We start from the raw sequence: 243,793 nt of genomic DNA on the forward strand, positions 1-243,793 counted from the left end.
ACATTTGGAGCTGTTCATTCATTGGTTAGCTGCCAGCAGCAGTTCTGTTTAGCTGATTGCAGCCTCTGGGAGATCATGACCATGTCTGGTAAGCAGGGGTGTTTGCAAGTGGGGGAAGCTTGGAGTGCAGTCTCATTGTGTATGTAGGACTAAGAGAAATAGGTGTCCAGGGAGTTGCTGCAGTGATCAGCAACCCCTGTGCAATGTCTGTCACCCTGCCTGAGAAAGTGCAAAACTACACCTGCAGCAAGTGCAAACAGGTTGCTTTGCTGGAAGAGAAGGTACAGCAAGTTGAGGCCCACCTATCCGCACTGCAAGTTATTGGGTAAGATGAATAATTTCTCACTAGAGCAAAGTAGACAGTCCTGCAACAGCTAAGCAGGGGGAGTACCCCTAGGAAGGAGGAAGATCACTCATTGCAGGAGACAAAGCCCTGGAAGAATGGGACACACAGAAGAAGCACTGTCAGGAGTATCATTGCTGTGCCGTGCTATGTTACTGGATCTGTAAAACCAATTCCATGCCCTCACCTTGGACGCCAGTTCTGGACCAGAGGAGCAAGTACAGCAGTTGCAGACCTCAAAATACACCTGAGGTATCTGTGGAAAGTACACTGTACAGAACGATTCCTGCCACTTCCCAGAGAGGGAAGACACGTGTGGTGGTGGTAGGTGACTCCAGACTAAGGGAGACAAAGGCAGCAGTATGCAGAGGTAAAAGGATGTCCTGGGAGGTTTGCTGTCTTCCAGGTGCAGAGATTCATGATGTAACAGTGAAGATAAAGCCCACTGACCACAACTCCTTCTCATTCATGTGGGTACCACAATTTAAGGAGGATATTGGTAAGTTGGAACTTGTGCAGAGGAGGGCAACCAAGATGATCAAGGGTCTGGAAACCAAGCCTTAAGAGGAGTGATTGAGAAAGTTGGGTATGTTTAGCCTGGAAGAGAGGAGACTGAAAGGAGATGTGAAAACCATCTTCAAATATCTTAATTCTTCAAAGAGCTTTAATTCAATTTGGCAATAATTTCTGGAGTTATTTATATATTAATTCTCATTACTTGCTCTATAGGATGTCCATCCACGACCCATCTGCTTTTCACAGCACTTTTGGATGATATATTCTTCATTCATACTTGGGATTTAATTTTTTTTATTTTAATTTTGAAGGCACTTATTTTATTTATGTGTTTTATTTATAGCATTCGTATGCCACTCCTCAGCCAAAAAGCCCCCCAGAGTGGCTTATATAAGTTAAAACAAGATAGTCCCTCCCTGCAGGCTCACAATTTAAAAAAGCATGACTCACAAGGAGAAGGGCACAGGGAGAGAAGAGGGGGAGACTCAGGCATCAATCCTTAAACAGTTCTTATAATGGTCATCTGGCACAATTCAGGGGTAGGAAGTGATTGATAAAGCTGGTCTTCCAGCAAAGCTGATGGAATGAGTTATATTTCCTATCTCTCCCTCTGAGGCAGCCTGAAGCAATGGGTAAGGTTGCTGGGTAAGGTAATGGTGGGGAGCTTAGTTTGTGATGGCTCTAACTCATGCAACAATCTCCAACAGAGTCAGTGTCTCTCATTTCCCACATGGAGTGGCATCTAACTTGTAAGGTAGAAGAACAAAAGTCAGTATTTTGTCTCCTAAGTTTGGCTGGTCCTGGAAGCTGGAGAGACGGAGGCATGTCTGCTCTGTGCTGGACCCAAAGCTGTGACTTCCCCGGAAACCTATCCATATGAGCGCTTAGCTGTAACATTTTCATCCTTACCAAGGGCTATTTCAAGGAAACCAGCCCTGAGTGCTCACTGGAAGGACAGATCCTGCAGCTGAGGCTCCAATACTTTGGCCACCTCATGAGAAGAGAAGACTCCCTGGAAAAGATCCTGATGTTGGGAAAGATGGAGGGCACAAGGAGAAGGGGACAACAGAGGACGAGATGGTTGGATAGTGTTCTCGAAGCTACCAGCATGAGTTTGACCAAACTGCAGGAGGCAGTGGAAGACAGGAGTGCCTGGCGTGCTCTGGTCCATGGGGTCACGAAGAGTCAGACACGACTAAGCAATTAAACATCAACAAAAGGGCTATTTCTTGCCGATGCACTTCACTCTTCAGGCACCTCATGTGTTGGGTCAGTGGTAGATAGACTTCAGGCTTGCAGGATCTACTTAGTTGGCTTAATTTACTCACACATTCCCGGATGCAGAATTTGGGGCAGGATAGGATGGGGTTTAATAGGGAAAGAATGCATCAGTGGCAATGATGGTGACTGCCAGCAGATGAGTTCTCCAACCTACTCCGATTTCCCCCCAATGCTTAATAAGCTGATTGGGTGGGGGATTCACCTGCCCCTTTCATAACTGAATCCACGCTGTTCTGAGAATCTTTTAGCCAGCTCTAAATAAAAATGCATAACGCTTCTCCCCGTCAAATTAGGCGCAAATCCAGTCAAAGCCAAGCACTTTCAAGCCCAATTGATTTCAGTAGAGGAGCTAAACACATGATTAAATCTCTCCCATGGAAACCAACAAGACTGAAAACTGCTTAAATTTAGCTTACTATGTCCAGTGTTCATAGCCATTTTGATCCTACAGAGAGTCATAGATAAATTGAATCATATATTTTTCTCCTGTGTTTACTAGAATTGAAAAATGCTCAGACATTTTAAACCTACAAGCTCTTCAGCAATTATGGTTTTTGTTTAGAGCTAGCATCGATTTTGTTAAGGATAGAGTAGTATTCTCAATCTGGTAGTCATCAGGCCAGATGCGTGACTTTTTTTCTTTTCTTTTACCATAGGCATGCAATTACAGGGCTTTTTATACTGTCGGACCTTGCTGGCAGTGTTTTTTGAGGTCCGTTTTTGTCAGATTGACCAAAGTTTGCAACCTTGAACAGTTCAACATGCTATCATTATTGTATTGCACTCATGGCACTGATTGGGCAGAGTGGTATGATGGCTTAATGAACAGTTTAATTCAGCAAGGGAAGGGGAAATGGTCATTTTATCTGGGATTCACGTCTTACACTGGACAGAATGAAGGCTCAGGGTTCAGGAAAACTACTTTAAACAGTTCTGCCTTCCCCCAAAGAATCCTGGAAACTCTGGTCTGACAATGGCGGTATTCCACTCACAGAGCTACAATTCTCAGAGTGGTTTAACAATCAATTCCTCTTCCTAGGGAACTCTGAGCATTATACCTCTGTGAAGGTAACAGGGATCTCCTCACAACTCTCTGCACCCTTAGCTAACTATGATTTCTATGATTTTTTTCAGGGAAGCCATGGCTGTTTATAAAGTGGTATGTTGCTGCTTTAAATACTGTATATGGTGTAGATGAGACCTAATTTTTACTCCAAGCAGACTTGTTGAAATTAATGGACACAAATAAATTAGGTCCATTAATTTGAATGGGTCTACTCTGCGTGAAACTTGACTACCACCCATTTGACTGGAGCCAATATACTCACTTTATCGGGGATGAGAGCCTGCCTGCACAACCCTTTAAGCTAATCTGTTGCCCTCAGGTACGCTGGAAAACCCTGCTCAGCCAGGGCTGAAGTAAGAGTCAACTTCCCATTTGGTCAGTTACCATATGTTGAATGGCGATATGCCATTGTGTCCTTTGTCTCAGGATGAAAAAGTGGCTTGGGCCATCACAGATGTCAGCACAGAAGTCTCACTGAGTTCAAGAGGATTTTCTTCCAGGTAAGTGTATATGGGTTTACAGACTTGATGTTCTTTTTGTTGTGTGTGTGCATTTTAACAGTGATTGTAAATGAATGGGTTTTGTAATATTTTGTCCTTCACCATAGCTTGTAGCCTAAAAGGTAAAAGTAAAGGACCCCTGACAGTTAAGTCCAGTCGCAGACAACTCTGGGGTTGTGGTGCTCATCTCACTTTACAGGCTGAGGAAGCCAGTGTTTGCCCACAGACGGTTTTTCTGGGTCATGTGGCCAGCATGACTAAGCCGCTTCTGGCACAACGGAACACCGAAACCAGAGCAGTGCATGGAAACGCCGTTTACCTTCCCACTGGAGCAGTTCCTATTTATCTACTTGCACTTTTTGGTGTGCTTTCGAACTGCTAGGTTGGCAGGAGCTGGGACCGAGCAACGGGAGCTCACCGCGTCACGGGGATTCAAACCGCTGACCTTCTGATCGGCAAGCCCAAGAGGCTCAGTGGTTTAGACCACAGCACCACCCGTGTCCCTAGCTTCTAGCCTACAGTGCAATAAACTTGATTCTCAGAGACTAACCCCATATTACATGTCGCTGTGGCATTCTTTTCTCACACCATATATATATTTTATTTTATTTTATTTTTGCAGAGAAGAAAAGGACTCTTAGGAAACTAGAATCCTGAACAGAGGAGGAGGGAATGGGATGTTTAACCTCTTTCCTGCCAGCTGTTTGCTCAAAATTCAGTCCCTGAATCCTTTGTCCCACAGGAAGGGAGAAGCAACTGAAAAGAGGCTTCTTTGAAAGGGAGTAATGAGCAGAAAAAGGGCAGCCTCTCCCTCATCCACACAAGGCCAACCGCCTTTGCTTGAGAGGAAGGGGGAAACTGTTGCAAAAAGGAATTACAATTACATATAATGTATAATTTGCCCCGATTTTGATTTTGTCCTGAACATTTCCATATATTTGTCTGAGCTCCTTCAGGAGGAAGGGCAGGTTATAATAAATAAATAAATAAATAAATAAATAAATAAATAAATAACTAACTAACTAACTAACTAACTAACTTTTTTTGGCCAGGTATTAAACCTGTTGCAGAATGAGAATTCCTACCATCATTCCAAACAAGAGCTGTTAGGTCAGCTAGGGTAAGGAGGGGAAATCTATTTAACATCCTAAGAGCTGAGCCATGTTGAAGCGTCACATGCAACCAACTTAAAAGTCGCAAAGCTGATCAGGTAATGAAGGTTAAGTCAACTTTGTGCTGGGATTACCTCGCCTGTCCATGTCTTTCCCTGGTCAGGACTAATTTATAAGATTACCTCTGTTAAAAACAACTCTCTATCCTACTTGGAAGCCTTTCCTTCCCAAGGAATAAAGTGCTTACGTTAGTCCTTTAAAGCTGGTTAATCAAAAGGAGGTCCAGATTAATTTCCCTTACATTCTTTTCACAGCTGGAGATTCTAATTGATGTCGCTCTCAGCTGATCTATCTATTCCATTATAAAACAATAGCATAGATTTCTGGGTCTTTCTAAGTCATTTTTTGCAGTTCAGAAATGTTCTGTGCATATATATATATAAATTTAACTCACATTTGTGACATTGGTCAGGCAGAAACAGATGCCTTTGCCATTGCTTGCTATTAAAAATAAAAAGCTTTATATTGCATTAGGAAAAGCCCCTATCTGCATCATAAGAACACATAAATGGAGAGTTTATTGAGCTCCTGCTGAATGGGAAAGATCAACCTCAGCAATATAGTTGATGGTCATTCAGTGCTATCTGAGTGTGAAGGAGCAACCCAGGATATACAATAGAGGAAAAGAATTAACTATGAGTACGTGACCAGGTGCAATGGGGGGAAATCATTGGCTGGAGGGTTACGTGGGAGCTGGTAGAAGTTAAATCCTTCGAAGACAGAGGTCCTTTGGCTGGGTCAGGATGTTATGGGATTGGGGGGCAACTCCCATCTTTTGCGGGGCCGCAATTAGTGCCAGCACCGTCCGTTAAGAGTTAGGGTGTAATCTTCAACACCTCCCTTTCCATGGAGGCGCAAATTGCAGCTATAACAAAGGCGGCATTTTTTCATCTCCGCCAAGCTAAGCAGTTGGCTCCTTATCTCTTTTGCCCTGACCTAACCCCTGTGATTCACGTGATGGTCACCTCCAGACTTGATTATTGTAACTCACTCTACTTGGGTCAGCCCTTGAGACTGACCCAGAAACTCCAGCGGGTGCAGAATGCTGGGGGGACACTCCTTACAGGGTCCTTGCCGCAGGTATCACATTCACCCAGTGCTATACCAGCTGCACTGGCTCCCGGTGAAGTACAGGATCAGATTCAAGGTGCTGGTTTAAAGCCCTATACGGCCTAGGACCCTCGTACCTATGGAACCGCCTCTCCTAGTATGTCCCACAGAGGACCTTACGGTCTTCAAATAAAAACATCTTGGAGATCCAGGGCCACAGGGAGGTTAGGCTGGCCTCAACCAGAGCCAGGGCTTTTTCGGCCATGGCCCTGATCTGGTGGAATGCTCTGTCACAAGAGACTAGAGCCCTTCGGGACTTGACATCTTTCCACAGGGCCTGCAAGACAGAGCTGTTCCACCAGGCCTTTGGACAAGGCACAGTCTGACCCTCCTCCTTCAGTAATCCTCACAGAACTCTAGCCCAATGGTTGCCATTAATTTGATTTTGAATTGATTTTAGAATGAATTGGTTTTAGAATGCATTTCAATTAATTGATTGTGATTTTATGTAAACTGTGTTACTTTTATTGTTGTTAGCCTCTCTGAGCCCGGCTTCGGCTGGGGAGGGCGGGATATAAATAAAAATTTATTATTATTATTATTATTATTATTATTATTATTATTAACAATGGGTATACACACAGGTCCCACTTCACAAACTTTCACTATTCAAAAATTAACTTAGCAGAACACAATGAATTAGTATTCAGACTTTGCTATATGCACTGCAGATTCAGATACCTGAACATAGAACAATTTTTAATTCCTTATTTGCCTTTTCCTGTTTGGCTGAAGAATTTAGGGAGTGAGGAGGAGCAATTACAAATAAGAGAACATTTTTTTTCTAGGCAGGTGGCTTTGGGAGGGTTAAAATTCCACAGTCAATAATGGATTAGAAATTTTCCTGTAGGAATCCATGGAAATCATCCACTCATTATGTGAATGCTTGCCTAATAATCGATGTCCAGGGAACACATTGTGTTCTGTAAGCAGGACCTGTGTATACATTGAATGTGTGTTTCTCCATCCTGTGGCCTTAAAGATTCTGAGTTGGAGCTAGAGTGTCTCTTCTATGAATAGGAGGTTTCATTCCAATTATAAAAGGGACTATGAGTGGCAATTCTTGCTGATGAGGTGAGACAATTTTGCTGTAGCCCCCAGAGCCATTTCCCATGCTATTCCAGAAGGTCTCCAGATCCATGAGAACAAAATAGAGTGGGCTATCAAGGGAAAGGATAAATATCGTTTTGTCCCCTTCCACCAGCAGAAGCATCCTGTGAGCTTCTCACTTATGGGAACTAAGAATTGAAGCCCCTATTTACATACCCACTATCCAGTTTTCTTTGGAGTTGTCCAAGAAATCCATGCAGAGCTGGAAAAGCTCAGATTGTCAGATTCAACCCTTAACAAGTTGAATGAAGTCAATTTAATCCACTGAAGTAAAGTGTCACAATGTGCTGGGACTGGGGGAGCCATGCTATTTAAATAACATTAAAATGTACATATATTCCTACTCATTCAAGTGAGGTCTGAAGACGTTGTTCAATGTGGCAACTCGTTCTTCAGTGCAAAACCAAACCATTAAATTCTAAGAATTAAAATAAAGGGGGCACTATATTTATATTCACAACATCATAGTTTTAAAACCATTTCCCCCTTAAAAAAAAAAAGTGGTAACTGACTGTATTGCTACTAACTACTTCAGCACTCTTAGCCCCCAATCATCAGCCAAAGGAACAATAGCCACCAGTTGCTTTTAAAGCAAGAACATTAGCAAGAGAGGATCAACCTAGCCTGAACTGAATTAAAATGTATGCTTATAGCTCACCACTTTGTGAGCTTCACCCTCTGTCTTCTCCTTCATTCACCTGCACATCTTATCATTTAAGTGTTTAAGCCTGATGAGGCAACCCACCTCTCTTTAATTCATGTACGCCACTTCAGGAGACAGTAATTGTCTATATATGTGATAAAAATACCATTAAATGTAAAGGGACCCCTGACCATTAGGTCCAGTCATGGCCAACTCTAGGGTTGCAGTGCGCATCTTGCTTTATTGGCCGAGGGAGCCAGCGTACAGCTTTCGGGTCATGTGGCCAGCATGACTAAGCCACTTCTGGAGAACGAGAGCAGTGCACGGAAACGCCGTTTACCTTCCCGCCGGAGCGGTACCTATTTATCTACTTGCACTTTGACGTGTTTTCGAACTGCTAGGTTGGCAGGAGCAGGGACCAAGCAACGGGAGCTCACCCCGTCGCGGGGATTCAAACCGCCGACCTTCTGATTGGCAAGTCCTAGGCTCTGTGGTTTAACCCACATACTTAATACTACCACCACCACCACTGATTTCAAGTCAGTCTTGCAATCAAAACTGCTATGTAATCAAAAAGCTGAGCTGAGAGCATAAGAACTGTGGAGACTAGCCATTGTGGGAGTCATAAAGCCACGGTAAAGGCTTGTAATATTGCAGGGTGCCCCCTGACCTCGACTGACCATCACTCTGAGCTTTACAATGTATTGGAATGTATTGCAGTTGTGTTTCCTCTGGGCAGTGATTGACCTTATACGGTGTTGGAGGCAATAAAAGCCTTGACCGGATGAGGTAACGTGAGACACTGGCAAACAGCCATGCGGCTGGAGAGGGACAAAGGAATAAAGAAGTTTGCAGGAGGAGGAGAGGGAAGTTCGAGAGGAGCTGCTCCTACCATCATGAAAATATTGCTAGCTCTCTGTGTCATAATTTTATGCTAAACTTCGCCATTTGTACGGCTGGCTCCGACAAGTGGTGCCCCGTGTGAGGCTGAATAAAAGAATACGTCTGAGGACTAAGAGGAGGCAACTTGAAGAAAACAGTCTGAGGCAGACTAAGAGGATTTTAAAAGGAAACCGTGTGAGGTTTATCGATCCTAGCAAAGGATATCATCGGCTCACTACGCCCGGAAAGGGTTTCAAGCGCTATTCATCTTAAAAAGATCCCGGTGAGTTCCGATCCCTTATTTATATTGATTTTAGAAAAATGGGCAGCTCTTTGTCTGCTCCCCAACAGAAGTTTTTAAAAGACTTAAAATTTCTCCTCTCCTCCAACAAATTGGAAGTTCCGGATGGTGATTTAATACAGCTCATTCTGGCTATCAAAGAGCATTCCCCCTGGTTTCCTGCAGATGGGACTTGGGAATTAAAACTTTGGGACAAGATCGGGGAACATTTTCATGGGTACCCCAGCATAAGTGTTCTGATTCTAAATGCATGGTGCAAGGTTCGTTATGCCATGGACTCTTTATCACCAAAAAATATCTCTATGGCTGCATTGCCAACACAACCTTCAGCTTCTTTAATTCAGCCTGCTGTGTTAGAGACTGTTCCAATACTTGCTTTGCCAGCAGCAGCTCCAGACCCCAAACCTCCGGACTACAGTTCCTCACCTGAGGACCCAATCCTGCAAAAATACCGTGGTCTGGCTGGCAATGATCCTGCTCTTTCAGTGGCAGAACCAGCTACTCCTTTTCAACGTGCAGTCCTTGGCTGGACGTGCAGTCCTTCCTTAATTCAGGATACTATGGCATTCCCTGTTATTGTGCCCCCTGCTGACGCTCCAGCAGGAACTCAAGCCCAACACCAACCTTTTGACTTTAAGATTTTGAAAGAGCTGCAACAGTCAGTAAAGGCAAATGGACTACAAGCCCCATATACGCAGGCGCTTTTAGAAGCCACATTAGCCCAGCTCTTGGTTCCAGAGGACATAAAGCTTTTGGCCCATACAGTGTTACCCCCATCAGCTGGTGTTTTGTTTGCCCACGAATGGGAAACTGCCTGCCGTGCTTATGCTCCAGCCTTGTTACAACAAGTCAGAGGAAATAATCCAAATGTTACCCTCGCAGACGTCTTAGATGCCATGTTGGGGCGTGGTCCCTTCGCTCAAGCTTCAGTGCAAGCCACACTGCTGCAAATCTTATTGAGGGACACTGCTCTTGCTGTTAAACAAGCAATGAGAAAAATCCCTGAACCCAGTATTCAATCAAGGTGGGGTTCAATCAGGCAAGAGGCAAGAGAATCATATTCTTCCTTTATGGACAGGCTGCTTACAGCAGTGAGTCGCCAAATTGAAAATCCTGAAGCCAAACAAATAATTATCAAACAATTGGCCTTTGAAAATGCCAATGAGGATTGTAAACTTGCATTGCGACCGATAATACACAATCCTGCCACAGACACAGCAGCTATGCTTCGCATTTGTCAGTCTGTAGTTACAGCCACCCACAAGGCTCATCTGCTGGCAGCAGCGCTAAATGAAAACCAGCCTGTGGCCACCGATACAACTTATTTCCAGGGTGGCAAACCAGGATCACTGATATCCCAGGGGGGGTAGAACAGTGGCCTCTACCAAAAGAAAAATCCGCAGCAGTGGCACCAGCTATCTCTGACCAGCTTATTTCTGAACAATTGACTTTCGGCCACATTGAACCATCTTCATCCCACTGGCTCCAGCAGACAGGGAACAGTTTGCTTTTACATTGCCAGCATATCACAATTCGCAGCCCACCCAGCGATATCAGTGGGTTGTCCTACCTCAAGGCATGCGGAACTCCCCTACACTTTGTCAACATTTTGTGGTTGAAGCATTGAAACCTTTCCGCATGCGCCACCTAGAGGTGCTGCACACGAACTGCATCTGGCAGTGTTTGCCTTCCTAACCATTTGCCTTGTCATCCTTTGCTGCACCGTTATACAAGGAAGAGAAGCAGACGACCAGTCCAGTTGAAACCACCATATTTCACCTCATCGGCTGGCAAGCAGCTGTCGCCAGAATCTTACTCTGGCTGGCAGTATCCGTGGCTCAGCCACTTTCAAACTAGAAGAACAGCGTTGTTGAATAAGACTTTTAGGGGAGAAAATTATCATAAGATATGGAGGGATAATATTTTTGTACAAGATATGATTATGTTTGCCAGTTTATTGGATGCTTCTAAATGTTGGGTGTGTATGCCAGTCATTCCGGCATAATGCTTCAGGGTGTGCCTGTCAATGGATCTTTTCAATTTACTAATATTATATCCCCTAAGCCTCCAGTACAATTGACCCTCCATGAGCCTCCCCCCATTTATTTTCAAATTAAAGAGGGGAAAGAATCATGGGGCATATATCCAAACTGTCAATATACATTGAATTTCACTTTTAATAGCTCTTGTTCTCTTACAGGAATATACAGTGACAAATCTCAGTGCTATAGAAGTGACACCAGTGCATGGCTATTAAACTAAAAGGAAGCCTACCCTGCAGCTTGGAATCAGAATTCTTATATTCTTGGCTTCCGGATTTTAGTGATCATTATAGTAGTTATTGATTTTAGTGATCATTATAGTAGTTATTTGTGTTATTTTGTGTTGCTGTATCCAGTGTATTCCTTCTTTAATTTCTATATGTACTGCATGGTTCTCCAGTCCGCAGCCCGCTTCCGGTGTCAAAGAGTCGCTTATCGCGCTCGATATATCGCGTATTGACTCTGATATAAAGTAAAGAAAGAGGGAATGTGGGAGTCATAAAGCCACGGTAAAGGCTTGTAATATTGCAGGGTGCCCCCTGACCTCGACTGACCAGCACTCTGAGCTTTACAATGTATTGGAATGTATTGCAGTTGTGTTTCCTCTGGGCAGTGATTGACCTTATACGGTGTTGGAGGCAATAAAAGCCTTGACCGGATGAGGTAACGTGAGACACTGGCAAACAGCCATGCGGCTGGAGAGGGACAAAGGAATAAAGAAGTTTGCAGGAGGAGGAGAGGGAAGTTCGAGAGGAGCTGCTCCTACCATCATGAAAATATTGCTAGCTCTCTGTGTCATAATTTTATGCTAAACTTCGCCATTTTGTACGGCTGGCTCCGACAAGCCATCCTTGAGGAAGGGCCATAACTCAGTGGCAGAGCTTTCTGTCTTGCAAGCAGAAGGTTCCAGGTTCAATTCCTAGCATCTCCAGATAGGGTTGGGAGAGAGTCCTCCCTGAAATCCCAAAGAAAAGCTGCCTGTCAGTGTAGACAGTAAAGAGCTAGATGGATTAGTGGTCTGGCTCAGTAGAAGGCAACTTCCTCTGCTCCTATGTCCCAAAGAGCAGTGGGAAAATTCACCATCATTCCGCTCCACCATCTTTCTGTGCTACTAGGCTGGCCAGCTATTAATAGGGAAGGGGGGATTAAATTCAGGTTGCATTTGAAGACAAATATACTAAAGTCACTCTTACTGAAACAAGACATAAACTGAAACAGTAATCATTCTAATTTTGCACACCTCTGAATTTTGCAATACAGCTCTCCAGCCAAACAATGTGTACAAAGTTGCATATATTCATGGGAGAAAAACATATTTTAAAAAATGAAAAATGTTTTGCAAAATGTGTATATTAGGCAAAATTGCGTACAAAATGTGTATGAAATTCACGCAAAGAATGCTGCTGAATTTTCATGAGGACTTTTAGAAAAATGCAAAATGATGTGGAAATGTAGTGGACTGAATTTGAGAAACTTAGTAAAACTGAAATTTACAGATTTCCTACTTACTAGACAGAGCAACAATCTCTCACAACTATGTTGTGGCAGAGCATGTGTGAATGTGTGTTTAAGGGCTCTTGAATAAATGAAATGAATAAATGCTTTTGAGAACTCGTACCAATGTATTGGTCTCTGTGTTGTTCTCCCATGCCACATTGCCTTCGTGATAGCTACATCATTAAATTATATTGAATTAACAAGCAGTACTTGCCAGTTCTAAGGAAGAGTTATGCGGAATTTGCTTCCAACAGGAAAGGAAGGGAAAGGCCAACATATTGGTTTTGTGCTTCTGCTACACAAACAGCCTCCCAAGTGAGTTGTCCTCCCCATTGGCGATATGTTACTTACTGTTCATGAGATTCCACAGAGATGAGTGTGTAGGGCTCTTTGTAGTAGCCAGTAAAATGGAACTAATTTGAGAGGGTTGATTGCCAAGCAAGCAGATGGAAAGCCATCAGATCTGCTTCTTCTCAACAGGTGTTCCAGCAATTTTTATTTTTTTTTATGAAACATGTTGGCAGGAAAGGGAGACCATTCCAATTATTCTCAGAATGCAGCACTTGCATGGAGTCACTTTCATGACCTTTCATTTCCAGGAAGATTCATCACATAACATTGAGGGGAATGAGAACACTTTCTGACATGTCTGGCCCCAGGCGTGATGCTCTGCAATGTACACTAATAATGTTCTAGCCAGACTGTGCATAGCTTTGCATTCCTTCTGCCAGGTTTTGACTGCTACCAGATCCCCTTGTGTGTCTATCCACGCAAATCCACATATTACATGCATTCACAGGGATATTCTTTGGAAAGTTGTGCGCCACAGACATTGCAATGGACACAGCATTGCCTTGCTTATGTGGGGCAAATTCACAAAATGGAAAATACTATGTGAAATGGCTTTCACATATTTCAGCTTGAAGCACCAGTAATGAAATGTAAAAGAGCAAGGTGGGTAGTTGTTACGAATCACACAGACTACCTGAAGTCATGTTGTCACAAACTTAATCTCAAGCAGTTTCTCTGTGGCACATTTTCTTGCGATATAATGCTTGTGCTACTCAAAGAGAAAACAAGAAGAAGAAGCGCTGGGAAGAAACAGTGAGATGAGGAGAGGAAACAAGGGTCGGACTCAAGTTAATCTGAAGATTAGGTCTGGCTCCTGAAGGCATTCACATGTTGGAGAAAGCTTGAAGTAGAGTGAAGCAATCCAGTGAGTTCAATACCCAATAGACTGAAAAATGTATGTTTTGCGAGGTGCCGAGATATAGTAAAGAGGCTTCCTGACAGGTGTTAGATATAACACAAAAGGTGATTTTATTAAATGTAGGGCTGGGTGGGAAGGGGGATTAAAGGATGTAGGTAATGAGCTGCCATTATACATCACAACATTATTTTCCCACCAGACAGTGGCAGGGAGGCCAGAACTAGCAGTCAGATGACTAAGATGTCCCTCATGGGGAAAGGTGGAAACTTTTCCCAGGAAATGTAAATTTAGATTTGCCAGTAGAAAGTGCAGACTGAAGTAGAAGGACTTAATCCAGGGGTAGCCAGAGTTGTGCTCTCCATGTTTCTGGCCTGTGATTCCCATCACCACTGATCATTGGCCATGCTGGCTGGGATTGATGGGAGTTGGAGTCCAGTAACAACTTTAGGGCACATCACTGGCTGCCCCAGACAATCTAATCTCAAGGGAGGTGCTTGCTGTAGGAGGTTCACTGTTACTTTACCTAGAGCTGCTTAATATTTGGATTTGGGTGTTGAGATGGATTCCTGAATTCTCAATATTCAAGGTTATGGGGCATTCATGCTATTGCTGCTATTGCTGCTATAGCGAAGAAACTCCCTACATGGCAATGATCTTTGCCAGGAATACCTGAGGCTTTCTTTCTTACTTAGCTTCAACTACATAGCTTTCTCTGATTCCTTACAATAGTGCTCAGAGCAAAGCAAAAAAACCAACAACCTCACAGTGGTCTCAGGGCATGTGCAGAGTTCCAGCTGAACTAAGATTCTCAGTAACATAACCTTTTTAACCTTTAATTATTGCACGGGTGGGAGAAGCTGAGTGTCTGCCTCACCACAGCACTATACGAACAGACAGATTTGCAGACCATATTTTACTTTGCGTAGTCATTAAAGACCCAAGAGGTATATCTGAGTAGAGAATCTGGCATCCATGTTTCCTGAACTAGCACTCACTCATCTGACAAGCACTCCAAAGGACAAAATATTCTCAAGCAAGGGTTCTGAAAGGACAAGGTAGTCAGAAAGAAGCAGCAAGAAAAGAGAGCGGCTCTGAGTCATTACCTTGGATATGCTGCCCTCTCAGAACACATCAGGCTCAGCAAACCTTTTGGAGTGTTTCTCTAATCAAAGGCTAAATAGCACCTCTTGAGGCTGGTCTCTCTTTTTGTTGGGCAAAGGAAGACCAAAGCCTGGTAATTTCCTCAGAGTTGGAAAACCCCATATTACATGAACCAGAGAGCTGGGTTCACTAACCTGTCAGTCTAAGTTTGTATAAAAACCACCTCATGTATGGAATGTTTATAAGCTTGGAGGGTGCCAGAGTGCTTTTCCTGGACACATTTTATTGATAGTCGAAGAAGAAGAAGAAGAAGAAGCAGCGTTTGGATTTGATATCCCACTTTATCACTACCCTAAGGAGTCTCAAAGCGGCTAACATTCTCCTTTCCCTTCCTCCCCCACAACAAACACTCTGTGAGGTGAGTGGGGCTGAGAAACTTCAAAGAAGTGTGACTGGCCCAAGGTCACCCAGCAGCTGCATGTGGAGGAGCGGGGATGCGAAGCCAGTACACCAGATTACGAGTCTACCACTCTTAACCACTACACCACACTGGCTGCAACAATTCCTCCCACTTTGCAGAGCCTGCCTACAGGCTCCTCTTTTCTTTCTCCATTCCCTCTCCTGGGTGGAATCTACACACATATATAAACCATTCTGAAAATGTTTTTTTTTTAAAAAAAAAGTTTTTTTAAAAAAACACATGGAATTTTCCATAAGGCTCACCATCGCCAACTAGGGTCACATTGTGTATTGCACTTAAAACACTATTAAAACGTTTTATTTGCAGCTGTATAGCTGAGTCCCCAGTTTCCATTCCCCTTGCACGCTCTTACCTCTGATCTTCTGCTTTTTCCCTCATCCACTTCCAGAAACAAGGTGGCAACGCACACACATCACCAGTGAAAGAAGAAATGCATCACCAGACAAAAGAGGACAAGAGAGGGCATCAATTTGCATACAAATTTCATGTGCTAATTTATATGTGTAGATGCAGATTTAGAGATAATGACTATAATTTAAATAGAAATGCCATGCATGTCACCATGGTGGGGAAACTGTAACCAGGTAACCTTTGTGCCTTCTCAGTCTCCTGCACAGATGCTAACTATTGATGGGTAACTTCCTATCTTAATGTTGGGTTATCTTAATACTGGATCTGGACTAGACAGCCCTTCAAATAGAGGATAGTCATTTGAAAAGCCCTTCAAATTCAGGACTATCCTCTGAAAGTAAGACATATAGGCTACCCTGTTCAGAAAAGCCTGATTCACATTACCTGATGCCTTCTCTACCTATTTTCTCTTTTCCAATGGCACTGCTTTTACTATCCTTCTTTTCCTAGACCCTTCAATCTGCCATGACCCTTCCTATAATCAGAATATGATAGTGGATGGTGATAAGGGCCATTTAGTGAATAGCTGTCAAAGACCTGCATGCTTGCCCACCCTTTCTCTGTGCCAGAAGAAGAAGAGGAGGAGGAGGAGTTGAATGATAAATAGGCACTATGAAAAAAATATTTTAGTGATTAACGCTAGAGAGCATAATCTTCAATTAATAATTCCTAATGATTAAAAGGGGGGTTGTTTGGGGCATTTCAGAAGATATACAGTTTGCCTCTAAAGCAACCAATTAATGTAAAAAACTGAAGTGGCCAGGGCATCAGTAAGCACTATAATACCCAATGAGAAACCTTTAAACCAGGCATTTTTAATACTAAGAGCAAAACAACTCCCAAGAGATATCATCACTTTGACAACTCAAAAGCAGTTTAGGTTCGGATGTTAATGGAAATGTGTTGGATGTTTTTGTTCAGGCAGGGGGCAGACAAAGTGACTCAAATGGTCCTTTCATACCCTACAAGCTTTGATATCATTTTCGTTACTAGGGCTGCCGCCCCTAACCACCACTCCAGCCTAACCTGCCAAAGCCTTGCCAATGACTCCCCCTTAGATTACACCTGGCCAATCCCTGCTTCCCACTCTCTTTACACCTCACACAAACCCCTTACCTCTTCCTTTATAGTTCATCCAACCCCTCTTCCATTTAAAGCTCACCCAAACCCACCTTCCCCTCACAGCTCACCCAACCTCTACCTGCTGGCCTGGGCCGCCCAGGCACTCACTTACCAGTTTCTGTCTCGGCTTCCCACCTCCTTGCCCCCTCACCCACCTGCCAGCCTGTTTGACTGTATGCTCGTTCACCAGACTCAGCCACCCGCACATCTGCTTGTCTCTGTCTCCAGTTCCCCCCTCCTCATTTGTCTTCACACTATAGTTTGCAGTGCCAACCATTGGTGGCAACACAAACTGCAGCATGATTATATTCTTACATTTTTTATGTATATAGGAAGATTTATACCACAAAAGTGGAACATACAAATCTGCCTCATAATGAGTCAGACCATTGGTCCATTAAGCTCAGTATTCTTTACATTAAATGGCAGCAATTTTCTGGAGTTTCAGAGTATTTTTAAACCCCACCTGAAGTTGCCTGAAATTGAACCTGAAACAATTTTATTACAGTGGCACCTCGGGTTGAGAACTTAATTTGTTCTGGAGGTCCGTTCTTAACCTGAAACTGTTCTTAACCTGAGGTACCACTTTAGCTAATGGGGCCTCCCGCTGCCACCACGCCGCCACCGCACAATTTCTGTTCTCATCCTGAAGCAAAGTTCTTAACCCCAGGTAATATTTCTGGGTTAGCGGAGTCTGTAACCTGAAGCATCTGTAACCTGAAGCGTCTGTAACCTGAGGTACCTCTGTGGTTCTTTATTTAGTACATCTAGGCCCTACTTTTCTTCCATCATGAAAATCAAGTAGTGTATTCCCAAGTGGTCTTCCATCCAGGCCCATGACCAGACCTAAGCCTTCTTAGCTTTAAGAGGATAGCTACTTATTTTGCCCTGGAGCAAAGCATGCATTGAGATATGACCCTCCCCCAAATTAACAAATCCTTAGTTAGTCTCTCTCACCTAGGCTCTCTTCTCATTGAATTCTGTTTAAGTTACTGCTCCTAGCTTACATCAGCTAGTCACCCACTCCTTAATATGTCATTTGCTGCCAGATAAATCTGTTCCTTCCTGTATCTCCTCCTCCTGCTTCTCCTCCTCCTCAACCTTACAGTAAAAATTTAATGCTGAATTTGTAACCTCTGTGTTTTGCAACTCTATAAATCTGAGTGTGATAGTGATGATTAAAAGTTTTATGAAAATGCTGAGTCAATTTTATAACGTTTCAGCTTGGTGCTATATACATGACTGAAATATTTGGTCATAAAATTAAGGAAAGAGTCTTGAAATACAGTCACGGGTTGTTCCTTTCAGAGAACAGTGTATGAACTTTAATTCAAGAACACCCTGATCAATGTTGAACATTGCTTGGAAAACTGGAAAGTAAAGGGGCTCCCCTTTTTTATTAAACAACAGTAGTGGGGGGCACCCAATGTCATAGTAGTAATTGTAATACTCAGTAAGAATAGTATTGGGGAATTATGAGTGGTAGCCAACTGAGTTTTACTCAGAGTGCACCTACTGAATTTATTTAACAGTATTCTGTTAGGTCCATTAATTTCAATAGGTCTACTCTGAGTAAGGCTTAGTTGAATACCACTCTATTTGGCTATGCCCTGGCAGTTGTGCTGTGAGGTGCAATTTTATCCCCATGTTGATTAAGATCTATCTGAAGGGGGGGGGGTCAATAGGAAATTTGGACCACAGTGTCACTAATACACTGATGACACCCATCTCCAATCCTCTGTTACCTCTGAATTGGGAGACACTGTTACTGTTTTGAACCAGCGCCTAAATGCTGTGGTAGGCTGGGTGAGGGCCAACATATTGAGACTAAACCCTGATAAAGCACTAAGTGAGCATTCAAACACACACACACACACACACACACACACACACATTTTTCACCCCAAACCTTTGGCCTCAAGAAGTTCAGGGCAGTTTTATCTAACCCAGGCTGTTTTAACTTAGCAAGGCACAAGCCCACCTCCTGCCTGCATGTACAGTTAGATCGGGGCCCCAACCTTCCCCCCAAACCAGCTGTATCCATTATACTCTGTTTTAGTATTAAGCAGTTCTTTCTTCCTATGGGCTGTCAGTCTTTTGGGGGCTGATGTGAAGTGACTGGAACCATAGCTATTTTAAACTAACATTATCACAACATATTACGGGCATGGCAAAATGCTGAAAACAACTGGCCAGTAAAGACACGTTGATGAATAGTTATTGACAGCCCTTGTGGAGGCATGCATTAATAAAAACTGCCAGGCCATTTCTGCAACATTTGGAAAGAATGAAAATAAGAAGCCTGAATATGTACAGTAATGATAATATGTGTATAGATCTAGGGGAAATAAACAGATCGTAAAATCTGCAAGCACAATAGCATTCTTCACAGATGCCCTCTAGGGAGAGAGATGTACTTTGAAAGAAATGTAAACATTTTGCAAATATTTTCCCTACCAATACTATGTATTGAGTTGCTTGCTGAAATTGCAGTTGCAGGTTTTCAAAACAGAAGGGCTATGCACTGCACAGTGCTGCAAGTGGAAGCTGGTTGAAACCAACAGATCTTAGGGGTTCATCAACAGGAGGAAATGTGTGAATGTTGCAATTAGGGATTGGGGATAAATGGGAATCAGCTTGCATTTAAAGGGACATCAATAAAATTCATACTTTCTGAAGCATTAAGCAAACTGAGAGTCATCCTTCAAAATTTGTACTTTTCCTACTAAAGAATATAAACAAAAAAGCACACACAATGGTAACGTGTGCATAAAAATGTTAAAATATTAGTTAAAATAGTATATAATCATGCATAATATTAGGGGGAAATGCTTGCAGAAAATGTGAATTCACAGTAAGATTACATGCAAAAATATGCATAGTAAGAGAAAATTGGACTAAAATGCTAATCGATTTTCATGAGGGCATTTTTTAAAAAAATGCAAACTGATATGGAAATATGGAAAACTGAACTGGAAAAATTAGAAATTGCAAAAAAACAAAATTGACAGATTCTCCCATCTCCAGTTGTCATGCTGCTCAGACCACCGAATGTTCCTGTGTTTCTTTCCTTCTTTCCATCCTAGTTGACTACTGAATGGTGTCTCTACCAAGAAGGAGCACCACAAGAACAATGCTAGCTGTTCCAGATGTTTTGGAAGATGGTAGTTGCCTAAGTTGCCAGCTCTTCCCTCACAATCGCCAAGTCCTTGAGCACCAGCCACCCACTGAATTACCAAAACAGGTCATATTCAAGCAGGAATATAAGAGCATAAGAAACAGCAGAGCAAAATATAGAATAGAGTTCACCTGTTCTGAGAGCATAGGAACTGTTGAGCCTAGCCAGAGGTACCTCTTATTTATCGTGAGCAAGCCATTCCTACATCACTTCATGCCATATGGCTGAGAAACTAATTAACACGGAAAACATGTCACTCAAGTACTGCTCACAGATCAGAATAATCTCTCCACATTCTGGTATAATCTTCAGAATCAAGCCAGGTAACCTGTGGGAGCACACCTGAACCACCCTTTGGGTAGAAACAAGACATTTCTCAATGGGGCTGGTATAGAAGCAGCTCCATCACATTCAGTATACATGTAAAATAAGTATAACTCTGTGTGTGTGTGATGCAGTTTGATTTAGCTAACAAAGCTAAACACTGTTGAGTGTCGTCTTCTGTTAGATCTCTAGAATGCAACCCATTTGGAGTCCCTATGAGCTTCTGTAGGTTATTGAAGATTTTCTCTGGAGAGATTCAGCCTAATTTATTGGACCCTCAAATCTCCTTCTGATTTGTTGTTATTAAGGTCATTGTCCCAAGGTGCTTACAATCTTATTCCACTAAAGGAACTCAAAGAGAAGGACTGGAACAAAATGAGATACCAGGGACTCAGCTATACAGCTGCAAATGAAACATTTTAAGTCTGTTTTAAGTGTAGTCTACAATGTGACAATAGATGGTGATGATGAACCTTTCGGAAAATTCAATGTATTTTAAAAAACGCTTTAAGAAAAAGCATTTTCAGAACAGTTTTTATATGTATGTAGATTCCACCCAGGGTACTAAGGGTTTAATATGGGCAGTTGACTTATTTATTATTGTATCTATTTAAAAGCATTTATAAACCACTTAATATTTAAAGTGGTATACAATCTAACAATATGTCAAGAAAATGTGAAAACCAATGCACAATAAAACAGCAATATAAGTACACATAAAATCATATAAAAGTGGATAAAATAGAAATTCAAAGGATTCGAACACATAAATCAGGGACCAGCCTGATGGGCCAGGGCCAGAAGGTACTGGTATGTCTTCACAAGACATCTGAAGCTGTTTCATGTATGGCAGAAGGAAGGGCATTCTGCAACACAGGAACAACCAGTAGTGGCCAACTAGGCAGTGCAAGTTGGGCTACTGTGTTCTCTACAGCCTTGCCCATCTCCCTTTTTCATAACTGGCAGTAGTGTGCAGCATTGGGAATACAACCCTGCCCAAATTGCCCCATTAGCCTCTACCAGGGGCAATAGCAGAAAATGTCTGTTTCAGCCATGGACTGGCAGAAGGACAGGGAGTAGGAAGAGGATCCCGGCAAAAGGTTTTGCCGGGACTGGGGTACACCAAGGCAAGCAGGAGATGGGGAAGGAGATGTCACTCACAGGGTGACAGAGGATGGCGAGTGGATGGGGATCTAAAGCAGGCATAGGCAAACTCGGCCCTCCAGATGTTTTGGGACTACAACTCCCTTCATCCCTGACCACTGGTCCTGTTAGCTAGGGATGATGGGAGTTGTAGTCCCAAAACATCTGGAGGGCTGAGTTTGCCTATGCCTTGTCTAAAGCAGGGGTCAGCAACCTTTTTCAGCCATGGGCCGGTCCACCGTCCCTCAGACCATGCAGTGGGCCGGACAGTATTTGGGGGGAGAATGAACGAATTCCTATGCCCACAAATAACTCAGAGATGCATTTTAAATAAAAGGACACATTCTACTCATGTAAAAACACCAGGCAGGCCCCACAAATAACCCAAAGAGACATTTAAAATAAAAAACACATTCTACTCATGTAAAAACATGCTGATTCCTGGACCGCCCACGGGCCGGATTGAGAAGGTGATTGGGCCACATCCGGCCCCCAGGCCTTAGGTTGCCTACCCCGGTCTAAAGCATAGGGAGCAGCAGGAGGGGCACTTTAAGAGGCTGAGGCAGGCAAGGGCCCACAGCCCAGCTCTCTAACTGGCCAGGTGAAGCTCACTAGCTCTGGGAGGAGGTGTGTGATTCCTCAGCTGGAGTAGACTTGGAACAGGTGAGGACCACATGCTTCATCAACACCAGATGCTGCAATCAGCATGTAGAGTATAAAAGGGCAGCAGAGTTGAGATGCTGGGTCTGTGTGACTGCCTAGGTTGATGGGCCCATGGGACTGTGCTTTGGGTTTGACTGTGGACTGTGTATCCTGACCTTTGGACTTTGTTGTGGGGTTTGACCCTCAAACTTGGCATACTCTCTTGCTGCCAGGTAGGCCAGAGGTTTGGGACAGTTTTCAGGGCACCACGCTATCATCTTCCATAGCTGAGCTTACTTAATATTTGCATCCTGCTTTCCTTACAGCAAATGTTGAGGTCAAACCAGCTTAAAATAATCGCAATAGCATTTAAAAAAACAAAAAAACAAAAATGCAACACTATGATATGAAACACAATAGCATATAAAGCAAACAGCAAACTCATCAAAAACATTAATGCAATTCAATAAGGTCGTAGAAACTCGTAGTATTGCCAGGATCACATGGAATCACACAGGAATCACATGGAATCTTACTCCAGAACAATAGAATGGATTAGCTGTTGGGTTATCAAATGCATTGTTTTTGAACACTTCATTGAGTGGCAGCCTCATTCACTGTGTGTGAATTATAGGCTCCTACATGGAACTATGGGACGCAGGTGGTGCTGTGGGTTAAACTACAGAGCCTAGGACTTGCTGATCAGAAGGTCGGCGGTTCGAATCCCCGCAACGGGGTGAGCTCCCGTTGCTCGGTCCCTGCTCCTGCCCACCTAGCAGTTCGAAAGCACGTCAAAGTGCAAGTAGATAAATAGGTACCGCTCTGGCGGGAAGGTAAACGGCGTTTCCATGCACTGCTCTGGTTTGCCAGAAGCGGCTTAGTCATGCTGGCCACATGACTCGGAAGCTGTACGCCAGCTCCCTTGGCCAATAAAGCGAGATGAGCGCCGCAACCCCAGAGTCGGCCACGACTGGACCTAATGGTCAGGAGTCCCTTTACCTTTTTACATGGAACTATACAATTAAAAACCATTTGGAGTGGGTGGTCAAGGTCCTTGAGTCAGTGGGGCCTGTCAGACATCTTTGGGGTGGGGTGCCATGAGTGGTGTTCCCTCAGACGGTCAAAGTCATTACAGGTCTATACACAGACAGGCAACTTAGAGGTGATCAGGCTACGTACAACTTTTCCTCTTCCTTGTAAGCATTGTTTGAGGTAACATATAACATGAAGGAGAACTTGTGGATAACTGCTAAGATACTCAGTCCCACATTGTATGTATTTTGGAATGCTAATGCTCATAATTAGCATATGGAACTGTAATTTCTGGATAGGCACATACAAAGACCCTGCAGTTTATTATTCATTACCAGATTCTAATTGCACATTTTGGGATGGTCCAGTGACAAAGTGACACTTAGTTGTAAACCCCCGTCCCCCCATTTCTGCACTGCTCAGCATGAAGAAGCTGCAAAATGTATTAGAAACCAGTGTCTTTAATGACTTTCTTGAAATGCATTTCAGGTTATTCATGCTGAGAAATGTTTATCGTTTGAACTTTCAGACTGCTGGGCTATGCAAAATTAGCCAATTCTCTGTTAACTCATTGAGGGCCATTGTCTACTATCTATCTTCTATCCATCTATGTACTCTTGGAAAGTGGTTTGTCAGTCAGTTCATCTGCCCATCTGTTCTCTGTAGGTTCAATTGCCTCTTGAGATAGCATCACCAAAATCAGCACAAGCGTTCCCACATTGTGGGCAGTGGTTTTCATGGGTGTTGGGATACTGGCCTCCATTTTGAATCAAGATGGCGGACCAAAACTTGACTTTGGCATGACTTTGCCCATTTTTAGCATGCCTTTGGCTGCCTCAGCAAACCTGGTCCATGGGTTCCCAAGATGTGGGCAATGAATTTCATCACTGTTTGGACACCAGGCACCATTTTAAATCAATATGTGGACCGAAACATCATTTTGGTGTGACTTTGCCCATTATTTAGCATAGCTTTGGCCAATTTGATGTGACCACTCCTAAGTCTATCCTGACACATTTTTGCATGAATCTGTTGCAATTTTAATGGATATTTTTAAAAATAAATAAATAAATGCATACACATTTTCTCTTGAGATACCCAGTCTAAATGTTTTTTTATCTTAAAATAAACATTTTGATAGGCATTTTGGTATATCCCTTGAGCATCACAAAAACTGAAGAAGTATGTACCGGTAAATAACACAATGAATGAGATTTGTATCATTAATTGTTATAAAATTTAATAAATATTTTTTTAAAAAATTAAGAAGTGTGAAATTCAAAGGATCACTGCATTCATCCCCATACATTAGTTCAGGGGGGTTTTATCAGGCAGTTCATATCAGAATTTGTGAAGAAGAAATCCATCAAGCATCCCTATTCACTCTACACAAGCTCCCAGGAGGGGGCGGGAAGCATGCAGTATACTAACTTGGAAAAACAAGTTCCGTGTGTATGTGCAGTCATTGTTATTAGGTGAGTCTAGCATTTATAAGGCATTTTAAAAAGCTGGAGATTTGAAAGTCAACCACGTATGGACACTTCTGCAGGAACACTTTACCATTAGAAAACTGCAGACTACACATGAAGTGGCCATGTGAATTGGTCTTCTGTATGGTGAAACAAACAAGTCTCTTACAAGTCACTGGATCTGTGATGCTTTCAAGGCTCAAATACTAGCCCTTTCCCCTATTAAAATTAATTACATGTGAAACCTATGGGAGTAATTCTCTTTCCTAGATTCCGTCTATGGATAGTCAATTTTCCTGTTTGAATTACAATCAGTTATTTCTCCTGCCATTCCTTTAATGTTGCTCCTGGGAGTATTTCACTCTAGGCTATATTGAGGTCATGGTTTTTGTGGTGTTAGCAGTCATAAATTCTAAGCTGTTGTTTCACATGCATACTTACTCCAGGTCAAAACAGGTAGTGCACAGTTTGATGAGATCACAGGAGATTAGGAGAAGATAACACTTGAATTCTTGCAATCCGAATTAAACAGAGAATTTGTGAATTTTCTCCCCACATTTGTGTCAACTACAGTATAGCACAGATGGAGAAGAGTTGATAGATATTTAAGTACTTCTCAGCCTTTTTTAAACTGGATTTTCAATCCACTTCAAATTTACATTCCCACCCCCTATGATTTGCTGACGTGGAGTGTGGGGGGATACTCTGCCTGAAATCCCTACATTAAAAAAAATCACATGCAACCATTGAAAAATATGTACTACAGACTCAAGAGGAAAATCTCACACGAGCCACTTGGGGAAGGCCATATTTAAAACTATAATCCAGGTCTCTCTAGCATCATTCAAATGAGTGGCAATTGTACTGAAGCATTTCCTCACCAGTTCTCCCTCTGACGGAACAAAGCTGCCATTGATGTTTTTCGAGATACCCCATTTATCCATTTATCACTCTGCTATTGACAGATTATACACAGCTCATTAAGTTTTTGATTACAGCATCTTCTTAGCGTCTTTTTTTTTAAAATAACTCTATTCCCAGTAGTCTGTTATATTGAATTTACAGACTAAGACAAGCAAGAAATCCTGATGATTCTGTCTAGTTAATACATAGACCTGTTTGGTTTTTAAAGAAATTAATTGGGGAAAGGCCATGTCTTTCCATTCCCCAGGGGAAAAGCTTAAAGATCTGCAGGAAAGGACAAAGAATCAGCAGAATATCAGGGTTTCTCAGTGGAGGCCTTTGACTGTTTACTTAGATTATAGTGTGCCAAATGCACTTGCTTCTGTGTGTATGGGTGAATGTAAGCACGCACACACTGTTCCTCTTGCCCGGGGTGCATACAAGCAAATAGTAATGATACAAGAAAGGTGGAGGGGGTCAGATAATTTATGTGACATGCATTGATGATGATGATGATGATGTTGTTGTTGTTATAGCAGGCACAACAAATATTATCAAAATGCATTGCTTTAAAATTAAATTAATCTCAAATATATCCAAGAGAGGGAAGCTATAAACCTTTCTAAGAATCTTGTTTTCTACCTGATAAAATCTCTTTGACCTTAATCTATACAACACACACACACACAAAATCTGAACAGGCATCCTAAAAGAATTGGGATGCGGGTAGTGCTGTGGTCTAAACCACAGAGTCTAGGGCTTGCCGATCAGAAGGTTGGCGGTTCGAATCCCCGTGGAGGGCGTGAGCTCCCGTTGCTTGGTCCCAGCTCCTGCCAACCTAGCAGTTCGAAAGCACATCAAAATGCAAGTAGATAAATAGGTACCACTCTGGCAGGAAGGTAAACGGCATTTCCGTGCGCCGCTCTAGTTTGCCAGAAGCAGCTTAGTCATGCTGGCCACATGACCTGGAAGCTGTATGCCATCTCCCTCGACCAGTAAAGTGAGATGAGCGTCGCAACCCCAGAGTCGTCCACAACTGGACTTAACAGTCAGGGGTCCCTTTACCTTTTTTTATCCTAAAAAAAAGCATAAACCCTAATCCACAAATTTATTTCCCCTCCTTTCCCCTTGGATTCTCCATGGATTGCTTTAAAACACAGACCTGTTCCTGGAAAGTATGGTGCAAAGAGAAGTAGGGATGAGCCCTCTATGCAGCCTAGATGGTCCAGGTAAAAATTCATTAACCTGAATTGTTGTTTGCCCCGATTCAGAAGTAAATACTGAGTTTTCCTGGGGAAAGCAGCAGGGGCAAAAATAAATAAAGCACTCAGGCATGGATGGGGAAAGTGCAGATCTATGCCTAGAAAGCATGAGGCAAAAGGTAAATGTGGATAAGCCCTTAAATACATGTAAATCTTTTTGTGCGGAGATTCAGTTCCGGACATCCCCTCTCTGCATGTGCATTAGCGGTGTGTGCATAAGCCCTCCGCACCCTGTTCCTTTCGCGCCCTGGCCCACCTCATTCCACCCCTTTCCGCAACATCTTCTGGGATTGGCGCTGTGCACAGGTGTGCAATCATGCGTCATTCTGATACACCTAAACTGGGAGTTGCCTGTATGAAGAACTTTGGTTCTAAGCCCAACACCAAATGTATCCAATGAGACTGACTCTATGGTCTCCACCATATGATTCCCAATACACAAAAATGGAAGGAATAGGAGACAGGTTTGACACTGTAGCATTGGTTTCATTTGAGGTGAAGGCTCATGGGTATGCGTTCCTAGCCTTCCTGTTACCTAGTTCAACATTATTTCTGTTGATTTTAGAATACACTTCATGGGAGGCATATGGTTTCTCAGAAAGCAAGATGCCCTTTTGCAAATTTCAGATAAGTGAGAGGTGCTAATTTATACTTCTAATGTTCTCATTTTGAAAGAGTGTTTGTGTAATGCTCAAAGTGGATATTTGGCGCATATATATCCCCAATTAATTTCTTATCTGCTCAAACTATAAATGTTTCTAATATTTTTAGCTTGGCAAATAATTGGGTGCAAAAATAGGGAGCTGAACTAGAAGAGCCGTTGGCCTGTTCCAGGGGGCTCTTCTTACATTCTTTTTTTTATATATATAATATTTTTATTAAGTTTTACATAACAAATTTAAATTCAAACACATCAATCACCTCTGCATCCCTTGACTTCTCTCTGCCCTTCCATGGTTACCACTATCAATCCAATTTTCCATCTGCTTATCTTATTTCCTCTAAGTTGTTAAAAGAATATTATCCATTTTTCCATTGTTTTTTGTACATTACAAGCATTACTCTAATCCTGTCAAAGTTTTTAGTTGTTTACAATTTTCTCTTAAGTACATTATGAATTTTTCCTATTCCTTCTTAAAATTCTTCTCTTCCTGGTTTCTGATTTTCCCAGTCATTTTTGCCATTTCGACATAGTCCATCATCTTCATCAGTCAGTCATTCCTCTCTGGTTGGAACTTTATCTTCTTTCCATCTCTAGGCCAGTAGTATCCTCGCTGCTGTCATTGCATACATTCTTGATATAGTATTTTGAAGGCACCTGATGCAGGAACCTTGCCAAAGCTAAACGGATCTGGATCTGGTCAGTGCCTGAAAGGGAAATCACATGGGAACCCTGTAAAATCAACTTTGTGCTCCATGACAGAAGAAAGGAAGGCTATAAATGTAATTAATGAACTTTCCAAAATCTCAGAGGACAAGCTTGTAACACCCCAACATGTAATAAGCCTGGCTGCCTGGGCAGTTCCCAATCACATGTTCCTAAATGTTTCAACTCCATCTGCTGTATGGTCTTGTACGCATCAGCAACTTGACACGCGCTGTTTGAAAAATCAAAATAGTGTTTTGTCCTATTGGTTAGGGAAACACTATCAACCTGTTATCGACAGTACAAAATGTGCAGAGCCAAGGTATGACTTAGCAGCCTGAGCTCTATGCAGTGGCTTAGAGTTCCTCATGAAAGAATTTGCATAAGAGAAGATTAAACCTCCACCCTCTGCCACTAAGGCACTTGACTTCTAAAGACACTCTGGAGGAAGCTCTTCTCTAAAAGAAAATGACAACTCTAGCAATTACTTAACAACATTTAAAACCTGGGAGAGGGAGGTGAAAAAGAAAGATGGAGATAGTGATTTATATGGGACAGGAGCCATCACTGGTAAACAGGGGCAACTGAGACTTGTGTGGTCCTAAGTTGATCTGGGTCGGGTCAGGTGGTCTGGATGGGTGAATCTGTCAGTTTCTCTCAGCTTCTCACATTTCCAATCTCAAATTCAGCTTGCCACATTTCCACATCAGTTTGTGACTTAAAAAAAAAAAAAAAGCCCTCATGAAAACCCATCACCGTTTAAATGTCCACTTCTTATATACATATATTTGTGTGCAATTTTGCCCTATACACACATTTTTGCAGCCTTTCTGCCTAATATAATGGATCTTTGTATGCTATTTTCACTAATAGATGCATTTTTGTGCACACTCTCTGGCTGGAGATGTGCACCACAAAATTTGGAAGGGTGGCAATTGCAAGGGCTAGCTGTGAATCTGTTTACATATTGTTTCAGGGAGTGCTAATTAGGCAGGTCCCCATTAAAACACACACCAAAGTGAATATATCCCCCCATTCCTATGGGAGATGAGCTGGCAAGCCATGGTATGCTCCTTTGGGTTGGATCAGGTGAAGAAAGTGGCTTCCCCTCCCCCTCAAAAAAAAAAAAATCTAACTTGATGAGCTTTTCTGAAGTTATCTGAGACCACAGCCCCACACAGAAGTGGTTTCTTTTCATTCCAGCCCTGAGAAACAAGGAGCCTAGACTGGGAGTTGGAATGAAGTCTATTTATTTCCCTCTTTTTGGCTTTTGCACATATCTACTGGAAAGTTTTTAGGTGGAGATGTCTTGCTCTCAAAGGTTCCACAGACAGGAATGGGAAAGATCTTCTTACCCTCAAGCGGGGGGGGGGGGAAATAACTCCAAGCCGAGAAGGAAGATTAGGTAAAATCGAGCCAAACAACCTTTCACTGTCAATTTGATGGGTGGGGCGGGGGGAGGCTTCCTTTCAGACCCAAGTTTCTTGATATAATTTTCTGGCAGCAGTCAGAAGAAGATGCTTGAGGAAAACCAGGCTGCCAGTGTTTTTACTATCTGATCATTACACCGCCACTACTCTACACACACACACACACACAGAGAGAGAGAGAGAGAGAGAGAGAGAGAGAGAGAGAGAGAATCCAGTGCAAAGTACTGTCGCAATAAAGACCTGTTACAATGTCATCTAGCTTTATCTTGGTTGGGGAAATATATGCTTGTTCCCATCATTTTATCAATCAATTGGAGCTCCTCACAAAAGAAGGTGAAGGCATGTATTTTAAAAAAACTGTATGAAACATACAGTGGAACCTCGTGTTACGGACAGGATCCGTTCTGGAGGCCCGTCCGTAACACGGAACTGACGCAAGCCGAAGTCCTGCATCTACACACACGTGCGACATGATTTAGTGCTTCTGCGCATGTGTGAGCAACGAAACCCGGAAGTAACCCATTCCGGTACTTCTGGGTTGCCGCGGGATGTAACACGAAAAAACGTAACCTGAAGTGGACGCAACATGAGGTATGACTGTACACATCTTTTAAAGTGTCCTTTGCACCCACACCTTTTTCTATATATGTGTGTATCTGTGAGGTAGAAGGCATGCAAATATTTTGTTAGTCTTTATTGTGCTACAGAACTCTTATTTGCCCCAACTTTTCCAGGCAGACATTCTTTTCCTGCAGAATCCTGTATCCACTGGATTAAGACATTTTTCTCTCTCTGTAGCACCATTTCCCCCTTCCCCCCTGGTCACTCCCCAGTCTTCCCTTGGGAGCAGCAAATAAAGCTGTTGCAGGCACTAAAAACACAGGCCTGGATCAATAGCCAAATAATCGCCTATTGATTGAGCAAATTGGGAGCTGAGTTAGGGCAAAATAAATCAATGGGAAATCAGATGAGCCAGCTCAGCCCTGGGAGCCAGGGACATGAGCTGTTGCATTTTTCTTCTTGAACTATTGTTGTTGAATTGAGATGGAAGTGTGTCAGGGTCAGAGGTACAACGGATGACCATTAATATCCTATCCTTCATTTCCAACATCTTTTCTTAATGCAATCCACACTCCTTGACTGTTATAGTACCACATAGCAATAATGTGCCGTGTTTTTCTTTCAGACACAAAGAGCAAGCTTGGAATAGTTAACCTAGCATTTTTTTTTTTTTATTGTACTTCTGGGAAGTGAGAAGATTCCCATAATCCACTCTGACACATACACTTAGCATAGATACAGCTTTGCTATAACTTGGCTGAGAACAAAGACCACAGCTAAAATCCCGAAGCAAGCTACACCAAAATCAAGGCTGCCATTCTCAATTTTCCTATGGGAAACAGTAAAGTGTTGTGCTTGGGGATACTGTTGCAGTGAGAGCAAAACTTGCTTTGTTTCCCTGACCCACTCTCCCATTGATACAGCTGTCCTCTATGGAAGTATGCATCTCTGTACTCCTGAAGTCAGAGGCAAGGAGTCAATGGACTAGGCTATTCCCCTAAATGATGCCCAGACACCTCCTTCCCAAAGCCCTGGAAACTTCTGCCATGCTTAGGGAGGGAGGCACAATGCTCACTTGCATGATAGGGGGCCCCCATTGCCCTTGCCAGCTGGTGCCTCTAGCTCCGTTTCCCAATGAAAAATTTCAGTGCACACCACTGCCTGAGGCCCTACACACACACACACAAAATCTTGTGCCCCATGTTTGCACTATGCCAAGCTCTGCCACCTCACCCTCCCATTAAACAGCAGAGACTCAGCTGTCAGGAGGTTAGGTAAGCACCACTGCCCCAACATACTGCCAACTACTCTCTCCCTCTGTAGAACTGGTGAAGTTGTAGGAAAGTGCCACTAAAATATGTGACATAGGTTAGCTGTATGCTGATTTTTCTTGCTTCAGTTGTAGCAAACAAAATGGTTTGCTTTGCTAATATGCAAGTATGCACTGCTGATGCATGGACCAAGAGAGTCAGTACCAAGGGAAGCAAATTTGGCTGGTCAAGGAAGAAAAGAAAAATGTGTTTGACTTTCAGGAAATACATAAGAATAAAGGCCAAGAACATACAGTTAGGGTCACTGTGATCTGGGAACAATATTATTTAAAGGGATGCCATAAACGTAGTGAGGAGGAGGTCAGCCCAAATGTGCCATGTACTGCCAAATGTATAGCTAAATGTCAGCCAAAAAGTGTTTACAGAAGTCAGGAATTTAAGTGATAGACAGTTGAAGTAAAGCTCAGTATAATATGATCTACATGTGAACATTTACATATCTTGGGAATGTGAAGTTCATAGTGGTGAATGATTACCTACACATCCAGAGAGGCAGTAGCCATCAAGAGCTTGTGAAAGACAATGGATCTATGGCAACCATGATGTGAGAAAGTGATTCTGTCACAGTTACATGGGAGAAACATGAATGGGTCCCTGATTCCTTGTAACAGTCTTATGGACCTTTGGTTCTTAGCAGGTCTGATTTTGCCTTTGATAAGATGAACCAACTCTGGTTTTAATTGGAATGGGGATGGGGAACCTGTGGCCTTTGAGCTGTTGTTCAACACCTATCAGCCCCAGAGGTTTCCCACCTCTGATTTAGAGCCCCCCTCAATTAATTGGCATTCTGTAAGCTCACAACTTCATGACGCACAGGGTGCCCCCCCCAGCCCTTGAATGTCATGTTCTGCATTTCTGCAACCCTAGCACCTACTTCAAGTACTCAGAAGCCACTACTATACTTTTGGGTGGCCCAATTTTGCTTCTAGACAAGTTCACTATTATAGCAGGAATGGTATTATTCTGTTGTATTCTTGATCATGTGGATAATGGCTGCCCTGAGAGTTTTGAACTGAAGGGTGTCATAGGAGTATTCTAAATAAAGTGTATCACCAGTAATAAATGAGCAGCACACATACTTTAGATTTCAGGCTTGTGAGTCTTAAGGCTCAGTATTGTCAACAAGAGGTGACAGGGCTGCAGACAGGAGTCTTCCCTGCCTTACTTGCCAGAGGTTGAATCTGAGACTCCTGCTTAGGGCATGTCATTTTAGAGGGTATAACTTTATTTTTGCAAATTTCTTCAGTCTTAAAAATATGTTTTAGAGTGTGAGAAATTCAAATCTGCTTTTATTTTTCCGACTGGACAACATTTAGCTTGGTAGGTCTGCATTTGATGAGAAAGCACAGAAACTGCTATTGGAAAACCAAATAATTTTAATTTTTCTTTTTGAAAACATTAGGTAATGCTCAATGATGATGATGATACATATTAATATATAATATAACTGCAAGTACATGGCTATCATTTTTAAAGATTTCTGTGAAATTTTACACACAATTCACTTACCAAACAAAACTAAATTGTATTAATTTAACCACAGCTTTTGAGTTCCCAAGTCATGTTACAATTTTTTAGCACCCCTCATTTTTTGGAATTTGAATGCTGAAAAATGCTTAATGTATGCGCTACCATTGAGCTATGGCTCTGCCACCAAAGTGAAATGCATAGGTGTGTCTTTGGTTTCAGTGAAAGAGCTAGGCATGTCCTTTCACAGGGACATTAAAGAACTTAACTTCAGCTGTGCTAGTCTCTATTGCCACCTACACGACCTATTTCTTTAGAGGAAAATCAGGACTATATGAAAGAGGCTGTCGCCTCAAAAATTTTCATCACGTCACATAAAACCAATCAGAGCAAATGTCAATGTGACGCCATCAGTCACAAAGGGTGCAGACACATACATCAGCGCAAGGAAACAGGCAAGGTGTGGCCCAGCCCTTTTCCAGATGACTGCTAGTGTTAAATGCAGAAAACCCTGGGGATTTATACATGAGTGCACCATTCACAAGTGGCAGTGCTGGGCATTCATTTTGGTGCCAGGATTTTTAAAGCAAAGTGTGAAGCACCTCAAATGCTCCAGGGAACTATGAAGAACCTACATGACCAAGAAGTGGTGCATGTGTGGTCTGGTGATGGTCGAGATTCAGGTTGCATAGAATTGGAAGGGACCCCAGGGGTCAGGAATCTCAGTGAAAGCATCAATGACAGATCGCCATCCATCTGTCATTAAAACCTCCAGTGGAAATCTGTCCCACTGTCCAACAGCTCTTCTATCAGAAAGCCCTTTCTGATGTTTAGTCGGAATCTCCTTTCTTGTAAGCCATTGGTTCAAATCCTACGCTGTGGATGAAAAAAAAGGCTTGCTCTATCTTCTATGTGCCAGCCTTTTAGAAATTTGAAGGTGGCTAGCATATCTCCTCTTTCCCAGGCTAAACCTACCCAACTCCCTCAACCTTTGGAAATCACTAACTTTACCTGGAAGTGACGTGTCATTTACACCAGAGGTCGGGGGGGGGGACCTGCTCCCCTCCAGTTGTTGCTGGGCTGCAACTCCCAACCCCCTTGACCATTGGCTGAGCTGGCTGGGGGGCTGATGGGAGTTGGAGTCCCAAGGGCCACAAATCCCACCCACCCAGCTTTGCAGCAATCAGACTTAATTCTTAATAAGATGGATACGACTGTAACGGGGTGGGTGTGTTAGAAAACACCTGTGCATTGTTAAAGCGAGAAAATGAGGGGCGTGGTAGGTGCCGGAGACGCTGTGGGTGGTAAGCAAAAAAAAGTGGAGCTGGCGATGGAGCCGGCTGCTGATACCATCGGCGTTAGGACCGCTCGGCGCGCTCAGGTCCGGAGGTGGTATAAGGTTCGCAATCTCTCTCGTCGCTGCCAGTTGCAGGAGGAGATTGCTTTTAAGTGAAACGGCGGTGCCACCCCCTCTGCGCCTTCCTCGCAGCTCGCCCTCCCTCTCGCATTGATCGCGTCCTGTCCTTAAGTTTGCGAGCTTCTTTTCGCCACTGCAGGGGCCGCGGCGAGCGCCCAGGAGCTGCCGGTAGGAGTAGTACCCAAGGAGAATTTGCAGTCCTGCAAAAGAGAGAGAGAGAGGAGGAGGAGGAGGAGGAGGAGGGGTGTGTTGCATGTATATTTCATCCGATGGACTTTTCCCCGCGTCTCGCCGTCGACGCTGATGTGCAGTGACATTTCTGACTGGAGCGCCGCGACGCGCCCCGGAAGCGGCGGTGGCGGCGGCGGGGCCCTGGGAGAGGCGAGGAGGCTCTGGTCGGCGCCAAGGCTAATTGCGGTGATTTATGTCCCTTCCGAGCACCTTCAACGTCGGCGGCCGAAAATAAAATGAAAGCTGGGGGGGTCCCGCAGCGACAGCCGCCGCCGCCACCAGCACGACGGGAGCAGCCGCGCCACCTGGAGCCGCCGCGGCCGGCGGGCGAGCAGCGCGCGCCCCGCGCCTGCCCGCCAAAAGTTTGACGCCAAGAAGTGCGGCGGCCTGAGGGAAAAGCCGGCCGGGGAAGGGCGGGAAAGTCCCTGCGGAGCGGGACGCCTGAAGGGACGCCGTCTTCCCGCGCCGCCCTTCCCGCCACCTCTGTCCGAGCCAGGTCCCTCCCTCTGCCTCAGGATTTCCCGCCCCGTTGTTAGCCAAGCTGGGCTGCTGCTGCTGCTCCAAAGTGGCCGCGCCAGAGGAGTGGCTAATCCCCGCCGGGCGCCGCGCACGGGGAGCGCCCAGCCACAGCCCGAGGCTCGCTTTGCTTTCCCTTGCCTCGCTCGCGCAAGTCTCTCTTTTTGGGGGGCGTGAGGTGTAACTTTGTTAGCTAGTCGCCTGCGAAGGGAGAGCGGCGGCAACGGCACGCGGGAGGAGCGGCCAGTGAGGGCAGCCCTCGTTTTTCCCCCTCAGCGTCCCTGCACTGCCGGAGAGGCACCACAGCCTCGGAGACTCCTGCGCCCGCCAAGGGGGTCCCGAGCGAAGGCGGCGCCCGGTTCCTCGGCCTCGGCGTCTTCTCCTCCTGCCCGACGCGCGCAGCGATTGCCCCGCACGGTGAGTAAAACTGTTGCCCGCCCTCCAGACGGCGCTGTGCGAAGGAAGGAAGGAAGGAAGGGGTAAACTTCCCCACCCCAAAACGAGGTTTCTCCCCACTTCGGCTCGCTTGCTTAAGATCCCAGAGCTGGAAAAGATCGAGGACCCTTTCGCAGCCTGCCCGGGGGAAACTTCGCTGTTGGCCAGACACAGAGGCACGAGATCCCATCCGAGGTTTGTTGGGACTTTCTCACTTAACTGGCTGCTGCGGCGTCCTCTTTCCCTTCCACCGTGCAAAGGGCTATCTGAAGGGGATGCTCTATTTTTATTATTATTTTCTATCCCGGGTTGGAGGGATGGAAAGTGGGGAGTCTCCGGTGGCATTGGACCTGGATGCAGCGCTGTGGTTTGCTCAGAGGAAGCGGGTGTTCATCTATCTGCCCATGTACTTTTTTTATATATATGCAGCGTCTTCAGATGCATATTTCCGTAGCAAGCAGAATTATTGTGCTTTTCTGGCGTTTCCTCTTCTCCGCCGCCCCCCCCCTCCTCCCCGCAGTAACCAATTAAGAGATATTTAGAAGAGGGAAAGGAGATCAAACTTAGATACGAATAGAAACTGCGCCCTCTGCCGTTCGTCCGGGAGGGTCTTCCGTGGGGAAGGCGACCAGATTTGCAATCTTGGCGAAAGGGCGGAAATGTGCTAGGGGGGTTGTTTCTAGGAAAGAGGGCAATTGACCTTTTATTATCAAACAGCGAATATGTTCAGTGGTGGCGGCGGGGATCCAGGCATCTTTTCTGACAAGGCAATGAACTCCTTGGGCTGGCACCGTCTCCCCTGAAATGCATTCTTCTGCTAGTGGGGTGTCCTCAATTCTGAACCATCTAATTAAATTCTGCTTCATAAGGGAACCTTCAATTGGTTACCTTCCTGCCCTGGATCTTTGCTAGCTTAGAATTTCATTTTAAAATCACAGAATCGATGGCACAAGATTTAAAGAAGGGAGAGAACCTCACTGTTGCAATTTACAAAAAAGGGTTATCCTCAGCACAAGATCTTTCCCTGAAAAAAAAATTTTTTTTAATGATGGCAGGCAGTAAGAAAAGGGAATACGTTTGCTAAATACAGACTACTTTTTAAAATGGATCATCTGAGCCAAAGCTGCTAAAAAAGTGCACCGTTCATTCTGAATCCGAGTAGCTTTTTCTGTTCTGTGAATAAAGATTTTTGTGCAGGGAGGAAATGTGATTCAAAATACAGCAAAAAGACTGGGAGAGGTGGCTTAAGCCCAGCTCCACTGGGTCTTCGTTCTGATGTGAAATGAAATACAATATTTCTAAATTGGTCAGATATAAGTGTTGGGGTTGTGGGGCGGTGAGAGAGGAAAATGAGTTTATCCCCCAAAAACAAAAGCATCAGATGACAGTGAGCTATGATGAAAAGGTGTATTCAACAGATAATAACTCTTAAAAGTTTGCATGCTTTACATCTTGTTCCCTTAAAGAAAAAGTATGAGCCATATATTGATAAATATTTCTTTCTTCATCTTTCTGTTTTCCAAATACATGAAAGCAAGGGAATAAATAAGGCAGTGGTGCAGATTGTGGGTTGCCAGGCCCCTTTCCTCATAGGTTTCCTTGTTTTTAGAATCTGTTTGAAAATAGCCCAATCCTAAACCCGCTTAATTGGAAGTAAGCCACAGCGAACTTAATTGAGCTTTATCCTTGAGTGGATATGTAAAAGATGATTCTGTCAAATAGATTTCATAACACAATCTTGTTAGACTCGAAATGTGTTCCTGGAAGTCACTTATAACATCATATAAATTCAGCCCATACTTTTCTGTCAAGTTTTAGGAACTTGAAAGATTTCTGTATTTGCCCTAACAAGAGAGTTGGGTAAGTACACCGCAAAATGTGAAATTTGAATCATCGTGGATCCTGTATGAACTATTTCCACAGCAGTTCGCAATTAGAGATGGATATTCATTCTTTCTCAAATTGTCACGCCTAAATCACATTTAAAAGTGCGACTGCATTTGTGATCCAAGGTGTAGAATTATTACTATTATTTTAAACAAAGCCAGGGCTTTTTAGCTTATCGGCAGCCAATTCCTTGCATATATTTAAGTGGTAATGAATATTGAAATTCAGCTGGAAAATTTTGAGTGTCGTGAGAAGTCATCCTGTACGCAGGGTTGCATTGCTACATGCAGAATTGTTGCCGCAGTTTGTTACTTTCCAACAACTTTTCTTACGTTGTGCAGGCACCAGTCTTTCCCTGGTAATTGTTCCTAACTGTTGCAAGCAATAGGTTATTCTGTAGCAGCTACTTAAATGAAGGATAGGCGCTTCAGCAATCTATTGCAGTTATAACAATACATGCTTCCAACAGTGACTGATAATATTGTCCTCGAATGAAAGCATGTGATTCATTTTCCTTCCAATTTGAATACTGTGTTACTCTATGAGGCATTTGTGTACTGTGTTTTCCGGATAATGCTGCAAGACAGAAAAAACGGAACAGTCATCATTGGGGGTTAGGTTGCTTTAGAGCCCTTGGTTTTCGTGATTAAATTTTAAATCTTGTCTCTCTCTCTCTCTCTCTCTCTCGCCTTACAACTTAAAATTCCAAAAATCCCTCTTACCTTCCCAAGGGAAAAATATCTGCACTGTTCCACAGTTCAAAAATTTTAATTGCTTTAAAAAAAAAAAAAAAAAAAAAGCTAGACTCTTTACCATCAAAATCCTCTTATATATTTCACCCAAACCCAATGTATTTTACTACTTTCCAAGCCTAAGGGCATAAAGCATATACCCAATTATCCATATGGTCCTATTTTTGCTTGTTCAGCAGCTAATTTAGTATTTATGAAAAGCAGTGGGCTAGTTCTAAATGCTGAGGTTTCGCATACACCAGGTTTCCATAGTCGTGGGGGCACTGTACAAAATTGGCATTTTCCATTTTTGATCCCACATCCAAGGAGGTAAAGTGCAAACCCTATTTTATATATATATTCCCTTTTAGCTTCCAAAGTTGACTGAGCTTGACCTTTATTTTATTTTTTAAGATGTGGGCTGGTTTTAAATGCCGAGACCCTGGCTTACCCTACCAGATTTGATTTCCTGAGTGGTGGTGGGGGGAGTGGAAAATTGTGGTGGTTTATTGCACGTTCTGGATTGTGTTCATAACAGTATTATTGGAGCCTTTGAAGAAAACACCACCCAAAATGCCATGAAAGGTTTTTAAAGAAAACCTGTAGAGAATAGCATAGAAAACAGTTGACACATATCTGCTTCATGGTTTCATTATCTATCTACCAAGCTATCTACAGTACTAAGTTATGTTTGATTTGCATGTGACAATGTAACGAAAGGCTGCAAACCTGACCACACTTCCTTAAAATGCATAAACGCTTTACTTCTTTTGAAGTAAATATAACTAGAACTGGTTTGGGTTCTTTATTTTTTTACTCTTTTTAAAATCAAAATCAAGCCAAGTAGAAGAGGCAACCCTCACCTGGAGAGTTCTCCTGACAGCATCCCCAATCATCTCATTCTTGGATGACAGTTTTTATAATGAGATGATTATTATTGCGAGTGTGGGAAGATGGTGCTGTTCCCAGTGACCAAGCCTACTACAAGAAGCTACATTTGCCAGCAAAATGCTAATGAGAATTGACAGTTCTCTTTTATAATAATTAATTACAGCTGGCATTCGCTTTTGGTGTCTGAGCTGGGGTATCAAATTTGGTATGCGTAATGAATGCAACATGCAAGGCTGGGCATCGATTATCCGTCCATGCCTAAGAATAGATTGCTGATTACGAAGCGATTAATATCACTGTTTTAAGTCACGATAAATGCAAGTTAGGAATGGGTGGGGTGGGGGTGGGTTGTGAAATGCCTGCTGGGGTTTTTTCAGACACTGGAGAATAGGGCATAGGTAGAAAATTTCAGGGTCAAAGTACCTCGGGAGTGATGAGCTATCAGAAACAAGGGACAGCTCCAATACACTGTGTGTTGTGGCTCTGTTGAATACAGTTAGCATAATCCATTTATTTTTCCAGCAGATTGCAATTACCTTTCCTTCAACTAAGGAAGATGCTAGATTTTGTTTGTGAGATGCTGTGGATCAATTCAGTTTAATATGGTAGGTTGCATGATTGGATAGTAGGCAGAGGTTATAAACCCTTGGGAGGATTCACAACACCAGACGTCTGTCAGTTATTTGCACTTCTTTGTTATAGATCAAATATGAATTGGGAAAATGCTGGGGTGGGGGGTGGCGGAATCCTACTTGATTCTTCAAAGCTACTTATCTCCACTACAGATGTTAATGTTCAAAAAGTTTATGATACTAAGGAAGTTCAACTAGGAATCTTATTTGAATTGTACTGAAATAAACTGCTGTTCTGTTTAGGATCAAAGTGGAAATTTGTGAGTTCGTGCAAGAAAATAAAATCATTACGACTGTAGGTAGCTGAGACGTGGCTTTCATGAGTTGCTCTCCTCCCTCCCATGCTTAATTGCAACATGGGTCACATGATGTTATTGCCCCAAACACCGACGACCCTTAGCCTGTGATCTTAAGTCAGTATCTTTCCCTGTGTCACTGAGAGCTCATTAATAATGAGACGCTGCCAACCAGCTAAGGTATGCTGCATTAGCTTTTGCCAAAGCATGACATTTTTAATACATTAATAATATGTCTGTAATGTAATGAAAAACTATTAATCATGTACCGGACAGGTGCCAGAAATTTAAGCTATAATTGGCTGCTTCTTGTCAAACATGCCATTCACATGTTCTGGTATCTGTCTGATTCTCAAATCACCTGCAGAATCTTCTCCACTTTCCCCTTGTCAGCACACTAAATTCGATCAATGATACAGTCTATAATTCTGCGTAATGACCATCATAATGACTCTAAACTTTCCTTAATGAGGATTCATTATTCAGGGGAAAGGGTACAGCCTAGTGAAGAGAGGTAGTGTTCAGTGCTGCTCTTAGTCTCCACTTGCTGCATTTGTGCTTTGTGTGTCTGCTGACATCTTGATGAAAAAAAGGAAAGCTCCACAAGAAAGGTTAGGTATTTAAGCACACATTTGCTCAGGAGTAAAGGGTCCTGAAAATAATAGGGCTTACTTGCGGAAGTGCATCTTTTTATTCACAAAGGTACTTCATCATTTCAGCATTCATTATATATAGCTTTTTTTTCTGGTAATCATACATTTGATTTCTTAAAGAAAAGATCAAATAATACCAAAAAAGTGAATTATTTCTTTAGTAAACCCTTCCCCACCCCAACGATGAATGGGAGCGGGGAAAGGAAATCTGCCTTCTTTCTAAAAAGGTGCATTTTGGACTATACAATGGAAGAAACTCTAAAACAGCAGATTTGAAATGAATCAAACGCTGTTTCTAAATTACCAAATGAATGCATGAAATGGCTTGGTGATGATTACACAAGACTAAGCATACCAAAACTGAAGGGAGATGTTGGACAAGATGGTATGGTTTTAAAGGTATGTTCGTTGAAAAATATGTATATTATAAAAATGCTTCTAGGTTTGTGACAATTTAAAATTCCAACATTGTGCAGCTCATTGCTGGAAGGAAATTCAAGTAGCCAGAACACTTTCTAATGCAATGCAATGCATGTAACAGCTGTACAATACCATTTTATGAAATGAATATAATAGGAAATTGCACTTGCGTCCATAAGGCAATTATTGTAATTTGCTATGGAAACACAATTCAGCCATCTGTTGGCACTGCATAGTCTCTGTAGCTAAGTTCAGTTTCAAGACGGTGCCTTCTTTGAATAGAAGGAACTTGTTTACAAAAATTGCTTTGAAGACCAGGTTCCCTTTCCCTGGAAGTAGATGTTTTCTGGAATGAGCTGTAAGAAGTTACTATAATGTGGGGAGCTTTTTTTTTCATATGTGTGGCATCATAGTCTCAATAATGCAACTAGCTAGAAGATCAAAACTAACAGAGGTAAGCAGCTGTATGAAGCACAGCTGCTTCCATATGCCAAGGGAGAGCTCTGGGAGAGCTGGTGGTGGATGGTGGCTTAATACCAGATTGTTAAGAATGGGGCTATATGATTAAACGCATCATCTTGGGGAAAATTGCCAGAAAGAACCAGCTCCTTGTTCCCTTGAAGTCTGTAGATCAGCCTCCCAACATTCAGAAAACATCATTAAAGGCAAACAGAGTGGCACATTGAAATGCTTCCATCCCAGCATAGGTCTGAGGACTGTGGCCTGTACCAGGGAATAACTAAACTCTCGTATTTTCAGGGGCCACACTATTCTCCAGGTGCTAGACTCTTAAATTGGAACAATCTGATTTGCTTGCAGATACTCTGGATCCATGAACCAATTGGCACCATCTAAAGCTAAGGGCTTCACAGATTTTGAGCTCAAACATCATATTATATACACATATGCACAAGCTGTGTGCAAAATCCAAGAGAGATGTCACCATCAAGTGTGGAATGCCTTTACTTCTTGGAGCCTGTAAACTCCCCCCCCCCCCAAAAAAAACTTTTGGGAACTTTTGATCACAACTTAACTAAAATCTGGTAGAGCAGGGCTGGGCAGACTTCAAGCTTGTCGAATCTATATTCTTGTTGTTGTTTACTAGGACATATAATTAGAATCAAAGCAGAAGATGCCGTAGGAATTTGTTTTCAGTACCAGAACTAAGATAAACTGACAGCCCCTCCACAGAAAATCCACTCCCAGTTCTCTTCATTTCACTTCTTTTCATTAATTTAGGTGGGGAAAGTTATTTTGTTGCTGGTACTGTTTAACAACCGGCAGTCAGAAATCCTTTCTGATCTACTGCTGGTACAGAGATCTATCAGTAGATCGCGATGACCCTCTGCCCACCCCAGAGGACAGGAAAGAATGCTTTTGGGGGGGACGGGGGGCTGGATTAAGCCTGACGGCTGTCAGGTGAACATCTCTGTCCCATGGTTCTGTGCATGATTTTGTATTTAAAAAAAAAATAGTTGTAGCAATTAATTAATTTACAGCACAGTGTTTTATGTCCCTCTCCTGTGAACAGAGGGGGTTTGAGAGAATGGCTTCTGCTCTGGAAATTGACACATAAAAGGACATTAAAATAATAATAATAATAATAAAAAGAAAATACAGAAGGCCTATAGAAAGAGGAAATTATTATAAGCTGCAAATGAGCCAACTGTTATCTTTGTCATTAAACACAATTAAACAAAAGAAGCAAAGCTCTTCCAGTACTAATGAGAAAAAATCCAAAGAGACAGAAGTGTGCTCATAATATCTCTCTTATTAAGCTAACAAAAGCTGAGACATGTACTAGACACTTGGAGCTGTCTCCCAGGCCTTCTTTCCAAGAGATGAAAAGCGCACAAGTTGTTGTCAGCCCTTTGTTGCTGTAATAAAAGATCCACTACCTCTGGTGGGTTGGGGGTTTCTATCCCCCTTTTGGTTGTGAAATTCAAAAGATGTTTAAGGGCTATTTCTTGCTCTCGGGCTTTGCCAAGATGGAAATACCATTTCTGAAGCAAATAAACCAAGGGAAAGAGGGACTCAGGACTCACTGAGAATGCTACATATCTGTCTTTGTTAGAGAGGAGTTAAATCTTTCATGTCAAAATAGTTTTGGTGATGAGTGATTCCGGTAGTTTGTTCACTCCAGTAAAAGCCCCTCCAGTAAAGGTTATCCAGATTATTCCAATTTACCTTATATTGTATCAAAGGCTCTTGAAATGTCAACATATCGTATATTTTTCTAATGCATTGATTCTTGGACAATAACTCTTACTTTTATTGTTTCTAAAAGGGTGCTGGTGCCAGAAGAAAAGAATGATTGATGGCAGTTAGACACAGGCCTGTAGATGCTCATCGTTTTGCTCCAACAACTGATTTATCGGTTTGGCTGGCCATTCCTCATGAGCCGCGAAAGAGGAGGATTGCTCAGGATTACTGACTACCCATCTGAAGACTGGCAGCATTGCTAAGCTATCATCTGATTTTGGACGTCCTTTACATATGTGATTAAGGCCCTGATACGTTCTTTTTAAGGCAGTGGACATCCTTCAGATGAAAAACATCTCTTTGTAATGCCAGGCTACCACCAAAGTTTCCAACTTTAAAAAAGCAACAACTGTAACCTAACTCTTCTGCTCTGGTCCGGAACATGTTTTTACAGTAACTCGCAACTCCTGGTGTACATACATGTATAATATAGACTACACCTTTGATTGCTACTGGTTATAGCTGTCAAGGCACCTGTGAAGGATTTAGAGATGTATTTGTCAAGATTCTTGTCACTTCATGCCCTTTGGGTTACTGTGTCGTCGGTGATACAGCACTACACTTCTGCTTGGGGGCATTACGATGTGTGTAAGACCCAGATTTACACAGATGAAGGGAAGTTTTGGGATTACACAGCCTGTCAGCCAGAAGCCATAGATATGATGAAATATGTGAAAGTGAGCCTGGATCCACCAGACATAACATGTGGAAATCCACCAGAGACGTTCTGCGGAATGGTAAGGCAAAAACCTGAATGTTGAATTGTGGCCTAAAGGATAGATCCCTCAGCACAACAAAGTGAATATCCTTAACTTCAGTCTTGTGGACCAAGACCAAGAATTTAGGCTTACGGCAAAATTTGCATGTCACTCTATACTATAGGTCTGAAAAACCTTTGGCAAATAACAGCCATCAGCTTTTTAAGCTGAAGAGGTGATAAGTAGTCATTCAGTATGTTTTTGTTTAGGTTCAGTTGGTATCAATGGCAAAACCATTACTTGTTCCTTTAAATGAAAGGTGTGTCCTTTCACAACTGCAATATTTTGAGTCAAAATGCACCTGGTTTCAGCTCGGGATAAAAATGCAAACAAGGTTACCAAGATTTGATTTCAAGTGTATCTTGGTGTTGCCAGCATCATTAAGTGGTGCAGAGCACCTGTACTCTTCCAGGTAACTTCTCCTAAGAAGGTAACAAGCTTCTGCAAAAAGTAAGATTCCTAGAGAAACATTCCCACACGTCTGGCAATCCTATTTTTTCAGAGCATTATTTATTTATTTATTTATTTATTTCTGAGTGTGTTTGCTGCTTTCCTATAACTGAATGAACCCAAAATCCCAAAGTTGGAAGCACAGTTCTCTTGGGCAAGATGAATAACCTACTAGCTATTTAAACCAGCATTGGATAAAAATGCTGACTTGACCTGCATATGAGTCCCTACAGTTTCACTAAACTGGTATATGTGTGTATACATACATTATATACGGAATCTCACCATTTGTAAACTTGCTCTATAATTTAGGTGCAGTGAAAACTTATGCTCTGGTTTTGTCATCTACTACTACTTGTGCAAATGATTATGCATTGTTATAAATTGCATGCATCCCTGGGCTATTTAAATCGGCGACAAGCATTCATCTTGTGTTCTGTAATGTACACTTTGAGTTAACCACAGAACCACAGGACAAAGCTAGAAGTAAGAGGCAGAATATGCAAAATGCTGAACATATCAATTCTGTCTTAACCTGTACACACATGCTGGAAGCTCACTTAGGGCATAGTCTACCCAGTGTGTACCACATTGAAATGAGCAAAAGTGGTACAAGAGGGCTACAAGCTCTGGTATTCATTTCATTTGGGCCAGGAGAGCTTCCCAGGGAATTGTGTTAATAACACCTATAAAATATTGCAGATCCATGAGAAATTCATGTAATTTTAAAAAGTAAAGTGTTTTTTTCCCCCCCCATAGAGTTGAGTGCCCTGTTTCTGAAATGACCGAGATCTACATGTTTGGTGAAGGATGATAGTTCACTGGTAGAATGATGTGCTTTCTGTGCAATTCTTGGCATCTCTGGATAGGGCTGGGAAAACTCAAGACTCCTGCCTGAAACCCAGGAAAGCTATTTCATGCTAATGTAGACAGTACTGAGCTAGATGGAGCAATGGTCTGACTCTGTATAAAGCAAACTCTTGTTGTTTGCTGTGATGGAGACATGCAATGTGATCTAGTCACAGGAAGATTTCATTTTTAATACTTTTGCTTTGAGGAATGTTTACAAGCTGAGAATGGGATGCAGGTTTCACAAGAATGTTTTAAATCTAGCATGTTCCAAATCACAGTCATGGTAGGCACACAGTTAGCATATGGCTTTCCTTTAAAATGTTTTTGGCCTTGATCGAGACTCTTGACAGGTCACGTACTTTGTCTGGTCTCCAGACCCTGACCTGAGGTTTCAAAGAGCAGGAAGGGTTCATGTGCAGTCTGTAGCCCAGGCATACGAATGAATGAAAATGTCATAAGAAAATGTCATCCGCAGCTTTTTCTCACTCTTGCTTATTCAAAAAGTTAATAAACTGAACTAGAGTGAAACAAAATAAAAAAAATTCCTTCCAGTAGCACCTTAGAGTGAGTGAATTGTACGAATAGTGCAGCCTTTGGTTAAGATTTTGGTTTCTCTGTGCTTGTATGCAAAGATGATTTTATTTATTTATTTGTTTGTTTGTTTGTTTGTTTATACATACCCCACCCATCTGGCTGGGTTTCCCAGGAATGTATTCATCAGAGACTGCAGATTAGCTTCAACAGAACAAGAGGGAGAAGATCCCTGTTGCGTTTTTAGTGGGTTATGGCTTCCAGTACCCCAGAGCACCCCGTTTATGGCTTCCAGTACCCCAGAGCACCCCGTTTATGGCTTCCAGTACCCCAGAGCACCCTGACTGGCTAGAACCTGGAGAAGAAACACTCTCTGGTTAGGAAGAGAAGGTGCACAGCAATATTCTGTTGCAGCTCTTCCTCATTTGTGCAAGATTGTTCTTTTGATGATCATGATGGCTGTGGTACTGCTTGGCCAAGCTGATGATAGCTAGCATCATGTTCACCTGTGTAGAGAATGAAACCTTTTGTAATCCAGTCTCCATGGGAGGAAGGAAGAGTGGATATCCCCCTTTCTGTTTCACTGCTGTACTGTGGGTTCCTTCAGCTCTGTGCTCAGCTCGCTCTCCTTCAGATTTAAACTGAGAATTTCTAAAATTATTTTCAATAATGAGCCGTTTACAGTTGGTGCTTCCCCCCCCCCCTCCTCCTCCTCCTCGGAAGTTTCCAGCTTGAAAGAACTTATATATGCATTCATTAAAACAGTGGGTAAAAAGAAGCTTCAGACTTTTGAAAACCGGGGGGGGGGGAGTCTGGGGGTTCAGAGAACCCCAAGTTTGTATCAGTGTTATTTTGTTTCAATGGATGTTTGTAATGTTAAAAAATATGAAGAAAAAAATTAAAAAAGGAGCTTCAGACAGGATTCCCCCACCCCCTATTATTTTATCAATGCACACATGTACATGTGCACCTCAGTTAAATCACATCACAGAAAGGAATCTTGGGGGCCCTTGTGTGACGTGACCACATCAAGGCTCCTTTTCATCCTGTGTTTTAAGGAATTGCACATATGTGCTAATGTGCATTGGCAATCTGTAAGGGAGGGGTAGTAAGAAAGGCAAGCTGTGCATGAGCAGATAAAGCCCATAATAATAATAAAAATATCAGATGAGGTCATGCTGCAAACAAGATGAGGCCATTCAGAAGATCAAAACCCAACAAAAAGTGCACATGGGCCAATTTCATCAGCATCACTCCTGGGCCATTGCTTGAAGGTGGTGGAGCACTTGCAAGAAGTCCCAGGTTCAGTTCCCGGCGTCTCCAGGAAGGACTGAGAAAGAGCTTCCCAGATGCTGAACTGGATAGACCTTAGGTCTGAAAGAGCAGGATGCTGGTGTACTTACTTCTCTGCCTGCAACCTTGGAGAGTTGCTGCCAGTCAAGGAACACAGTAGGGAGCTAGATGGACTGTTTGTCTGACTTGAGCCAAGGCAGCTCCCTGTATTCCTAATATTTGTGCATGTGTATTTCTCATGACAATATATTTATTGTTTCCAGGTCACTGGGTGGCTAGGTGCCCAAAGAACATGGTGCTATGCAGAAATGATTTTGTGGGCGAGGGAGGCAGAAGGAGCAGAGGTGCAGCTAGCAAATTGCCAGTGTCCACTTGTAATTTGCAATAAGCAGTAGTTTATTGAAGAGTAATAGCGACCAGAAGAGAGGAACTCTTTATTTTCTTAGGCAGCCTTTGCTGCCACAGCCCAGTGCAACATCCGAGTATCTTTAAAAAACTGCAACTTATCTTGGAATTATCTGCAGCATGCTGCAGTTTTAGTTTAGCTTTCTTTCTTTTTTTCCTGGAGAGGTTATACAGTGACTTTGAAAGAGCCTACAGATGGAGGAAGTCAGTGTATGTTTGTACAATTTATAGAGCTGAGTTGCTGATGGCAGCGTAAAAGCAAGCCTTTGAGTGCCACTATGGATTTCCTAGCCAATCAAAACTAAATTAGGAAACAAAGATTATTAAAAAGTCTACTGTGCATGTAATTCTAGCATAACATTATGAGTTGGACCTTAAATGTTTTCCTTGGAGATTTTCGGCGTCATTAATGCAGCAAGCCTTTCATTACCAGTAGGCTCGCATTGCTAAAAAATTAGGGAAATAAAGGGCTCTCTGGTGTAGTTAGCAGTGCCATGATTATGTTTACTGAAATAATTAAACCATCGGATTCCATTCATCAGACTAGTTTATAAGGCAAGAAGTGAAATGAATCTGGGGTTTCATTTGGAAATGCCCTAATACATGCATGGATGCCTAAGGACAAAAAATCGATACAGCACTGCAGCAGCAATATCAAGAACAAATCTGGTATGGAAGGTTGGTAGCTGGTAATTTATCATGAAGGGGAAAATAACCCATTCAGATTGTATACCTCCCTTCTTTTCTTTTCTTTTCTTTTCTTTTCTTTTCTTTTCTTCCCTTCCTTTCTTGATGAAAATGGGGGTTTTTTCGGTGAATATCTTCATGTTTTTATGAATGAAGGTTATGTGACCTCTAAGCACTGCATTTCCTTTGGTTGTGGTTCATTTTATTATGGTTGCGTGTTGATGCTCATGCTTTTTTTTTAAGGTATATGAAGCCACCTTGAGTATTTTTGAAAGGTAGTGTAACATTAGTAAAATAGCACTGTTTCCCACATGGGTCATGGGTAGTGTTAGATATATAGGCTAGGCACCCAATGGCTTCTTAAACCAAAGGTTACAGTCACCAAAATGGAATGTCTAGTTGTCATTTGGGGCCAGACAGCTCTAAAGTCTTATTTTTCAATGCGGCTTTTTGGTTCTGATTGTGCAGAACCAAAATATAATGCATAGAATTCTATAGGATGTGTTGCTAGTGTGTGAAAACAGTCAAGATCCAAGGATCCCCAGGCATTCACCTCCTGGCACCTGGGCATATTCACTTGGTTGCAAGTGGCTGATAGCCAGGTGCAAAATGTTCCCGGTGCCTGGTGAACTTCAAATGCTGGCTGCAAGTAGCTAGCCTTGCCTAGGGTGTGAAATAGCCTGGCACAGCACTGGTGGCAGAGCTTCTTCCTTGCATACAAAAGGTCCCAGGTTCAATCCCTTGGCAACTCTAGGTGTGGCCAGGAATGTCTGCTATCTGAAACCCTGGATAATTTCTGCCAATCGTTGCAGACTATACAGAACTAGGTAGGAAGACAATTGATCTATGTTCCTACACCCCACCTTTTTCCATGGTAGACTCCAGCTAGCATACATAGCATTCCTAGGTGCTTCTCTTCAATACAGACCTCTTTAGCTTCAGCAAGGTTCTTGTATGTGCACCTTCTGTTTCCTCATAATTCCCATCACGGGGAGAACGCTCCATGCCAAGGTCTGCATGCACCTCTGTGGATGGAAAGATAATGCTTTTCAGAGCATCACACTTCATAGCCCCATGTGATGTGCATGGTGGACAGAAGGGGTGCATATCACTTCTTCATGCAAATAGGAGCAACGCAAATAGGAGTAAGTTTATGAACCAATATGTAGATTGTAGGCATACAGTTGCAGGTTGAGAGTGGATCTGGGAAGGGATCAAGGGGAATGAGTGCATTGAAGGAAATCATCTGAATCTTATTTCAAAGTCCTATGCAAATGCACATTCAAAATGTCATTCTTTCTGGCCCAGCTAGAATACTGAATGAATATGTTTATAGTGATAAATACTATGCATGTTCTAGATGTCTGTGTTGGAGTTTTCATAGGCTATTTGTAGTGGCACACTTTTTGGTCTCATTAAAAGAATATAAATGCTCCTAATATTGCTAAACCCTCCGTGATGGCTTGCTGTGGGATGCTTGTTTCTTTTGCACCCCGATGGGAACAGCAGCAAAAAGAATATATCTTTCATGAATCAAAATTAAAAAGCCACATTCCAGGAAAAACAGATTCTAATGTCATTCATTAATCCACTTAAAAGCATGCTTGTAAATTATTAACAGGATTATGCCATGATGAATTTGACTGTAAATCTGTTTTCTAAAAGCAAGGTTTTTGGTTTGGTTTTGCTCCGTTTTCAAGAGAGAGAAAATGCAACTGAAAGAGTCCCCCCCTCCCCGCCCGGATCACATAAACACATTTTTAAAGTGAAGTCAGGATTTTATAAACAAATATGCTACTTGAGTAGTTGGACACCATATTGCTGAAATCTTACAACAGTTATGTAAAATAAAATGGTTTTTAATAGAAACATGTTCTGGGGAAGCGTTTTGCATAGTGACTCATGAGTTCACTCATTCATAGATGATTCCATAGGCAGGAAACCCTGATCCCAGGTAACTATTTTTCAGTGCATGGGGTCTTCTAATCCTAACCATAGAAGGGCTATTAATAATACTTCAGCATTCTAAGCCTGGTGTGGGCAGCTGGTTAACTCCCAGCCTGATGGGTGAATGATGAACTTGCCTTTGCTCATTCGTTTTTATTTTATTTTTAGCCGTTCTGAAGAGAACGATGTGGAGAATAATGGTGTAGCCAGTGAACAGCCCTTACAAACCCCTGGGCTCATCAGCCAATGCCCAATTTATCAGGTTGCTGGCGCTGGGCTGCTCATGAGGGAGGATGTCTTGCTGACAGTGTTCTCAAGCTGGGGAAAGGGGAGGGGGTACCATTATTAATTAAGAAATACCATTAGGGGTGGGGGAGCTTTGGTGACAGTGCAGGTGCAGTCCAAGGAGAACGATGGCACTGCCATATACTGCACACTGGCCCAGTGTGTGATGATAATTTTAAGATTAATTTTAGTATCTGACTGGGTTGTCCCAGCCACTCTGTCCTGAGAAAAAGCAAGGTGGGGAACCCACAAAACCACCTGCCACCTTGTTTAAAATAATGGCAATTGCCCCTCCCCCTGTCAAAAATGAGCAAAAATTGGACGAGGTGCTGAAAATGTTTCTCCCTATCTGCAGGTTGCAAATGGCACTACAGAGGTAGGGGTGTGTGTGATATTTGGTCTCTGCTAACTAGATGAACTATCCATGCTGGGATCACATCATTCTGGTCCCTTGACAGCTGTATGGAGCCCAGAGTGGCTATTGTGAATAACAAAAATGACTAACCCGGATCTAAGCAATTATCTTGATTGGTCAGCATCCATTGCATTGTCCAGATCTAGAAATATAGCTGAAGTTGGTTTCAAACTAGCCGAATGACCCGCCCCCTTTCTTTTTCTTTTGGTGTATTGGTTAATAAGAACCACATCAGGCGTGCCTTTGGAGACAATACTTGTGTCCAGTTTTCCTAACTGAGCTTTGTACACAGCCCCAGAAGCTGGTGTGAAAGACAACCCATGCACAGCAGATAATTGTGTGCAAGGGTCCACATCCGGATAGAGACAGCTGGTCCATGCTTAGGTTGCCTTGCACTGGCCTAAAGATGGGGTTGGATATGTTTTCTCCACCGATGGTTGGTCGATTCATCCTTCTCACATCATACTGTTTTAAAGGAAAGCTGAAATTCCTGAAAGAAAGAGAGAAATCTTGCGCCTTGCAAATAAATCAAGTTAGCAACTGGACAGTTTAGCTAGGGGAGCATCAGCTCCCAATCTTCATACAGTATTTTACTTTGAAAAATTGGCAGTAATCCTAGATGCTTTATCTAATGGAGTGAAGCAGAGAAAGCTTGGGATAGAAAAATGTTAGTCTCTTAAGAGCAAAAGGTTCGGCAATATCCCCAGGCAGAAATATCCATAAACACATCATCTCTTAAGGTTATATTTTCAGTACTTCTTCTTTTTTTTTGTCTCCAGAATTTAATAAATCCACATGGGAACAGTCACTTGGCAGTGACACTGTCTTGATATTTAAGTCCTGACAGTGTGAATGTAATTATAGAGAGAGGCCTTTGAATGAATTTTAATAACATGTATGCCCTGCGAAGAGGATAGTTTCTTGCACTTTTTGGTTATTAATCTCCTTCTTTTACTTGGGTGCTCAGTGACTTTCAGTCTGCAGGGGATAGTCTGAAGTCCAGTTCTGCACATACCTAAGCAGATAAGTAATTTTATATCAGATCACAAATCTACAGATCTCAGCATGGCGAGAGATATAGAAGAGGTAGTTAAAGAAGAAGAAATACATGAAGCCTACCTGGTAACTAGGGTTGCTTTGTAGGGCTGGGCGATAGCTGGGTTTCAGCTTCGGGATATATCACCAGCTTAAACATGTGTAAATATCAGCAACCTATTATGGTTTAATAATCACAGGGCAGCACCAGTTTAAAAAGACTTGAGACTCTATAAAGCAGTATGCTAATACAAAGACAAATCATCAGTTTTGCTGATACAAAAACTCACCCATTCAGAAAATGAATCTGCTCAAAATAAATATGATACATATTTCTTGTCCTGTCTGAAAAAAGGAGTCAAATTATACCAAATGCTTCTATTATCTGAGTGAATACCTGCTTATTTCTAATCAGTTTTATGATCATCCTGATTAGATTTTTTTTTTAGCGGTAGGAAGCTCTTCAATCTTCCAAAAAAAAAAGGGGGGGGCAGGAAGACTTAAACAAGCAATGAACTTTTCCACTATTGAAGAAAGAAACAGAGCCTTCTACTTTTGTTGACCATCTTGATATTCCAAATAGAAAAGTAGTGTATACTCGTGTGTATATTTGGTGGGATTACTGCTCTTTTATAATGTACTTTGATCAGAATATGCAGGTTGGTTTTTCATTCTTGTCCGAAACCATTCAAGATGTTGCTCTTGGTCTATAGAACCCTGCATAACCAAGGGCTCTGTTTACCGGGGATGCTATCTCTTTTCCTAAATCCCATTATGATCCGTAAGATCACCTCTAAAATCAACACACCTGCACATTTTACAGCTTTCCTGTAACAACTCTGTCCTCCATTATGGAAACAGAAGCTGCCACCAACAAAATTGTGCTGCCCACATCTTCATCTGGGTCTCTTGTACCCCCATGTGGACTGGAAACTATTTCATCAGTCTGATTTGCATCAGTGCAGCTCCACAAAGAGGAGGAGCAAAGCAGCTGCAAGCTTTTCTCCAGGAACCTGCAGATAAACATTTCACTTAAGGCAGGAGTTGGTAAGCTTTTTGGACCAGTGAGCACATTTGAATTTTGAGAGAGTGCTGGGGTGCCAGTCACAAAATGGCTGCCATGGTGGTAAGGTGGGGCATAGCACAAAATTAGAGAGAATGTTGTAATGGTGCATCTTTCCCCATAATTGTATTTCTATAAAGAAGGCTGATCGCTGAAGAATTGATGCTTTTGAATTATAGTGCTGGAGGAGACTCTTGAGAGTCCCATGGACTGCAAGAAGATCAAACCTATCCATTCTGAAATAAATCAGCCCTGAGTGCTCACTGGAAGGACAGATCCTGAAGCTGAGGCTCCAATATTTTGGCCACCTCATGAGAAGAGAAGACTCCCTGGAAAAGACCCTGATGTTGGGAAAGATGGAGGGCACAAGGAGAAGGGGACGACAGAGGACGAGATGGTTGGATAATGTTCTCAAAGCTACTAACATGAGTTTGACCAAACTGCGGGAGGCAGTGGAAGACAGGAGTGCCTGGTGTGCTTTGGTCCATGGGGTCATGAAGAGTCGGACACGACTAAATGACTAAACAACAAATACTGGAAAGGACTTATTCTGTTGAATTTCTGCTTACCGTATGAGCTGTTATGTAACCTGCTTTTCCACAGGGTGTATGAGGTGTTATGGGAAGGGTAGAACCACTGGTGGGGGACACGCCATGCTCCTTCTGGGGTAGTTTGTCCCCACCATGCACTCTGCTCTCAACTGTGACTCCTAGAAGCTGTCAGCATGTGACAAGTGACCAAACAACGGGAACGGCTTTGACTGGCCGGCTAAACCTGGTGAGGGTAGCTGATAGGTTTCCAACACTCAGTGAGTTATGGACTTCCATTGCATGCAAAGACAGGCTCCGGTGGATTGAGCAGGTGAGAGCAATAGTGGGTCCAATGGTCAAGAAGGCAGTTTCTGCATGTGCTGTAGAGGGAAGTGAGGGGCAGATGGGGCTCATCAACCTGGGAAGGTAGCCCATCTAGGAGAAGGAAAACTCTGATCTCAAACCTCTGCTGCCTTGTGGGATAACTTCAGCAGAAGAAAAGGATAAGGAGTAAACCCACATTGGAGTGGAGCCCACAAGGCGATTTGATGTCGCCTTGTATGCCTTCTTCTGGCGACTTCTGCAGGCAAGCTTATGCCAGATGTATTGCTCTGCTTTCCTTTGGACCACATCAGAGAAGCCAAGAGGAGGGTCTTGACATCTGGGCAGCCCGGGACCTCTCTACACACTGCTCAGGCTTGTGTCCCAGGGAGAGCACTTTGGTGTTGCTAATACAGAAGTTTGGCTTCTGCCCTGGAGGTGCACTCCATTGTCTCTTGACGGACAGGTGCCAACAACCCTGTTTCCCCCCAATGCCGGCAGTAAACCAAAACCTAGGCTTCCATTCTGTACCCACTTACCTTGGAATAAGCCCCATTTAACACTTACTTCTGAGTAGACATGCATACCATTGTGTTGCAAGTTAACTATACTGTTAATTCTTAGGGAGTTCTTTAGCTCCTGCACAGCAGGACTTATTTCAGTCTCTATGCAAAGTTTTCACAGTTACCTTTTGTGAGGAAGGAGGATTTTTCAAGATCCACCTATGCATACTGTATGGTAGTATTTTCAGACCATAACTTTTATGGATTACCCAATCTTAGATGAACCCAGAACAGGAAAGATGCCTCCTGGTTTCTAGGGGGAAAGGAAGGGAAAACTATGGAGATTCCAGTGGCTAGAAAGAACACAGAAGCAGGAAGAGTGCACTAAAAGGGAGGGGGAAATAGCACATCTTTAAGATACCAGGGATTCCCATTTGCTAGCGTGCAAACAACTCATGTATCTATCACAGCTCTGACTTCATTCATTGGTTGAAATACTGACAGGCAGGAGCAGCCAGGCTGACTCACTTCACAGGAATTGCTTAACTTGAGGGCTAGAGACTTAACTTTCTTTAATTAAAAAGAAAGAAAGCTGAGAGTCTTGGGCCCCTGTCCAGGGGTGCCAATAAAGACTTTAGTGGCAGGGCACCCATGTGTGCCAGGTTGTCGATCCCAGCTTAATATGTTGGCGATCCCAGTTTAGTAAGTTGGCGATCCCAGCTTTAGTATGTTGGGTGACTCTGGCCCATGTCAAACATTCTGCTGGTGCTTTTGAATCCATGGTAGTCATCGTCATAGAGGTACGCAAAACCTGTTGCTGTAGTCTGTGCATGTTTCTACCTTGCCATGCTGATATTACATTTACCTGCAGCAGTGGGCATGTGGTTTTTACATTGGAACTAGAAAAAATATGAACATTTGCAGATCCCCTAATGGAAAACTCTGAATAACTTTGCTGTGGCAACGTCACCATCATATTCTCAGAGTTTTAACTTGCAACCGCCTATCCCCACCCCCACCCTGCTGCCAATATATGTCTTTGTGATATTTCTTTAGACATCTTTGCCTATACAGATTTTTAATTTGCATGCAAAAAAAACAGCAGCTACTTTTAATTACATGTTCCTTTATTCCAAGAGGCAGAAGGTAAGCCTTTTTATAAGTAGGTAGTTAAAAAGGCATTAGAAAGGACTCTTTATGATGAGAAGAGCATTTCCGTACAAGTAAGGGTGGTGCTTTCTAACATTTGAATGTTTTAAACTCTTTTTATCTGTAAAACTGTTGAGAGCCATCATCCAAACTGATTTTTTTAAAGTTTTGGTGTTTTTTTTAACACCTGATTGTAGGAATCTTTCTTCTGGTGACTATTAGCAGTTGAGCTGCTCATGGCTGACATTTACAGAGGACTGAAGTGGCGGGGGAAGAAAAGAAAAATCCAAACAGCAAGCTACTAAGGGAGGGGGAAATGATTCATTTTTTGAAATGTATCATGTGTTCAGCCGCAGAGGGAGAAATACAGATTGCTGTTCTTGTAACAGATCAGAAGAATAAGATTTTGTGTGAAATCAACCCCTATGTTTCTTGTACCTTTCTCCACCTCCCTCCATGCTGATGTTCACAACTCTTCTCTCCAAATGTAAGGATGTGATTTTTAGTATTAGAGAGCCAAAATATCATTGCAAAATGGCATGTGTCTTATCTGCACCTAAATCCACACCACATTGCCTATTCAAAAGCAGAGAGATCTCACTAAGCAATACCCAGATGTAAAACATGGTTTATGCAGTACCATCAGTGGGAATAGTTACTTTACAGAGCTGCCCCTGAGGCATTAACACTCTAAATGCAGGGAGACAATAGAGAGGCAGGAGAAGGGAAGTGATGGGATCAATGGGAGCAAATGCAGTTATACATACTGAGGCTTCATTGCAGCTAGGAACATGGCTCAAAGGGTTAAGCTCAGTGCTTTGTGTAGAAGACTTTATCTGAGGAGTATTTTTGTTATTGGTTTAATTCAGGCATCCCCAACCTTCGGCCCTCCAGATGTTTTGGACTACAATTCCCATCATCCCTGACCACTGGTCCTGTTAGATAGGGATCATGGGAGTTGTAGGCCAAAACATCTGGAGGGCCGCAGGTTGGGGATGCCTGGCTTAGTTCCACGTCATCGTGCATGTCCAATTACTGCCTCCTTTTGGGATAAACTGCAGTCTCTGGGTTTGACCATTGTGGGTTTTTCAGCATCCCTAACTAGAACCATCCTTCATTTCTATCTTCGTAGGGCTGGGGGAGAGGCCTTCCCACTGTTTTGATAATCATATAAAACTGGTAAGCAGAAATAAATAGTGCAGATAACCCAACTGCAAGGGTTATGTGTCCCTGGGTCTTGTCTGTCCGTCCAAGCTATTCTTTTCGGGGGGATCCTAGGTTTCCCCCTTGGCCTCATGTTTCACAGAACAGAGATAGCATCACTAGTGCAGTAAAAGCAAACAGATTCATACTTATTTAGGAATATCAGACCAAACAATGAAATCTTCGACATTTGAATATCGGCATCTGGAACTCTCTAGTGTGTTTATTTATGATGTGCATGCTACTGCAGAAATGCACCTATGCAGTCTGTTTCGTGAATCACGGTTCTGTGACCTTGTAAATAATGCAAAAAGGAAACGCACCCCAACAAACGGAAGGCATAATGAAGAAAAACGAGGTGTGTGTGAACACACAACCTCTTGTAATACATATATTGTACAAAACCATTTAATGAAAAATAGTGCCAATTAAAAAAACAAGCAACATGTATCTCTAATTGTAGCATGATTTGCTCATACAAAATTTGCTTTATTTTAACCAAACACATGTGTGTGTTTGCGCGTGCACACACACGCACAATTTCCCATACCTCCCTTTTATCAATCTTGTAGAATAGATTAAACACAAGCATCCTTTGGATTCCCAGATGGAAACCAAGGATCTGGAACATATCACTCACTCATCCTGACATTTTTATTACTTTTCAAAAGTGTCAAGGTTTAATTGTTTCTTGGATTGAGATTGGCAGTTTAGCCTGCTCGGGCAGAAGCTTCTTCCCAGCTAGTCCTTTGTTGTGCTTTTAACTGCTGACCTTGCTTTTTGGTGAAAAAATCCTCAGACTTTTCAACGTCGTTTGTAGTAGCTCTTCCAATGTGCAAAATGAGTTGTTGTGGTTGGTGCTGCTATATACTGTCATCCTGGTTCGACTTTAGCTGTGAAATAGTTTTCGATTTAACTTATTATACACCACCTCTGTAGGATGGGGTGACTAGTAAATAAACCAATCAACCAATGAAGGAAGATGAGTAGCTATGAGGCATGGCCTGGGGCAGCAATAGATGCTCTTGGACTGGTGCCCTCTAGATGCTATTGGACTACAGCTCCCATCATTTTCTGCCAGCATGGTCAATGGGGTGGGATGATGGGAGTTGTAGTTTAGCAGCATTGTGGTTATTTTTAAAATTTGTATACCGCCCTATACCCACAGGTCTCAGGGTGGTTGGCAGCATAAGATCACAACACAGGATATGGTGGACTCTCCTTCCTTGGAGGTTTTTAACCAGAGGTTGGATGGCCATCTCTCATGGATGCTTTAGCTGAGATATCTGCATTGCAGGGGGTTGGACTAGATGACCCTTCCAACTCTGTGATTCTGTGATTATACAGTGACTGGCAGTGGCTCTCCAGGGTTTCAGACAGCACACATTCCCAACCCCACCTGGAGAGGCCAAGGGTTGAAACTGGGACCTGCATCCAAGGCAGATATCTGCTCCTGAGCTACATCTGCCCCACAGAAGTACCGGTATATATGCTGCTATTATTATTATTATTTTGTAGTTACAAAAAGTTGGAGCCAATTGTGAGCACTGAACTATCACTCCAATGAGCACATGCACTGATGGCCTCAGTAACTGGAAGCAGATGTACATGTGGGGATGTCATTGTGGTGCGGTCGCAGTAGCGGAGTTGGTTTCACACTCTTGCCACTGTGCCTACACCACACTGACCTCCCTGCCATCTCTCCCCTTTCCCCCTTTGTAACCTGCACTGACCTGGTGTTGGGAAGCCAGGGAAGACAGCCCAGCCACACCCCATCTTGATTTGGGTTACGTCCAGGGATCGTAACCACTTGTCCCAGGCAAAATATACAACTGTCATCTCACACGACTGCCTGAAACACTATAGTTGCACCGAACATGCATTACACAGTGGGTGTCATCATCATTACCATTATGCCACTTTTCCTTCGAGGAGGTGAAGGAGAATGTGGTTCCCTTTTCTATTTTATACTTACAGTTTGTTTAGGCTGAGAAAGACTTAATTGCTCCAAGACCACCTAGTGAATTTTGTGGCAAAGTGAGGAACTGAAGTCTTATTCTATCAAGCACACTTGTTAGACTAGGCTTCCTCAACCTCGGCCCTCCAGATGTTTTGAGACTACAATTCCCATCATCCCTGACCACTGGTCCTGCTAGCTAGGGATCGTGGGAGTTGTAGGCCAAAAACATCTGGAGGGCCGAGGTTGAGGAAGCCTGTGTTAGACCATCCAACGGATGTCGCAGAAGTGAAAGAGAATAGTGCAAACCCAGCCCACCACCCTGAGATATGCTCTGGGGAATAGAGTGTCTGTTGCTTCTGTGACTGCAAAAACTAATTACATCACATTAGGTCTACTAAATGCCTTGCACAGTTTAGCATCTTGGGCAGGTTAATCAAAGGACTCTTAAGAAACAACAACCATCAATATTATTATTATTATTATTATTATTATTATTATGAATAATAATAATATACAGTGCCATTGATGCCACTGAAACATAATGCAATCATTATTGTTAAATACAGTCCTGTAGCAACATTGTTAAAAAAGAATTTTATTTTAAAAAAGAGGCAGGTCTTGTCCCCCAAAAGCTTGCAGAGAAGGATGGAGGGGAGGGATGGAGATGCAAGAAATAAGGAAGGACAATGCAAACAGAAGCAGCTACACAACATTAAAAATTGTTGTGGTGACTATAGTGTTTCTATTTCAAATATTAGAGAATGATCCAACCCCCCCCAAAAAAAAAACCTACCAAAAAAGAAAGAAACCACCAGCTATGCTATAAAAAGAAGCTAAGCATTGAGACCCTCTTTTCAGCTATGATTTCTTTGCCAGCTCATGATAAAAGAGCTTCTTTCCAGAGCCCCCTAAGCGGATGCCTGATAAAATCTCTCTAATCTCATTTTTGTATTCATTACCTAGATCAACCTTTTCTTGCGAGTTTCTTTCGCCAACATACTGATCTGTCTCCAGCAGGTGTGGAAACTTGCAAGCAGAACAAAAGTAACGTGGCGCTGAGATTGTATCAAAACTGATAAAACGCTATTAGAAAACTTGAAGGCAGCTGAGAGGTGATGGGGGTAACACGAAATCCTGAGCTCTATGTTGCTACATTTGGGGGCATTGCGATATTCTCAAACGAGGAAAGTACATGTGCTTTTTAGTCATTTCCCAGTGTGTGTTCTTTCTGCACTGAACTGCGGGAAAAATAGGAGAATTCTGTTGCAGTTCCTAATGATGTGCACTTGCAATTGTGGAGAAGGACTGTGGGGTACAAATTAACAGTGCAAAGTCCTGCTACTGTGTGTAGAGATGATCAGGCTATTTTTATATTCTGTTATTGTTATTGTAGATAGGTTAGGCCTTGGGGGGGGGGGGTAAGCACCATGAAAATCTTGTTAAAATAATAGTAACGCAGGGCAGCCCCTGAAAATGAATTGCTCTCAGTATTCACTTGATCATTTGTTGACCTAATACAGCGCACTTGGTTTTCAAATGGTGGGTCACAACGTCATGTAAAGTGAGTCACCACAGTGGTGGCATTGCTATCTTTTGGAGAGAGAGAGAAACAGAATAACACAGAGAGAACGAGAGCAGGGTGGGAGGCGAGAAAAATGTGACAATCGGAGAGAGGGAGGGAGAAATCTATGTATTTATTCGTACGTACATACATACATACCTCAACCATCTGACTGGATTGCCCCAACAACTCTGGGTGGCTTCTAGCATAATAAAAGCACAACAGAATGTGAACACTCTAAAACACATCCTATCAGCGCAATGATTTCTGTTTGTTCCTTGGAACTTCCTTCACCTCCCCTCATGCATCATGTGCTCCCCAAATCTGCTCCAGAGGTTTTGGGGAACCCCTAGAATTGGTTTAGGGTGCGGTGAGGGAAAGGTCCATCGTGAAAGCGTAAGTCCTTGAACTGATGAGACTCATAGCCAGATACTGCCCATCCTCAGGGCTAACAAATTAAAAGTGGGGCAGGATGGGATTAAAGTCAAGCCCTCACCCTGGATCTGGAAAGACTGGAGCCCACTGATTAGGGGTGTACAATTCAGTCTATTTCTATTTGTTTCATTTGCAAATGTTTCCATCTGTAGCTCAGTTCTGTCCTGTTTCCATGTCAATCTGCTCCCCCCTCCAAAAAATACTAAATCTACAGTAAACTTTGCATTTGCCTACTTGTTTAACTTCACAACTGTATTTTCCAGTCTACACATTAATCTAGGGGATGCAGATCCAGTCAGCTTGCTTTGGAATTGACAAGGATTGGAGGCGTTAAGCATCCTTGCTACTGATATAAGAGATCGCAGTGGGACGTCATAATGGATCAGGCAGGCTCTTGGGTATGTTAGGCACACAGCATTGAAGACAGGCAGGAAAGCTGTGCAATTTCCCCCTTCCATAACTCATCTGAAGAACACGGTGGAAAGGTATATCTCTAAGCACTGGCTGCCAAAAGATAAATAAAAATAAAATAAATTGCAAATTGCAGCGCCTTACAACTCTATTAACCAGGAGATGGGGAAATAGCCAGCTTTTCATTTTAATGAGATGTCAGATCTCACCCTTGCTGTCCCATGCATCTTAATGCACCTGGCTGGCTGCGCCGACGTGGGGACTCAGAGGCTTTGTCATTATTCGCCAGTGCCTTTCTCTAATTTCTTGTGACACATGGTGCTAAAATCCTCCAGAAATGTGAGGTGAGGCAGGAGAAGATTCTTGCAGACAGCCTTGCTGTGAGAGTGCTCATTTGCATTATTCATTAGGCAGGAGCATTGATTTGCATCTCGTCGTGGCTGTCTCTGTTTCGCGGCAAGAGAGTTCTTGAGATTACTAAATTTTTACGATATTAATATCGCCTGTTTGGGAATAGAGCATCACCATTGTCTGGCTTGTGGGGGTGTTTGGGGGGGGTCCCCGTGCTGATCACAAAAGGCTTCCAAAAACTCTGCGCCATCACCTCTTTATGTAAAATGCAGCTTTCTTCCGTTTAACCAAAAAATATGCTCCTTTCCTTCATTGCGCAGTTAAAAAATATATTTATATGACGGAAATACAGCCCTGTTAGCCAGTGCATCCAATTAGACCCTAATTGCAGGCTGGTTGCTAGTTTTATAAGGCAATCCTTCAGATACGCGGGCTGTTCCTGCTGCAGTGTTTGCACACTGTTTAATAACATCTGCAATACTTTCTGCCATTTAGGTTGTCTGAAGTACTAGCCTGTTAAGGACGTTATGTCTTTCATTCGATAGGACAGCTGTTCTGAAAGTTAAGGAATGCAGGATTGAGTTTCCTCCCTCCTCCTAAATCTCGTTAATTAATTTACATTGTGCTTAGCACTGAATCACAGTTATTCAATTAGAAAAGCTGGGGGGGGGAGGGAAGATCTAACGAGTTTCAGACTCACATATGCTATGCACATTTTTTGTTTTCCTTGTGCGTGGCATTACTGAACTGTGCCAGGCTAGTTTATTTATAAAGAAACGAAGCAATAGCTTTTTCCTTCCCGTGTTTCTAATGGAGACAGTGTGAGTGCTAGTTAAAAGATGAGGTTGGCCAGCCAAGAGCAAAGAACAAGCTGCTCTACTGTTCTCTGATGCACCCTGAAGCATTTATACGCCACTATTCTTGTCAGATGACAATGCGCAGCGTCTAACAATATGCAGTATATCGGAACAATATACTGATGAATCCAAAAACAGCTGAATGAAACAGAACAAGATGGAAAACAATACAGCCATCAGAAGCTAAAGCAGAAACAAACATTTTAACAGCCAACCAAACTGAGGCTATAAAAACAAAACCCAATAGCAGAACCAACACAATTTTTACCCAAATGCTTTACGAAACCACTAGCTTTTAGCCTGTGGCCCTAGATTAAATGGCTCAGGACCTCAAAGACCACCTCTGTCCATATGAACCTGTTTGGACCCTGAGATTACCTTTTGAGCCCTTCTTTGTGTGCCTCCTCCATGAGAGGTCTGGAGGGTGGCAACACGAGAACAGCCCTTTTCTGCAGTGGCTCCCCATTTGTGAAATGCTCTCCCCAGGGAGGTTTGGCTGGTGCCTTCATAATAATACCTTTAGATGCCAGGTAAAAACATTATTCTTGAACCAGGCCTCCGGCTGATTGGCATTCAATGCCCTTTTAAGATGTGTTGGGGAGTGGTTATTGTTTTTTATTTTTATTATGTATTTTGTGTCTTTATATTGTGATTTTATTTTGCGAACTGCCAAGAGAAGCGGACACGGAGCAATGGATCCAAACTACAAGAAAGAAGATTCCACCTAAACATTAGGAAGAACTTCCTGACAGTAAGAGCTGTTCGACAGTGGAATTTGCTGCCAAGGAGTGTGGTGGAGTCTCCTTCTTTGGAGGTCTTTAAGCAGAGGCTTGACAACCGTATGTCAGGAGTGCTCTGATGGTGTTTCCTGCTTGGCAGGGGGTTGGACTCGATGGCCCTTGTGGTCTCTTCCAACTCTATGATTCTATGATTCTAAGAGACCTGTGGGTATAGGGCGGTAAAATGCACGTATGAATGAATGATTACATAGTGTAGTATTGGTGCCACACCTGAAAAGGCCCTGCTGCTAGTGGACACCTGCCTTTTCATTTGTCAGAGGTGCCAGGAGCAAAGCCTCTGATGTTGAATGGAGTGCATTGGGAGGCATGTATGGCAGAAAGCAGTTTCTTTTTAGGGCTAATGTAGCCCGGTGGGTAGGATGAAGAATTTCAGGTTTGATTAAATGTATTTAGGCTACAGTCTTAAGGTGTGTGTGTGTGTGTGTGTGTGTGTGCGCAACAGAAGGCAATACAACTGCTGTATCCAAAGCCTTGCTGGGATCTTGCTTGCAAGGTGGACATGAGGTCAGAGGAATGTTCTTGCATGCGCCTGTCCTCTTTCCTTCTTTTAAGGTAAAGGTACCCCTGCCCGTACGGGCCAGTCGTGTCCGACTCTAGGGTTGTGCGCCCATCTCACTTAAGAGGCCGGGGGCCAGCGCTGTCCGGAGACACTTCCGGGTCACGTGGCCAGCGTGACGAAGCTGCTCTGGCAAGCCAGCACCAGCGCAGCAGACGGAAACGCCGTTTACCTTCCCGCTATAAAGCGGTACCTATTTATCTACTTGCACTTAAGGGTGCTTTCGAACTGCTAGGTGGGCAGGCGCTGGGACCGAATGATGGGAGCTCACCCCACCGCGGGGATTCGAACTGCCGACCATGCGATCGGCAAGTCCTAGGCACTGAGGTTTTACCCACAGCGCCACCCGCGTCCCTTTCCTTCTTTTCCTTCTTTTACCTTCCCATTATTTCCAATTCACAGAAGTGTTTGATGCCATCCCCTGAACTGGCACCGTCCTCTCCTTATTTGGGAACATTGGCAGAGACCTGTGAAGGCTTTGGATTCTCCTGGGATGTCCCTATATTACACCCACAGCCTGACGCATCCTCTTTTTGTCTTGGTCAATATCAGATGTGCAAAAACAATAGAGGTGGGGCAAGGATTCTTCTGCAATGCTGGTGGTAACTTGACATGTCTGTGGCACCAAAGGGGGGAATCTGATGTATCCTATGTCCCCTAGGATGCCCTCCTGGAGGGGGGCATAGGATTACACTTAATGGTTAAATTTGCATCCTACCCCTTTTTCTAGGAAGTAGTCTTAGCCTCACAAGAACCCTCTGAGGTGAGTTAGGCTGAAATATAGTAATGGCTCACCGTTTATCGCTGATTTATGGTCTATTGCTTTTTATGCATTTCTGTGTAGATCATCAGAAGATTATGCTTTCTCAGCTTTAAGAGCCCATAGAACTTTCTGTCTAGAACTGATGCAGCTTTGGAGACAAAAACAAACAAACAAAACCCAGGAGTATCAAAGTATGGGTGTGAATGCATCCTGTAACAGCCATTTCCATTACGGTGCTGCCTATTAAAGATGCTGCTACAATTACTGCTATTGTTATCTTCACACACAAATCTATGGAGGATGTAGGCATATAACGCTTGCTAAAGTTTTGGAGAGTTGCAGGGGAAGAGTTCAGGAGGATAGTGTAAATGGTGGTGCACAAAGCATCAGTTGCACCACTTTAGCACATATCCCTTTGATCATCATGGGCTGGAATTGGAGAACATTAGGGTGAAACACAACTGAATGCTGCAGAAAGATTATGGTGTACATGTGCATGCATGTTATACTACGTATAGACTTCCTTGTAATCCTTCCCAACAGTTAATGGATCAAACATCTTTCTGAGAGTTTCACAAATCCACATAATGTCCCTGATTATTACACTGTACACTAGGACCCAAGATTTACTTGAATAGATGTGGATAACAACCCCCTTGTCCTAACAGCCACGTATGGAAGTCAGAGATTTCTCTGCTATCGACATATCAAAGATTAAACAGGAATTCTAGTTCATTACACATACACACACACACACACACACACACACACTATTCCCTCTTGGCTCATCCTGTTTGAGTTAGCAGCCTGTGGAGAAACACTGCTTTAGGACAATTTCACACGCCAAGGGTCAAACTGTCTGCTTTTTTTGAGGATACTGCCTTCACAGCTGTAGAAAAACCTGAGGATGAAAAGAGAATTGCCCCTTTTGGACCAATGTATCTTGATGTAACTAGGACAGCTGGTGATAGCCCCATAAGTGCATCGCTAAAAAGCCAAATTACAAAAGAGGGCATAAAAATAGCAGCTGGCTCTCCGATAAGTTCTTACTACTTGCCAAAGCCCACTATACTTAACAAGCAAAAAAAAGCCCCCACAAAAAGTGCATTAAAATACAGTCCTGCCTTTCATATGCACACTTGATACGTTTCCAAAAACAGTCTGTGCACAACTGCTAGGTTTCAGAATGACTTTTAATAACCTGAACATTCAAGCGGTGTGTGGCGTATGCACTCCATTAAACTCTACTGGTTTCATGGGACTCCTTCTTAGGAGATTTATATTGTAATAGTTCCACTCTCATCATATTTGTCTGGAGTAAATAGACACATCTTGCAAATTCTCAGTATGCAACATTGGAAGAAGGCCAATTCCTGCCTCATTTTTCAGCCAAACTCCCACTGAAATGAGTGGCATCTTTGCCTCATTAAGGAGTTCAGAGCCAGGCCTGCAATATGCAAAATCCCACTGCATGTTGTTTTTGCATATCCCTCGCGAAGGAGGAAGCAAAGCTATCAAGACAGGCTGCAGTTCTGAACCCTTGCCTACTCGCTGTCCATTTTCACATCTTTTAAAACACCAAGCTACTTTAAACAAAACACCCTGCAATTATTCTATCAATCTAACGGGTGTCTTGAAGCCAGCCATGCCGACATAAAACGATAACACTTCCAGGCTGCACATGTCTCCAGTTTCGCAAAGGGAGCTATATTTCGTTCCCATGCAAATCAGCTAATTTAAAATATTGTTACGATGGAAAAGTGAACCTCTTCCAAATCAGGGACTGCCAAAGTCAAGAGTGGCAAAATAAGCCAAATTGGTTCCCTTAAGGTTCTTGTTTTTTCTTCCAGACTAGATTGACTAATGAACTTGGATGTGGAGGGAAGTGTTGACGTCTTCTGTATGTTTGCTGTCTCACCTGCAGCCTAGCTGAGGGGGAAGTGCGCCATTTTTTCAAAGATAGAGGGATGCTTTCCTCTGCCCAGATTGCAAGTCCGCCTGGTTTCCTCTGAACTTGGTAGCTCCACCTTAGGAGACATTAAGCTTTGCTCCCGTAGCAGAAGAGTCGGGGTGTGTGGCACCATGGCAGCAGTCTTTTAAACTGTGAAAGCTGAATATATAGGAAACATAAATTAAATCTTTGGCAAGGAAGCATATACGGCTGTAGACTAGAATCCAAATTATGGGGAAGTTGGTACCAAACATACAGTTTTCTGATCTGAGGTGTAAATAAGATGGCAGAACATATTGTTCTAAAGTAGCCTTCACCCACATGGTACCATCCTGATGTTTTGGACTAGAGCTTCCAATTCCAGCACAGCCATTTGAAGTTCAAAACATGGCTACCATGCTCTCACGGGAGAGAAAAGAAAGAGAGAGGATGTCCGGGGGGTGAAAGATGGCCTGGTTTTTCCGGGACATTTGCAGGGTATGCCATATTGGGCACAGCGTATCTTTAATCCCAAACCTTCAATAAAGTAGAGTTAGAGGGATTGTGAGATCATTCTAATTAAAATATATATTATTTATGCATTTGTATATATATTATTTTAACTATGGATTTACCAATCTGTCAGTGATAATTTACATGTGTTATTAATTCACTCTTTAATGTATATTGTTGTATACTTTATTTAATTTCTTTCTTTCTTTCTTTCTTTCTTTCTTTTAAAGAGCACCTCTGTGTTATCAGAAACCCTAAGTGCATTTAACTGGGTGCATGCAGAAACTTCCATTAGATCTTCATACTCAATGTGCAAAGGGCCGTGTTCGCATGTTGTAACTCTTCATAGCTGGCACTTGTTCCCAAACTTGGTACCAAGGCATAAATGGCTTGCTTAAGCCACTTCTGTACCTTCAATTTTCTTTTATTTCTTATTCTTCCTTCTGGTTCAGAGAGGGAAATTTGCCACTTAAGGGTTAGTGTGCACAGAGTACAAGTGCCCTTTCCTTGGGGAAGGAAAATCTAGATTCACAACACCATCCTATGCCATCCCTCATTTCTGAATGGCCATCAAATGACAACCTTTGAACAACTCTGGCTCGTGCAACAAGCTATCAGACGCTTCACACATTCGCGACTTAAAGCACAAGAGCAGGTTGCTCTTTTTCTCAAATCGAATCAAACCTGGTTCAGGGGGGAACACATCAAAGAGCAGTATCTAATAAGAAGAAGCAGGATAGATACAAGACAGATGTGGACAGATATGTGTACACCGCTTCTCAAACCAGTGGTGGAAGCAAACTGGATGCAAAGTAATTGGGACTGTGTACGGAGCCAAGGCCCAGGAACATTGTGAGTATGGCTTGTGTGCAAGCCCAGACTCCTCTACACTGCTTTATACCTTGTGTGTTCATGAAAATGCCTCAAAAAGGGATAGAGTGAACATGCAAAATATATCTTTTTTTCTATTGGCTTTTCCATACTCCTTATACATTCACTGCCGGGAACTGCAAGGAAAGTACAGAGAGGGAGTGGGGATGAAGAAGGCAGAAGGAGGTTTCTTGGTACAGCCAAGTGTTCATTCAGCCTTGCATATCCACAGATAAGCACCAAAGTAAATGCTTTAATAAATGAAAATTACTACCTGGCTGGTAAGTTGAAAATGCACCTTGTGTACTGATTAGGGAAGGGAATGTGTGGGTGGATTTTTTTGGGGGGGGGGGAGGAAAGGGAGTAAAAGTATTATTCTCTCAGATGTAATAATGAAAAGAATGTGTTCAAAGGTAACCCAATAAAATAATAATAAATTGGTAAGGAAGCAGCAGGGAGGAGACTTCAGTTATTCGGTGGTGGGGTAAAGGCACTCTGTTGATTCTTAGAGGAACTTTCCTCATATTCTAGGACTTAGCATTAGTACAGGGGTGTCAAACTCAAATTCATCGGGGGCCGCATCAGCAGTTTGGTCACCCTCAAAGGGCCGGTTGTATCTGTAGGACTATGTTTCCTGAATGCATGTAAAGTGGAGGTTTCCTGTGTAGAACGGCCGGCGCCGCTAGAGGTCAGACGTTCTCTGGCTTGTAGGCTGCCGCGCATGCGCTGAAGAGGCGGCTTTCTTGTGTCAAAAAAAAAAAGCGAGAATAAAAGGTGAAGGCTGACGGCTGGCGGCGGCTACACGGGCCACATGATGAGGTCTGGCGGGCCGGATTCGGCCCGCGGGCCTTGTGTTTGACACCCGTGCATTAGTACATAAAGCAGCCTTCTTGGCTGAATCCTGGTGAATTCTTGGCACAAACTGGAATGGAGACATGGAGAGCTTTTCTGTCCCTGATGACAAGAAGGGCATCGAGTTGTAACAATAAATCATCAATCTGTTTATATGAAAAGCTGCTGAATGGGGGAGGGGGGGAATGAAGAGGACAGTTGTGTGTGTATGTATATGTGGATTGTGTGGAGCCTGCAATTGCTCAGTGATGAGAGAAAAGCACTCTGAATATGCTCAGAGAAACACTTTTTAAAACCGCTAGTTTTGCTTAGGAGTCCTATGTTGTGGATTTACTGATTGATCTCAGGATAGTCTCTCATTGTTGTGCCTTGGTGTTACTCAGCTATAAAATGGGGCCAATATCCTATAAATGCAACATAATTCATGTATGTATAATAATGCCACCAGCACTCTGTATGTGTGTGTATGTTCTGGGGAGAGCAGGTATCCAATTATGCATATGCCCAGAGGCCTATGCAGATAGCTGTCTATATTTTTAGCTCTCCTTGGGAGAGTGGCTACAGACTTGGAGACTTGACTAAAGGGGGTCTGCCATGATGAGCTACTGCATTTTGGAATTCACCAATACACCACTGCCCCCATTCACTGCGAAAAATCTGGTCTGCAGGTCACTTGGCATGGTGAACTCTGCTCATGCCTGATTTTGGCATGGTGTGAAACAGTGGGATAATTATGAGGAGTCACAGGTAGACACTGCACCTGTTGGGACTGTGCTGCCCCATGATGTGATTCACCTTTTCAGAACTCCCCTTTCCTGTCCAGAGCAGAATCCTGGAACACCCTCCTGCCTGAAGGAGAGATAGCTGTGTTCTAGATCTGCATCCTCCTCCTTTCCCCATACTGTTACATGTACATGTCCTCTGCGTTTTATGTATTCCTGCAAATTTTGAAATTCCTTGAGTGTGCCAATACCTTGTGTGTTTGAATGGAAAAAATGGATGCCTTTTTCAGACTACAGTGGTACTTCCGGTTACAAACTTAATTCGTTCCGGAGGTCCGTTCTTAACCCGAAACTGTTCTCAACATGAGGGGTGCTTTTGCTAATGGGGCCTCCCGCTGCCGCAGCGCCGCTAGTACACAACTTCTGCTCACATCCTGGGGCAAAGTTCACAACAAGGAGCATCTACTTCCGGGTTAGTGGAGCTCGTTACCTGAAGCGTTCGTAAGGAGGGCGGTACGTAACCCGAGGTTCCACTGTATTTAAAGAAATATTATAGTATGATGAACTCGCGAGCAGGATTTGAGCTATGAGCAACGGAAGTAATTAGATTATAATATCATGGTTATGATCTAATAGTTACTGTAGGTTGCAGCAGAAGGGGGAGAAACAACAACTCCATGGAAAACGGGGTGGGAAGTCGATAAAAATAAGAGGAAAGACGAAATTGTGTTTTGATAATGTTGAAACTTAATAAAACATAAGCCCTGAACTTTGGAAGTAGAAGGAATGATGTTCACTTGTCGGGGTCTTTTTTGTATATGTGTCTATACAAAATGTATATAGATATATATTGTATATTCCCCAGCCAGAAAAGAGAGTAGCTATGAGATGGGGCTGGCACAGACCATTTGGCTCCATCAGACCTTGAGCATTCTGCACCATGGTCATCCGCAGTCCATGAAAGGGATGCTTCAGAACAGAGAATCAGGATGTTAAGAGAACCAAAAGCTGGCCTTTGTTTAGTTAGATGACATGGACCACACATGTGGAAGATAATAGGTAAATCTGCAACACACACTCTTATGATAAGCAAAACGGAAAGGAGGGCAATTGCAGATAGTGTGAATAGTTACTCTTTTGCACCATGTGGGTTACCCCCTTGTAGCTACTAACTAAACTGCCCCCTGACATATTATGAAGTGTGGTATATAAATAATCTAAAATAAAGAACTGCTTCGTCTTTAGGTCCCCCCTCAATCATAGATGGATGGATGTGGATTATAATAGCCATCCAAAAGAGCTGAGAACCAACTGTGTGCCATCAGCGCCTGTTGCTCCAGCTAGGAAAGCAATATTTACTACATTCTTTAAACTGTATACACTGCGGAAATAAACACTGCTATCTTACTTAATTGGACACACAATGTGTGGGGAAATGTGCCCTTTTCTGAATAGAGATGAGGGAGTTAGCCTCCTTGTTTCAGTTAGGATAATTACAATTGTAAAGCTGTGTTTTCCAACTCCCACCACCCAGAAATATACCCTTCCAAACCTTTAATTAAACCAAGAGAAATGCTTCGTTTTTTTCTGGTTATTGCCAAAACATGTTTCGGGTGCCTGGAGGAGTGTTTGATTGCACTTTCATTAGAATTCAATTTCTATCAGCCATACAGGTGCAATGAAAGAAATAAAAATTAATTAAAACTGTGGACATGTTTATCCCCTCCAGGTGCCATGAAAGGTAGTGGCAGAGACATTTTTCAAGTAATTAAACAGACATCTCTCTGTTTTCTAATGAGTTACTACTCGCCGCTCTAAAAATGCACCAAGCAGAATTCATCATCAGTCTATAACAGGTGATGGGAGAGTTCTGTATTGGAATAGCAGCAGGAGAGACTACATTGTCTCCATTGTCTGGCTGCCCCATAAACAGACCAGCATAATGGGGGTGACTTTATTTTCATTTAATGAGTCCCTGAATTCCCATGTGCACAAGCATGCAATATCCTCAGTTGTATCAATGGAATACAGCCTTCTTCCTTTTTGTACAAATGGGGCATGTCCCCTTTCAAATAATCTCTTCTCCAAACAGAACATCTTCTATCCTCATTATCCCTGGGCTCCAGAAGCTACCACTGCAGGGAAAGAGAGGCTTCCTAATTCCTCTCCCCTTTTACCCCTTACTCTCCAGCCACGCCCAGTTCCTGGCTTTCTTGTGAGTAGGCTCATGACCAGGTCTTTACTTACAAGTAGACTATTAGCTCGCAGGAATCCTTTTAGATGTCCAATACAGCTGCATCCCATTTGCCCAGCAATGAGCAGCGGGGTGTGGGTGGGTGGGTGTCAATCACCCGGAGACCAGCATTCCAATTTCAGGGCAGGCTGGAAAGCAGTCTTAAAAACACCTCCTACCAGCTATTCATAAATATCTTGGGTCAAGAAAGTATTCCGCCTAAATTGCTAGCTTGGAACTGCCCAGCAAAAAGAAAGGACATTGTTAGAACTTTCATTGTGCTTCTCCTTTATGTAGTAAAGCAGGAAGTTGAGCACATTCTCTGCACCTCTTGTGGATGTTCCATAATGTCGTTTCTGTAGCAGAAAGAAATAAAACATTTATCTCCTAATGCCAAAGTGTGGACATATTGCCAGTTAAGATGAATTCTCCAAGGGATTTTTCATTTAACAGTCTTTCTCCCTCTGATTCATCATTTTGGAAACTTTCTTTAGGCTTCTGATTTTTATTATTTTTTATTATTTTTTACAGCATACCACTAAATAATATCAAAGGACTTTTTTCTTAGGAAAAAGACTTTGTGGCACGACCTTCAAAACCTTCACCTGGCTACACCAGAAATGATTATAAAAGACTGTGGCTGCAATCCAACAAAGTGAACTATGAGTAAATTTTGAAAAGCAATGCTGGTAATTCATTGCAGGGAGTGAGTGTGAAGGCACTGAATGGGGAATATACAGACGAACTCAACGGTGTGTGCAGACAGTGGCTTGTACAGTGGTACCTCTGGATGCGAACGGGATCCGTTCTGGAGCCCCGTTCACATCCTGAGTAGAACGCAACCCGCGACTGTGCGGGTCGCGATTCGCTGCTTCTGCACATGCGCATGACGTCATTTTGAGCGTCTGCACATGCACGAGTGGCGAAACCCGGAAGTAACGCATTTCGTTACTTCAGGGTCGCCGTGGAGCGTAACCTGAAAACGCTCAACCTGAAGCATATTTAACCTAAGGTATGACTGTAAACACTTCTGTATTATGGCCTGTGTCAAAAAGTAAAATGCTTAGCAGACACTACAGTACTTTCTTTTAATTCTCTTGGATGCTGCTGCAGACATTTGGTGTTTAGGGTAGAGTGTAGCTAAGTAGTCAAGAAACACTTACAAGGGCAAACAAACATTAGAGGAATCTGCTATACAAATTTGCCTACAGAAAAATGTGAGAATGAAAGTTTTTGGTTTGTTGTAGAGTATAAAGGCTGCCTCCCTCCATTTTTTCAGAAACAGATCAGGGGAAAACAAAAATTGGGGAGAACAGATCCTTGCCTCAATTTTCCTGTTTTTCTTCTGGGCTTTCACATCTCTAGTTTATTATAAAGGGAAATTTTTCCCAAGATAAAATTGGACTCCGGGCGGGGGGCAAGGGTTGACTCTTGTAAATTATTTTTGTTCTTGTAAAATGATGAATAAAATCAGGTTCTTTTGAATGGTTAATCAGGAGCAATTTTCTTTCTTTTTCTGCATCATTTTATATTCAATAGTAGGTATTGATTGCCCACTTCGTAAGCAAAATCAATTATGAGGGAAGTATAAATTCCTTGGTTTTATAATTACACACCTTATAACAGAAAGCATTAATGACACCCAGCTCCAGAGATACCGTCTGGTCACAACAAAAGCCTATTTTAAACCAGAGTGCAAAACATATTTACGTGATTCCGAATCTGGATTTTGACATCTTCAGAACTTTCTCTGCTCTCTTGACAAGGTCATTGTTTATACAACAAATGGTAGGTTGTAGTTTGCATTGCTTTAATATTGCAAGCACATTATGCACTGATTAAACAACAGAGCACAGCTATACATCATACCCTGCCGGTCAGTTTTCCAAGGTCTATAGTTCATCATTGTTGGGAGACAGAATGCCAGACTAGAAGAACCCTTACTCTGATCCATCAAGGTGATCTTTATGTTCTTACATTAAAGCAGAGGAAGGCAGCATGGTGCGCTTGCCCCTCCCCTCCATGTTTTGGACAAAAGCTCTTATGATTCCTTTCCATTGCCCATGCTACTTGGGCCTCATGCAAGTTCTATTCCACAACATCTGGAGGGCACAACCTCCAGAGTTGCCCATTCCTTATTAAGGCATATGCAACAAATGTTGGGAATAAGAATTTGAAGACTGAAGAAAGGAAGAGCATTAATTATAGTGCATCGTGCAATGGAGGTGTAATGGCTGTCCACTTAGAGTTCACACATTGAACAGAGCTGGCATTGAAAGAGCCAATTTGCCACTTGTCTTCTCCTTATGCTTGAAACAGTGGTCAAAGCTCTCTAGCATTGCACACCTTGATTATATTGGTAGAGGAAGGACTACATTCAGCCCAGTGGCCTCCTGAATTCCTGAATTATTTCATAGGAAATACCAAACTTCACACTGTCCCCTTATATCAGGGATATAACTGCTGATCCTCTGCATGTTGGACTCCTTCTCCCAGCACTACACCGGCCATGCTGTCTGGGGCTGATAGGAGTTGGAGCCCAACAATATCTGAATAGCCACAGGTTCTTCATCCCTGCCTTATGTGGGTATATCATACTTGTCTGCCATGAAGAGTTAGGCAGGTGGTGAAGAGAAGTCTAGATATGGAATGGTTCCTGTGACATTAATTTGTTTATTGGGTTTATTAGGGTCCCATCGCTGGGTACAAGAATGAAATGAAACAATAAAGTGGCAATTAAAACCAATAAAAGCTCCAAGGGCCTTCTGATGGTTCCCTCACTGCGAGAAGTGAAGTTACAGGGAACCAGGCAGAGGGGTGTCTGCCCTGTGAAACACCCTCCCATCATATTTCAAGGAGATCAATAACTATGAAACCTTCAGAAGACATCTGAAGGCAGCCCTGTATAGAGAAGTTTTTAATGTTTAATGTTTTAGTGTGTTTTTATATATGCTGGAATCCACCCAGAGTGACTGAGAAGAGTTTGGATTTGATATCCCGCTTTATCACTACCCGAAGGAGTCTCAAAGCAGCTAACATTCTCCTATCCCTTCCTCCCCCACAACAAACACTCTGTGAGGTGAGTGGGGCTGAGAGACTTCAAAGAAGTGTGACAAGCCCAAGGACACCCAGCAGCTGCATGTGGAGGAGCGGAGACATGAACCCGGTTCCCCAGATTACAAGTCTATCGCTCTTAACCACTACACCACACTGTGTACACAACTCAGTCAGATGGGCAGGGTTTAATAATAATAATGATAATAAATAATATACGATACCACATCAGCCTGTGGAGTGTATTCAGGAAAGTATGCTTGGCAGCAGCCCCACACTGCTCCTGCAATCTTATTACTTGCTTTGTTTTGTACACTTCCCTTAAGAATCCTAATACTTAAGGGCAGCTTAGAACTTGTCAGAGTAAGTAAAGCATTTTAGGGAGAGTCTCTGCAGGTGGGCACCCTAGAAACAGATCTCTGTCAAGCTGCAATATCCTGAATAGTATTGATGGCACTTGGCTTGCCCCAGGACTCCATGATTGTACTGTACAAGCACAGTAACTGGCATTGGGGGCAACATTCACCTTTCAAGAGATCCCTCAAGTCTGAAGAGAACGGATTTCATTTCTCAGCAGGAATGATCCATGTCCGAAAGCAAACTTCCATTAAAAATGCCTACTGGTAACAGAAAGGTTTCTAGTGATGCATACAAGCTAATACAGGCCCAAAGAGCTTGCTAGACCAATCTGAATATTCTAGTTGACAGTGGCCCCTTTTTCTCATGGCTTTGATACATTTGCAATTTGTTTTTCAATTTTGGACATGTTTGTTTGTTTGTTTGTTTGTTTGTTTGAAGAAAACCCCACTGCACATGGAACAGGTGTTTTCATTGAGCAAGGTTTCTTCTTTCCAAAGGTTTTGTTATTATTAATGCTTGTTTACTTGGCTTCGCAACTGTGAGTATTCCCAAAGCATTCTAATAGCATCCAAACTTTCTGAAGCTTGCAGCGAGGCTTCCTTGGTAATGTACGTTGTAAATGAAATGCAGCGCGGACAGTTTCAAAGTCCGTAAGAGAGGAGCTTTCTGGGAAAATCAATTTTAACAATTGATATATTACATCCCTTATTGGAAAAGAAATGTGCTGGTAGCATCTTGGAAAACAGTCAGGTTCTTATAGTGTGTTCACTGACAGGCCCAATCTCTTGCGGACCCTTAAATTCATATATAGAAACCTTTACTTTCTTGCAGCCGTTAGCCAGTGGACTCACATTGATGCACAGATACACCAGCAATGCAATTAATTGGTGCTATGGAAGTAGCATACTTTCCTCCTAGGTTGTTTCACATCATAATATGAAACGTCCTCGACCAAAGAAACATAAGGTCACAAGCAGTGTTAGAAACTCAGATATATAATCTAGGCGCCAAATGGCTCCTTAAACCAGAGTTACAGTTGCCAAAATGGAATGCCTAGTTGCCATTTTTGGGCCAGAGGGCTCAAAAGTCATATTTTTCAGTATCCCCTTCTCACAGTGGCCAACCAGATGCCTAAGGGAAGCTTGCAAGCAGAATGGCATTTGTTAGCACTGATCTGTTGTTAACTCCATTTGCCTTCCCTCCACTGTCAAAATGTGAAAACTAAGCTTGAGAGCTGGTTACGTTATAACAAACAATGTAGCTTTTATTTATTAAACTTTTTGTTTTTGTTATTATGTTAATATTTATTATTGACACACAAAGTAGCAGAACTGGTATGGCTCAAATTCCAAGTATCTTCGCTGCTCAGCATCTATCAAATGGAAATATCATACCATTATCAAAAGGGAGGTCATTTTGTATAACAGTCTTCCTCTTCCTCCTCCTCCTCTTCTTCTTCTTCTTCAGCGATCACTCATGGACGAGTAAGACTGCCTTCCATGAACACGGTCTTAACAGCGAGTCCATAAGTGACCGTGGACACCAATTCTGGATCCACACGTCCTTCCTCATAACAGGACAGTAGGACTCACAGGGGTCCACAAAATTATGGTTATCATTGGTAGCTTGCCTAAACTTTTCGGTCATTTGAATCCTACGCCCTCCCTCAAGAGGAGTGCCTTATCCTATTTCTCACACCGTGTCTCAAAAATGAGAGGTTGAGGAGCTGGGGAGGATTGTGCATAATGTGAAAGCAAGCCCAGAGCTGTAGAAGGGAGTGGCAGGGCTTGCTTTGGCTGGTCTCTCCATGAACCCAGTAATCACAGATCCAAAACAACAACAACAACCCCACACTCTGTCTTCCTCTGAATTTTGAGAAGAGTCGGAGTTTCCTCATTCTCTATAGAGTTCCAAGATTGAGAGGAAATCTGTATCACTGTGGCTGGTAACACTGGAGGGGGGAAATGGTTCTGTTCTTCTTAAGGTTTCTAAATCTGGCTGTAAACATTACCCTTCCCTTGAACCCCAAGCACTTTTTACTAGTGGCTTCAGCTGCTTCTGTAATGGTTTCTGTGGTAGCAGTAGACGTCTATCCTTGTCCCCTTTTTCTCTTCTCTAATGCCTCAAATGAATACTGGTTTGGCAGTATCTCAGCTGCCAGCATCCCAGGTGTCAGAGGCTAGGGGAACACAATTTCCCTTGACATCAAGCAGGCTGTAAAAATAACATTTCCCAGGGCTCCCGGAGCTCCCAAATCCAAAATGGGATCCCTGGGCTAATGTTAACAGTTTGGGCGCTCTTCGATGTCAGGCTTACATTGTAAGCCATTTACTGATTAACTGCCTTTCAATTAACCAGCAAATGTACATATAGAATAAATTAGAGTAATTTCAGACAGACAGCAGAAGGGTGAATAGCTTCACTCAGCTAAATTATATAAAATGAAAACAATTTTACATGCATTGAGTGGATTTAGAGAGACTGCTTTTGTCAACGACTTTAGTATTGATCATGCCTCATATGGCGTACTTCTGTTTACAAAGAATACAAATCTATTAATATTATTCTATTCCCCCCCCCCCCATTATTCTTTTACCAGTATTAAGAACACAGAGCTGTTTTCCACCCTTGGCTTTTCCATCATGTAGTATATTGATTAAGATATTTTATGATTAGCTTTCCCAGGAACTTCAGGAGTTATGCTTTAGTAAGAGGGCTTTTGTTGAAGTTTGAGAGCTACTGGGCTGGGAGTCTGACCTCTGCATCCGACATCGTTACAATTTCTAAAACCATCTGAGTTTGGGTAGCCCAGGATTACTATGACTGACAGTTCAAAAATACAGTGATCTGTTGTGTCTAACCTATGTCAAGCTGGAGAATATTTAAATCAATAATAATGCTATCAGAAGTGGAAAATCAAATGCAAAATAATTCCCTAGGCTTCCTGTGCATAATGACACTTGCTCTTTTGATGAATTGCTAATGCATTCTTGCACAGGAGAACAGCCAAATCTGGGATAGAAAGAGCAAGACTGGAAGAATTTGTGCTTTTGTTGCCCTTACTACTGTTCACCACTGTTTATTTTTTTGTCTAAAAATGTAGAATTCACTGTTTAAAAACCATATTCAAGGCAGCACAACTCATACTAATTACCATTAAAAGACAAACAAATCCACCAAAAACCACTTTGTTTATCTCATCAGTGGTTATGGGCTTGTTCAGAATTTAAAAGCTGGGGGGATTATAATAGCTACTCTTTCATCTCTCCATAGAAAGCACTTGGCACAGCCCTGATGGAATTCTACTACATTGCTGGCAGAGGAGCTGTACAACTGAGTACTCTTCACATCACAAATTCCCTGCCCATTGAAACATAGCATTTCAGGGACAGCGGTCATCCCAATGTGCTCGTTTTCCATTCAATGAGTTTTTGATGTGCACGAGCCTTTAGTGATTCTATTTCCCATCAATATTCTGAAGCAGCACAAGCTTAAAGATTTTTTGATTCTCTAAAAGTTCATCTCTTATTTGGGGAAAAAAAGAGCTGAGAATATTTCTGCATCACATAGCTATAAAGAACAGGAGTTACTTTTTTAAAGGATGGAAGAGCACATGAAGGCTGAAAGCTAAACGTAAAGAGAGAGGGGGGTCCGTCTCTTAAAACTGGGGAAGCTTCAAAGAACATATATAGTGTCAGAAACCCAGGAGATTCCAGGCTTGCCATAACATATTGATTCGAAGCCCGTTGGAAAGTATATCCTTTCTGGCATAAAAAGGCAATAAATATTTGGCAAAGGTGTGTAGCCTTTCTGCACTTAAGGTAAGAAGGGTGCATTTTGCCAGTGCATCCTTTAATATGTACTAGTTGTTAATTAAAACAGATGACTTTACTAGTTCATGTTTTATGCATTTGTGGGATTTTAATACAGCCACAACTAAAAGGTTTGGTTCAGGAGCTTGGAAGCCTCCTGTAACCCTTTAACAAAGCACTTTTCGACTTAATTGATGTGCTTAATGCTGCTACGATGCCTACTCAAGGTGCTCTAGGGACGTCAAGTAATGAAAAATGAAAATCTACTCCCACTCTCTTCCTGTGTGCATTAATGGACACCATTAATGATGCAATCATTTACCTTTCTACTCAAAAGTAAGCCTTGTTGTTTTTAATGGAGCTTGCTAGCATTGCAATAGCCTTCTCATGCATTCAGTGTATTAGCTCCATCCTTGCTCCCAAACTGGACGACAAGCCTGTAGTACATGTTGTTGCATGCCACCCCAATCTCTGAGTGGTGCAAGATTCCAGGGGTGCTAGGCACTTTACCTAGGGTCCATGTTTCCTTTTGGAAATGAGGCACAGCCGAAACTGTGGAGTCTTGATTTATGGTTGATTTATGTGAATCAACCATTTACAACCTGAGCTTGGGAGAGGCTCCCAGCATTAACACTCCAAGAGAGACTTGTTTCTCCACAGCCGTGGATGCAAACAGAAACCAACCATCATGCTTCAGCCCTCTCTCCAGCTTGCGGTCTTTTCCAATCTGAAACCTTTTTCCTCCCGGTCACATCCCAGCCAACTCTGGCTTTGTCTTCTAACTAACTTGGAGCTGGAGGAGGGGCCCCACCAACTTGCCATCTGACACAGAGCCTTTGCCTTCTTAATGGGCCATTGACTTCCCTTTGTTTTCCTAATGGCTCATCACTCCAGGCGATTACCTCATCAGGAAACCAGCCTGGCTTACAATTTAATCCTTGCTGGATCCAGGGGTTCAGGAGGCTTGATTAAATTCTAGCACTTACTGGATCCAGGAATTCAGGGGAGTCTGGCATGCCACCAATGCATAAGGCCACGAAGACTCAGCATGACTTTAAAACCCCAGGGGTGCATGGAACCACATTTCAAAAATATAGTTGACAACATTCCAACCTTATGGGGAAATGGGAGATGGGGTGGGGGAAGTTCCCATTTTTTAAAATCTCATTTTACTTTCTTTATTACTTTATTGTTTTAGGGGTGGGGCAAGAGGAAAAGGTTTGTGTTAGGCTGTATCAAAACTGTGAAGTAGACTATAAATGCAATTATACAAAGTATTTCAAGGTTGGGGGAAAATGGAAGGCACGCCTCACCTGGAACCTAATTTGGTCTTGGGTCAGTCAGAGCAGATGGTATTGGGTTATGTGGATCAATAGTCTATCCCAGTATAATGACCTGACCTGCTGTTTGGGGTGGATAGGTGTAAGGGGCATGCAACCAGACAACAGACCATCAAGCTTTAGACAAGGAAGGGAAAAAATGAGATAAGTGAAGATGGAAACAGCCACAATGGCCAAGGCTTAGAGACACTGCAAGTTGACACATGGAGTCAAATGCATCTAGCTCTTGCAAATTCTAGCACAGTGTAGAACAAGCCTGGGGACTGTACAGTAAGATTTCTGCTGAGGGGAAAACTTCAGGAAGAGTCTGTGTTCCCTGTGGAGTGTTTCAGGACACAGCCTTGCCTGAAGATGTCCATATCTAGAAGTGTTCTCAAACATCCCTCCAAATCATAATCTCATTGTTTGTGGAGATTTTTCAAATTCAGTTAATGGGGAGAAAGATGGGAACCTCACTTGTTTGTGGAGACTTTCTTTAAATTCTCTAGTCTCACAAGAAAAGGAACATACAAAATACTGGAATTGCATACGGATATTTGTCCGCCTTCATTCACTACACTCCAAGATAACAGAAGAGATCAGGATACATACAAAACAAGGAAGCGTTTTCTTAATCATTTGGCAACACAAAATGCTGGCTGTTTTAGTTTTCCATTTGTTGATTTGATTTGCTCTTCACATTCAGGGAGAAATCCTGAAAATGGCAAGAAATGGCAATTTAATGTGTTCTAATTGATGCTTCTGGAAAACTTGCATCATCATAGGAGAAAGCAACACACAGTGATGTCATTTCCGTACCAGTGTGAAAACCCATGTTTGTTTCCTAATGCCAAAATGTGGACATTTCGACAGTTAAGACGAATACTCCGAAAGGATATTTTGTTTTACTATCTTTCTTATGCATCATTTTCAGAAACTTCCTTTAGGCTTCTAATATCGTTGTTACAAACCACTGAATAGCATCAAAGGGCTCTGTGGCACAGCCTTCAAAAACAGTAGACGAGACTAGGCCTTTGGGAATGAAAGAAGAATAGAGCAATGCCATTTTAATCCAGAAAACAAGTGTGTATCAGAAGTTTGGGAAACATTGGGTTCCTAGAATAGTAGCTTATTAGCACAGAGCCTAACTGTATGTGCCTGGCCAACCCTTGTTTTTCAACCCAAAGGTATTATGATGCATTTTACAGTGATTCAAAACCTGCCTGGTATAATCCTCTGCATATGGATGTGAGAGCGTAATCGCCTTCTTCTTTTTGCTCAGGAGTGCTAGCTAGCAAACCGCTCGATCTGCAACCTTGTTAAGATGAAGCACTTGGACATAAACAGATTGGGTCTTCCTGAAGTCATTGGAATTAAATTGGTTTAAATCCAAGCACTTAAGCTTAATTGGGGTGAGGCTTTGGGTTGTACATCTGACAGCGCATATATTCGTGACAAGTGCCAAATTCGCTCTCTTGCTCTCTCTCCACCTTGCCATCGTTTTCATTGGGGATGAGAACTACGAGCTGCATCGGAATTGCCTTGAAGGGATGCTCTGGCATTGTCCGTGTGATTTTTCTGCTGCTCGGCTTCCCTAATAAATCATTTATATCAGGAGAAGAAGTGCAACAGGGCTAGTGAGAAAAACATGGTGGTTGTTGTTGTTACTGCTGCTGTTGCTGTTGTTGTTTTGTCTCCATGTCAGAGAGCAAAAAAGCCAATAGTTTCCCCAGCCCAGTTTGTCACTTTAGCTCCAGTTAAATGCTGACCTATCTGAGATTTTTGAACTTTCTGTTGACATCTCTATGAACTTGCTCTCTGTAGCTTTGAGTCAGCTTGCTGGCCTCTGCTTAGATCCTTATGCTTCTTAAATCTTCAGTTCTGTTTCTTTCATCTATTTTGCCCCTTGATAAGACTGTAGAAGTCTTGGAATTGGTTAAGGAAGAAGAAAAAAGCTCATCCACTGCTGTTTTCTTAGCACATATTTTTTTAAAAAGAGAGGAATGGGAAACAGATAGGGTGGTGGAATAACATCGGCCCCATAAGAATAGCTTTAGTACCATAGGCAGAATGGCATGTTCACACCTACAATTTATAACGTGTTTTTTATAGGGGAACAAGAGCAATCCTGTCCTATTAGTGCCAAATTAGAGAAAACATTAGATCTGCATCTTTGTCCTTAAGTGCAGGGCTTTTAAATGCAAGTTGCCATGGTGAAGGTATCAATCTGGACTGGTTCCCTACCACAGGAAAGGAGTAGTGCCAACTTTTTGTTGCCTACTATGGTTCCAAATCACAGGACTCTATGCTGGCAGTTTCTACAAGGAAAATAACTCCCACAGGACTCAACTGGTTCCCCCCCCCCCATGGCAATTGCAGGCCCTGGGTCAGGGGAGCTGTCCAGATTGGGACTGGAGCAGGAAGCAAAACCTGAAAACCCTCTAAACACCCGACCACCACCACCACTGCTTGGGTCTTGCTCCATGTTGGGGACCCTGCACTGGCAATTTGTGTTATAAAACAACAACCTGCACTTAAGGACACATACATGGAACTTAAGTGCTACCTAGCTTGTGCGGGTGGCGCTGTGGGTTAAACCACAGAGCCTAGGACTTGCCGATCAGAAGGTCGGCAGTTCGAATACCCGCGACAGGGTGAGCTCCCGTTGCTCAGTCCCTGCTCCTGCCAACCTAGCAGTTCGAAAGCACGTCAAAGTGCAAGTAGATAAATAAGTATCGCTCTGGTGGTAAGGTAAATGGCGTTTCCGTGCGCTGCTCTGGTTCGTCAGAAGCAGATTAGTCATGCTAGCCACATGACCCGGAAGCTGTACGCCGGCTCCCTCGGCCAATAAAGCGAGATGAGCACCGCAACCCCAGAGTCAGTCACGACTGGACCTAATGGTCTGGGGTCCCTTTACCTTTAGCTTGTGCCTTAGCTTCTTCCATTCCCCGCTTTCCCAGCCAGCCAGTCCCCCTGCCTTCCCTTTCATTTCTTCAAAAAAATACCTGCTGGTGGCTTGGTAACAGAAGAAGCTCCCATCAACAGCTGGTGTAGAGATGGACATTGTTTTCTGAAATGCTAACCTGGCAGCTGGGCTCTGGTGCCCAGCAAACTGCTGCAACAGGTATTTGAGGGCATAATGGAGATGCTGTTTAAAAGGGAAGTGGGTGACTTTAATGAGGGCTGTTGTTTTGGGCTAATGCCAAGCTCATTAAAAACCAGATCTGATATTTGCAGGCAGGAAGCGGCGGTTGCACTGGGCTCTTGAATATAAAAAAAACCCCACAGAATTTGTTTAAAACATATTTCTTATGAAAAACTCTCTTTTTTCCATCAAAAGTCTCAAGATTTGTCAGCTTTTTGCCAGGATCCCTAGGGGACTGCCTATCCACTTTGAAATACCATCCGCTTCCACTGGGACTAAGGCGAGGGACTTTGAGATTTGCACCTTCAAATGTTGAAATGTGGAACCGAAAGAAACAAGGACTCTACGATGAATTCCAGTTTTGAAGCCTGCCTATACAAGAAACCAGAAAGTTTAAATTCTGTGGTCCAAAGGCAGACAAATCACTGATTTAATCTCTCTATGGTGGGAGTGGGCACATAAAGTGGTCTTTCCCCATATTCTGGAGAACCATTCTTTATGTTTCTCCATGTTCTTCACTTGTGGTTAAACCAAGGTGCTTTAATTTTGCACTAGGTGAATATTAAGCCTCTTGGTTCCATATGTGGCCCTGTGCCTTTAATTAAAGAAAAGGAAAAAGACAAGCGTATCAGTTGATGCTGAACCTGAGGCCACAGTAATAGCTTTTCCGTACTATTTGTCTCATTTAATATTCACAGGCCACAAGGCTCTGTCTGTCATTTGTGGTTAGGAGTCTACATTTCCCCCCCTTTTAGTTGGAGAGAGCACTTGTCCTTTTTGTTCTACTTTGACACCGACACCGTGTTTCGCTTTACTCTGAACACAAAAGCGTGAGCGCCCCGTGCTGTTTGTACATCAGTGTCACCTCCTCCACCTGAAATTAGCATTCCCCAGTGCCAGCCAGCATATTTATATGGAGCATAACGTCCTAACTTTGACAAGTTAGGAAACAAAAACCAGTGTACAATGAGCATGCCAATTGAGGCTGATTATATTAATTGCTATTCAGGTCAGCGCTCAGATTAATTATTATGTTTGTGTAGCGTGTTTGTTAAGTGGTTGCCTGATTGCTGTTCAGAAGATTGATTACTTGTTACATTTACCTTGTGGCTTCTGCGGGGGAAACCGGTGCTTGCATTTCATCAGTTCAAAGCACACTGAGGTCAGGGAGGGCAAGTGGGAATTGCGTGTTGATCTCTTGGTAGAAGCTTGTGCAGACCTGAAATGGCATCAAATGCTTTGTTGAGTTATATGCACCCTTTTGATCTTCCTTAGGGACATCCTGAAAGCATGTCACTATGTTTCGGGGATTTTCAAATCCTATATACACATACATACAGTTATTAAAAATTAGATTCCTCTTTCGTCATTACTAGAGCTGAGCTGAAAATTCTCCGAAGAAATCTTTCTGAGAAGGTTACTGGGATTTTTCTTATTTTCTATCTCTGCACACACACACACACACACACACACACACGGTAAAAAAGGGGCCATTCTCCTTCCTTTACCTTTGTGTGGTAGCAGCCACTTCCCCTTGGAATGCCCCAGAATGATGGTGTCCATGGCATCATGGGATATGCAAAATGGTACCTAGACTGCCAATGCAGCTAACACTGTTCACTTGCAGTAGCACCAAAAACAGAAGTGGGGAAGCTGTGCTCCTGCCACTGCTGTTGGCAAGATTCATCCTAGTTAAACTGTTGGAGAATTTCTCCTCTCCTTGGGATAATTCAATGAAAATTTCCTTGCAATTTCTCTGCCAACAAATAGGGCAGGGGAATTTTGATGTACCAGGTCATGGGGGAAAAGAAAGTGCACCCTCTTTGAATTCTGTAGTTTTACAAATGAAGGCATAATAACAACCATCTGTTCCTTAGCAGGTCTTAAAAGTAGGTAAATACAACCTCAGATTAACAACAACACATGACATATTACACTGTGTCATGCAGAACATGCGTATAAAAATAAAATTGCTAGTTATGTCTGTGGGTCTGCATGACCTTGTACCTTGTTACACCAGTAAATCCTCTTCATTTATACAAATTCCAAAACAAAACTGAATTATTTCCTTATGTTAAGAAAAAAAAATAAAGGAATGCATACCCCCCCCCCCGTCATTCTAGTTTAAGTAATGCATTTAAGAATTTCCAGTAGTTGCTTTGCATCCTCTGCTCTTTGTGCTTTGATCCAAGCTATTTGGTCTCACATTTCCATAAAGGCAGTTGTCACCCTGGAGAAAGATAGCATCATATAATTTAGTAAAGGGCATACTGGGGGGGGGGGTTTACAAAATACTTAAGGATTTAGGGACAAGAGGCTCTGTGATTAGAGCAAAGTGTGGAAGAGAACTTGGTTTCATTATCATTGAACATAAATGAAATATGCTTGATGACTGGTAAAAAAGAGTTGTCGAGCATATAAAAATAATGCAAATAGTTATTGTGGTAGTTATGAAGATATTCGGAGAGTTGTTTCAAATATCGAAAATGTTTGGCTATAAATATACCTTTACTAAACATGTGTCAGAGTGTTAAATGGCACCTGGTTTTGGGAAGCAATACCAATCAGAGGAATTATATTGGGACTTAGTCCAATGTTGATTTAGTTTAATTGGATTGAGAGGCTATTCCAAACTAAGTGAAATCTTTAATAGTATCAGAAAATAGTGTGGTATCCCAAGTGGAAACATCCACAAGTTCCGTCTATAAGGAAATGACTGATGAAGTTTTTAGAGTTGGCAGAAATGGATAAATTAACTGATTTGATTAATAGGCAGAAAGGTAGTTCTCAGAATTTAATGTGTTCCTAAGAGATGGGCATGCTATTTACTGTGTCACAAATGAGAAAGTGTCCTCAGGGGCTAGAGCCCCAGTCCAGGGAGGTATAAACCTGCTGCCCAAAGCACTCAAGAAGGAAAGCAGGATTGGTGATGTAACACAACTCAAAACAGCTGGCGTCAAGCACAGGGAATCAGTTCAATTGGTCACTAGTGGAAGGTTGTACAATTCTTCAGTGAAATACAATAAAATCTCAAGCTTTGAATTCTGGTGATTTTCTAGGGGAAGGAAGTTTCATATTTGTGCAGCAATTTTTAATCCCCCCCCCCAAACTCTCAGTTCATAGAAAAAATTACTTGCAATCTAAGATTTAAGAGAGGGGATAGACAATATCATCCCATAGCAGTGCAATGCCTTATGCTCTAAATACCCTCTGCATTCCATCCCCATGTCCCTCTTAACTCAGTTTCTGGAGGTGTGGTGCTGGTATGAGGAATAGTTGCAGTATGGATTTCTTGTATTACCACAACAGCATGGGAAGGAGGCTCAGGGATGGGGAGTTTGTGACTCTCCAGATGTTTTCGCCCATGCTAAGTGGGGCTTGATGAGAATCGAAAAGCATCTGAAGGACCACAGGGTTCCCCATCAGTGTGACATCTCCCACTTCACTCGTGTAACATGAGAAGAGTGTCACAGAAAAGGGAGGAGAAGAGAGGAAAGGCTAGCAAAGAATGAATGGAAAGAAATGCAGCTTAACACTAGGGCTCCCAGATGTTGTTGTTTGCACAATGGGTGGGCATGTAGCCTAGTGATGCCACGCCATCGATGTGCAAACCAGCTACCCTCCTTATACACTTCACAGATCCCACAGCACACATACTTTTAATGTAGGTGGAGGTCTGCTTTAGTTAAGCTTTGTTTTAGTCAGGGTTTAAAAAGGGAAGCTTTTGTAGGGGGATTTTTGCAAGAAATGTCTGCTGTTCAGATGGATCATACTCAGAGATGTAATACGTTTTTAATATCACATGCTTGGGTGGCAGTGAGGAGTAAGTTCAAGCTAATGATATTCTTCTCATTGTCTTCCTGGAATTCTTCCTTTAGTGTCAGGGGGTTTATACACCCAAGGGAAGACATGAGCTTTCATCCTATCCCATCCCTTGGAGATAGGATTCATAAGTAGGCTGAAATCCTATGTGCCTGTGTGGTGGTTTTTTGTTTTTTGTTTAAAAAAGAAGTAAATATAAAATGGACTAGAGATGGGCATGCTATTTACTGTGTCACAAATGAGAAAGTGCTTTTCCATATCTCACTCAGAAAAGTTGCACAGGCAGTAAAACTTAGTTTAGTTACAAAGTTGTGAAAGTTCCTAAATTATTAATATAGGAACACAGGGATGGCTGGTGAGAGCCATGTGACTGAGTTGAAGCAACCAACTCAAACCTCTTCACAGGCTGGGTTACTCAGGTGGACAATAGGCTGGATTACTTATTTTCCCCCAAGATAAAGGAAATGACATCGCTAAGCCTGGCAGGGCAGCATATTCTATGGCAGGGGTAGGCAACGTAAGGCCCATGGGCCACAAGTGGCCCACGGGGGTCGTTTAACCGGCCCACAAGGCACCGCTGAACTAAGCCACCCACTCGGTGAGTCCCCGCGTGCTGCACCAAATCGGCTCTATCCATCATATTCAGTTGAAAGGCCTTAGCAAACATCCAGCAACCCAGCCTCAACCCCCTGATCCAACAACTCTTCGCAGAAGATTTTTGTTTAACACCCACTGTGTTTAGTGTGTTTGACCCTGTTACATTATACCACACATTTTTCATTGTCTTACAAGCATCCATCATCATCATCATCATCATCATTATTTTGCAATATTAAAACTTTATTTTTCAAAACTAGAAATAGAAATTTTACTCGGATCTGACAAATCTCGCCAGCACGGAGGCACTCCTGGGAGGTAATCATGACAACGGACATGCTTCAACTGCTTGAAACAGATTACTCATTTTCACCAAAAAGATGCAAGTCCCTGCATAGAGCAAATCAATTCCTTGCAGTGACAGCCTATTTGTTCTGAAAGCAGAAAGACGGTCCCCTCAGACTCTGAACCAGCTGGCGTTAAACCCTTGTGCCTTTTCTCTGGGTTGCACACATTACATAATGCACAGGCCTAGTTTTTTCTACTCTGTCTCACTCTTTCAGAGCATGGACCTGAGAGGTAGTTTGAGTTTTTTCATGCTGGAGAAACATTATGGCCATGACTGTTATTGTCGGTTGGCTGGTTCTTGCTTAACTGGAAAGACATAAATCTTCTTTAGAACGCTAGCTGTTGTACACACTCCCTTTCGCTCTCTCCCCTTCAGCCCGCCCATGCTATTAGCTTTGGACATACTGAAATGATCTTGGCCTAGCATCAAAGACCTCAAGAAGTAATGATGACAGGGGATCTAAACTCATTAAAATCTATATGGGAGTTGGATCTACACTCTTAAATTGGTAACGCAAACTCGAGGAACCTTTTAAATCAGTGTCGACTAAACTGAGAGAAAATAGTTTCAAAACAATTCACACAATTCACAGCCAATAAATGCCACAGGTTAATAATATCTCCTTCCAGTCCTTTATGTTGGAGTGCATTACAAACAATTCGTTTCATATTTCCATATGTGATGGGGATGCAATTAATTTTAGAAAACTGTCTTTGAAGAAGTTCCTCCTATTACAGGACAGGCGATTCAACCTGATCTGAGGCTAGCTTTCTTAAATCTGGTTATAAGATGACAACAACAACAACAACAACAACAACAACAACAACAACAAATTAATTTGGTTTGTATTCTGCCCAATACCCGCAGGTGTCAGGGTGGTTCACAACATAAAATCACAAAATAAAAACACAAGATACATAATGAAAATAAGAACAAGAACAACCCAATAATCCCCCTTTTCCACAACACATTTTAAAAGGACCTTGGGTGAAGGCCTGGTTAAAGAGGAATGTCTTTACCTGGCATCGAAAGGTGTATAATGAAGGTGCCAGCCAAACTTCCCTGGGGAGAGCATTCCACAAATGGGGAACCACTGCAGAAAAGGCCTGTTCTCATGTTGCCACCTTCTGGACCTCTCGTGGCGGAAGCACACAAAGAAGGGCTCAGAAGGTAATCTCAAGGTTCATATAGATTCATATGGAGACAGGCGGTCCATGAGGTATTGCGATCCTGAGCCAAATTCACTATTTAAGGACTTACTAATCTTCTTCACATTTGCAGCAAGAAATACAATAACACAATGTAGGAAAACAGCTAACTCTAGAGGCATGGTGAGCTAGAGTAGCCCTAATGGAAAACCAAATAGGCATCTTAGAGTGCTCAGGAACACAAAGACCAAAGATGATTTTGAAACTGGATGGCACATGTTTATTCAGTACACAGGAAAGGACAAAGTTGTCAACTCACCACAAGCTTCCCATGGCTCACCCTAGGACGATATGTTAAGACGGGGAGTAGAAAACACCCAACTGATGCAATCAAGTCTAAACAATTTGCAAACTTAATATTTGGCTGTATTATTTACATGTCTATGCATGGCATGTTTCTTTTGTGGGGGTGGAAGTATATGGGGATTGTTTGTTAAAAGTATTTTTAGAAACTGAAAATATAAAGTTAAGAAACCAGGGGGAGAGAAGTAATGTGTAGTCAGCCTCCCTAAGGAAACCTGTGATTTTCTGCCTCAGTGTCCAGCTGTTCTATAACGTGTAAGGCTTTGTGCCTTCATATGCTGCAAAGTGTATGATTTTGGCCCATCAAGTCAGTGTTCAAAACTGCTCAAAGGCTGTAAGGGAAAACTGACCTCTTTTGTGAGGAGCCTGTACTCTTCCTCACCAGATATTGTGCCTCTATGGCATTGGATCTACACTGCGGCAGGAAGCTATGGGCCACAGAAACTTAGCAGGAAGGCTGGCTGCAGTCTTCCCTTCCAAGCCTTTTCTCTTCAAACAGTGATTTAGTGGGATTTTTGAAAAAGAACTTGGTCCATGCAGGTCAGCAGCTGTGTTCGCACTTGGATTGTTCCTGCTGTGTCAAGGACATGATTTGCTAGACCTTTGCTAGTCTTTACACATATTTGGCCTTATAGGTTTTGATAAGTAGAAGCGTAGGGCTTAGTACAAAGCGTACGGGTGAATGATAAAGGACGACAAATGTCAAGCAGAATTGTCACCAAGTCTTTAAAATTTAATCAGCTTCTTTGAGTTCTTCACACCCTCCTTTTTTGTGCTCCATGCCATTATCAGCTCTCTATTTTAGTCTTTAGTGAGGCTGCCCACAATTATCACTATTATGTGTCAGAGACAGTTCTGTTCTCCCCACCCAGGCAACTGGCTGTGCCCTGAAAGCACCTTTAGTTTGGGTCACAGGTGGGCAACTTGCAGTCCAGAAGCCTTGCATGGGATGCCTGACATCTCCCTATGCCACTTCTGAATGCATGCAAAGCAGCATGTGAATTATAAAACCTTGAAACAAGTTGCTGTTTCATATGGAGCCCTGCGTTCACACCAGGGACAAAATTTCAGTTTTCCAGGCCATCCCCTTGAAAGCTAGGTCCAAGGTACATTCTAGAAAGCATTTACATTGGTACCTTGGGTTAAGTACTTAATTCATTCCGGAGGTCCATACTTAACCTGAAACTGTTCTTAACCTGAAGCACCACTTTAACTAATGGGGCCTCCTGCTGCTGCCGCGCCGCCGCAGCACGATTTCTGTTCTCATCCTGAAGGAAAGTTCTTAACCTGAAGCACTATTTCTGGGTTAGCGGAGTCTGTAACCTGAAGAGTATGTAACCCGAGGTACCACTGTATGTTCATCATTTGTTGGGCTGGCTAAGAGGATATGCATCTTTCCCCTCCATTTTCTAATCCCATGCTGAAGTAGTAAAACGAGTGGGATTGCATCCTATATTTCAAAATTTGCCATCCCTAATTCTAACATATCCCCAAACTAGAGAAAATATTTGCACGTGTCCATACATGTACTCCTGTATTTCAGATGCTATTCTGCCTAAGTGTCCCTTCTTTTTAAATATTTCATCAGCAAATTGTGCTCATAGCCATAATCTGCTGCAAGCCTTTCTGGCAGTTGAGGATCCCAAACCATAGTTTTCCATCTTTGGAGAAAACATCAAAATCCTGCTTGCGGCAAAACTGTGAATGGAAGTTTCTCATCTTCTCCACTCCCTAGAAGTGGGAAAGGGAAAAGGACTCATACAACCTTGAGGCAGCTAATATTTCAAACAGTCAACCATCTGAATCCAGCCGCTGCCTTGCCACACAAGAATGCTGTGTCTGGATTTATCAAAATGCTACATAGTGTAGTTTCATTGCTTGACTTGCTGGCCATAAGCAGCTCTGTCTGTATTGTAGTTTGATGGCACGTGACAAAGAGTAGGTGGAGCAGCAAACATAATTGAATAAATTGGGGACATCATGCAAGATGGTGCCAACAAAAGCCCAACGACACCTAAAATAAATTGCCTGCATTTTAAAATAGAAGCAACGTGTCTGGGGCATCTCTGAACAGTCTCTCCAACAGAGGGAGTTCCTTTATCACCTACTGCTGTGTAGACAAAAAAAAAAGTGTGGGGTGAAAGGATTATTAGTGAACCTTGTCATTCTGAAGTCCAGCTACTGGAACAGTTCCTAGGAGGTGTTGGCAGAAAACACATACAACAGCTCCTTCTTGTTTGCTGTTATCAAAACTGGGCAGGAAATTTGCAGAGAGAAAGAAATATTTATCCATCATGCCAACAGCCCTGCTTTTCCCAGAGCATTTACACATAAATTCAGAATGAAGCAGATTTCACACACCTGGTTCCAGCAATGGTGAATTCATTTTCAAAATGGCCAAGTACTAGCCCTCACCAAACTGGGAGCCTCCTGTTGTTGTGGACTACGTCTCCCATCATCCCTGATCAATGGGCCATGGTGGCTGGGGCTATTGGGAATTGTAGTCCCAAACATCTGGAGGCCACTGTGTTGGAGAAGGCTGGCAAATATTTATACAGGGCAATCCTGTGTGTGTCTGACTCCATGGTAAGTATTATAGTCACAGACTATGGGTTTTTTTAGCTCACTGATCACATTATTCTTTCGAAGGCTCACCCCCTTCATCATATCTGTTACTTCTGCTGCTGCAGATCACTGCCTTGTGATGGAAGTGGTAATGGAACATGACATATTGTAACTCTTTACTTTCCCTGGACGGGCCAGAAGAAGGATGGGCACCTGGGGCTAGGCACGTCAACTGCTTTTGCAGTGGATCAAAGCGTATTAGAATGCAGTCCGTCACTTTGCTTCAACTTCACCTTTACAAATCATCTGAGCACCTCAGCTCCATGTGTCAGGAAGCAAATCACATAGCCTCAACTCAGCCAGTCTCATTGGGGTCACCTGTCATGTATCAACATTAGGCAGATCCTACGGCGATCTGTTGGGAGCTCCAACGTGTCACTTCGTTCTAGGAATAGCATTATAAATATTTGTGTCCACTCTAAACCAAAGTTTAACATGGCACTGCACAGCCAAGGAACAGCAGCAGCAACACTATAAAAACGGCCTTGCTAATAGGCCACTTCGTTCCACATTCTGCTTCCAAGAGCAACCAGCTGTGGAAGCTCACAGGCTTTATCCTCAGCAGCTAGTGCTTATCAAAAAAAAAAAAAAAAATCAGGTGATGCGACAAACCTGTGTCTGGATGGTCCTCAGACTGGAGGTGGGACTCAGATTATGGAATGATCTGCCGTGCAAAACATTCCTACATGAAGAAATCTCTTGTAGAACAGGGAGAAGGCACAGCTTGAACTTTTTTCCCTGACCCTCCAGCATTCTGACAACTCATCTTCTGTTTGTGGGAGTGGGATCTTGGAGGCACAATGCCTCTGAACCTGTAGCTGTAATAGATTGGTAGACCTGTCCTCCATCAATTTGCCCAATTTTTTTTAAAGCCAGTAAGAACATTAAAATGGGAATTGAGATTCAACTTTTTTTAAAGAGTCACTAAAAACATGGATGGGGCGGGGATGTGCATGTAAGCCACTGTGTACCCCAGTGTCTCCAAAGTGTAAGTGGCAGTCCTTGGGGTCTCACATTTCAGCGGTGTCCTATGTGACGGCAAAATTGTGTGCCCCCCTGCCTCTCAACTTCCATTCTACAAGATAGTTGCTGAACCCCCTGTGTGCCCAGTGTGACTAAACGAATGGCACTCCTCTAAAGCCGCCTCTGTTTGTGCAGACGTGGAGAGAGTTTCTAAGCACGTTCTATTGAATATACTTAAAAATCTTCCCATAATTGTAAGACAGGGAGGTGTCTAAGCATGTTCAACTGAACCACTAGAACCCCTCTTCAGATCCTCAGATTAGTTGCACGAAGATCTGAAGAGCCCCCCACCACCACATAATGGGGGCACAGTGTGGCAGGGCTTGCATATGTGCCCTGTACCCCAGCAAATTTTTATCCATTGCATGTTGAGGAGAATACCTGCATAGGGTTTGAAACATCACCATACATAAGCAGCTTGCCTTATTTTCTTTTTTTGTTTCGTTTTGAATATTTCTCTGTTAAGTTTGACTGTACTCTCCAGACAAGGTTTTCAGTGGTGCAGTTCTTTCGACTGTTGGTCCAAAGGTTTTCTTCATGGTTTTGTACATTTTGCGAGCATTGCAGCAAGTTGAATGCTCTGACACAGCTTTAGCTAATAGTCATTGGCACATTGTCTGGTAATCAGCTGGGCATCTGCAGGAGCTGGCTTCAGGCACCAGGCCTGTTGGCAGACCAACGCTGTGTTATAAAGATGTCTGCAAATGTGACATGAAGCCTGGCAACATTAACCCTGCCGTGTGGGAAGCTGTTGCAGACAACTGAAGTGCCTGGAGACAGGTTGTGTATTCACTGCAGCGACCAGAGGAGAAATGTCTACTGGGAATAGCACAGAGAGAACAACACCATGGTGCATGTGCACCAGCGAAACTAGACACCTTCATCTGCCCTGCCTGCACTGAAACATATCTCCCCCATTTCGGTCTCTACAGTCACAGCAGGTGCTGTAACTATCCAATGCTTTGACTTTACCCGCAATGGCACACTCTTCCATTGTCTCTCAAGACAGACGGATGCCCACAAGATATGTGATAGTATTAAATGCTAATCTTGCATAGCCCTGATTTTATATCCAATTTGTTGGGGGGTGTTTTTGTTTTTGCACATTTTCTGAAACTAAACAGCACCTGCAGCTTGAGGGCTTAAGTACATGTTCATGTTGTGTAGTGGAAGCAACATCAGAGCAATTTTTTTTTTAAGTTTTGTGTGTGTCAATGAGGTACTCAATGTGTAGGAAGGAATGGCTTACCCTTCCTCGGGGAAAAATGTGTTTCTCCAGTGGCAAATGGGTGCCAAAGGGAGTCCAAGGTCTGTTCTTTTTCTTTCATATCTCTTGTTATTTATAGCATGCATGCCACGCTTATGCAGGAAGAAGCTCGGGGTGACTCACTCCCTCTTTAATCCTCACAACAACCCTTTGAGGTAGATTAGTTTGAGTGACAGCAGCAAGCCACTAAGCTTCATAGTGGAATAGGGAATAGAAGCCAATCCAACAGCTATATTCACTGCTACTTTGTTAACAGTAGTTTCGAAGCTTCTTAATTCCTGTGTTTCATAACTGTAAAATAAATGGCTGCTATTTTCAGACTTTCGACCTAATTAATTTAAGTCACTTTCGAAGCAAGCAACTGCTGTTCTTTTTCTTTCTTTTTTCTCAAGAAAAGTGTAAAAAGGGCCAGTGTGCGTGTGGTGCTTACGTCAAGACAATAAGTGTCCGTATGGTGATGGGGGGGGGTGTGTGTTAAGGAAAGCAATGTGCGGAGAATTTCATTTTGAAAACTAGTTGTCTGTGTATGGCCTTGGCGAGTATCATTTACAGGTGCACCTCTGGCCAAGAAGGAGAGTCCTTAGAGGAGAAAGTATTGATCTGCATTGCCCTCCACTCTGGTGAACCTAGTAATGTATTGTATTCTGCGCTCTTACAGTGGATAGAAGCCAGTTGCTGCTATGTTCTTTTACTTGTCAGTCGTAATGGGTGAATCATTCTCCTTCCTTATCTTGGGTTGCATCTGACTTACTTATGTATGTGGGAATTTTTCATAATTTAGAAGTCAGGAAGGCGGATTATTTGCATGTGCCTCAATGCACATGAGAGGGGACGCGGGTGGCGCTGTGGGTAAAACCTCAGTGCCTAGGACTTGCCGATCGCATGGTCAGCGGTTCAAATCCCCAGGCAGGGTGCGCTCCCGTCGTTCGGTCCCAGCGCCTGCCAACCTAGCAGTTCGAAAGCACCTCTGGGTGCAAGTAGATAAATAGGGACCGCTTACCAGCGGGAAGGTAAACAGCGTTCCATTTGCTGCGCTGGCTCGCATATGCCAGCTGGAATATGTCTTTTAACTGTGATAAAGTCTCTTATTTGCCATGGGGGGGGGGAGAGAGAGAGAGAGAGAGAGAGAGAGAGGGAGGGAGGGAGGGAATGAAGAAACACCTGATTTTTGCCTAGCCCTAATTCAGAAGAATACTCAGGAACACACAACCTTGCGTTCAGTTTAGAGCCCTCACCCCTATATAAACTTGCAGAGATTGTAAAACCATATAATCCTGCTGTTCTTAATTAGAAATATATGTAAAAGATACGTATATTTATAAGGCTGAGAGCTGTCAGGATTAACTTAGAAATCTTCCAGCGCTGGGCATTTCTAAAAGGTTCGTGCTAGGAGGCTTGAGATCAATATTGTGATAATTTCAGCTTTGATTTTTTTATATACAATAACATACTTCTAGCCTTTCTATCTGTCGAGCAAAGGCCAACTAGTGTGTCAATAGCACCTGGAAATGAAACATCAGTTAAAATGGTGTTATATCTCTTTTAAGAGTCCATCATGGTCGGTTGGGAGCAGAGAGTTCGAAGAAGCTTGTAATATGAATGTAAGCAGAGCAGTTCAAATGCTGCTTAAACCAACAGAGTTTCTGTTGGGGCCAAGGGTTTTTCTTCTTCTTTTGTTCAAAATGATTTCAACTTCTCTCTCTTTGTAGATTGAAACTGTAACTTTTCTTTTTAGAAACAATCTGTTCTGTAACCCTAAACACACACATACAAATCCTGAACCATCCATCACATGTGCTAAGGAACCATTCATTTACCTTACGGCACAAACAGCATTTCTATTCCTGTTTCCAGAGAAATCCCACACAGCATTCCACACTTCATTGTGATTCATCAAAAGAATATTTATTTTGGCCTCAAGACAAACCAAATGAAGGCAAAGTCATTTAATACCCCCAAATGATCACAAAAAACCCATGTGTAGCTGTTACGATATCCAGGGCCACATATCAGCTACCTCACTTGGTGTTGGGGTAAGTATGGATGTTCCTAACACAACACACTATATATTGATTCAAATCCCCATTCAAACACTTCATTGTTAGAGATGAGGTCCAAGGATTTGTATCTGCATAAATGCCTCCTAATTCTTCCATAGCTGGCTTAAGCCCACCAGACTGTTCTTCTGAGTGGTACTGAGTTATGTGTAAAGACCAAAAATTATGAGAGGAGGTTAACCTCTCTCAGGCGGTACTCAAACAGGCTTTCCCCTCAACGTATTGTCTTGAAGACTCTAGCTTTACGTTTTATAGTGTTCTGTCTGTCTGAAAGTCCAGTAGAGTTTCACTAGCTTATATGCAGATGAGGCAATGTCTGTGGCTCCTCTCCAGCACCTGAGACTCTCAAAAAGTGGGCTCACTAGGCCTCCTCAACTCACAGTCCAGAACCATAGATTACTGAGCAGTCTCTCAGCATGGTAGGGACTAGAGCTATGGCAATATAATTCATGTAGATTAGGGTTTGGGGAAAGGACCCAGATGGCACACCGGATCTTAAGGGTCCCCATCCCCTGCAGGCGGACGAGGGCAGTGTGACAGAAAAAGGCACCAAATTCAGACAGCCCCAAACCATAGCTCAAAGCCTCCACGACTGATATAATGTCAAGTGCAGGAAAAGGTGGGCATGGTTTTCCCAAAACGGCCCTGTGAGTTTATTATGCCTGCAGACTAGAGGTTTGCCATCACTGATATATATTTCTGCCCCACATTTCACTGCAACAGTTAAAATATGCAGTATCATATAAAACAATAAAAACGTGTGCAGAAAATTACAACCCTACACAAATCTGGAGTCCCTAAGGCGGTTGGAAGGCTCCATGTACGCCTCCTTCTTGCAGCTCCTGCATCCAAGCTGGTGCCAAATGTATTGCTCTGCTTTCCTTAGGACCACATCAGCGAGGCCAAGAGCGGGGTCTTGTTATCTGGGCAGCCCAGGACCTTCATACACACTGCCCAGGCTTGTGTCCCATTGAGGTCACTTCGGTGCTGGTAATGCAGCAATTTGACTTCACTCCCAGAGGTAACTCTCCATTGTGTCTCAAGACAGATGACTGCCAACAACAGATCAAGGAACCACTACTCCCCACTGAGGTCTTTACCTTTATGTTCTCTTGCTCCCTCCCTCCATCTCTGCTTCTCTCTTCTGCTTTCTTCCTCCTACTTTCCCAGCTACCTGACCAGTTCTCAGGGGCTCCATCCTATAAGGCTTTCATCTCTTTTAGAGGGGGGTTATCAGCCCAGGATTGTACAGGCTCATAGGCACCCCAGGGTTCTCTAAGCCAGGAAATTTGACGATAAACATGATCAAATACAATAAAGCCGAGTGCTGAGTTCTGTGGCAATAAGGCAGTCTTGTTATTTCGACTGAGGAGGGAAACCACCCTATTTTTGCATAACATCAGCAATTCTAATTGTGGTGCTTGACATTCAGGGCTAATCCACCAGTTCGAAAGCTTATTAACAATGGCAATGAGAACATTGGTAGCAATAGGGGAGGTCAGAAATCGTCTGGGGTAATGCTTGTTAAAAAATCAGAGATAAAATTATGGGTAGAGTCGGAATCAGGGCTTGGCATGAAATCCACAGGTACAGAATCAATAATATGCCAGAGAACAATGAATCTTGCCTACAGATGCAGATAGTCCCAGCAGCAGAGCTCCCTCAGCAGATAAAGAAGCCCTTTACATATTTTTAAAACCCTTCTTTTATTTCTTCCCCGGCTGTGTGGATTCTCTTCCCCATGGAATCAGAAATAGAATTAGCAGCTGAAAATAATAAATGCCAGCCACAAAGTAAGAAGGAAGAAGCAGTTTAGATTTTGCTCCTAGCTCAAAAACAAAGAGATGGTGGTCAAATTAGCTCTGTTATCGACTATGCTTTAGTTTTCCTCTTTGAGACCGAGGGAAAATAATATTTTGCTACCTTTACAAACTGAGCTAAATACATACAGATGAACAGCTGAGGTGGCAGAAAGCATTAATCTCCGTATAGGTACGAGGTCGCTAGAACAAACAATAGCAGAGTGCTGTTGCCTTTGTGCCAGTTGTGAGGTTCTCAGAGCCAAATTGTACATTTGGCAGTTATTTACATAATGTTAACCCAGCACCGGCTTCTCTACCCAAAAGCATTCTTGCAAAGTGATATGCAAGGGGAAATAACAGAAGTTTAAGCAGTTCCCTCTCCATAATGGGTGCAACAGCAAGGATGCCTCTCCGTCTCTCCCACACATTGGTGCCGCCTTGAGCTGAAGATTGGGGGTGTGCCACGCGCCTGTGACATCTGGAGGAGGCATTGCCCAGCCCCACACAGCTTTAATGGCTACTTTGATCCATTAAAACAGGGGTAGTCAATATGGTATCCACTTTCTGTTATTGGACTCCGAATTAGCCTCACATCAGTCCCAGCCAGCGTGGGCAATGGTCAGGGATGGTAGGAAAGTAAACCAGATTGATGGATAGTCACAGGAATTGGTTTAGTTGCTGAAGTCAGGGATCCTGGTAGCAACATATGCAATCTTTCAACAGTAATGTCAAACTTTTAACACTGTAATGTGCTATATAGATAATGAACTAATAACTTCATTTCCCATGGCCAAGAAAGGGACCCATATGATGGGGAAGGGGAAGAGCTATTTATTTCATATTCTCATCCCTGTGATGTCTTTGTGAGGCTGGGGAAAACGTTCTTTCATTATTTATTCAGCAATTCAGCTTATGAACTAGATGTATTCCACTGAGGATAGCCTGTGGAGGATTTTGGAACAGGTCAGTCTGGGTGGCACTATCATATTATGGCAATAATTATAATTGCTTTCTGGACCACATTTCAACTATTGTTTAAATCCAGGCCCTGTGTGTGTGTGTATTCACATCAGTTTTGACAAAAAAAGAGAGAGAATATTTCACTGTTGCTACAACATTCCAAGCAGCCTTTTAAAAATCACTGTATAATCAAGAACCATCCCCAGGAAAATTTAGTAAATTAAGGTTGACATTGGTCTGTCACAAGCAAACATTAATGAACACCATGGAGGATTGCTTGTCTCTCTGTTCATTGTCTTTCTGTAATTTATATCCAATATCCCAGAGATTATGCAGAATATATATGTGTGTATTTGTTGTAGCTGCACAATTGGACAAGCCAAATAGGATTTTATAAATTGGTGGAAGTAAGAAGTGGAAAATAAATGTGTACCGTATGCTTCCTTGGGATGAATATTTGAACCATGATAATATGTGGTTTCTCAAATGGCGTAAGGTTTTCCTCCAGTGCTCCCGAGTTGATTGGTCTCGCTGAATACAAATGCTTCCAGATGACTGTATAGTGTTATCGCCAGCTGATATGATGCATTCTGACATGTCATAATCTGCTTCATGACAACGCGGATGCCTCACTGAGCAAACCTTAAAACCCAAAAATTATATTTATGTAAAGCGATATAAGGAACCTATCAAACTTTCACTATATCAATGATTCTTTCTTTCTTTCTTTCTTTCTTTCTTTCTTTCTTTCTTTCTTTCTTTCAAAAGGGAGGAAAATACTTGTTGCAAGTGGGAGATGCCATTGGACTCTTAACTCCCATAAGCCCTAGCCAGCATGGCCAGTTGTCAAGTTGTCAGAGTGATGGGAAATGTGGTACAACCACATCTGGAGGAGCCTGTGGTCCCTGCATTCATCCCCAACCTATACAGACCAGTTTGATTTGAGATGGCCACCATTGTGTATTTAAATAGCTAAAATAAGTTTCTGTTGAATCGACCTCCCTTGAAGCCAGGTTAGTTAACAAACCAATAACAATGGATGCAAACAACGTGTCAAAATGTGCCTGCCCTTGGTGGAGGTCAGCTGTTCATCTCTGGCTGAGCAGCTGTCTTCTTGGTGCACGTATTGCAGTCAGGAAGCACACGCAGATCAGATCACACTCAGAAAAGTACAACGAATTTCTGCTCACGCTGTGTCCTCCAAGTTTGGGTAGCTTTGCACATCTCAGAGAGTGCATTGTAAGTCACATGCATTCAGTAAGAGCTCCAGAAAAGTAGGCTGTTAGCATTGCTTTTGTACCACACCCATTAAAAATATTAGGACTGCTCCACCCTCTGCTGTGTATAACTGTGAACATCACTGTTCTTTACAAAACTTGCAGTGCGATGCATTTTGCTGTTCACACTTGGTACCCTGGATTCACATATAGAAGAAGAGAGCTGAAAAGGTCCCATGGAGCTTCTGTTGCCAACATTGCCCTGGCGATCCCAGAGGAAAAGATCTAGGAGGAATACTATGGACTGTAGCAGGGGCAGAGGGCTGAAAAGAATCCATGGCCACTGCCTTGCTTGCTAAGGAGGAACCTGGAAGCTGGGATCTGTAACCAACAAAGGAGGAAAAGGTGTGTGTGGGAGAGAGAGAGAGAGATGCGGATAACACAAAGTGAGAAAAAAGGGGTGTCCCTGCCCATTTTTAGTTGTAGCTTCACTCACCATCAGCTCTGGCTCCATGCATGCTGGTTCCAATGCCTAATTCACTGTCCCTGTGTTTTGACAGCACTGCACTGAAAAAGAAAGTTCTGCACTGCTTGTCTGGACCTACCGCTGACAGCAGCAGCTCTACAGGGTTGTACAATTCTCAGAATTAACTAGAGATGCCAGGTGTTGAAACTGGAATAGTCTGTATGCAAAGCATTTGCTCTGCTACTGGGATATGGCAGGGATGTTGGATAGCTCAGTTGGTTAGAGCATGGTGCTGATAATGCCAAGGTTGCAAGTTCGATCGCAGTAAGGGACAGCTGCCTTTTCCTGCATTGCAGGGGGTTGCACTAGATGATCCTCAAGGTCCTTTCTGACTCTAGAATTCAATGATTCAGTGGTTCAATGGCCCTTCCCCGACAGACTCTGCTTCATGTGGGAATCTGTTTTTGTGAAGCAGACCCTATGTAGCTGTAGAAGTTACGCATATATATATATATATATATATATATATATCTAGATATATATTTAAATACTCTTCACCATTTTGGGGAGTAAGTGGCTGGTGTGATGAAAATACACCCATTCATTCCACCGCTGGGCCTCCATTTACTTCTGAGCACATTAAGAAGGCAGGGCATTCAAAGAGCAGGTTATTATTCCTGGAACTGCTAAGCAACAAGCATATGGTAAGCAAGACTGCATTAAGAATAGCAGCATTGCTCTATAGAAGAGAACTTGGGCACTTCAATTCCACTTCAGCAGTTCAAGGCTGTTCAAGGTTCTTTGAGGTGCTACTGTTAAGTGCAGCTGCACAATCTGAAGAGACCAAAGAACCAGCCAGAGGATGAAGATAGTCTTGGAAATAGCCAGATGAAGGGCACAATATCTGCACACAATCTAGGGAAACATGTTAACACCCAGAGCAGACAAAAAGCAAAAGGTTCTCTAGCTGTGTCTCTCTGTATCTGTCTCCATCTCTCTCTCTCTCTCTCTCTCTCTCTCTCTCTCACACACACACACACACACACACACACACCAGAAACCAAGCCTATGTGAAGCAGGGAAGTAAGGCCTCAGGACAGCTTACTAAAATGCAAATTAAAAACAAACAAGCTCTTAGCAATCACTCAATTCCCTCAGTGTTTGCAACCCATCTTGCTGGTTGCAAAAAGCAGGAAGAATTCCACATCACACAGAGAGATCCTGGGGGGGGAGGTCAGAATAAAGATTTACTTGCATAACAGCACAAGTTCTAAACTCACCAAGCCAAAAACAGCTCACCAGCTGTGAGTACCACTCTGTTAGAGCTCAATACGCATGAGGTGGAATTGTGCATGGACCTGGAACTACCCTGGCCTTGGTGCCACCTTGTCCCACCCTATCCTGATGAGTGCAGCACCACTACTGAGTGTACACCACTGCCACTTCGGCTCCTCATGAGCCACCATTGTAGGAATGGAAAACATGAAGCACTATGCTTCCATTTCCCCATTCATACAGATTTGTGCAACTTGCCTGTTGTGTAGTATACAGACTGCACACTCATTGAATATTATATGTGAATAATTATGCAAGTGAATAGCTCAACTATTTGTGTACACAGATTGTACGCTCATTGAATGTAACATTCAAGGGAAATGCCTGCTGCTGCCCTTCTTTTGCAAACATCTTCCAGCATAAATATCTCCTAAAATAAATATAGACATCTGGAATATGAATTCACTGCCAGGGGCAGGTGCTTACATTTTAATTTGACCCTTCACCCATCATCTTCATCCATGTAGCAGGTTGCAGGCTATAACACACTTTGGGCAAGCTTTGTGGTATAGCTCCTTAAACACAGAGATGGCCAGATCTTACACAAACATTTGCTGGACCATATTATGTCACTAAACTAGCTTTGAATCAGATTTTACACATCTGAAATATGCCCTGTCTGAACTTAGATGCTTTTAGGCTGTAGCGTGCAATTATGTCATCGTCAAACATTAGAATCTAGAGATTTCTGACCAGTTGCAGACATTGAGAAAGTTCAGCTGGATGTCTGAAATAAGCTTAGTTTTATGAATCCAGCGGAAAGTTCAGATACTTTAGGTGTTTACCATCATTTGGAGATTCAGGAGATATGAGCCTGCTATGCAACTGTAAACCTATCTCACTCTAGATTCATCCCCTAAAAGCTTCCAGTGACTTTACTCTTACATCAGGAAATGTTTTTGAGGTCTGTTCTATATTTCTTGTATCCAAACTACAACACCAGACAGCAGCATTTCTTCCTTATTCTTTTTTTAAAAGGTTTTTGAGATTTGATTGCTCAGAATTTATTTTTAGCTCCATAGAATCTTGACCCACTTGACCTTGATGGTCTTTGCACTTTGCAAAAATCCCCCCACCAATCCTCTGGAGGGATTTAGCCAGGTATATATTATGGCATGTAATCTGTGATATAGCCTCCCAGTGTTCATGCTCCTGAAAGGTTAAGTCCTCACCCTGCATCCTTTTTCCTGATTTTTTTTTTAAAGTCCACATGGTATTAGCAGTCTTACATACAGGGATAAAATGTTTTTGAAAAAGCAACTGCCTTAATCAAGTTCAGAGCTACAGAATATGCTGCGGAAGGATCCTTGCGGTAGGAAGCAAGAGGATAAATATTTCAACCAGAAGAGCTGCAAAGTCACAACAACTGCAAACACCAATATAAGCTCAGTCATGATGTTGTATTTTCTTTCACTAGGCAAGGGGCCATTAGTGTGATGGGCAGTGTGTGTCTCTGAGTGTGTAAGGAAGAACAGAATATGTGCAAGGATCGCATGGAGTCATACTGTACCACCATCTGATGCTCTGTGCATCTAGATGCATGCATGCAGGCTCTTGCATCGAAGAGGCTTAGTTTGGTCAGAATCAAATATACACTTTGAGAGTTTTAATGCCAAATATATTACTTCTGGTAAATGAGCCACCACAACTGCTAGAGGGCCTTGAAAATTTGTGTTCCGGACTTTTTAGACTTGACTACTCGTGTACTATCTGAAACCAAAGGGGCTCAATTGGTTGCCGGATGTGAAATATATTGGCGTTATTTTCCATCTCTCCTTCCCCCATTATTTCTCTACCACCTCTGCTCTGACCTTTCCATGCATCCTCCCTGATTGGTTCAGTGTTGTACTGCTGTGCACCTGTCACGGAGCTGGAAACATTGGTTGGTGCCTGGGTAGCCGCAGCCTCTTGTACAGCAACTGCTAGCATGGAGTTCTCTTGGTCAGGTGGCGCTGATGTAGCAGTCATTGAACGCAACCCTAATAACCTATTTGCTGGTGTATTGACTCGTAAGGTTAGAACGATAAATCCATATCGCACTCACTGAGAAGCAGGGCTTAATTTGAGTAAATATGGATTTAACTGGAACGTGTGAGGACTCAGCACTAAAGCATATGAAGCAATAAGGTATCAGTTGAGCCAAAGGGCAGGAACGTAGCTTGGTGGTAGAACGCATGCTTTGCATGCATAATATCCTAGGTTCACTCTCTGACGTCTTCAGGTGGAAGGTAGGAAAGACTCCTGTCTGGAACCCTGATGTCTTGGGCTAAAGCTTCAATATTCCCTCACCCCTTTGGTCATGCATTCTTGGGCAGACAGAAGTTCCAGGTTGGAGGAAGACTGGTGTAGACAAGTGCCTGGCTAAATGTTCTGCCGATGCATCAGGCAGCTATCTGTGTTTCTAAGCAAAGCAGCTAAGATATTAAATACAAAAAAATATTATCTCTAAAAATGGGGAAAGGGTTTCTTCTTGACTAGGTAATCACTGCCCTCCCATGCCACAAATCTGAGATTAGGGCATGAGGGTTTGGGTCAGGGTCTGGGATGTGTTTGTGTACTTTCCAGGAATGTTGGGTTTTTAACAAATTAGCCATGTCCTGGAAAGGAAATAAAACTTCCCCTGAAATCCATTTGGCTTGCTTCTCAGGAAATGTGTTTAGTATTTGGGTGGCAGTAAAGCAGAATGAAAAGGATCTTTGTTAAAAGGATTGATTACATATTTTAATGCCCTTGTGATAATCCTCCTTAATGCTCCTAATGCTGAAATGAATGCAAGGGGGGAGAAAAGCCATTCCCTTACTTGTCAAAACAAAGCACATTTTCTCTGCTAGTGACATCTAACAGACTCGAGCATAAGCAACTGGAGCTAATTATCTTGTGACCAGCAGGCAGTCTCGAACAGATCTTTGCCAAAGACTTCCAAGAAGCAGCACTTCAGCTGGACCAAATGGGGGTGGGGGGGCGGCATGCCTTTTTTTAAAAAAACCCTATCTAAAATATTTTCAAATAATTGAACAGAAAGCCTTTTAAATACTTTCCCAACTATTAGCAAGGAAAATGGGGGGATTTTGTTTTCGCCCTTCTGCATCACAGTGTTCTAAGTGTGTTTTTTCCCCACAGCACCTCTGGGAGTGATTCAGGCTGCTATTAATTAGCACATTGCCTCTCACAGCATTACAATTTTATTATTTTTGCCTCGTCACACTTTGGAAAGTCAGCAATATAGCCAAACGTTTTGGCAGACTGCAAGGATTTCATTTCACTTTTAGTTTAACTGAGCTGCTTTCAAGCTAAATGTGTGTGTTTCTGTGTGCACGTGTCTGCACCTATACATATGCATGCATGTACACACATACACGCATGCACTGCGGAGGTTAAGTTTAACTACACAGCAGAGAATGAAACCATCCTACAGCACCATAGTGTGGTGCCAGTGGCTCCTGACTGCAGCAACAAGGGCTATGGCTTTCCTTTTGTGCCTTTAACAGCAATTTTATCTACAGCAACCAAGCAAGTAAAGCTTTCCGTGGCATGAAGATGCATAGTCCCCTAATGATGGGGTGACACAGTGCCTTCAGACACCATACTAGAGCCCGTGAAGACCCTCACAATTTACTCGATCCAGTATATCTGAAGGAGCGTCTCCACCCCCATCGTTCTACCTGGACACTGAGGTCCAGCGCCAAGGGCCTTCTGGTGGTTCCCTCACTGTGAGAAGCCAAGTTACAGGGAACCAGGCAGAGGGCCTTCTCGGTAGTGGCACCCGCCCTGTGGAACGCCCTCCCACCAGATGACAAAGACAACAACTACCAGACTTTTAGAAGACATCTGAAGACAGCCCTGTTTAGGGAAGCTTTTAATGTTTGATGCATTACTGTATTTTAATATTTTGTTGGAAGCTGCCCAGAGTGGCTGGGGAAGCCCAGCCAGATGGGCGGGGTATAAATAATAAATTATCATTATTATTATTACTTATTTTTAATTGAGTAGGGCTTTTGTTTTTGCTTTTGTGGGTGGGGCTGTTTGGTTGGAGGTGGCCTGCTTTTTTTGTCTTTTGGGGGAGGTAAGTTTTGCCTGTTGTTTTTAAGGGGAGAGGTTCTAAACATTGCCAAAATGCTTTGAAATGGCCCCATTTGCACTATATACATTTAACACAGAGGAAACCATGGCTTTTCAAAGTGGACTGAAATGCCCTCCAGCTTCCTGAGTCCCCAAACTGGGATGCATGTAATTCTGCCTGTGCTCCTGCGTAAGATCACGGAGCCCCAAACACACACCTTTTTCACGGCTGTGCTCACACAATGCCCAAAAATGCATGTTTTGGAAGTACCGTGTAGGATCGCAGCCTCACCCCAAATGCTTTATCGGGGAAAGCATTTTTTCAGGGTGACATCCCTCCCTGAAATTGCACAAAATCATGGCACCCAAAATGACCACCATGCTCTCATACGAGAAAACGGGATATCCCCTTTTTTTTCTGGGATACCTGTGGGTATGGCATGGCAGTGCTTTTAAATGTATAGTGTAGATGGGCCGTATAGTCAGTGTTACTATATCAGTGTGTCATGATTATACATGGACGCGAGTGGCACTGTGATCTAAACCACTGAGCCTTGGGCTTGCTGATCAGAATGTTGGCGGTTCGAATCCCTGCAATGGGGTAAGCTCCCATTGCTCGGTCCCTGCTCCTGCCAACCTAGCAGTTCGAAAGCACGTCAAAGTGCAAGTAGATAAATAGGTACCGCTCCAGCGGGAAGGTAAACGGTGTTTCCGTGTGCTGCTTTGGTTCGCCAGAAGCAGCTTAGTCATGCTGGCCACATGACCCGGAAGCTGTACGCCGGCTCCCTCAGCCAATAAAGCAAGATGAGCGCCGCAACTCCAGAGTCGTCCGTGACTGGACCTAACGGTCTAGGGTCCCTTTACCTTTACCTTTACATTTTTGTTAAAGAAAATGAGGTGCCAGTACTCATATAATGATAAAAGGGGTGTAGGTGCCAGCACAAAATGACTTGTTACAGGAAAGTCCTGACTGTACATAAACATTGTAAACATTTTGCAGAAAGACACATGCCCGATTCTTTCCCCCACAGCAATGCCCGGGATCAGTTTAAGTTCTCTCCCCACTGAAGTTCAGAACATCTCTTTTATTGGGTTTGCACTGGGATTCCTGCCTGCCTTCTCCTGCCTAAGACTACTGTCACCCTCTCATTTGTTCCTCCTCCATAATCATCAAATTGTTAACCTCTATAACATCATTTAGCTCAATGAAACCAAACAGAACACTCTGATTGATTGATTTTGCTTTATCAGTAGCCGTTTAGGCAGGAAGCTCATTTGGAGTGATTTGCTTACACAACAGTTTCAATAATGTTTTGCTACTTGAAATGATTGTGAGGAATGGATCCAGGCAAAGGACAAAGCTGTTGTTCAGATGAGCCAGGCTCAGCATGCAGCAGAACTGGATTTCCAACTCATATAGTGGAAGCTCAGGTTGTGAATGTGATTCGTGCAGGATGCACATTCGCAACCCTCAGGGTTCACAACCCGCGTCTGTGTGGGTTGCGATTTGGCGCTTCTGCACATGCACGGCCGCCAAAACCCGGAAGTAACCTGTTCCGGTACTTCCGGGTTTTGGCGGTCCGCAACCCGAAAAAATGCAACCTGAAGCATCTGTAACCCGAGGAATGACTGTACTTCTCTTTCTCTCTCTCTCTCTCTCTCTCTCTCTCTCACACACACACACACACACACACACAGCACATACATTTCAGAGTGAACCACAAAACCATTTGGTTCCATCCAAAATAGATCTGCTGTTTCAGGCCTAGCCATGACCTGGTTCCTGCATTCCCTGATTGCGTTGTACAAGTAATGCAGGTGTGGTTCAGCACCAAGCACTGTTAGTCACCTGCTAATGGCTGGGGAATTAAAAATGCCAGCTCCCATTGTGACCACCACTGCTGCCACTGTCACCAGCTAAGCCTGCTAGAATGCAGTGGGGTGGGGGCACTATGCCCAGGCCTTTAGACCCTGTCATGGCCTTCACTAAAATGGCCACAACAACACTGAATTGTCTGCCCAGTGATAAATTATTGTGTTTCTTGTGTAATTGTGCTTCTGCACATGCAGCACACAGACATGCATGCATAGCCCTGGGCATGGAGCATCTGTGTCCTGGTATGCAATTAGTACATTTCTGAGTTTGGGGCATGGGTTACAAGACACCAATTTCTGCCTAAGCTGAGTGTCCCTCTCTCCCTACCCTTCCTTCTCATCCTTTCTATCTGTGCTCTGCCCACTCATCTAGCCCTGTTGACCGCCTTTTCAACTTTGTTCTGAATCTTACTCGAGTTATGGTAGGTGGAAGGTCATATCCAGCAGCTAGGTTCCTGGGGATTCAGCTCACCTGTTCAAAGACCACTCTGAAAGGTCAGCCAATTTCCTCCCAATCAAGTAGTTAATATTCTTTAGCAGCTCCTGCCTGCTTTGCTGCTAGGGAACAGGCAGTGTTTTAAGGAGACACAGCAGCATCCAATCTAGGTTATCCATTCAACTTCCTAAAACCTGCTGTCTGGTAGCATCTAGGGACCCTTGTGTAGTGTGGAGTAGCTTTGGTTTTCAGTATAAAGAATCACAACAGATCCACAATCGGAGTTTCTGGGCTGTGCTTTAGGAGACCAAAGGCAGCTGTCAGAGCAGCTTAATATAAATGTATGTAACTTGCTGTTCAGTAGCTTTGATTTTCTACATTCTGATCTCCCTGACCTCTAGATACAGTAGTTGTGTGTTTTGGGTGGGGGGTTTCCACAGGAAAAACTAGCATGCAAGTTAATAGTTACTCAGGCAAGCCAGGTGTTGACAAACTTTGAAGCTGCTTAATTTCAAGTCAAGGTGTGATTTGTATAATCCTGACCTCTTTATGTAAAGTCACATTTACATATATTCAAAATCTATAAATCCCAATAGAGTTGAAAACATGTAGTGTTTTCATTTGATTGGGGGTCGGGGGGAGCCACTGAATATATTAAACTGATTTTTCAATGGCTAGCTGAGCATGCTATCAGTCTTACTTGTAATATTTGTTGTTTTGTTTAACTCCTCTGCATTTCATCGAATGTGCAAATGTAAAAAAAATGTTACTGCATTTCATCGAATGTGCAAATGTAAAAAAAATGTTACTGAGCATGCATGGGAGGAAATGATAAAACAAGGGCATGAGCCAGCCAAAGGGAAGCACAGTTAATTACACTGAAAGCCATAAAAGTGGCTGGATTGTGTTGTGATGGTTTTAGACATATTCTTTGAATGTTTTCCAGCATATTTCTGTACTTTAGCATATACTAGGTATGAGCATGCTCCCCCCCCCCCCAATTTTCCTTGTATCCAACAAAAAAGTGTACCTGTTTGATTCGTTTTGTGTTCACTTCCCTCTGTGCTTTGGGTTCTGAGCTGCTTTGTATAATGCAAACTTATGTGTTCCCTATAATGGGAAAGCTAAAAGCAGCTACAACTGCTACCCCTTTTGGCCAAAGTGGATTAAATTTAAAAGCAGAGAGTAAATTATGCCTGCCAAATTGCAGAAAACAGGTCTAGAGATTTTCTTTTGGTGGGGGTGAAAGAGATTCAACTCCTTCCGCAATCCCTTTTAAGCTAAGGGAGTAGGGGTTGACTGGTAGATCATTTCTGCTTAATACAAGGAATAAACTGCCCAGTTTGGCATCAGCAAACAGAGAAAAATAGGGGGGATTTTTTTGTGCAAAGAGGGCAGGAGCCTGGAGCAACAACAACATCTTATGTTTGTGGGATGGGGATCAGTAGCCTGATCTCCACATTCAGGTTCAGGAGAATATAGCTGACTTCTGTGGTAAGCTTGAAGTAGAAGGCATGCATGGTCAGACATAGAATTTAAGAGACATAGACTGTTCTGGACTTGTTTAAATGTGTGGAGTCAAGAGGGAGGGTTGCAGCTTAGAGGAGGCAAGGGACCTAATCATTGGCAAATTACAACATGAAGTCATTATGAAGTAACATCCTGCAGTCAGATTATTGGTGTTCATGCCCTCCCTTTATTTTATTCTTTTAAAACCTGAATAACTTTGAAAGTACTATAAATATTTCAACAAATCTCACATTAATGGGGGCCTTAAGTTATAAAATAGGCAACCTTACAGTTAAAATACATGAAACTGGCAACTGCCAAAGACCGAAGGTCCAAAAATCAATGTACCAAGTAACTTTTGATTAGTGGGTCACCATGCCGAAAAGGTTGGGAACCACTGCTCTGGAGAATGGCAGGACGAGTTGATTTCCTTGAAATTGACATGAATATAAATCTTGCAACTTACCTGGTGACCAGGGGAGAAGCCATTATTGGAGACTGGGATCACACAGTGGGGATGATTGAAAAGCTCCAAAGCCCTAAGGTTAGGAGATGGGAAGAAATACGATAGTAATTATACAGGGTGGAAAAGGGAAAGATTAATTATCTAGAGAATTATTCCCCTACCTAGATATGAAAAAAGAACTCAAAGTAATTAGAACAGAAATTTCTTGCAATGAAAAAGATGGAACAGTGGTTAACCCTCTCAGTAACTAATATTCAATTCTCTGAAATATACAGTGTTGTTTGCGCAAATTTTGGCATCTTCTGGAAATGTTGGGTGGTATCCAACTAAGTCATAATCAGAGTAGATCCATTGCAATCAATGATTTCAACGGATCTACTCTGAGTATGACTTTCTTGGATACAACCTGTTGACCTCAAGACTTTAGGACAAGTCCTGGAAGAAATCTGTCAATGCTCCTTTTAAAATGTATGCTTAGTTCATTTTTATCCCACTTTTCTACACAAAAATACACCCAAACAAGAACATTAATACTGATACAAAAATAGAAATAGAGCAAGAAGGAGCAGTAAGATGACAAACACAGGTGAAAAACAGCACAGAGGTGATATTAATTGAATGTGTGCCGGGATTTTTGTTAAAGTCTTTATAGACCATCTAAAACAGGATCATTTCAAGAAAAAGAATTCCAGGAAAACAACAAGTCCCATCTCTTTACAGACCTTTCCCAGCTTCTGAGAAAGTAGTCTCTCCAGCAGCATAGTCTTTCCATGTCTCAGTCCAAAAATCCAAAGTCATTAAATTATTATCAAGAACCACCCTGCAGCATTTGAATTTTATTTGTTGGATTCAAATGCCCTTAAACACCTGCATGAGTAAACCCTGTTATGATTTGTAATGCAGGGTAATAAAATCCTGTGAGCAAGTCAAGCTCATATTTTGCAGGTGGAAAATCCTAGGAGCAGCACTTGTTATGCCCAGGTAAAGGATCAGACCCCTATGTCCCCTATGTAAGATTCCTATAGCACACGTGCAGGAAACTGGCCTTGGAACCTTCCTGCCTGCAGGACTTGGGACCGTCTCCTCCCCTCCCATTCTGCAGTAGGTTGTCATGTTTGAAGGGCTATCAGAGGACAGACCTCTCTATTTGAAGGAATCCTCTAGGGCCGTCCTGTTTCAAGACAATGAACACTAAGAACAGAAAACATCAAGGTCACTGAAGTTGCTCATCAACAGCTATCAGTACCTGGATAGCAAACTGATAGCAAACAAGTCTTCTCCACAATGCTCGTATATCCTGTACTTCTGTTTAAATTGCAATAAGTATTTCTTAATTTGCATCTATACATATAATTAGCACATGCAAATTTTATACAAAGCAGATAACCTCCTTTGTCCTCTTTTCTGGATCTATGCTTCGTCATGGTTGGCAGTGCACAAGAGGCAACCCGCTATTCTGCAGGCTAGGAAGCCTTTGTAAATTGGAAGAGGGTTGGTTTCTTTTTTCCAGGCTCTCGGTGTGAACTGAATTCTTACTGTGAGTACAGAAGGACTGGCAAAAATGCTTCTGGGCTAGTAACCTTTATGGACTTATTTGCAAGGCTGTTTTCCCCTTCCAACTGATTCCAAAGTATAAGCTTCTTCACAGTCATCTTCCTCAACTATTTTCTTGCCTTGCTTTTAATGGCCCAGGTAACAGGTTTGTCCAGGACAGGTAGACATGTGTGCAGTCCTTCTTATGCTTGATTTTGCAACAGCCAGTGGATCTTATGGGCCAATAAAACTTGCCCATATGATGGCACAAAGTCATCTCACTCCCTCTCCATAGCAGTAAGCAGAGCAGTCTCTGTGCTCTCCTTGCCTCTAATAGGGTCGGTATTTAGCTGCAACAGCACTTATCATGGATTTGAGCTGCCAGAAGCTGAACTGATATACAGATGATTTAAGAGACATGATTTAGCCCATTGTGATGCTCTTGGAGTAGCATTTTTTGAGCCACCCCAGCCTCCAAACAAGATAGCCTTTTGGAGCGAAAGGCAAAGGTGGCAGCTCTCGAGTTAATGCATCGAAAGGTCAAGAGGAGAATAATTCACTTTCACCTTGCCACGGAGGGAAAGCGGCAGTAAAAGCTGCCCGCTTATTGGCAAGATTATATATAAACGTGCAGTTCATATCTCCAGCCACCACCTCAGGAGCAGTCCAGTTACAGAGTTGATGTCATCGCCCACCTCCCTAATCAAGTGGTGCTGGATTATCTTGTCCTGATAAATTGGAGCCAGCATCTACTGGAGGGCAGGAGGGAGAGAGAGAAGGAGCGGGAGAGAGAAATAAGTCTTACATGAAGTACTCTGCTAGTTTGTAAGTAATAGGGTAGCAGATGTCCGGATCAAGCCCCTGAGCTTGTAGTCTGCGGCACAACAAAATGATTTGTGGTGAGCAGTGTAAAGGTCTTTAAAGGAAGACATCACCAAGCAGGCACACAGTTAAGCATGACATATTTGAGGCCAAGGGACAAAAGGAATCCAAAATGCCACAGTGGGTATTGTTTTACAGAGGAATGCATGCAGTCTGTATGGCTTATCTGGATGCAGTTGCCCTAGAAGGGACCATTGTTTTGCACTGCTCTTCTTGGGCAATGCACTTGTGATTAAAAGAAGAAAGAAACATTCCTAGCTTCACTACTGAGCATATTTCTAAAAAGAATCAAGGGCCGTTGAGCTGCTAGGCACTTGTTCATTGCAACTCATTCAGGGTGAATAAACAATTTTGTTCCCCTTAAACCTCAGTAAGGCTAACATTAAAATTTGCTAACCACTTAACTGTGGAGGAAGGCTTTATTTAAGAAAAAGACAAAGCAGCACTATTCTTGTTCAGATTTTGGAAATCCACTCCTTAACAGAAAGGCAGTTGTAAAAAGACAATCTGCAAATGCAATAGCTGTAGCCACTGATGTGTTGCAAAAATTAAGGGTGATTTCATTATTGGGCGTACATTGGTTGGGTCTCTACTGTAGGAATTCAAAAGAGCGTCATTTGTGGCTGAGCATTTTGTTTTCGTACCAAACATCTGTATTTCAATCCCTGACATCTCCAGGTAAGGTTGAGAAAGACCCTGGTCTGAAACCCTGGAGAACTGTTGCCAGTCAGTATAATGAATCAGTATAAGACAGCTTCTTATATTTCACGGGTGCTTTTACATTTAAAATCCATCATACTAGAACAGATGGCACATGTTTGCCACTCCAGGCATCAACGTATAGTCACTGGTTAGTTCTGTTAACCAGTTAACATATCCAGCATCTGCATATATAACACTGAGCAGGCATCAGTTGGTTGTTTATGTCAATAAACATCTATAATAGAGTGGTTCCTCAGGTTACAAACTTAATTTGTTCCAGAGGTCTGTTCTTAACCCAAAACCATTCTTAACCTGAGGTGCACTTTCGCTAATGGGGCCTCCCCCTGCTGCCGCATGATTTCCGTTCTCATCCTGGTGCAAAGTTTGCAACCCGAGGTAACTACTTCTGGGTTAGCGGAGTTTGTAACCCGAAGCATTTGTAACCCAAGGTATCACTGTACACAAAGAATGTAAGCTCCTGAACACCCACATGGTTTCTGATACACTGAGGGCCAGACTACATCAGATGTGGGAGATCTGTGAGCTAATCTCCCCCAACTGTTTGATTTCTTACTTAAAGCAACTGCAGGAGCCCCCTGGTTTGCTGCAGTGATGTTAGTCCTTTCCTCCAAGGCCATTTTCCCAGTCCACTCCCCCATACTGTTTCCCAACCCACCCGCTGCTCTTTTGAGGAAGAACTTTACACTGAGAAAATGGTGGGCATCAGAGACTGTGTTAAGAGCACACCCTCCCGCTCCTGCTCTGATGAAAATCAGGAGTCCCTGCAGTTGCAGCAAGTTATAGATTTCTTGTGTAGTTTTTCTTGGGCAGGTTAAATAATGATTAACAGTTACTTTGTTTTTGTTTTATAGTGAAGAGACTCTTCAAAGATCTAAATCTCCCATGCCTCTGGCATGCAACCTTTTGCCAATTATTTGGAAGTTGAATAAACCAATAGCTATAACCTATGAAACTGACTACACTCTCATAATCATTTCATCCAAGCGACCATCCTTCTTACAACTGTTTTTTCCCCTTCTTTCCAGGGAAATCCCTACATGTGCAATGAGTGTGATGCAGCCATTGATGAACTGGCGCATCCGCCTGAACTGATGTTTGATGCTGAAGGAAGGTATCCCTCCACCTATTGGCAGTCTACCACTTGGAAGGGTTACCCCCAGCCTCTCCTTGTGAACATCACCCTGTACTGGAACAAAACCATCGAGCTAACGGACAACATAGTCATCACCTTTGAATCTGGCCGCCCAGACCTAATGATCCTGGAGAAGTCCCTCGACTATGGTCGGACGTGGCAGCCATATCAGTATTACGCTACAGATTGTTTAAATGCTTTCAACATGGAACCAAAAACAGTGAGGGATTTGTCCCAACAAACAGTCCTAGAAATCATTTGCACAGAAGAATATTCTATGGGGTACATGGCAAACAGTAAAATCCTCCACTTTGAGATTAAGGACAGATTTGCGTTTTTTGCTGGGCCTCGGCTCCATAATATGGCTTCTCTCTATGGGCAGCTCGACACAACCAAGAACCTAAGAGATTTCTTTACGGTCACAGACTTAAGGATAAGACTGCTCAGGCCAGCAACAGGGGAAATATATGTGGATCCACAGCACTTGACACGCTACTTTTATGCAATCTCAGACATAAAAGTAATTGGAAGGTAAGACAAAATAAACAAATGCATTTTCATTTGCTTTTTAAACACTGTGTGTGATGGCAAGCTTCCATCTTTCCTCCCCTTTCTAAAGACAATAGCAATTTCCACTGGAATTTGGATTGTTAGCCACATTGAGAAAATTCTTTGTACATCTACATGGTTGCAACTTGATAATTTGTAAGGCTAGGTTTCAACTTCAGATGGGGGTGTTTCCCCCCCCCCCACCCGCCACCATGTTGTTGGACTCTCAACTCCCATTAGCCCCAGCTAGCATGGTCAATGGTCAGGGATGATGGGAGCTGGGAACAAATAATATCTGGACAGTCACTGATTTCTCATCCCTGGGTTAGACCAGCCAGCACACTATAATTCTGAAGACTTGCACTTTGATATGGGTTTCTGCAGAAATTTTGCTTGGCAAGCCCCAGTTGCTTGGTTTACAACTGGATTTTCTCTTTAACTTGGTTAACACCTTTCCGTTTATGAGGTGACCACAGCAGGTTTGCTGTTTTGTTGCTCACTGTACACAAGCTTGGAATTAGCTCCTTCCAGTGCCACTAGTATCTAGCTTTTCTCAAATATTGGAAGGGATGGAGAGACATGTTTTCTGTAGAGGTAACTTGTTTACCATTTCCCCCCACCTTATAGATGGAAGTGGAGAACTCTTGCACTTGTAAGAGAAACATGCAATATCCAGTGAAAGTGAGGAATAGAAAAGTTTAAATGGTTTCCCAATGACAAGAGTATTTCCCTTGATGGGAGCAGACATGGCATTACTTACTATGCAGCAAGGTGACAGATTTTGGCCACCACTGAGAGAACAGTCTTGGGTCTAACCTACTCTGTTTATGTGTATTTGTGTCAATAAGGCATGGACAGGGGAATTCCCTGGAGGATTAGACTACATATTAATTCATGAGAGGGAGAAGAACCTTTCAGATACTCCAAGTCAGTGTTAGGCTACTCTAGTGCTTATTTTAGCTCTGTTTGAAGATATGCCTAAACATTTTAATGTGATGTTGGAATGGCTGAGGCTCATACAGAATTTTTAGATTTGAAAGAATATATGAAAGGTGACAAAGTGGTCAGAAGAGGGACTCCTGCCAGTCATTCCAGTCAGAGGCTCATGAACCTAGCACAACTACCAGTGTCATAGAAGCAACCACTGTGTTTCTAAGTGTGTGGGTAAAGATGGTGAACCACACTTGACCAACATCTCCAAAATGGAGAATTCAGTGCCAGGGAAATGTGATTTCCTTATAATGGATTCTTTTTGTTTCTAGCATCTAGCAAGTGCTCAGCAATAGTTTGACTCCCTCCCCTCCTCTCCTTACCGTCTGGAAAGTATATTGGCCATACTGATAATCTGTTAACTTTTGATACTCTCTTTTTGCTGCTATAGAACTTCATTTTCATTCAAGCTTAAAATATCAGGGGGAAATGCTCAAATACCTGGAATTTTGTTGTGTCAGGGACAAACAAATCCAAGTGTGGGTGGTTTTCTAAGTAAATGTTCATAAGAATAGGGCTCAGGTAGCACGGTATGGCTAACGTTCAATTGCTCAAAATTGCCTGTAAATGTGACTAAACTCATGCAATGGCAGTCCGGTGTTAGGAAAACATTTTGCCTTGCCTCAGACCAAGCCTTCATTTATCATCATAAGGATAGAGCTGACATCTATTCATGCTAATCCTTGTCACTGTAAATATCTGGAAGCAATATTACTGTTCTGATTTCTCAACTGCTCCCCGCTCCCCATTGGCACAGAATGATCAAACTTTTTAAAAATCTCAGTGGGTTCTTAACATGCAGTGCTCATTGTATAGTGCAGGAGCACTATGGAAAACACTGATTCATTCCCATGGTGCTGATCCCACAAGAATGATCCACCCATTTAACCCCACCCACGTGGGTATAGGCCTTTAAATATTAAAACTGTATTGTGGGATGAACTTCCAAAAAAGTGCTTCTCATGAATGGTGTTAAAAAGCAGGGATAGGGAACCTGTGGCCCTCCAGTTGTGGTTGGACTGTCAACTGCCATCATCCCTGCCCATTGACCATGCTGACTGGTCTGATGGAAGCTGACGTCTATTGGCAGGGACACAGGTTTGACACCACTGGTTTAAAGGCTGCCTTAGCATCTTTCCACAAAGAGATTAGCCAGCCATATAGAGAGAGACATGTCTCATTCATTCATTCATTCATTCATTCATTCATTGCTTGGCTCTTGCTTGATTATTGTACTTTCACAAGCCCCAAAGGTGTGTAACTAGTTGTGTACAGATAATGAATAAGTACTGTGACCCTGATGAGAAGAAGGGATTATGTATTCTCATTAGATACATGAGAAGGAAGGACTGACCTCATCCAAACTGTGCAGTGCTCCTGGATTTCATGTGTGCTGGTTCCGTATCCTGCACTGCTCATGTGCAGTACTCTGAATCTCACCTTGGGAACCATGTCCATACACCCAGTTGTTAGAGGCAGATATTCATTCAGTAAATCTTCATCAGTCTCCTTTGCTGAGTCTTGCTATCACTTGTAATTTTCCTTTTGTTTTAAAAATAGAGTGGATTCCCAATCATTTTTAAACTTGAAGAAAGGCCTTAATGCAGTATATTGATAGCTGATTATACACAACCATCCAAAAATTGGCTGGACATGACAAAGGCAGTGTCCAGTAAGTGCAGTTATCAGCAATCAATATTTGATTTTATGATCATTCTCCAAACTCCTGTTCAGTCTTTATATATGAATTCATAATCCTATGGCCCAGTCCTAAGCACTGGTAACAGTGAGGAAAGGAACACAGAGTGCCAAGACCCTAATTCTACTGCATGGTTGGTCCCTTTTAACAGTGCATATACCAAAACCCAGCACACAAATAATATCATCTAGCAGTCATAGTACACCAGAGGTTGCCTTCTGTACCCATTGCAGAGGTACTGTGTAAGAACAGCTGCCAGAGGTGACATGGGCAAGGGATCCACTTATCAATGGTGCCTGGAAAACCTCTTTGCCTGATATCATATTTAACCATCAGTGGTAGGGCAGGTGGCCAAGGCTTGGCCAAAATGGCCTCATGGGCCAAATAGAGAAGCCTAGTAGGTTTGATTAGGTAGGGCTAAGGGCTGGAGGTTCCCAACTGCTGCCTCATTGCTTCCTTCTGTGACAGAATTTGTGGCCATCAGAACCTTCCAAACTGATGCAACGTTGCAAGCCCTCAGATGCTTGGTTTGGAGGTTTTTCCTGTCAAGCAGTTAGAGCCTACTTGTAGACAAGATGCTACTCCCAATTTAGTGGCAGAAACTACTTCCTGTGCTCCTCCCAGAGATTAAGCTTGGATGATTTTTCTTGTCCTAAGTGTAACAAAAGCTTGCTTGATTTTTAGATGTTAACACCCAGTGCTATTTTTCTAGAAAAAGAGGTGCTTGAACTCGCCATGAACACCTCCATTGTTCTCTTACAATGGCAATGGAGCTCACCTGAGAGGTGCCGGAACTGAGTTCTGGTGAGTTCCAGCTGAAAAAAGCCCTGTTAATACCACAGTCTTGGTTTAGTGAAGTAAATTCAGTTCAGTACAGTGGTGCCTCGCAAGACGAAATTAATTCGTTCCGCGAGTTTTTTCGTCTTGCGGTTTTTTTCGTCTTGCGAAGCACGGTGTCGGAAAAGTTTTGGAAAAGCTTCAAAAATCACCAAAGTCTTCAAAAACCTCAAAAAAGGCTACCACACCGTGTGCTATGAGTTGCTCCTCGAAGTCAAGTCGCAACTGTATTAACGGTTTTAAGAAAAAGGAAACAAACTTGCAAGACGTTTCCGTCTTGCGAAGCAAGCCCATAGGGAAAATCGTCTTGCGAAGCAACTAAAAAAACCAAAAACCCTTTCGTTTTGCGAGTGTTTTCCGTCTTGCGAGGCATTCGTCTTGCGAGGTACCACTGTACAAATGTCTGCTTATCTTTTTATCACTTAGCATATAAAGAAAACATACGGCAGGCAGCAAGTCAGGCCTGAACCTATCAACACAGCTTCACAAAGAAATTGTGTTCTTAATGAGAAGAAATAATTCGAATTTGGGGCGGGGAGGGAATAGCTGGTGTCACAGTTTGTTTTCCTCGTGCCCTTTCTCTAACACGCATTAGCAGTTATTAATTTGAAATGTCACAACACTGGTAAAATGCCATTGGATTCGTAATTGTTATTTAAATGCACAGCTATTGTTTGGGTGGTGAATGGTAATGTTTTCTAGAGATCTCTCTTTTATACCCGTTGGAGGAACAATATCCCTTCATTCATTTTGTATATTTTGCTCACTCTATTCCTGGCAAAGGGGTTCAACCACTGGATATTTTAAGGTAAATATTTGGATTCAAATAGGAGAATTGTTTTAGGGTTCAGCGAGGCCACAAAAAAATTTACAGCACATTTTTAACTCTTCCTGGGCATACAGAAGTTTGAATTGCACCCTCCTATACATGCACAAACAAGAGAACTAATCACTCTCCGCTCCCATTGCTCAAAGATACTTCCGTACTCCTGCTGCAAAGGGTTGTTTCCTAATAATAATTAGGAGTCAAACAAGAGAGAGTGAAAGAGAGGAAGCCTATTGCAAGGGAATTAAAATAAAAAGCCTTCTGAAAGACAGCTTTTTTTATTTTTTTAAAAGAACCCCTCTCAGTAATCCCATAGCAAATTGGCTCTAAAAATTAAGTGTGACAGTTCAGAGAATTTATCTAATGGTGTTGCTTGTTGGCTAAATCCACCAGTAATCGGACACACACATTACAAAGGGGTTATCTTCTATGTAATCCTATCCTAGCAGATTAAATTCATGTGAATTTTTTGCTCAACCAGTGCTGATAAAGCACCTCTTGCAGAGTTTCCCCCTCTTGCAACTCATCTGGATCCTTGCCTCCCTTTCACTGATAAGAGCTTAATCTATTCCCCCATAAGTAGCGAAAGCGCTCCTGGTTGCTCTCCACGGCTTCAAAAGAAGAGCAAGCTGTGATGCCTCTGTCATTCCTCATGAAAGATGGCAGGCTTTATATTTCACCCGGATGACTGCTAGAAGATGCTGCTCTGGAGATCTGGGGGTTTCCTTCTGACTCCTACCCACAACGTACCTGGATAAATCCTCTCCGGTTCTTTTAGGGCTTGTATACACAATCAATTAGCCTCAGATAACAAAACCTCTAGCTCACTTGAGTCTGTATTATTTCCCCACGCAAGTTCAAGGGTCAAGATGTGCAGTCAAAAATTTAGAATGAGGAGTGGAGAACACAAAAAGTTAAAACCTGTTATCACAGAAGTCTTTTATCAGAAACTCTGGAGCAGGAAAACATAGCCATCTCCACTGACCCAGCTCTGTTGCCCTGGCATTTGGGGGGGGAGGTGGCATCTGGCAGGAGTGGGGAGCCTGCCACGTATGTGTAGGCACTTTCTGTGGTCACAGTGTTAAGATAGTGGGTCAAACTACATGTTTCCTTAAATGTGCGATCTGATTAGTGTGTTGTTGTCTTTAATAACAGGCATTACAGTTGATTAGGACCTTTGTGATTGTGAAAGTGGGCTGACCCTTTCCCCCATGCCACACTCCCATCAGAAACCATCATTGCTCACCTACTGAATTGCTGCAGGGTGGAATCTGTCACCAGTGCCAAGAACAGGTTCCTTTAAAGAAATTGGAGTTCTTGTTGAAACTACACTGAAAAGGATATATCAAGAACTCTGGCCAAAAGTTTCAATATAAGGAATAATTCCTACTCAAGAGTTGAAATGAAAAACGTGTGTATTCTGCTAAGAATAACAGTTTGAAGCTAGTAGTAGATTTAAACACAACGTATAAGTATGATAGTTTTAAAGTAATGGTAAGTTTGGATACAACGTTTAAGTGCAGAAATAATGTCGTTTCAAATATACAATGATATAGTACAAAGGTACATGAAATACCAGTGCACAACAATTGTTTTATACAAGTCTCAATAGCAGTCAAAACGAGTCCACATTATATAAAATTAGAATAAAGAATAAAGAATGAAGGATCAAATGGGGCCAAAAAGGAGTATCCGGAGTGTGAATCAGATGTACGGTTCAGTGGTGGTAACCAGGACAGGGCCCTGTTTCGGAGTACACGCCTTCTTCAGCTCGGTTTTTTGACGACTATAAATCTGTTGGGAGTCTGTATCATTTAGTTCTTTTATGTTTCTATTTCGACATGCGTCTTAGATAATTGCATCCAAGTTTTCTTGCGTTTCTCTGTGCGTTTTCTATTAGGGAACAGGTTCCTTCCTACAGCAAATACTAGCTTCTGGGGGAGGGTTTTTCACTGAGACTCCCACCCCGTGGCTGCAGTTTAAAAATAACAAGAGATTCATGAAATCAAATCATGATTTTAATTTAACATGTAACTTGGCCACAGAGGTTTGCTTGCACGCTGTGCTGCCGGCTTGGAAGAGTCTGGCTCTGCCACTGCCTGTGGAGGTGATCATATCGCAGAAGGACTGGGGCTGGCGCCCTGTATCTCCATGGCTGATAGGAAAAGGATTGAGATGCAAGGCAGATGTGAACTTTTCTGTGGGTCTTGCCCACTTGATTGCAGAGCTTCCTAAAGGGCTGTTAGTTTTGCATTGAGAATCTGCTGACTGCTGACTGACTTGGGGATGGGAGATGAGACAAGCAGCAACATCAGAGCATCTTAAAAGAGAAGAATTAACAGAACCATCACAGCTCTGTTGTTCCTGTTTTGGGTGACTTAATAAGAGCTTGACCACTCGTGCCCTAACAGACCTATAACCCTGTTGTTTGTTTGCCATTGTTTGTTTTTTCTTAACTTTAACTTCCTGCTGTCATTTAGTGCTGCACTAACCATGGTTAAGCCCATCTGAATATACAAGCCAATTTGAAGTGGATCTGCACCTCCACCAAACAAACCATAGTTAGGAGAATTTTGCTGTCTATCTCATTTCAAGGTGATGGATTGAACTCTCTGATGTCCCTCTATCCATGTCCAAATGCAAGATTTGCCTTGGTGAGATATATTATGGGTTTCTTGTACATTTGGGATCTTAAGGTTTAAAGAAACAAATAATACTTATCACTATCCAAGGTTTGCACCCAGATTCTGTTGGGTATGTAGAGATGGCTGGAGGTCCAATTCAATTAAAAGGAAGCCCTAACTGATAATGCCCTGATGGAAAAGAAAAGTGGCTGTGGTGCCAAACAGAAACCCAAGAGTAAAAACCAAATGTGCAGATGAAAAGAGCTCAATACTGTATATATGGGGAAACATCAATTGACTTAAGTAGATTTGAAATTCAGCTGCATTCCATATTTGCAAAACAGTTCAGTCTGCAAAGAAGGAGGCCCAATAATAATCAAACAATCCAGGAACAAAATAGATAATTTGAAAATTATGCTATTTGCTTCCACTGGCCTTTGAAGATGTAGAAAGGGAGGGAGAAAGGAGGTGATTTTGATATGAAAGCTACTGCAGTATAAGAGCAGTTACACAAAACCTTTTCTGGTGCATTAAAGCTGAGAAACCTACCCACTTAATATACAATTTGTTTTCTTATCCAGCTGCATTTTGCTGTGAAATGAGTCTAATGCATATTGCACCGAGGACGAAACCCTGCGTTCTCATGATAAACACTTCAGTTCTTCCATTACAAGTTGTTTATTCGACTTCCATTTGCTACCTTTCATTGTCTGTTTATTAAGAAAATAAGTAAAACAAAACAAAACAAAAAAGACAAAATGTGGCTGTTAGCAATTTCGGCAACCCTATTGTGCTGCTATTATTTGGGAAACCTACTAATCCACATAAACTAATTCTGACTTATGGACGGCCTGCTTCACTAAATCAAGGCGATTTTCTCGGGTGAATAACAGGCGAGTTCAGTGTGCCAGTGCCTTAATTAAAGAGAGTCTCTCTTCATCTTGATCTCATTTTAATTTACAGGGTAATACTACAATAATATCACTAATGGAAGGTACATTAAAGGGCATCAAGTAGTATTAAGTGTACTAAATTATGGCACTTGTGTTAATTAACTTCTGGAGCAAGATGGTCCTAATGGCTGAAAAAGGTCCACTAATGCATAAATAAAGTCTGGCTGAGTGAGAATAGAAATGGAAGGAAGATAGGAGAGGGCTTCTTTCACTCTGTCCACTGCCGACTGTAGAGAGAATTTTAAAAGCTAGACAATGTGAATAAACTGCAAGAAAGCTTTTCCTATTGAACTGTTTGATGAAAAGGCAATTTTACAGCCCCTGAATGACTCTGATTAATGGAAAAGTTTGCTCCAGAAATTTGATTGTAAGGCAGCATGTGGAAAATTCTAGCTAAGGGCTCCACCAGAAGACATCCAAGTGCCCCCACAAGTTACTATTGTGCCTGAAAACATAACCATCTGGTTCAGATGTAATGCTAAACTATCATTTTGCGTTATGAACAGGAGCTTTGTGCTCATGCCTTCCTCCTCCCCTCCCCTCTGTGGCCATTCAGAAGAGCTCAGAAACTTTCACTAATGTTTTCAATGAATCACAGTGTATTATTTCATTTAAGTGGCTCGTCTTATCTGTGGCTATTAAGGGGAACAAGCCAGGATGCTAAACTATGGTTTGACATTGACTCGTTTTCCTAAACTAAAGTCAGCTCTGAGCATAGTTTGTCTGGGTTCAGGTTTAGGCTGTATCCATGCTAGGGCATTTATATGTACATGAGTGGCCATTTCTGTGTGCTCATTTGTGCACCTTCAGCCTCATGTGAGCACTTTCATGTTTATGCCTCTTCCAAGTATCTTGCCATTTCCCATCCCGATTTGAAATGCATCTATAAGCTGCATTAATTTCCTTTCGCAAGATTTCTGAACCAAAGTACGGTTGAGAGGACTCGGCAGGGACCCAGTGTGTGCATTTTGCCATTGTGCCTGAATGTACGCATTCTATTGCTATGTTGATTTCCCTCCTAAAAACATGGAGTTGGATCCTGGCAAAAAGTGCAATTCTATGCATTTCTACTCAGGAGTAAGTCCAACTGAGTTCAATCGAGGTATGTACGGTACAGGATTTCAGATGTGATTGTTTAAAATAGTTACCAGATGTTCCAGCCAAACCCCTAGATGTGTACCTCATCTTCCTGCCTGTGTCTGTTTCGATCTCAAGCAACAGACAAAGTTCCTCAAGCTGTTATTCTGCTTGTTTCATTGTCCACCAGTTCTTCTTTTCCCATTCTTGCTCCTACCTAGTTAATATACCAGTGTATCCACTTAGTAGATTTCCATGAGACCCTGCATCTCTGATACATCTAGTTTCTCCTTTTTCTGATGTAGTTGGGTACATTCAGCAGTGAGCAACGTTTGCCTCCCAGGCAGCCCCTTGTGAAATTTTGCCTTTCCTGTTTCTACCAGCAGCCATGAATACTGTTTCATTTAAATTTAATAAATCATTTGAATGATTTCAATCAGTAATGGGGGTCTCGGGGTCCTACAGGCCCCCATTTTGTGACTTGAATTGGTCTCAAGAAAGGCCATACATTTGCAGAGGTATTCCTGAAAATGCTCCAGAATTTCTTTAACCATATCCTAAGCTACAGAATGAGAAAATAAGTAGCTACTGACATTTTCAGGCAGATTACTGAATGGTGAGCATTTAGTCACAATAAAATTGTAGGCATGTTGACTGAAGGGGGGGGGGGGAGAGAATGGTAAACTATGAGCCCTTCCCCTTGGGGTAACTAATTCAGACTCTGAGGTGGATTAAATTTAAATGTGAGGGACAAAAACAGAGCTGCTGTTATTGCTGGGACATAGTCGCAAAGCCCTGGGGCTCAAATACAGAAGATTCCAACAGAGGGAAGAGCATAAAAATAAAATGAAAGGCTTAATGGTATGTACTGCAAAGGGACTCAAAGATATTTTAAGTTCCAGAATAAAGCACTAGTTCTTGTATTGAAGATCTGAGCAAATGGTCCCTGGATTTCATCTTGGCAATCCTTTCTGAGCTCAGAGGAGCAGAAGTCATACACAGCAATCTAAGTTTCATCATCTGATCCTTAAATACCTGAATTCTCCCAAGTAACTGCATAGCAAAAGGATATAATGATAGAAACAACATTGCCTGATATTGGGTTCGAATATTATGCAGTGCAGAGGAACAAGAAGCACAAGTGATTCATTTGTTCACTGTGTAGGACGCAGAGACCCACAATTTATAAACTTTAGACCCACAATTGACAATGGTTTCACTGAGTACCATAAGGCTCAAAACACTCACAAGGGTTCAGAAAGTCTGTAGATACTGAACATAACTTGTGTAATCAGACTTCAGGAGTCGAAAGGATTGGCATGCGGGGGTTAGGCCTTCCCCTTGTCACTTGATGCTGCCGCCACTGCTGATCCAGTTCTGGGTGCCTTCCCTGTACCATTCCATGTCATGCCAGCTCCACTGCAGAGCCTGAGGCTGACAGGCCACTAGTTCCAGGTGCCTTTCTCTTCCTGCTCTTTTTGCTAATCAGTGGTGTTGGTGGTAGCAGCTTCTGATAGAGTTCACAGAGAAGGAAAGTGGACAGTGGCACTGGCCAGTGTGCAGATCTGGGTTCCAGCAGCATGGGCTCCATGCTGGCAGGTGTAAGAGGCAGTGGTGATGGGGAGAGGGCTTCTGCAACCTGTCCTGGCAGACCCTCTGCAACTTGCCTGGGCTATCCATTCGCTGCCTCTCATCACAGTGTAGTTTGCAGCAGTGTAGTTGTGTGACAACACACTTGCATTTTTATTATATAGTAAGAAATAAGAATAAGAATAAGAATAAACCCTAGGAAGAGAATAACAGAGGATAGCACACTGTCCCGGGATGTATTATAGAGAGGGACCAACATGCCCTTGAACAATATGGGCATGCCCATTGAAATTATTAAAAAGGTTCACAGGACCCCAGGAGGGGGGAGATCAGCAGCCAGTAGCCTTATGTTTTCTAGACTGGTGTAAGTTTTGGTAGCGCTCCCTGCCGGAAAGGCGTTCAACACCAATGTGAAGGTCTTATGTGCATATCAATGCAGACACACTTCACATTGCTGCCAATTGCATAGCCTTTCAGGGGGAAAGAGTCCCGATCTTGCACCATTCCCTACAATGTGTGAATACCACTGCTATTAATAGTGCTGGTGATTATCATAACAACATAATGTTAATAAGCAGCAACATAATGTTAATAAGGCATTGCAGTAGTTGGACTAGATGACCCTTAGGGTCCCTTCCAACTCTGCAATTCTATGATTCTATGATAAAGAGCTGGTCTAATTTCATGTTTATCAAAAAGTGTTTAGCTAGACTTATAGTGTAGTGCTAAAGTCTCCTAATAACGTCTACTTCATACTGTTAAGGGGAGATTAGAAAATCATTGTGGTTTGAAACATTTATTTACAGCACCTGAGGTTTATTTTTAACAAAAATAGTTGCATGAGCTTATCGCATTCCTTTGGGACTTTTGCCACTTTTTGGAGTGACTGCATCTAACAATTCTTCCAATTAAATTCCAAACTTCATTAAGAGAATTGGCGGCGGGGGGGGGGGGGTAGCTTATGTACTTATGATCTTGTCAGTTTATTCACAATTCCCCCGTGCTGGTAGAAAATATTTTTATAGCTGCTGCACTATGTCATTAAAGAAAAGGAGTGCTCATCTTTTCTAAACACTTCAAAAGCTTTTAAAGGAAACATCATGAATAAAAATGAATGAAATCAGTTCAACATGCATTAGCCGAGTTTAGCAGCATTTGAGTAAACTGCTCCGGATTTCCTTGGGTTACTGCCTGTGGTCAAGAAGGTTGTTTATGCATTGTAACCTAATTTGGATTTCAAAAGGTTCAAATAGTATTGTCATTTTAGCAGCAGTTCCATGCACGCATGAAAGCTTGCAACCTGAGAATGTTTGGATTTGGGCTTTACTCCATTGTAAGTAGAGCCATCAACTGAATTGAGTTTCTAGCTGATTAACCACCTGTCTTTTAACCATACCCTTCAGCATCCCACAAATGAAACAAAGACAAGCCCATGCATGAGTGCAAAGGACAAGAGTCCAACCATCCAGGGATGTGTTTGGACAATGGTAGGGTCCATAGAATCTAGACTTAAATGTACCACAATGCAATATTGTGGGGGTAAGTTCACTTGAACTCATTCAGGGCTTACTTGTGAGTAGCCAGACAAATGACTATGCTCTTAATTTGCTAACTGATTGTTCCTGAAAATAAAAAGAGTGAAACTATCCATAGACTAGTTGCATGAAATGCCTGTAGAATGCATACAGAGACTATATTGCATATATAATAGTTGAAATATGGTCTCATTTTACACATGAGAAATACTGAGGAAGAGCAGTGACTGAGAAGCCCTGGATTAGCTGCTGAATCCACTTTAGAGCATTTTTAGGCAGAATTTGTTTGTTTGTTGTTTGTTTATGAGACTTGCTAGTTGCTTGTTACCCAAAGGTCTCACTTTGGCAGCTTACTAATAACAAGCAATATCACCCTAGTCTTATCAAAAGGCTGCAAACCAAAAAGATGTCAATGAAGGCACCAGACAAACCTTGCTGGAGAGCCCACTCTGCAGTTAGGAAGCCACAACTGAGAAGATCCTAGTCCTTTTTAAGCATATACAGATTGTTCTCCCTCACCCTTCAGCAACTGAAGCCATCCTCCATCCAGACACTTTGACTTTTGGCCTCTGCCTTAAAGCCCCAGAACCTTTCTCTTTAACATATCAGACACTTATCCCACCTCCACTGCTGAGAAACAACTCACTCCCAATTCCCCACACACTTTGTCTTCAGCAACATTTCAGGGGGAAATTGTCCTCCTACCCAGAAAATCTTTCCTAATCTTCTTGCAATAGGTAATTTTTCTGTGCGTTTCCTCACCATTCTTTTATTTAAAAATAAATAAGTGAAATGCCTCTAAACCTAACATTAATTTGTAATTAGATTCATTGCCATATTTCACCACCAGACTGCATTATATACATTAGTCAAAACACACCTACAGAAATGAAACCAGAACTTGAATGCAATACCACCAAGGGGCCCCTGTAAGATAACTCCAACATATACCATCCAACACCTTGAAACCAAAATCCAGGACACCGTCTTCTCAGACGCCATCTTCCCCTATTTTATTGCAAGAGCATGGCGGCCATTTTGATTGCTGCGACCTCACACAATTTTGTGCTGAGGTTCCCCCTCCCCAAAAAACGCTTCTGGGGGGCACAGCTCCCCAAAACACATATTTTGGGGCGCTATACAAGATTGCATCCCTGAAAAAACCAACCCTTGGGGGGGGGGGAATTACAGTCCCAGTCGGTTGCCAGTCAGTAGTCCTGTAGACCAACTGAAGTTTCCAAGACACCTTCAAAAGCAGCCCCATGGACAATGCTTTTAGTATTTTAAGATGAGTATTACCAGAGCTTGGGTAATAGAGGTCAAGCTGTCCTTTGACAGGGAGAGGACACAGCTAGCTCATCAGCCTCGGCTGGTGAAATATGCTTCATCCACTAATGCCATTTGGGCAATGGACTCATTAAGTGATCTTGGACATGCCATAGTTTTGCCTTAGCCGGTTCTTACAATATTTCAGTGTTCCCAGACAGGAACACCCAAAATACAAAATGCACGCACTGTGCACAATAAATACAAAGAACACATTGTTTAGACCGTTCATCTCTAATTTTGCATATTGACTGGAATTAATTAGACAATTCTTTGGCTACAGGCTTCTAACCATAATTATGAAGTGTATCAAGCATGTAAAAGCTTTTGTTTTCTATTCGGAGTAGGTCACTATGCTCTTCAGAGCAATATAGTAAAGCTATTAGAGTATAACAATTTCGAAGCTCAAGGATGAGCTAAATGGATCCCCTTGTGATCATAGGCAGCACACTTCTAAGTATAGGTACTGGATGAATAACAGGATATGTGTCACATCCGTGCTGTGCTTCAGAATTTCTAGAGGCATCTGCCTGACTACTGTTGGAAAAATAATGCTGGACTGCATGAAGTCTGAAATGCAAACATAGAAAATGCTGTTTGGAGCAACCCCAAATATGAGCCGCTATATCAGTGATAGGGAACTTATTCCACCCCAAGGGCCACATTACCTTAGGGGGACTGTATGCCAGTGGTAAAGCAAAATTGGGTAAAGGGGTGTATGTGACTCTTACCTTTTGTATGGAATATAGACTATATTTCAGCCATGCAAAAGCCAGAGGTTTACACACACACACACACACACACACACACACATCCACATCTATCCTTCATCCAGACATTATCACATTCAAGGACACATTCCAGCCAGGCAAAAGTACTCAAGGAGGGTGCAAAACAGGTCTGGGGAGAGGTATGGTCTGAGGATGGAGGGTGTGGCCTTATTAGTGTCCTAAGGGTCAGCCTGGAGAGTTGTATTTTATCCAAGGTCCTGAGGTTCCTACCTATCCCTATTCTAAATGTTTCAGTTCCCCTTATAGATCAATTGTCCTTAGTATAGGCATAGGCAAACTCGGCCTTCCAGATGTTTTGGGACTACAACTCCCATCATCCCTGGCTAACAGGACCAGTGGTCAGGGGTGATGGGAATTGTAGTCTCAAAACATCTGGAGGGCTGGGTTTGCCAGTGTGGTGTAGTGGTTAAAAGCAGTAGACTCGTAATCTGGTGAACTGGGTTCGCATCTCCGCTCCTCCACATGCAGCTGCTGGGTGACCTTGGGCTAGTCACACTTCTTTGAAGTCTCTCAGAGTGTTTGTTGTGGGGGAGGAAGGGAAAGGAGAATGTTAGCCGCTTTGAGACTCTAAATTTTGCAGTGCACTTCTCCCAACCAACCAATGTTTACAAAAATGTATTTATTAGCTGAAAGTTCGCATAAAAATAAATAAATGAAAATAGCATAACATGTATTACTTTATGAGAAATTGCTTGCCCAAATGTGTGCATTGGTCAAAGCTGCATACAAAAATATTTTTATTAGGAGGAATTCACATTAAAATGATGAATAAATTTCTTGAGGATTTTTTAAAAAGAAAATCTGCAAATTGCTGCAGAAATGTGGCAAACTGAATTTAAGACTGGAAAAATAAGAAACGGAGAAAACAAAAATTGGCAGATCCATCCCTACTCAGGAATTCCTCATGGCATATCACCATGTCCAAAACTGCCATAGTGGTTCTGGATGTGGAAAAGGCCTTTAATTGAATAGGGTGGCTTTATTTACCAGTGATATTTAAAAGAAAAATTATTATGAATGTGGAATGTAATTCTTTTCAAATTGAATCATCAATATATACACTTCCCAGAGTAAGGGTAATTACTAATGGGCACATTTCTAATATCTGTCTTTCCTTAATAGAATCACTAATGATAGCTATATAGAGATTCTTGGAATCTCTGTTGGGTAACAGGAATTTAATATTTATTTGTACACAGAGATGTAGCCCTTATATCACCCGTACCTGAAATTGCTTTCGGTTTGGTACAATATAGTAATCATAAATGGCAAAAGGTGATTAATAATGAATTAAATTTCTGGTTTCAGTTATCACTGTATTGATTAGGAAGGTATCTTAATTAAATAAATTAAATAAACCTATTACCTTGGTTGTTTTTTGAACATCCTCAGAAATATTAATTTGAGATATTGGAATAATGGTAAGGAATTAGCTACCATATGCTAAATAAAGGATCAGGACTACCTGATATCAGACTATAGTACCTTGTGTCAAGTTCTGAAGCAATATCTGACCAGCTGACCTAGATAAAAGTATATCATTTTACTATCATTTAAAAATGGAAGGAATAAAGGGCAAGATTATAATCTAAGAGTCAATAACATTTTGTTAGCATAGTAAAAAGGAAAAGTCAACCTACTCACTATCTCTTATCGCAACTAACAGTATTCTATAATACTGAGTTTTCTCCTCTGGAATTGCTGAAAATTATCTCATTGTAATATCTGTCTCAATTATTTCAACTTATGTATCTGTTGAAATATATATATATATATATATATTTACTTTTCATGGAGATTTAAAAAGGAAGGAAGCAGGCCATTGCATTTTTAGTACTCCCCACCCCCTTAGCAAACTATGAATGCCTGATCCAGAGACAGTGAAATATATGTTGAAAAACGTTTACAGAAGAATGCATGTTGTCCCTTAGTTTAAAATGTTGAGGCTGTAAGTGGCATTATCTGATTACATCTATATAAATGAGAAAAGTTGTTGGAAGTGTTAAATCCTTAATGCTGACATATTTCAGATCTTCTGGACTCATCTAAAAGGGTTTGGAAAGAAATCCTGAAAGGATACAATTTTCTGTGAAATTCTTAGTACTCTAAAAACTGTACTGTTGGGATACCTAAGGGATTTACCCTGAAAGAAGACTTGGAACTGATCACTTGCCAGACTGTGTTGTTTGACCATTACATGTGACTGGCACAAAAGGATATGGATGAACACAATTTAAAAAACAAACAAACACAAAACTTACATATTGAAAATCTTCTAAGGAAGCAAACAAGCTTGTAGAAAAAATAGTTTTTAAAATAAAAATGGAGTGCGCGCACACACACACACACACACATAGCATACTCCTCATTAACTGGCCCAAGACCTTCTACAAGCTGCACGTAGCTTGAACAAGGCAAACAGCACATTCCTCTATGACTGCCAGAAGCCTAGAATGATAGCGGCCATTTCCCATGGCTCTTTATTGTCTTCTCCTTGACTTTGAAATGGAACATAATGTAGCAGCGTTCCGTTATGGAATCAAAGGAGAGAGGAAACATCCAGCAGCCAGAATCTCAAGGACAATAAAAGTGGCCTGTTTGAAAGGCTGTATTACTGAATGTATTATCAATGCAGAAACAGTAGGAGCAAATGACTGCATTCAGAAGGAGGAAGAGACAATTCCAAATAAAAATGAATGCAATATCATCAGGTTTGAATGTTAGATTCAGCATGGGTTAAGGGAAATGTATAAACTTTAAATTTCTCCCCCCCCCCCCTACACCGACTTCATTCTCAGGAAAGTAGCATTTGGAGGGACACGGAACCCAAAGTGCGAGAAAAGCAAATAGATTTATAAAAGAATTTGAGTTCCAAATCATAGATTTTTATACTGATGCACACATGAATACAGGCTTCTGCATATGTATCCCTGGGAAATGGGTTCAGGGGTTGCCAACCCAGCACCTGAGAAAAACATGTAAGTCTCTAGCCCTCTTAGAAAGAAAATTATGGAGCAAAATGTGCAGATACCTGCTAAGTGATTTCTCATTGTGGTGGGGGCACCTTTTATATTTTCCTGGTACAGTCATACCTTGGAAGTTGAACGAAATCTGTTGCAGAAGTCCGTTCAACTTCCAAAACGTTTGGATGTTCGGCTTCCAAAGAACATTCACAAAACGGAACACTCACCTCCGGGTTTGCGGCATTCAGGAGCCAAAACGTCTGAGTACCAAGGCATTCAGGATCCAAGGTCTGACTGTACAGAGGAATGCTCCCCATTGTTATTGGGCAGCAACAGCATCATATTCTGTGTGTTATCAATATTATGTGATCACTACAGTCAGGACCAGCAGTGCGTATCTGACTTCCTATTGCAAACATAAGGCAGTGAGGAGTGGTTGTCTCTCTAATTTTGTGTTATGCCACGCCCCCATGGCAGCCATATTGTCTTGTGTCTCACACACACACATAATGGCAGCCATTTTGTGACTGGCACCCACTGCACTCTCTCAAAATTTACATTGTGCATACTGGACCAAAAAGATTAGTGACCTCTGTTCTATATAAACAGATGCTATGTATGTAGGCACGCTTCAGTAATTTGATTTTGTATACTAACCTGAGTTTACCTGATCCACACCTCCTGGATTAAAGTGCAATTATGCACTGGATTTCACACATTCTGAAAGTTTTGATCCAATTCTCATCTGCAAGAAGTATCAAAACTTTTTTTGATGCATATTTTGAGAGAAGATATAAATGTGTGGTTTTTTTGAGGTAGACATATTTAAAAACGCATATTCTGAGAGAAAATAGCTTTGAAATATTTAATATGCTTTCCAGTACATAAGAACATTAGTATTATTACTACTACTATTACTATTTTTACTACTACTACTACTTACCTATCCTTCACCCTAATGTCCCAGGGTGGGTCACAATATTAAAACACAATATTAAAAACAGTTTAAAACAACTTGCAATATATAGGCTCCTAATTGCAGCCATGACACAAACCTAATTAGCTATGGTAGTGGTGTAGTGGAGACTGGGAGGGGGAGTTGTGGTTCAAATTTAATTGCTTTCACAATATGCAAAAAGATACATATTTGGATACCACAAGGATATGTACCCTGAGATGTGCACTTTCACACTCCAGTAGTTCTTTGCCCCTGACTGTTTTTGAGTTGCTCAGCAACATGTGGTGCATAAATCATTACAAAATGTGTTAAATGCAAATGGTTGCTAATAGGGTAACCATCTGTTTGATGCTGCGAACTTTATGAAAGGAGGTAGTGAGCATTTCCTTTAGTAAAACACGGGGAAAGTTCTGCAATTATCTGAAGTGGCGAGGAGGGCAAGCCCAGCAACAAATCAGCCACCTGGATTACTGTCAGCAGCAGCACCTTATATCCTTTCCATTTCCCCATCAATTTCCACAGAGGTAATTTGGCACGGTGGCATGATCTTGACTTCAAGACCATATCCTGGGCTGCAGCAATCTAGGCTACCATTGCTTCTTGCAGCTTGATCATTAAAACTCAAGCCGTATTTGTTGCCTTTGAATAGTTCATTAAGGAGCAGGCTGGCCTACCCTCCCCAGGGCATCTTTTCATCCACAAATATAATCGGACTCTCTTATCCCGCTTTACCAGCAGCCTCATACCCCATGGAAAAAAATGGATAATATTTTGTAAGTGATACATCAGTGACATTTTCCTGCCCGATAATGTATTGCAGTAGACTCCATCAGTGTGCACTTTCCATCTCGTAATCTCTCCTGCAGTATTACTATTAAAGATCTCTCTTTTTGCAAGGAAGGGGGAAATCGATTCTCTTGCCCCAGACATACATTAGTGGATGCTGTCACATACCTTCCTAATGAACATTGCTAGGCAGACTTGTGAGTGACAAGGTAATGCATTAGGAAATTACCAGTGGGACACATGAAGGGCTGAATAATCCAGTTGCTTGAGCTTAATACCACAGTAGCCAAGCTATACAGGAGAAGCTGTAAACTACCAGCACCATTATCTGTTGCAAGGGCAGCTAATTGTTGGTCCATGGACTGCATCAACTCCCTGCCCTAATTTTGTCTCTCTTCCTCCTACACACACACATAACTCTCTTATTTACCAGATTGGAAGGGGGTGTGCTCCTTTTTATTTATCAAGCACTTTTTCCTTTGGGAAGTGAGGTTGCTTTGGGTTGCAAGGCATCAGGACTAAACACGGGACTCTCATAGCAGGAGTCCAGAGCCCATACTTGCTGGACCACTGTAGGAGTTGGCCATACGAGATAGCTGCTGCCTTTCATTCCCATGAGCATCACCATCACCACTGCAGTGGTGGCGCTGTAGCGTCCAGTTCAGGAGTCACAAGAGACCAATAGGGTTCCACCCACCGCTGCAAAGCTATCAAGGCTAGTTTGCACATCTTACCCTCAAGTGCATACTGAGCTGCCTTCCCCTCACATTATGGCTTAACTTCCAGCTTGTTTCTAGACTGCCAGGTCACTTCCTCTATTCCCAATAAACCTTTCAATTTATTCCAGAATCTCCCAAACCAAGCTTGTGTTATGCAGCCCGACATAGAGCATAGTGCACATTCCTGGAAGTGAGGAGAGTGTGGAGTGCAGTGTCCAAGAGGAGCTGTAGCTAGTGAACCAGCCATAGCTGGAAATGCACACTCTAGTGATCAAGGCTAATTGAGCCTCCAGTGACCATGTTGGATCCAGGAGCTACCAAAAGCTGTGGATCTCTTCTTTACAGGGAACTGCAGTCCTGACTGGAATAGCCTTTCTATCCATCTCCAGACTTGAGAACACCTCTTGTCTGTTTTGGATTCAGCTTAAGTTTATTGACCCGTATGCAGCGCTTCACTGTGTCCAAGCACCATTTGCTTGTGGGCCACTGCTTAGTATTAGACTGTGCATGTATCAGATCAGAAGCTACTGTTGAACACCCCCCCACACCTCCCTGAATAAATTGAACAATAAGTCCCTTCCCTGTACTGGAACTGCAGAAACCTGGAGATGTGAGGGGCATTAAGTGCATATCCCCTGCAGAGAAATACAAGTGTGTGTTTTTTTCGTATTGTGTGTTTAAAAGGGAGAGTGGGATGGAGAGAAAGGAAGAGGGTGTCTTAAAACCTGCCTTCTCCTGTCATCTTACACAAAGCAACTTGCTCACTGAAAGTATGGTACATATATTGACAACTTCTTTCTGATTTAGAAGGAACCCAGGGGTGTTCAGACAGGGTGGCTGCATGAATGAGGCACATGGAACCTGTCAAGGATGTGGGGAGAGTCATTTGACTAGTACTTTGGCACTACTTTTGTTGAACATGAGCATTGCTCCAGTTCCCAGAACACTACATATTTTTAATGTGAGTTGCTGGTGACAGGACAGCAGCAGGGCTCTTGATTGTTTCTGACTTTTATATCTGACGAATCCAATTTGATTCATTTTTGCTGTTTAGCAATCTAGGGCAATACAGTTACAGAGATTTTGAAGGTATGATATGCTGATGCCATCAGAGGCATGTTGATAATTGCAACTCCTTTCCTCTTCTCTCTTGGTGAAGCCACTTGAGAGATACGGGGCTGGTTTGCATATGCTCATGTATCTCAGTGGAAGTACTCAGGCTCCACATTAAAAGCTTTCGTATCATGTCGCGCCCACTCAAACACGATGCTTCTCAATGGAATCCCATTCACACTTTGAGCTAAGAAAGCAAATGCTGTACGTGCAGTTGTGAACTGCCCTTCATTGTGTTCACTTCCTGCAGGTTGCTTTATAGACAAGTACATCACTCAGTTTCTTATCAAGTGATAGCTACAGTCATCATGCATGTGTCTGAGCCTGCTAAGCTGTATTGGGACTAAGAGGGCATTTGAGTTATCACCCTGAATGATGCACTTGGGATGATAGTATGCAGCAACTGCACCCCTTTGCTGTTCCTTCACAGCCCTGAAAGGTGATGTCACTAGGGTGCTTGTCTGGTTTGGTATACTTAGCTACACAGCTCCAACTGAACACATACTTCCCCATATTTCATTTCAATGTAGATTTTCTTACTCTGTTCATGGAAGTGTTGTACTGTCTTCTTCCCAGAAATTTCTGGGTCCTTCAAATGCTGACCGCTTTTACTGTGTCATGCTCAGATTTAATTAGTGAGAGTCCCCAAGATTCAGTTACCTTAAACTTGGGAGGAGCTCAGACAGGAGTGCTAAATAGAGTCTCCATGTGATAGGAAGACTCCAGCTGATTGTATTAGCTGCTGATTCTTTCAGCTGCTACAACCGCATGTGGAGAACCCCTTGGCGTCGTCTCTGACTGTCATTGCTTGCTCTCTCCACTTCTGGCAGCACCCAGCTGCTTCTCTTAGTTGCAGAAAAGAACAAAAAATGCACTGCATGGAATCCCCTGCATGACTAAGTTTTCCTTGTTCTTTTGGTGGCACTAGAAGAAGCCAACTGATGCTGGAGACTGAGTAGGCTGCAAACTCAGAGAGGGATGGAAGAGTTCTCTTTGTAGGTTGTTAGAGCTGATATCTGCTACAACTGTTTGGCGGCTCCTCACTGTGTGTGAACTCTGGGGCTCCTGTGTCAGCCAGGTCTTGGGGGTTTTTAGTCCATGCCTCTGTTATCATGAAGTCATCTCCTCCAAATTCTTGAGCAGTGGATTGCAATCAGGGAAGAACGTGATGAATACATGCTAGGGTAGGTTTTGATAGAGCAAAATCCTACTTTCTGATGCTTTTCCAGTTATGCCAGTAATGCTGACTGCAATCATGACAGATAGGAACTGACTTTCGAGTTCAGTGCTTTCAATAAAAATACTTTCAGGTGCCTTAGGAATCCAATAAAAATGCAACGCTATGTATTCAACCATACATTTTTCAAAGCATGAATGTTTCAGAGCTGCAACAGGCAAAATTATAAACAGATCAACAGAAAAGAGAAAGAGTTGCCCCAAGAGAAATACATGAGACTTCTCTTGAACCAGTGAGGCTCCTAGACAGCTGCTTCGGGCACAGCAAGGCACATGAACAGGTGACAATGTGACAGCAAGTTGCGTGATGACTTTTGTCAAGTACATTGTCACCATTCTGAATCCAAAGTACATTTGCCTCCAGGGGGATTTGCACACCTGCCATATATTTAGATTACTTTTATTTTAAAGAAACACATGCATATAATTCATATGTAGACACAAGAGTACAAAAGACAACCATGTGGGAGGCTAAATTCATGCAGGCATTTCTGAGCTGGCATCATACAAATGTGCTAATGTACTAAATGATGCGATGAAACCTACTGTTAGAAGGTTTATCCAAGCACCATACTTTGGAGTCACTCTGTAGCTTTGTCATTTTTGTAGTATTTCATCAAAATGTGTGTGAGGACTGAACTAGCTGTGAGTGGAAGACCTGATCTCAGCCAAACTCATGAAAAGCATTGGAAGGCGGAGTTCATTTGGAGGGGAGAAGTGGCAGGTGTTGTTGCTACTTGATTCCTTCTGACTAAATCTTCCCTACACTCTCCTCCCCAGCCAAGATTCAGTGCGGGGGGGGGGCAGATTGCTGGGGGTGGGACAGGAGAGAGGTCACCACCCATCACTTTTTATTCCCAAATGACACCATCCACCACTTTTCCCTCTAGATTTTAAGCAGAGATCCAAGTTCCCAATTCCATGTCTCTGTCACAGCATTCTGATACATTGCTTTGTCAAAACTACTACACAGCTGCTAGCTGCGCAGACAGAAAAATAATAATTAGGGCTTAATGAAATCAGTGTAGGTAACCGTTATGCCCCAGCATATTGCTCTGTTTCTTCTAACCTGTGGTTTGCAGCATTGTTGCAATCTGCAGCAGTGGTAAGGCAAGAAAGTACAACACACACTGGCAGCTATAGAAGCAAGAAATAAAGGACCCATGTCCCCACGTTGCCATATGGAGCTCTTTGAACATTTGCTCATGTGACAGGGCAGAATGAGAAATCAGAAGAAAAACAGAGGTGTTGTTTTCATGAGACTTTGACACATGAAGGGGCATCCCATATAGAATAGGGCTGTTATACATCACCTCTGGCTCCATCCATAAAGCCAGGTGGTACCATTGGTCCAGTCCCCAGTCCCCATTCATTAGGCATGGATACATAAGAGGCCTATGTAGTAGGCATGGATACAGAAGAGGCCACTCTTCTGATGGTCTGGGGATGGGGCAGGGTAGTGAGCTGCACAGGCTCACAACCTGGTCCAATCTGATGCTGTTGACAGTACACCCATGCAGCCTTGACCTGCCATCCTGTCTCATCCTTGTACTGTCTAGATACTGTTCCATGCATGGCACCACCTCATCATACCAGCCACTCCTGCAGGCACCTGCAAAAGAAAGCCTTCATCCATGCACCTTGCACATGTTCTGGAATGCTACGTGACCCGGGCTCCATAGTGCTTAGTGAGCTACACGTGCAGGCTTTCCTTTGCAGATATCTAAGCCTAACTTGATCACAGGGCTGGTGCCTCCATGCAGTCTCAAGGGCAAAGCCAGAGGCAGACTTTCAGTGCCGCATCCTAAGCGTGATGCCTCTGGATGCAGTGCAGCCATGGAGGGGGCTTCTGTGTGATATGATGTTACCACACAATGCATTACCTCATTCCCAGTAGAGTGGACATATGATGCCATCCCATGCATTGTGTTACACTAGGCATTTTTTCTGGGCATTGCAAGGCAGAGAAGAGGAACAGGCAGCAATTGGTCGCTTCTCCACATTTTGCAAAAAATAAATAAATAATGCAGCTCTTTTCAAAGAACTTAGAAAGATGCTACCTTTCAGGAGGGAAAAGCAATGAGGTTGCAATGGGAGTAAGTCTCAGCCTTCTCACTCACCTCCTCACACTTTTTATGCAAGTGTGAGAAGGAACTGCCCACTGAGGTTACCACTAACCACTTTATGTATGTGGATGAAATTGGCTCTAGCAGATGGAGCTGGTGCCACAGCAAATCTCCTAGTCTTTAAGGTGCCATGATTGTTGTTGCTCTTCCACAACTCTCTAGCACAGCCTCACCTGGAATTTGTTCTTTCAGTGCTTGTGGAGACTGTCAACAGGAACAATGTGTCTCATGCACAAGCTAAATTTCCCCCTGTGTGGGAAATTAAGGGGGCAGAACTCCCGCCCCTTCAGTCATGCTATTCAAATTCCTTGCCTTCTCTCCTCCCTCCCTCCCTACTCTATCCTTCAGTCCAGAAGTGCCTTCATATTCCCTGATCCTCTGCTACTTAAGCTATCATCTTGGCAAATTTCTTCATTGTTGAGTGAGTGTGTGTGTGTGTGTGTGTGTGTGTGTGTGTATGTGTGTGTATGCGTATGCACTTTCTTCTTATCTAAGCTGCTTCAAAGCCTGGCCAGACATGCCTAACCAAGGCCTCAGCTGCACTCCATCAATTTCAACCTACAAAAGCCTGCCAGGCCAGTTCTCCCCAGACTGAATTAAGCTCTCGTGGACCAGTGAAGGTTTAAGGTCATCCCATCTCATTGTTTCACTGGCATACACCCAGTGTTGGGCTTTCAGACCCTACATAAGATGCTTACTCTAACCCAGTTTTTCAGATGCAAATGTCTGTTATGCACACAAGCATTTCTAATCCTTGGGATGGTGGGCTATTCCTGTTTGTTTGTTTATTTTCAGATTATCTCAAGTATTTCTTTGTGAGCAGAAGCAGCTTTTGCATTTTTCATTGCTGAGTGTGGCTGAGCACGGGAAGCCTGAATGACATTTTCAAAAAATGGGGGTGAGGGGGGTGGAGAGGGAGGGAGAGACGACAGGATTGTAAAAAAAGCGAAGTCAGGCAAGGCAGAGTCAGGAAGGTTCATCCTTTAATATAGGCATTGTTTTCGTCAGCAGTATTTCACAATCTGTTTTTCCTTTATGACAGTCATAAATTATTTATAACAGGCAATCTATTCCTTAAAATCTTCAGTTGTACGTTGTTGTTGCTTTTGCTGGTGGGGTGATCCCAAACTCAGGCGGGAGGAGGGGCTCAACAGAATATTGATTTGAAGCATTTGAAATATAAATGAAGTTGTTTAGTCCTTTCTGGTAGATGGAATCTTAAAGCAATTGGGTCAAATTCAGCAGACCAGCAGGATCCAACCTTTCTCTACCTCCCCAAGACAAAATATCTAAATAAATAAAAATGCTTTAAGTTTGCATTAGCAAACAGCAGAGCTTTCTGAAGTGCACCTCTCATCCCACTGTCATCCGTCTTTGAGTTAATCAATATTTCTGAAAATGAAAAATAAACAAATGAAGAGAGATGCATATATTTTCATCATTGTGGCTGATTGCATTTTTAGGTTAGTCCCAATGAACTCAAGCCAGTGCTCATCGCATGCACTCAGAGAGCAGCAGGTATATGGAACAGCCATTTAATGTGTGCAAACACACACAGTTCCTATTACACAGGCTGAGATGTGTCCTCTGCCCTCTTAAATCTCTCTGGAGCACCAGTGGTGATGAGCAAACTAAGCTATCTTAATGAACGAAACACCAGGTTCACTTAGAGCCTTGCTGCCCATGAGTGCCAGTGGCATTATTCCATAACAGATTTTTATAGGGCAAGCTGTCACAGGTAGTTACAAATACCATATTTTTAGCAATAAAAGATAAACCGTTGGCTTATGAAACAAACATATGGAAAACACAGTTTCTGAAGTGCCTCTACTTCCAGAATTTTTTCTGAAAAAGATTATCCCTTCTGAGAGGACTGAGAGTACATTCTCCTTCATCTCAGTAACACAGCACCAGTAGCTTGAAGACGGCACAAATATAATGGAAGGAAAGAAGAGCCTCTTTCCTCTGTTTCCTCTTCCTGTTTCATTGCAACTGCTTCTATGTCCATACAAGTCAACGGGAAGATGCAGAAGCCTTACAAGGTTGGGCCAAGATTGTGATTTCATAAAGAAAACAGTGGGATATGTTAGTGTAAATGAGAAACAGTGCCAAAGAGAGCTGTGCAATATTAAAATTTAAGTAACCCATTTCCAGACAGGATCTATTTTTAACCATGGGAAGCAACCCAGAATACCAGTTCTAACCAAATTCACATGGCACAATCAGCCAAGTCTGAATGTCAAAACCTCAAATGGGGAACCGTTTCCAGCCAAAGAGCCATCATTTACTTCCAAGTAGCCTTATGGGGGGACGTGGGTGGCACTGTGGGTTAAACCACAGAGCCTAGGACTTGCCGATCAGGTCGGCGGTTTGAATCCCCACAACGGGGTCAGCTCCAGTTGCTCGGTCCCTGCTCCTGCCAACCTAGCAGTTCAAAAGCATGTCAAAGTGCACGTAGATAAATAGGTACCGCTCCAGTGGGAAGGTAAACGGCGTTTCCGTGCGCTGCTCTGGTTCGCCAGAAGCAGCTTAGCCATGCTGGCCACATGACCTGTAAGCTGTACGCTGGCTCCCTCGGCCAATAAAGCGAGATGAGCACCGCAACCCCAGAGTTGGTCATGACTGGACCTAATGGTCAGAGGTCCCTTTACCTTTTAGCCTTATGGGGGCCACGTCCCAGCCTTGAGTGAGGCTGGGGCCAAGATTGGCAGAGCAACTCATGCAAATGTTACCTTCTACAGTAGGCTAGTCTCTACACACACATCTGCACATCTCTCTATCTATCCTCCTTCCAGACAAGCAAGATGCACAGTTGGAGGTCAAGGATACATTCCAGCCTGACAGAAACGTTCAAGGAAGATGTGCAGCTGGGCCACCGAAGGGTGTTGCATAGAGAGAACCCCAAGGACCAGATAGATTGGATCAGAGGGGCGCAGCTGGTCCTTGGGTTTGAGGTCCTGATCACAGCCAAAGGCCATGAAAAACTATAGTACTAGATGGGGATTCTGCTGCACTGAAGAATGCTGCCCCTTTAAGAAAAGATAGTGCCTTTCCCCCTTATTAGACCTCAAGGCAGGTTAGGAAATGTAGGCACAGCAATATTCTAGTTTCTTTTTTTCTTTTTTCTTGCTTTATTGGTTTAAAAACATAACAAAACAGAAAACCAAATCAAACAATATATAGCAATATTAACAAAAAACAATCCAAAATAAACACTCCTTACGTACCAAAAAGAAAGACACATAATTAATTTCATCCTTTACTAATTCTAGTGTGACTTCTGGTCCCCCCACTGTGGTTCCTAAATTCCCTTTCACTGCATACTTAATTTTATCTCTCCTAGATTCTCTATCATTTTTGTTCTGTAACAATTTCTTGTTTTCAAGCAGAAACTCAATCCAAACCTGCCAATGAATTGGTAAAAAGGGCAAATTAATCCACCCCAAGTAACGCTGTCTCACCCAAAAGAAGCCTGGGTGTTTCATGCTTCCAAACCTGCCAATTTTCAAAACCATTATTTCTGAACAATTTTCTTGATTTTCTGAATTCTAAGCCAAAACCAAAACAAACAGACAAAAAGCCAAGAAAGACTTCAAATATAAAAGGGCTGCCAGCCTCTTTAAAAACAAACAAACAAAAGAAAACACCCCTGTATCTCTAGTCCAGCATAGCTTCTCTTGTTGAATTTCTGCCTGTCACACATATTTTTATGGGTACTAACCATGAAAAGGTTGATAGGTGCTTCTCTGTATCAGTACACCTGGAGAAGCGCCTCACCAGATATGTAATTATGAAGGCTGCATGGTTGCATTAAAACAAAAATGCAATATAAGCAGTATTTACTTGCTGTTTTGAGTTCAGCAAGCTTTTCTCTCTGGCGGGCATTCCTGGAAGAAGGTTGCAGTATTTCTTGCCAATTGCTAGCAGTTTTAATTCTGTCCTTCTGTACCAGCTCTGTCTACATATTCTTGGCATGTCCTATATTTATTCCCACCTGTTAACATAAGGCTAGCTGAACTTGGCAGATCCGATATTTTCATAGGACTCACAGAGAGTCTAGTGAATTAACTGCTCAGCTTATGTATTAGGCTTTTCCTTGCTTAAGCGGCCAGTCTGACTGAAAGGTTCCTTCCACTTTGAGTTCTCTTGAAATATGGCCAGTCAATCTTTTGAGAATAGACTAGACTAGACATAATGAAAGAAAAAAAGGGGGGCTTGTTCTAGTCTCCAGTAATAATTAATAATAATAATAATAATAATAATAATAATAATAATAATAATAAAAAAATTTTATTTATACCCTGCCCTTCCCGGGTCAAAAACCGGGCTCAGGGCAGCAACAAATTCAAAACACTTAATTGTAAAAACAGCATAAAATACAGTACAAAAACATCAATAACAATAAAATTCAAAATTCAGAAATCAATTTAGGGGAAATAAGCATTAGATAATCCCCAGGGCTAGCTGGCTGAATTAGTTCTACTTGGGCCAGCAAGGAGGCCAGGGGAGAATTAGCTGTGGGGTCTCAGAGCGGGTAATCTTCATAAAAGAGGAGGGGGAGGGAAGAAAAGGGAAATAAAAGATCAGGCTGAATTCAAATTAAAGGCCAGGTGGAATAGCTCTGCCTTACAGGCCTGACGGAAGGAGGTTAAACCCTGAAAGGCCCTAGTCTCATGGGACAGAGCATTCCACCAGGTTGAAGCCATCATCCAGTGAGGCTTAGGTGTGGGTGTGAATGCAAAATGTGGAAGAAAATGATAGTTGTGCAAAAGAAAGCAAAGTGTACATTACACAGACAACCACTCTAGCATTGAAAAGCCTGTTAGAAGGCATCAAGGACCTGTTGGAAGTTTCAAACAGCATCTATTCATGACTATTTAAGACTCCTCTATTGTACCAAAATGCATTTGGAGACTGTATAAATATATGTAAAAATACAGGGTTGCAATGTACCTGAGGCCACGGATAAGTTTTAGAACCAATCCCAGGTGGTCTTGAGCACAGAAGTGCTTCGGTGTCTATTGAAAACAAACAAATGCACTGCAGCGGTGAGCAGGTTTTCCTGCTGTGCGTTTCTGTACTTACTGCTGATTTGCTCAAATACAGCTCTCTTTTTCCTGCATTGCAATGGGGATGGTATTGTGCTGAGAGAATGCTGTCTCCTGAGTTTTGTACAGCTTGCTAGAGAAAGGTGCTTGTTTAACAGGTAGTGATGGTCAGTGATGTTTCTACGGATAAGAATGGAGGTTATGCTTATCTGCCGGAGTCAGGCGCTGGATACAATGGTTTTGCAGCTTAATCTCACATGAGGAGAGACAGACAGACTGAGAGGTTGTTTCCACCTAGTTTATTGATAAGAAGTAGCCATGAAGGGCTTCTTGATTATGCTGTTGTTTTTGGTCAGGGTAGGAAGAAATCTATTTCCTATGAAGGAATGTTTACCTACAGGAAATGTTAGCCGGGGTGGTGGCCACAGCTGGTGGTGGGTGAACCTAAAAACCAAAGCTAAGCAAAAGTTGCAGCATTGTATAGCTCTCTCACCCACCCCATCTCTCCCTCTGTTTCTCTCCATACCACTCCACTCCATGAAATTAGGCAATCCCCACGACAGAGTGAGCTCCCGTTGCTCTGTCCCAGCTCCTGCCAACCTAGCAGTTCAAAAGCATACCAGTGCAAGTAGATAAATAGGTATTGCTGTGGCAGGAAGATAAATGGTGTTTCCGTGCGCTCTGGTTTCCATCACGGTGTCCCGTTGCACCAGAAGCGGTTTAGTCATGCTGGCCACGTGACCTGGAAAGCTGTCTGTGGACAAACACCGGCTCCCTCAGCCCAAAAAGTGAGATGAGCGCTGCAACCCCATAGTCACCTTTGACTGGACTTAACTGTCCAGGGGTCCTTTACCTTTTTACCTTTTTTATTTAGTGAACTGATGCTGCGTGAGCACAACTCTCTCAGGCTGAGCATCTCACTGCTTTGTTGATTGCTCTGTATATTAAGAAAAAGAAGAAGAATTAATAATAATAATCAGACCCATAAGGCAGAAAGTTCACAATACAAGAAAAAATCATTTCTCCCTTTTCCATGTTAATGTGTTACATAGCACAAACCATGACACCAAGGTGCTGTGTAAGACTCCCTCTCGTATTTTATGGAAACCCCCCTCCTCAAAACCCACCTTCCTTTGGAGCTGTTGGCTTAACCCCTTAGTTCCCTTACCCTATTGCAACCAGGCTCAAATTATACATCATGCCTAATGTGTAGCATGAAGCTATGCATGGGCATAGCCAAAGGAGCGGGGTTGGGGGCAGCTGCCACCCCTATATCAAGTAAATAAATAAAAATGCTTAACCAGTTGCATCACAGATAACTCAGTTTTGCCCCCCAACATAAAGCCTGCCTCCCAGAATAAATGCTGACTATGCCCATGAAGCTATTCCTCATTTAAAAAAAAATAATAATAGCAATAACAACAATAATTACAAGCAAAGGGAGATTGTTATTTGGACTACATTTCATCACTTGGCAGGGAGGTTGATATCCCCTCCCCAGCTGCACCCCTCCCCCAAATATCCCCTCTACACACAGGCAGCTATGAGATATAGAAGACAGATAGATATAGTGTCAATCTGAACTCTTTTTTAATTAATCCTTATTGCTGTCTCAGGGGCGGGCAGGGAAAGAAGGGATTAATTTCCCCTCTCAATGTCAGACACAAGTACACACACACTGTAGGTGTTGGCTCTCGTGTGTGTGTGTGTGTGTGTGTGTGTGTGTGTGTTTTTTTTCCCTGGAACCCCAAGATCTACCAAGCAGAACCAGGTTCAAAAGTTAGCATGAAAGAACGGGGCATCCCCTGACCTTTATGGGCCTATGAATTTGTTTTCAGTTCCGGGACTGAACAAAATAACACACTAGTCCATTACCTTGTTTAATTTCTTCAACCTAACCTAGGAAAAAATAATTTGGCTGTTTTTATTGTTGAAGAATTGAGAGTCTGAAACACTTGCTAAGCAACTGCCAACCACCCAGAGATCTACCAGTGGCTCCTAATCTAAATTCTGCCCACACCAAGCAATGCATTGAGCATGACATGTAATTCGACCCTAACAACGCAATCCAAACCCAAAATCCACAAGGATGAGAGAGTTTGGTTTCAGTATACCTTGGGCTTTCCCTGCTGAGGCAGGGCTCAGCAGAGGCTATGCTGGTATAAATTCCTCAGCCAGCTCATCTGGAGATATGCTGGGGCTCAGAATTTATGCCGGCGTAAAAGGGGCTTTCAGCTCAGTCACATGACCTTGCAACATGGCAGAAAAAGGCCAACCTTTTGGTTGGTGTAAATAAAATTCCTCCTGAACTGAGTTTGGAATAGGGGAAATTTACACAGGCTTTCTATAGGTAGGATTGCTTGGTTAGCAATCACATATTATTTCCCTCTTTGCCCTGGCCTCTGCTGTTTCTCAACTTTTCCTGTAAGTTCCTCAGGACAAAGAGCTACCTGTTGTGCTCTGTAGAGTCCCATGCACACTGACGGGGCTGTATAAGCAAAACACACAAATAAGTAAATAAAACATAATCGGACGTTGGTCGTTGAGCCAAAGAAACACAGTGCTCCACGATGACATCATGTCATACACTGTGATGCTATAGTATATACATTGTGGGAACAGGGGAGAAAGAGACAACATGTTTCTTGCACTATCTAGCTCTGTTGTTACAGCATTTTAAAAAAAGCAGCTGTCAGGTTCCTCGCTAAAGCTCTTAGTACTCTCTCCTCACAAGCAAACTGTCCCTGTGAAAATACGCCTCTGAAATTTTTCTACCATTCCTTGCCTGTTTCCTCTACTGATTCCTGTGCCTGCCACCGTATTCCTCCTTACAGGGGATCACCAAGGTGACAGAAACACGTTTAGGCCTGGCCTTGCCATGGAGCAGAAAGGAAACTATTTCATCTAAGTTTCCCCTAATGGAATTTTGTAACGGGAATTGCTACAGTGATCGGCGCTCTGTAATAAAGCAGAGTGAAAGAGATGTGGGTGTTTGTGAGAAACACCATACCATTACTAGGGATGGTTGAGCATAAAGTGTCTCCTTTGGTTTTCAGAGAAGCATGGGGGAAAGAGGAGAAAGACATCTCCCGTGCCAGAAGTAGCCACTGCTTGCTACCCAAGGGGGCAAAAGGTTCCCTGGGTGATCAGAAGAGACTGATGTGCATGCATGTACATGAGCAGAATCAGGATTTGCAGCACTGAAGGTGCAACTGTCACATGAACTGCCTTTTGACCTAGACTGTGTTTTCCGGGCATTTTGTAGAACTTGCACATTCATGGTGGAGATGCTGCCTAGATCCACAGTGGCAACACGCTTTTTTTCCTGTCCTTTCCATTTGCTGGCTCTGCTGTTTTCATTTGCTTTGCTTTTTGAGCATATGTCTGTGTTGTCGCTGGGCTTTTCAGCAGAGAATCCACAGCTTTGAACTGAACTGTGCATCTTACAGCTTTGTTTGTTTGGCTTCCACCATCACTTTCTCAGTTTGGCTTGCAACCATACTTGCTTTTTCTAAGTTTTGAGATCTCATACTGGAAGCAAGTACTTGCCTGTGCAAGGCATATCTCCTTCTCCAGTGGCTGATATCTGGTCATTTGTTTGCAAATTCTCATTCATCAATTAGTTCACCCGGTTCCCCCCATGAAGTTGCTGCTTGGTGTAATTTATCATGATCTAGCTACACAAAAATTGCCATAAGGATTGGTCTATAAATAGCTAAAGAGAACTTCCATGTTAAGAGGTGGTGAGTCACTTCTGAGTGCCAAGTTCTGGGAATAGACAACAGGAGTCGGCCATCACAGAAAGCTTTTAGAGACATCTGGTTGGCTACTTGAGAAAACGTGGGAACATAAGAAGTTACTTTATGCTGAATCAGACTATTGGTCCATCTTGTTCAGTAATGTCTGCAATGTCTGGCAGTGGTTCCCCAGGGTTTCAGGCAGGAGTCTCTGTTACTGGTAAGGAAAAAATAGGTATATGAAAGGAGAATTCCTGGCAGCCAAAATCCAAGTTTGGGGCAAGTACTCTTTGGTGGGAGAACCCCAGCAAAATCACAAAATATGCAGCAAAGTGAAGCACAGAAATATAGGTTGTTCGCCCCTTAAAATATGCCCTTGGGAGTTCCAAAACTTCCCTCTTTCTCCAACAAAGGTAAAGACCACACATTTGGTAAGTTAAAATTTGGTTTACTTAGAAACTCTTCAAAGGTCAGGTTCATGTGCTTTTCCATACAGCATTCAGAAAAAAGTTGTGCAGGCAGTAAAACTTAGTTTAGTTTCAAAGTGATGAATGTTCCTAAATTATTTGTATAGGAACTCAAGAGTGGCTTGTAAGAACCATGCGGTCTGAGCTTGGAGCATCCAGCTCAGACCTCCTCACACATTGAGCTTCTCAGGTAGACTGAAGGGGAACAAAGGCTTGAGCTAGGGTGAGCTAAGCCTGGCAGGACAGCTTACTCTGTGGTCCGCATTAATTAGACTTAAGCATGTTGGTTATATAAGGCTGGTTATCCCATACTCTCTCCCAGTTCTATTTTGAGATGCCAGGCATTGAACCTGGGACCTTCTGTCTGCAAGATGCTCTGTCATTGACCCACTGACCTTCCCCAAAACAATGCTGTTGAACCTTAGTCTGGTTGATTTACTGATAAGGCACTTTTTGGGGAGAGGCAGGGAGTTGCTCTAAAATTCTGTCTAGTAGGAGTGGTAATAGTACTAGTAGTATACCACTTCATAGTTCTTCAAATAACTATGTTGAGAAAATCCTTAAAATAAAATAAAAAAATCAAAGTCAAATACTACAAATGCTGAATGATATAGCAGTGCAGAACAATTAGATAAGATGTCACCTTAAACATCAGTATAAACTAAAATAACTATTGTAGAGTCTTCTCTGTAGTTGCGTATCTGCAGCATGTTAACTTAATCATTACACTTTGGTCCTACTGGTTATTTTTCTTTGCTTTTGTGTTTCTTTCTGTTCAAATTCTTTTAGTTCAGAGATTGCTTTCAAATGGAAAACTACCACCTCACCATGCACTGTAGCGTTTATCCTAAATATTGGGTACACTGTTCTGTCGATGTTTAAGTGGAAGTCCCTGCAGATTCATAGGGAGCTATCTTTAAAAATCAATGGTAAAATGCCAGAGTAAATTCCTACCAATTTCTCCTCCTCCATTCCCAGACCGGTATATGTTTTACTGCCTATGACCCTGATCAGACCTAACTCTCCAGGGGGAAATCTCAGCCCAATCAGAGTCTCAGGCACAACCTCTTACACAGACTGCGCTTTGGTGCTCCACTTGAATTCAAAGGTTTTCAGACATAAAGCTTCCAAACAGTCAGAGTGCATTACAGTAGTCTAGTCTGGATGTAACTAGGATGTATGACTATTGTAAGGTTAACGTCCTCTAAATAGGGTTGCAGCTGGCAAATTAGCCTAAACTGATTTTTTAAAAAATCCTAGTCTCCAGGGGAGCGCATCCTTTCACTGATAAGCGCTGAGTTCAGGAGATTTCTTTTCCCCAAGGGCAGTGCAACACCATCCAAACTCTGTCACACACCTCCCTACAGATGAGCAAATTCCCCCAGCCATAGTATCTCTGTCTTATATGAATTAATTTCCAGTTGGTTTCCCCTTACATATCCTAAAACTGCCTCTGTATTCATATCCATGGTTTGCGCAGCCTCCCTGAGACTAGAAAAAAGAGAGGTAATGCTGTGGGTTACTTCCATGCTGATGACACTTCATCCCAAACCCACTTCATCCCAAATTCTCATGTATATGTTAAAAAGCATCAGGGATGGAGAGAACCCCGAGTAACCCCAAAATCAACAGCCATGAAATGGAACAGGAACCCCCTAGCACCTGCTTCTGAATGGCATTAAAAAACCACCTAGAGTTCCAGGAGAACTAACAGGGTTGTACTCCCCGACAACCCCACTCTCCAAACCAGGTCTGAAACGAGATTGGAGCAGATTCCTGAGTGAGGGGATTTCTTCTGAGTACACATGTATGATGTCATTGCAAAACAGCTTATAGCAGAGATAAATTAATACTTAACCAAAAGTCTTCCTTAAAAAAAAAGTATTTACAATGTGGCAAAAGGTTATTGAGTATGTAAGGTGAGGAATCGAGAAGACACTAGGTAAAGGGACCCCTGACCATTAGGTCCAGTCGTGGCCGACTCTGGGGTTGCAGCGCTCATCTCGCTTTATTGGCCGAGGGAGCCGGCGTAAAGCTTCTGGGTCATGTGGCCAGCATGACAAAGCCGCTTCTGGCGAACCAGAGCAGCACACAGAAATGCCGTTTACCTTCCCGCGGGAGTGGTACCTATTTACCTACTTGCACTTTGATGTGCTTTCGAACAGCAGTTGGCAGGAGCTGGAACCGAGCAACGGTAGCTCACCCCGTTGCGGGGATTTGAACCACCGACCTTCTGATCAGCAAGTCCTAGGCACGGTGGTTTAACCCACAGCGCCACCAGTGTCCTGTTAAATATGACATAGCCCAGTTCACATGTTTCTTTCTCCATGCATATAGGGTCAGATTATATTTATGCTTAATGTATAGCATGTGATATGTCTCCTGTTTTTCTTGAGTTAATTACATGGGGGGGGGGTCTTGCACCCAGCTATGACACTTAGTAAAAGAAAAAAAGATCTCATCAGTATCAATGGGAACAATTTGTACTGAGCCTTGTAGCCATGCTGGGAGAGGTAGGAATTTTCAGGTGAGGTTGCAGCTGAGGAGGGAACAGTATAAATTTCTAGTCCCTACATTCTGTGATCCCAACAACAGGCCACACCACAACTGTTACTGTTTTTGTTTTTTTTAAGAAAGACTTAGCTGCGTGCTGTGCGTTAAGCATAATATGTTTGCCCCTAAGTGGGTTAAGGGAGGGTACCTTTGGAGCCTCTCTCCAAGTAGATCTGTATCACGGGGCTCTTGCATGCCACTCCCTGCTTCCTGGCATTAACATTGCTTTATTTTTAAAACATTTATTCACGCACACATTTTTTATATCGCCCACATCTGCTGCTTTGGAGGAGGCAGACACCTTGAATTCTCCCTGTTCTTGCTTTACAAATTTCTTGGCAACTTTTTGCCCGTTAACTTGTTTATCCAACAACACTTGACATCCCAAATCCTCACCCTGCCAAAAAAGAGAGAAGAAGACACAAATGGTTTGTGATGAAGTTTGATTGCACTGTTGTGGGATGCTGCTCTTTGAACGTAAGGCGAGCCAACCCTGCAGCGCAGCTCAGATTGTGCAACAGAGCCAAGCCAAATGTCTTAATGGGGCCTGTGCAAGAGAGAGAGCCAGTGAGTGGAGACAGTGTGTTTAATCTGCTACTTTGCCCGGCACTCTCCTCTCCAGCCATTTTTCTCTCCCAGCTGAGACAAACATGCATGTGGAGACCCAGCAGGGGGAAAGCAAGGGTAGAGAGTGAGAATGGAGGGGGAAGAGCAGTGGGGTCACAAAATGGTTAGGCCTACCACTTCTCAACTTCACATCATGTTCTCCCTGATGCTTTTTAGCTGGTGGGTGGAGACCAATGTTCCCAGACCCAAGGCTTCCTCATGTACTTTGCTTCAAACTTCTACCCTTATCTGTCTGGCCATCAGAACGCCCCCTAGGCCACACCCCACACTGGTCATACTTTACAGCCTGACTGTGTGTTTGCTTGCCTGGCATGTGTCTTTGAACTCTGATAATGCCTCTTCCTTGCCTGGATGGAACAGCTAGCCTACTGAACAAAGGCAGAATTAATATTCATTGGAGCGAGCCAGCAATAAATTACGCAGAATAAGTGAAGTTAACATTTCATTAGACAAAACAAGGTCTGCCCAGGAGTACCAGGCCTAATGAGCACAGTAACTCTTCTTGATAGGTCTTGCCCCTATGAGGCAATTCTGGAGACTGAAGGTCTTGATCTTCCCACAGCTGCCTAAGTCTCTTCTTCTCCTGGGTCTTTCCCAAGCACTACATTGGTGCGCCCACTTTTGCTCCTCCCACTTCATACCTCTGCTGGACCTTGGAAGGTCAGGGAGAAGGGAACTTGTCACAACAGGAAAGGGAGACACCCTTGCTTCTTCAACACCCTGACATATCTCTGCTTCTTGGCCTCTCTGGTCTTCTGTCTTCCAAAACCTCTCCTTGCTCACTAAACCCTTTTACATCTTTAGCTTCCAACACCTCATCCTCCCAGTCTTCTCCCTCTGACCACTCATCATCATCTGCCACCAATCCCCTGGCTCTGAACCTTCTTCCCTTAGGGGGTTCCCCAGCTAGTGCCTCCCACCATTCCTCTGCATCCTGCCAGTCCATGACATCAGCCTACCTTTTGCTCTGACCCTGCCTACTACTGGCACGGGGCCTCAGAAGATTGTCCAGAAAGGAACATGGTCCATGGGTTAATCAAAAGAGTTCCTTCAAAAAGCTATGCCTAAAAAGTGTCTATTAAATTGCCTCACTTTTCAATACATTGTTGAAATCATCTGTGGGCAACTCATGACATGCTGTTACCTTGTCATCACTTTTAGCCATTTGCATTTAGAATGACCTTTACAGGTTCCGACTTAAGCGTGCTCATGAGGGGGAAAGCAGGCATCCCTTGTTTTTTGCACTGCCTAGTAATAAACCCTTAAAAAGGATTAAATGTTGACAATCTACCTTTTTCCGTAACAGCAAGTAAGCTCTGTGACACAAAGCTAAGTATCTTGGCTCGTTCTGGTGGTGACTTTTCCAATCCAATCTCTTTCTCCTTACTTATTTGACTGCTAACTTTAATAAAGGGTTCATTTTACCAGTGCGCTAAACAAAAATGACAAAAGTCTACTGCAGTTATTACAATATTTTGGAGTTCCTGTTTGACCTTTGGACAATAATATACCCAGGGCAAATCATGCCAGAAGCCTGAAAAGGCTGGCTTGTCACTAAATCAATCACTTGCTCACAATTAATCCCATTGGGAATCAATGAGATTTCTTTATGAACTTCAGCATTAAGAATGGCGTCCTTGAACATCTTCCATAAATTCTGTGCGTAGAATAGAAATTAACAGTGCAGTCCTGTGCATGTTTACTCAGACGTCAGCCCTACTGTATTCAATGGGGCACACTCCCAGATGCCTATGGATTGCAGCCTCAGTAAATAAAGTGGAGTTCAAATAACAGAAATTCATTATATCACTGAGAATCTAGCAATGGGAATTGTGAAAGACTGTCTAATTTCTTAGAATAGAATCACAGAGTTGGAAAGGACCTGAAATATCATATAGTCCAACCCTCTAAGTAAAGGTAAAGGTAAAGGAACCCTGGATGGTTAAGTCCAGTCAAAGACGACTATGGGGTTGCGGCACTCATCTCGCTTTCAGGCCGAGGGAGCCAGCGTTTGTCCATAGACAGCTTTCCAGGTCATGTAGCCAGCATGACTAAACTGCTTCTGGCGCAACAGGACACCATGAAGGAAACCAGAGTGCACGGAAATGCCGTTTACCTTCCCACTGCAGCGGTACCTGTTTATCTGCTCACACTGGTGTGCTTTCAAACTGCTAGATTAGCAGAAGCTGGGACTGAGCAACAGGAGCTCACCCCATTGCAGGGATTCAAACCACCAACTTTCTGATCGGCAAGCCCAAGAGGCTCAGTGGTTTAGACCACAGTGCCACACACGTCTTTACCTTCAGTCCAACCCTCTACCAGTGCTAGAAGTCCACTGTTGCAGCCTTCCTGATATGTGACCAGAATTTGTTTGGAAACCTCTAAGCAAGGATGGTCCACCACCTTTCTGGGGCAAGGTCTGTTCCATCAAGTTCTTTCTAATATTTAGCCAAAATCCCCTTTCTTCTAATTTGAACCTATTGGTTCATCGCCTACTCTCTGGGGCAGGACAAAAGAAATTTGATCTATTATTCATGTGGCAGCCTTCCAAATATTTGATGATGGCTATTATATCACCTTTTTTGTTTGTGTTCACTTATTTGTATGTGTCTAAGATATTCTTAGCAACTGAACTGCAGAATTAACATCCGGAAACCCTGAATATCTGTGTGATGTTACATTTCTCTCTTTATCAGGGTAATTCCAGTCCTAAAACAGACAGATCCAGGGCAGTACAGTTTGAAGTCGCCATCGCTCTGTTTCTCCCACATTGAGGTTAGAACACAGCATGGAGGGAACTGACTTGAAACTGTATTGTTCTAGAACAGCGTGTCTTGGAATTGATCAGTGTAGCCTGGAATGCATTTAAATTTCCAGATACTAGATTCTGTAGCAAATCTACATTTGCAAGGGTAGCACCATTTAGTAAATTAATTGGCTAGATTAATAAGAGTTTTTATACGGGGGAAAAATCAATCAGTTAAAATGGTGCTTGCAATCAATCACAGGATAAGATTTTTATTTAATTTTACTTAAAATCCTATTTTTAAAAAATTGAAGTGCTACACATGGCAGATGCCAACTTTGAAGAGGAGGATATGTCTCTTCTAAGGTTGCACCTCATGTAATTAATGTTGTGCTCTGCCGGCAGGGGGCAGCATCTCATCTGTGAGCAAAAGGAGGAAACTGGGTGCCCTTCAACTAAGTATTACTCAGAATAGATCCATTGATATTGGGTTAAAACCAACACTCTGTTTTATTATACTGCATGTAGAAACTCAATCGGTATCCTCTCAAACTGAGGATTGAACAGTAAAGACTATCCAAAGTAGTGAAGCCAAAAAACTAATCAGCCAATGAAATCACAAATACTCCTTTTCCACACATAGTTCTCAAATATGAACATAAAAGAGGATTGCCCAGCACAGGTAAACTTCTTTCCCAGTACAAAGCTACTTACAGAATTAAGAAGCTTATAAATTTTATCCAATATTAGTCCTTACTTGGTAAATTAAAGAATAATTTAGCTATATGCATAATGTCATAATACTACATTCATGTTTGGCGGAACAATTACCTTTAATTGTAAATGCTGGTCTATTCGTCTGGCCCCCGTTCCCCCCCCCCATTTAAAGAAGATCTGCACAATCTGTGACCCACTAAACAGAATGGAGCCCCCTCCCCATATCTATGTACTGTAGTACCTCAAATGGATAAGACCACTGTTAAATCTTTTTGGCTTCCTCCAACTTCTACATTCTCCTCAGATTTTGCTTTAGGCAAGATTCAGGGATATCCAAGGGACATGCAAGATATCTCATCCACCTTATAAACCTAATCAGTCTTATCAAGATCCTTTTGCGTTTTTCTGAAAATTGCATTTGTTTTGCCTCGGCGAGCACAGATTTGCCTCAAATTTCACTCCAGGCAATATTTTTATAGCAACAATAATGGAAAAGATATATGGGGTCCCCTTCCTCCTATAAACGGCTTCCTCTTTAACCGCAGATAAGGCTAAATGTATCCCTCATGCTCTAGCTGTCCCTATTTACCAGTAGCAATCTGTATTTTATGAAGCTAGTTCCTTGTAAAACATTCTCCCTCATTTGCCTTTTGAAATGATGGCTGTGGTCTTTTAAAACATTGCCAACGGTACACATAGGCTATGGGAGTTCTGAATGGGAGAGTTATGCCTTGACTCTACGCAGCATGAATGGACATGAAACACTAGTTCGCAGTTTCCCTTCCATCCCTGCCTCCCCAATATATTGTTACAAAGGTTGAATGCCACCTCCAATCTCTGCTGAGCTGCGGCAAGATTCATGCAGGTTCCAGGTGCTCCTTAATTCTGTGTTCCTTTGATAATTAAGGAGCGTTAAGAGGCTGCCGTAGCTTTAAGAAATTTGATTCATTCACATATTTACACCTGAATTTAGATGGAGGGAGCCCATATCTTACAACATGGTCATCTCAAGAGGGTCTTGTTCCCTAGAGCAGTGCAGCACCGGAGTCCAAGACACCTTTCCCAGCTTACCTTCAGCCAGCCTTCCAAGATAGAAAAGACAACAGAGACAGAACTTCTTCCCAGCACACCTCTGCTCCAAGCAGCTCCTCCCCATCCATCTGCTATCCCAAGTCTAGGTTTTTCCTGTGAACACAGCCTGCCACCTCCCCATCACCTTGGCAACCCCTGTCTGCCCAGGCCCAAGGACTATGGCATGGGTAGGCAAACTAAGGCCCGCAGGCCAGATCAGGCCCAATTGCCTTCTGGATCCGGCCCACGGACGGTCTGGGAATCACCATGTGGATCGCCAGCTCACGCATTCTTTCCCTCTCCCTCACATGGCGGCAGCACTGGCGCCTCCTCCCTCCCTCCTCCTGGCTTCTCCCTGCCCTGCCTAGAGGAGGAAGGGGGCTGGGCTTTGTTGGTGCCAGCAGCAGCAGCGCTTGAGCAGCCGCCATTTTAAGCAGCCCCTCTCCGGAGCCCTTTCACATGCCGCTCATCTCCCCCGCTGCCACCAGCCCCTGCCGCTTGCAAGACATAGGTAAGCAGCCACCGGGGCTCGTGGTGTTTTTGCATCAATCCCCCCCCCCAAAAAAATAGTCCGGCCCCCCACAAGGTCTGAGGGACAGTGGACCGGCCCCCTGCTGAAAAAGTTTACTGACCCCTGGACTATGGGCTATCAACTCCTTTTGTCATGTTAACACCCAGGCAAGGCCCTGGCTTGGAAAGAAAGTTGAGCCTATAGTTTTCCACTGGCCTGGAATTTTCCCTTCAATACTCCAAATATGAGCTAGATCTTGACATTCATTAATTTCTACTCTTCCCTAATAGACTGGTACCCCAAATCTGTAACAATATGTATGCATCTTAGGTATTTCTTTACTGCTCACTCAACCACATTTTCTGAGGATGTTTATAATTTAAAATCTAATAAAGTACCAATACAATCAACATTTCTAAAATGTCTATCCAGATAACAGCTGTAGCCAAATATATTTGAGTTGCACGCTGCCTTCTAATACAGCCTTCTCCGACCTGATGCCCACCAGATGTTTCAGACTACAACTCCCATCAGCCCCCGTGGGCATGGCTGGGCTAGAAGAGAGTGATAAGAGTTGATAGTTGGGTCGTAGAGTTGAAAATAATGCCAATAAATTTCTCATTTGGCAACCAATGTACCACTTTGGTTTCATATAATACATGGGTAGATGAGCTCAGCCACCATAGCCACTAGAGGGCCATGGAAATTTGTGTCCTAGGCTTTTTAGACTCCTCTACCCATGTAGTATCTGAAACCAAAGGGACGCATTGGTTGCCAGATGTGAACTTTTTTCAGCTCTCCTACACCATTGTGAAGTCCACACTATCTGTGGGGCACCACACTGAGTGAAGCTGGTCCAATAAAGTATAACCACATCCATTGTGGGACTATGCATTTTATTAATTGCTCATATATATATATATATATATATATATATATATATATATATCCTCCAGATACCAGTTTTAGGACAGGTATTGTGGAGCTATCATGGAGGAGGGATATGCAAAATCAAGTAATAGAAACACAGGGACCATCATCCTGGAAAAGCAAAATTAGATAAGATTCTTAATAGCAGGGGAAAGAATTCTAACTGTTTTTGAGCTGGCCATTTTATATATTTTATGAATAGATGTGATAAATTTGTATTATTTTCTCAAATTCCAGACTGTGAACAGGTCTTGCTTTAAGGCAGACCCATTGGAATAGCCCAACCCACAGTAATGTCACAACACTATAGAGAGAACATTACTAATGTAAAACTAATTCTGCCTATCCTCCTCTGCTAAGGAATGCCACAACTGCTTTGGAAACTTCAGTTGCTCAGTGCCATCACTTCTCATGGGTTTGGGCTTGGGCACAAGCATGAGCATCTGAGGTACATATTGCAAGAGAGGGGTTAAAGAGCATTGCCTTTGTCTCAGCTTGGGAGAAAGAACTGAGGTCTATAATGAGTATGCTAACTTGGGCTATATAGAAAGACTATGGGATGGTTTCCAGCTAAGGAGTTCCTCTAGCACAAGCACTTTTGGCTATGCAATGGGACTTCCCCTCTCCTTTCCCCGAGCACCCCCTAAATCTGTTGTGGAGTTTCACCCAGCACACACCCAACCAACAAGAGCAGATTTAGGAGGTCTGCATGGTCTGTGGGAAGAGGAAAGGGACAGAGAGTTCCATTGCACAGCCAAAAGTATTTGCACTACTGGAACTGTTTAGTTAGATACTAAACAGTGTCCCAGTATCCCAGTTTCTTATCGCTAGTCTACATGGCTTTTATTCTGATTTGCCAAACCTTGGCAATTCTATGCAAAGATCCTAAGTTGCGTATTAAGAGAGGAACATATGGCTCCTCGTTAAAACTGTATCCAAGAACAACTCTCACGCACTCCTTATTTTTTTGTTTTTAATTTTTGTCAGCATGAGAGATCCCCTCATGTGACCTCCAGTCTGCTGGTTGACACTTACAAGCAAGTGAATCAACTTGCTATTAGCAGTTATACCTTGGTGATATTTACAGCACTTTAATGTCAGTTACATAGATGTAAATAGAAGCTGCAAGAAGCTGAAGAACCCATGATTTGTTCCCACACAAAAACTAAGGCCTCTTCCTTGGGTGTTCCGGAATGCTTACGTAACTGCAAAAGAAAAAAGAAAAGAAGTTCTTACAGACAGAAAGGTATTTTAAAATGTGTTCGGCCAAAATAATGAGAGTAGCAAAGATGTGTGGTCAAGAAAGCAAATAAACCCATCCAAGGAGGAAGAGCTGATCCCCAGGATATTAGGCAGCAGTTTGGAGATACTGGGAATTAAAACTGCATATTTTGTGTGCCACGAATAAGGCTTTCATGTACAGGTTTTCGCGGTTGGAGTAGGAAGATAGAGATCAGCTAGTTGTGGAAACAAACAGTGCCAAGATTTCCAGATACACAGCAAGCCAGTGTTGAATTTCACCATCTCTGCTCTGACAAGGTGGCTGTTACAGTGACAGACCATGAAAAGGAAGGTTTGCATCATACATTTAATGCACATGACTTCCCCCAAGAATCCTGGGAACTGTAGTTGTTTAATGGCTCTGGAAACCGTAGCTTTAAGGAAGGGAAACCATAGTTCCCAGACATGCTTTAAATGTGTGTAGGGTATGCTTTAAATGTATGCTGTGGATTTGCCCCAGAGGTGTGCAAAATGTGTGTCAACATCAGATTTTAGTAGCTGAAAGATGGCTCCCTCCCCTCTCTAAAACTCTCTCTTTAGAACAGGGTGAGTAACAGGTGACCCTCCAGGGGTGAGTAATAGGTGGCCCTCCAGACAGTGTTGGACTACAGCTTCCATAATCCTTGGTCATTGCCTATGATGGCTGGGGTTTATGGAAGTTGGAGTCCAACAGCATCTAGAGGGCCTTGGGGTGGTCATCCCTGCTTTAAGCTAGATCATTCTGTGAGAGAATAAAAAAAGAGTTAAGATTTCAACATGTACGCGTTCCTTCTGACCACTTTCTTTTGCCTTAGGCTGCTCTGCTTTATTATTGCATAGGCTTTGTGAGTTTTAAGAGCAAGAAATAAGTCTAGTCAATTGCTTGACTGCCCATCATTTTATTTAGATGAAATAATACTGTGGGTTAGCATTTTGGTTACTCTGGACCAAGGGGTAGCCAATATGGTGCCATCCGGATATTGTTGGAATACAACTGCCATGATCCTTGACCAATAGATTTTCTGGCTGGGACTGATCAGAGTTGTAGTTCAGCAACTTCTGGAGGCCCCAATGTTGGGCTGGGCAGAAAAAGAGCAAGAATGCATGTGTTTTTAATGTTTAATAGCAAACCTAGCTTAGACTAGAAGGAAAACAAAGACTTCATGGTATCATTTGACCCTCTCCAAATATCTTCATTAGATCTGCGGTTCACCTCCAAGTCTTGGCCTCTATCCCCGCTTTACCACCCTCTGGAGTTGGCCATTAGCCAAACCTATATTTGCAACCTCTACTGTTGGACACAAGCATAGTTTAATAAGAGCAATTGAATTATCCTCAAATCATGTGGTTGCGCTGTTTGTTGGTTACCATCTTGTAGTACCCCAGAGGAAGGAAAGAGATTGCTATCAAAGCGAGTTGAATTCCTTTTTAGCCTGAAGCCATTATCTAATTGTGAAATATAATCATCATTATTTTGAGCTCTTTTTATAAACAGCTGGAAATGGGTCTTTATGTTCTCTCTTTCATATCTTTGTATTTTCTCAGTTTCTCATCAGCATGAAAGAAGTCGGCCCAGCTTTTCATCTTTTCCTACAGAGGAGTGCTTTGGGGGATGGGAGTCTGGCCATGTACAAAGGCTTCTGAAGGCTTTGGAGATTTGGGTGTCCATTTAGCTTTAGTCTTAGTGTAATGCCAGCATTTGGAGTTTAGGTAGACACAAAAGATGGGGGTGAATTTGGGGGTTAAGATAGAATTGAGATAAATATCTGGTCTAAGCAAATGTGAGGTGCTGGAGTTTGTTTGGGGTTTTGAATAAAGGCCCAAGGGGATTTGTTGTTTGGACAGGTATTTGACATGCCCGAAGGGATGTGTTTTTTCGTAATTTGGCTGGGTGTGTGACCTTAGGATCTAGATATATATCTGACCTGGCTTGAAAAATAGAAACATTTTGTGACCTAGGTGGAAGCCAAATTGATGGATGGCCTCAGTTAGAATAGAGTCTGGTAATTGTGGGTTTTAGTTAGCCAAATCAGTCATTACTTCTGTTTCAGTGTATCTGAAGAAGTGTGCATGCACACAAAAGCTTATACCCAGAACAAACTTAGTTGGTCTCTTAAGCTGCTACTGGACAATTTTTTAATTTTTTCATTTATTTCCAAATCAGTCAGTCGTTTTAGCAGATGAAGCTCAATAATAGGGCTCTCTAATCCAAGTCCAGTTGAACTTTGGCCCAGTTCTGATGCAAACTTTTTCCACAGAAGCCAGCATGTTGCAATCCAACAGAATGTTTTCCATTTCTTTGACATCTCTGAATGAGACAAATGACTGTATTGTGTTTTGCTAGTCACTGCAAATGAATCAAGATGAGCTCCATAGTCTTTTTTATATATTGTTTTTGTTTTATACTTAATCCAGTCCATAGGATGGGGTGGGATAAAAATTCAAAGAAATATATAATGCGTATAAGAGACTTAAAATATTGTTAAACCAAAGTTGTTGGTTTTTTATGGGAATAATCAATTAGATAATGAAGTCAACTAACAGATGGGTGTTTAGATCTGCTCTGCAATGGAGTCTTGCTTTCAAGAAAAGCCAATGGATATTTACATTTTTCTGATTTCTGTCCACTTACACTTCAGAGGCAGAATCCAGAATTCTCTCTTTTGGCATGTACATCCTTCAAACATTCATAAGCCCATCACTGCATATATACTTCTCAGCTGAGCTAAGCATGCATTGGCTTCCTTTATCCATTCATTATGCATCATTCTCTCTAGTACACAAGTCATTTTTGTAGCTGTAGAATGAATTTCCTCACAATGACATGCACAGAATTTACTACAGTAGTTCAGCTGCATCTCACTAGATTGATAAAGATATAGAGAGCCCCATGTTCAGAAGGCAATGCTTTTCAGTATGCAGCACAAAATGCTATTGCTGTCCTCTTATTATCTCTCAGAGTATGAATCTCTTGCTATGTCCTATGGAATCTAAGGTCAAACAGACACTGATTCCCAGAACTCTGAACTTCTCACAAAAATTAGACATGGGACTTTTAGCCTATAATCCCTGCCTCAATAATCACAGGATGTAATGCTTCTCATTATTTATATCCTCCCATTTACGGTGGTTGTTGTATGAAATCACAACCTATTCAGGTCAAAGGGAATTCTCCCCTAAACTGAATATATTCATCTGCGTCCTCCTGATGTCCTTTTTGTTTTAACTGAATGAGAAATTAAATGTTGTTGAGGCTGAACGAAGGAGGTCGTGTTGGAGCATGAGACAAACGGTGATCCAAAACACCAAGCCTGTGCTGGCTACTTCAGAGATTTGTTGTCCGGGAGAACAAGACTGAAGGAAGAAGCCATGATAACTAATTGCAACAAAAGCCTTTAAGAAGAAGAAGCTTCTGGCTTTCCCTGCCAATCTCTGTAAGCCTGTGCCCGCCCCCCCCCCCAAGTCTCAAGGCGTAGAATTTATTTTTATTTTGCAAATATGTATGTGACTTAGCAGAGCCTCATTTATTGTAGCTAATGCAGTGTACCTAATATAAGTGCAGTGAAGAATGTGCAGAAACACCACTAACATGCACAGTCACATTAAAACGCTGAGCATAGATGCATAGAATTGTAGAGTTAGAAGGGACCACGACGGTCATCTAGTCCAATCCCCTACCTGTGAACACACAGATAGCATGAACAGGTGAGTTTGCACATTTCCCAGGCAATATGCATTGCTTCCGAGGAATGCTGGAGAATGTGCACAAGTGGGTAATGTCGACAGAGTACTGCATAAACTGGCCAAGTAGTGTCTTCATTCAGTACAGGTGCAATATGCATGTTACATATGAAAGTTACATAGAAGCACTGTCCGTTTATAGGGCAATACACAAACCATTTCACATTCTCCAGCATCCATTGGTAATTAGCTGTATTAACTAGGGGAAGGTGTAAGAACTCATTTTGGTACTGTTAACTTATGCACATCCATGTGAATGTAAGCAAAGTTGTTTGTACACATTTTGCCTGTCAGATCACATAGACTGAGCATGCTGGGGCTGCAGGACTGTTTGCTGTTTTTACAACAATTTGACTACTGCTGTGTAGTCAAAAACATGACAGTTGCCTTACATGCACCCTCATATCACACAAGTGTGGAAGCATGCATCTTATCCATAGCCCCTTTTGGTACAAATAGTCCTAATTCATCCTGTGTTTGCACCTCCAGAATACTGCATAGAGGAAGGAGCATTTGAGCACTTTGAGCTGCTTAACACCATTAGAGACTATTACTCCAGTAACTATTATGTAGGACTTAATGCAATGGTCTTTCCAAGCCCTGCTCCCTTTTAAATGGGAGTCCTGGGAACTGGAACTGGGATCTTTTGCATGCAGGTTGTGTGCTATGCCACTAAATTATGGGCTCGTGAGAGTAGGTGGGTTCTGCTGAGAGTTTATCCCGACCATGGTGCTTTCATAATATTTTAACAGGAGCTCTTGCAAACCTCTATGAGGTCTGTTTCTTTTTGACTTTGCTCTTCCAACTCTTAGAAATCAAAGCCATGGATGTGGTGAGTTTTCTTACTCATTTTGAACATAGAAATCTGTTATTTGAAAACTCAGTGGAATGAAAGGAAAAGCAGTACTGGTAGAACAAAAATGCAATGGCAGACCTGTGCTCGGATCCTGCCTTCATACATGCATACGTTTTTAAAAAAAGACACAGCGAATCTGAACAATTTCCACATAAAAGAACAAGTTCTAAAAGAAAGGTACAAAAAAAGAGCAGCACACCCAGCAAAACCCGGTAAGACCAGGTCTTTATTTATTTATTTATTTATTTATTTACGGCTATTAGCCCATAAAGTATGTACAAACATAAAAGCACAGAGGCATAAAGACCGATATATTCGGCACCAGAAGGTGAACACCATGATGCAGGGGTGGGTCATTGAGCAGAGCCAGATAACAGCTTGGGGCCCGGAGAGCTCCAAGGGACGGATCCCAGAAAAAGGAAAACTGAAGACGAGATCCAACATGCACTCTCTTCAAAACTGTCCGATTAGTTTTTGATGTTGTTGTTTTTGGTGGTTTTTGTGTGTGAGATAACCGCATTCAGGAATCTCGCCACCTGCAGAGTTACAGAAGGATCTGTATCCTGCAAAAGTAGTGCGGCATGTGACTCAGCAGGCCTGCCAACCAAGCGCAGTAAAGCAGGACCCAGGAATTTAGTCCTGGCTATGCTATGTAGGGGACAGTTGAACATTATATGTGGGAGAGAATCAACAGTTTTCCCGTCACACACGCATAGCGGAGACACCAAACCCTTGGAAAATCTGTGGCTCAGCAGGTTCGATGGAAGGACATTGAACCTTGCACGAATAAATGCAAGACGGTGTGGTACAGATGAAAGAGATGACATGTATGATGGAAGGCCAAGTGGTGGGGTTATTCCGTGATACCTGGGGGAGCAGACACCCCCACCCCCGGCGAGGTTGTGTTGATTTTCAATGTCTGCTAATCTTTGCTCAATAAGTCTTTTGGCTGAGCGTAAGTTCATCTTTAAGGAGTCCGCTGGGGAAATTCCGATGCTCAGAAGTTTGGCGTGGATTTTTCCTACCCACGGATTGACAAAGTCGTCCCGCCAGAGGCACTGAAAAAGGTAATGGTCGGGAAGCCTATGCCAGCTGGACAGCCAATAACCAAAGACTCGCTTCCAGATGACAGTCTCCAATGATGCAATCCTTAACTCCAGACGTATGGCTGCGTTGCTCACACACATGGGGAGTTTCAGGAGGCGACGGAGAAACTGATTCTGCAATGTCCCCAACGATGTTAAATTGGACCCTGGGGCCCAGAGCGGGGCAGCATAACAGAGGGTGGAAACCACTTTTGCATGGTACACTTTCAATGCAGAAGGGATGTGGGAGGCTCCGTCGGCCGCAAAAAATTGGAGTAGAGTATAAAGTATTGTTTTCCCTTTGTTTAGTAAATACTGTATCTGTGGCTTCCAGCTTAGGTTGTAGTGAAAAAAGACTCCCAGGTATTTAAATTTGAAAACCTGTTCTAATTGGACTCCATCTAACTTCCAGCTGTAAGTTTTCCGAGACCTGGTAAAGACCAGGACTTTAGATTTCCCATGATTAATTGTCAGATGGTTGAGTTTGCAATAAGCCGCAAAAATCTTTAGAGCTCTGCATAAACCGACTCTAGAGTAGGAAAGGATCGCTGCATCGTCGGCATATAGGAGCAGAGGGCAGCGAAAATCAGCTAGGCGGGGGGCATGAATGTTGGCTTGAGACTCATTCAGAAAGAGCTTCATATCGCTAATAAACAAGTTGAAGAGGAGTGGGGCCAAAATGCAGCCTTGGCGCACACCTCTATTTATTGGGACCTTGTTGGATAGGTTTCCCGCCGGTGTGAGTCTCACTCTAGCCGACGACCCATGGTGTAATTGGGTTATAAGCCATAACAGCCTTCTATCTATGCCCCATCTCTCTAATTTCTTCCATAGACAGTTTCTTGGGATACTGTCGAAGGCGGCCTTTAGGTCTATGAAAGCGACACATAGGCGTCCCCGACTCGGGGCAGAATATTTTCTGGCAAGATGATACATGATTACCATATGGTCAGTGGTTGAATAATTGTTCCTAAAGCCCGCTTGCTCGTGGCCAATCAAATTTGAGTCGTTTGCCCAATGGGACAGCTTAGACAGCAAAAATTTTGCATAGATTTTCCCGATGATAGACAAAAGGCTGATGTTCCGATAGTTCTCCGGGTCAGCAGGGGGACCCTTTTTATGGACTGGCACGATCACGGCCTCCTTCCAAAAAAGACACAGCGAATCTGAACAATTTCCACATAAAAGAACAAGTTCTAAAAGAAAGGTACAAAAAAAGAGCAGCACACCCAGCAAAACCCGGTAAGACCAGGTCTTCCAGGAGTCACAGCCAAATTGGTTGTGCTTCCAATATACACCTGGTTAGCCTCTGTGAGAACAGGATGCTGGACTAGATGGGCCGTTGGCCTGATCCAGTAGGCTCTTCTTATGTTCAGGGTTTTTTAAAGTGTGTGTGTGTGTGTGTGTGTGTGTGTGTGTGTGTGTGTGTGTAGGGGGGGATGCCATCTGGGCTTCATATCAGGGAGCAAAATATCTGATGACTCTTCATTCATAACACCTCATAGAACCTCTCCAATTTCCAGATTTTCCATTCTTTACCTATTTTAATCAGTTTTTTATTTTTTGTCAGGAACTGAGCAGTGTTTTTGTTTATATTTAAAACATATTTACATTTTGTTTATATTTAAAGCCATTCTGTAAATGTGTGCGAAGAAAACAAGCCTTTTATCAGGGAATCTAGCACCACTAATATAGAACAATTAAACTTTCTGCTTAGCGGAGCCTCATTTATAAACCTGTTTACAGGGATTTCCCACCACCCTCGCACACCCATTTTAATTAAAAGGGAAAAGGTGTTTGTTAATATTTCCAGCTGGAATGAGGTATTATAGCAGCCATTCTTGAGAGTATCATTTACTTAAGCCACAGATGAAATGCAAACTGCATGTACCAGGTTACCAATTCTATCTGCCATTATCCTGAATTCCTTAAAGATGCCATAAGTTGGCTTTGCCCTGAGGATATATGTGTGGGTTGCTACTTGCCTCAGGTCAAATTTCCCTTAAATGGAAGTCAGGTTTGGCAGCTGTTCATTTGCACTTGCTATTTTTTTTAAAAAAAATGCTTGCCCCTTCCGCCTTGCCCTAATTACTAGTCACTCCATGGAACAGGTGACAAATGCCCACAGAAGAATCTTTCCAACCACCGGATGTAAAATCGTTAGGAAAATAATCAACCAGAGTTGCTAAATACCTGGGCACCTCTCCAACATGTATCTGAAGGCGATTTTAAACCATTTCTGACATCTACTGGAAAGAAATAACAATGCTTTCATGCTGATAAAACGAGCTTTTTCATTTTGAACGCATCTTCAGTTCTTGGGGGATTTTTGGGTGTTCGTTAAGAGGCTTTGGGTTCATTAAAGGACTTTGGTCCATATTCTGGTTCAGTCCATTTCAATTTGCATACTTATAGCACAGTAGAATACATTGTTCTTTTTTATTTTGTTTTATTTTTTGCCCAAATAGCCTGGGGTCAATGTCTAAAATTAAAATAACCAGAACTTTTCCAAACCACTTATTGAGGTTTCCCTTGAGGTGGTCATGGTATGATGGTTAAGAGCTCAAGTTTCCAGATCAAGTTAGTTGCATATAAGAGCATTTTTGCAAGTCCCATTTCATTCTGAAAGGGGTGGGGAAACAGAATTCTATTGACTTGATCACCATATTCCCCCCTCCACCTCACAATAATGCAGTGAGGTTGGCCCTTAGAGCTTCCTGCCCTGTTCTCATAGCTCATTGCCTCTTCAATCCACCAGCGTTGACAAACAATGGAGTTTCATTTAGCATGAACTGAGTGGAGATTTATCCGAGGAGACTTTTCTTTTCTTTCTTTTTTGCACCCTGCCCACCAAAAGTTAAAGAATCTTGCAGCTTTCCCAAAAGAAAGTATTTCAAGAAATGCCCTCCCTGCTTTTTGTCACCTGCAAATAGGATGGAGAATTTTTGGAAGCTGCTGTCACTCAGCCTCTTTCAGTTTGGTGCCACTTAGAACTGTCAAGCCTTCCCCCCCACACACACAGAGTCCCAGGTGCTTTGAGGCCCATGCAGAGGCCTAGGACAGCTGGGAGACACAGGGATTGGCATGACAGTGTAAGTCCAGCAGGCCTCTGGCTAGCTTAGCCCTCCAAGGCCTGGGGCAAGTATACCTGGTCCCCCCCGCCCCCTGCACAGGTCTGGGTGCTATAGCTCAGAGACATTCAGATAATTCCCTGTTGGTAATCCCTCGCTGCTATACACTCACATCACAGAACTTCCGATTTCCAAGCTTTCTGGAGATGCAGGAATTACAATTTAAGCCAGTTAAGTCTTTAGTTAAGTTTGTTCTTCGTAGGATTGGGATATGATATACAATTGTTAATTATAAGGAGCTATGTTGATTTGAGCACAGGGCTTAAGAGAACCAGATCTGAAAGTTTTGATGTAGTTCCTTTTTGTTTGATTAGTACACACCAAACAGCAATATCCAACTGTCACAGCATTTATGTATGAAAGCAATTTGAAACAGTGCTGGGAGGCTTAAAAAAACAACAACAACAAACCAACAGAAGTTAAACCAGCAACAACAAGAGCAGAGTGTTTTGTTATGTAGATGTTTCTTGCCAAGAGCTGGTCTTCAGTTTGGAGCACAACATCCTGAAATGAAATCTCCACTTGTGATAACACCTTGCCTTTTCTTTTGTTAGGTGCAAGTGTAATCTCCATGCCACTGGCTGCAGAGAAGAAAACAAAAAATTGTTATGTGAATGTGAGCACAACACAACAGGCCCAGACTGTGGGAAATGCAAGAAGAACTATCAGGGGCGGCCTTGGAGTGCAGGCTCATATCTTCCCATTCCTAAGGGCACGGCAAATATCTGTGAGTACTTATGCACAGCAGAACTGCCACGGTAGTGATGATACGTTTTGGCCTCTGGCCTTGTGGGTAAAAAAAATGATCCTAAGAGAGCACATCAACCAAACTCAAAACATCCTAAAACATTATAGCTTAAAGGAGTAATAGAACTTTAACCAGTCATGTGGGTGTTTATTTGGGAGCAAATGAACATGCACATTACCACTGTGTTTGGTGGGTTTATTCCCAAGTAAGTGTGCAAAGGATTAGAAGCTAAACTTTAAAAAACCCAGCCCTGCCTGGTGTCTTTTTTAAAATAACCTCAAATTTGTGATATCCACTTATGTAGCATTTTAATAAATGTAAGCGCCAAATTTCCTTCTCTGCATACTTCATACATGCTATCGCATTCAGTAGAATGCCAACATCTCATTCTTTGGGCATTTTTAATTTAGTTTGGTCATTTGAAATTTCTATTGTTCATTTCCTGTTCACTGCGTGAAATTTATAGGCAGGGAAGAGCACATGATAAGCCTATAACGTGAGAATCACTGTGTAAACAAGTAGTTCCCAATTAGGGGTCCACGGCCCCATCCCTTGCCTCTCCCCAACTAAATTTTTGTCATTTTTGCCCGGTAATATCACAGATTTTATGGTCTTGTGATATTTTTCAATATGTTAGCCAAAATCGGTTTTGAAATCACACCGCAATAACGGTTTTGACCCGGCAATACACAGCAATGTATTGCTCCTCATGTGAGGGAGGGCAGGGCAGCCAATTGCGAGGCCCTGCCTTCCCCTCACGCTGACGGAGAACAGAGCAGCTGATCGCCCTCACTTCAAGGCACCAGGCACTACCTTTCCCTGGCACTGAGGCGGAGCATTTTTCCCTCAGTCAGCAGGAAAGCAGCAGCAGCCACAGTAGATGCCACTGAAGGCGACCTGATGCATCACCATCCCTTGCCACTGAAACCATACAGTGAAGGTGACTTTGCTTCCTCTCTTTCCTTCACCCGCCAGATCTCTGCGACTGCTCCTTCCCTCATCCCCACGCCTGATCTCCCATTTCAGACGTTGTGATATATCGGAATATCAAGCTGTTTAGCTGCTGATATATCACAATGTTGGAAACCAGACATTGCTCAGCCCTAGTCTGTTTTTTTAGTATACCTAAAATCCTTTGCTTATTCGGGGCTACCCCACATTTTGTTCAGAAAGTTGCTTTGCAGAGGTAACAACCATGGAGTTATCAAAATTTTCAAAAGTAGGGGGACCTCAGTAATAAGGTGATTTGGAACCACTGGTGTAAACTATTACATTTATATCCCACCCTTCCTCAAACATGATCAAGGCAATGTTCATTGTTTCCCCCACTCATTTTATCCTTTGAACAATCCTGTGAGGTAGGTTGGCTGAAATAGTGGCCCAGCGTCCAGTGAGCTTCATGGCTGAGCAGGGATTTGAACCTGGGTGTCTCCAGTTGGAGTCCAACACTCCAACCCCATTGGTAGTCAATGTGGTGCCCTCTACAACTCCCATTGTTCCTGACCGTTGGCCTTTCTTGCTGGGACTGATGGGAGTTGAGCCAAACATCTGGGGTCATATTCAGACTAAACCCATTGAAATGAATGGACCTAAGTTGGGTGTTCATTTAAATGGGCCTACTCTGAGCAAAAGGGACACAGGTGACACTGTGGTCTAAACCACTGAGCCTAGGGCTTGCCGATCGGAAGGTTGGCGGTTCAAATCCCTGCGACAGGGTGAGCTCCCATTGCTCGGTCCCAGTTCCTACCAACCTAGCAGTTCAAAAGCATGTCAAAGTGCAAGTAGATAAATAGGTACCGCTCCGGCGGGAAGGTAAACAGCATTTCTGTGCGGTGCTCTGGTTTCGCCAGAAGCAGCTTAGTCATGCTGGCCACATGACCCGGAAAAACTGTCTGTGGACAAATGTTGGCTCCCTCAGCCAGTAAAGCAAGATGAGTGCCGCAACCCCAGAGTCATTTGCGACTGGACCTAACTGTCAGGGTTCCTTTACCTTTACCTTTACTCTGAGCCAAAGTTAGTTTGCTAACTGCTCCCTAACTATTACTTTCACTGCCCTACACTAGCTTGCGCAAGTTCATACTTCCATGCAACAGAGGCATAAAGGTAAAGGTAAAGGGACCCCTGACCATTAGGTCCAGTCCTGGCCAACTCTGGGGTTGCGGCGCTCATCTCGCTTTACTGGCCAAGGGAGCCGGCATACAGCTTGACTAAGCCACTTCTGGTGAACCAGAGCAGTGCATGGAAATGCCGTTTACCTTCCCACCGGAGTGGTAACTATTTATCTACTTGCACTTTTATGTGCTTTCGAACTGCTAGGTTGGCAGGAGCAGGGATTGAGCAATGGGAGCTCACCCCATCGCGGGGATTTGAACCACTGACCTTCTGATCAGCAAGCCCTAGGCTCTGTGGTTTAGACCACAGCGCCACCCGCGTCCCTAACAGAGGCATACAAACCTCCAAATAAAAATGCAGAAACGGTTTTGTCTGTGACATAGATAATATGACATCAAGAATCCTATTCAGCCAAGTGTAACAGAGCATATCTTACAGCTGCTGCCTAACCCTGATAAACAACTGCCTGTGAGCTATTCCTGGTCACAAATAGGTCATCACAGAAGACCAGTGGTTTTGCTTGAGTTTGTTTCTATGGTATTACTAGGCGCCGCATCTCTGCTCGCTTTGCTCGCCAACCCCACAATTAATCTCCTAGAGCTTCCCCTTCCTACCCCATGCAATGAACAAGCTCACTTTTCACCTTCCCTGCTCCATTTCTGATGCCACTTTTCTTCAGCCCTGCATTGCACCCATTTTCACCCTCACCCCCCTGTCCTCACCCTTCCTTTTATGCAGCACCCCCTGCTTGCACACAGCCACCATGGTAGCCTCCTGAATATTCCTCCTCTCTCACATTGCAACCACTAGGCACCCTTTTCACCTTCCCCCCATTATGAAGCAACCTCCTCTCCTATTCTGCAGACACATTCATGTGCACCCCCTTTCATCTGCACCCCCATTCCCCCCTGCTCCCTCTTTTCTGCAAGCCTCCCTTTGCACCCTCATTTTCACCTTCACATACACACACGCACACACACCTCATTCTGCTTGCTTTTCTCAGTTCTCCCTAGCCTCACTGCCATGCACATCATTACACTTTACTGTGTAATTGGATTGTGCCCGGCATTGGAAGCTGGGTTAGATTCAAGTGTGGTGTATGGTCTCAAGAGCTCCTCTTTTTTTATTTACATTCATGGATCGTTGGTATACAGTATATGCCTTATTTTGTTCCCCAAACAGCCATGTAAAACCCACATCCAATGATCGTTACTTGGATCCAGTTATGTTAAGCTTGTACACTGTGCTTTTCATCTACTGTGAGGTCTTCACACAGGAACTTCTTTTTGCATGTGTGGATGGCACCCAGTATTATGGTCTGCTTGCTGGACCAGGATAAATGCTTAACCAAAAGTACTAATATTCAGTTATTTGAAAATGATGAGCATGATCCAGCCAAAGTTAAGTACTCTGAAATCCTAACAGTTTAATTGGGAGAGATTAAAGCTGGTGCTTAATTCTCTCTTTTAAATCAATGGGACTTATAAGTGCTTAGCTTTTGGCTGGATCATTTCATGCACATTCATCCCTCTGACTAATAGTATTGAGAGCAGCACAATACAGACTTCAGATTGGGGACAGGAAGAGGTACAAAAAGAAGAAAGGAACATAAAAAAGCAAGAAATCCATGAAACTGTTCTGTCATGCAGGCAAGCGAGTTATACATTAACTTGGATCCTTGCTAATTTGACTTATGTACCTAAATCCCTCAGAGGGAGAGGGGTGGGGGGAAAGGAGCAAGCAGAGAATAAGCCATCAAACCTTTTTGGAGTAGAAGTTATTAGTTGCTTTTTATAAAAAGTCCGGAGTTTTGCCCTGTATAAAAGTAAAATAAAAATAAAAATCTGGCTTTGGAAATAACCATTCACTGAAAAGTTATTTTGAAGAAACAGGGTTATGTGCCGCAGCTAAATGAAAAGTTAAAGGAAAAAAACAGCAGCAATGTGCCATGTTCCGAATGTTATCTCGCACTTCAAAGCAGCAGCTGTGAGGAATCAAACCTCCAAAATGAATATCACAGGAAGCAGGACCTTATCAAGTTTAATGTGAAAGTAATAGACTAAGTAACAAACCATGAAGTGTGGGCAGGGAGGGCATGAAATTATGATAAAATTCCTACCAGGCAGGGGGGGAAGTGAACCTTCAAAAAGAAGAGAAAAACATTTTGTAAGAGCATTAACTTTTAGAAAAACAGACACTTTGGATCAGAGTTAATACTTTAAAGCTATGTTCACGATACATTTCGAAATTCACAGGATTCCCCCCTCCCTCCTTGCACAGAGAATTCACAGCCTAGAAAAGGCTTCAGAATCACTCAGCTTGAGTGATGCTGCATGGAAAAACACAGTTCCTCAGCATCCAACTCTGTTCTGCCTCTCAGTTGCTCCTTGTAGACAGGAGCATCCTACATCCTTTACGCACCTGTCCAGGTGTCTCCCTAGTGATTGAGTCCCTCTTATACATAGACACTCTCAAGCTCTTACAATGCAATATATACTTCACAGATTCTAAAACAAATACTTAGCATGCAGAGGTATCACTAAAGGGATTTTCAAACATGATCAGAGGCGGAGTTTTCCTGCATCTCTTGTACACCATCAAATTTCTACTAAAGTGGGGTTGCAGGTGAAATCTGGAGTGTTTTCAGCCAAACATGTGCTAGAAGATAAGAGCAAGTACCTTCAGACTTTCATCAGTCATGAACGTTGACTACCACACAATAAATCTTAAGGTCCTGGTGTCTGACAGAACTGTCAAGCTCAGCTAAAATCTGGTACAGTTCTCCTTTGTTTTCTGCCTGTCCCGTTGCTTGAAGCACAATGTGATCTACCCTAGACAAACAAATTGGTAGGGGGGAAGTGGAAGAGGAGTTGATATCCTCAGATTTCTTGAGGTCTTGGATTTTTCACAGTTGGTATATTACTGACATAAAGGGGGACAATGTGTAGTATATTTGTCTCAAAATATGTAGTATGGGCATTTATTAGGCAATGTGACTGGGGGGGGGGGAACCCCTCCAGATTGATTGCAATCTTACGTTGCCTCATCTGCGATTTTGTATCATTTCCGGCATCTAACAAACAAACTTGTACAAATGTAACAAACCAAACTGATTTTAGACACATAGGCTCAGAGAGGGATGGCTTTGCTCCTAATCATGACAATCCATCCAACCTTGAATTTGGCTTTCATTTGTACAAAGGTTACTCTGTCCCTTATGCCAGCCATGCTGCTAAGTATACTTCCCCACAGGTGAGAAAACAGCATTGCCCACAGGTGTAGCGATAAGAAACTTATTCTGCATTGCAGATAATCTCACAGGAACCCAGGGTTTCAATAATAGAGTGTTATTTGCCTACGGGAAGCCTTTCATATTGTAACATTATTGCAGAAACTTTTACTTGGGTTTCTTTTGTTTGTTTCTCTGCTTTTGCAACACTGTTTGGGTTTACTTGATTGTATGGTGTGATTTATTATTTTGGCACTGGAAACTGGCAATGCAAACTGGCCATTTTAATAATATAATTAACAGTTCTTAATGCATGGTATATAATTTTGAGACATTTAGCTGCCTCGGAAAACCATTCAGCTATTTGTTTGTGTATTTTTCTTTGCAACTCATTATAAATATATTCTACCAGCTAAAGCATCAGTGTTCCTGATGCAAACCTGTTTTCTTTGGGACTTTTTTATGCAACAACTCTCATCACACAAAGAGCTAGATGCATGTAGAATATCTTCTTCTCCTTCTTCTTCTCCTCCGCTTCCTCCTGCAAAGCATGTTTGCATGTTACAGTGCAGTACAGTGGTACCTCGGGTTACGTACGCTTCAGGTTACAGACTCCGCTAACCCAGAAATAGTGCTTCAGGTTAAGAACTTTGCTTCAGGATAAGAACAGAAATTGTGCTCCAGCGGCGCAGCAGCAGCAGGACGCCCCATTAGATAAAGTGGTGCTTCAAGTTAAGAACAGTTTCAGGATAAGAACGGACCTCCGGAACGAATTAAGTACTTAACCCAAGGTACCACTGTATATTGGTTGTGGGTGTTGGAATGGAAGGAATCACTTGATGCAAATAACTGTTATGATCAGGCAAATGTTTCCAATCTCAATGAAAAATGGCCACTTGGAGGAAACTTTCAGCCAATCGCATTGGGCTCTTCCACGCTTCCACTTGTCCGAAGCCTAAAAAGCATGGGACCGAGAGGTTTTTCCACTTGCCCCATGCTTTCCAGGTATGGGTCCACTTGCCCCACTGCATTCCCCAGGAAAACCTGTTCTTTACTGCTGAACTGGAGCACAGAAAAGCTTTCCCCACCCTTTAGCCTCTCTGTTTCTGCAGCTCCTGGCCCCTTGTTCTTTCCTCTCCTCTTTAGTATTGCTATTTCTGGCCCCTCACATCCCCTAGTCTCTGTTTCTGCCTCCTCACACCCTGGTTCTCTCATTCCCCACACTCTAACCCAGTGGTTTCCAAACTCCCCCCCCCCCGGGCCACTCTTGCATAATGAAAAGTTGCTCGCGCCACACCAATTTTTTTTCCTTGCTAAGAACTACGTTGGAAAACAAAAAGAAACAACAACTAGCGGTGCTTGATTTGTAACATAGAATGCAACAACTTCATAATATGATCATGGGACATCCAGAAATATAAAGCAATGCAGTTAAATAAGAACATGCATCATTCCCAAGATATAATTATAAACAACAACTAGGTTTGTCCTCAGTATCGCTTGATGCTTTTTCTGTCATTTTGAAAATATATCTATCCATGCTCTGCAAATTAATATACAGTGGTACCTCGGAAGTTGAACGGAATCCATTCTGGAAGTCTGTTCGACTTCCAAAGCGTTTGGAAACCAAGGCCGTTCTGGTTCCAAAGAACATTCGCAAAGCGGAACACTCACTTCCGGGTTTGCTGCGATTGGGAGCCAAAACATTTCACTTGCAAGGGATCCAGGGTATGACTGTAGATGGGTGGGTGGGTGGGTGGGTGGGTGGGTGGATAGAGATAGATGATAGATAGATAGATGATAGACAGATAGATAGATGATAGATATAGATGATAGTTATAGAATGTTATACTACACCAAAATGTTTAAATGTTTCTTTGTCCTTGAATCTCCCCAACACACTTGCCATCCTCTCCACTGTAGTGCAGCACACCCTTTGACAACCGCTGCTCTAACCTCAATATTTCTTCAACATCACAGCCCTTAGTCTCACTCTTCCCCCTCCAACCCTTAACATCTATCCTACTCTCCCATCACATCCCCTGCCCTTTCTCCTTCCCCACTACCTTAACTGTGTGTGAGAGAGAGAAATGTGTCTGTGCCTCTGTTTAAAGTGAACCCCTGCCAATTTTTAACCCTGGCTTTGCCTACCTGCTCTGTCCTCTGCCTCTGCCCTGTCTTCCACCTGCACCAGCCTAGTAGTCAGCAGCCACCACTGAGGACAAGCCACCCTTCATAATACAATACTGAGGAGTTTGCTGTTGCCATTACCAAATTGTGAAACAGGAAAGCCAAATAGCTGTGATACAGATAATGAAGGTTAATGAGAGGAACGTATGCTCTGTTTGCAATTTCCAGTGATTTCTCACACGTTGGACATAAATAACATTCCCAAACGCCCACAAGTTCTGGCATGTGGAGCCTCCTACATAGCACCTGAACCTCATTGAGAATAAGGTCATTTTGAAAAATGCTCGATTGCATGAGATCATTAGCTGGCTGTTTTCCTAGCATGATATTGTCTGCAAGTGCAAAGAAATTAGAGGCGGGATGACTAACTGACTTCAAATGATATTTTTATTTGATTTTTTTTAAAAAAATCCTGTTGCTTTCTAAAGCCAGTAAGTGAAATATTTATTAACTACAAGATACTTGAGCATTTTGCAAGCAGTTACAAAGAATTGTTTCCTTTCTTAGAGTAACAGCCTTACCTCTGAGCATAAAAATGCTCATCTACGTATTCAGTAGCTCTCTTCAAAATCGAGAATTCAAAGGTATTAATGGACAACTCCCCAACTTTAACTGAACTTGAGAGTAGTACAAAGATCATTATGAGCTACCGTATTTTTCGCTCTAGAACACGCACCCGACCATAACACGCACATAGTTTTTAGAGGAGGAAAATCCGTAGCCATGCCACCCGTAGGCATTCCCTCCATAACACGCACATACATTTCCCCTTACTTTTTAGGAGGAAAAAAGTGAGTGTTATGGTGCAAAAAATACGGTATATGTTCTCTCTCACACACACGCTTGTATATACACAATGTGGTTTAACTCTAGTAGGTTCAAAGCAAAGACAAAAGGTAACTATAATACAGTAAACAATTATCAACAGGTGGCCAAAGAAATCCATACTGCAACAATGGCAATATTTGTTGTATTACCTACATAAACATGAAATACAATTTTTGCCTGAAAGCAAGACAAATATGTTTATTTGCTTGCTTGCTTGCAAGTGGCTTATATTTAATGTAATGTAATCAGAAACAATTATTTCTTTGTTAACTGTTCCACTTTGCCCTTACACATGGAAGATTTGGATGAACTTAACAAGTGGTGGTGGCACAGTTAAAACTTTTTAAAGTTCAGAAACATGTGCTTCATTCACCCATAGAATTCAATGGGACTGTGAAATGTTTGCCTTTGGCCAGAACTTGCCCTTGGTGGTGCTGTTATAACAATGAAGTCTACTGATGCAGTAATAGAAAATATACATCAATATATCTGCATCCCTAACCAAAATTCTCTCTTTTCTTTCAGGTATGCCCAGTATTTCCAGCATTGGTAGTAAGTAATACAGAACAGACTTAGGCCAGCTTTGCTTGTTGTTCAGCCTCTGAAAATCTATTTTTCCAACATCTATTTCTGTTCTCCCTGAAACCTGCAGTTGTGGTAACTGGAGAAATATTACTAATATTCCTGCTGCATTTGCACATCATAGATATTTATGTTCAGAGGAACACACCTCATAACGCAACAGCCAATGCAGATTGTGATCACTAAACAGACATTTTTTGCAAATTAAGGGATTTCAAATGATACACATCTAATATTTTTCAAGTTTGAAAGTGAATGAAAGCAGAATCCTTTATTATTTCTTTCAAACAAGCACAGCAGAGGAAACCAACTACTCTTCAAACTGCCAGGACTGTATTTGGAGATCCTTCACTATAGCCAGTCCAGATTACATTGAATATTTTATTGTAATTGTTCCAAATTAGGTTCAAATCTGCAAACCACCCTGTTAATTTTTCTTTGAAGGGTGGCATAGATATCTGATAAGGCAATACTATCATTTTCCAGGACTAGAGGATAAGCAAAATGGACATGATTTTCCTCCTGGGTGACCATACACTTGATCATCCAGCTACATCATGGTTTTGCTTAGCGTTACATGCAGATGAGGCCAATAACTCCTGCTAGAGAAGATTTATAGAATGCCCTTCTCTAGACAATAAATAAAAGATGAAAACTGAAGGCACCTTGTCCCTGAAATAAGTATTTCTATTCAACACCTTTTCTACTTATCTCACTTTTACCCTAGGTCAGATACTCAAGGTTTTACTTAAGAAATCTGGCATGATCTCACTGTAAATAAATTTGGAACTTTATGCTAAAGAATCCCAAGTGCTGATAAAGTCTACTCAGTCACTGAATGTCTTATACAGTAAAGTAGTGACATGGGAAACGCAACATAGGCACTTTGGGAACAATCCTTTTTAATGCAAGTGCAGTGCTTATAGGCAGCATAATCCCCATGAACTCCATAGGGTTAAAAAGTAATTCCCATAGGGCTAAATAGAGCCCCATTTTCACTCTCTTTATCTTGGCTTAAGTAGAGGCAGTGCTGGAGAGCATTATGGGGAAAGAGGAGTCTGTGCTCACTTCCTAAATCCTCCCTTCTCACTCTGTATGTTATGCAAATTAGAAACTAGCAAAGAATGTGGAAAGTGTGCACAGGCCTTCTATTCTCCATGATGCTGTGATGCATGTGATCTACCTTACACCAAAGTAGGAAAGAGAGAAACAGGCCTTGGTAGATCTCTGCAGCCATCCTAGGAAGAATCGTATTTCTTTTCAGCACAAGCTTTAAACAAGTGAGTCAGATCTAGCTACTCTCAATTTTAAATGCCACTGACTTCAACAGGAGAGTTAAGCACATGCTTTAAACGAATGGGATTTAAATCCACTTTGGCTGGATTGTGTCCAGATTTTGTGCTATGCAGGACCCTTATGCATTTCTTAACTACCAACAAAAGATTTGCAATACCTGACATCTGGCTGAAAAACAGTGACATGATAATTTATCCGCCGCATTTCTTCTTCTAAATTGAGAGGCCTGACCGTGCATTTATAAGTCACCTCAGTTTTCTTCAGCTCATAAATAGGCTTAGGGCTGATTTGTTAAGCACCACATAGCATGCTAACTGCATTCAAAACTAGCCATGTCATGAATGCATGTGGTGCTCTTTGTCCATTTTTGTACTGGCTTAAATGTTAAAGTAGCCATTTTCCTTGCGATGAAATTAGTGTTAACATTATGCAGGAGAAAAGTCCTATGTATTTTTTCTGCCCTAGTATCCTCCTCAGCATAGTTCTGACTGCAAATGCACGGTGGTTTGAAGCCCTAACAATGAATTCGGTTGTGTTATTTGATGCAAAGAAAAGTGGGGAGGAGCCTAAAGGAAGCCAGGGGAGAAATCTTATGGTTCGTAGCCAAACAAAAATCCATTGTCATAGCTAACAGAAATGGATAAATGGTAAAAATAGTTCTTGTGCTACAGACTGTTGGTATTGTCTTGCATGCACTCGTGTGGTTGTGACATTCACTTTACACTCCCATATAGCTTTCTTCACTGCATTCGCCATCTCTGAGCATCAGCAGATGTTGGCCTTGGACTCTTAATTGGGAAACTCATATAGACTTGGATTAATCCAAGATGAACTGAAAGGATGCATTGCTGACATCTTTGAATTTGGACACTTTTAGCAGTGGTGTAGTTAGTATCAATTGCCTTTGCTAAAATGGGAATTGTTTCAGTTGTGCTAACCTTTCAGAGCCCGCCCAAGTCACAGGCCTACCAAAAATAATCAGTACTCATGTTATCTGTTAGTCCCTACAAAGGGGGGTGGGGTGGGCAATCAACCTTGCCTGCTCTCCTGGAGGTACTTCCTGCTTTGTACAGGTGGTCAGGTGACTATTGACAAATATGGCTTCTTCAAATTTGTTGCATAGCCTTAGTTCACAAATAATCCCTTTTAGATACCCTTAAGAGGAAATATGGAATAGGTTTCACTTCAACAAGTGTTCATTCAAATATGAGCACTTTTTGATGCATAAAATACCATTCATAAATAATAGAGGGTTGCATCCAAGTTATTACTTAGAGGAGACACAGTGAAATTGATGCACCTACATTAGACATGCCTATTAATTTCAGTGGGTGTGCTCTGAGTAGGACTAACAGTGGATACAACCCAGTGTTTTCCCCATTCTGATCTACTGAGATTCACTGGACTGCAAATTGTGTGTGTTCACACACACATGCCAAACAAGATTAATAACATCAGGCTGCTTTAATGGATTCTGTGTGATTTCTTCTTTTGTCTATGCTAATGCAATATTTGTGTTCATTCCAGGAGGTTTTTCCTCTCTCAGCTGGGAATAGATTATTCTCAGGTAGTGCATTTAATATCGCTTGCTAGAAAACACTGAACTGCGTATATTGGCTTCTGTATGCCTGGAGCTTTTGCTCAGTTTAGTGGAGAGAGGGGAAAAATGAACACAAAACATCCAGCATACAAAGAAAATCCATTGCAACAGATGTTCATGTATCATCCATAAGACTAAGATGATCAAAAGCATGCCCAAGGAAGAATAAAATATGTATATATTGGTGCGTAACATATATGTATAATTCTGTATTCACTTTGATCTCAAAGGATCTTGTATTAAAGCAGCACATCATTAATGTTTAAGTGCAATGCAAAGAGTGGTTGTTAAGTAAACACATCCTTTCTGATCATCTACACAAAAAATTAAATCAGAGCTTTCCCCATTAAGGTCATTTGTACCTGCTGTTGTCTATCAATTGAATAAGAGGTTCTTTGATCATTTCCAGCACATTTGATTCCAATGCTGATCTTTTCAGCACTGGCTTGGGGGCGGGGGGGATAGCTGATAGTGAGATGGTTAGCAATTAATGAGTCCCAAAACCAATTTCAGAATACTGTAAAGCTTTTATGATCAGTTATGCCTACAGAGCACCTTACTTTGACCATCGTTAAATAATCATGGTATAGACGAACCTGTCAAAAATACTTTTGAGACTGAACACTGAAGATTAAAGTCCATTCCTTCATGCCTTCCCTTTTACACATTTTCTGCACTCAACCAGCAATTCAGGGGTGTTCTATGCATTATGTAGATGAGGTTGAAACTGCACTGCATCACTTCAGACAGTAGCCATATTTTTCACATGTCCCATGTAACTACACCAGAGCATGTCAAAAACTAGGACATCAGAGAAAGAACTGTGTTGCACTTCCGATGCACTGGTTTACTACATACAGTGAGTATATTTCGTGTAAAAAAAATTGTGTTTTTTTTTAAAGTGACACTACTATTTAACAAGTGAAGTACCACAATCCATAATTCTCTCTCAGTCATATACCACCCTATTAGCTTATTCTCTGTAAAGTGTAGACTGGGATATACTCCACCACTTATGAACCCTTCTCTTTTACAAAATGTGACCAAGTGGAACCCACCACCGCACCTTGCTGTGTGCACGCTGCCTGTTTGGCCAGGGTTTTTCTCTGGTTCCCTGCCTTCCATCTCAATGTTGTCACTGCCTGTCACATCTATGTGGCCACACTCGTCGTGGTAGAGGAAAGCCATCACCCCTGAACCACCCCCCTCCTGGAATTTCAAAGCCCTGATTTGAACCAGTTGTTTGTTAGCGAACTACTGCATCTAATCTGTATTCCGCAGTACACATTGACACTAATTATGCTAAGTAGTTTGTTAGAAAGTGCACAATTACGCAGAAAATAGGATTGACATGATGCACAGATCGGGGGTGGGGGATTTGTGGGGGTGATTACCACCTCCGAAGCTATCGCTGACAGAGAAGTCAGAGTTTAGAAACAAACAATGTACTGAAGTACCAAATGCAATCAAAGTCAGCAGACATTAAATGCGATGTTTGCAGTCGTGTCATTTTCCCTCCAATTACCTCTTTCAGAAACACAGTAGGGCCCTCTCCTGTAGAACAAACTGCAGACCACCAAGAATAATGTTCCACACTTCCCCAGACAATAGGGCATTCCAATGCATGTTTTTTATGTCCAGTTTCCTTGTGACCACAGGATATTGGAGACTGCAGAATACTCGTAGTAGTGTGTTTAAGTACATATATATTGTTACGCGCTACCCTAATCTCCAAGCAATGTGAGATTCCAGAGGTTAATGTGCTTACTCGGGGTCAGTGTTTCCTCTTGAAAATTAGGAAACTGTGGTGTCTTTAGGCTTATTTATACATATATACAACCCAAGGCTACGCAGGAGGGGTTAACAGCATTCACACCCCAAGAGGTTCTGACTTCTTCCATAGCCACAGCAGCCTTGGTTTTAAGGACGCCTCAACCGTTGTTCTCAAATGTTGCTCTCTGACACTCTCTCCAGCCCGCTAGTTACAATATCTGTTGCATAACTCCGATCTCCAATTCTAAGAACCTGCTCACTGAACTGACTGGAGAACTGGGCCAAAGCTAACAAAATGAATTTCAGTAGGGACAAATGTAAGGTTCTGCAGTTAGGCAGGAAGAACCAACTGTGCAAATATAAGACGGGGGTGAGGCACCTGGCTTGCCCGTAGTACACGTGAAAAGGATCTAGGAGGTGTGAGTAAACCACAAGCTTCACATGAGTCAGCAATGTGATGCAGAAGCAAAAAAAGGCTAATGCTATTCTAGGCTGCATCAATAGAAGTGTAGTGTCCCGATCAAGGGAAGTAATATTCTATTCTGTGTCCAGTTCTGGGTGCTACAATTTAAGAAAAATGATGACAAGCTGGAATGTGTGCAAAGGAAGACAACCAAGATGATCAAGGGTCTGGAAACCAAGCCTTATGAGGAACGGTTGAGGGAGTTCCAGTATGTTGAACTTGGAAAAGAGGAGAGTGAAAGGAGATACAATAGCCATCTTCAAATATCTAAGGGCTGTCACACGGAAGATGGAGAAAGCTTAATTTCTCCGGCTCTGGAGGATAGAACTCAATCCAATGGATTCAAGTTTTAAGAACTGAGATTCTGACTAAACATCAGGAAGAACTTTCTGACAATGCTATGTATTCTAGTACATAGTGTCAAAAACTCATTAAGCCAGGACTTGGTTCCTCTGTGAGGTGATGGCTTGGGGGTAATGAGTGATTAGGATGACAAATGATCAAGGGCAAATCTCATTTGCAAATGAGTAGGCACACGCTCTCCTTCAACTGAGAATCTCAGAATTGTGGAGTTCAAAGGGGCCCCAAGAGCCATCTAGTCCAACCCCCTGTAATGCAGGAATCTCAAATTGATCATACATGGCAGATGGTAATCCAACCTCTGCTTTAAAACCTCCAAGGAAGGAGAGCCCACCACCTCTCATGGGAGTCTGTTCCACTGTCGACCAACTCTTATTCTAGTACATAGCTCAAATACACACATGGGTCTAGCCACCAGTTTTAACACCAAATTGTAATTATATTCTAACACCAATTAGACCCAGGAATTTAGGGTGTCTAGCACACACACTCATAACAATATACAGATTGAATAGCAAGAATGCAGGCAGCACTGCTAACCACAATCCAGGACCAATAGAGCAACCCAAAAGCTGTAGGACGCCACTACAATTTTTCTAACCAAGCTTGAAAATCAAATGTATATGAAAGAAAGAGAAAGAAAAATCTGCTTCCTTCTGGGCCTCCCCTTCCCCTCATTCACATCTGTGCAAACCATCTGAAGCTGCAAAATGGAACTGGAGATGAGACAGAGGAATCATCTCCCCAAATGCTCACGGAAAGAGTAAAAGACATGGACTTGACACACACATTTTACAACCTATTGGCTGCAAGACACATGGTGTAGACTGAGGATAAAATTTTAAACACAGTTGAAGTTCCAAATAAGACCTATGAACAGGACCTCCCTCTTAAAGTAACAGTAATAACAGTCAATGTAGCAATAGCAGTAGCTATAGGCAGACAAGTCAGTTCCTGGCTGCTGGCCTCAGGAAGGGAGGATTTAGTCATTTATGCCACACTATTTTCCTTGATTAAATTTCTCCTACACTACATAGGAGAAGGGGAGAAATTTGGTTCACATTTTAATGTGATCAATCTAGTTTACACTTTCCCAAGTATTAAGTGACTCTTTCTTCAAGTGGCATTCCGTTCTCCATCCAAAAATTGTGATACAAAAATACATATATTAGGCAAAATGACATACACGTCTATATTATATCAGGAGAAACTGCAAAAATGTATAAATTAGGCAAAATTGTGTTAAAATGTGTTTAGTAGGAGAAGGGATGCAAAAATGCAGATAAATTCCTGTGCAGACTTTTCCCCCTCTTATTTTGCAAATAAGGAAAGGGGATGAACCAAATTTAAGGTTGGGAAAATGAGAAAGTGAAATTGACATGTTAATTGACATATCTACTCTGGTCATAATATATAGTATTTGTACAAGAAATATGATGCTGCTGTTGTTTTGGAAAAACTAACTGATGATTGTCCTTTTCAGAAAATATTGCTTATGGCATTAGTTTGAGTAAGACTTAAGAGTAGACAATTGCACCAAAATGTGTCCTTGCTTAGACTTGCTCCTAAAAATGGATAGACGCTTATGACCATGCAAAGTGAAGCATGACGTTTGGACTCTAAAATCTGCTAAACATTCTAAAACCATGTTAGGAAGTATATCAGAGTCAATTCTCAAAACCAGCTTACTACTGCTTCATGTTTTTCCACTTGAAAAAGAACAACTATCCCTTTACTGCATGAGTGGCTGTGGATCAGCAATCACTAAGTGTTGTTTTGTACAGTGAAAGGCAGTTGTCTTTAGAAAGCTGGCAATGTGGTAAACCAACCAATAGCAAAGTCTCTCTGCCACAGGGAATTATTGGGGGGTGTCTGGGGGTATCGTGGTAACAGAAGGTGCAGTGTTTGGCCAGGGTGCTATAAAGGACCCATCCCAACACATACACCACCACAACAACACACACAAACACACGGGGGCATGGCAGGGACACACAACTGTTTTCCAATTAGTCCTTGAGATATCAAACCTAATATACTTTGCAGGCCATGTTGACATTTGTCATTGTACTACTATATTAATAGACTCCACAATGGGGTGAAGGATAGGATATAAATACTTTTCATAAACAATGAAATAGATAAATTAATATTGTATGTAAGACTGGCACCAATTCTGAAGAGCCCTGCCACCCACCCAGCAAAGTGCTCTCCAAGAACCACGTCCAACACTAGAGGCTAAAGGATTTATAAACAAACAAACAGTCCAGTCTTATGAATATTTATTTAGAAGTAATTGCCACTAAGTTGAGTGGGAGATAGGCCCATTTATGGAGTCGGATCCAATATGTATAATAGGAGTTAGCAAGGTGGTTGCTGCCGCCGCCCCTGTGGTTTATCCCGCACCACTAGAGGTTCATGTAAAGTTTCCCTCAATTAAAGCTGCATACATTACATAGATTTAAAGCACTTCCCCCAAGAGAATCCTGGGAACTGTCCTTCACAGAACTACAACTGCTAGCGCCTTTCAGAGACTACAGTTCCTGGGATTCTTGGGGGGGGGGGGGGGTCACCACCCCACACAAGTGATCCATTGTGGCCAAGAGTCATTCTGTGGCATGGATGTCACTGAAGCCATGCGTTAAGGGCTCAATCCTATGTACACTTACCTAGGAGTAAGTCCTATTGATTTCAGGTAGAGTTACATCTAAGTAAATATACACTGAATTACACTGACGGGCATCTAACGCCTAAGTAAGCATAAATGTCTTAGGCCAGGATTCAACTAAGTTGTTGCATAAGTGGAACGAAGTCCACTCATACAAAGGGACTTTCCCTGTTCTCCTCCCTCTGTACCTCCTGAATCTTCCCTGGAAGTTTGGGGAACTCACAGAAAGGTTTAGGTGGGTTTGAGGGAGATAAGGAAAGCCCTGTTGCATGAGCAGACCTCCTTCTGTTCATACGTACCCTACTTACAATTATGTCGAATGCCACCCTTTCGGGTGCAACATAGGGTGAAGGGAGTTGTTTACAGGCAACCCCCATTTTAGGCACACACACACAGCACTAAAATTGGAAGTGACCCAGAAACGTTATAAAAAACATCACTAGAAGGGCAGAACGGGGTGGGGCAGAACAGAGCAGGGGCAGAATGGGGTGTTTAGATTGCACATGATTTCACGCAAGCACGCAGTGACTTGGAACTCAACCCCCACACAAATTGGGAGGTGCCTGTATTTGTTAAGAACTGTGTGTTTTGTTTTCTTCAAATGTGATCATGTGGGAGCTGTTACATACCCAATATAATTTTCTTTGATTTGACACCATCTTCAATTGCAGATAAATGTTGAAACTAAGGTATACTACTGATTTAGTTGTTCTAATCAAGATAATTTCTGTTTGCATTAGAAGATTTTCAATTATCCTAACCATTTCGTTTGCTCAGTAATAAATAATACTGCCTATGACGTTGACAACTGGCTAAAACAAGCCTAGACAGGCCGCCTCTTCTTAGTGGTTGCTTGGTGTGCAAAAAATAATAATCTGCAGGTGACACTTTTCACAGCATGGAGAAAAATATAATCACTTGCTAATGTCTGAACGACAAGCTGCTGTTAAAGTCACAGCTACGGTAATCGATTACAATATTGGCAAGCCTAGTTGTCTTCAGCATAATAATTCACACTAATGAGATGTACAAATTGACTGTATACTGCACACATACATTAATTAACCAGATATGGAAAAAGATTTGTAGAGAATGAAGTAAAAAGGAGGAGGCAGCAACAGAAAAGGCTTTCCAGCACCTCTGTCCCAAGTAAAAAAGCTATATTCAGAGAAAAATGCTACTGATAGCATATGCTAAATGCTGGGTTGTTACACTCTAAATTACATTCACCCTCATTTTAAATAAAGCATACCCATAAGAAACAGATCTGTTGGCTGAAGTCCTAACCCCACTTACCTGGGAGTAAGGTTTGCTGAATTCACTTCTGAGTAGACACGGTTAGAATTGCATTAGCAGCTCCTAGTTACATAAAGCATGCTTGTGTCATGTTAGCATTTTTTTCAAACCAGACGGTTTCAAATGAAACTTGCTTTTTAAAAAAGGGCTTTTTAATTTTAATTTTTTAAACTGTGTTTTTTTTAAACTGCTCTGATCCTGCTACTAGAATTATGAGATACTGGGAAGGGAAGCAATCATTACTTATGTCACAACCATTCTGCAAGGTGGTCTGTTTCGTCAATCTGGCAGCAAGTCGACCACATAATTTGAGGCCAACATGGTTTTGAAAATATGCTACAGTGGGATCTCAAGTTTGGGTACCTCTGGGCAAAAATGAAATCTTTTGCTCTGTGGGAAGGAGGATTCAGAAGTTGCCAAAGAGCTAATATTCAGAGACACTGAAAGATTTCCCTCCTGCCCACTCTTCTTTCAAGAGTGTTAGGGAAACCATTCTGGCCATAAACTATGCTGAGATTTGCTACCAGAGTGTTTATTTTATGAGCCATTCACAGAAAGTTTCCTTTTTGTAGAACAGTACCTACACCTGAGGTCTCCTGTCATGAGTAGAAAGTGGTACAACCCAAGTAAAAAAGTTGTACCAAGTGATTCTGTTGCTGCCTGTGTAGGTTGACTCTTATTCCCTATCACGAAACATGACACAGCCACTAACTTAAGGCAGTTGTAAAAAGCGATTAAATAAACGCATAGAGGAAAAGCCTTCACTAGCCAATAGTTACGATGTCCGTATGATTGCTAGTCGCTGTAACTCTCATGTCCTGCTTTTTCGATATCTCAAAGGCATCTGGCTGGCTACAAAGAGAAAGCTTGGACTACATAGGCCTTTGGCCTGATTGAGCAGGTTTAGTCTTATGTTCCTGTACTTTAAGATGTATGAGATTATCTCTGAAGCATTGCAGGGGTTCTTATTGAAAGAAGAAATGGGAAGAAAACATCATTTCATTTCTGTGTTATCATATCCTCCAGCATTTCATGGATGAAAATAGGGACACCCTTGAGACTTGTAACACTCCTGTTACACCTCCCCTTTCTCACACACAAAAGTTGTCACACATTGCTGAGGGCTCTTCCCTACCTCCTGTGCACCGTATTATAACTTCTCCTGACTCTAGCTTTTGCATCAGTAAGCTGATCTTAACAGTTTCCTTTTTAAAATAAAAAAAAAAGAACAGAGAGAAAAGCAAGGCTTTTTAATACAATATTTACTCTCACACTGGATCTGGTTGTAGTTATTATAGAAGAACTACAATTCAAAACATATTCAGCAGCAAATGGTGGGCCAGAGTGGGAAATGGAATGAAACTCTTAAAGTGAAGAATTTTGTCTTCACTTTAAGACAACTAAGAACCCAATCCTAGGCATGTTTTCCTAGCAAGTTATCTGGAGCATACTTCTGCATAAACACACCTAGGATTGGGCAGTAAGAAAAAATAAACTTGAATGTGGCCATGTGATATACGGTAGCTAAATGGTGTTATATTAGGAAAACCATACCCTATAATATATAATATGTCTATGGGGTATTCTGCTGTTATGCTATGCATTTTATATTTTTATGTTGCAAACCAACCAGTAATCGATGGGGATTATGATGCCCCAAAATGTTTTCAATGCAGGCCACTTTTTGAATTTCTGAACCCCATCCCTTCACAGCCATCTTTTTGGCAGGTGAGCTCAGAATATCCTTGCAGAGCTCTGCTGCTGCTGCGTGCATAACTTAATCTGATGATTGGGGCGCTACTAATCCAACACTGGCACTAGAAGAGAATTGAAATAGCACAATGCAGTGAGCCACTGGTGGGGTGGGTGAGCGGTTAATGAGAGGCCAGGCCAGGGACATCACTTGAAGCAGATTCAACTTACTCTGGTTTGCTTCCCATCCTCCTCCCTTGTACAGCAGACACTTAAGCAATTCTCAGACCCTGGGGTGCTCTAGGAAATTAAATGTGGCTAGACACAGCCACTGTGCTGCTTGGAACATTGCCCTAAGAATCAGGCAAGCCTTTCTGATGAAAAATAGCCCAACCAAAGGACAGTTTCAGGTTCATTCACAAGTGTGAACAGTAACCCAGTCCCTTGCTCCAAGCAAACAAAACAGAATGAGACAGAAAAAGCATGTGCTGCCTAACCATAAATAAAATCTCCCAAGAGGTTTGTGGAGAATATAAAGTATGCATTAAAACTGTCGTTAAAAATGAGAATTAACAGTTTTTTTAAATAAAAAAACAAACAAACAGCAGTTGAAAATGAAGAGTGGACTTCACCGTTGCACTGTTCTGAATGTTCAGGCTGCATGAGCATTTCAGCTTGCTAAACGGAATGATCCCCACTCTCTTATTTTCCCAAGTGGTGGAGCATCTCCCGAACCCCCACCACAGAGGGAGGATGGGGAAAAGCCCACTGTCCAATAAGAAGTACTTGTTTATAGATCTCCTTAGTTGAATTTTGCCCATACATTATCAGCTAAAATACATGTCAACTTTAGGTCATGGTCTACCTTTACATTTTTGGGGGGGGGGGTATCCCTAAGCGGCTTGCAAGTATCATAAGTATTGCAACTAACATTCAGAAAAGACTAAATATATTATTAAAATGTCCGCAGTTGGGCCTAAGGCAGGGAATGGAAAAGACATAGGGATCTGCAGGTGTTGGGTTACAGCTCCCAACTGCCCCGACTATATGCCAAGCTAGCTGAAGCTGGTGGGATTTGGGCTTCAACCTCCAGAGGACCACGGGGCTTCCCACCGCAGCCTAAGGCACACTGGTATGCAATTACCGGTATACATTTTACACAGTCCTCTGTCATGAAGGAGGGAGGCAGGCAGTTGGAATAGTTTAACAAATTTCCTGCTTCTCTCTTCTCAGTAAGCAGACCAGGAGCGGTTGCCTAGCAACCCCAGTGCTCACTTTCTTTCCCCGGAAGAGGCCTAAGGGCAGCAGCAATTAGTGTGACCAGATGAAGAGAAAGACGGGACTCCTGTGCTTTTAATAGGTGTGGAGAAGAGGGAATTTTAGCAGATGCAGCTTGTCAGATAGGGGTGAGGGAAAGTTACACCTGCTGGAAATCCCTCTCCTCTACCACCGCTAAAGGTACACAGGCCCTTTCCTCCTTTCTATCTGATCACTCTAGCAACAATCTGGTTCCTGAGGTTTGAGAGCCCACAGATTTCACATAGCTCTCTCTGAAAAAAACAAAGGGGTCACTCATTTCTTTGTACATGTGCCTTAGGGAAACCCATCTGCCAGTAGTTTTCAGAGTTATCCACCTTCGTACTGGAGGAAGCAAACACGTATCAGATTAAAAAGATAGGTCACAGCTGGCGTTGCCAACTTGTAGCTGTGTTGTAGCTGTGTCTTTAGCAGGTATTAGTGATAATGTTTATCTCCATGCTATGAGAAGCATAGCTGTTGATTCCTCTATGGGCAAATTCCCCCCACCCACCCCCGTTCTGCCAGTGTAGGTTCTAGGGTCCAACGTAACTGTGGACAGGCCTGGGAACATATAACCAGGGCTTTTTTGTGACCCATTCAAAGGTTATGTAAGTGGATAGGTGCTTCCATATTTTCAGGGCCTGGGGACTGAATTTCAATGGTGGGAGAAGTTAAACTCATGACTTCTAAGGCAGGCAGCCCCCATTTTTTTTAAGCTTTGCTAGGAGCTACGGGGGGTGGCACCAATTTCTTCCCAGAATGCTGCTGAGGATGACAATATGTCACAATGAAACATTTTTCTGAGGCAATATTGGAAAATATAAATGGTGGAGGCCAGCCAACAAAACACAGCAAGAATCCTTGTAACTGTTCTTCCCACACTGCTGAACTTCTCCCTGATCTCCTGAAAGGCAAAAAGCAGAAGGGAGAGCCCCCTTTCTTCATCAACACCCCCCACACCCCTAAAAAATGGGTGAAAGTTCTCAAAGGCGAAAAAATCAGGAGAGTCAATCACAGATATCATGTGCTATGTATGTTTTGGCCATATAACATATTTAGTTGTCTAAAGATTCATCTTGTGCAGCACCACATGTCACTCACTACCAGTCATATCCCTCACTTTTATTATAGAAAAACATCATTTTGGTGCCAATTTACTCTCACCTAGGCAAGGATCCAGCATGTGCTGCCCACCACCCTCAAACAAACACCAGTTCATCAATTATGTTTGTGTCTCTGGCCATTTTTCAGCCAAGTGACTATGTGAACCACCCTTAAAAGTCTACATCTGTTCTTGGCTAAGGTAAGAACCAAGGATAATTAATTAATTCCATTAATTAGTGCAATGCCTATTGCACTAGAAAAAGGAGTGGATGGTGATTGGTTGGTTGATATGTGTTACATTATAGACACCTGTCTAGCAGACCATACCATGACCAAAACGTGCCATTAGCCCTGTTAAACATTCAGACCTTTCATCACATGCCAAATATTGTCTTGTTCATTCCTTTCTTCCATATATACAGAACAGATAGAAGAGGGAGTGGTATTGCATCCTCTGGCCTCATTCTGATCTCCATATCAGACCATCCAAGTGTCCCTATTTTCCAGGGACAGTCCCGGATTTACAGAAGCCATCCCGGTTTCTGATTTGATCCTGGAATGTCCTGTTTTTCCTTAGGACGTCCCTATTTTCATCAGAGAAAGGTTGGAGAGTGTGGAGTTATGCAACCCCTGATCCAAGGAAATAAGTAACTTTACAAGCTTTAGAAGATATCTGAAGACAGCCCAATATAAGGAAGTTTTTTAATGTTTAATGTTTTTATATATGTTAGAAGCCACCCAGAGTGGCTGCAGCAACCCAGTCAGATGGGAGGGGTATTATTATTATTATACGTTCCTATTTTCATCGGAGAAATGTTGGAGGGTATGCCAGATTTCAGGCTTCCTCAACCTCGGCCCTCCAGATGTTTTTGGCCTACAACACCCATGTTCCCTAGCTAGCAGGACCAGTGGTCAGGGATGATGGGAATTGTAGTCTCAAAACATCTGGAGGGAGGTTGAGGAAGCCTGCCGTATTTTCAGTGGACTTTCAGTTTTGACCCACGAAGCCTAACACAGGTCGCCAGCCATGTGCGATCATCCACTAGTGGCTCAGTAAATTTCCTGGTTTTGCTTCCAGCAAGGGGGAAAATCACCATATATCATAGATGCATTTTGTTTAGCAAGTTGTGTAGGTCTGACCCATACTACTGATATCAAAATAACCATAAGAAATTCCCCAGAGGAGTGGGGCTGATACCGGTAAGCACAGTGAGCTAAGCATTTTATAAGAATATGCTTCCCCCACACTTTACATAATTTGGAGTAACTGATAACATTATAGTTTACCTATTTTTGGTATGAAAGCTTGCATTTGGTTATTATTATTATTATTATTATCATCATCATTATTATTATTATTATTATATTTTGCATATGTTGTATATCCTGTATACATGTCATAATCAAAATAATTAAAAATAAATATGTGCTAGCAACTATCACAGCACACTGTTCAGCATAAAGCCCAAAACATCATAATTAAGTATGAATATGTTTTAATAAGGCATTGGATGATTTAAAAAAAAAAATCATCAGAATCTGAACATCTCTTTCAAAAAACCGCAGCTGCTAAAGACAAAGCAAATCTTTGTCAGTACCTGAATGGTAAACTATGTGGGTACTTTTTGAATGTCATTTATTTATTAAGATTTATACACCACTTAATTATTATTATTAAAAACCCTCTAAGCAGTTCATAAAAAGATAAAATTAAGACAGACGTACGGCCATATTTTAAAACATACAAAAGTTAAAATGCTAAATCAGATTAAAAGTATCTCAACTTCATCTCTGGAGGAAATGGAATAGCATATAAATTTAATAAATAAAAAGTTCTGTCTTTGTGCATATCCACAACCCCTGCACTTTTTAATAATAAAAAAACAGCGCTTTGAGATCACCGGCTGCATTTTACAATTCAATATCTTTCTCCTCAGACTTACCTATACCCCTGCAGAGATCTCAGAACTATTATGTTATTTTCCTGCTGCTCAGGAAAAGAGAGTTCTTAACAAATTGCGGTAAATGAATGAGTGGCTATTATATGGCCTGGCTATTAAAGGATTCTGATTGAAGCCTGTTGAGAATGAGTCATCTTTTCCAGTTACCTAAAGACTTCACAGGCAGCCTCCAGAAGAATCTCTGAGTGACTCAGAAGTTTTCATCCCACTATTCAAGCATTTTTTTAAAAGCCAAATGTGCAGAGATTGGGTAGTGTTCATGCTGTATCCAGCCACAAATTGGGAAAAAAATGAAAAGCTCAATGCCTAGAATGAGGGCCATATTTGTCACAGGGGAAAAAAATGTAATAATTGATATACTGGCGGTGGAACAAGGCTTAAAAACAATTCAAGGTTCAGCCCAGTGGAAGCAGCTTCAATCTAAAGCTGAACAGGCTCTGTACCATTATTATTTTTAGAGGAAGATGCTTGAAGGATCCAGTAGTTGAAGTAGGAGGGGAGGAGCAGATCAAAATAGGCTGAGAATGTAACAGGATGTGACTAATAAAGATATCTTTAAGAACCTCTGAAATCTAGTTCTCATGGATAAAGGGGTAGATACCAAAACCCTATTCAGTGAGATGTGGGGTTTTTTTGTGGCATCACAAGGTTGGAGGAGGAGATATTAGACAGTTCAAAGGTCAAATGTGACCAAGACTGCAACTCTAAATAAACGTATAAGGAATAAGACCCACTGAACCCAGGAGGACTTATTTCTGGACAGTCATGCATAAGATTGCATTGCGCGACTGAAGATTAATAGCCAAAGCAATCCAAACCCAGGGCCAGAAGCAAGAAAGGTTTTAATGAGAGGTTATTATAATGTTATATTGATTACCTTTTAATGTATTTTATTGATTGCACACCACTTTGTGAGGCAATTGGCCTACAAAGTAGTATAGAATTTATTTTTTTACATAAATGGCCAGAGCAAAAGAGGGAGTGGGGAAAGCTTTTTTTCTCATATATATATATATATATATATATATTCCTTCTTTATATATATTTGCTGTGCCAGCTCCAGACTGGTGAAGATGTGGAACTCAAGAATCATCCCCCTAGGTGAACCACAGGCTATGGATACATTGATTACTGGTATTCCACTCCAAAAGCCACCAACACCTCATATACCAGGCTGCAGCAGAGTCTCATCAGCGCTAGTGGCACTCTTCACTGGTGGAGAAAAACTTGAGCTCCATCCCCATTCAACCACCAACAGAGAGGCTTAGAATTGCACTCTCAAAAAATTGCTGTTACTCAATTAATTCACTAGATCAGGGTAGGCAACTTCAGCTGATAAGTGTGTATAATGAACAAATTATTGCCAGGGTTTTGTTTTTTAAAGAAAAGACTGGGGCAGAGCTCTGCCATGTTGCACAAGACATTAAACTATTGAGTCTATTTAACAGAATAGCAGGGGGTGCACAAAATAGCTTGATTTCTTCAATTGGTGAACCGGTTGCTTTGCACAAGGAACAAACGTAGCAGTAGCCCGCCATGTTGATCAGTAGTCCAAAATAATATCCAAACATTCCACCCTGCAACTTGCCCCTTTCCAAAGCAGAAACAATGCACAATTCATCAAGGTGTCAAGTCTTACAACTGAGAACCATGCACACATAAGTCAGATCTCTTGCCTTTAAACAGGAAACCGATTACAGTGTGAGGATCAGGGGTGGTGGGGAGGAAGCATATGAAATATAGTTAAAGAAAATCCTTCCCTCACAAAAATGCTGTAACTTCTCTAGTTGATAAATGTCCCAAACATGTTGAAATACAATAAAACATTAGATTTATTACTATTATTATTTCAGATTAAGCAAAATTTTATTTCATTGGTGCTTCTTTCCTGTGATTTTTGTTGTCGTTAGCATGAATGAAATAAGACACATAATGGGAATGTTTTAATGAAGAAAGAGAGACACACTACTGCAGCTAAAGGACAGCTGTGGAGGACCTATTTTCTAATTCTGCCAGGGCAATGTGGAAAAAGAGTTTGTGTGTGTGCCTGTGTTTGTAATGCACACACTCACATATATAGAAGGTGATTCCAATGGCTCTACTCTGAGTTTGACCAGCATTCGATATCACAAATATATGTGTGTAGATCCTAACCAAGTAAGGCAGATGACCAGTGAGGAATCCTTTTTAACATGTAGCAGTTCTGATTACACTGAAATAAATCAGAATTACCAGGCAATACTTCATATTAATGCTAAGGACATTTTTTTAAAAAATCCTTTGATAATTCTCATCAGAAAGCAAAACAGTGATCAACAAGTTCATAGAAACTTAGTGATTATTTCTGCTATCACATAAGCATTTTTTTTCCTTTAGTTGCTTTCTGCATCTATAGTTCACTGGATATGATAAGAAATCAAGTGAATTCATTCTCTAGAAACCCCAGTCTACTTATTTTTAAACCTTTTGCTATAATTTTTTAAAAAACACGTCTGGCTTTGTCTAGCTTCCAAGAGCATGGAGGAGCAAAAATTATGTAAAATGCCTTTGCTATCGTAGTCTCATACTCTAATTTTATATTTAGAGTATGGCTTTAAATAGGAAGTGTTGATAATTTGTTTATTTGCTTCACTACTAGGTGTGGTTGCAGGCAAAATGGAAGTGTATGTTTGTAGGGTTCTTGTTAAGACTGGTCCACATGTGTTCATTCATCACTTGGATGACTAGAACAATGAATGGGCCATCATCATAGATGTGTTGTTTATATGCCAAATAATAAGTAGCAGTGTTATCAACGTTAGTCAAAGTCATCTTTCTTTGGACTGGCGTCTTTGGCATGTATGCCTAGTATGTTCACCCATGTAACTGTTTATAACAATATCATTTGATGTGTGCAACTAGCAAGTTAGCCAGAGATATAAGTGTTCCCGAGGAATCATCAAACATGGCACAAATCAAAGAGCAGAGCCTATCCTCCTCTCCACTGCCCCATCTACCATCCCTAAACATCATCCTTGACAGATGAGTGTCTAGCTTTACCCCATAGAACCTAGGAATTAGAGAGGTCCTGTTATCCAGTGCCCCTTCCTGTAATACATATTTTAACATCAAAATTGGTAATGTTAGATTATAAAAGCTGAAATGTCACACACACACACACACACACACACACACATGCACACAAAAGATGTAAATGTCCATTCAATGTTTTGGGAATCATCAATTGCTTGTTCTTGTTCAATGTGGCCTTGATGTATTGTCCAAGTGTGTCATTGACAAAGTCCAGTAATGGATGTTTGTGCTTTATGTTTTTTCTCCATACACGTCTGTTTAGAAATAAAACAAATAAAAAATATCTATCAGCAGATGTAAATAACAAATCCTGATTTTTCCTGATATATGCAGCTCCTCCAAAGTTTGATAGGATATGGCCGAATATATCTTCCCTTGGGGTTTCTAACCCAAATCAAGGTAGGATTCTGTAAAATTCCTACTGGTCTATACTTTTAACTGCTTTCATAGAATCTGAGATGATGGCAAAAAGGACAAAACACATTTTTTTTCCTCTCTTGGGACTAATAAAAAAGTATACTGTCCAAAAACAACTACTGGGAATTATCATAAAAATGAATCTTACATGAAAAGGCTTTATATAACATGTACAGATCTTCCTCACCAAAGTTATAAGCGCTTTTATAGCTTAAATTGAATATGAGTCCCTGGAGAAGACTGGAATTGTATAGGCATCAAGGTTTGCATGATAAATAAGTTTTGAGAATTTTTGAGTGCCAGAGATTTCTTTTGTCTCCATCAAATCATTTCTTAATGTCTCTCTCTTCTGCTTTGTTTTCTTAATTGAAATGAATGTTATTTCGGTTGGTATTCAGAGCTGAGGCTGCACTGAGACAGACTTATGGTGGTGGGAGCAACAGTATTCTCAGGGAATTTCTTTGAACAATGCAGCATCTTCAAAAAGCTGGGGTTTTCTCTTCTCCATCCCCCCCCCCCCCCGCAAGAGGTCAAGTCACACTGTAGGTTGCTTCCCATATCCCGTATCCTTTTTTGTGTGCTTAAAGTATTACATTTCCACTAGCACTGACAGCAATATTTCTTTCTGAAATCCCTAGTGCACTAGTTTCACATCTGAATTCCAGTGACATTCACACACACACACATACACAATTACTGTCAGTCTGTGGCCTGATGATTATTCTGGGAGTGTGGTTTTTTTTAAAAAAAAAGACAATGAAGAACATATATAGTTAAAATGCTATCATTTTAAACATTTGTTCTACGGAGCTTTTACGCAGCAAATTCATTCAGTCAGGTGTAAACGCGTTCATTATATCACATGGAATTATCTTGTTTTCCCTCTTTAAAAGCAAATAATATTGGTCTACAACTTGCCATCGTTATACACAGGATGTTCCTTTTAAACTCTAATGAATACAGATGGAGGAGGAAATGAGCAAAAGAGGATCCAGGAAATAGCTTCTAAGCTAAAACAAAATGTATTAGCAATTTGTTGGAGAGCTAGATTGGAATGAATGCAGTCCTAGCCCTTGATCATAGTGATGAAATTGAGCCTGCCCTAGATACATACATTACTAACAGCTAGAATTGCCTTAATCATGGAATCCATATTATATTTTACAAGTTTCTTCAAATGTCCCTTGAAGAGGTTACAGTAACCGATCTTTCCTCTACAGCTCTCCATCAAGATTGACACTGAATTTGAGAGCACATTTATTTTGTATTTCACAAGCAATTGACTATTGATGGCATTGAGTGAATTAAGATTCACTTAGCATTTCTAATGGATTTTGTTATTTAACAAATTAATTGCAAAGGGTCTTAGGTTTCAACGTAACTTCCCACTGAATCTTGAGCAATGCAGCATTAAGCACTGAGAGGTCAAGCATCAGCTATGATGCTCAGGTAATGGTGTAAAATGGGAACAGAAATATCCTTCTCATTTAGGGAATAGTTTGCAAATGGTTGTGTGACTAGCTCAGCCCATTAGCAGTTTGTCAGAAAGCAACAGTTACAATTACAATTGCTTATGATAAAGTAGGACAGTCTAAGCATCAAACAACTAAAAAAGCATGTATTAAGCTCTCTCTCTCTCTCTCTCTCTCTCTCTCTCTCACACACACACACACACACACACACGATGGCCAATACTGTTGAAGCTGACAGCCCTGATCGTTTGTTTACCACAGGGTTCCGCTAACTTTGGTCTCCAGCTGTTTTGGACTACAACTCCCATCATCCCTAGCTGGCAAGACCAGTGGCAGGGGATGATGGGAATTGTAGTCCAAAAACAGCTGGAGACCGAAATTTCAGAAACCCCGGTTTAGCAGGAGGAAGGAAGCATCTGACTGAATTAGCCCCATACCCCTCCACTACCAATAGATCTGTTGCCATCAGAATATGTAGCACTGATTACATTTTAGACCACTTATATTTGATGTACAAGCATCTCACATACACATTTGTAACACCACAGTTAGGGGTCTTAGATCCTCCTCCCCCCAGCCTGTTGTATTGCAGGTTGTCAATCCATGTGCAGATTCCTGTTACGGAATATCTAACTGCAACAGTGGCTGAGTTTTTATCAATAGTATTTCTCAGACTGGTGAATGGCACTATTTAGTGGAAAGAAACTCCAGTGAAAATCCACATTACATATTTTTACATGCATAGCTGTCAACTTTTCCCTTTTTTTAAGGGAAAATCCTATTCGGAATAAGGGAATTTCCCTTTTAAAAAGGGAAAACGTTGACAGCTATGTTTACATGGCTGTTTATTTGTATATATTTTTTAATAAATTATATATGGATGTTTTATGATGGGCTATATTTGTAATGCCTAATAAAGGTTTGGCAAAGTAAGTTATTGAATATCTCTTGATCAGGGCATGGAAGTACAGCAGAAGTTATGTTATGAAAAAGGAACTGAGAAATCCCAACAAGATACTGTGTGTGTGTGTGTGTGTGTGTGTGTGTGTTCAGGGTTTTAATTAAATTATATTTATATTTAGTAGTGAGGGTTCTCTGAGGTCACCTGTTTAAGCTTCATAGCCACAATACCTAACCTTAGATAAACCTGTTTTATTTTACAAATATATCATACATAAATATCCACATCCAGTATTACCAATAGTGCAACCCTGTACATGTCTATGCAAAAGAAACTCCCATTTAGTTCAAAATATTCTCTCCCATGTGAGTTTATATAGGGCTGCAACAAATTCATCTTAGGTTCTGTTTGGTTTTTTAAACTTGTGCCTATATGACAATTTCCTAATCTACTCTTCATTTTTTAAACCTATCCAGTTGCTCCAAAATTAGCTTTGTCTACTGTTTCTTCTGTTCAAGTTGCAAACCACAAAAGAGGTAGGAATTCTTGCATTCATACAGTGGTTTCCTAGCGTTTGTCCTGTGTTGTGTAACAGATTGCACTGTATGAATCTGGAATAACTGTGATGTGGTGTCTAGTATCATCCCATTAGTGAGCACAAATGAAAGGAATTAAGCATTGCTAAGGACATGAACCACAAAAGGGGCACATAAAAATGATTCCTAGGCTGTGTCATGTTTGTAAGCCACCAGGGATATATTACTGATGAGCAGCCACTATACACACACACAAACACACAAACACACATACACAGTAAAATAAAATCACAGCAGTCATATTTCTGACAGAATTTATTATGAATGATATTGTAGCTGTTGGGGGGGGGGAGAATGTCCTCTAGATTGTGTTACTAATTTGATACAGTAAATGAGAAACTATAATCCACTAAAGTACAGGCAAGTGAATCATGCAGAATTGATTCCATTATATGCCTTTGACAAACAAAACAATCATTGGGCAGTAGCCAGCTAAGCAGTTCCACTACTACAAGGACTTTTAACTGCACAGTAGAACTTCCCCACCTTCCCATCTCTCCACACAACCCCTAGTTCTGCCCTGGAGAGTTAGCGGAACTCCTGAACCGATTGAAGGGTTTGACAGAGAAGAGAGTGCAGTGAAAAGTCCTTGTGGAACTGTTCAGTTGCACTTGAATGTTATAGCCAATATATAACATCCATTCCCTGACCCCCACCCTGCAGTGAAACTTTCTCACACCTTTTATGGAAACGGGGTACAGTCCACCAAAAATTATTCTCACACAAAGTACATTGAAATGAATTGTTGCAACATTTTTAACTGATGTGAGCAGTATTGCACCACACACACAATAAACTGCACTCATCTTTTGGGGAAATTGCTTGAGCATCCTCGGTTGTTTTGCTTAAGCAGAACCGTGTGTTTTTTCCTTGAATTTTGCTTTAAGCAAAATTTGGTGGCAATTCTAGCCTTGAACTTCCTGGTGAACCGGCTGCATCCATTGGATTCCATGTGCCCTGATATGGTTTCAATATTTTATCAAAATAATGGAATTATATTGACATTTTAAAAGCATAGCACAATTGCCTTGACAGCTCCCAGACAGTCTGCCTGAGCTGAGCATCTGTCATTTATAGACCAGAACTATTTTTGCTATTTTTCACTTCTCAATTTTATTTGTTTAAGCATGTGAACAACACATTGCAATATTTGTGTAAGCCAAGCTATTGTTCTCAATATGCCCTTAGTTATGGGATGAGAGTTGCCAAGGCATATGGGCTGATTAAAACAACAACAACAACCCTTGACCTTTGTTTTGCCCCAGGGGATGGATAAATGACCTACACCATGAACCTGGAGTAGATTATTTCTAATGCAGAAATTTTAAGTTGATAATGAAAAATATATTTGTTTCCATAATTATATTGTACAAGAGAAGAATAAGAAAGTTTGATATAGCGTGGGGACAGTGGTTTTAAAATGTTTTTTATATCATCATAGGATAATGTTACTACAATGGTAGTAAGAAATGGAAATGCTCGTTTTTGGGGGATTTCCTTCCATTGAGCATTTTCAAGCCCTCCATTGCTGCTTCAGCTGCTAAGCGCAACCGAAAACAGAAGAGGTGGTTCTTCTATAGGAATAACAAAGTGTTAAAAGAGCGGAAAGGAGGAACAATATTGCAAGGGATTTATTGCACCTGTAACTTAGTAAAGTGTAACCCTTTGGGAAGTGTGGACCATAGTCTGTTTTGTCCCTGAGCAGCTGCTGCAGTGGACTGAAGGTTATATGTCTGATATAGCTGTGGCAAAGTGGGGCAAGTGGACCAGAGGCGCTGCACAACATTTTGGAGCTCTCACATCCCTCTCCCTTCTGCTGTTTTGAAATTGAAAATCCCAAGTTCCAGTCCCCCGCAATTGGTTGCTGGAAGGAAAAGTGGAGTTAACACACCATTTTTTGTCTGTAATAGTACAACAAACTAAATCAAAAAGCTAGTGAGAAAAGCTGAGCAGAAAACTCAGGGACAAATATGGAGGATGGGGTTAAAATCCGGCACATCCCAAGTGGGGGGAACCATCTATTTTCCTTGGAATTCTTCTGTGGTTGTATACACCCCTAGTTACCGCCACCAGGTTGCTGAAAGAGGCAGCACCAAATTAGGGGGGGGGTGTCTTTTGTGTCTTCTGGCACTGTGCTGTGTATCAGAATGCTGGGAGATATAAATGGTGGCCTCTTTCAGGTGTCAACAAACTGGGGAGCGGGATTGTAAGTTTACAGATAAAGTTGTGAAATAATAATAAGTTGAATCAGACATACCAACAAGCCATATAATTATAGGTGTATAAAGGTTCTCAGAAGGTTCTATATTATAAGAAATTAAAATTATATCAAGATTTACCTACAGAATAATGACATTTGCTTGTATAAAGACAAGTCCACAAAATTTCCTTGGTTGCGTGAATGGCCAATTCATTTGTTTCATTTCTAGCTCAGTGCTACAGAAACTGCGCAGATAAAAGAAGTTTATGCCTTTCAACTTTTTGTTTTTATCTATTTTGTATCTGGAGTAGGGTGACAGAGCTCTACCATTACCTGTAGACATGCTGTTCCAGCAACATCAGGAATTCCCAGTCACATGGGAAAAACCAACAACTTGGTTCTCTTCCACAAAGAGCATCACCTCCTTTGGTAACTGGGGGAACAGCTGTTCCCATTCCCCTAAGGCCATTTCAGAAACAGCTGTAGATGGCATTTCAAGTGGTTGATGGCAGCCTCCCTCTTCACTGTTTCTTCCATGCACCCAAAGCCCCTTTCATGGCACATCTCTGTTGTTCCGGAGCTTCTCTTAAACAATAGTAAAATGAGGTCCTTACCTGCTACTGGGCTAGCAAGGATGCAGGTGGTGCTGTGGTCTAAACCACTGAGCCTCTTGGGCTTGCGGATCGGAAGGCCGGCAGTTTGAATCTGCGGAACGGGGTGAGCTGCTGTTGCTGTGTCCCAGTTCCTGCCAACCTAGCAGTTTGAAAGCACACCAGTGCAAGTAGATAAATAGGTACCGCCGCGGCGGGAAGGTAAACGGCGTTTCCATGCACTCTGGCTTCTGTGATGGTGTTCTGTTGCACCAGAAGCGGTTTAGTCATGCTAGCCGCATGACCCAAAAAGCTGTCTGTGGACAAACGCCATCTCCCTCGGCACGTAGCAAGATGAGCACCACACCCCATAGTTGCCTTTGGCTGGACTTAACCATCTGAGGGTCAGTTACTCTTCTTCTTTTTAGCTTACTGCCCTAGCACAACAGGTTTTGTAAGGTGTCAGCTGCTAAGAACCATAGAGGTGGGCTGTGATATTTTCGCTATCTCCAGTTCCTGATTTAAACGTAGCACCCACCCCCATCGCCCGGTTATCATAGTGGAACTATTCTTTTCTCCCTGCAATATATGTTTTTTTGCTGTAATTATGTAAATGTCATTTGTATGTCAACCAATTACAAAGGAAGTTTAATTGTTTTTTCCTTAGCCTACATCTAAGCACAGCTTGATTATTTCAAGACATGTTCTTTGAATCCAAAGGACGCAATCCAGCCATAAAATACTTTTAGGTCCCATTCATTTCAGTGGGAGACTTCCCTGGAATATAAGCAAGGAACACAGTGGGAATTAATTCTGAATGAACATGGGAATTACTTCTGAATAAACATGCATAGGATTTCTCTGTAAATCTAACCGGCTGAAATCAATAGAACTTGTTTCATGCTTCGCATTGGCTAGATTGTGCCCAAACTGTTTATTTTGGTGATGCAGTTACAATGGTAGCATCACGTCCATTTTTAAAAAAGAATTCACATTGTTCATGCCTTATAGTAACAGAGGTTATATAGTGGTGGTTGTCACTTGTAATAACTGCTATGCTATTTTAGATATTCCAAGCACTATGGAAATTTTTAGTACCTACTCTTTGAAAACAACAACTTTTAACTACCTCTCAATTTAAAATTATGGAACAGATTGTTGTTGGTTTGCAGAGTGGTGGAAATTATTTGCAATATGGGCTTAGAGTTTGGCCAATGGGTTTGGCCTGTGTGGTTTTAGTGTGAATCATGCCAGAATGATAGGAAATTGCTCTATTGTAACAAAAGCCAGATCCCATGGATATTGGAGAAATGAGCATGAAAATATATTGTGCATTTAATTTGAGGTTAAAATAGGGCAGGTATATTCTTTTCTGGACAATGTATCTCTTTAAGAGCTTGGACAATAACCCAAGCTCCACAGGTATGCTTAACGTTACAGTGAGGAAAGAAACAACACCTGTTCACTTACATTTTGCTTTGGGACTCTAAAAGGGACATATTACCTGTTTTAGCTAGAAATCTTAGGTCTGAGAGACCTGTGCTGTCAATTCACAGTATTCCTTTATTTCTCCATCATATGTTACCTGAATGTCAAAAGAGCCCCTTTCCTTTGGCTTTGCTAGGTCCTACTCATACTGCTCTGGTTTGGTAGTTAAAGGAATATGTCCGGTGTCTGGGTTCTAAAGTGCCTGTCCTTGTAGGACTGCATTGTCATTTTTGCTTAAGAGAAGGCTGGCTTTGATAGGTAAAAGATGCATGGCATGGCCAACCTGATGTTAAGACAACTCTGCTTTATGTTGGTGAGGTTCCCCATGAAAGATCCTCTTGTGAGAGAAACCAATACTGTGAACCTGAAGTGAAAGCGAATGTGCGTCAGAAGGGCTTTGTTCTTGTTCAGCATGTCCAAAATACTCTTAGTCATGTGCTTGAAAAGTCAGAGTCACTAATAAAGAGGCAGAGTAGGTGACAGGAGGCAACATTATAATTTGCTGAGCAGCTTTGCCATTTCAAAGATCACGGCCATTAATTAGCAATTGACTTCGTACTTAACAATCCAGTGTTTTCCTCCTAAATGACTCTCTTAAATTCACAAAGGGAAAGAGGTCTGTCATGGAAAACTCCTCCGCCTTTATTACATGCATTAATTCCGTGTCCAGGAGAGGATAGTCATCAGACAGGACTCAATAGCTAACAGGGGCTCACTGTATTAAAAAAATAAAATAATTCAAGACAACAGCTGCTCAAAGCATAGCTGGAAGGACAGCTCTTCTTTATAAAGCTTCAATTAAGAAATTGAATAATTGATGAAAAACTTTTTTTTTTTCTTCCAGGAAGTTCCAGGCTAATGTGGTTGGGGAAAGTTGCCTTGGGTTCTGTTCCATTCTGGTTTTTTCCCCTTCACTGTTACAAGTCTCCCATCTTGATTAGGATCAATATCCAGAAGTTCTCTCCAAGATGGCCATGGGTCATTCAGTCAGGTGAATCAGCTGCTAACCCAGTGATGAGCACGTTGCTTGATATGCCTGTCACCACTGGTGTTATGTACTGAGTTGAATAGGATCCAAACTGCAGCAGTCTGATTGGTCCTAGAACAATAGGATTCAGAATGCAGCAGTCTGATTGGTCCTAGAACAATGCAGCAGTATGATTGGTTGGCAGGAACCACCCAATCATGCTCCAGATAGAAGTGAATCCACAACCTGATTGGCTTACAGTAGAATTCCGGAATTAGCCAATCATGTGCAGCCCATTGTGTAAATAATGTATATAAAGCAGATACTTTGAGGGGACATTCATTCATTTCCTCCTCACCACTATGAGCTGAATAAAGAGCATGAAATCACTTTGCGACTCTGAGTATATTTCAACTGGTAAAATAGGAACCTAGGAAGCTGCCATAAACCAAGTCAGACCGTTAATCCAATGAGTTCAGTCTTGTCTTCGCTGACTAGCTGCAGTGCCTCAACTTCAGACAGGGTTCTCTCCCAGCCCTACCTGGAGATGAGAGGGATTGAACCTGGGATCTTCTGCACACAAAGCTATCACTGAGCTTTTGCTCTTCCCCATAAGCACTTAATAAGAGAGTTCCGACTCTCTTGCATTGTCTGTATAGCCATTTCATGTGATAAGCTGACTGTGCAAATGCAGCATTCTTGCCTAATATAATATGATAAGAGCATGGCTTCATCTAGCTATTTAAATGTAGAATGGTAATTCTAACTAACACTTAATTTGAAATAAAATATGGGAGTTATCGCAGAGCTGTCAGAATACTATACTAAAACAAGAAAGAGGAAAATGTTGCAGCTAGTAACTAGCAAGCATATGATTTTGGTCCAACACAGCAGAGACATAAATATGAAGGCATTGGGCTACATTTTTCTATCAGCAAGAGGTGATACCTGTCATTTGAATGCCTTGTCCCAGTGACAGATTTCTATCTTGCATTTTCCTTGACTTCTCCATAGCTAAAGAGTTAGTTCACATGTTGAATTTTTACTTTCATGCACCCGGAACCTGGTCTATTGAAGGAAATAAGTCTCCATGATACTCCAAGGCGCAAGGTTTACCAAAACAGGCAGTTGCATGTACATCAAGCATCCACTTCCTTCTTTAGCTGTCAAACATCTTCAATCAGTATCCCCCCAGTTCCATTCATCCCGATTCATGATGGGCATTTTGAGGGGAACAGTCAGTGAACACGTGATGGCAGGCACCACACATTAAGGTGGAAATAAAAGTCATTCACATTCCAAGTGGCAATGCCACTTATACCACACATGTTTGTTTTATTTATTTAAGGATTTCTATCTCATCCTTCTAAGAATTCTCCAGGGCAGATATACAACGTATAGAAACAAAATAGAAACAATAAAAAACCAAAGACAATTAAAAATTCATGTAAGCATAGCATAAAATCAGATTCTCCAGGGATGAATATGGTTTTAAAGGCCTGGGGAAATGAAAATGATTTCATCTATTGCCAGAAAGATAGCAGAGTCAGTGCCCAACAAATCTCCCCAAGGAGAACATTCCATAACTGGTGCATCACCACCAAAAAGACCCTTCTCACCTCAGATGGTGGAATACCTAAGGGAAAGTCTCTGAAAACTACCTTAATGTATGTGCAGGCTGAAGTAGAGTCAGGTGAGCTTCAGGTACCCGAGACTTAAGTCATGCATGGCTCAATTCACTAATTCTTTGAACTGAACTAGAAATTGATTTGGATCCAGTGCAGCTATTTAAGCACTGATAAGGTATGAACCCAACGCCCATTCTCATCATCTTATTAACTGTATTTTGAACTAACTAAAGACAATCAAAGGCCGCCTCATATAAAATGCCACAAAGCAATCTAACCAAGAAGTTACAAGAGAATGGATTACTAGGACTAGGCCATGTCTGTCAGAAGGGGTCATAGCTGAAACGTGTCAGCTGCGGCAGAGGGCACTCCAACCTGTGGAGGCCACGTGGGCCACCAGAGGCAAAGGTGGACTAATAAGCACAGCAAAGCTGCAAATGTGGTCCTTCAGGGGGAGGACAAGCCTATCCACCCAAAAAAGTGCATTTAGCCTTCAACATGTATCATGAGAAATTCCCAATAATGCATTCAGCTTCTGGCAAAATCACCAAGGTTTTTGTATTTATTTGTTTTTTTAAAGGAGGCTATGATTGCACATTGTGCAAAAGCCATCCCACAAAACCCACGAAAGGTTTACAGCTGCAAATGCTTCTGCTCCATTAGACCTACAGATTATAATACTACTCTCAGTGCTATGTAATGGATGTCTAATCATTCTAACCTGCCTGAAAAGAGATACCACCTCCATACAGTCAGACATCTGTGGTTGTCCATGTACGCTACTGTAACGTTAATTAACATGTTGTGCTGCTGTTCATTCATAATCTATTCATGCTTCATTTATTTTTTAAAAAAGAGCATGTGAATTGCTATAACTGCTGCAGAATACCCTTTGTGTACATTTTTGTTCTTCCTTGCAAGACTGTGAATGCTTCGGCCACTCCAACCGGTGCAGTTACATCGATCTGCTCAGTGCATTCATTTGTGTGAGCTGTAAACACAACACTAGAGGGCAGCACTGTGAGTTGTGCAGGCTGGGCTACTACAGAAATGCTGCGGCAAAACTGGACGATGAAAATGTATGCATAGGTCAGTTTCATTCTAATTCTGGCGTTTCGTTCTCTGCCTTTTTTCAGCTGTTCAGACCTCTTTAGTACAAAAGCGAGACATTTCCAACGTTTCTCTTTGTTGTACCAGCTGAGCCAGAGTGAGCTTTTTCAATGGAGAATCTGCGCACCTTACATGCATTTGTTCTAAGCCTTAAGCGTCTAGTTTGAATAAGGACTACACAGGGTTGTGGTGGCCATGCCTCAGTATTTTAGACATTTTCCCCCTTCAAAAAAAAAAACCCCTTGATATTGCCAATTGCTCTAGGTCTAGGCCCCTAAGAAATCACCAGTTCCCAACAATGCATCCAAAACCCGCCATTACAGCTATTGAAACACCAGCATGAGATTCCATTGGAGAATCTATATAATTGGATCAAAAATTACAGGATTCGCAGATCACAGAACCCACCCATATGTAGCCCAGTACATAGAGTGCAGGTCTTCAGGACCCATAGGTGGGCATAAGACCATGCTAAGTGGGTCATACCAAAACAAGACTCCTCAACCAAGCCTGGAGACTGCAGCTCCCCGCCCCCTTATGTAAGAGCGTTTCCTCCCCACATTGCCCCTCCCAGCCTTACTGCCATTTCCTCCCCTCTCCCTACTGGGAACATGCTGCCTGGCTATCCATCCCATTTTCCATGGCCCCAGAATGGGTTGTGGCAGGATGCCCAGAAGCCATGGGATACCTCTCCATAGAAAAGAGGGGCTGGTATTGTTTCTGTTGATGTCACTGGTGGGGCACTCGCTCAGGGCAGGAATGAATCCAGGCATCCCCAATTCTAGAGAGCAAGCCTTGCAATGTGAGGGTTTGCTCACTAGTAAGGACTGCTACTCCACTGCACACTTGACTTGGAGTAGAAGGGTTGGACAGGAACAGCAGGGGATCCCAATAGAGCTTAATGGGCAACCATGCCTAAGATATTCAATTTTGGGGGTGCCATCTATTTTGGGTGCAGTCCCCTTGAGATCTTTATAGTTCCCCATCACCTTTGATTATGAGCATGCATAGATTTCTCTTGCTGCAGCTGGATTCTCAGAGGAGGGTTACTTGGGGAGTAAAAGCTGCTTGGGTTCAGCTATGGTAGGGCTTTCCTTTTTCCTTTTTACTCTCAGTTTAAATTTAGTGCATAGGTGTTGCACTGCTGTCACCTGCAGTCCAATTTTCTGAGGACACTTCCCAGTATGTGGGGCTTTACTGCCAGGAAAATGTGCCCATATAGGATTGTGACTTTACAGCCTGATTTGGATTGCTATGTGTTTACTGGAGAGCAGGTCTCACAGGATTATTGAATAGTTTCAGTCAACTCATTTGTTCATTCAGGAGTAAGATTGCAATGCCGATCCCGCTGACCTGGGAATATGCCCCATTGAATTCAGCAGGGCTTCCTTCTGAGTAGACATGGCTAGGGATTCACTGCAATGCTTGCTTTATACACTAACTAGGCAGCCAGGCATCTTGCACACTCAGGCCTCTTATGCACCTGCCCCCTGCCTGCCAATAATACTTAGAAGTAAGGTCAATTTAGTTAAATGGGACTTACTCCCTATTCAATGGCTGAGGACAGCAGCAAACAATTGCTGTGTAGATTAGGTTGTGAGGTTACTGAAGCATTTTGATTTATTCTGTGTACATTTGATTTCAGGCACATTGATACAAGGAGAGGACAGGTAGGGAGGTGGGGGGGGAGAGAGAAATTCATCTACAGAAGCTGACAAAAAAAAAGAAAAGAAGGAAAGGTAGCGGAGACTCAGCTCTCCAGATTAATTCATTAATCTTAAATTAATATGCAGATCTAATGCATGTCTACTCAGAAGTAAGGCCCATTTATTTTAATGGGACTTATTCTCAAATAAGCATGCAACTTTAGTATGTCAGGGTTGATTTGGAATGCAAATTAGCTTTATTTAGTTGATTTTTTAAAAAGAATTATAAGATGGCAAGACTTTGCAAATTAAGAGGGGGGAAATGGTTGTTGTTTTGAAATGACAACTCTCGCGTTGATTCAGGGAGGGAGAATCTGGGGAGTTCCTTCAAATCATCATCCAACACAGGGGCAACAAAGAACACCTGATATCTGTATTAGGTTCTGAGGGTGCTGAACCTCCCTGAGAAATCCTGCTCATTTTTATTTCAGGCAAGTTGACATTAGGAAGGGGACAAAGGGCACAGAGAGATGAATTAAAGGTGGCAGAGAAGGTGACACAAGCTGGAAGAAAGCGAGGAAAGAAAAAGCCAAAAACGAGAGGGAGGGAGAAATGTAATAGTGAGCAGGTAAAATCAAGTAAAAGGAAGAAAGTTTGAGAAGGTGAAGAGAATGTGGAAGATGGCATGTACAGAGAGAAGGAGGAAACAGACAGATTGTGAAAGGTGGTGACAACAGATAAAGTACTGAGAAAGTGCAAGGAGGAGGCAAAGAGGAGATGGAAGAAGAGAGGAGAGGAAAACAGAAGCAATGCAGGTGATGGAGGACAAAAAGTGCCAGAAGGTAGGGAGAGAAAAAGGCAGCAACAAGGGATAGAGAAATAAAGGAGGTGACTCATTTTATTGGAAGTGATAGAAATACTTTTTTGGTAACAAAACACAAGCATGAATGACTGTGCTGGCTTGTCCTCTTGCTCAATATTGACCACAGCCCCTGCCCCTGAATTAAAAAATAACCCAGAAATCAAAGACAGGATACAACTATTAAAAGGGTTCAAAAGTTTGACCAACAATATAGGAAATATTGGTTCACTTTTATTGAAAAAAAAGAATAGTATGCTGATACCCCAAGGTTTGATATGTGGTGAGATACTAGCACTATTAAATATAAATCAAAAGTGAAAATGTGAAAGTGGATCCCATGTTCTTAAAGTGTGTCTTCAGTTTGGACTGGTTGAAGACCCCTGTAATAGAGCAGTCACAGAATATGGAACTGATTTAATTCCAGTAAATTCCATTGTATGAATGAGAAATCTGCTCAAACCTACAGAATCTGAAAACTTTATTAGCATCTATGTATTCAAGAGCAATGTTGGTACTCCTTGTTTCTGTTCCCTTATTGATATGTGTAAACATACGCAGGAATGTTCAAAAGCAAAGTAAGATTGACCACAGGAAAATATCAGGCGTAAAGACCAGCTGCACAAAATAATGAAAAGAATGATTTTAAAATATGCCACAATATGCGCTCCTGTAAACCACAAAAAAGGTGGAAATTGGCAGCTATTTTCCATTGTAGAGTAGATCCCCTGGAACAAGTTTGTTCACACAGCCCAATGCATACTAGATTCCATAGGTTGCAATGCTTTAGACAAAACCTCAATCATAGATCAAGATTACTGAAAACTGAGCTTTGCCCAAATACAAATGTAGAGAATTTCACAAAATAGGGTCTACTTCAGGTGTGATGAACTTTCAACACACACCATCCACATGCAGGAAACTCACCTGCAGTTAACACACTCCTAGCTTTTTTACCACAACTCAGCAGGGTACCAACTGTGCATAGAACACGAAAAAGAAAAATCTGTATTTAGGATCTGTAATAATGTACACATAGAGTTCATGCAATTTCCTGCACAGAAGAGTTGTCCATGTAGGAAATAAATCCTAAACCAGCCCTTTAAACCAGAATATAGTTCATAAATTGGACTGACCAAACCAAATTCAGCCTACCAGTTCTGTATTGTAGGCTGCCAGGGGATTGATAGCCCTATTTTTTTTATTTTTGCAGCACAGCATTATTATAATTGTTGCTGTTGATACTGTTTTTTACTTTATTATCCCACATTTTTGTCCATAGTAGGCTGTCATGCATTGTTGGGTTACAAATTCTGCAAGACTGCCATAAGGTCATGAAGTTAAATGTGTTTTCCTAATCAGCTATCAACTCCAGCTCCTTGCCAATGCACGATTCTGTGCACATAAACTATAGATGGTACTTGTTTGCCAATTCCTTTCTTCAAATGGAACATCATTAGTCAAGTATAATATACAGCATAGTCTCAAAAAAATATATGTTACACTACAGCAACAACCATTTCCTTCAGACATTGTTTAGGGAGCATCATTGTCAATTTCCCAGATCAACATTTATCATAAATATAGCCTCACTCTATGGTCATTAGCTACCAAATTGTCTTAAAATCATGATCTGCTGAGGAGGTTCTATGTTGTTTTTTAATTGCACATCTGAGACCCCTGTACTGTATTACTTAAACAAACAAACTTTTGTGCTTGGATTAGAATTTCTTTTATCCACCACAATGCCTTCTATCATTTATACGGAGATATTTTTTTTATTTTAGCAATTTAAAGTATATTTTGTGCAATAAAAATACAACAGATCCACATTAATCTATTTTTTTAAAATAATCAGGGTAGGGTGAGGGGTCAATCACAACTTATTTTGCTCTCATGCACAATGTTTCAAATACCTTATTTCATAAAAGAACACAGCATCCAGAAACATGCATGGACATACAATATAATGCTCACATCCCTTTTAAAGTCATTTGGTGCTAAGTGAAACGAAAAGATTGATTCCTTTGAACTTAATTATGCTGCACTAATACTAACTACGTGTGTATGACAAGTAACAAGACAGCGCTCATACTAGCCTGTTCAATACAATTAACACATCCGACAACCACAGGTCTTTTAAACAGAGCATCATCTGCTAATTAGCGCTTGATAGAGACAAGGAATTATCTTTCTGATATCAGAGGTATGTGCCTAGCTTCAGAGATCTGTGAGGAAGGTACCTCATAGTTTCCTCCTTTTGAACTGGAAACGGGCAGGAGAAAAGGGCACCAGTACCCCAGCTAGTGGAGTCTGAGGGGGCTCATTTAGAGCAGCTCTCTGAAGCAGGAGGGCAACCAATTGCCTATGTAAGAGTTGGGATCAAGGCCAGCAGGGAACCTAACTATCTGTAAAGCTAAAGAACTGCCTGGACTTTGAAAAAGCCAGCTTGGAAGGAAGGAGAGATAGAAACTTGAGTGCACCAGTGGCAGGACCCTGGTCTTCCAGACAGTGGTTCACTGAGAAGTGCCAGGGCTCTATCTGGAAATCATAGCTAAGGGCCCCTTTCTTAAACATATGGAGATGTTGGCCCAGCTCCCACAAAAATCAGCACCCTTCGATGATGGAGAAACTTTCTCCTTACTGTCTTCAGCAACCGAAGCATCAGAAGCAAAAAAATTTAGGTTCCAGTGGTACCTGGGTTTTTGCATTCTGATTAGGCCCATCGAGGGATTGCATTTAACTGTTTCTCATTGGCTTCTGCACCTACAGTCGTGTACAGAAGATTCATGATCCTGATACTATCTATGTGCATGTTTGCATTCATAGGGAAAGCATTAGTATAAAACAGGTTGCAACAGATTTATAGCCACAGCATTGTCTCCCCCCCCCCACAATTGTGTTCACACTTTCCTGTTGCCATATCACATGACTTGCTGCAGCGGTGTGTAGGTTAATGTTTGGGGGGTACCTCCTGGCTGCAAAGGGGCAACCACAGAACAGTAATTTATATGGAGATGCAGTGGGCAGCCTCAGCACAGATAATTTGGTTTGCGTTTCTGTGCAAAGCCAGGACAGCAAAATGTGCAAGCAGCATTTGAAGGTGCATAGGAGCAATTAGTTGTGTGATTGATTTCTTGTGCTGCACAGGAAGGTATCTTGTGTCACACTAAGATGCCTCATTTGACAGTTCAGGAATGATCAGCCATGCTGCATATGTGGGCAGCATGTCCAGTCCTTAATACTTCCTTGGCACATAACTCACTTTGCACGAGTGAAATCTGCCTGGGGCTGGATCTAGACACGTCAAAGAAGCGTTTCAGTTAAATACGTTGTAAACTTTGTGTGAGAAATCGGGTTGGCAAAAAACGGAACTCCACATCGCCATCTGGTGTCACAGTGTTAGAATACAACGCATATAAAATGCTCTTTCTTTGCCAATGTAGCTGAATCCAAGGTGAAATACTAGCACCATTGAAGTCAGTGCTAAACTTTTGTTGACTTTGGCAATGACAGAATTTCTCCTTCCATTTGTTAAATGAGGTAAAGGCAAATCAGCTCTTATTTCCATATAAACATCTGACTTTAAATACATTTATCCACCTCTGACAATCTTGGTTCTGAAGCCATTTAAAAGTAAGTTCTGAATATCAATTTCATTCGGAATTGTCCCTTTTTTCTCCTGTGACATACCACATGGTTAGATGCCTTTGCCAAGGGCAAAATTCTCAGTAACTTTGTTAATGTATTGCAGATAACCAACTGACAGAATTATCATTATTTCAATTGGCACATTTTTCCAAACCACCACCAATAGCACTAGCCTACGTTCCTTTGGAAATGCCATTTGTAATTTGTAAGGATTGAAATCCTGAGCAATAGATGCAATATTTGCTACTCAAAACATTTTCCCCTTGAGCTTCTCCTCCCCCACCCCCCATTTCTATTTGCAATGTTAAAATATTCTCAGTTTCCCCCTCCTGTTTTGTCATTTCTGATCTCAAGGATTCATAATGAAATCCCAGGGAATAAATCTAAATGGAATGATTAAAAGAAAAAATAGAGCTGTTCACCCAGCATGGTCTCCAAATTCAAAAAGAAATACTCGCACTCTTTGCATTTGATAGCAGATACCAGGGGTGTTGGGAAAGTTATTATTAACTTGAAGTCTCAATTCTATCTACACAAGTGTATCTGCAATCAAAATCAGATCCTCAAGGCACTACCAGAAGTGCAAACAACAAGATAAACAAGGCAAGGATATATAGGGAAGATGCAAATCACATAGCATTCCAGACATTGACAACCTGATTTATATATATATGAAAAATAATGATCTGCAATAGAATCATACAATTGGAAGATACCTAGTTGGTCATCTAATCAGAGGCAGCAACCAGCCTCTACTTAAATACCCCCAGCATGTATACACTGCAGCCCCAGGCCAAATCTGACTCCCCAGTTGCCAACCAGGAAAGAAAAAAGAAAAAACATGAACAGAGTGTAACTGCACTGCATGTATAGACTTGCCAGCAGCCTACTTGGGGGAGTGTCAGTGGTAATCTGGCCTGCCATTATTACAGCAGCACCCCCACCCTTCCTGCAACAAAGCATTCCAGAGATTTAGAACCAATAGGGGTGCGAGATGAGAACATACATTTCCTAGAAATAAAATATGAAAACAAAATAGGTTCAATAAAACTGATCCAGTGGTTTTTATAAGAGACACATTATCACAAAAATTCATATGGTCAAAGTTTGTGCATTTCACATCTGTATGTTTTTACATTCAATGCGGTAACAAAAATGACAAGCTTGGGTTTAAGTTATTATTGGCCAAGGCTCTGGGACACTCTCATTCATCTGCTGCCCATTGAGTTCTCTCAAGTAGGATATTGTGGCATAACTTAAAAGGTGTACTAACATTGCAGAAGAAAAAAAATACAGCCTGTAAACTCCAATCACTAAAATGCCATGAATAAATTAAGCTGATGCCCATAAACATAAAGGAAGACTGCCTTGGAAATTAGTAAAGTGCATTTATGTTGCCATTTAGAAAATATTCAGCATCAAGTGTGGAGTCTTACCTATTTTAATAATTTAAAGCGAGCTTTGACTTGATGGTCTATTGATGTTTCCTGAAATAGCAAGCTGTCTTAACGTTCATTAAAATGATATAAAAACGTGAAGAACAAGTTGTAAGCGCTGTCACCGTTAGTTACTTCTGAGGACTTCATTCTTCACTTTATTTCTGCTAATTTTCTGCTCATACCACCATGGAAATGTGCCATTAAGGGTGGTATCCCAACTAAACAGTTCCACTAATGCAAGTACTTTTGGGATCTAGGAAGCCAGACAGTTAGTCCAGCTTGCTTACTGCCTGGTAGTGGCTCTCTGGCATTTCAAGGCAGAAGGTCTCTCCTAGCTCTACCTAGAGATGCCAGGGATTGAATTTAGGACCCTCTGCATGCAAAGGACATGCTGAGACCCTTCTGGAGGGCTGGGGAAGACCTCAGAAAGCCTCGGGATAAATGGAGGGAGCAAAGTTTCATTGCACAGCAAAAGTCAATTACACTGGTAGAACTGCTTAACTGAATACCACCCTAAATGTATAGCAGTAGTCTTCAGTAGTTCAAGCAGGGACCCACCTTTAATCAAAAACTGCAACACAGGACCCACTTTCAATCTTTTTATCATATCTTTCTCACTTCTCCTTTGTCATTTTCTTTTTTTAAAGTAAACAAACAAAAAAAAAGAATTTTGTGGTGTGTTGTAATGGAGTCATTGCTTGGATCCACCTCGGATTGGGGGTATGACTCAGTTATGGATCCCTTTGCATTAGTTGAACACTGATACTCTCAGTGCTTCCCAAACTTGGATCGCCAGCTATTTTTGGACTACAACTCCCATCATCCCTAGCTAACAGGATCAGCAGTCAGGGATGATGGGAATTGTAGTCCAAAAAACAGTTGAAGACCCAAGTTTGGGAAACACCGTTCTAAACCAATGAGCAAGTGGACTTTCCAGCAGTCTGCCGTTATCAAACCATCTTCCTTTATGGTTAAACTTGGCCGCTGTTACCCCTATTAGTAATGAATGACTTTTAATCTTGTACTCCTGTACCAAGTTCATATGTGTTGTCTTGTTTCTGCAGAATGTAACTGTAGCCGTTTTGGCTCAGTCCATGATCGCTGTAATGAAAGAGGAATTTGTGAGTGTAAGCAGGGAGCAACAGGGCCTAAGTGTGATAAGTGTCTGCGGGGATATAACTGGCACAACCAGGGTTGTCAATGTAAGTAACTGCCCTACATCTGCCCTCCTCCTCCTCCTCCTCCCCCCCTTCCCCCCACCCTTTGCTGCCTGCGCTTCTCTGTGCCAATGTGTGCAGTCCCTCAGCACTTTTTTTTTAAAAAAAGATGAGAAACCTTTCTGCAAGGTCTCAAAACTCCTTCAGCCTGAAGTTTAATGAAAGCACTCAAAAGGTAGCAAATTGGCTATGCAATTTCTTTCGTTTCAACATTCTGCGTATGTGTAGTGCCCTCTCCCTTTCCTTCTGCTAATGCCTGGAGAAACCTTTAACTAAGATAGCACATATATGCACCTTGTCAGCTACAATCAACTAAAGTATGATAAGCTGTATCACCAGTATCTGGGTTCTAAAGGCATATTGGAAACAGAAAGGTGAGAAGAATTGTGCATGTACGTTTATTTCGTTGCATTGCCCTTTCCTAGACCCTAGAAATTTTAATTAATATATTGAGCTGTGACTTTCTGTAACAGGCTTAGGGAACCTCCAGGTGTTGCTGGTCTTCCACTGCCTACAGCCCCAGCCAGCATGGCCAGTGGTCTGGAATGGTGGGAATTGTAGTCCACCAACATCTGGAAGGGCACAGTTTCCCTCTCCATGCTCTACAAAGTCCTAACTGTGGATGTTCTGGTTTACTATCTATTATCTAACCATTCAAAACCCAATACTAAGAAATGTGACAAAGTTTGTTTGAACTGTAGGAGACAAATCTGTGTAGCAAATCTTTTTCTGGATCGCTCCAATAATACAGTGCTACTTGTTCATTTTTCCAATAGAGCAGGAGTGGGAAATGTGTGGTTTCCCTCCTGTTGAGGGTTTGCAGTCACTTGGGAGAAGGGGTAATCTACTTGGAGGAGGGGTTGTCATATGCAAACACTGAACAGAATGGGAGCCATTGGAAGGCATTGACAAAGGTCACACACCATATTTAATGTGGCACAAGTCATGGTAATTTGTTAAGGGTGCTGAGAGGCATTAGGATGGGGACACCTCACAGAGCCACAATTCCCAGCACCCTCAATGAACTATAGTTCCCAGGATCCTTTGGGGGAAGCCATGACTGTTCAAAGTGGTAAAATTGTGCTTTCAGTGTATATGGATGCGACCAAAGCCTGGGAGGAGCCCAAGCCTAATATTGGCAGGGACAGAGCTTTCACTTTTCTCCAGATTCCTCCTTGTCATTCACATGAAATTAGGCCAAGGACCATATGAAATTGTGTCCCAAGGTTGCCCACACAGAGAAGCTCCTAAGTAAAGGTCTGCTTACCAAGTGGTTCACCAAGCCATGCAGATGTAACATGTTTCAAAGTCACAAACATAGTATTCTTCAAATATAATGCAAACCATGGTTAGCTTTAAACTGGAGCTTTAAAGCAGGTTTGTAAACCATCATTAAAGCTAACTATGGTTAAGTGTTAACCTCAGTGTAGAAATAATGCTAACACCAGTATATACTGGAAAGGGAAAGGGGGAAGGACTTTTAAGTAGGAGAGAAGAGGGAAGGGGACTAGTATATGAGCCAAAGGGGCACACCCATTGTTGAGCATGGGAAATATTATCTGTGCCACTGGGCCAATATAGCGCAGCCTTCCTGGTGCTTGAAGGTGCATTTGCAGTGCAGGGTGGGCGCAAAAAAAACAGGAGCTTAATTGAGAAGTAGAAAGAAGAATGGATTTTCAGGTAGGTGAAATGCAATTATCCAATTAGAATTCATCAACTTCTATAGTCTTGCAGTGGAAGTCTCTGGAGCAGAGTGAGCTATTCAGAACAAACATTTCATTAAACACATCTTGCCTAGCTCTCCATTAGTGGATTATCAAGAACAAGCTTTGATTTGATGTGTTCATTACTTGATGTTGCGTGCTTTATGCAAATGTACTTCCATTTGTGCCTTGTTTATTGGCTATTTTCCAGTTCCACCCTGTGCAATTCCCCTCATCTTCCAGCAAGCATGCAAAATCACCTTCATCTTCTAAAGTTAGGGTGCATCCTAAATCTACAATGGTGTACTAAAGGTTACATGATTTGGGCAACCTTTAGGCAAGTTAGCATCAATATCCTGTCCCTCCATCCTCCCCCACCTGGAAGTGGGTTCCTGCAAAGTAATAATTGTCCCATGCTACCTCTGTCTGTATCAAGTACTAAGTGCAGTGCAAGAATAGTTTAGGGACTGGTGTGTCCTTCAGTAGTTTTGTAGCTTTGGCACATATGCAAAGGTAAACTTGGCAGCCTCTGGCGCTCTTCCTGGTAGCTTGCTTTGAATGTAGGGGCATTACATTGTTTTGACTAGATGTCATTTGGAAATCTCTTGTGATTATCTTAATACTACATCCTTGCTCCTAGTGCAACTGCTGAAGGTTCCACAAGATCTAACAAATACTGCTGTATAAACCCCTGATTTCATTCAATTGCCTCTCATTTCAGAACACCACCGTCCCTCAGAATGCAAGTCCCTTCTTTCTACTCATTATACATTTATCAAACGTAATGGAAGACTACTCCAACTCTAAAGTTGCATGTATACCTATATCTCCCATGGAAATATGGCACTTTAAGGTGTTTGACTTTGACTGCATCACATACTAAATTTTGATAATGTGGGAGACAGCAGAGACAGAAGGGAGTAAAGGAAAGTGGGGATTCCATGACAAGGGACAAATGTAAACAAATGCAGTTTTAGCTACTCAAAGTTCAATTAAGTTGGGGGTATTGCATACAGCATTAGTCTAAAGGCAAATCAATATGCAACATGAGCTGCTGGCAGAGGTTCAAGTTATGGTAAGCAACAACCCCTGATAACACTGGTTCTGTTCCCAATGCCTATGCAACACCAGGTGAAACCTCGTTTGTCTTGAATCTAAATATTTGCCAGTGCAGTAACATCCAGTTAGATTTTGATGTATTTTTAGGTTACTGAGAGGCTGCTGTTGTACTGTTTCTGATTTGTTTTTATACTGTAATCTGTCCTGAAACCCCCAACAGTAAATAGAGTTCAAGGAAGGTGCAAATCAACTAACACTTTCCCAGAGTTCTCAGTAGACCAAATGTTTTCTGAATTCATTTGCGTGTTTTTAAAGAGAAATAGCTGTGCCAGATACAGCTCATATCCTTACTTATCTTGATACCCATGCATTCTATTAGTCTAGGTTCCCACCTCTCTTACACTTTAATTTACCAAAGAAGACATCATGCTCCTCCAAGAGGCTCAAAGTGCCTTTTGATGCAAATGAATCGCTATCAAGGTCCACCATTTGTTACACATTAATAGTTGCCCAAAACTGCAACCGGATTGGGACCTTGGCATGTAAAAATAGCTGCTATTGATTTGCTTAAATTCACACTATTTTCAATTGATCAACACTTTGGATTGAATTAAGCTATAGCCTCTGTTCCAAAAAAGTTTACTTAGCCAAGACAAGAGTCAGACCAGGGTTTCAGAGGAGGCTACAGGAGGTTCACAGACAGACAGATGAGTGGCCAGAAAATCTGAGGTGGTGTTTTTCCCATAAAATACAAAAAAAACCATTATATATATTTCACCGGGAACTAGCCTTAAAATTAGCATGAATTTTGAAGTGTTTTGATGTCAGCTTGTGCTACCTATAGGTCTTCTGCCTGATTCCCTATTTTTCAGTCCAGGACTCTGTAAACTTTATAATCAGCTCCTTTTCATGTTCACTTCATTTATTTCTCAAGGAAATTTATTATAGTAGTACAGAAAATTACAAGAACAGCAACAGCAGCAACATCTCTCTAATGTGCTATAAAGACTCCCGAAAGATTACTTGCATGAGCATGCAAAGCATACACTCAATATAAATCCTTGTCTCAGCTGAAACTAAGCCATAATGACAAAGAGTAGAATATGTGTAGCACGGGCAAAGTTAATGAAGACAGAGCCAGAGAACTGGTGTTATGCAGAACGGGGGGGGGGTATTCTTTATAAGGCGGAACCCAAAAACAGGGAAGAGAGGGGGCAGTGGGTCTGCTGTGAGGTGTGTTACAAGCTGTGGCTCTGTGTGTGTGTGTGTGTGTGTGTGTGTGAGAGAGAGAGAGAGAGAGAGAGAGAGAGAGAGAGAGAGATGGCTATGTCCAATGTATAGTGAGAATAAGGAAATATAAGGACCCATGGCTTCAGTCACACTTGCATCTAAGCATGCATATGAACTTAACAAACATATGTTGTGAGATATTTAGTTCAGAGACAGTGTGCAATGGAGAGGTTACATTTTACAATAGTATGTTGGAAAATCAGTACTTGGATAAAAGTCAAAAGCTTAACATGAACAAAACGTACAGTTTTATTGCAAAAAATATATAAATATTTATTACTATACAGTCTTCTGCTGTAGGAAGAAGAATTGGCAAAGCAAACAGCATGTAAATTGGACTGGTAGTATGTTTTTGCCTGGGGCAGAAGGAATGGTGAGAGACACCAAATGAATAAGTGGAACCTAATTGGCAAGAGGAAAGAGGAGGGGAACGAGATTATGTGTTACTAGCAGGCAAAATGCAATAACTGGGGTCAATGTACTTTGATGGATATGGAAAATGACAGTGAGGCTGATCTCAGAAACAAAGGATAGTGTGGAAGGTCCTTTGGGGTGAAGTCATGGTCAAGGGAATGGGCCTGCCCAGAGAACCCTACAAACACTAGCTGTATTTACAATAGGCACATGCATGTTGAAGAGGAGTCCTTGCTGTTACACCAACCTAATGCAATTTGAAATTTGGCCTTCTGTCATGAATCTAAGTAATTGTCCCTGCTCACATGATTGTGTCATTCAGACACAGCTGCCAATTGCATAGGATGCATAGTGGTTCCTTGGTGGCTGCGGATATGTCTAAAACATACCTTACAGAGCTCTGGTTCTGCCCAAGAACTATCCCTCCAGCACATTCCCCTGTAGGCCAAGTTCTCATCTGCATAGGCAATCTGCTTCTGCAAGGCTCAACTAGATGTTATTTTATGAGACTATACCTATGAGGTTTCTGGTGTTAGAAATCTGTAACATGCTTCCAAGGAGACCTCCTGTATCAGTGCAGCATAACAACATCTGTGTGCCATGGCAAAACAGGAGGTCTCTGTGCAAGCTACTGCATGGGCTACAGCATCTGACAACTCATCCAGATCTGCAGAATTCTGGATTCCATTTAGGTTAGTTCCTTTGTATATGTCTGCTGCCATTTGATTTAATTTATTAATATTATGCTTCAAGGGCCAATAATGTTCATGCAATATCTTATTTTACAGATTTTACTTAGTATTTTAATTTGATGTTAAGATTACAAGCCACAGGACACCTAATTCATCACATGCATCCATGGACCTCTGCAATATAAAGTTGTTACTGATTTACTGATGTGAAATGTTCAAGGCAAATTTGTAACCATAGATAGCATGGATGGAAGATGTTACCGAAAATTGACAGTGGGTGTTATCTGCTATCCTGCTGTTAGTCGGGGGCAGGGGATGAAAGTGTCCATTCAATAAGCACAGCTGGTAGGGTCTGGGACCAGGGTTGCCACCAAATTTACCTACAGCAACATTTTATGGTAAACTTGAAGGTTCCTACACAGAAGAAATACCAAGGAATTTTGAAGGAAGCAAAGAGTTTTATTAAGTTCTTTTTAAAAAAAATGTCAGGGGTGCTTTACATATTCCCTGTATCCCTATTGCAATGTCCTTTCTTATGGTAGTAGATATGACCCTTGTGAAGATAGGATTTATACCAAAGAATCAACACCCTATACCGTGTTTTTATCTGTGTTGAAAACAGCTGCAGTGCATGTCTGCATAGGACACAGATGCCTTATCTTCCAAGGAGGCTCCCTTCCAGGAAGTCAAGACGCCTTTGCCAGATTATATAAAGGAGGGGTGGGAACCTATAGTCCTCCATATATTTTTGGACCATGACTCCATCACCCCTGGCAAAAGCTGGCTGGGGCTTGTGGGAGTTGTAATCCAAGACACCTGGAGATCCACAGGTGCTCTATCCCTGGTATAAAGCATCAGTCAACACCAAACACTTCCAGTGCCTCTGAGTCTCATGTCTGGCCTAAGCCTGTAGTTTGGGGAGCTCTCCATGGTCCTGACTCTTATCTGCCTTTATTGCATTTCACCACATCTAACCGGAATATATCCACAGACTCCAGCCTAGAACAGGAAGAGGATGTGGTTTTATTAACACTGAAGGCAGAGTTATTTGCAAGTTTCACTTGGGGCAAGTGTCTCCCAGTGTTGCACATTCAAACACTGTTCAGGCGACTACTCTGCATAATATTAAGTGCTGCGATATGACTGAATTGAACTTCATGTCTGGGAGTTATCAGCTCAGTTCTCTTAGACATTTCACTTCACTCATAACCATGTATTTAACCTTTCTATGCATTTGAGATCATGTATGACCTCAATGGGATATAAAAATGTAAAATGTTTGCCCCCTACCGTGTGTGACTTCATTCTGCCTGTAAAATGGAATAGTTCATTATTTGGAGGTGTTACAAATCACATCCTTCCCCTACTGTGCATTTTTTATCCCAGCTAAACTGAATTAGGGATGCAGGCATGAAACACTGAACGTCTATGGTCCTGTTGTGAAAATTCTCATTTAAGTGCAGAACATTTAGATAAAGTGTTAAGTATTATTTATTGTATTCATACCACTAATATATAAAGAAATTATCTTTTAGAGATCCCAAAATACATTCCTGCATACTTCTAAACTGTGCTCTAAACAATAATCTGTAATACAATTTTTTGTTTTGATAAAGATGGCCTAAATACATCTCATTCTAACAAAGCAAAACAGAAAGACTTAATTTGGTTCCATTTGACAAAATAATATCAATAAAGTGTAGTAGTTGTTTTAGTGAGTTAAATGGCACATTTGTTCAGCTCTCAATGTGATTTGTTGTTGCAATACAAATAAACACTAATTTAGCCACACAGGAAACTTTTATAACATGTCTGACACTTGTTGCAACACTCTAAGTTGGAAAAATGTGATAATGCCCTGAAGCTGCACTTATGAATTTACCATCAAATCTTTTAAGTGAAGGCAATCTAGTGGAGTTATTATATGAGGGCTTCATGCCAACTGGAGAACAAAATGTGTCCCAGGGGCTGGTTCAATAAGTTGACTCTGGCCAAGAGATACATTGGTCTGCTCTAGTAATGCTGTTCTTATGGATCTTTAAAAAAACACACACACTTCATTTCCATACAATCTCATATGTTGGCCTTACATCAGTCAGAGTATAATATGTTGCCATGAATGTAGTACCATACTAGAAATGCAACTAACAGTTACCTGTAAGACTTCAGTATAGGCAAAGAAGCATAGTTTTTCACATCTGTTGAGGTAGATGTCTCAGACAATGGTCCCAGTGAAACATGGCCTTTTCTTAGGAGGCTGTCAACTCCCCTAGATTGTCTCAGCAGAAACAGAAGGGGTTTTTCATGCCCTCTCCCCAAATTAAAAAATACAGTTGTATCCAATGCAGTTGTTCCATTAGCACAAAGACTTCCTCCTGCACATCAGGACTCCCTCTCCCTGTGCGCCTTCCACCCACCCCCAAATCTAGAGGGGAGAGAAAGAGGGAGCCCATGGTGGGAGTTCTTGAACTAACAGGATGACTTCGTTAGATGCAACCCATAATGTTTGGATGAAGTTTACTGCTGGAGGAGAGGCATTCAGCTTTGCTGAAGGTCCCAAGCATCTCCAGTTAAAATAACTTTTGGCTGCAGGGCTAGGAAAAGCCCCCTTTCTGCTTTAGACCTAGGGGTCCACTGCTACTCAGAACAGCACTGGACTAGATTTTATTTATTGCGTTTAAAAAATATTCTGTCCTGACCTTTAACATAAAAGTTTTCGGACAAATGGCAGTTTCATATGTTCATTATGTGTTTGTTTATCCATATCCTTGCAATCCCATCCCCACAGCCAGAGACTCAGGTTTAAGCCAGGAAACTCCAAGAGGATACTCGCTCAAATTATGGTGAAATATTAGATATACCCACTCATAAGTGTACAAAGATTACAATCCAAGGAAAAGGCCATCTTGCTTTATCAGCAGAGTCACATGAGAGTTATTGGCACTTCTGTAGCATGCAAACAATAATGAATGTATAAAAAGTTAAACAAGGAGCCTGTTTCTTCTCTTCAGAAAGTATAATTTTTAAGCGGTTAATACTTGATGGCTTGGTAATAAATATTTCAATACAAGATATGGCAATCAGAAGTAGCTTGGAATGGAAATGCAAAGGGACAGAAAGAGACAGAACTTCTATTAGGTGCATGAAATAAAACAGCTTGAAAGATTAAAACAACAATTGCTATGTTGGACTGCAAATCTATTGAAAGGGAAATTATAATGTTTATTGAGAAGAATTATTCATTGCTCATTTGAGCAAAAGCAGGCATGGGCAGCTCGTATTGTGAAATGACAGGTGGGCAGACATTACTGTAAAAGTTTGTCCTCAGTAGGAGTTGTGAAATTAAGCTTTGTATAAACTGCTTGCTCATCACTGACTTAGAACAGGTACAAAAAAATTCCCAACAATCCAGCAATATATAAACCTGGCATTAAGGCCAGATATGAATAGATATGGACCATTTTTTAAAAAGTCATTAATATTAAATTCCATTGCATTTTTTAAAGCCAAGATCATTAAAAGGAAATGTTGCTAGATATGGGGTATGTCCATGGGTGGAGCCCTCCAGTTTGTGGCAAGTCTGGTGGCAGAGCAACTTCACCTAAGGTGGACAGCTATTTCCTTGCCCCCCAACAAGTCTACTACCTACTACCAAATACTATATCACAATGCTACCCAAATGACAACGGGGCCACAATCGGAAAGCAAACATGGATCCTGGGCTAAAGGATTCTCCCTGCTACCACCACCAAATGATGCAAATCAAATAGGGCAAACCCACCAGGTTACCATGTGGGGTGTTCTATGGCTCACTGGCCCCTATCTAGGCCTTCGGACACAACCTTCCCCCTGGACTCCTTTATTGGGGTACCCTGTAATTTTGATCGTGGAGAAAGGGTGTGGGACCCACCCCCTTGGCTAAGGATCCGATCCAATGCCTCTTTCCACCAAAACATTGTGACAGTTGCTATGAGGAAGGCAAAACCCCAAGGCAGGCCCAATTTTTGGGCAAGGGAATTCCTCCCTGGGCCCAAATATGGTGACTCATCAATTCCACAACAAGGTGATACATGCGTGCTGCCCACTTACCTCTGGGCAGCAGTCTCATGCTGACTGCTGTCTGCTCCCAGCGCAGCTGGTTTAAATGCTGTGGCAGTGGACCAGAGTGAAGCCTGGGTCCATCGCCAGAGCCCCGCTCACCAAAATGGCCATGATTGGCCAATTCAAATAAAATTCAGTGGTAAATCTCATTGACCCCTGCGGCCAGCTAAGGCTGATGATGGAGTCAGTCAGGTGTGCAGATAGGAACCCGCTGTTAACGGTAAGCAGTCCTTACTGATTTTACAGATAGGGCATGCTGAGCTTAGTAGACAACATATCCCATACTAAAGAAAACACTAAACATGGGCTGTACGCATGGAAACCAGTGCCATACAGTGTTACTTAGAAGTGAGTCCCATTCAGTTTAATGACATATACTTCCTCCCAGGTAAGTGGGTATAGGATTGCAGTCTGAATCTCTTTACTTGCCTCTGTTAAGGTTATGTCAACAGCAACAAAGAAATACCATTGGCAACAAAAAAGAAAAATTAAGGCAGCTCTACTACTAGCATTTAGCTGGGAATTAAGTGCTATGAACAGTTTAAGCCTTACATCTCAGTAAATATTGCATGGGATTGGGCTACATAAGTGTGAAGCAACAAACAGCATTTTTGAGAGCTACGGACAGATCGTTCCAAATACAAACAGGAACATGCAATCTCTCAAACATGTTCCCAGACATGTCCCCAGGCAGATGATACATATGCAGAGATACACATATTCCGGACATTGAAGGAGCTTTTGAGCCGAAGCACACACTACATCCTCATTATATATCAGCAGGAGATTATTCAGCAGGGTGCTCAGTTAATGAGATGATGCATTGTGGTAAATTTGGAAAAGTAGCCATTTTGGTGTCACAAGGTGAAGTCCTCTTTCAGTGAAAAAGATGCTTAACTTAAACTGTTGTTATTGTCTAGGTTTTTTTCTTTCTTTTAAAAAATTCTTATTTCCAAGGCAGTTGTGGAGAGACAGTTTCACTATATGTGGCTCTCCCCAACCACAATAACTAAGAGTGGGTTTGGAGAATAAGGCAGGAGCTGCTGAATATTATAATGTAAATGGGTCAGTATCTTTGAGCCCAGTCACCCACTTCTACTTACCAACGGTAGAAGAGATTTACAAACCTCTTTAACAGGCACCCAATCCTACACATACTCAGTAAGCCACACTGAATTCAGCGGCGCTTACTTTTGAGTAGACCCATATAGGCTTGTGCTCTTGTGACATGCCTAACATCAACGCAGCTGTGCCAGTTTAATATGTTCTTCTTCATCCAGCTTTCTCACGCAGCAATACAAGGGACACAACTTAGTCTCATTGGCACAAAAACATTCCAGAATTGCAGACCCGAGGTCAAAGAGCATCACCCCAAAATGTACCTTGTCCACATTCACAATTTTCAGATACCCATAGCACTTTAAACAAGCTAGCTATTATACATGATATGCTCATGTTAAGCTTATCACCATGCAGTATATTTAAACTTTTAAGAAATTCAAAATAACTCACTAAATGTTTAGCTGCATGCCTGTAATATAAAGTTTTATGTGACTTTCAGGTTCCTTTCCTCCTGACAGATCCTTGCCGTATTTACCAACCTGGTCTTTCCCAATATGCTTCTCAAACACATGATAAACTAAGAAGATCCTTCTGGATCAGGCCAATGACCCATCTAACCCTGCATTATGTTCTCACAGTGGCCAACCAGATGCCTGGGGGAAGCCCACAAACACAGGGCCTGAACACAACAGCACTCTCCCCACCCCCCTGTTCCACCCATCTGTCCTCTTCCAGCACTTCTACTCCCAGTCTTGCTTTCCTACGCATCTTACTCCATTTCCCCTTCTTGCCTTGGATAATCTGACCTGCCATTTCCACCAGTGGCAACTGCAGGCTCTTCAAAATGCCAAACTGCTGTGCAACAGAAAGGCAGCTGGGGTCATTACTGAAAGAGGCCTCTTCATCACCACTAGAGCCATAAAAACAATTCCCTTTGTAGATTATAGTGCAGATACTGAGAAGAAGCAGGCTTCTCTGTTTCCTTTGTTTCCTTTGAAAAGTGTTTAAAGTTATAGCCATCATTTGAGAGCCTTGAGCAACTTCACTGTGGTAGAACCAGGGCATTTTTCCCCAGCCAGAATTCAATTCCAGCACCTCTCAGGTGGGCCATTGCCATTATATCAGAATAAGGGAAGGGTTCGTGGTGAGTTCTGGTACCTCTTTTTCTAGAAAATAGCACTGATTAGAGATATTTAACTTCATTTCTTGCTTCACCTAAGGTAGATTCAAAGTTTAAATACTATGTGTATTCAAAAAGATAGGAACCTAATACTTTTCCATAATTACTAGAAAAGGCAGAAGAGTGCTGTTTAGTTTACATTACTAAAGGTATTTAAAAGAGAAAATATTGTGAACATTTTGCTTCTTATTTAAAAGTCTTCGTTGATAAGAAAATGTATAAATCTTAAATACCATATCATAATTTAAAGAGGTATGAGTGGGAGGCATTCCAATAGAGAGATTATTTATTTTCACCTAATATTTTACAGTGCCGGCACAGTGACGTAGCAATAAATAATCTGCCTTTTTCCACACATAAAGCAAATAGGGGGTATGTGCCTCATAACTAATATAAATCCTGATATTTACTTTCCACCTGTTAGCTTGGCTCATAAAAGTAATATTATAATTTTACTCTACTTTGCAACCTCCACAGATAATTCTTCGGAGTTTCTCAATCCAAGCCTTGCTTCCATCTCCATACAAATTTGAGGGTTTGAAAAGTGACATATTGTTCTGTGGAGATCACTCCCTAAACTTGCATTCATCAGCAAGTAAAGCAACACAGGATGTATTTCACAAGGCCTTCTGCCTATATCACCATAACCACATTTGGAATCCCTGATCCCTAGGGAGAAGGCCAAGAATGCAGTCCTTTCCTCCTAGCTGGAAGCAAGGGTTACAGCCAGATGTACAGAGCTTGCACATGTGGCTTTGCCATATTCTTATTATCCATTCATTTATTCATGAAATGTATTTATTAAATTTATATTCCTCCCTTCAAACCCAGAGCAGTGCATGACAAAATATATATAATATGGAGATCATAAAACAACAATTATAAACTGGATATTTATTTATTTATCCCTTCACTTAATTTTTCATTTGTGCCACGTTCTGCTCTTGTAACTGGTGTTCTACTGCTGTTAGTTAGGTTCCCCCCCCCCCCAGAAAACATAACATTTAAAATAACTGATAACCTATTTCAAGCCATAATGTGGAAACATTGCCTCTTTACTACTATTCAGCTCCTGTCAATATATCAAGTAAAATCCCAACTTGTGTGATTTACCATGGGGGGTGGGGAATCTAAAATGGAATTTGCACAAATTGTCAAAACAACAAATTGTCATTTTGTTCAAAGCCAAAGCAATATTAAAAATAGGACCAGCTTCTAGTGCTCCCCCCCCCCATGCACAACACTAAAGTGAAGCAGTAATTAAAGTTTTTAATTGGCATGGATAATCCAGACAGAAATCTAATATCTTTCTCATTGTGAGGAAATCCAAATCCAAAGGATTCTCTTTTAGCTACCCAAATGTAGAATAATTCTTTTCAAAGCATTTCCATAAGCATTTTGCTATGCACAGCGGGTATCTTGCACAAAAATTTACATAACAGGCTTGACTTACCTTTTTGGATCCATTCTAATCTACTTATAAAATGTGTAGGGCAGTATTTTTCTTCCCTGACAAAAAACTGGAGTGTACATATATAGCTCAGCCAGAACAAATTTCCCTTTTAAGTCAAGCATACAATTTTCAAATGTGGTATTAGACAAGAGTCTGTACGGAAACCCACCGTATTGCTCGGTAACCCTCTAGTCACATCCCAATGCAAGGTTTCCATAAAAGAGCTGTGCTCCAGTATTATCTGCACGCTTTTTAATAATTCAGAAGATGGGGAATTGTATAACTATAATCCAGAGTCCAACGTATTTTCCAAAGGTCCCCATAAACTCTCATTGCCAACTGTGGTGGTTTATACTGTGTACTGAATACATTTTTTCTCTTCTGTAGTAAACAGTGCACCCAAGTTGCATACACAAGGCAGTATTTAATATTCACATACTATGGAGGCAGCTTACTGAGAGCTGATCCTGAAATGAAGGTGGCAGAACAGCCATTTTATGGATAACTGTGAGATAGATTTCACATTTTTCACAAGCCCAAACCCTGCTCATGAGACTAGTTGAAAGAAACCACCTCACTAATTGAATTCTTGGGAAATGAATAATTACTGATGAGAACAAAAGCTTTCATCAAAACTCTATTGTTTCATCTAGTTTTGAATCCATTTCAGAATTTCCTACACACACACACACTTTACAGCCTTGAGAAATATATACATATTGTCATTGCCCTCACTTGCTTTAACTGACTTTAGTTGCCTTCAGTGATCATCATTTGGTCATATATCTTTATAGCATCATAACCTAATTACATCCACAATATCAAGGGTGGAGAACTGGAATTGTCCAGCAGGACAAGTTCGAGAGGTGAACAAGGCCTCTCACCTGTCAATCACCTCACAGTTGGGTATGTGTAACCTGGTAAAGAGAAGACTGAGAGGTGATTTCATAGCCATCTTAAAATATACATGAAGGGCTGTCACATAGAAGACGGAGCAAGCTTCTTTGCTCCTGCTCCAGAGGGACCCAAACCAATGGATTCAAATTGCAGGAAATGAGATTCTCACTAAACATCAGAAGAACTTTCTGACAGCAAGAGCTGGCAGCTGGCAGTGGAACAGACTGCCTTGGAGAGTGTAGAATCTACGTCCTTGGAGGTTCTTTTTAAAGCAGAGGTTGGATGGCTATCTGTCAGGGATCCTTTAGTTGCAATTCCTGCATTGCAGTGTCAAGTGGGACCCAGAGAATGAGCTAAGTAGTGCTGACAATAGGCCCTTCCAAGCCCTGAGGCAAGTGACCAACCATGCCAACCTCTGGTGCCAGGGGTAGGAAAGGAGGAGTGTGTTCTTGGGGCAGGGAGTTGGTGGGTGGGGCTTATGAGGAATAGAGGCAGTGGGGTGGGCAGATGGAAACCAGAAGGGAATTTTGATTGAAACCATAAAATTTATTATTATTATTATTATTATTATTATTATTTATACCCTGCCCATCTGGCTGGGTTTCCCCAGCTACTCTGGGTGGCTCCCAACAGAAATAATAATGATGATGATAATAATAATAATAATAATAATAATAATAGCGATAAAACATCAGACATTAAAAGAATGTAGAGGCATATAAGATTCATTTCTCCCTTTCAAACATACCAAGCACTCCAAACCACTGCCGTTCCTACTAGAAACACTTCGTCTTCAGGTCTGGTTACATACTCCTTTTTTTTTTTTTTTTTATAAGATATTTATTAAGATTTTCAGAATATTACAAGACAAAAAAAGAAAAAAAGAAAAAAGAAAAATACAAAATAAAAACAGTTAAAAACTCTCTTAAGGGCATTACATGCCGTAAATTTCATACCTGTGGTCCACAACTGTTCCCAGTCAGCAAACATAATATTATGTCCAAGATCTTGTGCCCATTTAATCATAGCAGATTTCACCGTTTCATCCTGAGTATTCCATTTTAACAGCAAGTTATACATTTTTGACAAAATCTTAGTTTTGGGTTCTAACAGTTCTGTTTCCAATTTTGATTTTTCCACCTGGAAGCCAATTTTCTTATCCAAATTGTATGCCTCCATTATCTGATAATAATGAAGCCAGTCTCGCACTTTGTCTTTTAATTTCTCAAAACTCTGCAATTTCAATTTGTCTCCTTCTTGTTCCAAAATTTCCCAATATTTCGGCCATTTGGCCTCCATATTGAGCCTTTTTTGAGCCTTTGCTTCCATCGGTGACAACAACCTTGGGGTTTTGTTTTCAAGTAAGTCCTTATATCTTATCCAGACATTTAACAATGCTTTCCTGACAATATGGTTTTTAAATGCTTTATGTGCTTTAACCTTGTCATACCACAAATATGCATGCCACCCAAAAACATTATTAAAACCTTCTAAATCCAAAATGTCTGTGTTCTCAAGAAGCAGCCATTCTTTCAACCAGCAGAATGCTGCTGATTCATAATAAAGTTTAAGGTCTGGCAGGGCAAATCCACCTCTATCCTTTGCATCGGTTAATATTTTAAATTTTATTCTGGGCTTCTTGCCCTGCCAGACAAATCTAGAAATGTCTCTCTGCCACTTCTTGAAACAGTCCATTTTGTCCAAGATTTGCAATGATTGAAACAGAAATAACATTCTTGGCAATACATTCATCTTTATAACAGCAATTCGACCTAACAAGGAAAGCTTCAGGTTTGACCATATCTCTAAATCCTTTTTCACTTCTGACCAACATTTCTCATAATTGTCTTTAAATAGGTTTAAGTTCTTAGCAGTCATGTTAACCCCCAAGTATTTTACTTTCTTAACCAATGTTAAACCTGTCTCCTTCTGAAACCTCTCTTTCTCAATCGGTGTTAAATTTTTCTCAAGCACCTTAGTTTTTAACTTGTTCAACTTAAATCCTGCCACATGACCACATGACCAAATTCCTGAATCAATTCTAATACTCTTTTAGTACTAGATTCTGGCTCCTGTAACGTCAATACTAAATCATCTGCAAAAGCTTTCAATTTGTACTGTTTAGCTCCGACCTGTATACCTTTAATCAGACGGTCCCTTCTGATCATATTTAGCAAAACCTCCAGGACCGAAATAAACAGCAATACTCCTGACTCTCTTAAGGCTACCCAAGGCTCTGTGTTATGACATGTGGTTTTCCCCCATCAAAAAAAATTAGGTTGTCAGTACCTTCGGGAAAGAAGAATCTACATTTTCATGTGGACTGTTACTGCATACTTGGTACAGATTTTCATATACAGATATATGTAATGTCTAACCTAAAGCTGAACAGGAAAACATTTGCTCTCCTTCACTGTGGAAGTCTTTTATCGCATTTGAATACTACTATGTTCCCTTCATTTTCTTATCTCTAAGCCATATGCACACAGTTCCTTTGGCCTTTCATTACCAGCCTCATGCTTTTGAACTTCATTATCACATTTACAGCTTTCCCTAGTCTTCACCAACCGATTGTACCCCTCAGGTGACTCCAGCAGCTTTGAGGACTGTATTATGAACTGCCTGGTATCCAAAGACAATCAAAAGGATTTATGGCATGGCTGGAGCTGAGGATTCCTTCCCACCCTTAAGAATCTTCTTCCTGAAAGCACTTGATCTAAATCAGACAACTGCACAAGCTTAGTTAACCGCGCCTCCCCTTGCCTAAGAACAACTGGAGGGCTCCATCCCCTCTGGGACAACAGTAATTCTAAAATGCCTAATCCTGGATTTATTTTCAATTTTGTCCGTTTTAGAAAGCAATCTCTTGTTATCCTCTATCAGGCCTGTCAAAACGACTCTATGATGTGAGATTATTATCTCTGTCTGGAGAGAGTGCCCACTTATTCTTTTGTGCAGTGCTGGATATTGTTCCTTTTCCCCCTTTACCTTTTCTGTTATTTCAAAGTCCTTGGTAGCTGCATTTCTACTGTTGCACACCTCTGGAACCGATTGTATGATTTCATAACATTTTTGAGCATAGGAGATACAGAATAGTTCTAAGTCTATTTCTCTATACCCCTGGTCTCAAAAGACCCTTCCTTCCTTCCTTCCTTCCTTCCTTCCTTCCTTCCTTCCTTCAACATATTAGGAAGTGTTGAGGTTTCAAAATTGTGACATACATTGCCCATATGCAAACATTCTGAATGAGAAAATCCAAACATAAGTTTCTGCTTCCCATATTTTCATGGAGCAGTGTCTATATGAATTACTGCAGTCCTGATCCTATTCCATAGTTTAGCCCAAAATTGGGTCATCATCATCATCAAACATGGCACCACTGCCTTACTCTTCAGAAGCCTGTGGATCCTGATCAGAAACTGGCTTAAAACAATTTGCTACGCCAACAACTGTAAGATTTTTGTTTTTTAAAAAAAAACCTCATTCTCCAGAGATCTAGTATAAGTTCAAATAAATATTTACAGAAGGTCATTAAGTGTGATGCTTTGAAAATAATCTGATTTAATTCACTGGGACTTATTCCAAATTAAGTGTGCATAGCCCCAAGCTAGAGTCCTATGAATATTTACTTGGGGATAAGACCACTGAATGCATTGGGATTTACTTTTGAGTAAAGACATGTAGGATCATGTTATTATTCAGCAATGAGTTGCCTTTGGGCAATGTTGTTAACTTGTTTTTATTATTTTAAATCTAACTTCATTTCAAATTAAATGGGTGGCTACCAAATCCCTTTCAGATGCAATAGTCGAAGACGCACCCATCTCCACCTCTGTGGCTGATCTTGATTTTTCTTAAGCACTCTCACCCCCCTTGATATGCAATGAATTACTTCACCTTCTCAAAGACCATTACTTTCACTTTTTTGTCTCATGGGGTGGGGGGAACATTTCTGTTTCAACCTAGTCTTCATGTTATAATTATTCATTCTTTCCATAGCATTGGAGTAAGTGGTTGTTTTTCATAGCAGCATATAGCTTTCTTTCACATGATTTCACATTGTAAAAAAAAAAAATGATATAATGTTAGTATATATATACTAATCCACTGAATGAGTGTCACTTTTTAGAAGATCTACTGCTGTGCCAGAGATCAAAAACTGTTACATTCATTTTCCAGTCCATATTGCTGGAATCGTGACTTCATTCAAAATCTGGGCTGGGAAAACCTTAGGTGAAATGTTAAGAAACATGAAAAGCCTGCAATCAGCAGCACCTAAATATAGTATACTGACTCTCGTAGTCTTTAATAGGGTCATCCATTATGCTATAATGATTATAGGGTGTCTGCCTTGAGTGGCTCCTTTCCCTTCAGTCTTAACACTTTGGGTCAGTCTCAAATGCCACCTTTTCTCTGCTGCTTCAGCATTAATCAGCCACCAAGTGGAAGAAATGGCTGCTTTTCCCAGGAGGCCACTGGCAATTGCATCCCAGATCTCCCATTGCCAAAATGTGGAAATCCATCAGTCCCAGCTATTAAGTGCTAATGAGAGCAAGGTTTCTGTGCATTTAATAGCCGTGTGGGAGCAGGGATTTCATCAGGTGATGCTTGTCTCACTTGTAGATGACAAACTGCCACCTTTCTATGCAACTGTAAAAGTACACCAGCACAGTGTGTTTCTTTGCATCTTCCCCTTATTGGAGTTCATACAGGTGATGGCTTGCACCACTCTCTATTACTGGTATTCAGTATTTTATATTTATTCAATATGTTATTAACAGTAATCAGCTTTTCTCATGTGATGGTGAGACCTTTGTTCTTGAATCCTGTTTTAGGTACATAAAAAACCTGAAAGCTACTTCTGACCTATCTGGCCCCCATATGAAGCTGTGGCATCCTCAAACACTCTGGGATTCTCCAGTGGTGTACCATACATCTCAGTTCCATCACCTCCCTGTTAGTGAAAAAGATTCACATGCCCCAGAACGCTGTTCCCACTGCAGCATATGTCGATCAAAACAACTCTTCCTTTTTTTTCTTGTTTTTTCTTGTTTTTTTGCTAAATTTGCAGTTATTAATGACACTGGGATTAGAAAACACATGGCTTCTTGTGAATCTATACTGCCATTTTCTAACATGTGAACTTGTGCTACAGTGTTGTGATTATGCCTCTGAAGTTGTTGTGTTTGCTAATCTGCCATGAACCAGTCATAGTTGGAAGCTAGCTACTATGGGTCCTACCAAAGGTCCATTTAGTCAAATATTGCTTCTGTCTGATGGTGTGAGTGAAAGCAACTTGTGTGGCAGAACAGTCATCAAGGAAGAAATAAATTTGTGGCTAGCCAAAGGTTGAAGGGTATAGATAACTCACCAGCTTCACTCAAACATCAAAGATAAAGAATAGAGATGAGCTGGATATAATTTGCGTAACAAACATTGTCATTTGCAGCCAAGCAAAGGTAGGTAAAGGTAAAGGTATCTTATTGCAGCCAAGCAATAAGATAATGAATGCATGAAACTACACATACACACACACACACACACACACACACACACACACAAATGCATACAAACCAATGCATAAAACACCCCCTTCAAGGTGTTTTACATAAGAATTTGCCTTCACTTTTTTAGCTTGTATGTCATACCATGGGTCAAGCTACTAGTGTCCTTTCTATATAGCCCTCTAAGTGCTTAGGACGGCATACCAAGAGTTAGAGCATCACAAAACGTATCACTACACCACAGTTGAAAAAGCAGAAGTATCAGCACAAATGATTAAAAATAGAGCTGCCAGTAATTTCATCATAGACTTTATAAAATGCTGCAGTTACTGTGGGATGGAAACCATAGGCGCAGACAGGAATCATTCACTCTTAAACACTCAAATGTTTTGCAAATAAAAATAAACCAAAACAATAATTATTAGTTATGAGATAGGCACACTTAAGGAAATGTCTCAATTTGCATTCAACGTCTAGATATTAAGAGCTCATCTGGTGTTTAAGAGGGGCATTTAATTAACTATTAGTTTCCCATTTAATTATTTAAGGCTAGTAATGACCAATATCCATGCTATTCCATTGATACGCCATGCCTGACATTGCCCAGTTTAGAAAGAAACAAAGAAACACCAAACCACAGCTGCCCTTTTCAAACATGCCGAATCTTTTAAGGGACTTTGCAGCTGGATTTTTCTACAAAAGTTTTATTTATTTCAAGCCAAATGAACTGAAAGATCATATGTGAATATTAGCTATAAGCAGCATAGTCTGCAACCTTGACAACACTTAAGTCCTATACATGTCTACTCCGAAATAGTCTCATTGGGTCAATGGAACTATACCTCTTATGGTAAGTGTTCATAGGATTAGAGCCTTGCTGAGTATATAGACTGTAAGGAATAATAATGGCTGATCATGTGACTGCAGTGCAAAGCAGTCATGTGCAGACAAATCATTTATCAATAACACAAATCTTCATTCTCTCCTCAGAGGCATTGCTTTTCAGTGCTGTTGGAAATGCATCACTTTACATCCAGCACCACAAACAGAAATAGAACTCAACATATGCTATGGTATTCACTGGAGTCAATTTATTAATTTAGATGCTAATCAAAGGATTATATACATATTTGAGTGAACCAGTCTAAAGATTTCCAAACAAATGTGGAAATTCACAAAATATAATCTTGCTATGAGTATCTAAGAAAAAGTCTAGTTCCTTATTCTGCATTTATTTCTTCTGTTGCTGCTTGCAATCTTTTCCCAGACTTGAAATCTCATCAGACTTGCTTTATGGTTTATTATTTCTCTTGGTTTATATCTGCAATATAAATATGCCCAATTAGGCTCGTCTAGTGTGCTATATTAAAGAAGACTAAAATGCAGACATATGGTCATCATCATCACAATTCCCTGAGCAAGCAGCATTTATAATGGCTTAATATGCAGTTGTGACATTTACAGATCAGAAACTGTGGATGCATTTCAGTGTTGTGTCAATGGGTCATAAAAAATACATTAGCACTGTAAAAGGAATCACACAGGAAGGTGACGAAGGAAGAACATGTTTAGATGCTGCCTGTTGGTTGCCCTCCTGTTAATTATGGCACGGTATGCTGGAGAGGAAGCGAAAGAGCATTATTATTCAATGCATTTGCATGAACAGAATTAGAAGTCAACTGTGCATCGGGAACAAAGGGCATGCTTTATAAGCAACTGTAAGGGAAGCAATTCCACCAAGAACTACTTGTTGCTTCAACCTCTGTTGATTTGAATAGAGCGAACACATGAAACTTCCTTATTTTTGTGTCAGGGTTTGGTCCATCCTGCCCAGTGCTGGCAGGTCCTACTCAGGTCTGCTCCCTGAGATTGTTCTAACTAGAAATGGAGTCTGGATTGAACCTGAAAACTTCTGCTTAAACAACATGCATTGAATTACTGAGCTATTGCCTTCCCCCGATAAAGAAGGCTATGAGGGATTTATTTGATTGGTACTTTGAGTGTTTAAACTCCTTTTAGAATATCTCTATCATAAAAGAAGAAGGATTAGCAAGAGATTGGACAGAGGATGCATGCTGGGTGGGTGGAAGGAAGAGAATGTATGCATAGGAAGAAATGTTTTAAAATGTGACATATGTACTTCTCGGTTACTTGTCGTCTGTGGCTAATAGTCACTTTGGTGTTGTTGTTGTTGTTTTAAGAAGGGAGGAATTTGTCCTATTTCTTTCTGTATTCACTTGCTTATGAGATTCCCCAGGAGCATGCTCCCATTCCTCTGCTATTTCCTCCTCGTGCTTTCAGCTTACCTTCCACAGATAAGTTTGCTCAGTGTAATGGCATCATGTCTCATATTGATATTTTGCTTTGGGCAACTAAGTGTTGCCTTTTTGTTAATGCACAAGTTTTGTCCTGTTTGCTGCAAATATCATCATTGTATATAAACATGACTATTAATAATTACAGTTCAATAATAATAATGACAACATATAGAGACTTTGTTCAGACAGTAATGTTTCCCTTTGCTATGCCCTGTCAGGAAAACTGCACCTTAAGGCACTCCAAAGGCAGGGCCAGCCCAGCTCTAAGGCAATTGCCTCAGGCAGCAGGATCCACAGGGACAACAGATCCTGATACCAATGTTCACTCACCCCTTCTTCCCTGGGGGGGGGGCACCATTTTGTGGTTCACCTCAGGGGCCAAAATGTCTTGGGCTGGCCCTGTCCAAAGGTATAAAATTACTTGGATACTGAATAACTGTGAGCCTGCAATCTGACAACAAATTAAGTAGGCATTGATCCCAAAAAATCCCCATTGTATTTGTGTCTGTGTAACTGGGCACTTGAGCCCTGGTTAAGCATTCACCCGAATGCTTGTGTGGGTAGAAGTGGAGAGAGGTGGCAGTGCTTCTGGACATGCTGCCTTCACTTCAGAACTTCCTGCATTTGGAGAAGACTGTATCAGGGCTCATGAGCATGCTTAGCATCCCCCTTCAGACCCCTCCTCTCCACACAAAGGAGGTCTGAAATGCAGCTGGTCCACATGGGAAGGTTGGGATCAGGACTTGCATTCTCACCCCTGCCCTGCCTGCCCTCTTTAAGTGCACGCGTGTTCACTCCGAAAGTCTGGAGAAAGCCAATATTGATAGCACAATCCTATGCACGTGTATTCAGAAGTAACTCCCACTGTGTTAATCTGGGCTTACTCCCATTTAGGGTGCATAGGATTGCCGCTTAAAGCTTTTGGCTTCCATCCAAGAAAGTCATTTACATGCAAGTAATACTTGGAGTTTATATAGACGCTCCAAAGAATTGTGTAGAAGTCAAAGGAAGAAATCAGTTGAGTCAAAGGAGTAGGCACTGCTGCAGAGAAATATTCAAAGACCCTGTATGTGCCTGTGATTGAGTTTATTTGAGCCAGGTTCACCGTCTCCAGTAATTCAAAGTGGACTGGTGTATTTTGCCATCTCACAACAAAAATCTAATGTGAGCATGGTAAACATAATGGGTTGGATCCAACAATGCCCTTCTGCCCACAGAGGGAGGCTTCTACTAACAGAATGGCTATTTCACATAGCACACAGAAGGTTTGTATGAGAAAAATGAAGCAAACAGCACAATCCTAACCATTTCTACTCAGAAGCCAGTCCTGTTGATAGCAATGGGGCTTGCTTCCAGGTAAATGGGGTTAGGATTGCAGCGTAAAACCAGAATTGTTATTCTTTTGGTGCAGCATCAAATTCAACCTCTTGCACAAGCTGGGGAACTGCTATAGAACCTACCAATTTATAGTGCTGCATGTATTTGCAGAAAAGTGCTGTGTGCTATTTTCATTCCACTCACTGTTCTTTGAATCTCAGCTCTATAGTTTGGATTCAAAGCAATGATTACCAACGTATATACAGATTTTGGAAACACACAGAGCCACCTGTTACATAGAACTGTATGCCTGGTTTTCCATTATTCACATAATTATTTATATCTTTTGAGTGTCAGTTACATGCACCCAGGAAGACCTCTGCATGGGCATCTCATCAGGGTTATGCCACAGTATAATTTTAGTGCTGAATTGGTGGTGTGATCTTTGGGCATATTCACATAGCTTTCAAGTCACATTCAGAACATTCATGAAACATAGATCTCCCAAGGCTGTACCACCACTGTAGGTGGGGCAATAGCATTTTCCTTCATGTGGAAAAGTGGCATATCAGGGAATGAGTTGGACTAGTAACCTTGCCTCTAACATGTTAAGTTTTCTGGAAGGGAATGCTCAGACATGTGATCCTACACCTGCTGTCTGTAGTGGAACAGTCCCAGAAAGTCTATACAGTACTGTAATTTTTTCTGAATGCATAACTTGGATAAATCTGCGCAATACACAAGTGCAAAATTCCACAGTCTAAAATGGTCTAGGTTTTCCTCTTTGACCACTGCACTTAAGCAGATTGCCATAGGCTGGTGGACAGCATGTCTGGCTTTCTTATGTTCCCCATGAGGAAAAGGTGATGCCTCCCCCCCCCATGAGATTATATGCACCCCAGACTAGCAGCCTTGTGTGTGTTCTATCCTGCACACCAGAGTCTGTGGTAACCCTGGTAACATGAACATGGGAAGGTAATTTAAGCCTTCAGCTGGGAGCTGTAACACAGGTTGGTTTATACACAAGTTGGAAAACCAGCACATTCAGCGTGCATAACTGCTGGCTGTGGGGGGCAAGCACTTAACTGCTTATAGGCTAACCCTTTCAGGGAGGTGAGGGGATGAAGTCACAGAGATTCACGACCAAAGAGGCAGGCCCACTCTCAAGCCACGTTCTTCAGTACATTTGCTGGTGAGTAATTACAATGGGTTTAGCAAAGCTACTCACAAGTAAATGAACCGAGTACTGAAATTATCAGAGTTTAGGGGTGGGCGGGTTGAAGAACCAATGCTTTTATTTTTATTTTTCCTCGTTGCTTGTCATAACCAAGTCATATATACTGATTATGCTTTTCTCTTTCTACTCCTTGCAGCAAACGTATGTGACAATGAACTTCAGATTTGCCAGAATGGGGGAACGTGCCACAACAACGTCCGCTGCCAGTGCCCCGCAGCCTACACTGGTGTGTTGTGTGAGAAGCGGAGTTGCGAAATGGACCCAGACGGTTGCAGTCAAAGCTCTGCGCAAGGGGCAATATCATTACCACGTGTTATACTCCTATTACCACTGATTGCTCCATTAGGATTAAGTGGGTTTCTCATATTCTAGGCAACCCAGCTTTGGAGGATCGACTTCAGACTGCTTAAAACAAAAAAGGAACATGCCACAGGAAATCTGGGGAAAAGAAATTGCAGCAGCAGCAGCAGCAGCAGCAAGCAGATGCTAATAAGTCTTTCAAAAACATAAAAGGGGGAAAACTAAAATCTCCACACATATATAGACTCTATAAAGGCCCAAACGAACTAAGCCATATCTATCCATTGTGGACAACCCAGCGAGTCAAGACTGTTATTTTCTGACTCAAGCTTAAGTCGGCAGCTACCAATACTATTACTACTAAGTCACAGCTGCAAAAGCTTACACAGGATCGAAAAGGCTTTCGTAACCACCCCCAGACGGGAATAGAAAGAAAGAAAGAAAGAAAGAAAGAAAGAAAGAAAGAAAGAAAGAAAGAAACTACAAAACCTTGCTCCTCCAATCTGGTGCGCAACTGTACCTCTTCCCAGTGTGTGGACCAACCAAATAGAGGCAATTCTTTGCTGTCAGTGCATTGTGGGTATAAGGAAATCTGTTTCAAAGCTGCCATATTGGCCTGCTTCAGCCCCTGAAATTCCCTTTCCAACTGTGCTTTAGTGAACGTTGCTCTGTAACCCTTGTTGGTTGAACGATTTCTTTGTCTGATGTTAGTAAATGCACATGTGTACCAGCTCCCTCCTCAATAAATCTAAAGCCAGTCATACCCTTGTATATTTTAGAAGCACTGCATCAAGTTCATGCAGTGCTGACCTACTGTACAAGAGTGGCTATAGGACAAAAAAAAAAGAGTGTATTTATCCTTTTGTATTCAAATGAAGTTATTTTTCTTGACTAACGTAAGACGTAGATTTTTTGTATTATTGCCAATTTGTGTTAACAGACAATTTATTAATGTACTTTAATCCTAATCAGATTAAGGGGGGGAAGTTATTATTTATTTTCATCCTATTTTTTTCTTTCTTTTTTTTCCTTTCGCTTTTCATTTAATTGTGCAGAGATTTCTCTGTATGGGCAACGTGCTGGCATCAAAGAATATCAGTTTACATATTATAGCAAGTGTAATAAGATTCCACCAAAGGACATTCTAAATGTTTTCTGTTGCTTTAACACTGGAAGATTTAAGAGAATAAAGATTCCTGCGTAAACAATTTCAGGGATTAGTATTGCAATTTCTTAACTGCATTTTACCAGTTTGATGGAATAGAAATTCAAATGCAGAACTGTGCAAACACAATGAGATGGATGTGAAAGAAAACTCCCCAAATGATTCAGAGACAGCAATTATGAGTGGCAAGGCCATGGTAGGTAATGTTTCAGCTGGCAGACAAGCTCAATTCATTTCCTTCAAATCAATTCAGTTTAGCTGCAATCATATACCAACTTACTTGGGAGCAAGCCCCATTGGCCTCAATGGGACATGAAAATTCAGCATTCAAATATTTGGACTGGTTAAATGAATGAAGGTAATATAAAGTACTTAAGTATAAGTAATCTATGCAAAACTGCCAAATACTGATTGCTACTATGTCAGATACAGTCAGCTTATCTAATTAATTAACTGTATAGCATGCCTTCAACAAAGAGGTTCCCAGGATAACTGACAAGAGATAAAAGAACAAAATGCTATCATAAACAATCAAAATGGTACTAGACTAGCAGTTTCTAGCAGCATTTTTAACAGTTTTAAAAAGCCAAGAAAATGCAAGTTTCATCACTGCAAAGATGAAGGCACTAGGGAAATCCCCTGGGAAGGAATTTCCAAAGGCAGGGTGCCACAACCAAGAAGGCCATGTTTATAGTTCCCACTTATGAAGATCGAGGCACTCACAGGAGAACCTTTGTAGATACCTTCAGTGCATATACTGGTTGATACGGAATAAAGCACTTGTTGCTGTTTATTGCCATGTGTTAGAAACTATCAAACACTGATTGGTATTGCATGCCAGGTCTCCAGTACTGTTAAACACTGATGGATACATGTCAGCAACTGACTAGGGCTGAATGCCACTTGTCAGATATCAGATATATTGACTATTGTTGCAAAACCTTTGAGTGCCAGTGCTGAATTTTCAAGTATATGTCAAATATGTGCACATTAATATAATATCCGTGATCAAAAATTCTGAAAGCATTATTACTGGGGCGGGGTGGGGGCATTTTGCTATACACTTAAGCTAAAATAGGTCTGTGGTTAATAGATGTGTGGTATGATTGCCAGCACTGTGGAGCAACAAATGTCTTGCAACCCCCCTGCCCCATAAGCATTCTGAGTACTTTGCTAGGTGATCTGTTTGCCCCCAATGTTAGACTCTGAATAGGTGCTACCAGGAGAATGATTTGCATCTGTTTTATAGAGATAGTTAACTCAACGGATGCATATAAGTGAGATGCAAGATCTCACTTCTTAATGATACCCTGCTACATGCCTCAACATAACAGGAGAAGCCTGCACAGCACAAGGCTATGGTAGTATGATTTACACTACAATAGCCCTTCCGTGATCTACTTTCTCTGTGCAGTAAGAGATGGATCAGATGGACTCACATTTTTGCCATGTTTTGGGGAAAACAGCAGAACTGGGCTTGTGACACATCATTAGAATAAAATAGACTGAATATCGAAATATTGGGAGTGTTTGGACATACGTAGGTGAATAAAAACCATAATTGTCTGTATTTTATTGGAATGTGTTCAGAAGTCTGAAAGGCTTTCACAAATAGGCACTAGATGGAA

At 42.0% G+C, this 243,793-nt stretch overlaps 2 protein-coding genes across 12 annotated transcripts; one reads left to right on the plus strand and one right to left on the minus strand.

Moving 5' to 3' along the window:
- The first annotated feature begins 34,067 nt into the window (after positions 1 to 34,067).
- On the plus strand, positions 34,068 to 242,208 carry NTNG1 (netrin G1). Of its 11 annotated transcripts, none has more exons than XM_081008682.1 (10): positions 34,068 to 35,477; positions 43,293 to 44,004; positions 114,738 to 115,375; positions 168,577 to 168,749; positions 177,655 to 177,681; positions 196,626 to 196,691; positions 199,559 to 199,618; positions 207,473 to 207,630; positions 216,321 to 216,458; positions 240,837 to 242,208. In XM_081008682.1, exons 2-10 carry the CDS (start codon positions 43,759 to 43,761, stop codon positions 241,032 to 241,034), a joined length of 1,704 nt encoding a protein of 567 aa, XP_080864808.1. In that variant the 5' UTR covers positions 34,068 to 35,477; positions 43,293 to 43,758; the 3' UTR covers positions 241,035 to 242,208. The 11 variants fall into 11 exon arrangements, with proteins under 11 accessions (XP_080864808.1, XP_080864804.1, XP_080864810.1 ...); XM_081008678.1 differs by having other exon boundaries at positions 34,069 to 35,477; positions 207,473 to 207,640; XM_081008681.1 differs by lacking the exon at positions 34,068 to 35,477 and adding an exon at positions 35,631 to 35,690 and having other exon boundaries at positions 207,473 to 207,640.
- Positions 79,961 to 132,002, minus strand: LOC308478747 (uncharacterized protein). Its single transcript, XM_081008831.1, has 8 exons — positions 131,903 to 132,002; positions 131,127 to 131,164; positions 112,913 to 112,981; positions 110,575 to 110,647; positions 99,645 to 99,853; positions 84,302 to 84,417; positions 81,025 to 81,085; positions 79,961 to 80,768 (listed from the first exon to the last, which is right to left on the minus strand). The coding sequence occupies exons 1-8, from the start codon at positions 131,999 to 132,001 to the stop codon at positions 80,756 to 80,758; spliced, it is 678 nt and encodes a 225-aa protein (XP_080864957.1). The 5' UTR covers position 132,002; the 3' UTR covers positions 79,961 to 80,755.
- Positions 242,209 to 243,793: the final 1,585 nt, after the last annotated feature.

This window comes from Podarcis pityusensis (genome assembly GCF_964106645.2).
Source record: "Podarcis pityusensis genome assembly, chromosome: 6".
NCBI lineage: Eukaryota > Metazoa > Chordata > Lepidosauria > Squamata > Lacertidae > Podarcis > Podarcis pityusensis.

What these genes read in the sequence shown, in the direction of transcription:
- LOC308478747 (XM_081008831.1), bottom strand. Translation starts at nt 132,001, where the DNA reads ATGCTATGTGTGTGTGTGTGTGTGTGCGCGCACTCCATTTTTATTTTA. An exon ending in AAACTAGCAGAGTACTTCAT is followed by an intron (nt 110,648 to 112,912) that starts GTAAGACTTATT and finishes TCCTAACCTTAG; the next exon opens with GGCTTTGGAGCTTTTCAATC. An exon ending in TCATCCCAAGGAAGCATACG is followed by an intron (nt 84,418 to 99,644) that starts GTACACATTTAT and finishes ATGCCATTTCAG; the next exon opens with GTCTGCACAAGCTTCTACCA.
- NTNG1 (XM_081008678.1), top strand. Translation starts at nt 43,759, where the DNA reads ATGTATTTGTCAAGATTCTTGTCACTTCATGCCCTTTGGGTTACTGTG. An exon ending in AGTTGCAAACCACAAAAGAG is followed by an intron (nt 199,619 to 207,472) that starts GTAGGAATTCTT and finishes CTTCCTTGCAAG; the next exon opens with ACTGTGAATGCTTCGGCCAC. An exon ending in GCACAACCAGGGTTGTCAAT is followed by an intron (nt 216,459 to 240,836) that starts GTAAGTAACTGC and finishes TACTCCTTGCAG; the next exon opens with CAAACGTATGTGACAATGAA.